At 37.1% G+C, this 222,389-nt stretch overlaps 7 protein-coding genes across 10 annotated transcripts; 3 read left to right on the top strand and 4 right to left on the bottom strand.

Moving 5' to 3' along the window:
- Nucleotides 1–18,338: 18,338 nt before the first annotated feature.
- Nucleotides 18,339–22,395, bottom strand: LOC306871538 (uncharacterized protein). 3 transcript variants are annotated; one of them, XM_079419553.1, is made up of 9 exons: nt 22,311–22,395; nt 21,806–21,837; nt 21,238–21,387; nt 21,028–21,148; nt 20,600–20,812; nt 20,434–20,517; nt 19,745–19,886; nt 19,426–19,588; nt 18,339–19,132 (listed from the first exon to the last, which is right to left on the bottom strand). In XM_079419553.1, coding segments are annotated over exons 2-9 (1,113 nt in total). In that variant the 5' UTR covers nt 21,808–21,837; nt 22,311–22,395; the 3' UTR covers nt 18,339–18,894. The 3 variants fall into 3 exon arrangements, with proteins under 3 accessions (XP_079275679.1, XP_079275681.1, XP_079275680.1); XM_079419555.1 differs by having other exon boundaries at nt 18,346–19,132; nt 21,238–21,355; nt 22,311–22,372; XM_079419554.1 differs by lacking the exon at nt 21,806–21,837 and having other exon boundaries at nt 18,346–19,132; nt 21,238–21,355; nt 22,311–22,381.
- A 984-nt stretch (nt 22,396–23,379) lies between these two features.
- LOC306871240 (chondroitin sulfate proteoglycan 4-like) lies at nt 23,380–40,106 on the top strand (the record flags this gene model as incomplete). The annotated part of the gene is made up of 10 exons (XM_079419030.1): nt 23,380–23,437; nt 25,539–25,702; nt 26,954–30,526; nt 31,063–31,536; nt 31,702–31,878; nt 33,630–33,828; nt 34,348–34,479; nt 35,906–36,078; nt 37,391–37,574; nt 38,062–40,106. The coding sequence occupies 10 exons, from the start codon at nt 23,380–23,382 to the stop codon at nt 40,104–40,106; spliced, it is 7,179 nt and encodes a 2,392-aa protein (XP_079275156.1).
- An 11,099-nt stretch (nt 40,107–51,205) lies between these two features.
- LOC306871127 (sorting nexin-18-like) lies at nt 51,206–64,653 on the bottom strand. Its single transcript, XM_079418837.1, has 2 exons — nt 62,862–64,653; nt 51,206–53,157 (listed from the first exon to the last, which is right to left on the bottom strand). Exons 1-2 carry the CDS (start codon nt 64,327–64,329, stop codon nt 52,904–52,906), a joined length of 1,722 nt encoding a protein of 573 aa, XP_079274963.1. The 5' UTR covers nt 64,330–64,653; the 3' UTR covers nt 51,206–52,903.
- Nucleotides 64,654–65,290: 637 nt separating this feature from the next.
- LOC306870714 (ADP-ribosylation factor-like protein 15) lies at nt 65,291–175,921 on the top strand. Of its 2 annotated transcripts, XM_079418142.1 has the most exons (6): nt 65,303–65,350; nt 68,847–68,977; nt 104,786–104,930; nt 107,458–107,517; nt 118,144–118,352; nt 174,537–175,921. In XM_079418142.1, the coding sequence occupies exons 2-6, from the start codon at nt 68,924–68,926 to the stop codon at nt 174,687–174,689; spliced, it is 621 nt and encodes a 206-aa protein (XP_079274268.1). In that variant the 5' UTR covers nt 65,303–65,350; nt 68,847–68,923; the 3' UTR covers nt 174,690–175,921. The 2 variants fall into 2 exon arrangements, with proteins under 2 accessions (XP_079274269.1, XP_079274268.1); XM_079418143.1 differs by lacking the exon at nt 107,458–107,517 and having other exon boundaries at nt 65,291–65,350.
- LOC306870716 (heat shock protein beta-3-like) lies at nt 66,351–66,803 on the bottom strand (the record flags this gene model as incomplete). Its single annotated transcript, XM_079418145.1, has 1 exon — nt 66,351–66,803. The coding sequence occupies one exon, from the start codon at nt 66,801–66,803 to the stop codon at nt 66,351–66,353; it is 453 nt and encodes a 150-aa protein (XP_079274271.1).
- An 11,536-nt stretch (nt 175,922–187,457) lies between the features above and the next one.
- LOC306870715 (NADH dehydrogenase [ubiquinone] iron-sulfur protein 4, mitochondrial-like) lies at nt 187,458–206,659 on the top strand. Its single transcript, XM_079418144.1, has 5 exons — nt 187,458–187,763; nt 189,913–189,991; nt 205,259–205,431; nt 205,533–205,606; nt 205,886–206,659. Exons 1-5 carry the CDS (start codon nt 187,681–187,683, stop codon nt 205,987–205,989), a joined length of 513 nt encoding a protein of 170 aa, XP_079274270.1. The 5' UTR covers nt 187,458–187,680; the 3' UTR covers nt 205,990–206,659.
- A 621-nt stretch (nt 206,660–207,280) lies between these two features.
- On the bottom strand, nt 207,281–212,958 carry LOC306870713 (follistatin-A-like). Its single transcript, XM_079418141.1, has 6 exons — nt 212,757–212,958; nt 211,345–211,536; nt 210,851–211,069; nt 210,443–210,667; nt 209,865–210,095; nt 207,281–208,360 (listed from the first exon to the last, which is right to left on the bottom strand). Exons 1-6 carry the CDS (start codon nt 212,848–212,850, stop codon nt 208,272–208,274), a joined length of 1,050 nt encoding a protein of 349 aa, XP_079274267.1. The 5' UTR covers nt 212,851–212,958; the 3' UTR covers nt 207,281–208,271.
- Between the last annotated feature and the right edge of the window lie 9,431 nt (nt 212,959–222,389).

Genomic DNA, 222,389 nt, shown 5'->3' with positions numbered 1-222,389 from the left:
GATAAAGCATAACACATTCAAGAAAGATAATCATAAAACAGTGCATAATATAAGAATGATCATGAATAAAATAATTAAAGATAATATTTGTGAATGAATAATACACTAACTTGAGCATACACTAAAACTAAAACCCCAAGCAAAATATTATAACCAATATACAACCTCATCTTCGCTCTTTGGTGGACTGGGGAGCTCGTTTCAGTCACAGTGGAAGACCAACACCTGTTCGAGAATGCCGGGCGACGTATACTTAACCCACGGCTGAGCTTCCACTGAAACTGAAAGAAACCCCATGTTTTATACTTCAAAATTAGGTGCGGGTTAAGAACAACCCTCCAAGTGAGAGAGAAAGCAAGCTGATCAGGCTCGATCCCCCTCCCAGTTGGGTGCACTTTGTATCAATTACAAAAGATGAACCATTACTCAGCAATATTTCTGAGGTTTCACAATAAGTATATTGTGCCAGAATTCTTCACCCAGTACATATCAACGTCGAGATTTAACCAAGTCCTAAACGCGTTGTTCTTTCTCAGGAGATAATGATGTTGTTTTGCACCAGTTGCAACCTTGAATGTATCCCCCAATAGACTTCCAGTCTCTAAATTTTCATCCGTTGAGCGTACCACAAAAATCAACCCATCTCTTACAACAATATACAAGCATAGATAAATACAATATAACAAAGTTTCAAATAAAGTAAGGTCTAATAGAATACACGTAAAATAAAACTATAATGTTAAATAACACTATTGTGTTCAGGGCTTGAATTTCGGCGTAGGATTGCGCATTAATTAATACTAATTCCTGCATTTTCCTCGCTTGTAACTAGGGGTGTGTGATTAGCTGCGATAATATCGTAATTGTTGTCTTAACGATGTGCGATTTGACATTATCGAGTATTTTGCACAAACCATTCAAAACACACCCACAGAGCGCACGCATACATTATGTGAAGTCTCGAATAGTGCGAGTGCACATTTAGAGTGTGTTTTTTCACTGCATGATTCAATCTATTAAAATACATTTAATGATCCAAAATTCAAGATATGTAGACAGAAATGTATATATTTATACCACTTCATATAGTTAATAAATTTCACACGAAGAGTGCCGGTTCTCCAAAAATTACCATGATTACAAATGTGATATTGATTTTTTTACAACAGTTCAAAAAAAACAATATGTTAATTAAGACTCCTTTCTGTGAGCTCACACCCAAAGCGTGCACACACACAGAGCCGCATCTGAAACAGCATGCGACTACAGAATTAAGTTGTGTTTAGGGCTGAGCGATTCATTGCATTTGCGATAATATCGCGATATGAAAAAATTCAATTTTTCAACCGCAGAGACTGCGATTACACTCAGTCACGTGACACGCGAGAGTAAAGAGGTGTGTTCGACTTGAAGATCGATCGGTGTATGACATCAAAGTACGGCGAGAGAAAGCATAAGGAGGCGTCTGCTCTCTTATAGCTCTCGCAGTATTAGATGACACACAGCGTTCGGTCTAGCTGCGTCAGAAATCGTCTTAACCGCGGCTTGTGTACTGCAAATAAACATGAGCATTATCACTGTGTCTGTCATGCGACTCTGTTCCCCTTTCGGGCTTGAACTGATAAAACTAACTTGAAAACTGAAGCTCGCGATTATGGTAAGGGGCATTACATTTTCGACGCATGCTTGTGGTGTTCGGCCAATCACAATGTACTGGCTCAGTTGGCCAATCAGAGCAGACTGCACTTGTTGGAAGGAGGGGCTTTGTAGAAAATGACGCGTTTGAGAGAGGCGGGGCATAGAGAAACTACAATAATGTACAGTATTTGAAAAATAATGTGTTTTTTGAACATTAAAGCATGTCAACATATTCTGTTACACCAAATAATTATCTTTAAAATAGCTTCATATGACCCCTTTAAGTGAATGTAAAGAGTAGGGACGCACCGAAAAGAAAATTCTTGGTTGAAGCCGAACAAAATGAAACACTGGGCCGAAGGCCGAATACCAAACACATTTTTTCACCATTGCATAAATTGAATAACCAAATGTGCTTTTTACTGTTTTGTCTTACAAAACAACAATTAAAAAATATTTAACACTGAACATTTTTTAACATTCTAGCAGACATTATACAAAGCACAATTTAACTTCAAATTAATAAGCTAGTAAAATAATATTTTTGGCCATTTTTGAGACTTGAATCAGGCATGTATTTTTTTTTACAGTACAAAAAAAAGCTTGTTGCCTTGTAGCCTTGTTGAGCAGAAGAAATTTCTTTTAAAACTTATTTCCTTTCAAATTTATTTCATATCCCAATTTGAACAATATGTGTGAATGTTATAATAAATGTATTAAGAGCTGTTGTAATTATTAGGGACCAAGCACTGAAGGTGCTTAGGCACCTATGGTATCCGTTAGCGTTCTTTTTATTTTTCTTCCGCTGTGGAAGTCTATGGCAGCCCATAGAACCGATTGCGGGAAAGTTGTCAAATTTGGCACACTGATAGAAGACAGTCTCAATACTAACCACAGCCATTTTGGAGTCTCTAACTCAAACTCTCTAGCGCCACCACTTGTCCAAAGTTTCACTCATGTTTATGCTAATAACTTTTGAACCGTAAGCCACAAAATGAAAATAATTTTTCCTCTGAATCTTTGGCTCAAGCCGAGTTGAATGAAGTCCAAAAATCGTAAGGTTTAGTTTTTTTTGCCATTTTCAATTGTTCGCAAAACCTACTTTTTCGAAATCGTCCTAGACGGTTCGTCCGATTTTCACCAAAATTTACAAAAGTTATGGAATTCAAGATGATTCGCTTAGCAGTTTTCGAATAATGAGCGAACAAATTCTATGAAAAGCACACAAAAATGGATGCGAGGCGATATCTCCGCAATGGTTTGGCGTATTGAGAACAAACTTGTGTGTGTTATAACAAGCATGACCTGAGGCTACCTGCAGTGTTTCGGTGCAGTGCCACCTAGTGGTCAGGAGATATGAAAAATGGCTATTTTTGCTTATAACTTCTCAGTGGTTTGACCAAAAATCACGAAACTGGTCTCTTTAGATTCGGTGCATCATGCCAAATTTTGGAACGCATTAACGTATCTTTACGAATCTTGGTATGGGTCATCAGCACGTTGCCATAAATGAGTATGAGAAGTTTCGAAGCAGCACCACCTAGTGGTAAAATCAAATTTTCACATGTTTATAACTTTGAGAGGGGTTGACTTTTTTTCACGAGAGTTACATTTTTAGACTCCTGAATCCTTGCTGAGTCCAGCGATACCAAACTTGCCAGATTTTGGCTTATGGTTTGTGCAGTGTTGCATTTTAGCTCTTAAAAAGCATTTGCCAATATCTTAGAAACCGTTACTCCGTTCAACACAAAACCACTGTAAGAAATTCGGAAACATAGCATCCCGGTTACACAATTTCGCCCAATTGCCAAAATTTTGATAGTAAGTGGCACAAAAATGCAAACAAATTCGACAGTCAGTCATTTTTCATCTACTAACATACAAATATGCCTATAACTCCTATAATGAGAATATAATGAGCTTGTGGAGCGCCATTTGTTAGAAAACAATATTCTGCAGTTTATTTACAGTAACCAGCAACAACCACCCCTTCCACTTCTCATCAAAGACATGTGATGCAGTACTAAACAGTCTCTTGCTTTTGGTGCTTGGATTGATTTTTGTGTCTCTCTCGCTGCCAACATGTTTTAATTAAATTAATTAGTTACATTTATATAGCGCTTTTCTGGGTACTCAACGCGCTTTACATAGAAGGGGGGGGAATCTCCTCAACCACCACCATGTTTGCTGCATTAAGGCTGATTTAGTTCGATTTAGCATGCACCTGTTTGATCGCGACACGTCATTGTTAGGTACAATTTATTTGGTCTTTTCGCTTACTTGGTCGAAAAATTAAAGAGCTTTTTTGCTATTTTTGACCGAATAATTTTGGTTGCCGAACATTCGGTGCATCGTTAGTAAACAGTTGAGAAACTAAATTTATGTTTAACAGTATATGTTACATCCGTGCATGAGGTCTTAAGAGACAGCAACCTAAATAAACCTGCTGCTATCTGCCATTAATGTTTATTTATACATTGAAGACTAACCAGTGTTATTTTAAAGTTGAATAGATTATTCAGATTCTGTGGTATTTCTGTACCTGAGTATTACTGTTATACCTTTATTATTCCCATTAATGGCAAAATATTATTGTGATAAATATTATTACATGAAATGGGGGAAAAAAATTGTGATAAGCAAATAAACATGGCCATATCACCCAGAGCTAAACTATAATTTTTGGTGCATTTGGTGACATTAATAAATAAAAGCATCAACAAAACTGTAAACTGAAGCCAGTGAATTCTTGCTATCTGGCTAACGCAAATTTGCTTCTTTTCAAAACATAATCCTTACCTTCTTTGACTTCCTTGCATGGGAAAAGTGTTGCTACAATGAATAACCAATGAGTCCTTTACAACAGTGTGAAAATCCCCTAATGTCTTCAAAGTAAAAGTACACACTAACCTAGTTTCATGCTTCAGACGCATCATCAACACACTCCAGATCTAGAATGTTTGTTTCAATAACCATAGGATAGGCCTAATATTCTGCACTTCAGATCTTTATCTGGAGTACATCATTTGAAGATATACACTAAATCATATCCATTATAAATAGTATCAAATTTGCTAATAAATTTCAAAGCTGTAAAAAATACATTTATATACAATTGAAATAAGAGGAAAGAAAACTAAAAGAGTAAGAAAATGCAACCTAAATAAAAATGGCTGCGCAAGCCAAAAGTAGTTGCAAACTTCACGTTTAACTTGAAAGAGCTTGAGTTGTCGATCCATCCACACAAATTGTGAAAGTCAAAAGTCAGTAAAAGCTACATACATCTTGGTTCTTTTTTTTTTTTTTTTACCAAAAAAAGAACGGTCACACAGGAGGCCCATTGACTGATATGTTTCATAAAAACTGATTACTTTCAGTGAAATATATTAATAATAATAATTTATTTGTCTTTTTGCATTAATTTTATTTGATTTCATTTCATTTCCCATGAACAAACAGTGCTTCCTGAGGAAACAGTGTGGACAAATGGTTGTCTTCCTATGCCTTGCTTTGTTCCAAACACTGAGATCGTGAATCAGTTCCAACTGGGTAACGGTTACAAACTTTAGGGTAAACAATGAAGCTTTCACCACAAAAGGCCTTTATATCATCTGCTCAAGCCGGTGAGCACATGGGTAAAGTAGGACACACATCTGACAGACATTTGCTTGAGTCAGTCAGTGCTGTTATAAAAATATGAATGTTTCAGCAATGCCCTCAGCAAAAAGCTTAACATCTGTGAGTTGAAGCAGATTCTTAGACCGGAACAGACCCCAGACAGTTATAGCCACTAAGAAAGTCAGCAACGCTTAAAGACGGGAAACATGAGACGACCAAAATCAACAGTGACTGCATCCACCTAACTAAAAATATCTGCATTGTATCCAGGTTCCTGAAGTTTTGGATATTATTCCAACAATTTTTTTCCAAAATGTTATGGCCTTGTGCTTCAGCAAAATGGGTATAATAATAATCCAAAAATGTCTATTCACCCAAACAGACCAGACATAAGTTAAAAGTTGCTAAAATGCCACATATGGCCTGTACAGCTAAAACAAAATTGCTCAGCACTTCTCTCATGTGGCCTACAGTCAACTGCAGTTTTGCAACCCAATCATTCTTATTTTCAGGTACAGAAATAACTGCATGTGAAACACCTCAAGTCCTCTAATTTCTGCTGAGTAAGAAAGTACAACAGTGTTTAGGCCTATACATCAAGGCCTATACATCAAGAGCAGCTCCTTTCCCAAGTCATTAAAAATTCAGAGCTCATTTACTAGTTTCTCAGATATCAGTCACCATTCTGATTATTACAAGAGTGAGAATGCGGAGCTCTCAAGACACCCTGAATCTTTTCTTCATCCAATAAAACGATCACAATTTAGCAGGACATAACAGTAACACTAAATTTGACATACAAATGCTTTGGTCTACTGGTTAAAGCAACATAACTGTCACGTAAGTTTTAACAGACCACTTTTTGTTTTTTAACATTCCAGACCTTTTTTTTTTTCTATGACAGTTTTGAAGTACCCCCATCATCCTATCCAGGCGTGCCTTTCCCGTACAATGACATAGCTCGCTGATTAACCACCAAATTACGATTGTTGTGGAAACAAACTAGCTAGTCACAACTGTTTCCCGAACACGGTTGCATCTCCATCATTTGAACCACATTAGTTCAACAATATTAGGGCCACTATTAATGACATCACATGCATGTGATGCAGTAATAACTTCTGCCATATAACTGATTAGAGATCTCTCATGGTGCTTTTCCACTGCATGGTACGGCACGGTACGGTTCAATTTTAGGGGGTTTCCACTGGGCTCGGTACCTGTTACCTGGTTATTTTTTTCTAGTACCACCTCGGTTGAGGTTCCAAGCGATCCGTACCGTTACCAAAACGTGACGTGTAAACTCTGCTGATCACTTATTGGCCGGAGAAAATCGCCACTGCGAACTTGCGACACGAGACGCAACAAACCCGCTAGATTTAAATCAGCACAGCCAGCGAAGGATTGAACGCAACTGTTTTGAATGAGCGCACCTTTTTTTAACAACCAAAAAAAACAGCCGTTTTGTTGTCTGTTGAGGAAGTACAGACATTCCTCTTGTTGATAGCTGAGGAGCGGATCCAGCAAGAGCTTGATGGAGCGATGCGGAATGAAAAAGTTTTTCAGGAGTCACGGCAGTAGATGTGGCGCAACTATAACGACACGTGAATAATCCCACCCACTCTAAAGCGGTACTAAACTGTAGTTGAAATGCAAACCGAGCCGAACTGAGCTGTGCTGAGCCGAGTCTTAGCACGCAGTGGAAAAGCGCCATAAGATGCTGTTTTGAACATAGCACCTGATGACTAATTTACAATTTTTTGCTCCCTGTCATTTCGCTTTATTTAAAGTGCTTGATTCTTTGCAGGTTCCCTTAGGCATTTGAGCACATGCTTTTCAAAAACGGTGCTTATTAAGGATGCGCAAAAATACAGATTAAAATGCATTTATATTTAGATAAAATGGCAGAGATAGATAGTACTGCATGTTAGCTTGCTAGTGTGCCTTAGAGCAGAATTAATTTAAGCCCATATGTCATACTAACAAGAAACTACGCTTCTAACCACAGGTCGAGAGCTGTACTGTTTGCGACACTGATTGCGAATGTTCATTTGAACTATGGTTTCGGAAAATACTGAATCGTTGAACTATGTTGGTGACGATGGAACTTGCAACCATAGTTGTTTAATGATGCTTTTGGGAAATGCACCCATGGTGAATAACAAATATGGACAATGAGAGGGACACCATCTTAACCAAAATTAAAATATGTGACATTATAATCTAAACATGGTAACAACCAGAGCTATGAAAGCATTGTTACCTATAATAAAAAAAATGCAGATAAGATATGTATAATTATTGTATTGAGATGGATGAGCCTTGAATGCTTACATAAATTATGAATTATCATTCATAAAATCACCAACTGATGTGTGTGTAACTAAGCAATTTGTTAAATTTGTGTTAAAATCAGTTTCAAAATAACAGTGTAAAAAAGTAATTGTGTGCTTTAATGGTATCAGAGTTTATCAATGGTATCAATGGTTGAGATCTGAATTTATTTCTTTCATTATATATTTTCCATCTTGTATGTAAACCCCTCCCCCACACACACACACAAAAGCCTTTCACCAAGAAAAATGCCTTTTACTTTAACAAGAGATGAAATAGCTACTGTGAGAACCTCTAATGTTTTAATTAACAATCAAAACATGCGTTTGTGTTCAGACAGTGGTTGTAACTTGAATTATAATTAACAGGTGTTTCTAATAAAAAAAAAAAAAAAAAAAAAAAAAACTATTCCTTTTTAGTCTATTTGCCCTTCTTCAATGAATAATCCTGGCTTGGGACATACGGAGGCAAATTTGATGTAAATCGGTGGGGAGTAAGGTTGCTGGGACATGAAATCTTCAGTAAAATGTGGCTAAGCCTTTAACGCTTTAAGTCTTTCATAGCATTTCTTAGAAGGCTGCCAGCTCCAATGACTGTCTGAGAAAGCAAAGTAAGTTCCAAAGGACTGTTCGGAGAAGAAGAAAAGGCTTTCAAAGACTCTTGGGAATACTGGGTGACGTAAACACAAAACCCTCACATCTCTGTCACTGTTATGGGTGATGGAAATGCCGAAGTGAGAGTGAACATTTTCCACTGACTACAGGCTACAAGTCAACAACAAGCAACAGTGTCAGCTGTCCCGACACGAAACAGTCCACTGGATTCCTGAACACACATAAACCTCATTCCTACAATATTCGGTCAACAGCTACTTATTTTTTTATTGTTTTTTCCCTTTCAAATGTGCCAGCAGTTACAACTTTAAAATGTAATTCAAAAACAAAGTAATGTTTACACACCATAAACATAGCAAAGTGCTAATCGCACACGCCTGTTTAAAAAAGCTAGTCCAAATGTCTAATTTAAGTATTTATAGACAAGATTTGAACATATCTGAAAGTCTCTCTTGCTCACAGTAAAAACAGAAATACTGTGCTTTTACAACTTAATTATTAAAATAATTTTAATATTTCTTAAAATGTAAATTATTCCTGATATGGCAAAGCAACAATCATTACGCCAGTCAGTGTCACATGATCCTTCAGAAATCATTCTAATATGGTGATTTGCTGCTCTAGAAACATTTCGTATTATTATCAATGCTGAAAAGAGCTGTGCTGCCTAACACTTGTGTGTAAACTACAAGATTCTTTGATGAACAAAAAGTTTAAAAGAACAGCATTTAACAGAAATATTTTGTTACATTATAAATGACTTTATAGTCACTTTTGGTTAATTAAATAAATAAAAGATTTGAATTTCTTTCATCATCCACCATCATCATCATCATCATCATCATCAATAACAACATAACCTTTCCTTTAAAACTGTCTTATTACAGGTTGTAGGAATTGCCATTTCATAACAGATGTACCATTAACAACTAATTACCCCATTTACATTTAAGTTCTTAGAAGATCGTTTTGAACTAAAGTGACTTCAGAAAGTGCATGTACCCTAAAATATTTAGTTTATTAATGCAAGTCAAGCACGACTAACCCTCAAGACTCAACAAGAAAGCAAATACCGCAGCGCATGGCACAAGAAGAATATCAATACAATAAGAGATGCAACACTCAACAAAATCAGTACTAACGCAAAAGTTGGCTAAGAATAAAGTTGCAAAGCTGTTATCTTTTCTAATTGAAGTATAGTAAAAGTCTCCTGTCAAATCAATTTCTCCACAGATGACATCATGCAGGAAAGGTAACAGTAATTAGTAGCATTCAACCAAACGGTTAACAAACTCCTCCTTATCTAGACAGTGAAACCACTGTATTTAAGGTCATTTTATACCTGAACAAAGATATTGTGAGCCCACATTTAACTGAAATCTTCGCCACAGCCAGTAAATCACTCTTTAGTGCTTTTACAACTCTGGGGAGGAGCACACATAAACTGGTGATGTAATGGCTGTGAACAGCTACAAACTGAAGTGACACGATCCAAAATAATGATCCAAATATTAACCAACATTACTGGTTCCCCCATACTCAAATCTACACATCTATCGCTCGAAATCAGAGCCCTTTCTGTGAAAATCACAGTGTTGAATGACTCAAAGTCTAATGAATCCCTTGGTTTCAGACATGTCTTGACCTGATTCGCAACAAACAGCCAGAAACCAGGTGCCTTCCAAAAAAATAAAATGAATTACAATTACAAGAAAAAAGGATGAATGCCAGGATGAAGCAGTGAAGACATCATTTACGCCCACAATGCCTGATGCTTATTACTTCAAACAAACAAAAAAAAGAGACATAATCCTTTCTTACATCTGAAACTCACAGCAACCTCTTGTTGCTCCACATCATCGTTCCTCCGGGAAGAACGGCACCATCATTTCACCATCTGTCATTTGCCTACTCATCTGTTTTAACTTCCACTGCCTTTAATTACATAAAATCTATGACAGCGCGTACACGAATCTCACATGGAATCCAAAACGGTGTGATTCTCTAAGTGAAGTGCGGCCAGGATCCGCAGCAGAAAGTAAGAAGCCATTTCAAGACCACCATCGCAGCAAATAAATCCATGACACACAGCTCCAAACTGTAAACAAACGCCTTGTCACTATGGAGACACACTGATCAAACATGTTTTTCTCCATACCTGCTGTTCTCCCTGTGCTCTGCGAGCATCCCTTGTTGTTACAGACGCAATTTCGATCCAAAAATTGCTGAGAAAATAATTGTTGCTAATCTGTGCCGTGCCGACTAGGAAAAAGAGAGAAGGCAGAGCATTTATAGGACGCTGCGGGAGCGAGCGCCGATTTACGCTCTTCGCTGGCACTGCCAGGAGATCTGTGCACCAGAGAGCCAAGCAGCCTGCAGGGACTGGCACAGCTGATCCACCCTGTCACCAGCTCTACCACGTGGCTTTATCATGGGGGGGTGACCAGTGTCATACCAGGAGATACCAAATCGGCAGTACAGGGGGATCCATCGATAACATTTAAAGAGCAGATGGCGGTTATGAAATGATCACACTGTAAAAACCCCCCCAAAAAAACTAATCAATCAACAGATCAGGGTTATAACTCTCTAGTCCACATAGGAGAGAGCTCTGGATATCTTGAAAAGAGAAAGTCAGTCATCTGATTCGGAGGATATACACACTGTGCACTGAAGACTGAAATAACACAAACAGACTATCCAATATCTACAATCCAGTACAAACACGAGACACCACTGTAGATTCAAATCAAGGCCATTTTCAAATAGATAGAACAATAATACCACAAACAGAGAAAATCGGACTGCAGCAAAGCACAGAGTAACAGTCAAAAGAAATAAAGATCAAAACCAGCACATGATGTCATCAATTAAGTGAATCGTTCCTCAAAAAGCGCAGTCGATGCTTGACCAGGTGATTTGTTTTTACTGGCACTGAATCATGAGAGAAAATACTTACTCTAAATTCTTTGCATATAACGTGAGTCAAGTTTCCAACAACATCATCTAGGCAACACTAGCTTGAAGTCTGTATTGTGTAAAATATCACGTGTAATGTGTGACCTATGCTGTGTGCTGCTGATTCACCGCTCATTACATACTGATCACATGACAAAAACACTTCCCACAATGTTTTAGCATGCACATACAGAAATGTAAAGTAGTGAATAGATTCCAGTGTGTTGCTATAAAACAATAGCTTATTATATATTCAAATTAATTGGATTAGTCATACTGGAGATCTCTACATTTTTTTAATATATGATTTTCGCCATGATTAATATGAAAACAAGGCTATGTCCACATTTGCAAATTCAAAACATTCACATAAACATACCACGTTTGGTCTGAAACACAATCCCCTTTTGCTGTAAGACAGCAATTGCTAGTGTATATTCTGTCATATTTGCAGAAATGTCCATGAAATATAGCACAAAAAGTACAATTTTTCCTTCATAATATTAAAGTGAATAGCATGCACAGTACAATATACATTACATGACTAAACATTATTATACCATTCAATATACATTAAATGACTAAAAATGTGTCATCTTTTTCAAATGCCTCCATTAACTACAACATGAAAACTGTTTTCAATTTTATTTTAATTATATATTTATTTATTTTTGACAAAAAAATACTATCTAGTGTGGGCAAAAGGCCTAAATGTATTGAAACCCATGCGTTTTCAATTTTATTTGGATTAATGTGGGCACAGCCTAAATGGTTCTTTTAGTTTTGAGACCCATGATCATACTAACAGCATTGTAACTGTTGTATCAAATGTGTTTTAAAACAACTGCACAGAAACTGCACATGAGGTTAATCAAGTAGAATAAAAATTCCAGAGCATCAACTCCTTTTCACGGTTTATCAAACGTCCTGTAGCACCAAGCATGTAGTGCGTAAATTTCTCTTTCCACTTCCTGTAAAGCGATATATCGGTGTACACTTGCTTCCTATAGAAAACCGAACATTATTGCTCACTGCTAATCTGACATGAGATGGCCAAATACCCTGTGAAGTCCACTGCACGAGACAATATCAAGCAATACAACCTCATAATTTCACATACACTTCAGCAGCCACTTCATTTTCTACTGACTTCCTAAATGACCTAGGCTACGTTTTAAACGTAAAATGAACACATGCACAGAACTGAGACACACACATGAAAAAGGAAAAAAAGAAAAAAAAAGAAAAAGAAAAAAAATTCACAGGTTTGCGAAAGAGCTTGACCGACAACAAATATAAGTCAAACGATTAATTTAATAGAGTAGATAAAATTAAAAACAGCTTTAGAGCCTCTAAACAGGTGCAATTTAGGTCATGTGTGACTGATATTGCCGCAAGCCAATATTATGATGACTCTGGGACAAAAGCACAGGTTCAATGACTTGCACAATACAAACGGGTGGGCTGTTTATACAATAAAACCACAACCACAACCCATCACTAATCGTATTCACAGCTCTTCATACCCTCACCGAAACACACAACACAAATTAAATGGCATATAAATGAGCAGCCTGGAGGAGTCAAGACCACACACTGCTGTTCATGAGTCCAGGGCTCGCAAAATCGCTAGCCTGACGTCCCGGGGCTATTGTGTTTTCTAGTCGGGCTACCAAAATGTATCACTGCCCTGCCCGACGGGCTACCTTAAATACAGGGCTCCCACGCAGTGTTCCCTCTAAGCTGAGAGCGCGACCGCGCTCTTCTTCCACCGCGGCCGCGCAGAAGAAATAATGTTTTCCCCGTCGCTCACAAAAATGAGTTGGGAAGCCATTTGATTGAATGCCGCCAGTAAAAGGGAAAGAATAGCAATACTCGGGCAAACCGCTATAGAGCTGATGTCACGACAGAGTTAGAACCGGTTTCATAGAAAGAGAACGTTGTGCACCAAAAGAGTCGCTGTAGAAACTGAATACTTCAATGGTTGCAGTGCGCTCAACACGAGAGCCAACGCAAACGCAATGACATGTGAAATAAAACGTCCTCATGTATTAAAGAAGAGTGGCTTGATTAAGTGCTGGAAATAACGGAGGATGGGTAACAAAACTCTGAAACATGTACAGTCACACACAAGAGTATTGTACAAACTGTACTTCATAATGATGTTTAGACAGCTATAGAAGAATTCATATGTTCACTTTTTTATATATTTATATTTAAATTACAGATCTCAGCTTAAGTTTGTATTCTATTCTATTCTATCAGTTTAAATAGTTTGTTTTGATAATATATTATGTTAGGGCTAAATCCATTTAACACATCCTTGCTGAATAAAGTTTATTTAACTTTCTTTAAACTTTTTTAAAGTATCTTTAAAAAAGAAAGAAAAATAATTCTGACCCCAAACTTTTGAATAGTTTATATTGTAACACAAAATCTCCATTTTGACTAAACGCTGTTCTTTTTAACTTTTTTTTGTTTGTTTAAATATCACAGGTCCCAAAAAATACAGTATAAAAAATAAAATAAAATAAAAAAGCAGTGCAACTGTTTCCAACATTGATTAAAAATCAGCATATTAGAATGATTTCTAAAGGATCGTGTGACTCTGAAAATACTGCTTTGCTTCACAGGAATTAATACAATTTTAAAGTATATTAAAATAGAAAACATTTATTTTAAATTGCAACAACATTTCACAATATTATTTTATGAAATAATATTCAGTATTTTTTTATCAAATAGATACAGCCTTGATGAGCATAAAAAACGTCTTTAAAAAACTTTATTGATCCAAACTTTTGAACTGCAGTGTATTGTACAGTAAAAATGTTTTCTCAGGTAACCTAAAATGTATATAATTTAGCTACATCACGGGTCAAATCAAATATAAATAGCACATTAAAGTTCTGGTATAAAGAATGCTTTTGCTCAGGTGCCCGAAGTGTCCGCCCAATAGAGAAGTTTTGCTCAGCAAGAAAAACAATTAGAGGGAACATTGCTCCCACGGGTCCTCAAATTTGATACAACTAAACTGAAGAGTTTTTAAGGCCTTATATCATTTAACGTATTTAAAACTGTCTAAGAAATATTTTTTTCAAATTGCCTTAAATAGACTTTTAAGAATTCTGCAGATACCTTGTAAATAGTCAAATAAAACTCTTTCCTTGATATTCGTTGATATTTGTGTTTTGAAAATGTTTTTGATTGACATTTATGGTCTTTATTTTATTTGGGCTAGTTAAATTAATTTTCGGGCTACCAAAATCTGAAGAGTACCTGCCCGAAGGGCTACCAGGGATTTAGAAATTTTGCGCGCCCTGGAGTCCATGACCTCTCACCTGACGCAGCTGCCCAGCACTTCACCCAATAAATCACCACGGCCTTCATATCACAACTTATGACATTATTGGGATTAGTTGCAGCCTTAACAAGTGTCCATGTCTAATGTTATTCACTGAATGTCAAGAGAGTCATAGATAGATGAATAAATAGACAGAAATAATATTCATAATTTCAGTAATATCCTATTGATTACAATTACACTTCAATGAAACGTCTACCTTGTGACAGACAAACAAGCAATTGATCCAGTGTGAGAAATTTGTGTAAATTAGCAGGCAGACAGTCAACACTGTACAGTAGTTTCTCGCATATAAAAACACATTATATTATATTAGGATGTTTGTAAACTGACAGGAAGCACAAATAAATTCAGTAACGTTACAGTCGTGGATGAGTGGATTTCTTCAGTGACAGTGCGAGCTTTCAAGACAATTACAGCTCACCAGACATCGCCTAAATAAACTCAAAATAAGGAATAATAATCACGCATATGATTAACTCGAGGTCTATAATAATAAAGGATCGTATTTGTGAATTGTCTCCACGTGAATGATTATTTGCCTGCAGCTAACAGCTATCCTAGCCACAGCTAGCCCCGGCTACACACAACCGATTCATGCCGAACTGAGCGTTTCATTTTCACAAAGCTGGGCTGCATAGAATATCATTTATATAACGCGAATAACATCCTGACATTTCTAGGAAGATGTAAAAAAGGGGAAAGGGAGCTGTATTTTGAAGGAAGGAAGCTAACGCCAGTGGGCAGTGTGTATGTGTTTTGCATGTCTCCAGTGTATCCGCATTTCCATGAGAACTCACCAGACCAGCCGATGTCTTCAAGCTTCACTGAGAGCCGCTCTAAAGAGATGCTCTTGCGCTCTTCCCATCCATATTTAACGGGTGATGCCAGTGCTTTCTGAAGCGGATACTGGTTCTGTTAGATCAGCTAGCTAGTGGCCATATTTAATCCTCGACATCCCAAACAACACAGGCTCGAGCTCGTCCCAGCTCCAGCTCTACTTCATCTCAGCGGTGTGGGAGACGCTGCCTCACAGGGCTCGCTGTAGCGCTCGGATTACACGGGAAACAGCGACACCTGCTGGGCATAACGATGCTGTTGCCTGTTTCGTTTTGAGGATCGTTTTTTTTGCCTCCGGTCAGCAAGCAAGGTAATAATAATCGAAAGTCAATCTGGCGGTATTTATAGTGTATGTTTAATGTACTTAGCTGCCACAGCAGTAAAATAAGAAAGGATGTCAATTTTACGTGATGCTGATGTATTGAATTATTATTATACATGTATCGTGTATATTTAATACGTTTCCCAGTATGGCAAGCCGCTTTGACTTTTATTCCTTCTCAGGATATGAATTCTTGATATCAACAATTCAGTTTTTACTAGTTAAAATGTTAATTCTTGATATCAGGAATTAGATTTCTACTAGTAACAATGGCTATTTTTGATATCAGCAATTGTATTTCCACTAGTTAAAATGTTAATTTTTTATATCAACAATTAAATTTTCACTATAGTTTTACACTAGCTGTGACATTTAGCTAGTGTCACCACAATTTAATTCTTGATATCAGAAATTAACATTGTCACTAGTGACAATTAAATTGTTGATATCAAGAATAGACATTTTTACTAGTAAGAATTGTATTTCTGATATGTGAAATTGGAATTTCAACTAGTAAGAAATTAATTCTTGATATCAACAATTGATTTTGAATGGCAGCCTATGGTGACATTTAACTAGTGAAAATACAATTACAGATATCAACTATTTAATTCTTGACTTCTTTAACTAGTGAAAATTTAATTGTTGATATAAAAAATGAACATTTTTACTAGTAGAAATCTAATTCCTGATATCAAGAATTAGCATTTTAACTAGTAAAAATTGAATTGTTGATATCAAGAATTCATATCCTGAGAAGGAATAAAAGTCAAAACGGCTTGCCATATTCTGTTATCATAGATCATATGCCTGTGCTTTGTGTGCTATAACTGTGTCCATTTTAAGTGAATTGTAACGTAATAAAAGTAATATTAATATGTAATTTAAAGAAATAGTTTAATTTAGCTCAAAGGGAATAATTTATGATTGTATAGGGATTTGAACAGAATCACTGTTACGGCGATTCACTGAAGGAGCCATATAACACCAACTCTGCACTAGATATTAAAATCCAAAATATAGTGAAAACACTATTTAATAGCACAGTAGCAAAATCGGCAGATTAAGACATTAACTTGTGAGCAGAAAACACAAGATACTTCTCTTTTCAACGTAAATAAGATTTTATTCATATAAAAGACATAAACTAATCTAACACATGAACACAAGCATTCACACATTCACACGTTGCAGAAAGAGAGAAAGTAAGAAAAGGATGAATTTAAGAGAATGAACATGTGAAATCCCAAGTTTACAGCAATATGTTTAATTGCATAGACCTGAACAACCATCAATCACTTATTTAACCCTCGCTTTGAGTTTCTCAATGAGGCTAAAATTTATATTAACTGCACTGATTCAGTTTGAACTTGGAGGCGTTACTTGCTTGCATTGCCTGTGTTAAGGGGTTTCCTTTGTGTCGTCCTTGCAGACAGGGTGTTCCCCGAAGTGTCTGATTGGTTGAGAGTTCAGTAGTCTTTGAAGTGACATCTTGGGCGTTGGCTGAGGATGCGGAGTTGGTCTGGTTGAAGTTTGAAGCGAGTGCAGTCGGAGCTGGACTTTGCAGCAAACTTACATTAGAACACGAAACTCCACGGAAAGAAAAGAAACTAAAGTAAAAGAATAAGAATAAAGGATGTAACGAGACTAAGTTGTGTTCCTTCTCATTATGGTAGCAGCTGGCACTTGGGCCAGAGCACGCTCAAAGAGCAGCGTCAAAACACGGTGGCAAAAGAGAAGAAGAGGAGAAGGGTGACCAAGAGAGTAAGAGAGTGTTTGATGGTGTCCTGAGTTTTTAAACTCGGCTTTCACACCGTCCCATCTGGACGTCTTGACCAATTAGATACTGTCCTTGCCATCATAAATCAGCATGTTATCTGTTCAGTCAGAGGTCCGAACTTTACAAGCTCTTGCAAAGTATACTTTTGAATGTGATTTCTATAACCAGAATATGATACATTTTACAAAGAATTCATTGGAAGAAACATTTAAAGCATGAATTTTCAAACTCATACATACCAAACACGCATCTGAATCCTTCAGCTATTCAATAGTGATAAAAAAAAACCATACATAATATTTGATTAAAGCATGATAATCTAATGTTTAGGTTACAAACATAATATAGGTTATGTCTATGCAGAGAAATAACTCATAGGTCCTTTTAAGATGATATTTAGTATGTGAACAGATTGTCTCTATGAACGAAGGACTTTCAGTCTGGTTCTTTGTCTTCTGTGTGTGGGGACCGGCCCAAGAGAGTCTGTCGCTCGTGATTTTCTATCACAGGTTTACATGTGAACATCAGTCTTGATTACTTGCAACAAATTTGACAGTCTCCTTCCTGAATTGGAATTATCAATAAGTGTTCTTTTGTCTCAAGGTTGTAAACTATTCTGTGAAAGAGGCTTGCTGGTTAGTTTGCTTGCTTCAGACTAGATTTATGACATTGTCCTGTTACAGCTTTGAGGCCCCTCTTTCTGGAATCTCAGCTTCTCAGGTTTCAATGTTCTGATGCATTTTAAATTTTTCTGATTCAGTCTCTGATATCTTACAGAATTATACTCCTAAAATAAATGTTTCAAGCATATGCCCCCACATAAAGGAGCAGTTTACTTATGAGGTGAATATACAATGGTTCAGTCTCGAACATTATTGTGTTCTTGGTAGCAACATTTTATTCTGATAAAGACAAAAGCAGACATAAATCAATAATATTTCTATAGCACGCACAGCTGAAGCTTATGTTATTTAATATATGGTATCAGCTGTGAATATATAACAAACAATTCAGTAATTAGGACACAAAAAGAAACAATTATGTATTATTTAAATAAATATATTAAGGAAAAATGTACACAACTTATACAAATGCAAAGTAAGAATTTCTCCATCCATATTACATTTCAAACACAAAAATATGTTGTATATTTATTTATTCTTTGTCTTAATCGAAACAATCTTTTCTTTTTACATTTAATTAAACATTAACAGAATTTATTAACAGATAACAAGCACAGAGTTTGTTCTCTTTCACCTTGCCATCTTGTATAATGGGTTATTGAACACATTTTTGGTTTAAAATTAAACATTTCAGAAGAAATCATTGGAACCTGAATGTAAACTTAGAGTAATTACATAAAGAACATATAATGACTGTCTGGCATAATCGAAAATGATATTAGTAATGAATTGAATGAAAAATATTAATCAGCATAACCTTGAAATTTACTGTACTCCTGTTTAATACAGCCGTAAACTGTATGGTAAAAGTGCCTGTCTGGAGCCATAAGGTCAGTGACCATCTCTGTGTGGTTCATTTTAGGTATTAGATAGAGAGACATCCTGATAGAATGGGCTGTGAGGAGCTCAGAGAACTTCACTGATGATTCCACTGGAACTATGATGTCCTTGGTTCCATGGAGCAAAGCCACTGGAGGAACTCTGCATGAAAACCATAGCAAATGATAAAGCACAAAGAGTTTCTTTCAACAGCCTCACTGTATCTCTCTTTACCCTACTAGTGACCTTTACTTAGTAAACTGCATTTGTAATTTAACAAGTTGGCCAGTAATGGCACTACAGTAGCAAACAGATGAAAATATTGACCTTTTATGTAACAGTAACATCTTATTTAAACAATTTACTATAATGAAACAAATCATAAAAGTGAATGTGCTGCTGCTTCAGCTGTTGGACATTGACAATATGTGAATAGAAATAACAATAACAAATACCGTTTCAACTGATCCTCATTCAATTTCTTGAGTAATGATGTTGGTGAATAATAATCAAAGTTCTCCACACCATCCATTGCTTTGTGCATAGTTGACACATATTCAACAGCCCGCATTTTCTCATGCTTATAATGATCCATTACACTGTAAACGCCACTCAAACCTATTAGAAAAAAAAAATCACAACATGAATGAAAATCAAGTTACTTAATCAAGTTTTTACTAAGAACCAGCTACATCAACAGGGAAACCGCTATGCTAAATTATAAACAATCATAATATAATAGCCACATATAATAAACATTGCACATTGATTTACCTATGATTCCTTTAATTGCAGATACAAGATCTCTCTGTATGTTGGTCTCAATGAACAGCTCTTCTGCATTGTTCACCAGAAACAGTGTGGAAAGCGCACACAGATGAGCCCCTGCTGAATGACCTATTAATATTATGTTGTCCTGCATAAAAAAAGTGTAGCCTAGATCAAATTGTTTCATCACTTATAAAATAACGTGGACGATATAAACTACCGTTTAAAAGTCTGGGGGCAGAAAGTTTTTAAAAAAGTTTTTGAAAGAAGTCTCTTATGCTCTTTTATGCTTTTATGCTCACAAAAACATGCTATTCTAATATGCTGATTTGGGGCTCAAGAAACTTTTATTATGATCAGCTGAAAATGGTTGCTGCTGAAATACAGTAGTTATAGAGAGAGAACATCATTTATTTAAAATTATTATTATTTTTTTTTTTTACAATACTGTGACATTTTTCCATCGATTTAATGATTTCTTGCTTAATAGAAGTATTAATTTCTTTCAGAAAAAAATCTTACTGACCCCCAAGATTTGAATGGTAGTGTATAGTATAAGCACTTTGAAAAATTAAAATGCTAGATATTAAATTAAATATTTACCATAAGCAAAAGTGGATTTATTAAAGTCAAACTTAAGTGGCATTGCAATGCAATATTAACAACTTTCCGTTCATGGAGGACTGGAAACTTACTTGATCAAGATTGAATGTTTGTCCCTTTTCTCTCACCCACAGCAAACTGTCACTGATGTCTTGAACCATAGTTAAAACATTTCCCTGAAAAACAATTAAAAAAACACAGACACTAAAAATATCAATAATATTAAATATATAAATGTATAATATAATGGTATCTTACCTTTGGATATATGGAATAATCTGGACAAATTACAGAGGCATTAAGCTCTTTTGCCATTTGTAAGGCTAACAGACAGTAAATGGAGCGGTCTCCTGATCCCCAGGCCCCTCCATACACAAACACAACCACCGGTACAGGAGCAGTATCTGAATGGCCCATGCTTGGTGAATAATATAAATCTAGTTTGTTCCCTCGTCGACCAAAGGTTATGCCCTAGGAAAGGATAGAAACGCAATCAAATACTGTACTATAACAAAAAGTGACAAGTGCTCTTTCTTTTTAATGCTAAAACACATTTTAGTAATACAAAGAAATATTATTGTCCTAAATTTAACAGTAGCTTTGTTTCTCTGTATCTCTGTACTGCATAGCTGTGCACCCTGTGGTTAAGTAAACCACATTAACAGGAATTTAAAAATAGAACTAACTTTCACATAGTGCTTGTTATTTTCGTCATTACTGTACCACAGTTTCCACTGAAAGTACAGTTTGCCATACTGCAGATATTTCAGCATCTCCAGCACGGCTCTTGTAAGGCAGTATATGCGCCTGCAGGGAGTGCAAGAAACATCTGCATCACTAAAAAGCCAACGCTAAATGTAGAGTAAAATCAAAATGTTACTGCTATGCTATGTCACCTTGGTTTGAGAGCCTCTATATATTTTTGGTACCCTGGTTTATTGGGCCAGCCATAGAGCCATTGGGCAACTAGAGAGACACTGTAAGGAAGGCCCACTAATAATGCCCCTGCCACCACTGGAAGAGAGAAATAGCACTTCAACGCAATCCTGAAACAACAAAAAGATCTGGGGATTTGTATTGTAGTAGGCTGTAATAATACAATCTTCTATGTTGTATGACATTATTTTTAAAATAACACTAACATGATATTTTTATGTTAGTTAAAAACAGTAATACCGTCAAATATTAATACAGTTTAAAACAACAGTTTTTTTCCCCGGAATTTTAAGCAGCCATTATTCCAGTCTTCAGCATCACATGATGCTTCAGAAACAATTCTGTTTTTTTTTTTTTTTTTTTTTTTTTTGTGGAAACCTCAATACATTTTTAGGATTCTTTAAAGAATAAAAAGTTGAAAAGAACTTGAGGAATAAAATTATTAATCTCTAAAAGAAAAAGAAAAAAACTAATCCCAAACACTATTTATGATTCATGTTTGCTGACATTATTCAACATAATACTTACATTATTTTTATGCTGTGTTTTATTTCTAATACCTGGAGTAGCAAGAGAACAGAAATTATCATATGTACAAACATATATTGTATGCATAGAATCAGATAAGCGAATGTACTGTGCAGTGCTCTCTCTCTCTCTGATACACTGGACACATTAATCACGTTTAAAATATACATAAAGGCACGTCACGAGTTACTGATATGGAAGAGAAGCACAATAATGTGCATAATGTAAAGTCTCTAACAACTTAGCTCTTGTTAGATGTATACAGCAAGACTTTCCCATTAAAATTTTCCTCAAAACGTAAAAAAAGATCAATAAAGACATGATAAGCATCAGCAAAAGCGCAAGCAGAGCAAAATAAACAAAGATGACATTGCCTCTGTTACATAATGATTGCATCTTGGATTTAGCAACACAATAATTGATAGTTTAACAAACAGAAGAGATGTTCTGTACTGAAAACAGACCATCAGTGGTGCAAAGACTGCATTGTGTCAGAGCGCATCACCTGCAGATAACATCCCAGTGTCCCGTATGCCCAGATGGATGCATTCAGTGCATCGAGTTCCTGACTACTTCTACTAGCACGCGCAAACGTCAGCCTAACAGTGTTTCTTATTGGCTCGTTGGCTCAATAGGGCGGGATAAATTTGCATGTCAACGCAAACGCACAACTGCCGTTTACATAAACGTCCCCATTTACCTAAAAATGAGCATATAGAAAATGTATTTTAACGTTTATTAGTATTAAATGTTGTTCTCTTATATTACAATTTACCTCAGAACATAACAAACCACTCTAGTGGCGATAAGTGTTTCATTGGTTCCGGTGCTTGTCATTTAAGGGGATGTTCCTGCTGATGTCCAATCAACACACGTCTATAATATGAATGAATAATTAAAATATACGGTATATTATAATTGTTAATTTACTAGATTGTTTCATCCTTATTTGCTATTTTATGATATTATTCAACATATCATTCAACCATAATAAACCAACGTGAACTTTTCACTCTGCCTTGCCTTCATAATTATATTTTGCTGCTTTTAAATGCGTAATGTGTAGATTTTGTGTAGTCCTTGTTAATCTAAAACTACGAAAGTTAATTATAAAAATACGAATTAGTACATGTTTCAATTACATTAAAATCGTATTACAAGTTGTATAAAAAATTACACACATTTCCAGTCAAGCTGTAATTAATGATAGTGATATATGAAGTTCACATTATAAGATTGACATATGAAGCTATAGAAACCACCGCGTTGTATTTTACGCATATGACTTTATCCTAAAATTAATAACTGCTTTAATGACTGTAATTTCCCAATTACAATATACGGTGTGTTTTATAGTGTTTGTCGGGGTGAGGGGTAAGTCTCTGAGGCTAGAGAAAGCTTGAGGAGGCGGAGTTTCTCCTCCAGTTCTCTCCGCTTGCTGCTCGAGCACAAGTTTGTGGAAAGATTTTAAAGTGAGGAGTTGAACGAGCCGCCATGAATTTGGTTACACAATGAATTTAAAATACACTGTTTCTTTATTTCAAGCCGAATGATCACATTGCATTGCCGTTAAAATGAGGGCGACCCTTTTAAGCGGAATACTCTTGCTTTTTGTCGGACTCGCACAAGGGGGTAAGTTGTTCAAATTGCTCAAGTATGGCTGATGTAAAGCATGTAAAGAAGGACATTTCAGCATTCACATTTGTGTGTGTAACATTTAAGTTGGGGATTCAGTGAGTTTCACCAAATATCACATTTCAGTTTGGTTTTATGCTTTAGAGAACAGTATAGACAAACAGCCTATTTCTTATCTGTGTAATGAACATATAAGCTTTTGTCATCTTAACCGTCAATACAAACAAATGTACAAATGTATTAAAATGTACATGTTTAAAGTTGGCTTTTCAATATCCAAATCATGTACATTGCCAGTGTTGCATGTGCCTCCCAAATCCAAAAATGATGTGACATTAGTTTATTGTGTACATAATATAGCATTCATGATTGCACAGATATGTTGCTCTCAGAGATTTCATATTCACTGCTTGCCAAATGTCAGTGCACAGAAAACAGCCTTTTAGTTAATAACAATGAAATGCAGTGATTCACCAACATTAAAGCATGCAGTATGAAATTGTAATAGCCAGCATTCAAGTGGTAATGTTTTTAAAAAAGCTTTGCAAAACAGGAGAAATTCATAGACCTATCCAGCATTATCTAAAGAGTTAAATGTTTCATCAGCAAATTCCTACATGAATATTTGAATATTAGTGTAATATTAGTGTAATGTGCTGAATTGTGTTTTATTGTTGCATCAGTTGCAGTTGTTCAGTGTTGAGCTTAACAATAGCGACTCAGACGTCAGACGTGCTCTTATTTTGGAGCGCAGTGTCCAGACTTATAACATCTCCAAGATGTCAGATGTAGGACCTCTTTGTGTGATAAAAGAAACTAAAGATAGCATGGCATTCTTGTTTTCTCCTTTCTTTCTGTCATTTCAGGTTTGACCACAAGGTTTGACATCAAAACTTCATTTAGATTTATTGTAGATCAGTTGTACTTTTAATAAAATGTTTGGTTTTAATATTGCCCCTTTGCCTTTTGTTAGACAAGTATGGGGAAGTATGATACATAATTATTCATTGTTGAATTAAAATATTAAAGTTTAATGTAATTCCATAGTCCACAATTGTGTTTCCACAATTTGGTTAGGCTACTTGTGTCAGCTATTCAAAGTTCAGCGAATCGCATTGCTTTGCTGAAATTTGCATGGTGCCTTAAGCATTGTAAACAAAGGATTTAAAAACGAATATTCATTAAAACAAAAACAAAAAAATATTCATGCAATATGTAGCATCACAAATGAGTAATGGCACTTGCATAGTTTGTCAAAACTACACTAAACATCAGTGTGTCATTTCAGTCCTAAAGTAGAAGTGCTCTGTGCCCATACAAATTAAAGGGTGTAAATACTATAGCGACACTTGTAGAGAGAGGTAGATGAGAGTGTAGAACACATTAGTGTAGATTAAAGGGTGATGTGGTGTGGCTGGGTTAGAAAACAGCTGCGTCCAGGCCTCCATCAATGGACAGCAGGGCTAAGACAATGTGGCTATGTCAGAGTCTTTTATGTTGAGAACAGGGTGCTGTCAGGGCAGAGCATGCCAGCACATGCACATGGGTATCGCAGTGCTTCCCTGGCGCCATCCGACTTGTCCTGTAAAGTGTTGTTGTTTTTATTAATTCGGTCACTTTTATTTAATGTCTGTGTCAAAATCAAAATGTAACTTTTAAGGGAAAGTTAACACAGAAATCATCAGTTACTCACCCTCATGTTATTCCAAACATGTACTTTCTTTCGTCTGTGTTACACAAAATAAGATTTTATGAAGAGCATTTAAATGGATTTGTCCATACAGTGAAAGTCAGTGGGGTCCACAACAACGCAAGAAACATTTTTCTTTGTGTTTTACTGAAAAAAGAAAACCATACTGGTTTGGAATAAGAGTGAATAAATCCGTTTGAATAATAATAATGTCCTTTCTCATGAACCAATTAATTTATTACCAGTTAAAAAGTGTAATTAAAAAGTTATATACTTACACTTAACAAACATTCATTAACAAAAGGCAAAGAAATGAAATCAATACTAAGTTTCACTGTGCTTTATTTGGACTCATTGAGCATTCAGGATAAAAAACAAGCATCATGGGTGATATTCTCTTATGTGCAGCTTCATTCTATGGTGATGGATTTGTGCAGTTAAAAGGGACAGAGCTGTCTAGCCGTAACACACTGCACGTTCGTTTCCGCACCTCCAGCCTGAGCGGCCTGCTTTTCCTGGCTGCGGGGCAGAATGATTTCCTGCTGCTGGAGATGAATGCTGGCAGACTGCAGGTGAGTCACGTGTTGCTATTTCATCCTCAGCAATGTTTAGATCTACCACAACAAAACTACATGTGGAAACATGTAAATTCCATTTAGGCTTGAAAAGAATCTGATTGGAAAAAAATAGTGATAATAAAGACTGACTAGGATTTTGTGTTGAGACATAAACTCAACACATCATCTTCAGATGAAATGTAGTGGTGAATTTTATGGTCTAGTTATGATACTGTCTGAGACTCTTCTGCCTCGGCACTTTTCTTTAAGGTATACATTACAAACCTGATGATTGCACTGACTTAATGGCTGAAGAATGTGGGCTTAGTTGATATTGTGGGAGACTTCCAAAATCCAGTTCAAAAACTTTGCATGGATTTCTGAAATGGATTTTTACATTTGTCATGAGATTGCTTTTATAACGGATATCTTTGGGCTACAACAGAACAGATTGTGCTGAACATTGAGGTCCGATTCACTTGTAATTGAAAATATCTTTGAACTCTCAAATTTATCTGAGGTCATTAAATTGTGCATTTTCTATCCTTTGGCTGTGACCCTCTTTGAGAACATCACAGATTGCTTTCAGTTGAGAAAAAGCTAGAAATATTCAGCAAGCCATGTCAAGTTTTTCTTAGCTGTCTGATGTAAAGACAGTGACATTTTATGTTAAGAGTAAAATGGATTGGATGTAGACAGATACTATACATTACATATGGAAGAGAATTTCATGAATATATGCTAGTTTTCATACACATTTCCTTTGCAATTCAAATAATTTATTGCTGTTATAGTAGACGTTTATTAGTATAACTCAGGGGTTTTTAAACTTTCTGATGCTAAATGACCCACAAATATTATCCCCTAGCTCCCTGTTATATTTTTCTTCTTTTGCACTGTGTGAGTAATATGTTATAATTGCATTATAACAACTTTATGCAACAAATTTATAACCAACAATATTTTGTTTCAAAAAACAAATAATAGGCCTTTATATTGTCACTGTATTAAAGCCAAAGAAAATAATTAATATCTGGAAAACATTTACTTTATTTTATTCTTTTTTTTTATTCTATTTTATTAACTATTTACTTTAATATTGTATGTATTAACCTAGCATAAACAGACTGGTTTTCAATTCAGATTAAAAGTATTTGGACCCCAATTATGTCTAGAGAATATATATAAAAAATATATAAATCTGTGCATTCTTATGTATAGGATTGTGTAAGGAAAGGTTTTTTACATTGTTCCACTCATTCACAGGTAAAGTTGGATCTGGGATCTGGAGAGCAGATCCTTCTCTCAGACAGTGGAACCCAGTTGAATGATCTGGCCTGGCACACTGCAGAGCTTTTTCATGACATTTACAATGTCACATTGACTGTGGACAACCACTCCAAGACCAGTCTGCGAATGCCAGGTCCAGAGCGAGAGCTGCACATCAATGGTGGCCTGTTTGTTGGTGGTACTGGAGGATTGGATCGGCCCTATCTGTCCAGAGATCTCAATGGTTTCCGTGGTTGCCTCGATGAAGTAATATTTAATCAGCACAACCTCCTTTCATCGCTAAGGCCCTACTCAGGGTTCAAGAATGTCTATGAGGTTTCCCTAGGATGCAGCCCTCAGTTTTTTGCCAATGAAGATGACCCAATCAGTTTTTTCAGTTCACGGGCTTATATATCCCTTCCTCCTTGGATGGCACAACATGAGTGGGCTTTTGAGTGCTCAATACACACTTCAGCTGAAGAAGGGATCATCATGTACAACTCAGCTCGGCAGGGAGATTTTGTCGCTTTAGAGATCCAGAAAGGCCTCCTTGTTGCAATGGCTGGTAAAGATGGAAGTAAAACAGAGCTACGTTCCCTTACCTTCATCAATGACAACAAATGGCACAACGTTCAGCTCTTTTTCACACCAAAAAACCTCCAACTTACAGTAGATGGAGAAACCGTAAAGTCCATCATTACCTCTAGATCAAAAACCTTTCATCTGAAAGGTTCCCTTTTCCTAGGAGGAATCGATGACAGCACACGTTCTGAGGTCAGAAAGGTTGGCCTTTCCTCAGCAGCAGGGAAACGTATTAAAGGTGGCTCCTTTAAAGGATGCTTCAGAGACATTAAAATAAATAATGTCAAAATGGGTCTCCCCAATGCTTTGGTAACCAAAGACATCTCTGTTGGTTGTGAACCTGAAAAGGAGCTGGATATAAGCACCACAGTGAGCCCAACAACCCTTCCCATAACCCTTGTTGACTCTGTCACTCAGCTGCTACCCACCGATGTATCCACCCTAGCCAAAGGACTTGTCAAGAAGTACGGACGCAATTTTTTACAGCTTAGGAACCTCGTTGTCCCAGAAGGTGGTCGGGGATCCTTGGATTCAAAGCATATTAAAGTAAACCTTGATTTCAAGAAGCTTGGCATCCGTCAGTCTCAGATCATCTTTAGGATTGAAGAGCAGCCAGTGCATGGTCAGATTAGGCTTGATGTAGACCAGGAGCAGGCTGAGCATACATTCAGCATGCTGGATTTGTGGCATGGCAGAGTGATGTACATCCATGGGGGATCTGAAGACCCACAGGACTTCTTCATGTTCTCTGTGTTCTCCAATAGCAGAAAGGAAGTGCCAGGCTATCTAAGGGGACACAAGTTGTACCGGTTTAATGTCAGTGTTACACCAACCAATGATGCCCCTGAGTTGAGTCTACCTGAGGGGAATCTGTTTACCCTTTTGGAAAACTCCAAGAAGAGGCTGACCACTGATGTTCTGAAAGCCATTGACATTGACAGCAATTACACAGACCTCGTTTACTCTGTGTTAGGGAACCTTAATGCTGATGCTGGGTATTTGGAGAATGAAGACAATCCAAGTACACCAGTAACTTCTTTCTCCCATTCAGCTCTTGTAGATGGTAAGATGTATTATGTCCACACGGGTGTGAGGAACTCTAGGATTGTGTTGAGAGTCAGCGATGGCGAGAAGGTGAGCAACACAGTGGTTCTTAGAATCATGGCTGTGGGACTTGAGTACAAAATCTCCAATAACACAGGACTGGAAGTGATCCAAGGTGAGATGTTTCTTTTAAGCACCAAACAACTGGCCATCTGGACCAATGCATTAAAGCAGGTAGTTGAAATTCGGTACGATGTGATTGAGCCACCGAAATTTGGTGAGCTCCAGAGGATGCACTCAAGTGGAGAATGGAAAATTACCAACTCGTTTTCCCAAAGAGTTCTTGAAAAGGAGCGTTTGAGGTACATCAGCACCTACCAGTCCATCCAAACAAGTAATAGTACAGACCACTTTAAGTGTAAAGTAACTGTGGCCTCCAGAGCTACTGAAGAATTGGTGTTTCCCATAAAGGTAAAGTGGATAAACTACACAATAAAGAACAATAAACCTATAGAGCTGGACAAAATTACAAGAGCTGTAATTGACTCAGAGCATCTGTATGCAGCAGCACATGGTGTAAATTTGGCTGAGGATGAGCTTCATTTTAGAATGTTGACTTTACCAAAGAAAGGAATAATTGAAGTGAATAATGCCAAGTTGGATGTAAATTCCACATTTCATCAAAAGGACATCACAGACCTGAAAGTCCAATACCAACTAATGGAAAGATCATACGAGGACACCAATGATGAATTTGTTTTCCACATATTCTCAAACCATGCACATTCTGCTAGTCACATATTCAAAATCAATATTAAAGCAGATGTCAACAGCATTTTCATGACAAACAATGAGCTTTCACTTCTTGAAGGTGAAAGTAAACTCATCACAAAGGATGAATTGTTTACTGAAACTCTAAGCACTAAAGAGATGTACTATACAGTCACAAAGACACCACACCATGGCAAGTTAATGCGAATCAACTTGCCCAACTCTACCAAAGACTTTGACAATATTATGACCTTTACCAATCAAGACATTCTTGAGGAGCGTATTATGTATGTTCACGATGACAGTGAAACAACTCTTGATAGTTTTACCTTCATAGCCTCCACAAGTCCGGTAACAAAGCTTTCTTTAACAGATAAGGGCATTGGCTCCAAGGAAGGCATGTTTAACATCTCGATACAGCTGGTTAATGATGAGAAACCCATCCGCATTGTAGACAAAGTTTTCCATGTAGTCAGAAATGGACAGAGGTTACTTACACTTGATGACCTGTGCTACCATGATGCAGATTCGGACTTCAGTGATGGGCAGCTTCTTTACACTCGGCGTGGTATCCCAATGGGGGACATGGTTCTTGCAAATGACACTTCACAAAAGCTGTACCAGTTTCGCCAAGAAGACTTGGAACAGAAACGAGTGCTGTTCATTCACCATGGGATGAACTCTGGGCGTTTTGTTCTCTTTGTGTCAGATGGCAAGCACCATGTGTCCTCTCTGTTGGATATTAGTGCACAGGAGGCTTATTTAAAAACTGGCAACAACACAGGCCTGTTGGTTCAGAAAGGGCAAGCCAAATCCCTAATCAATGCTAACTTTAGTGTAGAGACAAACCTTGACATCCGAAATGACAATGAAATATTATTCACAATCCAAGAGGCTCCAAAACATGGTGGGCTGTATTTAAAAGACAGCAAAATTGAGTCATTCACCCAGCATGACCTGAGGAATGGCTACTTGTCTTATCATCATGACAACAGTAAGAATCTGGCTGACGTTTTTACACTCCTAGTGAAAGCAAAGGACATTCGGCTTGATGTTAAGATACATGTGAAGGTGTACCTGGAAAGCCATCAGAGGCCCCCCGTAGTTCTTCATAACAAACCCTTGCTGGTGGAGGAGGGAAAACCAGTTAAGATCGAGAACAAAAATCTCAAGGTAAATATTGTCTTTTATTTAGTTACCTTTAGCATTATTTTTCTCCATCAAGGGATTTTTGTAGTAGATTCTTATCCTTTACCATTCACAGATTTGTTTTCAACTTACATTGGCATAAACCATGTTGGGGAAACTACTTTGAAGTAGTTAAACATCATAACCATCTGAACAAATTAAAGAACCATTTGAACAGACTGATTCATTAGATAGAATCAGACTTTCCAGCACTACATATGGGACCATTTAGGATGAACTGATTGACCTGAATGTATCTGAGTTTCTGACACCATGAGAGAAGCTAAATTCAGACAAGCATACTTAAATACTATGATAATGTTATTCCCAATTAAGCCCGAGAAGCCATTTTACTGCTACTTGTTGGGAGAAAGTAGCTTGTTACTAGAAAAAGCTACAAATCCACCGATAATGAAAATGTAGTTAAGCTTGTAGCATCCCTACTTTTAGTTAGTTGCTCCCCAACACTGAATGCAAGATTCAGAAATAAAATAGGGCCTACTATTTCTGTTTCTTTTCAGGTGACTCATGAGGCTAGTTCACCTTCAGAAATAACCTTTACTGTCAAAGTTGCTCCATCTCATGGATATTTACGCCATTTTATTGAGGGTAAAGATGAATACCAAGGAACACAAGAGGACCCATTAGTGACCTTTTCCCAGTGGGATGTTAATGCTGGCAACATTCAGTATGTACAGGTGGCACCTGGCCAAGAGAGTGATTCATTCACTCTGGAGGCCAGCAATGGAGTCGCAGAGGTCAATGACATCACCATGTCTGTGGATATCATCCCACGCCTCATACCCATTGAGGTGTCCAATATCACTCTGAAGGAAGGGGCATCTAAAGCTCTCACTGAGGACATTATCAGAGTAACAAACCCACATTTCTCAGGTCTCAATTTTGTGTACTACGTCTCAGAGTGTCCTCTGCATGGCCGCATTGAGAATTCACGTTTCAGAGGGATTCCCACAACCTACTTTACAAGGAAGCAGGTAAAGTTTTCCCAATTTTTAACATGCTTTAAAAAAAACTAAAAATCTATGAAAAGGCATGAGCAATCACTCAAAGGTGTTTTTGTGCTTTGTTTTGTATCTTATTTTATTTATATATAAGATATTTTATATAGATATTTATATTTTGTTGTTTGTACTTGGCAGGTGGAACAGGAGTTTATTTATTATGTCCATGACAACACAGAGACCTTAGAGGACCACTTCACTATCACAGCAAATGACACAGACCTGCGAAAACACAGTGCTCCATGGACTGTGTATGTCCATATCACAGCCGTCAATGACGAGCCTCCAGCCATCACAGCCAACAGGGTACTCAGGGTGAGATTACTATATATAAACTTCTTTTTATGACTAAAGTCAGCTGAGGTTCCAGTCTGAGAATGTTTTTTGGAGTATGAGAACACTGCAGAGGTCTGGAAAAAAAGATGTTGGGATTTGTGTAGTTTTAATATTTTATTGTCTGTGTTCTGACGTTCCCTTTGGTCTCCATCGGTCACAGAAGAATAGAGACGAGTACACAGTTGTTTCTGAGACCCATAAGGCCAAGCTACTAGTTGTAGACATGTAAATTATTGGCTTCAACTTGAAGACAAGGCTAAAGTCACAGATCACAGACCATCAGGGACAGTCAGAAGGGCCGCTCTGCATGCTTCAGATTCCTCAAGGCATTTGTTTCATGGTTTTTGAACTTTTCTGCTGAAAGACCTTCAGCGATAGTTCTCAAATGCACTTACAGCAGGTTTTCCTTTGGCTTTAATTTAGTGCTGTCAAATGATTAATACAAAATAAAAGTTTTTGTTTACATAATATATGTGTGTGTTCTGTGCATATTTCTTATGTATACATAAATACACACACATACAGTATATATTTTGAAAATATTTACATGTCTATATTTATATTCATATAATTTATATTATAAATAAATATATTTATTATATTAACATAACCTATTTTTCTGAAATATATACATGCACGTGTGTGTATATATATATATATATATATATATATATACATAATAAATATACACAGCACACATACATATATTATGTAAACAAAAACTTTTATTTGGGATGTGATTAATCGCGATTAATCGTTTGACAGCAGTACTTTAATTGCTAATAATTAAAAATTCTTTGGCTTGTTGATCCCCAAACACAAAAATTTTAATATTTATAATGCCCACAAGGTGGCTCACTACTACTTTTAAAATGCATGTTTGCACATTTTTATTACAAGTGATTACAGTCTGGTTTATTTATTTGAGTGCTTTGTATTCAGTTGCTCAACAGAGGTTTAGAGAAAGCAGGCATAAATAGAATCTGGTTCGAGATACTGGTGTACACATGGATACTGAATAACAAACATGTTGTTATTTTGTTTGTTATTACAACCAGTGATTTTCTCTGAGGTTTGCCTTTTTGAATGATCCATAATTAGTTTTTCTTGTTCATGGTGACAAACTTTCAGCTTCACACTTCTCACAGACAGCTATATTTCTCTATGTAGATATGACTAGACATGCACAAATGTCAAATTTATGCAATTTCCCATGAAATTTGTTATTTTAACTTGTTATTATAGCTTTATCAGAGTGTATTTGGGTAAAGACATGATTTGTAAGATTTTTGCACCATGTCATCAATACCTCTATTGTTTATTTTTTGTCTGCTGAAAGACCATTTCTCTTGATTCCTCCTGATTCCTGTCTTTGTTACAATAGTGTAACACTGTATATACGGTTTGTATACATTGTTGAATCCAAAATATATTCTTATGAGCTAGAGTCAGTATGTCTCCTTATGTTTGTTTTGTACTGCTCTTTGGTATCTGATAAGCAGTTCAGCATTCAAATGAGTTGAGTTAACCTTGTTTTCCCCAAACTGTCTTCAGCTGGAGTGAGATTCAATCAGTGGACCAATAAAGAGCACAGGAGAGTTTATCAGCAGAAATGTGTCATTCAGAATTTATATTTAATAAATTTTACCATTCAGGCTAAGCTGTCTGAATAAACTACAAACCTTTCCCAGCTTTAATCTGTCTCTTTAAATATTTGATTGTTTACTCAGGTGTGGGTGGACTCCGTCACAGAGATCACCTCAGAGGATCTGAACGCAGAAGATGAGGACACGCTTCCTGAGCACCTGGAGTACATTATTACCCAACCCAGCAATGGTCACCTGGCTCTAAAGACTGCCCCCAACAGGCCCATCATGAACTTTACTCAAGCTCACATTGACCAGCGGCAACTGCTTTTTGTACATAGTGGTGAGATATCATATGCAATCAACAATCTTATCATCTTAGTCATCCTGATCATCTTAACAAGCATCTGATCTGTCATGTTTAACCACTAGATGCCAGTGTTGTGCATCAAATCACAACACACCACTGTACCTCCTATGTTTGCTGCCCATTGTAAGTGAAAATAGGTTTGAGTGCAACAGTGGCATGGAATAATTAGTTTGTCATGCAGTTTGGACATGGTATACTTAATCCAACGGATTCGGTTCTGAAACATAAATCAAATTATTTATGAAGGCTGTAAAGATTGAGTTGTAAGTTGTAATAATGGTGTGTCTAAGTTTGTAAACTGTATTTGTACCTAAAATATTCATTTGAGTGCTGTTTATTAATTGTTTATCATTTTTATTTGTTTCATTCATTTATGTTTTGTAACATTTTTATGTAAAGTAAGTTGTATGTAACTTGATATCACATATAAATGTTTTGAATTGTAAACAAAATTCCCGGAAATTATAATGTTTGCTCTCTTTTACTTCTCAGGGCCGATGGCAGGAGGCTTCAACTTCCAAGTAAATGATGGACTGAACTTTGCTCCCAGGCAGATATTCAGTATTACAGCTCGTGCCCTGGTTCTTAATCTAGAGAAGGCTGGACCTCTTAAGGTGTTTCCAGGTAATGCTGATTAACATGAGATGATGTTCAGCAGTAACCTGTATATTTTGTCACACACAGATTACCTGTAAGGAAATATTAGACGGTATCAAAAATCATTGTAGAGACAGCACTTAAGATCTGTCACAACAAAAAGTCTTAATTTTGTATGCAATCTTAATTACTTACGGTCCAGAAAATATTGTGCTCTCCATCTCTTTTTATGGAGTTAAGAGTAAAATAACATGTCATGTTACAGCAGTGAGGTCAGGATCTGGCTGCCTTGCATGCCAAGTGAGCACCAGATTGACGCCTCCTTTCCGCTCTGTATAAAGTCAACAACGCTGTCTCCACCCACTCGTAGCCAGTTAAGACCTCTATGTCTCTGTCTGAACATCAGGTGTTTCTTGGTTTCTTAATCTTAGAGCAACCGGTCCATGTAATAACAATATATATATAATATAATATTTTAATATATAATAAAAAAAATGACTTTAACTGTCAGGCTATAAAAAGCTCAGTGGAGAACATTTGAACACTGAACGAGTCACTGTAAAAAGTCCCTAAAGTAATTTTTGAAACACTTAGTCATATGTCACATTTAAAACCAGAGCTAGAAAAATGGCTTTTTCTGATAAAACAACAGCTGCTGCATCTGCTTTCAATTTGAGAAATGGCTCTAGATACACTAAAATATAGCATCTGAAATAGTTTTTATCTGTTATGTTTAATAACAGATAAATGAACTGAATTTATTTGTTCCTGGAGTCCATTATTCTTATTTCCCCTTTCCATCTAATGTTACTTTTTTATTTTATTTGATTAGTTCTAATTCATTTTTAACATGGGTAGGAACCTGAAAGACTATTAAATAAATAATTAAAAACTGATAAAAAATCAACAGAAAGTTTGACCATTATTCTACCGCTTTGTGTCCATGTGTTTATTAACAAATGCTTCCTGTCAAGCTATTCTTGTGGCCTTTGTGCTGAGTGAGTCGCCAGGGCCTCTTTCAAATAGTTAGACACAACAGAAAACTCTGAATACAGAAACTATGACCTTCAGTTAAGGTCATGAAAGAAATCGGTAGATTATTTTAGCAAAATCCTTCCTGGCATGTAGCTTGAAGTTCTTCGAGTTCAGTCACTCTAATGTGCTTCAGCCTAAAAGTGATGTGAAACAGGATCTTGAAATGCTCGCCTACCCTCAATCTTTGACCGTGTTTACATGTTTGAAACCAATATAGCTTGCCAATTTGTTTGTGGTTTTAATTTATGGTTCAGATGCACTTCTATTAAACCTCACCGCAAAAAGCTTAACATTTACATTTCCAAGCACATGAGCTACTATACACCAGACAATGTTGTTTTGTTTATAGTCTGTACCGGCCATTGAGTTGCTTTGTCAGTTTTCAGGGCTATTCTTATGGTGTTTTTTCTTTTTCTAGGTTTCTTATCCTTGATTTCAAACAACATTCTTCAGGCCGTTACCAATGATGATACCAGCATCTCAAACAGAACCATTTATTTTACTGTGATCAGTCCCCCAAAATTTGGAAAACTGGTCAGTTTGAAGGCAAATGAGTCCACAACTGATATTTCATCCTTCACACAACAAATGGTGAGGGTTGCCAACTTCTTTTTCCCAAGTCAGTGCCATGCATATCAGAGTGCAGGGTAATGAATTATGAATTTACTTCAACTATGAGCATAATCAGAGAGCCTGTCGTGTTTGCAAGCTCAATGTAATATGTCCTAGTTAGCCAGCACAAATCGCTGCTAATGCAGAATTGCTGCTAATGATAATTCAAACATACGATGATACAATGTTAATATGCAGAAGATTCAAGATTTTTATTTGTCACATACACAATTATACAGAGTATAACCAGCAGTGAAATGTAAGTCAGGTCCACTCCAAGGACAGTGCAATTATATAGAATACAAAAAACACTGAATGTACATAAATATTAAGAAAAATAAAATAAAAGATAAAAAATATAAATGTGCAGGTCAGTATGTTTGTTGACTTAAATAGTAATATAAGAAGGAATGTGCAAAAAGTTGTACAGGGTATTTACATAGCAGCAACACGAGGTAGAAAAAAATTATGAATAGCTTATTGATATAGTGATATTTACATGGAGTCAAGTGATGTTATGACACAGAGTTAGAGTTTAGGAGCCTGATGGCCTGGGGGAAGAAGCTCCTCTTAAGTCTCTCAGTTTTTGCCATCAGGCTACGGAAGCGCTGACCAGATGGAAGCAAAGTGAATAGACGGTTACCAGGGTGATTTGAGTCCTTGATCATTTTGACAGCTCTACTTTTGCAGCGTTTGAGGTAGATGTCCTGCAGAGAGGGGAGAGCAGACCCTGAGATGCGCTCAGCTAAGCACACAACTCTCTGTAGTGCTTTGCAGTCCTGAGTGGAGCTGTTTCCATACCACACTGAGATGCACTGAGTCAATACACTTTCTATGGTCCCTGAATAGAAAGTTTTCAGGATTGCTGGTGAGACCCTGAATTTCCTCAGCTGTCGCAGATGGTACAGTCTTTGCCTGGCTTTCTTAACCTGTGTTTGGATGTGTGTAGTCCAAGTCAGGTTCTCGGAGATGTTTACACCGAGGTACTTGAGGCTACTCACCCTGTCCACAGGGGTCCCACTGATCATAAGAGGAGTGTAGGGCCGCTGCTGTCTCTTCCTAAAGTCCATGATCAGCTCTTTAGTTTTCCTCACATTCAGAGAGAGACAGTTGTCAGACAGTTGAGAGACAGAGAGTAGTAATAAAAATGAAATGTGTCATTTCAGGAAATATATATTTACTGTCATGTGTAAGATTTTATTGAGGATTTGGGGGGCATTGTTGTTTTTATCTTGTTTTATTTTCTTCATGTTTTATATTTTAGTAACTTGTGTAACTTGAATCGTTACAGGTGGATGAGGGTGAAGTAGCATATCATCAAATTCATGGGGCGTCTTTAGGATGGGCGGCGCTAGACAAGTTCATATTTACTGTGTCCTCTCCACCTGCTATGCTTGAACCACAGACGTTTTACATTGACATTTCATATGAAAATATTGGACCTGAACAAAGTTCTGTGCTCCTCAAAAATAAAGGTACAGTATGAAAAATTGACAAAAATAATTGACAAAACAATTAATTTGATCTAGTTTACAGTCAGTAATGTTGTATTATTCAATTGTAATAAAATGTCACAATGTTACAGTTTTATTGTGTTTTTGATAACTGTGTTCTGTTGTAATATATTTTAAAATGATATTTATTCCTTTATTTCAAAGTTGAATTTTCAGAAGTCATTACTCCAGTTTTCAGTGTCACATGATCCTTAAGAAGTCATTGTAATATGCCAATTTCAATCTCAAGAAACATTTCTTATATATTTTGTGGAAACCATGATACTTTTTTTTGCATATGCAGCTGTAAATTCAATTTCTATTTTCATTATGATTAATGTTGAATGGACATGTGAAAATGGTAATATTGTAAAAATAGCCAAATAAATTCTAAATTTGTAATTCTGACTGAAGTGTCATGGCTTTTGTCAAATAAAATGTATCATGTTGTTTTTTTATTTATATCCAGGTGTGACGGTAAATGAAGGAGATAAAGTGCTAATTGACAAATCAATGCTGGATGCAACCAATCTCATGGCAAAACAACCTGAATCCAAGCGCAGCTCTTATGAGGTTTGGTACCAGGTCACATCTCTTCCAAAGCATGGCCTCATCGTCGTTGGGGAACGAAATCTTACAAAAGAAAAGCCCAATTTCTCTCAGTTCATCCTTAATAAGTATGGAATCACATACCATCATGACAACTCCGAGACCACCTGTGACCATTTTGACTTTGATGTGTATCTGAACCTAAAGAGCAAACCACCAACCCGTCCCCTAGATCCTTCAGAGGTTGTGTCAGAATCATTCAACATCACTATAATCCCCATAAATGATCAACCACCTCTTTTGAAGACCAAAGCTCCCAGCCTCAAAGTTGTTCAGGGAGACACCGTGGCTATCGGACCCAATCACTTAAGTGTGGTTGACCTGGACAACCCACCAAGTGAAATCCAGTACACAGTGATTAGCAAACCTAGCAATGGTTTCCTAGCCATTACAGAGCACATGAACGAGTCGGTGGACTCCTTCTCCCAGGCTCAAATCAATAATGGAGAGGTGTTCTTCATCCACGATGGCAGTCCTTCATCTGGAGCGTTCTACTTCAGCGTCACCGACGGCCATCATCGTCCGTTATATAAACTCTTCAATCTGGAAGTGGTAGAGATCACTGTTTCACTGGCTAACAACACAGAGGTGCTACTGGACCAAGGACACACTTCTGTAACTCTCACACGGTCACACCTGGCCGCAGTGACCAATGATAATAACACTACAGTGCACTATAAAATCACAGTACCACCAAAGTACGGTAAACTCTTACTATACAATGAGGACATCACTGCTTTCAGTCAAGATGATCTCCAGGAGGAAAAGCTGAGGTACCACATGGTCAGCCTTGAGTCATCTCATGATAACTTTGAGTTTGCAGCCTTCACAACAGAAGCAAATCTAACTAACCAAGTAGTTAACATCACTGTGAAACCGCTCATTAAGTACGCAGAAGGGACAACATTTTCTAACGGAGTTCGAATTAAGCTGAAGTCACATTTGCTGAATGTGTCTGAACTTGCTTTGTTGAGTGGTAGTGACCCGTTGTTTGAAATTACCTCACCTCCAGAGAACGGCAGGATTGTCCGGGCAATTGGCAGCAAGGGAAAGAAAGTCGAGTCTGTGGGGTCTTTCACTTTTAGTGAACTACAGCAGGAGAAACTGGCCATTGAGTTGAAGGCAAACCTGACAGGTGTCCATGAAGTAAATGATTCTTTCAGATTTGTGCTTAAAGCCAACAACGTCCAGCCTGCCAATGGGACTTTCACGTTCAGCATCGTACCTCATGTTCCCGCTCTGGAGATTTCAACAGTGATCCCAATGACCACAAGCAGACCTGTTTTTCATAACCAAACTGCTACAATGAGCTTGTTTCCATCTTCAACATCTTCACCTGTGTGGCCGACACAACGGGTGACCAAATCCGGGTCAAGATTCAAAGGTCGTAACCGTTGGGGTAATTCAAACAGCATTGACATGGGTACTACTAACCTAAAACCAACCCATGGGGTGGAGGAGATTTATCCGATAAATAATACCCCAGTAAAAGTAGAGTCGGTTTCCCAGACGGGCTCCTCCTCTAACGCAATGATTATCCTTTTGCCTCTTCTTGCTCTTCTCCTGCTGGTCATCATTGTGGTTGTGTTGGTGCTGCTCTTAAGACGGAACTGGAAGAAGAAACCGAAGCCTTTAAAGAGTAAGTCGGGTTCTCCTGCTCAACCGGACAACCCATCCCATCAGGACCAGCCACAGTGGCCTGCAAGCGTCCCTGTCGTAACCGTCACTCCTCTTACTCCAAGAAATGCTGGAAGTTCAGCCATAACCAGACTGCAAACCAGAAGTGAGAACTCGCCGTATGGCACGTCTGTGTCTCTATGCTCTTTTGGAGACCTGGAGCCTGAAATTTCACAGCTTTGCAGGACCACCAACCCCACTCTGCGAAATAATCAGTACTGGGTATGACCTTTGATCTTCAGATTCATCACTGTACTCTCTGAAACTCAGACTAAAGTGTGATTGAAACACTACATTTAAGTTCTGAAGTCTCAATTAACTGCGTTTGATGTTTTGCGAAAGTTGTACATGATCAATATTTTCCCGTTAACCCAAAAACTAGGGAAGAAAACCATACAGCTGAAGATTTGGGCATTACTTGCCAATTATGAAATGCTAGTTCACTAAATGTTACAAACAATCGCATTTTTAAAGTCACAGTTTATCTCTCCCGCTTTCAGTCTCTCCCTCAAAATACAGTTTGCACATACATTAACATAAGCGCTAATGTTGTTATCGCTACTCTGACGACTTTATCAGTAACATAGTTTAACAACTTAAAAACTACATGACTTCTCACAAGCGAGGTAACAACAGCGGCGCTGTTCGTGAAGAAAATTAACAAAGTTTCACTAGAACTAGAGACATTGCTACTGAACACTACTGAGAGATGCACAGACTCAGAGGTAATCTCTCTCCTCTCATAACTTGGTTATTAACTGCATTTGTCTGCTATCAACGGTCCAAGCCTCTTTAAAATGATGTTTCGGAATTAGCAACGAAGGCATTGGATGAGATGCGGAAGAAATAATCCTACTCACAATAGCGACTTAAGTAGAAAAACCAGACGAATGCCTTGAAATATATCATCTGATCGATGTCTTGAGGTGTGGCAACCACAGTATAAGTGGAATAACTGACTTCGGTCCGTTTAATTATTAGAAAAATAATGCACTCTCTCGGGTGTACATTATTTTTCTAATAGGCCTAATTCAATATATATGTATACAAGTTATACTCTATATATATATATATATATATATATATATATATATAAAGTTATACATAGATAAATCATTCACAGTAAGACCAATAATATGCATTTAGAAAACAGATCAATTTCCATTTCAGGCACAATTTCATTTTTTATTTTTTTTATCCTCTTTGGCAAACAAAGTATTTGAGAGAAAGTTCTGTTGTATTTTTTTGAGAAAGTTATTGTAATTTTGTGCATTTGCTAGATGCACAAAGCCATTTGTGAAGACACAAGTGATTCTGGGAGTTTTAAAAAATCATTTTTTGTGTCTACCTCAGATCAGATAGCCTCATAAGAAAATGACAAAATCAAAACATGAAATAATGTATCGCACTGAAATCATTGCAATGGGATAAAATTATGTGGTACTATGTTTTGTATACTGAAACTATTTAAAGCCGTAAGGATATTTATTTATGATATTAGAGTTTCTAAAAATATATTATAATTACATTTATTCTGGCACTGAGAGAATCTGTGTGGTGTGCATATTTAAACAACACAACTGTATATTTTGGGTACGTTTTACTTTGCGTTATACATATGTGTGTTATAATTGAATTTTTATATAAAAGTTTTTATACTCTCAGGAACGTCCTCTTAGAAGTTATACCATGCATCTTTAAATGATGCAATGTGATGAAACCACTGGATTCTTATCACTGATCTCTTTATTTGTGGTGAATAAAACTGTTGCTTGATTTGAACTACATATGGTATCTAAAATATGAACTAATTTCAGTATTTTCAATAAATTGTTGCATCTGTGGGCATATTGTTTTTGAATATGCATCATGCTATATGGCCACTGTGATATCTGTATTGTACAAAAATGTCAGTGTGGATTTTAAACAAGCTGAAACTGAATACATTGTAGCCTATTTACATGTTCAGTTCTTCAGAAATATATTTCTTTGTTACTGTATATTTTCCCTCATTTATGAGTCATTTGTCTGACATGCTGAATCGTTCTGTTTGTCAATAAACGGATCATGTTCTGCAATCCAGCCATCTTGACTCCTGTTAGCTCTTCTTAAAATGTGGTCAAATTAAATAAATCAATATAGAGCTTATTCAGATGCAATTTCTTTGTTTAGATGGATGTTAATGGCTTTTTAAAAAAGAAATAGATACTATACTATTAATAAAAAGCCACTATTTTTATTACAACATCAATGAAAATAATATATGTAGTAAAATACATTCTTTGTCACAAGCAGCATGAGTGTGATTGAATATTGGTTCCTATTGTTTCAACTGGTTTGCATTACAAACAAAGCAAGCTGGAGACAATCCACTGAGTCTGCCAAACGTGGAGCCTGCAATGTGCTGATGTGACAAACGTGACACTGTGAACATCAGTGTCAGGATGATTCTCGCTGATATGCATCTGATAAGTCACCTTAACAGTGGTTTATCTGCTCATTCTGTGATTAAATTAGTCCAGACAGTGTCAGTGCATTAAAGGAAAAAACACCTAAATCAACTTCACAACTACTCTTCACTGAAAAGGTTTGACAGTACAATAGCTTTATGATGTAAAATTATCTCTTTATACATTGTGTTTCAGTGATTTGGCAAAAAGAACAAAAGGCTAGCCCTCGTAATAAATCCCATTGTGTAGAAACACATGATCTATTATCTGTAATGATTTCCCTCCTTTTTCTTAGTAGTAGAAGAGCTAATTACTGTAAATGAGTCTGGATTACTATAAGAAAAGGAGCTGAGCATGTTCGCACTTGGCTGTGGTGACTACAATGACTCATTCTGAGCTATGATTTGTTAAGAAGAATCCCAAGAGATGGAAACATAATTAGTATAAGCCCTCCAGATCACGAAGAGCTGCCTAGCAACAGAGGATTGACTCTCCTGGATCCCTAAAGTCTTAATTAGATTTCATGTCATGCACAATGAATCATGCCAATAAGCGTGTTTAAGGGAAGTTGAGCCCCAGCATCTGATTTGAACTATGCTAGTGTACTTCTAAATGTTGAGATGTTAACTTACCTCTAAAATTCCCAGTCTGGGAAATTTGTGGAAGTCATTGATGACTCATCATGCACTACACAGATTTTTATCCAATCAAATGCTCTCGAATGAGAATGTTGCTCCCACTCTTATATAAGATATACAGTATAAGAATTGGTATGCAGCAGGTAAAATACTAACCTAGACATACTTGCCCAAAATGTTTTTTTATTTCCTTGCCCAAAATAATATTTAAAATGCTTTACCTTCCATATCAGGTTATACACCATGTGATAGCTTTTTCTATTGTTCCCAATTTCCTTGTGTCATGAAGAGGTCAAGTAAAACAAGTTGTGTTATTTTGATTTAGTTTATTTTATTTTAAAATGTGTTTCTTTTTTAATTATTTTGTTTACATTTTTAAGTTTCATCTTTTATATTTAATATCAATAGTTTCAGCATTTTTTACATTTTTTCATTAGAACTCTAGTCTCCAATTTGACAGTTAAAAGGGTAACTGAGTCCAGTGAAGTAAGCAGTACATACTGTTTGTTTTCCAGTGTTCAGCCTATCAGTAAAAACATTCACATGAAATGAACATCAATTCCTAGAAGTGCAAAGCTTAAGACAGTTCTCCTGAATAATCTTGGACAAGCAGAGCTTGTTCTAAACTCAGTCTAAACTAGTTCTCAAACACACCCGAATATGGCCTTAGAGTCTAAATGTAGTATGGATGTGAAATGTAACATTTGGAAATAGAATTTCACAGTTGTGGGATACAGTATCTTCACTGAAAACACCCTTACACACTTACAGTAAGTGAGTCTGCACAATTTTTAACTTTGTATAGGGAAAATAATCAGTTTAAATGATGCTGTTTAAATTCTTCTTCTAAAAAAGGAAAAATGTACAGGCCTTTGAGTAAACACATTAAAGTTTCTTGTTTCTTATTCTAGAGATTCAGCTCTCTGACAGGTCGATGGGAATCAATAGGGTGAATCAGGGAGACCTGGGTCATTTTTACGCTTCAGATTTCTGCAGTTTACTATAATTGTCCCTCCAACACTTGAGACGAACAAATGAGATTTAAATATCATGACATCTCACCAAGAACATGGTAAAATTAACTTGGACATGCTTGTGATGAAGCAAGAAATGTACACAGGGCACCAGGGGTGTTTACATTACCCAATTTCTCACTCACCCAAAACAGCTCCAATTACTGTGTTAAATTAAAAAAGGAAGATCATTTCTACAGAGTCTGAAAAATCAATGGCCAGAACATTCAATTCAATATGAGTGCTTATATGAAGAATTTCAGAAAATAGTCCCGAGGACCTCTTATTTTACGTGTTTTGTGTAATTAACATAAAAAATTATGCACTGTCATCTTTGTTTTCTGAATTTAGATTTTTGTAAAATTATAGATAATTGAAAGAGAGCTAAATCACGCTTTTCTCAGGTTCACACACTTCAACCGTGTGTGTGATCAGGGGTCTTGGCCAGCAGGCAGAAAGAGGAGGAAGCAGTCAACATTTTTCAGACATGAATGAGGCCCTGCTAGAGTGGGCTTCCTGTGTGGGGCTATAAAAACAACAGAGCAGTGAAAAATGCCCACTGCTTTCACATTCCAGACCTTTCTGCCAGGTCTGATCATCTTGTGAGGGACCTCTTCCAAAAATATAGGCAGCAACATATTTTAATGCATGAAGACCCATTTATACTGTGATGAAATATGATTTAGAAAATATTTTCTCTCTCTTTTTTTACTATTAAAGTTTTTTAGTCACTATTCGCATACTGTTAGATGTACTAAACTGAAGAGAAACATAAAATTAGAATTGTCAATAGAATAAAATGTTCAAAGGATAAAAATCTAAAAATGAAAATAAATATTAATTCAGAGTTCTGAGGAAAAATAGTCTAAAAAAAATAAATAAATGGCACTATTGCCTGTGATTTATTAGAAATGAGTCATTATCACAAGGCTCTGATAGAGTTGCACCATGTGAACTTTCATCAGATTGTCTTGTTGTGAATAACACATACAGCATATCATATGTTTTGCCCACTTCCTATTTGCTTAAAAATATATATATATATAAATAAAATGAAATACAAACCCTGCTTAAGTATAATGTAGTGTGTCTCCAATTCACTTGAGAGTGGGCAGGTCAAGTTAATGGTCCGTTGTGCACCGCCAGCATTACCTCATGGGATATCGCTGCTTGTTATGCTTAAGGGCTGGTCACTGAAAAGTCAACGCTGACTCAATTTTTGCTGCAAAGATACATTAACAAAGAGCTTGCTTGAATCGCCTGTATATTTAATGGATATTTTTGGTCTAGTTTGGGAACTCATTCTATGGTCTGCATTAACTGCATTAAGCTGTCAAAGCCCAAGAATCACATGAGCAGACTGGCAGAATGCATTTAAAACAAACAGGAAGTGGGCTAAACACATTTGATATGTGTGATTCACAACACTGAAACAATGTTGAAAGTAAATTAAATGAAAGTAAAAGACCTGGGCTGTGTTTCCCAAAAGCATTGTAAGCCTAAGTTGATCGTAGCTCCATTGGTTTCAATGGGTCTACGATGTACTTATGCTTACGAAACGCAGCCATGTGGTGTGTGGGTTGAATGGAGTGTGTTCCTGTGAACATTAGTTCCTCTTGGGATGCAAAATGACCTCAAAATCTCATTAGAACATGGTATAGCTTGCTGGGAATTTCTATGGTTAAAAACCAAGGATATGAAGCCCTAACATAGGAATCTGCAGTTGTGCAGTGTGTGGAGTGGTTTTCTAGGGTTTTCCAGTAAAGTCCATCCTGTAGGCTATAAGAATGGTGTGGAGTCCACATCCCCTCAGCAGGTCAAGTGCACATCAAAGCCCTGTGATTGGAAACAGAAGTTCAGATAGCAAGTTCTTGGCACTGCTCAGGTATGCTGGGAAACTGTAGCACTGCATGCAATTGACCAGGAAATACTGCAGCATGTCAGTGAACTCATAAATAATTCAAGATCATCAGCACTTCTTGTCAGGAAAATCTATAGTGAAATGGGACATGTTATTTTGATTCATTTAATGACAGGCAATACAGCGGGAATTATTGTTTCTTTTTTTCATTCTTTTTTTATTATTATTACCAAATATAATCCAAAAATTGTGAATAAAATGTAAAAGAATTTTAATTTTACAGTAATTTGTTTCTCATTTCTGAAGGATTACGTGACACTGAAGACTAGAGAAACAGCTACTGAAAATTCAGATTTTGACAGGAATATATTACTTTTTAATATATATTAAAATAGAAAATGCTTATTTTGAATAGTAATAATATTTAACATTATTACTGTTTTGACTGTATTTTTGATCAAATAAATACAGTATTGGTGAGAATAAGAGATGTCTTTCAAAAACCCAATGCCATATCAAACCCAATATATTTGAATAATATATGTATATTGCTTTAAACTATATTTATATTTATTTTTTCCTTTTGTTTGCTGGCTTCCTTTCCATTAAACTTGCATAAAAGTATGCACATATCTCCACAAAAAAAAGATGTAAGACAACAACACAGTTGTTGACTCATGTCCTCGTGGTAATATGATAAACATATCAGCCATGTAACAAGGAACAGCATTCACTGTTTGTGTGTTTCTCAAATAGGGTTTCATACAATCCAGCATGAGCAATATAGAAAGCCATTTGCAAGTTAGACATACTGTACACTCTTAAAAATAAAGGTGCTTCAAAAGGTTCTTCAAGCGATGCCATAGAAGAACCATTTTTGGTTCCACAAAGAACCATTCAGTCAAAGGTTCTTTAAAGAACCATCTCTTCCTTACCTATTTTTAATCTGAAGAACCTTCTTTCACCACAAAGAAGCTTTTGTGAAACAAAAAGGTTATTCAGATGTTAAAAGTTCTTTATGGAACCATTTAGACAAAAAGGTTCTTCTATGGCATCGTGAAGCACCTTTGTTTTTAAGAGTGTACTCAGTGAACTGCTATGACTGTAATGTTCTTCAATTATTAGGCAGGAATTTTATTTTTGTTTTCAGATGTGTTTTCCTTCTGGCTCGTGGCGGCGGCATTCCTCAAGAGGGTGGAACTGAAATTGAGTTTAATACGTGAAAGCTCAAGTTCAAGTTTAAGTTTATTTGTATAGCGCTTTTTACGATACAAATTGTTGCAAAGCAGCTCTACAGGAAATTAAGTTTCCACAATATATTTATATATTTCAGAACCTTAATATATTTAACTTATGGCAAATTTGGTAATTCTGTATGTTGTCTGAGCATTGGCATCCTCTGAGGGGTTGGCATTATCTTTTCTCAGGTGTTCGGTCATCTCAGATCATTTAAGGGTTGGATCCAGACTGAAGCTTCTGTAATTCCTAGTTACCACGGGATGTTAATCCTGTGGCAGAAACAGAGAAACAAATAGAGACATAATTAGCGTAGCTGCTGTTCCATCTAAGCAAAAATTATTTGTTCAAAACAAGCTAAAGAATAATAATAATGTACATCTGATCAGATATAACTGCAGTACAAGATTATAAGATGCATTATGGGAATGCTTGGCTAAAGAGATGTGTCTTTAATCTAGCTTTAAACAGAGAGAGTGTGTCTGAACTCCGAACGTTATCAGGAAGGCTATTCCAGAGTTTGGGAGCCAAATGTGAAAAAAGCTCTACCTCCTTTAGTGGACTTTGCTATCCTAGGTACTGCCAAAAGTCCAGAGTTTTGCGACCTTAGGGAGCGGGTTGGATTGTAGCATGGTAGAAGACGAGTTAGGTACGCAGGAGCTAAACCATTTAGGGCCTTATAGGCAAGTAATAATATTTTGTAAATGATACAGAACTGAATGGGTAGCCAGTGCAGAGACTGTAAAATTGGGGTAATATGATCATATTTTCTTGACCTGGTAAGAACTCTAGCCGCTGCATTTTGGACTATCTGTAGCTTGTTTATTGAAGATGCAGGACAACCACCTAGCAGTGCATTACAATAGTCCAGTCTAGAGGTCATGAATGCATGTAGCTTTTCTGCATCAGAAACAGGTAGCATGCTTCTAAGTTTAGCAATGTTCCTGAGATGGAAGAATGCTGTTTTTGTAACATGGGAAATATCATTTTCAAAGGACAAGTTGCTGTCTAATATAACACCCAGATTTTTTACTTTAGAGGACGTAACAGTACATCTGAGTTGCAAATTGTAATCCAAAAGATTCTGTGTACTGTTTTTTTGGTCCAATAAGTAATATCTCTGTCTTATCTGAATTTAATAGGAGGAAATTATTGGTCATCCAATCTTTTATTTTTTTTTACACAATCTATTAGCTTAGATAGTTGAGAAGTTTAATCTGGTTTTGTTGAGATATATAGTTGAGTATCATCAGCATAACAATGAAAACGAATCCCGTATTTTCTAATAATATTACCAAGGGGCAACATGTATATTGAAAATAGCAGAGGACCTAGGACAGATCCTTGTGGTACTCCATACTTTACTGGTGATAATTGAGATGACTCCCCATTTAAATGAACAAAGTGGTAGTGATCGGACAGGTAGGATCTAAGCCATCTTAAAGCCTGCCTTTGAATACCAGTATAGTTTTGTAATCGATCTATGAGTGTGTCATGGTCTATAGTGTCGAACGCAGCACTAAGATCAAGTAATACTAGCAATGAGATGCAGTCTCGGTCTGAAGCAAGAAGCCAGTCATTTGTAATTTTAACAAGTGCAGTTTCTGTGCTATGGTGAGGCCTGAAACCTGACTGAAATTCTTCATAGAGATAATTTTTTTGCAAGTAGGAACACAATTGAGCAGACACAACTTTTTCTAAAATTTTAGACATAAACAGAAGATTTGAAATGGGTCTGTAATTTGCCAGTTCATTAGAATCTAGTTGTGGATTCTTAATAACCGCCAGCTTGAATGGTTTTGGGACGTGACCTAAAGATAACAATGAGTTAATAATATTGAGAAGCGGTTCTTCTGCTACAGGTAACAACTCTTTCAGTAGTTTAGTGGGTACAGGATCTAATAAACACGTTGTTGGTTTAGATGCACTGATAAGTTTATTTAGCTCTTCCTGTCCTATAGTTGTAAAGCACTGCAGTTTTTCTTTGGGTGCGATGAATGAAGCTCATATACTAGACGCAGTAGAATATACATTTGTTATTGTATTTCTGATGTTATCTATTTTATCAGTAAAGAAATTCATAAAGTCATTACTATTAAACTGTGAGGGAATATTTAGATCAGATGGCGTGTGTTTATTTGTTAATCTAGCCACTGTGCTAAATAAAGACCTTGGATTGTTTTGGTTATTATCTATGAGTTTGCGGATATGCTCTGCCCTGGCAGCTTTTAGAGCCTGTCTATAGCTGGACATACTGTTTTTCCACGCAATTCTAAAAACTTCTCAGTTAGTTTTTCTCCATTTGTGCTCAAGATTACGAGTTTCTTTCTTGAGAGAATGGGTATAACTGTTGTACCATGGCGCAGTACGTTTTTCTCTAACCTTTTTCAATTTGAGGGGGCAACAGCTTCTAATGTATTAGAGAAGATAGTGCCCATATTGCTAGTCATTTCGTCTAGTTCATGTGTATTTATGGGTACACAGAGCAGTTGAGATAAATCAGGCAGGTTATTTGTGAATCTGTCTTTGGTGGCTGGAACAATAGTTCTGCCCGGACGATAACACGGAGCCATATAATTAATATCAGTAATACGCAGCATGCACGATACAAGGAAATGATCAGTAACATCATCACTTTGAGGTATGATATCTATATCGGTAAGATAAATTCCATGCGATATAATTAAATCTAGTGTATGATTAAAACGACAAGTGGGCCCGGTGACGTTTTGCTTGACTCCAAAAGAGTTTATTAGGTCAGTAAACGCAAGTCCTAACGCATCATTTGTATTATCTACGTGAATGTTAAAATCTCCGACAATTAGCAGTTTATCAACATTGACCAAAGAATCTCAAAACTGAAAACTCACTCATCACTAGTATTACGAGCAAACTTATCACAGAGGTTCTAAAATCTGAGTAACAATTTAAAGAAATAAAATATAAATTAATGTTCTAGTAATTCTATATATATATATATATATATATATATATATATTTATTCTATGGGGAACAGCTATTATGATGATTCATTAATTATTTTCTCCATTTATTTAACATTTTACATTAGATCGAATTTAAAGTGAATGTAGTATTTTTGAAATGTACTGATGCCATATATTGCGATATCAATTCTCTATAGCTCCTTTGGGAGGAACTTGTGTTCCTGCAGTTACAAACATCTGGAATACATTTCCTGTGAAGCCATTTAAAGCCAGCGTTTAGCACTCTGGCACCTACAACGCTGCATGCCTTGTGCTGCGGCAAGTGTTCAATATGTGCATATATTGTGACACTAGATGTACGCTCTGACTGGTGAGCACAACCCTAACGGCATGGTCACATGCTAGCACAATTACACAACAAATACGCTCACACTGAGAAATGCTGGGTGACGTAGCCTAAACAGGAAAAGGCTGAGACATTATTTAATCCAAATGGTTTCTGAGTTTGGACCAGTAAGAAAATAATGGCAGAAATGGTAAAATCACATGAAATGACCTAACTGGGGGACATTTATTGCATTTCTAAGCATCACACCATTTTGTTTGATAAGCTTGAATCACAGTATTGTAAAATTAAGCAAAGCAGGATGTTTCATATGTCTGGACTAGCTTGATACTGATGTTTTGGATCAATGTGCCCTTTTTATCTTGGAAATCTCCAGTAAAGTGAGGACTTTTGAGACAGGAGTGCCCATGGTTGGCATTAGTAGGCTTGCTTGGCACACCTCCCGGAGACCCGTCCTGCTGAAAGTGGAGCATGCTTCAGTGTTTACAGCCAGTGCTGAGGAAAGCGGCTGTGCCCGGGCCAACTACAAGAGCAGGCAGGTCTGGCAAACAGACTGTGTTCCCACGGCTTGGCCTTGAAAAAGGCATTTGTCACTATTCACAGTGAACACTCCTCTCATCAACCAAACAAAATCACTTGTAACTGACAGCAATAACTATACGTATTGTTACTCACTGATTCTCCAAACAGTATCAAATGAGTAGATGGTAAATAATTACCATTAATTTAGAATTGAGGCTCAAATCAAGTCCATGAATTGCCTAAATCCAATAGAACTTATAAAAATAATTTGAAATATTGAACAAAATCTCATTCCCAATGAATGGTAAACAGGATATAAAGTGAATGTTCTTTATTGCTGATGCAAATGAACAATCACAAGTGTGTGTTATTATTATCATCATCATGTACAAGGTGAAAATATGTTTCCAGCCAAACCTCATGATAGTGTTGACATAAACATCTGCATCCATTTTCACATTTCATGCAGCAACACCAGTAAAGGTCATTGCACACTGAGTCGGAAATTTTTGCATGCGTTTTTTTCGTATTCCCCATTAAAATGCATGCTACAGATGCGAATACGCAAAAGGAATCGAACCTGATTCAAATTTTTTTTGACGGACGAACATTTCGGAGGCAGTGTGCAAACGTGACTGACACAACGTGAGGTCGTATTTATTTTTTAACGTGCGAAAATTTCGGACGAAAATTTCAGACTCAGTGTGCAGAGACCTTAAGAAGATGCGTTTTTAAAAGCTTTCCTTCTTCCTTCGACACAACACATGTTTGCACTGAAACTGCGTCAATATTGGTCATATATACTGAAAAAAACAAGGAAAGAGAAAAAAAAACAAAGGTGAAGAAAGAAATGTGCTCTTTTAAGAAAACTGTTTGAAATGCCTAGCTCAAAACACATACAATACAAAAATATATTCAATGCAACAAGCAGTTAGGTGAGCAGGTTATTTGGAATCTTTAACAATTCAGGACATCTAGGTGTGGTTTATCCGGCATAATGAGAAGTAAAAACGTGTAGTAGAAAATGAACTGGATTCTCTGAGCACCTTGGGACCGTCTGAAAAAATGGTGTCCAAAATGAACTCTTGTTATCCTGAGTGTGTTGTGCTTCCTGTTTACATCACATTGAAACATTTTTTTAGGCTCCTGCTCAATTGTCTCCAAGTGACGGCAGGTGAAATGCACATTCTGTTTTGCATTGGAACCAAAATATCAAGAGGAGGGGAAGGGGAAATAAATCAGACGGGATACCAAATTTGGGCATTATGTCCAGCTACTCCCACGCTTATCTCCAAACACGAGCCAGCTACTCCTTTGCCTGCCATTTTAAGCAGGAGTGACATTTGTATAAGATAAGAAAATCAAACCTCATAAAAACAAATCTCAGAATACATTTACATTTATGCATTTAGCAGACGCTTTTATCCAAAGCGACTTACATTGCATTCAAGTTACAGGTTTTACATTTTATCAGCTCTTGCTTTCCCTGGGAATTGAACCCATGACCTTGGCGTTGCTAGCGCCATGCTCTACTATTTGAGCTACAGGAAAGAATAATACATAGTTCTTTTTAAGAAATTATAAAAACATCAATGAGACAAGATTGAAAGGCACAACAGTGAAGACAGTGGCTCTGTTGGGTCTGTAAACATCTAAGAACGACTAAGAGGGTCTCGAGCGTTTAAAACGTGGCAGTGAGGAGCCACGCAAACTCGAGTCATATCAATATCTCATTCATCCGTGTGAAGAACACGTTTAAAATATGACATTAGTAGCAGGATCGAAGACATTCGATGCTCTCTGTTCTCGTGTCTCTATTTTCCTCGTTAGTTTCACAGAGGAAAACACAGTCCAAACTCACTATATACTCGCTCCAAAAAATCTTCAGTTCCTTATAACGGACGTTCATTATATGGGGATAGATTTCATAAATTTTACACTCTCGGTTTGTCATATATTGCTAGGGCCTGGCTAAGGTGATTTGCACATTGATTCCAATCCGAACAGGGTTCATTTAGGCATTGTCATACTTCTGCAGCGCCTCCTCCAGCTTGCCTGTGACCTTCTGGAAGAAGCTGATCTGCTGCTGTAGGTAATGTTGCATCTGGGACTTGAAGTCCCGTACTCGAGTCTGATGGAAGTGCTGGATCTCAGCCAGCGTGGCAAAAGAGATGATGTTGCAGCGTTCCCTGATCCCATCTGCCTGCTGGCCCTCCATCTTCCCTTCCTCTACATGCTTCTGGCTATCCTTCACCTTCGTCAGAGCACCTGTGAAGAGAACGGAACCAGGATGAGACTAAATATTGATTCAGATTCAATCAATAGGGAAGTTATGATAAATGGCTCAACAGGTTATACTCGTCTGTACTTCTGCATGAATGTGAAGAGACCAGGATGTCACCTTTATGATATATTTATCAATTTGCTATTTATCATTGGCATGTTTGCTACACTTATACCAGGTGTATAAGTTATGTAAATAGACCTTCCTGATAAAGAACTTAACACTGTCTATTTCATTTCTTCATGTCTTTGTTCTATTCTTTTTTTATTTGTACAATTTGCTTGTTTCTTCTTTTTTTTAATGATTGTTTACTTTAATAAATGCTTGGATATAGCCAACACGCTTCAATCTAAAAAAAAAAAAAAATAGATTTCACTACAGCTGGTGTCTCTGAATGTATATTTGAAATGAATGCCGGTTTGAAATCTGTTGTTCTAGATCTTTTGTCTACAAGAGGAAGTAAAGCGAATGAGTAATGTGGCATCTGCATCAAGCCCTGTCATTATTGCAAAAGAGTCTTGCAAACTCTTCGAACATGGAAGTTACATGAACTGCAGTAACATCACAAGTTTTCCTATTTAGAAAGTAACAGACAGGGCGGCCTTTCTCTTAGTGGAAATGACTTAGCAGGGAAAAACACTTGCGAAAGTGCAGTCTAAAAATAAAGAACGAAAAAGAGAAGTGTTTATCACTAGCATATACAATATAATAATGTACAAAACAACTGTCTTTGTCGCAAATTAAACCAGATGGGGTGAGAAGGTCACTCTGAGGGTGATTATTTTGCTATAATGACCAACTGAGTGTACATTTCACCACGTACATGGCTACTCAGTAATCAGAAAATAAGTGTTCATGGAATATTGATTTGAGATTATATTATTATGAGAAAGGAAAGAGCTTGCAGAGTGATACGAGAGATGTGAAACTAGCTTTGCAAAATCATTGGCCAATTGCATTATACAAAAATGTTTGACTGCAGAATGCCATGATCAACCAATCACAATTGAGTATCACAGATAATACACGTATAACTATTTATAGCAAAATGCTCAAAACAATTGTTGACGTCACTTTTACCAGCCTAGTTCACATTACAATGAAGGGAAATGAGAATGAACTACTTAGTGTCACACTGAGTTACTTGATATAATAACAGTCATAGTCATCAAACAGGATCTTCCACCTTATAAGGAAAGAGAAGTGCATCTAACTGGAAGGAAGACCCGTTACTGCTTCTTTGAGTGTAGAAATGCTGGTGAGCAATTAATAACTGTATATTGGTGAAATGTCAGATGTTATGTAAACACTCAGTGTACACTACAGGGGTCAGTAGGATAGTAAAATAAATAAATAAAACTTTTATTGATCACAAAATGATTTCTGAAAGATTGTGTGATCATTACAGACAAAAGACTGGACTAACGGTAGCTGAAAATCCAGCTTTGCCATCACTGAAATTAATTAAATTTTGAACTATATTCAACTATATAACAATTATTTTAAATTGTACAAATATTTCACAACATTACTGTTTTACGATCAAAAATATTGGTAAAGGCTAGAGACTTCTTTCAAAACATGAAAAAAATCTTACCAACCCCAAACCTTTGAAAGGTAGTGTGTATTATGTTTGTTTTTGGGAATGAAGACATCCTGCCCCCTCAATCAGGCAGGCATTCAGGGTTCCTGATTTACTCATGTCAGGCATACTTTTATTTTTACTTGAGAAAGTGTTTTTTTTTGTTTTAAGTGATAAGAAGGCTGACACATTTCTCAACCTCAACAGTAGCACAACTTCTCTGAAGCAAGTTTATTAATAAAAAACTACAAAGACAAAAACTAGAATTGAAACTAGCATAAAAATAAAAATTGAAACGAAACCATACAAAGTGCAAACTGTGACTTCCTAGCAAGGGATGGTCTAATCCAGTCGATGCAGCTGAATCATAATTGCTCAAAGTGACGTTACAATTTACTGCTAAATGCAGCAGCAATTGTTGTGCATTTGACAAATAAAACTTGGAATGAGAATGTTGAAGGTAATCTAGTATTATGTTAAAGATGATTCAGTTTTGTGATAAATTGTGGTGTCTTGTAGTCAAAGATAGATATGACAATCTGTGGGGTGAAACATACAGAAATATAAAAAATACTGATATAGGCCTACTTATAAAAATAAAATAAACCTACTCTAAAATTACAGAAATTGTTCCAGTTCTTTAAATTCAAATAAGGGTATAGAGTCTGTAACTAAATCTCATGATCTGTGATGATATAATCATTCACTTTAAAAGCTGTGCGTGTACCAGTGGAGTATTGAGCACAGATGGCTGACTTCCCTCTTCAGTGAGGAGAAACATGCAAGACATTTCCAAATGTCCCATCCCCCCAAACATTCTGCCTTCTGGCCAAAGAAGCCTTCATTTCAGTGTAACCCAGATCCCTGAAATTCCTCAATCAACACACACACACACACACACACACACACACACACACACACACACACACACACACACACACACACTCTCTCTCTCTCTCTCTCTCTCTCTCTCAAATGCAGTTCAAAAGAGCACACAGAGAAAGACAAGATGCAGGTCAAAGATGAAAGACAGTAATACAGTAAAAACTTTTAAATGTGGAGTGTTAAAATCTCTTTACTAATTATGATTCTTTTTAAGGAACTGTATGCATTCAATTATTTTTGCATCACTTTTTTTCCACCATCATCAGACTGTGATCATCTCTTTCCATCTCACTAGTCTCTTGCAGGCATTATTTACACTGGACTGTGTTGTTTTTGCTGTGGACAAAGTTTGTCCCTTGTGACATTTTCTGACACACAGTAATTTTTGTTTTAACTTTTAAATGCGACAAGTGTATTTGGCACAGGAACCACAAAAAAATTGTAAAAAACTGAACACACCTAAATGTCACATTGTTGACAATTAACATCGCTAAAAGTCGTAATGAAACGGAAGTAGAGATAGATCTTTTTTTCCGTATTATCGAAAAAGGAACGAAAATGTAGGGCAGGGACTTTTTTCTTATCATTAGTTGTTTTAATGGTGGCTGCTGCACTCAAAACTGAATGCAAGCTTGCAGTCGTTTGTATAGGAGCGGGGTTTAAGTTAACCAAATGATGGAAAGATCTGGCATTTGTTACCAGAGAGAAGTTTCACTATAAGGTTGAGTTTAAGACATCTTGATTAAACATTACAAGCTCAAAAATATGCATGGATAATTTGTTCACAGTAAGATTAATAGATTTTTTGGCGAATTTTCATTTCTTTAATAGTTTTGTAGACTTGACTTTAGTTAAACTTCAGAAAATGAGGCAAAGTCAGTTAACGAAAAAAATTATGCCACTTATTTGAAAATGTAACAATATAACAGTTTAAATTTAATAACCATGTCACTTTACATGCTATAAGAAAGCAATCAGACTACAAAAAGTTGGGCAATTTCATGATACAGAAAACGTGGACTGAATCACGGAATGGAATTTACTGTATAACACACAATGTCATGGAATTTGCCAAATTTTGGATGAATAAATATAAAGTAGGTCAGTACACTTAAATCAAAATGTGATAATTTAAATCAAAATGTGATAATGGACTAGTACCTAATATTACTACTAATACAATTATTAAAACATTACTTTTAAGGAATATTTACCAGAACATTTTTTTACCAAAATTTATTTCCAAGAAAAATGTAACAGTATTTCTGAAAAAAAATTTTTTTTTTTTGTTAATCAGTTATTTAGAGATGCCTAATGGAAAATCCTGGTTAGGGAAAGGAGCTGTGCACCCCTGTTATCTTAGCCCTAATTATTGCGCAATGTTGCCCTGAGGCAACGAAAAGAAAAACTGAATTTCTGAACATGCAAAATAAAAATTTAAAAAATCATAAAACTTGACAAAAGTCTTCTCTACATCTTCATACACACACACACTCACATATTTTTTATGTACAGTTCATGTCACTTTAAATAAGATTACTAAAGCACATAATCTTGCCGCCATCTCACACCATGTGCTCCTGTGACCATGTGTAAGAACAGGATGTCCCACCTTCAAATGGTGCTTGATAGTGACTCCTACACCTTATTGGACTATTCTTTGAATAGTCTTTCAAACATTTGAATTGGTTGCAATCATTTAAAAAAACATGCACTTAACATGGGGCATAAGAAAAACTTCCCGTTGCCTGAGGGCACCACTATGCATTAAAACAGAGTCTAGAAAAATTCAAATGGAATTTGTAAAAAAATAAATAAAGCGGATTTCATAGGGCCTTAACAAAGCCATGAAACTCTATAACACAAACAACATAGCATCCCGAGACCATGTCCAGAGCTGGAGTGGAGACCACTTATCTGACAACTTACAGATTACACAACAAACACCTCAGTTAATAATAGTACATACTAAAAATAGGATACAGATCTAAATCAAATACATTTTGCATTATTCAAGCCACAAAAACATGTTCTCTTAATTAAGGCTTTAGTTAAACTACATTTACTGCTTACAATCATGTATTAAAAACATCTTTTAGTAGGAAGAATATCAAACTACAAATATCAAGAGCTACTACAAGGCTGCAGCGCAAACCAGTTGTATGGAAATGGTCTGAGAAAAAAGGAGACACACGTGGGAAGCTGTGCTCGACTGGGCCACTATAAAGCCTGCTGCTGCAGAACCTCTTCAAGGCAAGCATTACGTAATATGTTCTATTACTATTACACAACACAGTCCTGCCACTGAACTGCGACCAGAGAACAAGTCCCATACTGATTCCCCGACCATATTAGCCAGAAATGGATCATGACATTTGACACATGACTTTGGTTGGATAAGACAGGTGGCCGATTATATATTCCAGCTTTACAAACAAAGAAATTATTTGGCTTTTCAAACAAATGACAAGGCAAATGAAGATCACTGGCAAAAGTGAGTGAGAGCAAGTCCAATTTGCTTTGGAACTGCACCATTCATGGGCATTAGGATAATACAAAAGTCATCAGCTGTAAATTGGAAGACATTTGCCAGAATAGAGACCAATGAATTTTAGCTTTCAGCCCATTTGGCTGCTGTCTCTTCTTTGGTGGTCTAATCATCATCTTCCTGAGAAACTGCAGTGACAGTGAAGGCTTAAAGTAGCAATCAGGTACTTCCCCTCACGGTTGATGGATTAATGTGGTCCTTCGCCCCAATATTAATGTTTCGTCATCAGTTACTCACACTCATGTAATTCCCAACCCTGCATTATTTTCTTCCTTCAGCGAAACACAAAAGAAAATACTAAGCAGGATATTCCAGCTGCTCTTTGAACCACTCACAGCGTGCAGACACAGAATTTATTAAATACGTCCTGATTAGGTAAACAGTAATGAGTATGTGAATCTGATTGGCTGGGAAAATTTATACATTTGAACATTTGCTGTGAGGGGTCCTCATCTTAGCCCACCGCCTCCCCAGCACCACCTGCCTAGATCTGCTACAGGGATCTTATCTCTCTAGCAGCAGCAATATGTTTCCTTTTAATTTTATGATCTGACCATTAGCAGATCTAGTCCACCAAGACCAAACTTATTTTTTTTAATCACACTAAAAACAGTAATTTTGTGAAATATTACAATTTAAAATAACTGTTTTCTATTTGAATGTTTTAAATATAAATGAACCAATTGGAACACAAATAGAGTTTCATGGCTGAACTTAGGCCTGGGCTATAAAACGGTCTCGGTATTTAACGACGGTACACCATCAATAACGATAGAAAATATTTTCGATATAGCGCACAATATAGGCACGTGCTATGAGTGAAGTAGACAGCCCATGAACACATGCTGAAATGAGTCTGAAATGCCTGTGATGAGGAGATTGTGAATTAAAAAAATAGTCGAATTTAAAAAAAATTAAATAAAATTTGCATTTGAATGCAAAAACGGTGCAATCGAATCTTATGTGTTTGTCCGGGAGCCTTATCAGTGGTGCACGAGATACGGTGATGATGTAGACTAAATGACGTTGTTGCATTTTAATGTTATGTTAGTCTAGCCCACGAGATGCACCGCTGTTGCGTTATGCATTCAAAATAGTAGAGAAATATAGTAGCTCAATGCGGAGAAGATCTTAATTAGGTTAAAAACCGAAACCAAGCCATTCACACAGAATGCATAATCAGCGCATTTTTTAGACGGACAAATATGACTGACTGCTGCACTCGCATCTCACACAAGAGATGTAGCCATGCAAAGTAAAAATAAAAAGTTTACACTTTTAGAAAACGTCGCAAATTTGTGAAGGTTTATTCCATTTCTCTGCGTCTTTTATGTTTTTAAATGCAATCTGTGTGAATGGCGCTTTGGCTCTTTGTATTAAGCAATGCATAAATACATGATGCTGTTTTGTTCATGATTATGCAATTCACAAAATTATATTTTTTATTTAATCTGCATATAAAACAAGAAAGGAGATATTTGTTTAAATTTTATTTTGTGTTTGACTGTTAAAAAATAAATACAAAATTTGTTGTCTTAATTGGGTAAATTAAAAATACAGTTTGTTTCAAAAAAGGGTTTTAAAAAAATGACAATAATTATCGATAGCGAACGATATGAAACATTATATCATTGATACATTTTTTAGCTATATCGCCCAGCCCTAGATGAACTTTTGATTTTTTTGAATTGTGCTCACCATGAATTTATGTAGTATGAAAAAAGAGAAGTCCTTTTGTGTTCAAAAAAGGATGGGTAGATAATGACATCATTTTTAGTTTAAAGAAAATGTCTGAGGAATGTGTGACTCGCCTGGACTGGCTAAATAAGACTGGTGCTTCTTTCACAGTGCTTCAGACAAACACCTACAATAATCATGTCATCAAGTTAATTATTAAAGATACAAATACTTTTGGAAGATGCATTCAAAACTCACTTGTTTCTGATGGGAAAATGACTCAGATTAAATGTGCAGGAAGCTTCTGGCTTACTCGAAAACTATCTTTTGGTTTCAGAAGACTTGGAAGATAGCACACTATAGAAAATCTTGTGTTTCATGAAAGAGAGAAAAAGGCAAACGGTTTTTTCAGACTTAACCTCAAAAGATAACGTTAGACATTGCTAACACAATGAGCATGGAAAATGTGTCAAACAGCAACAGGTTTTATCTAACCTTGCTGTGTGTGGTTGAGGGTCTATGCACAATGCTAACTTCCCCAGCTATAATAACCACATCACATCTGAGTCATTATTTCCTCTCATTGTCATAAGAACCACATACTTCAATGCACATCACAGAGAAGCAATGGAAAAAAAAAGGATCCCATTAATACCAATGTCAGTATGTTCACTAAAGGCTCTCTACCTTCAATTCCAGTGCTAATGGAGGCTCTATAGTGAAACAAATCAATGCATGTTGTGCTCATGTGCATTTTATATAAAAAAGCCCTATCATTTATCCCCGTGGACATTATGACAGTCTTGAAATTTGATAATCTCACCAAAAGCATTATATTATTTACACAGGTAAAAGCCAACCAGAAGCTTTCATCTGTTGTGTACTGAGGTGTGTTGTGGTTTAGTTGGTTGTAGACGATTTCTGAGGAGCAGTTGTTTTATGGTATTGATTTTCCTATTGCCATGAGATTTATTAAAAGTGTGACAGCATTTGAGTCGGTAAACAAATGGCAAATGACAGTAAAATGAAACTGCAACAAATACAGCTATCCAACCAGAATTAAAAGCCAAAATGATCATTACTTCTCAAAGATAGATAACAATGTCTATGGGGAAATGAGGCAGGAAGTGGTTATATGGCCCCCACACTCCTCAAGGGGTTTGTTTGAATGTGGTTTTGTTTGCCATCAGACATTCTAGTCAGAGCAAAGACTTGATTGTCAGTATTTACTCTGTCACAGGGGTAATGGAAAGTGGACAGGTTTGCTCATAGTTTTCTACTGACTCATTCAAAGCCTGGAATGAATGATTGTTTCTTAAAAACCTGTAGATTTTTGCTCAAATTAACTGTGAAATTGTGGGTAAAACAACAGACACGATGGAGAAAAGATGTAATTTATAGCATTTATCTATAATAAGACTATTTCTTCCATTCTAACATTACGTGGTGACAATGACAATCAGAATTTGCTAAAATAGGCTACATTAGGCCTACACTTTTTGGCAAATGCTCATGTATGGCATATGGGCCACTCATCAAGCCACAGGTGACCTCAGTGCTAGACAGTCAGCTGGATCTCTGACCTCAGTGCTAGACAGTCAGCTGGATCTCTGCTGGAAGTACGACACAGCATTTCAATTTTTCCAAAACATTGTGGAGTCACAATAGAGTGATGGTGTCTACAGCACCAGTCTGTACCTCATTAAACATCTGGTTTACACATTTAACTCTCAAAAATAAATATAGCTACATTTAGGCCACTTTTTCTAAAGCAACAAGATCAAAACATTCACTACATTCCCGTAAGAAGATGGCAGACAAATGAATGCATACTGCTACCCAGCTCTTACGACATCTCTGTGGGCTTTGACAAAAGCACACTATTTGTTCATGTGGTTGCCACATCAATGCGGACTGTTAAAACAGCATGTAAAATTCCTATTCCTATAAAGTTTCCTATAATTCAAGTCAGACACTTAAAAAAAACCTTACAAGACAATCAGTATATAAATGCTATATTATAAAATATTTAAATATCCTTGCTGAAAAAGGTATTGAAAAAAAAAAAAAGTCTTACTGACCCCAAAACTTTTGAATGGTAGTGTATATATGTATTTTTTCCCCCTTTATATATTCTTTTTTTAGTATGTTAATAATGAAGTCTTGCCTCTGGGCTCATAAAGTTTTGACAATAAATGTTTCTTATGATAGCCTAGATGTGGATTTTTGTTTGGCCATTTCATTTTGTTACACACCTTGAATTGATGTAACTACAGCGAAACTGAGAGAAGACAATAAAACACACACTTTACAATCATTTTATGAGAGCTACATTATAAGGTAATGGTTCAATCTTAAAAATGAAAAGCCAAAAAAGGAAGTCTGATCTCAGACTGTAGGAACTCTGCAAATGTTAATGTAAGCATCATAAAGTCTCAAGCATTTAATCAACCAGCTGAAGGTGTGACCACTACACTTCCTGCACCCTCAGACAGCCTTATTTGTATTCAGGGAAATCATGATTTCACATAAAAAAAAAAAAAATGAAGCATTCCTTTACGCTTTCAATCTGAAATAAAATGACTCTTGTTTTGTAATACGATCAAGGACATTATCAGCTGTTAAGTGTCAGAAATGTGTCACAATAACATCCATGCTCAAATCAATGCCATTCACTGAATGACTGCATGAGGCCTGAAACTCCCGTCAACCTTCCTTGAACAATGCAGTACGTCAATAGTTTCAGTCTTTGTCATTGTATGTGGCTGACAAAGCACGTCAGCAACAGCTCACCCCATGTGACACAGCAGTCAGACGAAACCAGGATGGCCAGTGAACTCATCATTGGCACTTCAAATCAAACAAATCAGTCAAGCAAAGCAAACAATTCTGAGAGCAGGTGACCCTGTTATCTATCATACCCACTGATCTCAGGCTGAACACAGTTTCATGCATATTTCTTTTATGATAATACAAATAAATAAGTGAATGCATACCTTTCTGTACATGGATGATATCAGGGTAGTTGGTAAGGTGTCCTTGGTACAGGGCTATCAAATCCATTAATAGGTCCACATCTTGTTTAGGCTGCTCCACAAAGTAGTCTCCAATAACTTCATAGGCTTCCCCCGTGTACGCAATTGCTTGGTTCAAACCGACTGAGTACGACTGCTGGTCCATCTCGAACGCTTGGCTTAGATACTTAAAAGACAGTCCCACTTTCTGATACTCTTTCTTAAACCCAGCTATCTGCTTCCTCGCGAACTCGTTGAGCGTGGCATTGACTTGGATTACGCTGTCATCCATTTTCTTGGTGAAAGCCTTGAATCCGTCAATCCTGGTTTCGACGTCTTGCAGGTCAAGAGGGGCTGCTGGAGTGCTGATGGTGAGGAAGAAGTTGGCACCGACCATCTCGTCCTTCTCGGCTTTCCTCTTCCCCTGCTTCCAAGACTTTTCATCCGTGCTGGAGCAGGTGAGGAAGTGCTGGAAAACGTCACACCGGGCTAGTACAGGGTGGCTGGTCATATGATTCATCCACCATATCAACCCTCTTCTCCTTTTCGAAATGAAGTCTTCTTCGAAGCGGCCAGTGGCTTGTTTTTCAGGGATGTGCGGCACTGAAATGACAGGAAACTTCTCCACCAATCTGGCGTAGAGCCAATCGAAATGCTTATATCTTCTGTTGACCTGGCTCTGCGTGTGGGTGGCCGTCAGCTTGTAGGAAATGTAACTCTTCATGCCTTTGAACTTTGTCTGCTTGGTGGGGTCATCAATAGTGCAAGTGAAAGGGTACGGGTTCTCCTGCCACTCCGGACCATACTGACCCATCACAATGCAGATTTTATCCCCATCCTTCACAAAGCCGGACGCTTCCCCCAGCACAAAAGCCTCACCGCCTGACTTCACGAAAGTGGAGAACCTGTTCAGATTTCTGCTGAACGTTGCTGAACTTTTGGCTTGCTGTGCACCTCTAGGCATGGAAGAGGTGGAGATGCTGTAGCCAGAGGGTCCGTTTCCTTCATAATTCCTATATCCTCCACCAACAACCCCTGGTTCATCAGCTACAGATGAGTGATCATCCCAGTCATCATCCCAGTCGTCATCACTGGCTGGAGTCCCTGGATGATGTTGTTGTTGTTGCTGCTGAGGTAGTGCAGGGTAGGCTGTGAAGCTGGATGCTGGTGCAGTGCTGTAGCTCTCTTGAGTCTGATTTTTTACGTCAAAACCACCAGCGGGAATGTTGGCATATCGAGAGTTGTTGTTAAAAGACGAGACGGTGTCATTCCTCAATATCTCGACGTAGGACGCAGGCAAGAGCCCTCTCTCCCCTCTGCTGTTCGCCCCCTCCAGCCAGCCCTCAATGCCCTGCTCGCTGTACAGAGTTACAATCTCGTGCTCTTTCACCGATATCTCTCCTGGGTTTTCTGAATTAAAGTCATACAGTGCTCTCGCTCGCAAAGCCATATTTCCAAGCTGCGATGAATTTAAAAGCGTATAAGTTTAGCTTATCAGCAAGCTAACTCCAACCCAAACTAACTCACTCGCTCCCTGACCTGCAATACTGACAACAATTTGCGCGTCTGCTGCGAGAACCGTAAACCCACTATCTCCAGCGTCCTCTTCACACTGGTCATACGATAATCCGACGATCAATCAGCTGTCGCTCTTAAAAACCTCAGAGCATGAGCAGAAGTCATTTCTTCATCTGTGGAGTTTACCGTCAAGAGCCCCGTTGCTGTGCGCCTGCCCCACACCGACCGCAGTGTGCACTCACTCACCCAGAACAGCGCCGAGCAAAAGCAAGCAGTGCGGATAGTCGAGGGCGGAGCTGAGCACTAGGCAACACGAATCAAATCTAGCATAGTAAAGAGTGACTGATTCACGAGAGTCGGCTCTTTTGAACGATTCTTTACAATGAACCGTTTTAGCGATTCGGAACACGTCATTACGTCATCACCTGGTATATTAAAATGTCCTAATTAAATGCCCTAAAAGCCAGGTGTAGTCATATATTGCTGTTCATTACACTTTCCCTCATATGTGATTTAAACATCATAACAAGCTTTAAAATGCTATTAAAATCAGCACTGTTTAGTATGGGAATTGACAACATTGTCTTACAATGAAGTTGTAAACATGTTTCCTGTATGTTTTATATTTGTAACAGTTTTACTTCTATTAATTTACCATCTTAATCCATTAGTCAAACATCCTTTAGCTCCAAATCAGTCGAAGAATATAAAGTAAAGTTTTTTAGTTTTAATTTGGTTCCTGATTATTTTTTGTTGTTGTTGCTAAATGTTGTTGCTAAATACCGTAATTATTTCTTTCCAATATTTTTAATGAAACCAAATACATTTCCCAATAAACATTCGGTATTACGCCACTTCCTGTTTAATTTACCCGCGCTTCTGAGAATTGGCGCGGTCACTACTTCAGGCTGAATGGGACGACCGTTGAGATTCTCCAAGAAGGCGAGGTTGTGGTAAGTTACACAATTTATCAAACATTAGTAATCCTTTCTTAATCCTTAATTTTTTACAAAGTACAAAATGTGGTGAAATGAAATGTTCAGGCAACACCTGCCGCTGTATTTGATTCAAGCGCGACTCGTTTAATGTCATTGAACATTTATTTTCATTAGCACAGTGCTCCTTATCTATCTGTCTTCAGTTTTATTTCGTAATGTAGGGTAAAATACTGTTCCTGCTTAAAACTAAAAGAAACGGAAATACATTTTGTTTCTAATCCCTGCTTCAAATGGCTGTCAACTCACTTATTACGAATTGGTCATAGCCAAAATAGATTCTCCTTGTCGATTCAGGCATATTCATTCAGAGCGGTTTGTGAATAGATTCAACCGATTCACTAAAAGATCCGATTCAAAAGAACAAATAGTTCACGATTCGGACATCACTGTGTAGGCGAATCTCTTTCATATAAGCGATTTTGAAGACATTTTATCATCTTCTTTTATATATGTGCGATCAAAGTGCAGTATGACACAAGAAACATTAAAACTTCTTTAAAGAATGAATTTCTATGTTTTTAACTGTATTATGAGATCATGCCAGCCGGCATGTTTACTTTTTGTACTTTTTGTAACAGGTTTGTCAAACAATTCTTAAACCTACAGTAACTCTGCATTATGGTTTTGGCACGTGATTGCAGAATGACATAATGAGATGTAATCATAAAGTTTGATCACATTCATGCAAGGGAACTATTTTGGGCTTGATGCCGTTTTTTAATTACTTTAGGTCATAGAAATATGAACAGATAAGAGTCTTTTTTACTTATTAGAAAATTTAATTTTTTCGACTAAGCATTATGCAAGCAATCAAGCTGATTATTAGATCTGGGGACACCCAAAACAAGGCGAAATTGTCATACAACAGCAAAGAATGTGAATGCTTTACCGGCTAACTGATCACAACAACAATGTTCAACTAACATGATGAATGGTGTTAAGTCACTGTGTTTTCTTAATCACAAGCTGGCCACCATCGGTCCGTGGTCTCCACCACTAGTATTCCATCATGACACAGCATGGCTTTGAGGTCACCCGCCTGGAGCTGACGGTCAGGCAGCTGATAATGTCTGGTGAAACTTCGTGACACAAACCCATGCTCGTCCATCCTCACCCCATGCCGACCTCTAATAAGCAGCCACCCTTCAAAGACCTGTATGAGGATGTCCTCTGGTTTAAACTGAGTCACGTCCAGCAGGACTTGAAATAATGGCTCTCCTGAATCCTCGTCCTCACTGTCTGCTTGACCCCCCTCAGTGTCCATTTTAACCGGCAGACATTCAGGTCCTGGCAAGGCAAACAGTCGATGATCTTCAGTGCATTCAGCAAGATTCCTGGTTTTGAAGTGCTCCTGGTAGCGCACAGGGCTTGCTATCCAGTGGGAAACAGTGATCCCCTCTCCTGCCATGACACTGGGCGCAGAGGTTCCCTTGGCTTTTTGTGTAGTGAATGTGAATTAGAGCAATGCCAGTAGGACCAACCAAAGCTATTAAAAGACAGTCCTCTGCTTAGGTTTCTGCGCAAGGGATGGGGCGGTCCATTTTTAGAGCAGGCAAAGAGAACTGATATCTTCATATTACTGTGTAGAAAGCTTGTACTTAACAAGCATGACACATTATGTTTTTCAAGTTTTTTTTTTTAGACATTTTAATACAGCAAGGACACAAAGAACTGATCAAAAGTGACAGTAATAATGCATTATAATGTTACTAAATGTATCATAGTTTTGACAAAAATATTAAGCAACAAAATGGTTTTCAGCATTATTATGATAATAAAAATAATACATGTTTCTTTAGCAGCACATCAGCATATTGGAATGATTTCCGAAGGATCATGTGACATTGAAGACTGGAGTAATGGCTGTAGAAAATTCAGCTTTACTGTCACAGGAATACATTGCATTTTTAAATGTATTAAAATAGACATGGACTTTAAAGGACTGGTATTATTTTTAAGGAGAAAATTATATTTAAAGGTTAAAAATATTTTGCATATGATTTTGGCATGCTGACAAAGAGAATACCATAGTTTTTGTTCTGTAAACTGGTCAGGGGTGGTGATGGCGCAGTGGATATGCCTTTGGTGTGAGAGACCCGGGTTCGAATCCACTGTGAGACACCAATGTGTCCCTGAGCAAGACACTTAACCCCTAGTTGCTCCAGAGGCGTGCGACCTCTGACATATATAGCAATTGTAAGTCGCTTGCGTCAGCTAAATGAATAAATGTAAATGTAAACTGTGTTTACAAACAGATTTGAATGATAAATCAATGCTGCCACCTTGTGGATGTTTATTATGAGTACATATAGAAGCTGGACATTTGTTTTGCCATAGTTAATTGGTAACAAAGGGCCACTGAAAATTTCATACAGGCTGAACACATGAGTTACATAGGCCTGGGTTACAGTATATGTGTTTGGTCTTTGCATTTGTATGCTTGTTTGGGAGTGTACATTACTGTTCAATTGTTTAGGGTTGTTTATGAAAGAAGTCTTTTTTTGCCTTTTCCAAAGTTCCTTCAGAAATCATTCTAACATGCTGATTTGATAATAAGAAAAAGTTGAAAAAAAACGATTATTACTAATTTGTTACTATTATAAAAAAAATATTTTTGTGGAAACCATGATACTTTTTTCATGTTTGTTTGAATCCAAAATTATTAGCAATTATTTAAAATAGAAATGTTTGTAATGTTACCATATAAAATGTTTTAATTGCCTCTTTTGATCAATTAAAAAAAAGTATGAATTTCTTTATTGTCTGATTCTGGTATAGAGGTCAAATAGATTCCATAATTCAACTTTTATGTGAATGAAAAGACTAAAATCAAATGTATGTTCACGTAATGGTGAACATTTGAGACCTTAATAAACTGCTGCATTATTTGACACACCAGCAGCATGCTTTGATAATGTTATCAGCTTTCAACTTGTACTGTTCTCACTCTCTTTCTGAGTTTGTATCTCACAGAGGAATTCATAATTATCACTATTATTGTCCCTATGATCATCAGCACTTCCTTTCTTAATAAAGGTAAGAGAGAACTGTTAATACATTTAACATTAAGAATATATAATGTGATTATTTCACTCAAGTTTAAGTGCATTACTGACAGTCTTCAAATTTTTACAATTATTCTATATAATTTATTGTGTGTAGGTGTGTAAAATTAACTAATCCAATTAGCAGTTTTATTTTGCAGTACGAGTCACTGAGCTGATAATCTCTTGAGACTGCGCTCTACTAATGCCCTTTAGTTGTTGTCTTCCTCTCTCTCTCTCTCTCTCTCTCTCTCTCTCTTCTCGAGTATTTACCCACCTCTAGCTCTTGTTTATTTATGAATGGAGAATGAACAGAACTGTTTCCTATTTTCTCCCTCCTTTTATTTGAGGAAGAACCATTGATTCTCTGTCTTCGTATAGTGTCTTTCTGTGTTCCCTCTTCAAAGCCGCCCTCCTCCTGTCCTCATCCAGTTACTCTGGCTCGGCTTGTTTGTTGTCTGGGGTAACGCTGTTGCTGGGGACGATGTCAGAACACATTCAGCTCTCAATAGCCCTGTGTAGGATTGGCTTTTACACGGTAAGCTGACCAAACGTCTCCGTACATTTTATGCATGCACCGGTTGGTGCCTTTCTTTTATATTAGTTATTTAGATGTTTGTCCAAACTTGTTTTGGAGGAATTATGTTGTGTAATAATGCAACAGGCTATCTGAAGCTACAGGTGTCCATAGTCAACAATATACGCAATGCGAGCACTATAGAAGTTTTCACATGTAGATCTATATGTTTGGCCACAGAGTCATGTTCGACAGCTTTCATGAGCTGGTTGCAGTTCAAAAATGATTAAACTGTGGTGAATATAAGTGTGTGTTCATCCCCAGGGAGTAGTGTAGCAGGTGTTTTCGGCAGTTAACCCTCAGGTTAACTTTTGTGCTTTTCTATTAGAAGTCACAGAGGAACCTTATATGGTAGAAAAAAACCCAAACTCTAATCCTATTGTAAAATGTTCTTTGTTATGACTTGAGGTCTTTCAGCATTTATCTAGTCTTCCAGTTTAAGTTACCTACTACTGAGATGTGCCATATTGTGCTGTTTTGTTTAACTCGTAGAAAATTAAGTAATTTCTGTTGGATTATGTCTTTGAAGGTTCATGTTAATAACATGAAAGGATGGGAGCACAGGAATATTTATGTGATACCTGGCAGCAGCGATGGTACATGATGATCTGCTTTGGTGCAAGGTCACACCCTCACATAAATTATGTATATTGTAGATAATATTAAATATCCTTTCAGTGTTAATGCCCTACCGTTGTGTTCATCAGAAGAAAATAAATTCATACAGGTTTATTGTAGAGCTTACATTTTCAGGGCAGTCAGCACAATAAGAATTGGAAAGCATCGGGTGTGTGGCCTTGTGTGGATGTGGTGTGTGTGCTTGTGAGGGTGAAGGTTTTATTGCGTCTCATTAGTGTGCTGTAGGACCTTTATTGAGACTGCAATGGAGGGAAAAATCACATGCCTTCTATTTTAGTCCTGGTCTAAAATTGTGGCACGTGGCAATCGGTTATCAGGCCCCTCACTCTAAACACCCTACCCTCTTTCATTTCCAGTTTTGCATGTGGATATGTGCGTTTACACATGCAACTGCATGTGTGTTTGTTCAATCTGACATGTACTTATTTACACAAAACGTTTTGTGACAGAACTCTATTGCTTATTTTTTTTCTAGTGTTCATGAGATGGTTAACCTTTGTTCACTGTTATTAGAAGCACAGTTTTCCTGTACAGAATACAAATGAGATGTGTGTTAAGTGCCCATTTGTTCCATTTCAGGTGGCCTTTGTGCTGATAGTTTGACTGACAGCAACAATGTTTGCATTCATTAGGTTTGCTGAGTAGGGCTGTGTATTGGCAAGAATCTGGCGATACGATACGTATCACGATACAGGGGCTGTGATACGATATATTGCGATACATTACGATACTGTAAGCAAGGCGATATATTGGGATATTTCTTATTTTAGGAATAGGATATATATTTTTTAGGAAAGCTGCCATCAAGAACACACCACCATATGCAAACCTTAGCAAAAAATAAATAAATATTTTTTTTTTAACCAACACACTGCAGAATACACTGGGATCTGCATTTTCAATAATCAGTCCCTATAACATTCAACATTATTGAACCACTTTTTGTGCAGTACGAGTAAAGGGGGAAATATTCAAGTGCTTGCATGATTCTTTAGTTAAATGCATGTATAAAATGTATTTTATAAAAAGATAAAAATATATATATTTTTAGACTCTACTTTAAAGGTTCACAGTTTAAGTTTACTATTGTGACATGCAATGTCAAACATTTGATCTGAACAAAAACTGACATCTGCTTAATATCAATGAAAAATAAAGTGCTTGCAGGATTCCTAAAGAAAACAAAACAATTGTAAAATAATCAAATAAATACAGATGTTAAACTTTATCAGAACTTTTCAACTTGGATTTCAAAAGTCCAAATGGTGCCACACTTCAGCTTTGTACACCGAAACGAGAACTGGAACAATTCTTTCATCCTCCATTACTGGCAGTGAACTATATTAATGCTAACATTAGTGGAGTGCCCTGATGCTAGTATTTCCTGTCACTGTTTAAGTTCAGAGATGAAGACTAGCGGTCGGGATATGAACTCAAAACGAAACAACTGCCATGAATCTTGTATGATTTTTTTTTTTTTTTAAATATCGATATTCTGTTTTGGAGAATGATACAGTATCGCCAAATAAAATATCGCGATACTCACGTGTATTGATATTTTCTTACACCCCTATTGCTGAGAAGGCTCTGAGAATGCTGGGCTCAGATTGTTCAAAAACACAAAGCAGTAATTAGACATTATATTTCCGGTTGGTTATCAGGATATCGGGAACAGGAATGTTATGAAATGAGCTGCATCAATGCCCAACAACACTAAAAGGTTAGTACAGTTGATATTGTCAGGGTTTCAACATTGACTTAAAGGGGCAGTTCACCCAAAAATGAAAATTTCCTCATGATTTACTTGCTGGTAATGTTGGTAACCAAACAGGTTTGGTTGCCATAAGCCCTATTTGGATGGTAATTGTTTCTCATGGGGATGTAAGTGATTTTCACCATTTACAGGGGGTAGTCTGTGATTTAATTGCTGTCCGAATCCAGAATGTCTGTGTTTATATCTCACTCCCCCAGTAAAAATCCCCAGCTGAATTACCTACTGTTTTTTGGCAAACACCAAGATCAGGTGGTAATTTAATTGCCATACGAATTCACATCTCTGAGTTTATGAGAAGAAATCGATTCAAAATTCAGTGTTTAAACCCTTTTTGAGCACTCTCGACTCGAGCATAACTATAAACATAACTATATAAACATAATTACATCACGTATAACTATTTTCCTAATTTTAAACAGGAGATTTAATTAACCAAACAATAAAAAAGATTATATATTATAAAATATGCTTGGAATAATATGAATACATTTTACATAATAATAAGTATTTTTGAAAATACATTTTACACAATAATTAGAATAAATTTGTAAATAAAATTCCTTTTATTTACAGCAGACAATCATGTGTCTGGCCACGTGAGCAGTGTGTTCCCGGGTTGGTAGGATCACAGAACTGGCTCCTCCACTGTTAATAAATCACCATCCGAATCCATGAGTTTTTACATGAAAATATTTTGAGAAATTGTCTTGTGATTTTTTTTTTTTTAAATAATAAAATAGACATCTATAGCCCAATTCGGACAGTAATTGGGCTATAGATGTCTATTTTATGATTTTAAAAAAATCACAAGACAATTTCTCAAAATAGTTTCATTTGTGTAAATAATGACAGTAAATGATATCAGATTTTCATTTTTCGGGTGAACTATCCCTTGAAATATTTTACAGCTTAATTTTTTGGATGATATTCTTGTAGAATCTGTAAACAGACGTGTATCAAAAAGAGAGTCTTGCAATTGTAATGTTAATATTTACAGCATTGTTAAAGCTTGAATCTGGACTTAATCACAGTATAAACAAATAAAAAAAAAATATAGGCATAATATCTAATGCCAGTCCCAGTGTTGCACTGTGATTGATTCAAAATTTGTATGACCTCTTAAATACTTCCTGTATGGGAACCACTTGGTGGTGCCATTTCATTAACTATAACCGATAACTATAACTATCATCCTGTAACTTCTAGGTTTGTTATACAGTAAGAGTCTAAAGCTAGACTTGTTAAATATAATTACTAATATTTTTAGTCAAATATTTTGGCCCGTTTTCTGCTCATTTTAAAGTAAATGTTGGCAACTTTTAGGAGTGTACTATTACATTGCTGACACACATGGACTAAAAGCCACAAAACACGCAGGTTTAACATTGGTTGAACACTTCTTACGGACATCACGGTCCAGTTTCTTCCATAGTAGCTCAATTGGGTTGCGGTTGGGTGATTGGGGAGGCCATTCCATGACAGACGTGATGCCAGCTGACTGTTTCCTCTCCAAATAGGATTTGCACAGCTTGGAAGTGTGCTTGGGGTCATTGCCTTGTCGGAAGGTTGGGGTGTTTCCAAGCTTTTGGAGGGCAGTGTATTTAAGTAACATTACAAACACATTAGACGGCAATGGGAAGTTATTACAAACACTCTGTGTTTGTAGTGAGTTTTGAGTAAAAGCTGAAATTAAATCTTATTGTCTTATGTAGCATGATGCTACAGTGTGCATGAATGGTCACGTAACATTCGGTCGTGTAGTATGAACGGACATCTGCATATGATCGGAACTCCGATTGGGCCGACTGTGCGGACCGATTGGTGTATTTTAGTACCACGAGAGCTATAGAGAGCAGACTGCTCTGTACACTTTCAAATCGCTCTTGCGGATGTCAAACATTGATCGATCTGCGCCACGCCACTTCTAGTCGAATACACCTAGTGCTGCAGGCTTATTGGCTCACTGACGTTAACGAGATTAACCCCTTAGGTATTGACATTTGGTACCGAATAGGGTTCTGTGATTATTAATAAATCTCCATCACCTGTTTTCAAATGGAGCAGCATTTAATACACAGAGCGGTAGTTCACTGACAAGCTACGCAATATCACGTTCAATATCGTAGGGGAATCATCTGCGTTTCTGAGCGCGAATTTGGCCGACAAATGGCCCATCGTTGACGAAAATTCAAAATGCAAGTTACTTTTCCCACAGGACTCCACACATTTATACTTGTTTTGACCAGCGGGGGTGCTCTTGTAAGCTCTCAAACACTGAGTGTGACATGATGGTGATGTTAGCCCCGGTATCAATTTTGAATTTGATCGACCTGCCCTGAATAAGCTGAGTAATGCACCATCTGTCCTCTGCAGTAGACCTGAGGAAAAATGCATCACTATTTTCACTATCACACACTACAAGATCTTTGACATTCTTTGTTTTACGTGCAATTGCAAAATGTCCCAGTTTATTGCATCTCCTACACCTCATTTTGTGTGTGATTACAACGTGTGCAGTCTATGATTTGTTTTCTCTCACCACCCTTTTGCTTTTTCGGTGGACCCGTAAAGCGCTTTGAGCTTTTGTGACGTCCGTGCTGTACAGCGCTCACTTCAGCGGCCGCTCTACCGCTCGCATTTTGCATCTTGATGAGCTCCGACTGCCAGGTGATCTGGACCGCTTTGTCCAGTGTCAGCTAGGGTTCCATTTGTAACTTCTGGGAAATGTCACGATCTGCAATCCCAACGACAACTCTGTCCCGTATTTGTTTCTCTTTGCTCGCACCAAACTCGCAGTATTTGGCCAGTTCATAGAGGCATCTTACAAAAGCCTCAACAGTCTCTCCCGGTCTCTGTGTATGCTGGTGAAAACAGGCTCTCTCGTGAATAACATTCTTTCTGGGCACGAAATGTTCATTAAATTCGTAATTATTTGCATGTGAAGCTTCAGCAAACGTAAATGATCCGAATATCGCTTCGGCATCCTTGCCCATTGCATACAGCAAAGAATTTACTTGTACTTCCTAGGGATGTGCGCTACGACTAATTTGATTGTCGTTTAAACGGAAGTTTTGTATCTGACTAGTCGACTAGTCTAAAAGCTAGAAACCCCCAAAAAATGGCAAAAAAACCCCAAAATGTGCGTGTGTCTATATAACAGCATACACTTGAAATACTTAAATCTTTGAATTACACTGTCAAATCCCTCAATGAATTCTGCTAAACATAAACCAGTGCATAGCTTATTTATTCAGATCGGCTAACGCATGTGTGCCTGTATTGAATAAGATTACGCATCGCTCCAGTAGAGTTATTGTAAGCCAATTTGACATTACACAGTTTACACAACTTTTCCATCTCCTTCTAATTAAAAAAAATCCCACACCTTGCTGGTCTTTTGCGTGGTCATTTTGAGCTCGCCGCAACTGACATGAAGAAAACGCATGAGAGGTCTGAGGTAAAAATTTAGTTTCTGCCCAGATACGCTTTTAAAAATATTTATATATTTAAATATTTTTATTTTCTTTTTCAAAAGTTTTATTTTAACTTGTTATTTAAAATGTTTTAAATGTAACATTAAAATGATGGCAATTTGAATGATAAAATCATCATGTTTTTTGTTTTTTTTGTTTTCTCTCGTGTAATCGACTATTGTTTTCAGTGTCGACTAGTAGGAGCTGTACCGTTTAGTCCTGCACATCCCTAGTTAGTGACCGACCGATATTGATTTTTTATAACCGATACCGTTACCAATTATTTGCATGTTTATGTGCCCGATAACCGATATGCAGAACCGATATTTATTTACTGTTATAAAGTAAATAAATGACTGTGTGAAGTAAGTCCATACTTCACTTTGGTTTTTTCCTCCTTTCAGTCATCTTAACAAAAAATGTTTTGAGAATTAGCAGTCTTTTATGCAGGGCTCTAGACTCATTCTTCCCACTGATCTCACTTTTGCTACTAACTTTCTCAGTTGGTCGCACGAGCACATAATTTGGTTGCAATTTGTTTTTTGTTTTTGCTACAACATTTGATTAATCAATGCATGCTGATGAACTTTTATCATAGTTTATAGTTATATGGTAACGAAAGTGTTCAACATTCAACTCGTTCTTTTTCTTCTGTATTATTTGTGATTTAAATTTTGTGAACAGGAATTTCTTTTTTCGTGCGCGTTCACTTTCAAATTTGCGATCTTGGTGTCACATTTTACAAGAAAAGATAATTGTTTGTTTTGCTTATATCTATACACCTTTCACTTTTTAAGACTAAAACAAAAGATGGATTCATTGTTATTCTTAATTAAAAAGCACAGCAACAATAAAACAGTACATTGAAAATGACAAACTAGCTTACATAACATTTATCAACAAAAACGAATAAGAGGAGGCATGGCACAGGACACATCACATGCTGTATTATATAGGAGTATATTACAGAATGTTTAGCAAACTCTGAGGCAGCAAATAAATATTAATATTTTTTTTTAAATTAAGGAAAGCCTCCATAGCGTAACGTGAAGTAAACAGCAAAGATAACAAGCTTCTCAAAACGAAAACAAAAAGAAAAGTCAAACTAAACTGGCTGTCGCTGACAGGACTTGCATGTTTTTTCTACAAGAACACCAGCATGTTCACATTCTCTGGTTTAAGAAAGTCTTTTACTTTAGTTTGAAAACAAAATCCTCCGTTGCGCTCCTTCCGCGACGCGCACCTTCGCGCTCGTGCTGACGCGCCGAGTATAAACCAGGCTCTACCCACGAAGCGCTCGCGCTGAAAGCACCTTTCTTCACGTGATCAGTGAAATCTGACTCCTGCTATAATGTGCTGCGGCTGGTAGCGCGCGCTGTATGAAGACGCTTTGGAGCAGCGCAGACCATGCACTCGTACAAATGCGACCACGTCAAATTTTAACTCGTAAAAAATGACCATTTTGATCGCAGCCTATAGTTCTGTGTAAATCTATGCATTTACACAGAACTATAGGCTACTCAAACTGCGATCGATTGCAGAGAATTTCCATAGAGTTGTATTAATGTAGATGTTTATAAACGAAATAATGGTTATATAGTAAGTGTTAATACAATTTAGGGTGCTTCAAAAAAGTGAATCTTGTTAAAAGTTACATGCAGTGGCCGTGCTGAGCATTTCTTGAGCATCAACCGCTGAGTGAACTGCAATCGTCTTCACGAGACTAATGATGAGCATATAGACAACAGAGAGAGAATTAAATTCAGCGCTTTTATTTCCAACATGCGCTGATTCATGGCTGTGTTATTTCAGGCAAAGTTATATCTTTATAGGGACAGGGCTTGACAGTATCTTATTTATCATATTTCTTAGAGCCAAGTTGCATAAACTACATATCAGGCATTTATGTAATACATCTAATTTGTGCATTAATGACTGTAATATGAAATAGTTTACTAACTACAGCAAATCAAGTACCTGCACGCTGTTGTTGTTGTCTCGTCTCCCCTCAGATGCGCTGCAATTGCGATCCTGCGCGCAATTCTCAAAACGTCCACAAGATGGCGGTGTTTATCGGTGAATCCGATATTACAAAACCGATATCCGATTATGGAAAAATGCTTAAATATCGGGAAAAATAACGGTAAATCGATATATCGGTCGATCTCTATCCCTAGTACTTCCCCGCTTTCCTTGTTCAGCTTCATCGCGATGTGGAACCGGGAGAACCACTGGATTCATGCAGGCCAGGTTGCAGGCTGCGCGAAATCAAAGGCAAACAAACAGTTTGAGCCTATTAAGTTACACTGTATGAGCGAAAAATACTTTGATGTTGCACAGAAAGAAGTCACACACATGGGTGCACACATCTCTTTAACAGAAAATATTTATTTTGTATGTCAGATCAAAGATTACGTTAAATTGGCTTTTTATGAGGTCTGGGAATATTCTTTCCAGTCCACTTTTGTTGAAGCAGTCCAAATCAGCAAGACTGAATGCCAAACACTTACCAATGTGTTGAATGGTGGATGAGTCAGGATTGGAAAATTAGTTCTGACCCATTTAGACCTCCCCAGTTAGCACTCTGTATTATTTCGTACATCAATGAAGTTTGCCATGTTGAAATGCGGGCACTGCAATGCAGATGTGCCACACTGAGTGTCTGAATGTCTTTTAAAAGCTTGAAACAATTGTTTTGTACCAGAGACTAAAATTTAAAGTCTTTCAGTATGTCTTTTCAGTGAGTCCAGTTGTTTTTTCAATCCGGCAGATTTTATATGACTTTGTTGGTATTTTCCATTTCACTAAGAGTAATTCCGTTTTTATTGAAGATGAATATTCTCTGAAAGGGAAGAGTTTCTCTGGAAATCTTTTGTCTGAAAATCAAGCAAAGTATTATGGGAAGAAATAAGTTAGTATAAACTCCTAATATTATTGTTGGATATTATTGTGCCTAATGGCTATTCTGATTTGCATTGTTTCATGATACCATTCTCCATCACACCCTGCCTTCTTTCAACCAGCAATGTCACTAAAAGACCAAGTTGAAAATACAATACAATACTTATATTTATATTTAGATTTAGCTTTAGATTTATTTTAGTTTTTTGTGCCTAAACTTGTATTTTTGTGTAGTTGCCAATGCAACATTTCAGTTTTTAAAGGGGACATCGGATGCCCATTTCCCACCAGTTGGTATGATTCTTTAGGGTCTTCTGGAAAAGTCTATAACATACTTTGGTTAACATTTTTTTAAAACAGTGTAAAACAACACAAATTTTACTTTGTCAAAAACAGCTCTTTGTCAAAAACTTCTGGAGGTGAAGCTGGATCATGAACAATTGGTACCAATCCATCCTTTAGGAATAACTTTTTAGCAAAATCTGCTTTCTATTGACCCTCATTTACAAAGCAGTCTGGTGTAAAATTATTTGCACAAACATAAATGTATTTAGGTAGATCGGGGGATGTATTCTCTTCAAAAAAAAAAAAAAAGTAATCCACTGCATCTTCAGTGGCTCAGATGTTGGGAACAAATGGCGGCTGCTATTTTCATTATTACATCCAACAACAAAACACCTCAATTGCTTTGGAGACATTCTTGTCTACACCTGATCTGTCATTGAAACAATGGCAGACTGTTTCCAGCTTTTAGCTTATGCTAAAACGGCAGTGTCCGTCAACAGTCATGGCGGGAGCCTGTGCAAATTGACGTCACTTATGCTCAGAATCTGTGGATGGCTCGATCTGAGAAGTGCTTATGATTTGTGGGGATTAAAAAAAAAGCTTTAGGTGGATTTTTAACATTATAGGGTGGTTGTTTACACATACTGCCAACACACATTTAAGTTGGAACACCATGTAATACTGAATTATGTATTCAATGTCCATAGAAGTGCTTTCAAACAAGCAGCATTATTCTGTGTGTTTGTGTCATCATTTTAACTGAAATAGGAAGACAGGGTGAGACATATCGAGCAACCCTGCCCCCTTTTTTAAATACCCAATAGTGTTTGTTTATATCACAGCTTGGGGTTAGAGCCGTTGAGCTTGGTAAAGTCGCATTTAACAGGTTATGACAGCCACAATCACATCCATATTGCTATAAAATCCCCTACAGGGCTCCAGACAAAAAAATCGAGTAAGGAGCCATTGGCTCCTATAAAAGAAAAACTTAGGCGCCAAATTATTTTTTTAGGTGCCACAGAATAAAAGTGGCTTATTTTATTATCATTTTATTTCCCCCCCCTATTTTAACATTTCAATCTTTTTGTCATGTGTTTATGTCTTATCTTTTCTAGGCTTTATCAGCATTTTAATCCATCTTGTAGATGATCAGGTCGACCGGGGGACTAAGGTTCACTTAAAGTGTGAATTAAATGTCTTTTACAACTTGAAATATACAGTCACAAAAAATTGTTCGTTACACAGAATCTGTACCAATATCATGGACCATAAGCATCACTTGGCAACTGAGTGCAGTGCATCCTATAAATGTTGTCACGTCTTTCACACATTCAGTCTGTTTTTCTTCATTAGTAAAATGCAATTTTATAGGAGGAGTTGAATCATGTACAACAGAATAAGTAAAAATATGAATATGCAACAGCGCATAAATATAGCAAAACGCTCCTCTTTATAGTTATTTTTCTAGCTGACTGATGAGTTTATGGACACTGAGTGGTTATTCTGAGGTAAATGTATTACAATGCAATGTTTACAAGCTTTATACATTTCCTCAGTTTGAAACACTGAATGAGCTTTTACATAAAACATTTCAGTAAGTTGTACTATAGGTTTTCTTATTGCCTACCTTTTGATCATGTTCATTTCATACTATAGTAGTAAATGGAAATATATAATGGGTTCACTTGCTGCTTTAACTGAGGTGCTAAAGAGATCGCGCCTGAGCATTAAGTGCGATACTCTCCGCTCGCGCGATCCGGACCAAAAGTGGGACGAGACAGCGGGGGTTTACAGAGCTCGCGCCGCGCTGACATGTCATCTGCGCGGTTCAATGGTCCGAGCCGCGCGGCCTATTCGTCAGCGCAGCGCGGACGTGTTTCCTAGCGACACCCAATGGGCAGCGCGGCGCGAACAATCCTCACCAGCGCTGCGCTGACCAATCTAAACAGATACAAGTTCATTTGGCGCCACTCAATTACATTTTACCCATAAACCTCTGCTATTATTAATGTAAATGAGTGAGGTAAAATGGCTAGGCGCATTGTAGAAACAATTTTAACTACTCCTGACATTTTGAATAGAATTGAGGAGGCTCTAGGGGACAGAGACATTCATTCAGAAAATGAGAGACGAAGACTTTTTAACCGTTTGCCACAAACCAGACCCATTCCAGTTCGCACGTAACTTCAGTGGTGAGGCCTCACGGGGAACTGTAAACATGAGAAGAAGGTAAAATAGTGAATAACAATGTATATGCTATTCGTCTAGCAAAGTATTTGCATTTAGTCATAGACATAGTTAGCCTATAATTGAGTATTTAACTGCCTGAAGTAAGATATGTTATTTCTGAATTAGATAATGAAAATGCAAGTGCACAATTGCATTTTCTTATTTCCTTTAGGTGCCAAAGAAACACAGGTGGTCCCTTCATTAGAGAAGTGTGTCTATTGACCTGGTTATTAACCATTATTTAGGAGTTGGACTCTAGCCATTCCCTTTGGTACAACTGTGGTTTCCGGGGAGGTCAATAGACACACTTCTCTAATGAAGGGACCACCTGTGCAATTGTGCACTTGTGTAACTATGTCTATGACTAAATGCAAATACTTTGCTAGAAGAATAGCATATACATTGTTATTCACTATTTTACCTTCTTCTCATGTTTACAGTTCCCCGTGAGGCCTCACCACTGAAGTTACGTGCGAACTGGAATGGGTCTGGTTTGTGGCAAACGGTTAAAGTCTTCGTCTCTCATTTTCTGAATGAATGTCTCTGTCCCCTAGAGCCTCCTCAATTCTATTCAAAATGTCAGGAGTAGTTAAAATTGTTTCTACAATGCGCCTAGCCATTTTACCTCACTCATTTACATTAATACATAAACGTTTATGGGTAAAATGTAATTGAGTGGCGCCAAATGAACTTGTATCTGTTTAGATTGGTCAGCGCAGCGCTGGTGAGGATTGTTCGCGCCGCGCTGCCCATTGGGTGTCGCTAGGAAACACGTCCGCGCTGCGCTGACGAATAGGCCGCGCGGCTCGGACCATTGAACCGCGCAGATGACATGTCAGCGCGGCGCGAGCTCTGTAAAACCCCGCTGTCTCGTCCCACTTTTGGTTTGAATGGCTTCCCATACTGGGTACTGGTGTTTATATTATCACCTTTCAGGTCTCTCTCACTGCGTTCAGCAGACTGTGTGCGGCAGAGACGAGGACTGTTTGAAACTCTTTTCCAGTAAAACTTTGATGCGCATCGTCTTATGTAAGTTTAATATGTGAACATAACAAAAGATGTGAGCGCAAAACAATCGGGAAAAAAGTCCTTTCATGCAAATTATATATAGTCGCCAGTGGCGACAAAAACTTCACTCGCAAATTAATATTTTTGGTCGCAAATGCGACCATTTTAGTCGCAGTTTGGAGCCCTGCCCTATGTAGTCCACTACATGCCATTCACCGTACAAAAAATATCAATTCTGTGAACAAGTGACTGATGTAAGGTGCAGCTTCAGTGTCTATTTATAGTTTAGTGGCGGGACACTTCAGATTCTTGACAGCATTTTATTGGACAGAAAGTTTGATGAGAAGTTGAAGTGCAGGGTGATGTCATCAAAATCATTGATCCATATATTGGCAGAAATGAGAGTATATGAGTATAAACTCATTTATGTTTGAACCCCTCAGAGTTATATAATCGGTTGTATGCGTTATGGGTTGTATGTGTTAATGGTGACCACTAAGTGGCAGAATGACTCTGCTGCTAGATGGCCAATCATTCCTTTTCAGGTCAGTGAAGTTCAAAAAGCTATTAAATCAGACTTAATCCTTCCTGAGACATTTATGACTTTCATACATATTCAAATTTGAAATCTCCTGTGTGTGCCATGCCTTGAAAACAGCTGTTCCTGTTCTTCATTCAATCTGGAGTGTCTGAATGTGTCTTAATGCTGAGGGAAAGCCATGAGTTCCAGCTTGAGATGGGTGGGCTTGGCAGTGGGGTTCCTGAATCTGGTTTGAGTTTACTATTACATAAGTGTTGAGATTGTTGTTTCTGAAATGAGGGGTCCAAAAAAAATCAAGAAAAATAAAATAACAAACAAAGGGGCTCCAGAAACAAATGTGGTGTGCAAACAACACAGGGCTTTTTTGATTGGTCTCTCTCTGTGGAGGCTGTGGAATTCTCTGTAGACTTAGTGTGGGTCAACATAAATACAGGACCCTGTTTTTGAGGCCCATGTTCTGATCTGCTATAATATTAACACTTTTTATTTATTTACTTTTTGGTGATCTGTTTAATGTAAACACACAAGATGTGCTGTATGTGATGGTAAGTTTGTTTGTTGTGTAGGTCACATACAGTTTATGATTACCCAACAAGTTTATTTAATTATTTAAAAGTATGTTTTTAATATACATTACCTAAAATGATCTGATAAAGACAAGCTTGAGTAACAGTTGATTTGATTTGACTTGATTTTTCCTTGATATTTTTAAGTGGAGTTTAATGAACTGAAAACTACACTGTTTTGTATATAGACCATAAAAACTTAAACAATAGAACAAAACTGTAACTAAACTTTTTGAATTAAATGAACTTGAAGGAAACTGTTAAGCTGACCCCCTCCTCACCCTGAGGTACGGTCACATATGAACAGATGACAGAGTTTGATTGATTTGGCAGCTGCTGAAGTTACTTACTGGAGCCTGTCTCTCTTGTTTATCAGAAAATAATTTAAAGTTAAACCCTCAACACTCTTGGTTGTGCAACATCCTACACACAGTGGTGTGGGGCGATATACTGAATTTTCATATTGTCACAGTGTTTCCTCTAGGATTTTTTCCAGCTGTGGTGGCAGGGCTATTTCCCATGGCCATGCCCCTCTCCACCCAAGAATCACGTCCACTCAGAATTGAATTTATTATAACTAAAAAAGACAAGTAAATAGTAAATAATAAAATATGAACGAATAAATTAATGACAATCAATAGCACGAACAAAAACAAGATACAAATTAAATTTGTAATAATCTATTCACCTGTATGATAACACTGGATAGTCTTCACTGTATAAATAGACAGTAATGACAGACAGCAGCAGGTTTATTTAGGCTGCTGTCTCTTTAAGACCTCATGCAGGGATCTAAAATACTGTTACACAGGGCTCTCCTAAAAAAATTAGGAGTACCTTCTGATCAATAATCAAAAATTCTGATAAAAAATTAGCCTTCCTAATACAATGTGTTATTTGACTCCTTAAAGTGATTTACAGAGGCATTTCCTTTTTACATTTGGCATTTTTCTAATTTTATTAAAAGTATATTATCTATGTCAAATTCAAAAATTTATAAGCTTTTTAGAATTTCTAATTTAAACAATATAAGAAGTAGAATAATGCAAATAAGTTAGCAATCACATGAAATTAGTATTAATAAAAAAATTAGTGGCACAGAAGAACATAAAAGTGGCTTGTAGGTACGTTTAAGCAGGCTCAGAGGTGGCATATTTACAGTTAAATTAATAAATTCATGTTGAGATTGTTTTAAATATAAAATGTTGAATATAGAAATATTAAATGATTTAAATAACTGAAATTATACTTTAAAAATAAAACTGCCAGCAGGTGGTGGTATGTCACTGATTTTATCACTGAATCATTCATTCAATTGATTTGTTCGAACAGCTGATTCATTCAGGAATGAAGCAAGTGACTGTCTTTATGAATGGGTAATCAGGAATCACTGACTCACTAGATTTGTTTAAACATGCAGTTCATTCATGAATGAAACACCGCTGTGTTTGCTTTTAGAGATGCACCGCGGCTCAGCTGTTACTTTATTTGTAACTATTTTTCTTGATGAAATGGCACAAAATCAGGCAGTAGTGTTATATTCAGACAACGTAAGTCACTTAATATTAACTTCTTGTTTATTGAACTGTTGTATTAAATCAATATCACATTTGCAAACTCCCTTAATAATTTTTAAAAGCTGTCACTCTGTTTATCGCGATCTGTGGGCTCACAGAAAATGGTCTATAAGAGAGCGTGCGTGTGAGTTCTCTTTCAGTTTAAATGAGCAAGACTCAAAAGCACGTGCAAATGATACATTGTGTCATCTGTCATCGCGTTATGAGCACGAAACCTGCGGGAATGAGTAGAATTATTATTAATAGCCACAAAACCGCACCGAAATTCAAGTCCTGCTCTGTGATCTCTGCTAATTACCTGACTGAGCGAGCGGCATCATGATGTTACTGAGAAGCTGCGGCCGTGGCGGGGATGATTTTTGGTGTGGCGGCTCGCCACAGCTGAATGAATGTAGCAGAAATACTGCGTCAGCCTGTGAGATCGCCGATACACGATGACCGTTTCTCAAATGGAAGGCTCCATCCGCCGGAGGTCGCATTTGTAGGCTGCATGCGCCATAAAGAAGACCTTATTTTAGAATATTAACAGTTATAAATTTGACCATTATTCTTAGTTAAAGTCCCCCTGTAGTGAAAAACAAGTTTATGTTGTTTATTTGTCTATGTGGTGTTTTTAATATGCTTTTAGACAAACCATGTGCCAATCCATTAATCAACACCATTGCTGAGTATTTTCTCCTTAAAACTGTAGTTTCCCAATGGCACTCCCAGAAATGCAGTTTGAAACAGCCCTCGGGTTGCTACGTCACAAACCAATAACCAATCACGTCAAGGGATCGATTCTTATCACTAGCATGCAAAATATACCGATACCAGCACAAAACCAAACATAAATTAGAGCCGTGGTTTAATGTGAATTTAGAACCGCTAACTTGCATTACAACCCGCGGCAACAGTGCAAAAGTAGCCCGGAGTCCCATCTCTCCCTCATCGGCGTCTGCACTTCACACGCATATGCTCTCGGGCGCGAATCAAGAATCACAAACGGCTGCATTCAGTCTTAACGGCATTTTGAGGACACAACATCGTCAAGTAAGTAACTTTAACGAATGTTACAGTATTCACTGTAGTTGTCCGCTAGTAAAAACATAGTTTTATCAGTCATTATCCAAGGATCAGGAGGCGCTGGCTGCTGCGACTGAGTGGAGGCAGGGCTAATTTGCATATTCATAGATCAGCGTATAGTAAATGAAGCAAGGGTGTTGAGTTACATTCAAGCTATTTTAAGGCATGAGAAAATTATTTTCACAAGAAAAAAACATTTAAATATGTCATTTTGATGATCAAAGATAAGTTTTAAGGGATAAAATATTTGACTACAGGGGGACTTTTAGTGTAAGTTGTTGTAATATGCTTTTGAATCGCGTATGCAATGCTCAGTTAACTGAAATAAACCAGGCTTGATGATGTATGCAGCCTACAAATGCAACCTCCGAAGGATGCAGCCTTCCATTTGAGAAACGGCTAATATTATCATGCTAATTTATTTAATTTACTATTTACATATTTAGTTTCATTGCCGGAAAATGAACCAACTCCAGCGTAAGGCTAAAACCATCCTAATATTTTTAATAAGACTGAATTTAACATGATAACAGTTTAATAGAAACATTGTAAGTTACTAATTATAATTCTTACATTTTCTCAGTTATTCAAACCGCAGCTACAGAAAACGAGCAAAGAACATTTACATTATCAAAAGACATCATCAATGACTTCAGTCTAGCTCGAGTTTATGCACTTAAAACAACACTCCCATTACAATCAGTGAAGCTGTTTACATTATATGATGAATAAATCTCTTGTACTTATATCGCATGTACATCTGCACTTAGTTGTTTATGATGAGAGAATTTGTGAGTCAGAAGTCAGTCAGCGTGCACTGAACAACAAAACTCTGTTCATCGCCGTTTAAGCGATGATTCATCTGAACGCCTCTGATTGGCCATTGCATTCATAAGCTCAACATAATCATGTGTGATTGTTTATAACATGCAAACGCGGAAAAAGAAATATAATGGAACAAATAAGCCCTAATATTAATTAGATATTACTAGTCTGATAATATTAATAATAATAAAAATAATATTAATCGTCTTGCTATCATCAGTGGCATCAGATGATAAGATTTTGGCATCCGATTATAAGATTTTGGCTTTAAATAAATCCTCTTCTTTTAAAATTTGTATTCATCAAAGAATCCTGGAAAAAAATTCAAAATCACAGACCCCCCCCAACCCCCCCCCCCCCCCCCCCCTTCAAAAAAACCCTAGAAACTGGTAGAATTTGTATTTTTGTATTTTTTAAGCTGTATGAACCTGTTTTTATTCTTTTCTATTTATGTACTTTTTGAAGATATCAAACCATTTTAAACATTCAGATTCAGATGGATATTATAAACCCACTTTAGTGGAAGCTAAAAGAATAGGTGATGGTCATTAAATCTTTGTAGCAGTTTAACAGACAAACTCTGACAGTTGATGAGAAAATAAAGGTGAATGTCAGAACTGTCCCTGTGAATTCTCATTAGCTTTGGCCTTTGAAACAAGCACAGACATCTGATGTCTGCTGGTGAGGCCTGTCGTTACCATCACTGAAACAATGACAAAATTGGTTGTCATGCATTTTTGCCTAATTGACTATTTTGGTCCCTTAGATGAGTTCAGGCCATCATCTCTCCATGAGGAGGGTGGGGGGAACTTATAGCGGCCATTCAGCTGCACCCAGCAAGAGTCTTTCGCAGGGTCTTTGATGGAAAAATGCTGTTTGGGGCTTAGAAGCCACAATGACTGCCATTATAGCCCCCCACCCCGAAGAGTCGATGTGGCATTTGGAAAGAGTTGGAAATAAGCACACCGAGTAGGAGTTGTAAGAGGGGAATGTATGTTAAATGTCTCAGGAGTACAGTGTTTGGGCTGTTTTTTTTTGTGGGACAGCAATGAAAGGTGAAGGGATCTAGCCGGAACCTGCTAGCGCATGAAAGGGTTATGGCCATTTGCATAATTAACTGTTGATGCAAACTCCTCTTAATGAAGGCCCATTCAAGTTGCCGAACCCTGCACAAAGAAGTCCATGGGAATGAGCATGCTCTTGTGTCGCAGAGTTTAAAATATTAGGCCTGAAACTGTTAGGGACTTTTGATTTGCTTTTAAACTTTTGTAAATGTTTTAAAAGAAGTGGATGAGCCATCGGAGGTTGCGGTGTTACAGGAAGGCTGCAGACCAACCTTCAGATGTGAGTTTGGCGCTCTTCACTGCAATAACAACCTTTTATTTGCACTAGATTTACACCGAAATCAAATCCCTTTTTCTTTTGAAGCTAGTTTTAAGATGGATATGGGTATTGCGTTTTAATATTAGATTAGGATTTGAGATGGTATCAGCTTCACCGAATGCGTTTTCAAGATAATGTGTTCCTAGAGGCTCAAATATTTCCTTTATTTTTCACTCAAATTCTGGGTCATCTGAGGAGAGACTGGGAAGGATTTGGCTTGCTGAACAATAGCATGACTTCAAATAGGCCGTCCCTGAACAACACTGAACATTACACAATACAGAAACTTTTTTTCTCAGAGTACACAAGAGTTTATTTAACACAGTTGGTCTTTTAAAGTGTAAATACACGTAGAAGACGTATCCGTGTGGCGCAGCTGACACAGAAGAGCGTACGATGCTTTTCATAAAAATAAAATAAAGACAAAATTTTCAATTTTCGGGTGGAATAACCCTTTAATGTCTGAATCATTATAGTCGGCACAGCATAATCTTTTAGTTTCAATTTTTCTGAAAATCCGATGTCGAATTGTTCCTTGTTTGTAAATGAATCCACAGTATAATGGAGTGAACAAAGGAACAAGTTCTTACTGATGTGGTCGGGAAATTCATTAAAAATAAAGTTTATCCACCTTTTCCTAATATTTTTTTCCTAAGCACTGCACAGCGTCTTGTTGTCTTTGGAGCCATCTTTATCATTTGGTTTGTGCGTTGGCTTGTGTTTGTCTCTCTCTTATTTACACTACATGCACAAATTGGTGGGTGGGGCTAAACAGGCAGAGATGTAGAAGCAGGTGTTTATCTTCTTCTGCAGAGGTGGCGTTTAACCACACTATTACGTCATAAAGTGGCACATTCCACAACCTGTTGTTTTGGCAGACTGGCTTCAATATAAGCTGATTTTAGACTAACGAGAAAGTTTTGAGTTCTGAAACTTTGTCCATATTTTATTATTTGCTATCAATAGCACGAACAAAAACAAGATGCAAATTAAATTTGTAATCTATTCAACTGTAAAATAACACTGGATAGTCTTCACTGTATAAATAGTCAGTAATGACAGACAGCAGCAGGTTTATTTAGGCTGCTGTCTCTTTAAGACCTCATGCAGGGATCTAAAATACTGTTACACAGGGCTCTATGCTTACTTTTCTTTTTAGGAGTGCTTGTCAAATCTCATATCGCATCGGAAAGGCATTTATTTTCAATAAAAATTAAGGAAATAATCAAAAAGTTGAAGATAACGTATCGGGTAGGGTTAGGGTAGGTCAGGGGTCGGCAACCCGCGGCTCCCGCGGCTCTTTCATCCCTCTGCAGTGGCTCCCTGTAGCGTGGGTGTGCAATACGCGGGGGAGGTGTCCCCCCGACTTTTAATACAGCCTCTTCCCCTGCACTTTTTCTTAGGCTACGTGCACACGAAGCCAGATTTCTCCCTATCCGATCTTTTTTTTGCCTCAAATTCCGTAAACACGGAGTCGTCTCAGGAAATATCTGTGTCCACACGGAATCACTGAAAACAATGTAGTACACATGCCAGACCAATATGTGGCGCTGTAATTCTGCCACAGAGATACACAAAAAAACTGAGAAGACTTGGACCATGTGCGTAAACCTTGCGCGCTGAATACAAACTAACACACAAAGCAGAAGATTTTGCTTTAATAAAACTAATGAGCTCAGTAGGTTCTGCAGCACGAACACAGGTATGTAGTCTGACATTGTTGTTGTTGTCGCTATTATGTGACGTAGTGGTGTCAGATTAGGGGCGAGACGTGGGCTGATGACTTCATCGTTTCAGAAAATATACGGATTCGCCGTCCACCACGAAAACATGAAAACGGCGTTTTCAAATTTATCCACCCTGGGACCCGGTTTCAAAAATGATCGGTTTCACTCTTCGAAAACGCCGGTTTCGTGTGGACGAAACGCCTATACAGTAAAAAATTTATGCGTATACAGGGAAACGCGTCTTCGTGTGGACGGGGCCTTAGTCAAGTGTGTTAAAGTAATGGTTTTCAAGGGCCAATGTGAATAAATCTAGATTTAAATTAAAAGAGAAAAGATAGTCACATCGTTTTGGATACGTTTTATTCGCATCCAAAACGATGTGAACATCACGGAGCGCTGAACACTCTCACTGTATGTTTCATTCATACACGAAGCCGGAGGGCGCTCTCGCGCAGAAAGTCCAAAACGGACTCGTATGAGAAGTAATAGTAACTTTTGACAGGCATCCCGCTATCGCTGTAGCTAAGCTGAATAACAAGCATAAAACTCAACTAATGAAAAGTGAAGACAATATGGTTTATGCGTGTTTTTCAAGTCTTCTCCAGGTAATAAATATGAATTATACAGTGGTAATTGACAGCATTAATTACAGAACAGAAGCTATAAAATATATGTTCTGCCTTATTCTGTGATAAAAATGGAAAACGTGTTTGTAGTATATATACTGATTGTACAATCATAACCATAAAATTGTCATTAGTAAAATATTTATCAAAAAATATTATAGAAGACAAATTATTGGTTATTGTCCAGCAGTGTATTTGATTTCTTAGCTAGTTAAAAATAAGAGAGATTTTTTTTGTCAATTATACACACCAAAATAAATATTATTATAATACTAATTATTATTATTGCTATATTTGATATTTCTGTCCCCCTCACTTCTGAAATGATTGCTACTCCCCTCCCCTGTAACATAACTGAATATAAACTTTAGCTATATGCTGTGTTATCTTTATTATGGCATCAAATATTTTGTGGCTCCACATGAATTTTATTCTGTGGGAAAGGGGCCAAAATGGCTCTTTTGAAGTTGAAGGTTGCAGACCCCTGGGGTAGGTCTAGGGAGGGCTTTATTCTCCCAATAAGGTGGCATCCATTTAATAATTTGAATTAAAACTCTAATTTATACTCAATACGTTATTATTGCATACTGTTTTATAATTTACTCAGGGCTTGACATTAAGCATTCTCATGTGGTTGTCTTTTGGACAAGTAAATTTGTCATTTACTTGCCCGAGTATAAAAGTTACTTGCCCGGAGATCTTTTTTTTTTTTTTTTATTGAGTTATAAATATAATTATTTATTGTGGTTATACGAAACAAATTTAGTTTATTTAGTTAGATTTTTCTTTTTAAATAAAATAATGAAAAAAATAAAAGTGTGATTATACTGTTATATTTTAACATAAAAAGGGAGTATTAATTACAAATACAATTATTTGATGTTAAACTTAAAAAATAAAATGCTAATATTTACTTCTTTTTTTTATATATGAATTTTCAAACTTTATTTTTTTATTAGAGTTCAATTTAATCAGACAATTAGTATAAAAAGACATTTGGGCTGTTACCAAACTAATGAAATCAGTATCAACAAAATTAATCTTTGCAATGAAGAGAAAATACAGAAACTGCATCTGAAATAAAACGTTGAAAACTGATATTTTAAATTATTTAAAAAATTAAAAAATACTGTAAATATGAAATTAAAACCACCAGTCACTGTTTATAAGTGAGTCATTGCGACTCGTGTTGATTCATTAAGGAACGAAACACTGTCATGTTGCTCAGAGACGCAAAACTGCTGTGGCTGTATTTGGAATTATTTTTGTTGTTGACAGCGCAAAAACAAGCAATAGGGTGTCTAAAACATAGGTCTCTTAATGTTAACTTCTTGTTTATTGAACTGTTATAAATTCACATTTGTAATCATGATGGTTTTTGGGGCAAAAAAACATCGCTCGATCTTCGTGTGAAACTATATGAAATTATATAAATATCAATTTTCTGATCATTCTTCATGCATTGTAATACTGAATCATGCAGCGAAAGAACGCTCTTGCACGTGAGCTAGTCTAACCTAGACGATTTTACGTGTGTTTTGTTTGATTCTTGCAATACACTCGTTAAAACAACAATTACAAAATTATCGCATACGATATATATCGCACACCCCTATAACAAAGGTTAAATCATAAATAAAGGCAGTTATTATTGTTTTTGGTATTGACTTTGTTACTTGTCCGATTGGGAAGTAAATTTCTCTTTCACTTGCCTGTCCAAAACATTCACTTGTCTCGGACAAGCGGACAAGCGTTAATGTCGAGTCCCGATTTACTATAATACTGGGGTGCATATAAATGCAACTACTTGCAATAAGTAGTATAAATAGCAGGAAAAGCTTGCTATGTTAACAGTGTAAATAGAATCTATAGCTATTTGCACTTAGCAGTATTTTTTAACGATATGCTATTTACACTATTTTCACTTTGTCTAAATAGAATCCATTGCTATTTGCACAGTGTAAATAGCATCCATCGCTAAGAAAATATGCTATTTTGTAAATATAATCTAATTGCTATTTACACTTAGTGCAAATAGCCGCTGCCTATTATTAATAGCCGCAAACCCGCGCCGAAATTCAAGTCCTGCTCTGTGTTCTCTGCTAATTACCCGACTGAGGGAGCGGTGTCACTATGATGTTACTGAGAAGCTGCAGCCGTGGCGGGGATGATTTTTGGTGTGGCGGCCCGCCACGGCTGAATGAATGTAGCGGAAACACTGCTGTGGCCCATGAGCTGAAACTGGCACAAGGGATGGTCTCTATGAAGAAATCAAAGCAACCATATCCTGCCAGATAGACTTTAAATTGTAAAGGGTCTTGGGTGCATTCTGTCATGTCAACCTAATTCTTCAATACCACACAATGTATAACAGATTTATTGTTTAGGGAGTCCCCATCGTTTTGTCTCTGGGGCCTAGATGTGCTTATTAGGGAGGAGTTTGCTGGTTTGATGCAAATGCATTTATTGAGGAATTTTCCCACACTCGCCAGAGCCCATTGATTTGTTTCTATAAAAAATTGAGCACATCTCAGATAAATAGATGCTTTTTGAAAATGTCTGATTACTGATGTTCGAAGGGGCATGTACCCTCCTCCACAGCTCTGTTTTAGGGGTACCCCCAACCCCCTTTGGCCCTCACACATTAGTTGCAGCACATTCAAAAGGGGGCCCTCTGGCTTTGATCCTCTAGATCAGTGAGGAAAATGTCTTTTTGCTTACATTGTGTGGTGGAAACCAAAGTTTTTGCCGCTTTATGCAAATACGGCCAAGCTAATCACCCTTCCCAATTACAAAATGTATATATCCAAATGCTCCCATTGCTCTTGTTGGGAAGGTCCCAACTGTGTATGAATGTGGCCTTGGGTTGTATAGAGCATGAAAACATTTATCTGAACCACCTATTTCCCCTTAATGTACATTTCTGCTGTACTTATAAAATGTTTGTTCAAATAGATGTGTTTACTTTTTCAGTTGGTCAGGATGAAATGTTGAAGCTATTGTTTCTTTATTTTAAACATTTTAAAAAATTTTGCTTGCAAAATATCTTTTTCTGACTGTACAGAAATATGAAGTCTCTTTAAGCTTTTCAACACAAGCCTTTTGGTGTTGACATTTGGTGTTAATGACAGTTGAGTCGACGTGACTCATTTTTATAATAAATTGATCTTGATATATTCCTCTTTAGTCATATGACCCCTTTAATGACAGTCGACAGCATGTTTAGTACTGTCCCTTTAAGACCTGCACACATCTAATATACAGACATGAATCTGTTTTTCTCTCAACTGTTTACTTTTTTGACAGTATTAGCGCTGAAGATAACTTCAGGCGCTGTTTAACAGGTTTTTTTAGTGCGTGTGCTTCGGGTGTACATGTTAAGAAAAAGTGCACCTCAGAACAGCACGTGAATTAAATGTTTAACCAGTAAGACTTTAAAGCACATGCAAATAATGTACTTTTGTCATTGTGAATAAGTGCAGTTAATAAATAAATTATATTTTATATTATATTAAAATAGAAAACTATTATTTTAAATTGCATAAATAATTTTTTTTTCTGTATTTTTGATCAAATAGATACAGCCTTGATGAGCAGAAGAAACTTCTTTAAAAAACATTAAAAATCTTACTGATCCCAAACTTTTGAGCGGCAGTGTATATGATATGATTTTTCAGATAAACAAGAAAAAAATATTTTATCATTGTAAATTTGCTTTCCATTTATTACAAAGTACAGAGAATGAGAATGCCGAGATGGGTATTTTGTAGGGATGCACCGAAATGAAAATTCTGGATGCACTTGGCTGAAAACTGAAAGCGCTTTTTAATAATTTTTTAAAATAAAAATTATATGTGAAAAAATTATATAAAATAATTTTGTAAGACTTTTTGGTAACACTTTCTATGAAGCATATTTATAAATAATACATTATAAGGGTATTCTTAAGGCATTATAATGAATGCATAATGCATTTTAAAAAAACCTTATAATATGTTATATCATCTTATGAATATTCATAAGAACAGTTTTAATGTATTATAACATTTATTTATTTGTGGTTATAGCTTTTACGAGTATGATGATTTATAACACACACTGAACATGTTGCATCCACTTAAGACCAGAAGTAGCCTAACATATAAACATTGCATTTTTTTTTCAGTTGAAATTATTAACTAGCTCACATCAAAATTAATATTAGTCTCACAGGGAACACTCAAATAACACTCCGCACCTAACCACTTACAAGATGTAGTAAGATACGTGCAGATCTTAAATAAACAATGTCAAGGTATAAAGTTCATTATAAATGTAAAAGTAGATTTAATATAGTGTTCATTGTGTGTTATAAATAATCATAATCTTAAAAGTTATAACCACAAATGTGTAAGCATTATAATGTATTTGTAACGTGGGGTTTTGGGGTTCTGTTTCATGTTCTTGTTTTCATGTCTTTTATTTTGTAGTTTGTTTCATGCTGTTAGTGTCATGCTTCCCTTGCCCTCATGTAATTATCCCATTAGTTCTCTTGTTCATTGTGTCATGTTCTCATTGGTTATCGTAGTCATGTGTCTTGTTTCCCATTGGTTTGTTCATGTCATGTGACTCTGATTGTCTGCTATAAGTAACCATCTTGTTGTCATTGCTCCTTGTCGTGTATTGAAGTTGTAACCTGTTGTCGGTGAGTCAAGTTTATCCATGCCATGCCAAGTCAAGTCAAGTCAATTCAATTCTTGGATTATGTTTGTAATCACTTTAATAATCACTAAATAAACAGCACTTGGGTTCGCACTACGCCCGCCTTCAGTGGACTGATCGTTACAGAATACCCAGTTTCACGCCTCCTCTGCCTTTGTCAAGGTAACAGGGCCATTGAGGAATATGTTCAGGACTTTTGTGGACTGTGCCATTTGGTAGCTTTTAAATATGTGGACCTTAAGGAAATTTTTTGAGTAGATTTAAATTAGTGCTGTCAATCGAATAAAAAATTTAATCGCGTTAATCATAGTCCTTCACTGTGATTAATCCTGATTAATCGCAAATTTAGAATACTAGGATTTCCCTGTAAATGTGTTGAAATAAAGGAATGCATGACAAACTAGTTTAAGGAAACAGAACCGTTCACATCTCCGCCAGGAATGAGACATAATCCTTATTATTCTTTTGGTTTAATTCAGCCATTATCAGCCTTTATACTGACAATAAAATATTTACCAAGCCACATCGCTTCAATCCCAGTACACATTTACCCAACTATTATCAAAAGTATTTCTAAATAAATACAACAAAACATTTTCTTGCGACCTCACATGAAGCATTATGATAAAATGCATTATGAAGAGGAATTGGACCTGTTCTGCAGGTGCATTAGAGCTAACATTAGCGTCATGCTACATAAGACAATTTATGACATTACTAGTACACTTTTACTCAAAACTCACTTTAAACCACCATCGAGTGTTTGTAATAACTTCCTTTTGCGATCACATGTGTATACACATTGGGCAGCCGCGGGACATTATAAAAGTAGCCCAAAAAAATGCAACCCACGGCTCTAATTTTTCCCACGACTGTATTTTCAAAATAGCCCAATTGTGCGGCCGCCATTCAAGAGCTTCGTTGCAAGATGGCCGCCACTCAAGAGTCTCTTCACAAAATGGCCACCGTTCTAGAATCTGCCATGCCTTATTCCACGGCCAAGATGGCCACCATGCCTGAGTCCTCGGCCAAGATGCCCGCTACACCTGAGCCGCGCCATGTTTTTTTGGGGGGGGCAAACTGCACTCCTGAGACCTCTTCTGTCCACGAGTCTGCTCCTGAGGCCTCCTCTGTCCACGAGTCTGCTCCTGAGGCCTCTCCTGTTCATGAATCTGCTCCTAAGGCCTCTCCTGTCCATGTATCAACTCTTCTGCTGCAGAACCTCCCGAGGTGGTGGCGCCCACTGTTGAACTCAATGTCTGTCATGTCATGGCCATGGAGGCCGCTCATGAACTCACTGTCTGCCCTGTTGCGGCCACGGAGGCCATTCATGAACTCACTGTCTGTCCTGTCGCGGCCACGGAGGCCGTTCATGAACTCACTGTCTGTCAAATTCACGACTAAAGCCCGGTACACACCAAGCCGACGGTCGGCCGTCAGGTAGTTTTTGTTCATCAGCCAATGAAGTTTTCTCAGTGTGTTCCGCGCTGTCGGCTGAAGTTGGTCCTTGTCGGCTTGTTTTCGGCCGATTCGATGTTGATGTCATGAACGCATTGCCTGTCCTGTCACGGCCACGGAGGCTGTCAATGTATTCCCTGCTCTGCCTGTTCCGCCATGGCTCCCTGCTCAGTCTGCTCCACCATGGCTCCCTGCTCTGCCTGTTCCACTTCATGGCCTGGCCCTCCATCCCAACCCCTGGACCACCTTGTTTCCCATTGGTTTGTTCATGTTATGTGACTCTCGTTGTTTGCTATAAGTTGCCCATTTGTTGCCATTATTACCTGTCGTGTATTGATGTAACCCACTGTCAGTGAGTCTAGTTTGTCCATGCCAAGTCAAGTCTGTTCAAGTCAAGTCTCAGATTATGTTTGAATTTTGGATCATTTTGTAAATAAACTGCACTTGGGTTCTCACTACGTTCGCCTCCAGTGGAGTGAGCGTTACAGCTTTACACACTGAAGAAGGCTTTGAGCCGAAACGTTTGTGTCTTTTCCTATTGGTGATGAATGTAAAATAAAATGCAAGAAGACGACTGTTTTTCGAGAGTGCGGATCATGGTTTCATATACAATCATTTGAAGTTATATGATAGGTTTGTGCAATGATTACACCCCCATTTTTGTTATTCACTGATAACACACAACACACAATATTCACAGATCACTGTTTCTCCATCAATATGTACGGTTTAAGACCTAATAATCAATCAACTCCCAATCAATGGTGATTATGATTCTAGCATAATTCTTAAGTGCTATTTTTGGCCTTAAAATGAGCCGTACATGTGTATTAGAAAATGAGCTGAGGAATGTAGGCTACCCATCACAATTGCAACGGCCCACTTTGATCAGTGTGTGAAGTCTGCCGCTTGCCGCTTATTGCTATATCCAGATGGTCCTAGTGGGGGAACAAAACGTTCCCCTTGCCATAGGATCTCTCAGTAGGCCGTCTAGACCAGCCTGAGCCCAGACAGATACAGCCTCCCATCAAATTAGCGTTTGTCAGATTTATGGTAATGGTCCGCAACAGCCTTCCCATTGGTGACATCAAGATTTACAGCTGCGCACCCCCCAAGCCCCCCCATTCTTTTTTGGGGGTTTGTCACCTCCCCACACATTGGCCTTATACAGACATAGGGGCTACAACCCAAAGAAATGGCCCAGTAAAAGACAGCTTTCTGGTGAAGCCGAGCCACCCAAGGTAGGTCAGAACAATGGCTGCACAGGGTTTGATAATCCCCTGTGATGAGGCTGAAGTGTTTGTGGTGCATGTGCAGCACAGCTGGGGGGGGGCCTATCGTGGGCCGTGACAGTAAAGACTACCGCTCCATTGTCTGAGGGTTTCTCCTGTTTTGGATAAAGGGCCACAGGGGCTAAGTTGAGGGCTTGAAGGGGAACTGAAGACGCCCATGTATGTAGGTTACTGGGGTTCTTTCATGTGGCCAACCACAAGTAACCTGATATTAGCAAGAGGATCACCTACTGGGAAATATTTTGCCCGTCCTCAGTCCAAATGTTTTCCACGGCTGTTTTTAACCTCTGTTGAAAGGCTTGTGTTAGGAACGGGTTTGACATTACTGATGGGATATTTATTAGAGAAATAATTCTCAGTCAGCCAGCTTCATATTCTTATACATGCAGCTGGTTGGGGTGATTATGTAACACAAATTTACTGTATTATGTTCTTTCTTTTCAAATATGTAATTGTTTAGGAAAATTATGTTTTTAGTACAAAAAATATGATGTAAGAAATGTACTTTAAGCAGAAAAACATTCAGATTTTTGTCAGAGCATTTCATATGGAAGGAATGTTTTTTTTAATATATATATTTTTTTTTTTGACGCGAGGTAATTGATCTCGTCACTGTGGACTCAGTTACGCAGTTTCTTGAAGCATGGTTTCAGTGTGTACAGTTTACCATTACAAAAACATTGAGAAATCGTTGCCATATCCTTAACCCTTCATGTCGGCAAGATGTGCAATCCATAACAACATTAATGACATAAAATATGGTCAGTTTGTGATGGGTAACAGCAGGTCTTGTCAGGGACAAGTACATACAGTGATAGCTAGGGGGAGTTGTAGCCCTGCATAGTGAACATTGGTAAAGTGGCTCTTGAAGTGTGGAGGATCTTCACTGGCACAGGTTGCAGGTACAAAAATACACATTGACAGGCTAACATGTTGCAAAGTAGTACAAAAGACCATGTCAACAAAAATGATGAATTCTTATTCCATTCAGAAAAATGTGCAAAAAATTATACCTTTTTGGGGGCAGCAGCTTATCTCTGGAGCTTTACTCTTAAAGAGACAACTTTGTACCATGTCTACCCCTAAAAGGTTCATATGTATGTACTCCTGAGTACTACTACTATGCATCTTGTATGGATAAATGAGGTACTAAGTTTTCCCAGTGACAGGCTGGTGTACCCCTAAAGATACCACCTTACCAATTTTGCACCTTCTTTTTTGGAAGTTGGGCAATATATGTGCGCAAATATTTGAGGAAAAAAAAGTGTTAAACTCAAATGCTTCATTAGGGTTTTTTTCAATGTAGCGCAACTTCCAGGAAGTATGAAAGTTAACTGTTTTCATACTTTGGATACACCGCATTCTGTAATATGGGAAACATTTTGTCTGTTTTTATTTTAAGTAGCGCAGTGAAATTGAAACGCATTGAGCTTCAAAAGTAGATTCTTTCCACATTTACCCAACACACACTGCAGTAACCAGCCTGTGGTTGGTATGGCGACAGCAAGGTATGGTGTGGACACAACAGTCTCGCTGGCATTTATTTTTCGCCTCCCTCCATATGTGGCGCGCCACTATACTGGCACAAACTCCCGCTCCATCATGGTCCGTATAACCGCTCCCCCCGTCCCTACGCTTGCCAAGCCTCTGTAAGCCACAAACATCAACATGAAGAGAAAAAAAGATGAATGAAGGTAAACCCCCCCTCCCAATCACCCTGGACTGCCACAGACTCTCACTATGAGCTGGAGTGTAGTCAGAGCCGTGTTATGACTGGTGTGTGTTACACTGCAGCTCCATCTGGACATCCGTATAAAGCACTGTCGATTCAAAGGTCAACTCTGAGCCCTGCAGACAAGTGTTGCTAGCGGGTGTCTGGGCAGGGAAGGGTCGCCGGCTGGGATGATAGTGAGGTCTGATTGGGAATGCCAGGCTCAGACTGGTCTTCCTGGGTCTGTGTCTGCGTCTGGTGTCGTTCCCGACCGCCCCTCCCCCGCTCACAAGCTCATTGGCCCTTACTGTAGTCTGTTTTGGACACAATAAAAACAAACCTCACTGACACCAAAACGCCCTGGATAGGCATCAGTGTTTTAATTACTGCAGTAAACGCTACTGATGTTGGCATAACTGTAGATTATGTGAATGTTTCAAAAATATTTCAGCACTATTTGAAGCCTGGAAGACCCCATGTAATGACTTCTTTACATTCTTTCAGATTCATACTTTTTAATGATCTTATGAGAATTGATTATAAAACAAATTTTAACCTGGTAATTCCTTCATAAAATGATACATTAATTGTGTTTGTGGTCTAAATGTGAATCAGGAATAAATGCAATAGGCTAAATGTTATTTGCTAAGATTTTCTTTTTGGTTTACATATTGTGGCAGTACATCCTGCCAGTTGTTTAGTCAAAAACGTAAAAATGTGAAGGGAATAATAAGCTAATTTTATGTGAACATACAAACCATCAGGGTCTCTTATATGGAATTCCTTTACAAAGTAAAATGTAAAAGTTGTAATTGTGACAGTTAAGGTCATTGCACACTGAGTCCAAAATTTTCGTCTGAAATTTTTGCATGTTAAAAAATAAATACAACCTCACGTTGTGTCAATCACGTTTACACACTGCCTCCGAAACAATTCGGATCAGGTTCGATTTTCTGCGTTTTCGCATCCGTAGCATGCATTTTGATAGGAAAGGATGAGGAAAACGGAAAAATGCACGCAAAAATTTCAGACTCAGTGTGCAATGGCCTTTACAGTTGCAATTACGAGAAGTAGAGTAGCAATTAGGAGAAATAGTTATTTTTGAGAGGTGTGTCAGGGTTCTGTCGTGTCTGTCATGTGTTCCCGCCTCATGTTTCCTTATTTGGTTTGTTTCCTGTCCTTGTTAAATGTTATCATTAGTTAATTCTTATCCAGCCATGTTCGTCTCATTATCTATGATTTACCTGTGTATTTATAGTTCTGTCTGTTCAGTTGGATTTCGTCTGGTCTACTCGTTACTCCCCGGTGTTCCTGTCTGTGTTTTGCCCTGCCTTGTCTTGCCCTGCCTTGATGTTATTCAGTAAAGATTATTATTTGAAGTTATATCCTCGTCTGCGTGTTCCTGGTTCCTTCCTCGTGTGTGCACCGTGACAAGGTGAAGTCAAAATTACTAGTCACAATAACATGATATAACAGCAGAAATGAAAAAACAGTCAGCTTTGAGATATAAAATCACAAATACAAGATAACAGTAAAAACAAGAAATAAAATCTGTAGACAAGTCATTCTCCAGACATCATGAGGGCTGTGCTGTTGGGATTGCTTTTGAGTTGCCAGGTTATTACACATCATGCTATATTGCATTTAGCACATTTTGCATAATAAGGCTGCTTTTAGATGGTGAAATATGATGTCCTAAAGTGAATGTGGACCTGCGCTAATTTTACTGCAATATGTTCCACTCTGCAGTGCTATTTTTGTCAGATGTTGTTCATTATGGACTTGTTTCAGCATGACCTGGAGCTGTTTGGCGCTTTGCTGTGATTGATTACAGTGAGGCATTTTTTAAAATATTTGTTGGTCATTGCTGGCAAAATTTTGGCTAATAATTTTCCAATGTGCTGTTATATCTAGTGTAGGTTATTTCCACACCCTGAATTAATAGCAAGATGGAATATGCTGATCAGGCAAAGAGGGGATTACTTCAGTGTGCCATCTATTGAATGCGGAAGATGTTCTATGTCTTCACTTCCAGAGACACACCCTCCTGATCAGTGAAAGATGAACCTGATGCATGTGGCTTTTGAAACGAGAATCATGTTGGCTCAGGTTTGTGCTGAATTCAGTACCTCAGCCCAAATTTCATTCTCCGTTCACCGCAGAAGATGTGAAGCATTACTGCTGGTACTACTAGTTACTGACATCCTCACCATTAACAAACAAGTCAGATGGATTTCATTCAGTGCAGAACTCACAATGATGGGAAATGTCAACCTTGTGAACATTTAAGCAGATGTATTTTCATGTATACTGATACTGCTAAAAGCCTGATGTTGAAATTCAATATTCTGTTTTATCTAAATAAAATTGTTAATTGCTACAAGTGAATTAGAACAGTATAATGTACAGTCTTGAAATATAACAATATGAGGCTAAGTAAATAACAGAATTGTCTGTTTTTTTGGAGGTGCAGGAATGCAGAAATCCTTTGAGGTGTCAAACAGTGTCACTGTCAAAGCCATGGCGATGGACGATGCACAGAGGTGCAGGTGGGGCGAACAGGATGGCATCACTGCCTGACGCTTCAATGGCAGATGTCTGCTCCCTCTCCACACTCTCAGAGGGCAAACAAGTGAAATGTGAGCCCTGTCTGTCTGTGTGGTGCTTCCCTTGCTCTCGCCCCCTCATTTATTGGCTCTAAAAATACAAAGCTGTCACTTAAAATAGAGCAGACAAGTGAGCAACGGCTGGCCATCGCATGTCCGGGGGGACAGACGGACCCTCCATCCCCCCCAACCAACAGTATCTCCATACATTCTGTGTCTGTAAGAATGAAGCATTTGGCCAATAACCCCGCAGAGTGATCTCTGTTGTCACTGCTGTTTACTCTGCTCCAGAGCGGCAGAGTGCAGAGTTACTTTTCTCATGATGGAAGTCAGACGACTGTTCTTCTTTATTGCAGGGAGCAGACAGGGTCCCCTTCACTCAGCCGAGGGGTCTATTCAGGAGAAGTTGGCAGACGGGGAGTTGTTTTTGCAGTGGCGTATTGTTCAGTGTTGCTTCCATAAGGGCTGAAGATTCAATATTGTGGCAATGCTGAGTGGATTTGGACCAGCAGTGTTCTCCTGTCTGCCGTGCTGGATTCTAGTGCCTTTGTTTTGGTGCCAGGGCCTGGATCTCAGCCAGACCTTTTAATTACATCAGCCGTTTGATGTCTTGACATCTTTTTTTTAAATAGAAAGCTGGGTGGGATAAGGGTGCCTGAGAGTTTTTTTTTTTGTTTTGTTTTTTTGCGTAGCTTTTAGCGAAACATTTCATCTGAAAATGCGCTGCTGCCATGTCACAGCTGTTGTCAGTCTGGAATATTTATACCTTCAAACATCTTCATTTACATAAAAAGCAGTTCATCAGCTTTTACAACTGCCCCAACATCGGTGAGGTAATGTCTCGAGGCTCTCGAACAATTAAAACGCGGCCAATATGAAGCGAGCCAAAAGAATCAATCAAGAGTTAGCATTTCTTGACATATAGAAACCCTTTTTGGCAGCAGTGGCTCAACGTTTCAACCTGCCACATTGGCACGAGAAAAATCCTGACCAAACAGTTGTTTGAAATGTGACTTCTCGGACACCTGGGAAATCCTTTATTTTGCTCTCCTACAGCAACATGGGGTGCTGAAGTGTGTGGCCCTGTGCTCCTGTGGGAGCCCTGATGGGCCGTGGGGTCAAAGCTCCAGGATGTGCCTTCAGCAACTGATGTAAATTTATCATCCTATTTGAGCACTGTAAGTGAAGGTGGGGTGAATAGGGTAAATTCATCAGCCTCTTACAGAACCAGATGTCCAGGTTGCTGTGTGACAAAGTAGAAGCATGTGCGGCCGAGCAGCTACGTAGGACGGCCTCTGTGGCTGTTCTTGTGAAGGGCCTGTGAAAGCCATTTAGTCTTTTAGTGATGGAAGAACACCAGAGCAAATTACACATTTGTTTGCTTACAAGCTTTTGCCGTCCCTATTAGGATTCAGGAAGAATTACATAATACATGAGTGAGCTGACCAACAACACTTCTGCTGTGACACAAGCAGCAAATTATTTTTGATATTTTTAAATATATTCCAGAATATCCAAAAATTGCCAAAAATATAGTTTTTATAGATTATGAAGTACATTTACATAAATCTGTTTTCTGATGATTGTGGTTATAAATTATATTTCCTAATTTTTCTTTTATATACTTCCAATCCAAATTCATTTATATTGTCACAAATATTGAAAGATTGGACATGTATTTTAGTGTCACTTCAATTACAATATGTACAATAAGTGCAGCATTTGGCGATTTATGTGTTTAAAGGAAATATTTTTCAACAAATTGAACAAATATATTGACTTAATCCACACTGTTTACAAAATATATTTAGCATATATGTAAAATATATTTGGCCGGATATAATTTGGCCTGGGAATGCATGGGAATGCATAAAATGTATACACATTCCAAGTGAATATTCTTCTGACGTAATATTTGTCTATTTAGAAAGAAACTGCTCTTTATATAGAGGCTACGGTGAGTATGTTTCTATGTGGAATTAAATAATCCAGAGGTGAAGGGCAGAATCAAGCCCTGCCTGGCCCAGACTAGTTCTGTCCTGCTAATAAAAGATATCTCTTTTTAGTTCTGTATACTGATCTCTCCACACCGGCTTTAACCATCCCATTCACGGTTCACACTGCATTTGCCTCCTAATGTCTCCCAGCAGGCCTCCAGTCAAAGACAGTGATTCATAAAGTGATAGGTCTGTCTGCTGCCATGAGGACACAAGCTCTCAGGATTCTGCCTCTCTTTCTTTTCCACACCCTCCCCCCTAAACAGACACAGACTGCGTTAGACTGTCTGGTAACAGTCTATTTTACATGTTAGGGCAAAGCAAATTCTACAATAAAGCCTGCCCTAATATCAAGCAGTAGGAAAGGACGTCTCAGCCACATTAATGCAGGAGAGGCAGTAAATAAATCTTGTTTGTTTAGATGTACAAACTCAAACCAGTTATGCTTAATAACCTTCATACAACCTGTAAGGACTTGTAAACACCATAAACATTATTTTATCAGGTAAAGGTCATAAATAGTTTAAGCAAAACTCAGTTGGCTATCAGAGATATTTGTCCATTGCCCCAATTTTGCTCCATATGTAAACATATTTTTTTGCCATTCTAGTGGCTTATTCACTTTGATCCCCAGGTTATTTTTTAATATATATTTTTTTTTTTTTTCAATTCTCATATTTCATCTCAAGCATGTTTTTCATTGATACTGTTGTCTCCTTGTTAAACAAGTACACTCATTGTTGAAAAAGCTAAATTGTTCATTGAGGTGGAAATCACTTCATAACTGCGACAGTCATAATTTTGATTGATGTTATTTTTACACAAAATATTGACTATTTTTCATATTTTTAATGTTGGTTTTCATATTTAAATATTGAAAGTAAGGGAAAGCTACAAGAGTAAAACGATAAAATTTACACAAAAATAATTAAAAAAAAGCAGCAAAAATAAGTTTCCAACAACGTTTTAATGTGATCTTCATATAACAAAATGTTACAAATCAGTTTTAATAAAATGCACTCTGGGACATTAAAGTGGCCAAAGCTGAAGGAACACTCGTAAACGCGGTCACTGAGAAAGCAGCTGTGTGGTGAATTTCATGTCCCATTTTGTCAATGAAGTCATTTCATTGTGAGTTCAGGAGTTCTCCTCCAGATGTTTTGCTTTCAAATCACCGCATTAGTTCGGCATCAGCAGACGTCTTTCTTTGGAACTTCATTAGCATTTGTCAGCTCATGCTCCTCAGTTTATTTTCAGACTGTCTCCTTTGGCAAACATACGCTTAAATTGTTCATTTTAGCCTTTTCACCATGTTAGTGAAAAGTGCACCACTCATAGTCACTAACCATGTTTGTCTTCTCTTTGTTTGTTTTTTTTATTATTAGTGTCTCCAGAAGTTGTGCTGTAAAGCCCCTCCTTCACCTAGACCGGAGTATGATGTCGTGTGCATTGGACTGAGCGGTGCCGGCAAGACCAGCCTGCTATCTCGCTTGTGCAATGAGATCAGTGATGGCACGGTACCAACCGCAGGTAATATAACATTTCTCCGCAGCTTTATACTGCAGCATTTTTTCAACCAACAAAACATGCTCTTTAATGGGACAAAAATCAGAAGCAAATCACATATTTAGCCCTGAGTCCTAAAAAGACCTAATTGAAGCATTTACAAGTAATAAAACCCCCAACTCCCGTTTCGTGAACAAATCATTCCAAAAAATTGACTTAGCACACTATTTTTGCAATGCGTTTGCCTAAACCGCCACACTTGTACAGTGTTTCCCACAGGATTTTGTGAGACTTGTGGCGGCAGGTGACATCACATATTAATTTGCATATTTAGTTTGCAGTTTGCGTTCAGACAAGTTTTGGCACTTCATATCTGTTCTTCTCCATTCGAAATGGGTCTTTATTATGGCAGCGGCAAGTATGCAATATAATTTTAAAATGTGTATTATAAATGGATATATATCGCGTATAATTATATAAAATATAGCGGGTATTTTCCTATTTTTAAACAGGAGATTTAATCAAATAATACAGGATTATACATTATAAAATATGCTTAGAATAATACGAATATATTTTACATAAGTATTTTAAAATACAAATTTACACAATAATAAGAATAAATTTGTAAATAAAATGAATTTTATTTACAGCACACAATCACGTGACTGGCCACGTGAGCAGCGCGTTCTCAGGATCACAGAACTCACTCCTCCACTGTGAATAAATCGCCGTCCGAATCCATGAGTTTTATCACTGAGGTGACATGTAAATTCATTTTTACAGACGTCCATATGAGAAACTATTACCGTCCGAATTGGGCATTAGTGTGGGAAGCACTACTTGTACATATATCATATCTCTGTGCCAGTGCCTTTCTTCGTCACATCGCAACAATCGGAGTGTGATGTACACAGCACGGTAGACAATACACAAACCCGGAATCTGCATTCAATGATGATCGACCTTTGTCTTTGCCTACACCTTCCCAGCGCTCTGGAACATCTGCAAAATCTCTTCATTGTCACCATGTGCTTTCCAGCTTCTCTGAGTACTTAAAGCTGTTTTACGTTATTGCTGCAGGTCACCTCAAAGCCTCCTTTTAAACACTACGCTACTTTACCAAAGAAAGAGTGCACTTGCAGTTGAGATCCTTGGGCGTATATGTGTCTTTTTTGAGAACATCTGGGTTTTGACATACAGACTTTCTTCCTTGTGATAAGAGTGTTGATTTCATTAGAGCTCTTGGTGACAAGCTGGTGTATTCATGAATATCTTCTCCTCTCAAGATGGACGACATCACTTCCGTTTTTAATTACAGCACAAATGGTTCTTTTCACGAGAAGACACAATTGTGTCAAGCTTTCTTCGGCACATCGCAACAATCGGAGTGTGATGTACACAGCACGGTAGACAATACACAAACCCGGAATGTGCATCCAATGATGATCGACATTTGTCTTTGGAGCGAACACCTGTCTTGAGCTGTCTAGTGAAGCAGTAATTACAAGAAGTGTTATTTGGCAGCCTGTGGTGGAAATATGGTTAGATTAAGTTGAGAGAGTCACTAGCCTGCAAGAACAGGCCTAGATGGAGCTTCTCACCTGCTCATGACATGTTTACTCTCACCTGTGGAGCATTTGATGAAACTTGCCTTATGAAAATGAAGCTTTGAATTAATGTGGGCTTCGGAGGTTCAGTCACACGTTTTCAGTCGCGTTAATCAGTACCAAATGGCTACCCTGTTTGCCTCTGCACGCATTGGTGAGGCAATAAACACAAAAGACAATCACTTTGACATGACATCTGTTGTCTTAATGTCAATCAGAAACCTCATGCCCATTGCCCAAGTTGAAAAAGTGGCAGTATCTTTTGATGATTATTATTATAGGTTAAAAACTGTTTGCATGTAGCAGAAACTTATGGAAGACCGTTTCCGCCACTGAATAAAAAAGGTAATTGCGACTTTTAACTCACAATTCTGACTTTTTTTTGCAATTGCGAGTTTACATCTCATCATATGAACTCGCAATTCTGACTTTTTTCTCAGAATTGTGAGATATTAACTCACAATTGCGAGTTATAAAGTCAGAATTGCGAGAAATAAAGATAGAATTGCGAGCTATAAACAAATAAATTCTGACTTTTTTTCTCGCAATTGCGAGTTTGGATTTCACAATTCTGTTTTTTCTTAGAATTGCCTGATACAAACTCGCAGTTCTGACTTTTTTTTTTCTCAATATAAAAATATAAACTCAATATAACATATTTCAATATCAACTCATCAGTTTGTATCTCGCAATTCTGACATCATTTCTCACAATTGTGACTTTATATCTCATAATTCTGAGAAAAAATGTCAGGATTGCGAGATTAAAAAGTCGCTATTACCTTTTTTTATTCAGTGGCAGAAAACATAGAAACCACTCATATACATGTCTGGATTTAGTCCCATGTTCACAAATGTCATTGTGTTATTATCAATGCAACTTCATATCATTTGAAACTTTAATCAATTGAAATTGTAACATGAGCATGTTTTCTTCCACAGGTTTCAGCATCAAGGCAGTGCCATTCGAAAATGCGATACTGAATGTGAAGGAACTAGGAGGTACAGTAATAAGAACAGATTTTGATTCATCATCTCTTCTCCAAGCACTAGGAAGAAGACTGTTGCCATGCTAATCCAGTAGTCTCTGGGACAGATCTCTTAGTTTAGCTACCTGAACTCTAAGAAGAGGCGCTTACCTCAGTGTCTTCTACTTCCCAGTAAAACCACAGCTGCACAGAGGGTTTAAAGAGTAAGACATTACAACTCAGTCAAGTTTAGTAGGCGATAGCTAAGCAAATAATTATTGTCTCTTTTGGCAGAAGGGCTTGCAAACAGGGAAAGCCGGGAAGTAACAAGTTGATGCCTGTTATAGCAACACATGTGTCTGCAGTTTTCTGTTTGTGGCGTTCATAGACTAAACAAATATGCTTTGACCAACTAGCATATTTTGTGGTGTCACACTGCAAAATAATCCTATTCTTGTTCAGTGTTTTGTCTAGTTTTATTAAAATATCAAAATCCCCCCCCCCCCCCCCCCCCCCCCCCCCCCCCCCGTTTTACATATCTAACTAATCTGACAGGACAGTTCATTTGGGCTGGATATGAGGCCACAGGTATAATGTTGGAAGATGCTTGTTGTTGTAGGACTGCTGAAGAGAAAGAGGTCTGTGGAGAGTGAAATAAATCAGAGCCTGACTCTGTTTATGAGAATGTTAGGGGAGCTGCTCTTTGAAGTGATTTATGTGTTTTGTGTGATGCGGGGGACATTACAGGTGCACTCTGTATCATGACAAGTGGCCCTACCAGCACAACAGAATCAAGAGCCCACTTAAAGAAAAACAACAGGGATAGAGAACACAGTAAACCAAGGGGAGGCCTGACTAAATCTGAAATGCATATGGAGGGCTGTGAAATGAAGCTACTCCAGTAGGTGATGTCAGAGCCTCCAGGGATGTTTTTAATGGATTGCGGCCTCTAGTGTTTTTTAAGATGAGGCTGATGTATCACCTGGAGCAGGACACATCTGCTCTGATTGAAAGTTTGCAGAGTACCTGAAAGGGAATGCAGCTGTATAAGTTTTCCTAAAACCAAAATGCGTTCTTGTCTTAGGACGACTTTGACTAACTTTTTTGATCCAATTCAAATGTTGATTACTTTATTTAACTAATATATCAGATATATGGCAAATTTTCTCAAGGAAATAAACACTCTTAAATGATGTAAAATACACGAAAGAGTTGACACTACATTCCAATCATTTTTAAGGTTAAAATTAACTGATTTGTATACAAACACTTCAGTTACACTCAATTAAGTTTTTATAATAATAAAGTTATAATACTAACTTTACAATTACATAATTATATTTCTACTTGAATTTGTTTTTTGAAATATAAACATTTAAATGGTGGCTGTAATACACTTGACAAGTTTTTTTCAAACATAAAATAAATATTGAAGAACAGTAAAAGTTAGAATGAATATGTTGTATGGTGCATATATTTAGCAAAGTGCTCCTCTATAGACCCTTTTTCTGTTAGTAAACATTGTGACGTTTTTCTGTGGGCGGAGCTTAGCTGGAGGTAGAAATATTCCACTGACCGCTTCACTAACGCTAGCTATGAAGTCTGTTAGCTTGTTTTTTAATAATAACTGGAGAAACTCACCATGTCTATCTAGTCATGAATATGTATTTCAGTTTCAAAGCAGGCAACTATTTTTACAATTAATCACAACAATGTATATACAACTACATATGATTAAGCATATAAATCGTCAGTTTGTTGTTTTACACACATGCACACAGACATTATTGCATACACGACCTAGTGAGATGCATAAGAAATCTTTAGACGCGCCCATAACAACAAAAGACAATACCTTATTTAACCTTTTCTGATTAGAAATGTCTTTGCTACTGAACTTTGAAATATTGTCCTATCTCATCAAACCGTACATCAATGGAAAGCTTTTTTTATTCAGATTTCAGATGATGTATAAATCTCTGTTTCCAAAAATTTAGCCTTATGACAGGTTTTGTGGTCCAGGGTCACTTATGACTTTCCTTTTTTTATTTTGAAATATAGACAATCATCTCTGCCTTTCTTGATGCACTTTAAGCACTTTAGCAACTCTAGTGACTAGGTAGCTTACTCAAATTAAGGGCCCTGATGAATGTCATCTGCTGGTCTGCTGGACTGCACTTGAATTTAAGCAGCAAGAAAAAGGAAATTTGATTTAATATTACAACATCTTTTAGAGATGTTTGGGTGAAATTAAGATATTTTTAATTTGTACATACTCATTTCTCTTATTTTTACATTTAGATTAGATGTGCTGTCATCTAACACTCAATTAAAGTTAGTTTTAAAACACTAATTTATTAATCTCACAATGAATATCCATTTTTCGTATGTATAGACATACGACAGTATAGAATAGACTATGTATAGACAAAAACAGTATAGAATACGGCCATAACATTAAATTAAATTTTATATTGGTGCATCTTTTCAGTTCATAAGTAAGCGTGCCTGTGGACAGTTTGCATTGACAATAATTTTTATGTTCTTCAAGTGTTCGTTCTGTAGACTGGATTGTGTATATATAGTTTTCAAAGTAAACTAGGTTCAGTTAGCGGCTACTGTACCTTCATTCAACCAGTGCTTCCGAAGACTGAAACATCCCATTGGGCCTGGCAGAGAGATTTACTCAACCTAAACTACATCTGCGATGCTCACTTAGTAGTTACAGAGCGGAAAAGGCAGAGGAGGCTGACTAAGACTGTGTGTTTCCGCTACTAAATTGAGTAATGCATTTTTTAACACCCTCTCCCATGTGTCCTCAAAGCTTACAATTGTCAAGCCCTTCCAGATCCGGGAAAACCATATTCTAACTCTGTATCAGATTCTCTGTATCTTGCACCTTCTCTTTGTTGTAAATGTACAGTTTTTATTTATTTTTATTGTTTTATTTATAGCAGTGTGCAGTGTTTATCAAGCATCAGTGTTATAAATATACACTACCGTTCAAACGTTTTAAAAGCTGGTTTGGTGGTCAAGAAATGTCCTTTTATTATAAATAGATCAATTATGTGGATGTGATTATTAAAAACATTATTAAAAACATCACTTTTGACCAATTTATTGCATTGTTGCTTGCGAGTAATAATATTAATTTCTTTCAAAACAATCGTACTGAACCCAAACTGTATATTACAACAGCACAAGTGACAAAATGAAACCATCATGATCTACTTTTTTTGACTGCTTTTTGTTAGACATCTCAAGTTGCTAAAACCTTGTCTTTTGAGGCATAAAAGTCTCAGTTCTAGTATGTAATAGTTTATTTACAGCTATGGAAGCCTGTTTTCTACATTATTTTTTAAACCATGATCTCCATATGCAGGAGAGTCTCATGCTTGAAAAGCTTAGGCTTCTTGTATTATCAGTAAAGCTCCTTTCTAAACTGTTAAATGTATATGGTCAGCATTCAAAATTAAAACTTAACTTTATTTCCTCCATAATTCTTTAATTGTCAATTTAGAAAGTCTGGCATTAAAGAAGATACGATTTTCTCGCTGGGAGTGTTTGTATCCATCCTGTAAATATGATCAATTTGACACGACTTAGACTGGAGCATGAGAATGAACAAATCTCTAAAGATTGGTGCTGTATAAACTGTGGAATGACAGGATGGATGAATGCGAATGTGAGAAAGTTCTGAATGTGAGCTGTGAGCATTTGCAATAGTGACATATCGGCAGTTTGTCATACAGCTCGTGGCATGAAGGCTGTCGTCCTGCTGCGGTTAACAAACTGCCTCCCTCATCCGTGTAATAATCTGCCCTGATGGCAAGAGGCAGTCCGTGTCTGTTACCCTTTTGACACAAAGGCCAGCAATGCCCTGTGTGTGTGTTAGCAGTATGTCCGTTAGGTGTGAAGCATGACTGGCACAGTGAAGAGGCATCTGTTAATGGAGTCTGTGAATGTGCCCTCTCCAGTGACAATGACGTCAAAGGAGATTAGACGTGACTTTATGTGTGATGATAGCCCTTGCTGTGAATGTCAGACAATGTTATTCATTTCCATATAACTTCATTTTTAGGCACAGACCAAACAGTGTCCTGATTTTTTTTTGTTTTTTTCTAAACTCTTAATGTCAAATGACTGAATCAGCATGCGTATTTCAGCGTGTGAGTAGTTATAACAGCCATCTGTGTTAACACCCTGGTTGTACTTGAGTATCTTACAATAAGGTGACTACTTAGATTTGGAAAGCATGAATTTTCATACCATCTGGATATTAAAATAAATTAATAAAAATATATACTATTTTGTCATTCGGCCAACTCGTATGTTAGTTTAAGGTGTTAATTGAGTTAAAGTGGAAGTGAAGCGGTCAGTCAAGTTTACATTATTTAGTAAATTGATTTCCACTTTAATTACAAAAAATATGTAACAAACACGATTAATGTAACCGTTTTAAAGAAAAAAAGTGATGTTTTGTTATTGCTGTTGGAGCACGGGCACCAACATCTTGCAGTACCACCGTGTGTGACTTCACGGGGTTGGTTTGCTCTGTTGGCCAGTTAATAAGCATTTCTTTACTTTTTGAACACACACGTTATTTTAACACACAAATGTTTTGGTTTTCACCATAATTTGGATGAATATTTAACATATACAATATCTATATCAATATCACCTCATCTATATGACGAGGTTTTGATCATTATATTCCAAAAGTTATAATTAGCTCAGAATATTATGTTAATGGCTGTTTTGAGAGTATCCATGCAAGCGTGATTTGTTTCCGACCCGCTCTTCATCCCAAACCAGAGCAGGTTCACGACTTCTTCCACTTGTAATGGCAGTACTACTCAATCACCTCGCCGTATCGGCTAAAATGCATAAGCATTTGCACTTATTATGGGCTCAACAGTCCTTTCAAGTTTGTCTTCCTCCATTTAAACAAGCGTGTGTTCAAAAATTCAAGAAATGTTTAAGTGGAAGTCAATTTATTAAATAATGTAAACTTCACTGATTGCTTCATTTCCACTGAATAAATATTCTCATAGGTCTTCTGTAATACCTTGTGTAATACCTAATTTACTCTGAGATCGCCATGAAAATAGCCTTGATGCTGGCATGACTTTAAAAAGTGAATAAATAAATAAATGAAGAGTTTGGTTCCAAAATTTTTAATGTTATTATAACCTAAAGATGCTACACTCTTAAAAATAAAGGTGCTTAAAAGGTTCTTCACAGCGATGCCATAGAAGACCCATTTTTGGTTCCACAAAGAACCATTCAGTCAAAGGTTCTTTAAAGAAGAATCTCTTTCTTACCTTTTTATACTCGGAAGAACCTTCTTTCGCCACAAATAACCTTTTGTGAAACAGAACGTTTCTTCAGATGTTAAAGGTTCTTTATGGAACCATTTAGACAAAATGGTTCTTCTATGGCATCGTGAAGCACCTTTATTTCTTTAGAGTGTATGTGAAAGTTTGAAACAGAAAATAGCGGTTTTCATCTTGCCACTTTCTTGGTAAAGAAAACACAATTTTATTCAAATGAATAAATGGATTTATAGCATTTTTGAACCAAACTCTTCCTATATAGGTGCTCTGTAACAGTCATCATTCTTTTTATTTTTATGCACTTGAGAGGCTTCCCAAGTGATGCGCACTCGCTCAAAGTCTGAAGTTTTCAGAAGGATGTTTCAAATTCAGATATCTGATTTAGATTTAGGGTTGTATAAAGTTGGTTGGCTATTCTCTTTGTTCTGAACTTTTGGGGAAGTCTCACCGCTGCTGAAATACTTTTGTATTTGCATTCTTTCTAGTTTGATACAATTTTTAAATTCCAGTTATGTACTGTAAGCATAGCAGTTTGGGTGAAATGTTACTTTAAAAAAAGGAAAAAACTACTTTTAGTTTATCCCTTCTTTGCTTTGACGTCAGCAGTTGATCTGTATGAGCTCATCAGGGTTTCAGGATCATGTTCTCCTGCATGATTTGAGATCCAAAGAGCATCTTGTGCTTCAGTGGAAGCAAGAACATCTGACTGGAAAAAAATCTATTAATAGTGCTAATATTTGTTCTTTGTTTATACCATAACTTTTCACCAAATCATAAAAAAAATTTTGGACTACATTATACTCTTTTTGAGGGATCCTGCCAGGGTTGAGTTGCTCCTGCCAAACCAAACCAAACCAAATTAGTCTGTATAGTCAGGGGATTTGTCCATCATTTTTAAGTATTGGAGCTGCAACTTAATGATCGTAGTTAGCAATGACAAATCTAGCTGTTTGGTTTTTCCATGATTGTGATATGTGGCGACTGTTATTCTATCGTTACTCTATTTCCACAAAATTCCATTCAATTTATGACACAAACGATTATGAGACTATAATGGTGATGACGTCAGGGATGCTGATGTGTCTTGCATTTGCCGAGGGAAAGTCAAATTCTGCAGACTTCTGGACCAGCTGGAGAGCAGATGATGAGTCGAGTTTATAAGGATCATGACTGAGTAGCTTTATATTAAATATTCATATCTCAAATTGTATCAGTCCCTGTAATAAATACCCTATGTTGAAGTAGGCTTGGCTGTCTTATCCTTTCCTCCTGCAGAATCCTATCCCCTTACATCAAAGCCATTTCAATGGTACCCTATGCAGTGCTTGATAAGAAATTGTACTGTAAAAAAGGAAAAATATGCTGCTGACTGGTCAAATCTCTCCTGATTAGCTAGAAAAAGATATCACAATAATATGCTTCTTTTTTGTTCAAGCATTAAGGAAGGGGGGTAGGATTCTCAAATGTGATTGGTCAAGCATGTTTTCTGTCTTTCCAGTGTTTCAGACCAAAAATTCCCTTCACTTTGCTTCACTCATAAACACACACTGTTCCAGTCTGTGTGTTGCATGAAACATTTGCTTCTCATGGAACTCTTTTTTTTCCCCTCTCATTTCACCAAGGCTGCTATTATTTTAACAACAATACAGTAAAACAGAAACATTGTTAAATATTAATACAATTTAAAGTAACTGTTTTCTGTTTTAATATATTTTAAAATGTAATTTATTCCTGTGATAGCAAAGCTGGATTTTCAGCAGCCATTACTTTAGTCTTCAGTTTATTTATTGGAAACTGATACATTTACTTTGGTAGATTCTTGGTAGCATTGTTATTAAGATCAATTTAATGTGTCCGTCCATTTTTTCTTTTTCTTAAAAAACAAAACGAAACACAAGAATTGTACTGATCGCAAACTTTTGAATGGCAATGTAAATGGCACACACATAATGCAGGAATGAAGTGTGGATTACATTAAATAGTGCCAAAGTATTTTACTCATTTATATTTAAAGAGAACAGAAACCTAAGACTTGGTTATGCTCGGTTGTTTGTACTGTCTGCTGCCTGTGGTTAGATGGTTTCGAGCTGGATAACATGACCTGGGATCTGAGCTGTGGAAAGGCATTTCAAGACCCAAGCTGTCTGATGTGATCCAGGCTGAAATGATGGACATTTAATGAGTTAAGATGAAACACTATGCCCTGGAGATGTGGACAGATGAGCAGCCAAAACAGACTGTTTCAGCGTATCTGCATCTCTCTTGGAAGGTCAAGATTACAGGTCCTAGGAGGAGTAGATTGTTTTTGCAAAATTAAATTTCTCCCATATGTCTTCGATAATGGTGCCCTGACACATCATGAGTATGTACAGCGGGTACTCCGTTATTCCGTCTGAACAGAACCAGAATGTGTTTTGAATGATGTCTTGGTATGCCTCACAGAAACATCAATGACTCTGGCTTTCTGAGCATGCGTTTTTCCAGCAAATTAACATTTGACTTCCTGACAGGGCCATTGACCAATAGGTGGCAGAAGATGTCAGCGTGATGATAGATGGGTACGCGATGTGCTCCACTGGTCACTGATGTAAACCACACAGATTCAATTACATGACCAGACTCAGTCGCAAAATACACCCACTGAACTCTACAAACTCCTCAGAATTTCCTCAAGTTCTACATACTCCCTGATCCTTGTTTGTTTGTTTGTTTATTAAGAATTTTGGCTAAGTAGATTATGCTTTCATCTAGTAGTGAGAGTGTAGTCTACAGCTTAGTTGAATGTTTCCATGTTTATATCCATTCAGAAGAATTCAATTGATTTTCCCCAAAATCAGTTGAACCTGCAAATAACTGGGATTATATTTTGCAGACCGTTTTTTTTATTTACACTATGCAGTCAGCTTGAGTTTACCTTGTTGCTGTTATTCTGAGTGTGTTATGGGAAACAGTAAATGGTGTGGCTGGACTGTGGTGACACATTTTGATGGTCCAAAATGAGGTTACAGGCTCTTATGTTCTTATATACTTGATGTACAAATGTTTGAGGTTGGTAAGACTTTTTAATGCTTTCGTTTAAGTCTCGTATGTTCACCAAGGCTGCATTTATTTGATAAAAAATACAGTACTGTGATATTGTGTAATCTAGCAGTATTCTGTTTTAATAGATTTTAAAATGCAATGTATTCCTTTGATGGCAAAGCTGGATTTATTACTCCAGTCTTTAGTGTCACATGATTCTTCAGAAATCATTCTAATATGCTGATTTGCTGCTCGAGAAACATTTATTATTAATAATAATGTTGAAAACAGTTATGCTTAATATTTTTGTGTAAAATGTGATACATTTTTTTCAAGATTCTAAAGAACAGATTTTTTGTGTAATTTTAGAAATGTATTTACTGTCACAGTTGTGATCAATTTTATGCATCTTTGCCAAATAAAAGTATTAATTTCTTTAAAAAAAAAAAAGCATGCGCTGACCCCAGACTTTTTGAACAGTAGTGTAAATGAAGATGAGAGATTAGTGGATGACTCGTTTTGTGAGCATGTAGGTCTCATTCACAGATAACCTACACCTAAGGCGTAACCTACAGTCAGAACCAATCAAAATGAACCCTTCTGGGGTGATCAGATCATCCTGAATAGGTTTATTTTGCGATAATGATCATCTGAGTGTATAGCATCCTACTTATTAGTTGACTGTTTGCCAAAAAAATAAATAAATGGACATTTAAATTATTTTATTACGTGAAAGAAAGGCCATGGAGTGCTGATACGCACAACTATGGAAATCGGTTGTCCTGCAACGACAACAATCAAATAGTAGAAATTATACATAAACATTTGAACACAGAATGTCAATCTGAATCAAGTGTTCCAGAGAGCCGTGTAATAAAACAACTACTGTGGCATGGTGAAGATATGCACAGCAATGTACAGCACTAAAAAAAGAACCATATGTGGACTATAAAACCAGTAAAACATTTGCTAAACATTTGAATTGGCAACCTAGACACTTGGAGGAAACCCAAATACATTGTATAGTTCCTGAAAAGGCCTATGCATTTACTCTTTGGGGAACATTTGGATCATATGTAAGTGCTATTCTCTTTCATTGTGCAAAAGGAAAAACATTTCATTTATACATACTGTATTCATTTGCACATATCCTAAATTGATTGCTAAATTATTATAATCTCTTTGCACACACATGTAAGATGGCTGAAAAAATCATTGAGATATTTGAACTAAACCGGCATCTCCGAACAGTATGTGTTAGAAAACACTGAGTAAATGACCATGCTGCCTTTTCACATCTCCCCAGGAGCCTTGTGTGCTGTTATTTTACACTAGTTTAGCCTGGCAAGTCAAACTAAATGCTTCTTTTCTGGTGAGTGATTTATTTCTTGCAGTTTTCACTAAACTATTTTGTTTTGAGACTTCTTCTTTTTCTACAAACATGCGTCATCGTGATCTCACCGGATTTGTCAACAAGTTACATGACTTGACTTGTGCTCTGATGGTTATTGTGACAGAATAATTCTTGATGATTTATTTCCTTTTATATTCATTTTGGATGACTCTAGTCAGGCTAAGTTTAGTACTCTATGCCTAAGCGATTCGTTTGAATGATTTTAAAACTCTTTCAAAATCAGCACTGTAACAGCATAATATGATTTACGTCATGGAAAGATGCTATAAGGAAATGGGGAATATTATATTACATGATCTGTTTTGAGACACCTTGAAAATTTCCCATCACATTTTCAGAGTTTTGCGAGACTGAATCCATGAATGTGAACCTAACATCAGAAAATGAAAGACCTATAATGGCTTTAACCAGGATTGTGTACCATTCAGAATTTAAATAAGAATCCCTCTTAAACTCCAGTTTAAGTCCTCGGATTGAATTACATTTGAATTCAGGACGCAATTTGAATAACTTTTATACATAAAATCAAGATTTCTCAAGACAAACTTTGAACTCTAGCTTTAAAGAGAGATACGAAAAAAGAGAGAGATAGATAGATACATAGATGTGTTATTATCTAGATTTGTATTTAGTTAATACATTTGATTATATTTAATAAGTGAACTTCTGTGGACTAAGATGGAAAAACACTTCACAGAATGCATTACTTGTTGAATTTCGTTGATTTAAAATTTCCTCTTACTGTTAATTCGGTTCATCTAAATTGAAATTCACACTCATAAATTGAAAGGGAGTCAATGTATAATTATTTATTTATTTATTTTTTTGCTTACTTAGGATCATACGTGAACAGTCACAGGGTACATCATTGCTGCTTTCCTCTCTGTAGGAGCTGAGACCATCAAGAAATACTGGAGCCGATATTATCAAGGTTCCCAAGGTGTGGTGTTTGTCCTCAACAGTGCCGCGTCAGACGAAGAGATGGAGGTGTCCCGGTTTGAGCTTCTCTCGGCCATGCAACATCCTCAGCTGTGCACCCTTCCTTTCCTCATTCTCGCCAACAACCAGGATTCACCAGCTGCCCGCTCTGTATCGGAGGTATGGTAACTTTCCACACCAAATATAGCTCTATGTTAAGTGCCGGCCGTCTTCTCTGTGATCTGCCGCTGTTAAGGGTTGCTGGGCTCTGTTTGTACACAGAATGTAAAGTGTTTGGACTGAGCGCTGGGTAGCGTGGGTTTTGGAGAGCGTCCTGTTGCCATGCAGTAAGAGCAGTTGTTTATGGTCAACCTTGGAAGATGAGCGACCAGTGCTGGGATAGGATGTTGTGGGGAGCTCCCCCCCCCTACTGCATCCTAGAACCAGAGCTGATGATGTAAACATGCTGTGACGTGAGCCAGCTGACTAATAGTCTCTTTCCACATGCTGAGAAAACCCTGTAGATGTTGTTTTCCTCAGAAGGAAGTATGACCAAGCTGCAGGAGACACTTGAAGTTTTCCAAGTATGTATTAAATCTAGACACGGACGTAAGCATGACAGTCTAGTGCTGTAGCTATGCATCTGAGACAGGAAAATATCGATCTACATACATGCCATGTGTACATATTTGCAGGTGGTTACATATTTTGCAATTACATTTGACAGTTTCAGGTGGGCTAGCTAAACTACTAGGCTGAAAATTTGGAACAATAAGTAATATTAGTAGATTATAACTTAAATAATAAAGACATTTTTAATTGTGTCAGCAGTGGTTATTTGAAATCAGTGTCACAAATAATTTTTTTGGGATTAGTTTTATTTTTTCTTAATTAGTTAATTAAAAAATAAAATCAGTTGTGGATGCTACCTGAGGTTATGCTATTTTATTCTCCTAAAAAGTGCCCCTAAATCATATGGATAATTTTCCTAAAATCCCATCAAACGAGTCATGATGTAATTCAAAAGTGCTGAGTATTAAAGAAAGAAAAAAAATGTGGTTGGTCAAAGTTTCCACTATTAAATGTTAAGGAAAGGAAGGGCATCGTCTTCTGCGCAGGACTCGCTGTTGTCCAGCTCATTGTAAACAAGTGGGTGAAGATGGTATCAGGTTAGGAGTTCAAGCCTCTGATCAGATGTAGACCACAGATTGAAACAAGTTAATCCCTCTACTGCTGACTCCTCTTAGCCGGTCAGACTGAAGGGACAACCTTCATCCCGGCAGATTCCCATCATTTCTGGAAACCCGATTGCGTTTCGTGTATTCTGAAGGTGCATGCATTTTACCATAATCCTGCATTTACCTTTTGGCTTTTTTCTATGATGCAATTCACCAAACCAAATGGATGTTTGCTTCTAAATCTACTGATCAATGTGACTCAAAGTTGGAGAATGAAGGGCTGGAAAGCACACATTTATTTTGTCATTCACACTGTATGCATATACAGCGTAGCACAGGGGGCCGCAAGGGGGTGCTATTGTGTCTGCGGTAAAGTTACATAAAATAAATTCACCAAATTTGACATTACAGTTTCAATCTGCTTTCTAAAGACTGAAATCATGAGATTCATCAAAATTATTATATTACATTGTCAGCCATAGTGTTGTGTTTCTTTTCAGGTTTATGCATCTAATTTCAGCTTCCTTAATGGTTGGTACACTTAATAGAAAGATACTATTTTCCAGACAGTATTATACACGTTTATAATATATTTTTTACAGCATAAATGGGAATATAGCTATGTTCATATTTTAGCAACAGGGTCACTCGCAAAGACATCAAATTCAGGGTTCTATGGCATCCAAATGTTGGCTTAACAGAAGCATAGATACAGTTGTAGCATATTTTGAGCTACACTAATAGAGTGAAAGTACAGTGTAAATCTATTTATCCCCACAATAACATGCAATAAAGGCCTTTATGAATGTAAAACGTAAACTGAGGTGATCTATTGATCACGGCTTAATACTAATTCCACAAATCTAACCAGTACTGACTGCAGATTATAGCTCATTTGGCTTTTGGATGTTTATTCACGTGTAGTAGTTCTAAATAACTCCTAATAACCATTTGTCCTTTATGTCTTTTGTCTGTGTCAAAGCAGATCTGCTGTCGAAGTTACACTGCGTGTTTGCTTACAGTAAATGCTGTTTATACATGCTCTGTGAAACTGGCCTAAGTAAAGGGAAGAGCATTTAGTCATTGTGGTTACATGTGAAAGTGACACCTGCCTGCCTCCAGTGCGGTTGTGTTCGGTGTGGGATGTTGTGGCTAGCCACCTCCACTTTCTACTTGTGTTTCACTGCTAGACTCTCTCGACTGAAGAGGCATGCATTGTGGTCGCAGTGAGAACTCAAATGGCGATGAGAAAAGGAGCCTGCAAAGTATTGCAGAGAAGCCTGTTGCCAACTCTTGACATGAGGAAATATGCTGGAGAGGTTTTCGAAAGCTTAGGTGATGATGGAAATGAGTAGCACACTATACTCGAGCGTGCATTGTTATGTGCCAGATATAAGATCATTACAAGCTTGTCTGCGGGAATGCTTTGCATCTCATAGGATTTTACAGACAACCACTAATGAAAAATAGCAACCGGCTTAATGCTGGTCCACTTTCCCCTTCGATTTGTATAGTCTATAAGCCTATAGGGTTGTGTGCCACCCGGTCAGCAGATATCCTGATATTGACCAACGGCACGTGTGACATGTACTGTGTGACTTCAGGCTGAAGAAAATCTTGTAGTGTTGACTTCAATCAGTTGGCGATCAACCGAGAGAGACCACACATACCCCTCTTTTGTTTAAGCTCAGAAATGTGGTCAGTTGGGTCTGATCAGCGCAAACCACATTACCGGAGAGATTGCCATGTGTTGGTGTATTTTTAGAAGTTGAAGTCACAGAGAGCGATTGACCTCTTTTAGCTGTTTGCAAACACTTCCAGAGCCACGTGAGTTTGGCTTAGAGAGGCAGTGAGCCCTGCCACAGGCCTTTTATTTAATCATGGTGTCATCTCTATTCTTGCTGTAGGCATACTGTGTGTCCTGTCACAGTGAGGGATCAAGTCCCACACATCGATCATCACTTAACTCTGACATGCTTGCCAATCGCATTGAATGGGATATGGCCTGACTTAGTTTTCATCTGTCCAAGGTTTGAATTGTTACCTCTTTTTTTGTTTAGTTTCTTTTTTTGTATTATTGGATTCTTAAATATAAGAAAAACAAAAGATCAAAAAAGAAATTTAATGTATTAGAATCATTTTAAAATTCAGAACAGAAGGTTTTTTTTTTTTTTCACTCTTTCTTCCTTGAGAGGGTCCACGATCACCATTCAAATCAAACATATAAAAACTGAAAGAACTGATTTCAACTTTCATGCTGTGTGTGAGAGAATATAGTTGTCCGATCAAAGCAGAGAGGCGGAATAGTAGAGCCGGATATATGAGACAGGTTTGATCCCTTAGAGGGGAACTGGGATTTCTTGCTTCCTTTTTCCTCACCTCTTTTTGCCCCACACACTCATTTCATTTAGATGATTGTGCATTTAAATGTTTTATTTTGTGCCTTGTTCCATTTTTTTCCATGCAGAAACTCTTCACATTCTCTTGGAGTTTTTGAAATGCTTACCCTTAAACATTTCAAGATTCGTCATAATAAAAGCTTTAGACAGTTGAATCTTCGTTCAAACAAACCTTTCAAACATTACTTGCCATCATAAATAATCCAGATATCTTGTAGAGGAGCTTTTGTGCAGAACTTGAATGCTTAATATTAAATGAAAGATTTGAAATGTCTCTGAATAAGCGTACAGACAAATTGTTTGCTGAACTCTTAATGTGAGAAAATGGTTCACTAAAGATGGACAAGCTAAGAACGTTCCTCTTTGTAGATGAATTAAAATGTATAATTACTGTTATGCACCATGCCATCTGATTCCATTTTGATAATCAAATTCTTCTCTTAGAAATGTTTTGGGTTTTCAGATGTTTTTGTGTAACAGGTGGTGTTGTGAAAGTGGGGTTAAAAGAACATGATCCAGACTCATGAGGTTTACCGCAAAGGCTCAGTCACCTTGCCCAGAGAGCTACAGAGACTAAACACCCTTCAAACTCTGAGTCATGATTTATAATCAGCAGGCCATCACTTCCCACTGAGCAGCTACACAACTGACTCTAATTCTTCTCTCAGAAGTGCCACTGCCATCTGTCATAACTGACCGGATTGAGGCTTTCATCACAAAGTCTAAAGCTAAAATTACATTTGAACGTAGCTGTGACGTTAACATCTTATGCCAATGAAAAACTTTTCTGGACTGTGTTGAGTTGATTCACGGCACACTAAATGCTGTTTACACACTGGCCCTGTTTAATGTATAGAGCAACAGTTTAGATGTTTTGTACATGGGACATATCCGTTTGTAACACCTGACATTTTTACTCTGAAATGTGACAGATAATATTTCTGATAAACAGTTTTAAAGAAAAGTTGTGTATAAGTTTTCCCGAGCAAAGCAGCACCCAGCGTGTTGTTGTTGTAAGCTAGTTATTAGCACCGGCCGGTATCATTTTATGGCATAATGTTGGCGACGTCTCGTTTTTACATTGCCGTAGTCAAGTTTAAAAGACTCGTTGGACCAGTAAAGGCCTCACTAGGGTCCTGTGTGTGACTTGATTTCAGGAGGGAAATATTCATGGGACAGAATTCCTTGTTGACACTAACGTCCTGCTGTTGGGGCCCAAGGAGGAAGTGAACAGAGAGAGGGGCGTCATATGTTAATATAACACCTCAACAAAGCAGGCTGTGTAGATGTTTTGCCCCGATGCATTAGTTCTTGTTTTCTGAAGGTTTCCTGTATGAATGCTCAGATGTTGGGCTGAAGAACTGATCTTAGGATAGAGGAAATCAACCATAGTTTCACCCACAGCCGGTGATGTTCTGGTGGTGCATCACAGTTTGGATGTCATCATTGTGCAAGGCCAGTAGATCAGATGTGTAGATCTGATGTGGTCATCCTCTTTTTAATTGTGATATAGCCGCTCACATGATTTACCTTGATTACCAACAGGTGTTATCAATTGGAACTCTGCCTTAAATTTTAGTATTTATTGAGAGTCTTGCTTCTGTTTGTATGTGTTTGCCCGATGAAGGTCTTCTGACCGAAACGTCGCTTTTTAAACATTTAAAATAAAGGGATTAACAGTGTGCAGATCTTTTTTCTACTTTTTCTTCTTTTTTTCATTCTGATCTACTGGTCAACCAATAAATTTAATGACATTTGGAATTTTGTATAATCTGCATTGACCAAAATTGGCGAAAGCTGGACTTAATAATGATATTTTATAATGAGTGTGCAGACATGCAGACTGTGAATAAACAAAGCAATTAAAGACAGACAATTTATGAATAAACAAAGAAATTAAATTGTAGATGAATCTGATCACAAGTATTAAGGTGTAAACATTATTTTTGATCAGATTTTGGTGTAAGCTGCATGTAACTGCCAAAGTTAAAAATTTTAAATTTGCAACAGCTGAATGTAACATTTTTGATAAGCCAAACATATCAGTCTCTGAGTAGCATACAATTTATTTGAGCCACAAAAAGTTTCATTCCATAAAATAAGTATAATGAACTACGCAAAAAGCAATTTGAATGTATCCAGCACATTCTAAAATAACCCAAAAATCAAACATAGTTCTCTCTTTAAGCACATTATCACTTCCGTCAAAAACTTGCTGGCTGTCATTTGGTATATTAGAACTAAAAACATCGACATAACACTCATGGACATCAATCACTTCAGTGAACACTTCTCAGCTAATAAATAAATAATTATCATCTTACAGTCCATGTTTTTAAATCCACATAAGTTGAATATCATGACATTGATGTCTGTCAAAAAAATAATGGTAACGAAAAGCCGAGGTCCTGGTAGTACACGCATTTCCTGAAAAACGCACACTATCAGATGTTTTGAATACATCATTGCTTTCTGAGGAGAAAGGGTCAGCTTCAACATGCAAAGACATACAAAATGCATAATGCAGGTGAGTATAAAGGTGAGTATAAATTTGTTCTTCACTGAAATTAAAACTGAATGATCGGGAAGCTCAGTGAAATACTTCTCGCTTCATGCAAAAATAAATAAATAAACACCAGTCAAACTGAAAAGCTTCACAGTGTTAATGAACATCGTTCAACATGTTGGTTCCTGATGGAAACAGGAAATTTTATGTTATGTTTTGATGGACATTTTCTATGCACGCATTCTTGTTCTGGCATTTATTTATTTTTTTAAATAGTTTTAATAATTTTATATTCTTTACTGATCAGTATTTTGACAATTTTTAAATTAGTGATATTGAGTTGAATCACTGTAGTCCAATTTGACTTTCATATCCTGATGTAATATATATTACTGAACTTGAAAGGTGATTTTAATGAAATGAAGTTTGTTGTTTAATTTTCCAATAAAACATGCATACATTTTCTACATAATTTGTTACTCTTAATTACCCCTTAGTAGATTTTGACTCAAAGAAAGTTGTTCCTCAAGTTTTTCAGATTTACTTACAGTAAATTATTTTCTTGATCAGTTTGGGAATGTACAAGTCAAAGGGCAGTGTTGTATGTACAAAGCATTCATATCATTTGTATACTTACCTTCAGTGGCTGAGAAGTAAATTCGTCACTGACTACAGTGCATTTTCTAAAAGTTTGTTATTTTGGACAAAGCACTTTTTTGTGATTGATTGATGGATAAGTGAGTACGCTGTTAATGCTGTCTGGGTAAACTAGGTTGGATTAGTATTTGCACTACAAATGGTGTGATGACTTGCGTTTTCAACTAACTGTGAATTTGGTTAGTCAAATCACTAACCACTTTGGACCTTGTTTACACCTATATTCAGTGCTGGCCATTTGAGATTGGATCACCCAAGATGAATATTAATACCAAGTGTAAACAAAGTCCAGATGACTGTACAAAATGCTCCTCTGTGAGGAGTGAATTAGCTCACATCTGGTTTCCCTGAACCAAATTTATAACTGATGTTGCTTACCAACTGAATTTATGACAAAGCGATATTACATAAGCAGCTGTGCTGTTGTTAGGGTTAGCAGATCCACACAGGCAAGAAGACGAGGGTTTCAGGCAAAACAGGTATTTTAATAATATAAATCAAGTTACTGGTACAAAGCTCAAAATAACGTTAAAACACGACAAACTAGACTAAGGAACTCAAGCCTTATAAAGAACAGGGAACAAAGGAGCAACGAGATAATTAACACAAAACAGGTGAAAGGACTAAACGATGATTAATCATTAACTAAACTAGAACAGGAACGACCAAATAAGGTCAAAACAGAACTGAAAGGAATCCAAACCGTGACAGCTGTGAAGCTGCATTAAAGCTCTACCTTTTGGGACTTTTTTGTGCTTGAACTTTTAGCCAAAATAAGTGTTTGTTTACAGTTTGTTGTCGTCTACTTTTCATACTAGAAAAAAGTTACGACATGACTATTCAACAGTTCAGTTTACAGACCCCGGTTTTCTCCCACCTCACGCACCCACTGACTCAAACACTTAATTAATCATAAAGATCTGCTGTGTTTGACATTCATGTTCCCTGAGAAACCAAGGCTAGTTTGTGTCATTTGTTTCCAGAAGAGTTGGGTGGATGTGGAAATGCATGAATTTGACTCTTTCCTTGTGCATTAGATTTATAATCTGGAAACTTTAGGTCAGAAATGTCTTTGTTTCTTTCTGCTTCTTGACTAGTGTGGACAGGATTTGATTCCAAGTCTGAGACATCCCTTCATTTTTCCATCAGATGTGAATAAACATGTAATTCCATTGGCACATGCAGAAGAATATTTTCTGTGCTATCAAACAGTCTTCGAGGCAGATGTTTTTTTGGAGAGTGCAGTCTTGGGTGGTTCTGTTGAAGTGCTGAAGTGAAGCCATATTTTACTCAGGCTACGGTACAACCCCCTTTAGAAAGTTGATATTCATTGTTTATCATTTGTTTGTGTATTTATATCTGTACATGTTTATTATGTGCGTTTGTGTGTATACTACGGGTGTAACGGTTTAAATTTCCCACGATTCCATTCGTATCTCAGTTTTGTGCTTCCAGTTTGGTTCAGTGAATACCTGGTGCATCATTTTAGAGCAACTGTTCCAGTTTTACAAAGCTTTTCAGCAAATTTCTCCAGGCTCTGGTACCATTTAGGCAATAAACAAGGCAGACCCTTATTTTTCACTTAACAACTTCCATTTATTGTGTTATTTTTAAAACTAATATTAATTTATTAATATTTAATTTAATGTTAATATATATATATATATATATATATATATATATATATATATATATAATTATTATTATTTCATCACTTTATTTATTAAAGCTTAAAAATCCCCAAGCCGGCAGTGTCTCTAACAACGTCATTATGACTAAGTTTGACCAGGGCATTATTTGTGTGCTCCAGAAATGTTGTTTGCAGGGGAAAAAAAACATTTACAGAGATTTGTTGCTATTTTCTGATGATTTTTTGATGGTCCACCAATTCCACATGTGGAGAATATTTCCGACATCTTGACATTGTGGAAGTCAATAAAAATTTTAGTCAAAAAAACAAAAACATTTCATTCTATGGTCCTCTGAGGGAACAATGAGCAAACAATACATTTTTATGGTATTTTTTAATATTTTAATTATTATTGAGTCCTGTTAAATCAATGAATCGATATCTTCTTTAATATGGCGTCTCCTCTTTTGATCATTGATCTTTCTGACCCTATCCGTAGAGAAGGATTTTTTGTTTTAATCTGTCAGTTGACCTGAACAGATTTGGCAGTGGGATACATCAGACGGAACTGTCTGGTTTTCCACTTGAATGGAGAAAGGGTTAGAAGCTTTAATGGTGGTCTGGTTGACTACATATTGGTTTGTTGACCCATCTAACGAGGTAGTCTAGACAAGAGCAACATCCCCCTATCATAGTAGTTATTCTTTGCCGAGTTACAAACAAGTTTAACTTTTCTGATTAAATATATATGAATTGTTTTTATTAAATTAAATAACATTAAGTTATTTTGCTCGTAGTCTTACAGACTGTATTACTAGGTGATGAAGTGAGGGTCTGTCCAACACCAAGTAAATAAAAATATAAAAATGGTGGTTTTGCAAAACAAATACATATAGGTAATCACTTAAAAAAATCGGTAAATTCAAAAACTGCAACCACCATTGGATCACTTAAGATTGATTGATCTGCGAGTCGCTGAGTAATGCAGAACGGTCAGATTCACATTTGATGAAATACAGCATTCTAACCTTCAGCCACAGGATAAGCCAAGCTCAGGAATATGAATATCATATGACAGTTGACTGTTATATGGAATTAATAAAAAAAAGGTCTTAAATAATAATGCATGCATGCAATTTTAATTTAGTATGGATCAACTCCTCTCCAGTAACTAAGGGCTTTCGTTATGAACCTTAATAATAATAATGTCAAAATGTGTGTACACTAATACTTTGTTACCCATTATATAAGTTAATATTGCAATGCAGCAGATGTATATTATTATTATTATTAGTAGTAGTAGTAGTAGTAGTATGGTGTCCTCACTATTGCACTCCTGTTTTTTTAGGATGGGTGGCTTTGGTGTTGTAGTTAAATATTATGAAGACCTGCTCAGTATCATCATCTCACAGGTCATATTTTTTTAATTCTCCAGATTTTGGAGAATGGTTTGATTGGTTTCATTGAGCTATTTTGTTAATGAGATCTACAGAAGTTTTCAAAAATAGGAAAGTGAAGAAGGACATCAATTCACGTGCGGGAAAATGAAGTCACAGGTTAAATCTTCATCTCTGTAACTGTAAGAGGATAAGACTCTTATGGCGCTCCAAGAACCTGTTAACAACTATTCACACAGATTTGTGCTGAATTTTAACCTTCTGACATGATGCATGTTGATTTTTTTTCTTTTCTTTTTTTAGACTATATCAGATTATTGGAAAAATGTAATCAAAGGTATATAAATATGTTAGTAACATGTTCTTTTTTTAAAGAAACATTTTAGTCACATGGTGTTCATGTATTTGTCATTAATTTACCTGGATCATGCAGTGTTTTGGGAATCATGTGCTTTTTATCTGATTTAATTCAAACCAGGGATGTGCAGAGTTTCTCAGGGGTTTCTTTATATCAAATTTACTATATATATATATATATATATATATATATATGTATATGTGTGTGTGTGTGTATGTATAACTGCTCTGGCCCACATCTTCCAATCGAGCCAGGGATGACTAAATGGCATGGTTCTAAATGGCGACTAAATGGCGCACTGGTATGGTTCAGATCGCCTAGTGTGAGTACACTGGCTACACTGATTGAACCAGCAGTTATCCAAAGTATCATCAGGTGTGGTCCTCAGAGAAGTGGTCTTTTGTGATGACTGACGCACATTTGTGCTTTTTATATCCAATCCTTTTTCATGTTTCATTCATTTGTTGCCAATGAAAGGTGCTTGCAATGGTTTGTTCCCCATTTAGAACCTCAACAATACCACAAATCAATCCCAGTTACTTTATAAAAAGTAAAAAATAAAATTGCATATCTTGCCGGAAATTATTGTTCAAGTGATTGTTTTTCTACCATTTAATTCAAGAGCTGTTACTGTGATTTACTTGGAAGTTCAGTTTTATTTGATTGATTATTGTTGGATTTAGTTTTACATGACTTCATCAGGGGACTGAGAGGTTTCTAACTCTGAAACAGTGAGTCAGTGATTTTAAGTGTATCTTAATTTTTGCATCATTGTTCAGGTGCTTAGGAATAATGCATCAATGGTTGTGAGTGTACTGCAATAGTTTGAGTCATGCTTTGGTCAAGTTCCAGGCTGAACTTGTCATAGAAAGTTGCTTTACAAGATTTTACATTGTCTTACTGTTATTTAATTTCATTTTGATCTGGTGATTCAGAGATTAGTGCAAAAATATAGACGTAAGTATAACATAAATGAGAAAATTAGGGCTACAAATTGAAACTTCATCACACCCACCTAAACGGCTCATTTAAACACGCCCCCCACATGTCTACGTCACGGTGTGAGGAGACACTGCCCAAATGTATATGCAATGAAAGGGGGCATGATTTTTATTCTTGCTGTAGTATTGTTCTTTTTAGCAACGTAATATGACCGCTTTAATGGTCAAGAGAGTAGGGGTGGGAGACAAATAGATTAACCTAACTATCACGATTCTTTTTAAAATGATTTAAAAATCTATTGGTTTACCTCAGAATCAATTTATATTTAATTATTTTACTTTTCCTAAGAGGTGGTGGGGAGAAGTTAGCACTTTTTAATTCCAACAGAGGGCGAAATGTATAGGTGTGTTCGACTTAGCAGCAATTGAAACTAGATTCTAAAGTTTGTGAACAAAAAACTTTAGCATCTAGCAACTTTAGAACTTAGCATTCCTGTCAAATTTAACTCAATGAAAAACGTCCCGAGGGTGGAACATTGGAACACTAAAGGTCCTTGCACACTGAGTTTGAAATTTTTGCATGCGTTTTTCCGGGGTTTTTTCGTATTCGTCATCCTTTCCTATCAAGATGCATGCTACGGATGCGAAAACGCAGAAAATCGTACCTGATCCGAATTTTTTTATGACGGACGAAAGTTTTGGAGGCAGTGTGTAAACGTGACTGACACAACGTGAGGTCGTATTTATTTTTTAATGTGCGAAAATTTTGGACGAAAATTTCGGACTCAGTGTGCAATGGCCTTAAGAGGTTAAGAAAATCTTAATTGTCAAAAGAGAAGGGGTGGGAGAAAAAAATCGATTCACATAACTATCGCGATTCTTTTTAAATTGATTTAAAAATCTATTGGTTTACCTCAGAATCAATTTATATTTAATTATTTTATTTTTCCTAAGAGGTGGTGGGAAGAAGTTAGCGATTTTTAATTCCAACAGAAGGTGAAATGTATAGGTGTGTTCGACTTAGCAGCACTGTGCAGACAATCAGTGTATGACATCAAAGTACTGTGAGAGCATTTCGAAAGCATGCGGAGCTGTCTGTTCTCTGTAGCTCTCGCGGTGCTTTGATGTCATACAAAGATCGTTCAGTGCCGCTGCATTAGATGACATTGTATACGTTTCAAGCCGGTGCGAGAAAGCAAAACCATGACAGAGGCAGAGGATCAAACCTCTTCCAGAATTCTTTCTGCACCTTCACATTTTGAATCCCAAGTGTGGAAACACTTTGGATTTTACACACTGCCGGGAAAACATGACTAAACATGACTAAAACGGTATGAAAAGTTACATAGCATTTTATTTTATTTCAGAAAGTATTTTTCTACTCATTTTGTTGAACATTTGACTATTATATTCATGTGCAAGTTCAGGGTTTTGGTACTTGAAAGTTTCATGCAAAGTACTTTAAATATACATTGTGTATGTGTATGCTCCTGAAACAAAAGTTCAGAAAGATGTGATGCATTGTTTTTGTTAATATGACTCATCATATACAGTCTCTTTTAAGGGTATAATCAAGTATTTTCCATTTTCTAGTATTTAATAAGCAAACAAAAATCACAATAAATTGTAATATCGAATCGCAATAGTTATATAATCGCAATACTCAATTATCGTAATATATATTGAATTGGCACACAATTATCGGGATAGTATTGAATCGGCAGATTAGCATTTCGTCCCAGCCCTACAAAAGAACCAGTTAAAAGTTCAAAATGTATTTGTCCACTTAAGCACAAGATGATGCAAAAAAAATTAAATTCAGTGTTTAAAATCAGTTGAAAATATTAATTTGGGGTTTAAAATCGATTAAAATTTTCAGATTGTTAAGGCTTCCAAAAGGTAGTGTAACAATGTTGGCTATGTAAACTATGTTGGCTTTCTCAATCCAGCGTAATTATTTTACACATTCAGCAGGAAATGCACTAGAATTTGCCCTAGTTTGTTTATTTGAGATTAAATGAATGTGGTTTATATTTAATTGATATTGAGATAACATTCTTTTTAAGACTCTTCTTTTTAATGTGTTTTGTAGTTCTCAACCTCACACTGGAGTGTAGATCAAGGCAATATTTATTTTGATGTTTTCTGTTGTAATTACCAAAGTTTTGATGGACTGCAGCATCTGGATTACTCATTTTGATTCTTTCAAGTTCAGGATGTGGCATCCCCCTTAACCACCTATATACTGCTGCTACCACAGAAACAGGAAAGATTTGAGCGCTTCCTCAAAGTGCTTTCTCATTTGGCATTCATAATTACATTCTCAGCTTGTCTCCACTTTCCACAAGCTGCCAGAACATGCCTGGCTTGCGAACACTATGTCTAGACTATGCGCTTTGCATCAACAAAACTGTGATTTTGTTTTTTTTTTCTTTCTGAAAAATGGAGGATTGGCGGAATGTTTAATCCCATATTCTGTAATTCACATAACTGTAGGAAAAGATTTTTGAGATGATGTAAAAAGGAAGGCTAAAGGCTATAACATATACGAGGTTACAAGTGATGCTTTTGAGTACTGCTATCTTGCAGCCCTGTTTTTATGCATGTTTCATTTGATTATTGATGAAAAGGCCTTGTGCCAATCAGCTTATTGGAGGTGCTTTTGCAAATATTTGGTCACACATTATATCAAATATCATTAATGTAAGACCATTTTGAATGGGATGTAAAACCTAAACCAAGCTACTTTTCCAACCTCACTTCCATCATGTCACATGCATAGCTGGTATCCTAGCCTGGTCTGGCCAGTCTGTTGGCTGGTTTTTGAGTGATTTTGGGAACAACTGTAACTGATCATTCTCAGAGTCCAGCTAGTTAAAGACCAGGCAAGGAGACCAACCTAATCCAACTAAAACCATGTTAGGCTGCTTTAAGTGGGTTTTTTCAACAGGGTTCTTAGTGGGTTATTTCAGGTGGCACTGACAAAGATTATCTGGATAAACTATTATGACTCAAAGTTTACATAATCTCCATTCAAGATTATGTGTTGAGAAAATCAAGCTACTGAGGAGAAATTAAAAATATATTAACCTAGTTCCGGCTTTTAATGTTTATGTAATTGCATGATTTTTTAAAGGTTTGAATGTAAAGACTAGGTTAAATTGTATTTATAAGATCACACTTCATTTTGTAAGTTTGTAAGAATTAATGAAATAAGTAGCTTTGCAGTAGATTGCAAATAATTTCTGCAGTTTTTGCTGAAAATGCAGGGTCTTTTCTAAAATATGTTTGTTTGCATGCTCATACAGTATTACGTTTACTGCTCTATAATGTTTTCCATGGTCAGTTGAGGCCTGTTTCGGGCAGACCTCCTGCATGGTCATCATTGATCTGCGAAGCTGTCAGGTACCATCAAGGCAAAGCATGTGCCATGTGACACTTAAGGGCAGCTTGCCAAAAGCTAATTGACTCTGATCTGCACTAATTGCAAATGTGAATCCTATAACAGAGCTTTGGGAAAGAGCCACCAGCACAGATGAAAGCGCCCGGCTTTGCTGTGTCAAGGGCCGACGACCAGTAATCGGTGCGTCCGGTGACCCGGGATAAGCAAGGGCAGGGCTGTAGCTGCGTCTTTCTTGCCAGACCTGGTCCACTAATGTTCTTCCACCCAGACCTTTCTGACACCACTGTGTCCTTTACAGTGACCTAATAAGGGAGTCAACTGAGTAGCTTTACCTTGTGTCCATTGAGCTGATAAAGGTCATATAGGAAACGTTTAAGTTAATTTTTATCTTTTAGGTGTTGTGTATTTTTGCAACCACTTATTATAAACTGTGCAAACACTTCTGTCTTTGTCTTTTGTGGCCCAGACATTATCTGAACTTGTCAGTCAGCACTGACTATCACAGTTGCAATTTATAGCTATTTAACTACTTACATAGATCTTGGCCAAGATGCCATATTATTTTAGGCAAATACCAATGAGGCTATGAGGCATAGTTCAGTCTGTCCAAAGAGTTTTACAGTCCTTAAAGTTTTACACAATTCTCACACAAAAAAATAAAGTTTCTTGAGTTTTTTTCCTTTTGTCTACCAGAACACAAACTTTCAATTTTGCGTTTGCTTGAGAATCAATACCAATTTTGTTTTCGCCATTCTCAACTGAATATGGCATCTACCCTGACAAAAGTTCATAGCTGTTGATCATCCTGGAAGAGCTATAAGTGTTGAATTAAAAATCATTGCAACATAAAAAGTGTTTTAGTCTTTTAGGGCTTAATGAAACGTCATTCTATAAATTGTCTTCATCTACCTCATAGTTAAGTCTCTCCTGTGTTCCACGACGTCATATGGGAATGAATTGAGACTAGTGTTCATGGCAAACAGATGCCAGCTCACCTACATTCAGCACTTGTGACCAGACACTGATGAAAGGATTAGTCCTCACTCTTCTAACATGACCTAGATTTTTAGGTAAGGTCGAAGCAAGGTACTTTCACATACGCGATTATGTACAAGACCTCAAGTCAACTTATTTTAGGACTTAGCGCCTGCATGAGTCTGAGCTTGGCCCATAAATCCAGATCATCAGTCTCTGGTGTTACTCAGCCAAAAGATTGGTGTGTCAACAACAGTATTATCAGCATGAGGTAACTGCCAAGGCATAATATATATTGTGCCGTTTAAAGGGATAATTTACCCAAAATTAAAATGTTACTGTTATTTACTCACCCTCAGGCCATCCAATATGTAGGGGACTTTTTCTTCAGTCAAACAGTAAAGAAGATTTTTAGCTGAAACCATGGTCCTTGGTGACCATCACTTTCAGAGTAAAACCACATAGACCAGCCTTTAACAATATGTATGACTTTGCCAATGTAGATTTTCATTTATTTATTTTTTCTGTGACTAAGCAACTAATACAATTTTGGTCGACCAAGCCTCTTCTGGTCGACTAACATTTAGTCCACTATTAGGGGGCAGCCCTATTATGAAGTAAAAAAAGTCAGGTACATCTTGGATGATCTTGGCCTGAGGGTGAGTAAATGAACATCAAATTTTCAGGAACTATCCCTTTCAGTAAATAGTAGAAAACAAAGAGATTATCCCAGGAGTGAGAAGGAATGCTCAGGTTGCAATGAAAGTTAAAGGGATGTGATAATCCTGGCTTCTTTGAGACAAGTTGCAGCATGGTCATTATCATTAAAGTGTAAGATTATATGCATTTTAAAATAATTATTACATGATATGCCAATTCATTCATTCATTTAAATAAATTATGCCTTTACAGAAAAAGCCGTTAAATTAACATAATTCAAAGTTCTCATTGTTGCAGACCAGTAAAGTGTTGAAGTGACAAGAAATGACTATGAAAGTTAAAATATTATTATATTTCTAGATCACTGAAATAGGGGTGGGCGATCTAACGATTTTATATCGTAATCGTTTTTGAAGATGTCTAAGATCTACTTTTCAAGTGAAAGAGTATAGATTATGGTCTTTTGTCCTTATTTATTTAAAACTACAGCAATGACTGCCTATTAGATGGCGTGTCTTTACTATGTGTCTTTCATGCACTGTGACTAATTGAAAAAAAAAGTTTAATGTGAGCTAGCAGTAGTAGTGCGAATAATTAAATTAAAAAATTTAACATGACTATCGTAAAAGGCAGTCTACCGTGGAACATGCTTTATTTTAAAATGAGTTATTAAAAGCGCGTTATCTGCAAAAGAGCCTGTTCCTCAGTGTTAGATCTGTGCATGCTGCTTTAAAGAGAACAGCAGCTTAATTAAACTCCTGCTGTCTGTGTCATTAATGTTAATCAAACAACAAAAGACAGAGAAAATTACTCACTGCTCTTGACTGAATCACTTTAGAACTTAAGAATCCATATATATATTCAATTAATTACAGTGATGCAGCGTTTTTAAAGTTTAACTCAGGTTTTAATGACCATTTTGACAACTGATTGTTTAATGCCATACAGTGTTTTTTTTAAAGTCTCCCTGTTATGGGTTATGAAAGTTTCATATTTTGGTTTTGGGAGTCCCCAACAACATGTTGATATGCATGCATGGTCAAAAAACACTTTCATTGTCTTATAATATGCATTTATTTTTACCTTACTTGCTCAACGACTCCCAAACAATTCGCTCAACGATTCTCCTTTGCATGTCGGTGGTTGGTACGATTGGTCTCATTTTCATTTCATCATGCCTGTATTATTTGTCAGGGAGACGCTGTGTGTTTCTATGTGAAAGCAAAATCTCTTTATTTGGCCTTCCGAAAGTAGATGCAATTAGGAATCATTGGTTAAGATTTGTTTACAACACAACAGCACAGCCCAAATGTTCGAATTTGTGCAAAGCATTTTATGGACGGCAGTTTCGTGAACCTAGTAGAGTACAAGGCTGGCTATGCACAAAAGCTATTTCTAACAAAAAAGGGTCAATTCCGACTTTGGTATGACAATCTGGCGCTTCTGAATCAGCAACTTTAAGTATGTTTTGTTATTAGTTCAAGTATTTCAAATGCGGAGTTTTGCGTGTAACGCGTCGTGTATATGTGTGTGTGTGAGGGGAACAGGGTCACATCATTGTGGAGTGTACAGCCCTTCAGAAATCGTCTTAACTGCAGCTTGTGTACTGCAAATACATACGAGCATCATCACTGTGTCTGTCACGTGACTCTGTTCCCCTTTCGGGCTTGAACTGATAAAACTAACCTGAAACCTGAAGCTCGCGATTATGGTAAGGGGCTTAACATTTCCAACGTGTGCTTGTGGTGTTCGGCCAATCACAATGCACTGGCTCAGTTGGCCAATCAGAGCAGACTTCACTTGTTGGAAGGAGGGGCTTTGTAGAAAATGACACGTTTGAGAGAGGCGGGGCATAGAGGAACTACAATAATGTACAGTATTTTAAAAAATAATGTGTTTTTTGAACATTAAAGTATGTCTACATATTCTGTTACACCAAATACACAAAATAATGATCTTTAAAATAGCATCGTATGACCCCTTTAAAAAAGAATGGTTAAATCCCCTGTTATGTGTCGTCATATGTGGGTCATGGATAACTTTTTTTTACATTGCTCTTTTTTTTTTAAATATTTAAATAAATAAACTTGTAAACTGATAAACTTTAGACTGTTCTCATGAGTTCAAGTGGCATGGGTGGTTGAACTACAGTAGTGCTGAGATTGGGAAACATTAAAAGGGTTAACTGTGAAGGTGTAATGAATGCTCAAATTCTTGGCAAAGCCCTTTTTCATAGGTGTAGCTACATGAACATGTAAACTGTCTGAGTTTTGTAGACATGGCTGCAGGGCAGGAGGAATTACACTGTCATGCAGAGGATATAGAGGTGCTGTGATATTCAGTCTGTCACATATTTGAAAAGCTTCCAGGTGGAAATAGGTATGCTATGTGTGGGATAGAGAAGGTAATCACCTCACAGAAAACACAGACCTGTAATATAAACAATCTGATTTCTGGAAAATGCCTTTAACAGACTACATGGATTTTTATGCTTTCACGAGTAGTTGCTTAACTGATTGACTGCATGCTAAAGAACAGGCTGTGAACGTTTCAGCAATCTAGGTTCAATGATGCTCATTTATCAAACGTCTTGGTAAATTTTTAGACACACATACACACAAAAAAAGAAAACAGTCAAATGAAATAAAACAGGCTCTGCGTCATGCTAGCATAATGGAGCAAAAAAATGAAGCAAATCAGTGGATTAATTCACAAAGGCCAACAATTAATTTCAATAAGGCAGATATTTATAGTCCATAATCTCAGCCTCCCATGAAAAATTTACAGGAACTATTTGATTTTTCTGAATGAAATTACACTTGTATGAGACTAACCATTTACTAACTCAATGGGGAAAAATTATGTTAAAAGTTTAGCTACATGTGAGTCATGTCATGAACTGAACTGGTTATACTTTTCAAACAAAATATCAGCAATATTGTAGGATGACTGGACTACGTTCATGATGATTTAGTATTTCCTCCGCTATTTCCAAGAACCCATCTGTGTTTTTTTTTTGCTGCTATAAAGTAACCATACAAACACACATTGGCAGGCTTTGCAATCAGACCAGATTTGCTCCATCTCTAATTTTGATACATTGAAGTTATACTAAATCTGTTTTTGGATAATCTCGCAACTTTTTCTTTTTTTTAGACTTCAGGCATTTGGAACATTTACCATTACTATTACAAAACTGTTACAAATCAGGAGCAACACAGCTATGCAATTACTTAGCAACCCCAAAATAACGCAGACTTCCTAAATGATCCCAAGCAATGCTTGAGTGATTTAATCTTTGTGAGCAATAACATTTACCAGCAGGGGCAAACAGGCCCATGCTAACCCCTTGTTGTGTACCAAGCCAGTCAAACCATTTTCTATTTATAGTCTTAAAGATGTGGAGGAATGTAGATTACTCCAGTGTGAGAAGTTAATACTTCAGTGCCAATGGAAATGAATGACTGGGGCAGGTGAGACACATTCACTACAAAGATAACTAGATAAGAGAGGACGCAGCAGTGTCTGTTCTTAAGCTCTGTTTGTTTGTTTCTCCTTGCCCATCTTTTGTCACCGTACACTCTTTAGGCTTCACACTCCTCTGTCTTTCTGCTGCCTTTTTGGACTGTTATCTCTGCTTTGATGAAAACCTGCTATTGATGCTTAGGTCTCTCATGCAGGAGACACAGAGAAGATCCTGACTGCTGTTCAGAGGGAATTAGAAACCTCTGACCTCATCTTAACGCTCATTTTCATAATGTGTTTTTCATGAGTGGCAAAAGGGTAATGTAGGTGTTGTGTGAGATTTTGGTGGATCATTGAAGTGTCTGTGTATGCGTTGTCAACACCTCATTGCACAGCACACCTCTCTTTCCTTTTGTAAACTGGCAAACAGAAGATGTGTGAAGGGCCATTTATTAGAAAACATCCTATTAAGATCTCCAATTGCTTTTATATCAAGTGAAAAGTGAACTTTAAGAAGTAAAGGGGGAATTAACCGCTGGCAAGACAGTATTTTAATAAAACTTGGCTGTCTATGAAGTAGAACCTCAAAACTTTTTTTTTTTTTGATACCACTGATCATGGCTAGGAATAACAAAAATGCAGATGTTTGATATGAATTTTTAACAAGTTAAAAATTTGCCAAATGCTGCAAGATGATGCATTTTGGATCATCCAGCAGATTTTGCCGACAGTTAAACTGGGTGCAGGTAACACAACACAACTACCAACACTGTAACAATGCAAAACTGGTGGAAAATCTTTGAACTTATGATTTAAATGTAATACTTACTAACAATGCTAATTTTAAGGAAAACATGCAATTAAAAACCAGGATGGATGTGACAAAGTAATATTGTTATTAGTATACATTGATCATAGGCTCTCTTCCAACCACTTTGGTGGCACTTTACTTGATCTCAACCGCAGCCTTTCACCCTCGCTCTTTTTATTAGATTTTTTGGACTGAGACACTATTATGTTTAAGAATCTATGGCCCTTAGCTGTGAAAACCGCCTGGGAGGACTGACAGAGAGGCATGGAATGCTTCAGGCGAGTATAGAGCATTAAAAGTATGTCATCTTTGCTGTCTGGTACATTACCTCTGAATGAGGCCCATGGGAGTTTGGGGGCACAAAGAGGATGCACTCTGCCCTCAGGGACACAAAAGGCCGACATGGTCCTCCACTTCTGTACTCACACATTCAGTGTCTTCACCTCTGTTTTTGGTTGCTCTCTTTCTCACCAAAGCACAGAGCAAACTTTACTTATATAGGCAACTTGAACTTCCTGACTCCTGTCTTATATGTTAGGGGTGATGAAGTAATTACATCCTTATGAGGGGGTCTGCTTCTCTTAAATGTGTTCACGCTTGTCTAGTTGGGTTGTGGAGTTTATTCAGTGTCGAAACTGAATTCATTTCCTTCATTTTATCACTACATCATTCTGTGCATGGTTTATAACAAAATAAACAATTAAATAAATATACTTTATTTATTAGTTGTAATAAATATATAATACATATATATATATATATATATATATATATATATATATATATATATATATATATATATATATATATATATATATATTTTCATGCTTTTCATACTTTTGTGACATAAATTTTATGCATCCTTGCTGAATAAAAGTATACTTAAAAGTAAACCTAAATAATATAAATATAATATAATTTAAATTGTTATAAATTATAGAGCATTTCCTTAGCTTTTGATTATAAGGTTACACTTGCCCCTTTTATATTTACAAATCAGGTATCACACATTATTTAAGGATTAACCAAAACTGTGCCTCGATTTGTGAATTGCGACGATTTGACAGAAACACTGACATTAAACCTAATAAATGATTTCAGCTTATAAACACTAATCACTATTCTGTTTAGGCGGTTTGGAAATCATAACTTCTCTTTTTTTCTGACATGTTTGTTATGAAAAATAAGAGCCATAGTTTTGGATTTGGGCAATACTGTAGTATTTCATTGCTTGCTAAAATGATATTCTGTATAGCTGTCCCCTTTCTCTTACTTCCCTGTATTTTTGTCATGGCATTTGTATAATTATCCTGGGTTAGTTTGATCCAGTAAAACTAAACAGGAAGACAAATCCCTCCCCCTCAACACCCCCGACCTCTTGAGGTTGTCATCAGTACAAGAGCAATGTAATACACCCTAGTAATGGCTTGGCCCCTTTCTGAAGTGTTGTCGAAGCAAGGCAGTCTGTCACCCTCTTAGTAACCCCTTAAGTTCCTGCTCATGTCAGTGAGTAAACTTTGAGATGCACTGGCAATGTGATCTGAGCACTTCACTTCCAGAATTAAGCCACAGCGTTCTACAGTGGCATTGCCCAGGAAATGTGTCTGAGCTTGTCCTGATGACTAGACTTTTCCATGTTGTAAACATCCATATATATACATATGATACATTACATATTATAAAAGGGCCCGGTTTCAGCATCAGACTCAACACTACTTTTGGCTTTGGGACAAAGGTATGTGTTAATCTGGTAAGCATAGTAACCCTATAACAGTAACGTATTATGTAAAAAAAAAAATTAGGTTCATACAAAAATTAATTTATGGAATAGTAATAAGCAAATTTTATTGTTTAATCAATTACATAAAATACATATTCAATGCCATCACGTTTACAGAAGTGGTAGAGTAGGTGTGCGGTCAAGTACCTAGAAATATCTTTATAATATTAAAATGTAACTATTGAAATATATTCATAATATAGATCTATATCATATACAGATTATATTTGTAATGACTTTCTAATGATGTTCATTCAGTAATACTCATACATTTTAAATTCTGTTAATACAGCGTAATGTGCATTTGAGCACATATGCAAAAGCTGGGCTCTTTCAGTGAAGCTAGTGGAGTTTTGCAATGAAGTTTGATGTGCTTGCTTATGAGGGGGGCCTCTTGGCAAGATTGCATGAAAAAAGAGAGTCCAATATTTTCTTTATGAGGGATTTTCAGAGATGGTTATTGTCTCTGAAACTGAACCCCTCCTGGCATTTACACAGGATGGTGCATGTGTCAGCTGCCTATGGAGAGTCAAGAGGCTCTTGAGGAGAGGGAGTCATGATGTATCACAGAATTTACTATGGATGTGTCTGTTCATGGCTGGAGAGCAGTCACATGTAGTCATCACATGCAGTGTCCGGGGTATGGATCTTCAATCTTATGGCATTTCAGGTTACTGCACAATTTCATTGTCTGTTTCCCATAGTGAGATGTTGAGCCTGTGCTTTGGATCATTTTGGCTGAGCTACTTTTTTTAGGTTCAGATTTGTGTGAGTGCAAATTATATCAATACTAGCATCCATTTGAAAAAAGGTGTAAACACAAACACAAATCGGGTTTCCATGTGTTATTGGGACTTACACATGATTGTTTTTTTTTAAATAATTTTTATACTGTACAAACTGTATATTCTACCCCTAACTTTCTGAATTTTTTACTATTTTCTATTTAAAATAACTATTTTCTATTATTTTTTATTTAAAATAACTATTTTCCATTTGAACATATTTTAAAATGTAATTGAATATATGACTATATAATTGACATTTCACATGATTTTGTAAAATCAAAATGAGTTGTACAGATCTTTCTTGGAAAGGGTTTAAAGATTTTTTTCATGCTTGTTCAATGAACCATAAGCAATAAGAACATGCACCTTTAACAGACATTAAAGTTTTCAGTAAATGCATTTTACATTTACATTTATTCATTTAGCTGACGCTTTTATCCAAAGCGACTTACAATTGCTATATATATCAGAGGTCGCACGCCTCTGGAGCAACTAGGGGTTAAGTGTCTTGCTCAGGGACACATTGGTGTCTCACAGTGGATTCGAACCCGGGTCTCTCACACCAAAGGCATGTGTCTTATCCACTGCGCCATCACCACCCCATTTTTTAATTATTGCCTAGATATGTCTAGACTTCTTACTCCTGTGGGTTTTTTTGTATTAAACTTAACCTTCATATGTCATTTACTTTTAAAGAACTCCTATAATAAAGGATCAAGTTTTTCCCAATAATTTCAAACAAAAGATTTGTATTCTGATTTCTTTTTTTCTTTTTCTCTTTCTTTCTTTCTTTCTTTCTTTCTCTTTCTTTCTTTCTTTCTTTCTTTCTTTCTTTCTTTCTTGCCTTGCTCATTTTGATTTGCTGTTATAAGTGTTTGCTTTAACACTTCCTTGATCAGTGGTGGTGTTAAATAATTGTTCTAATAATAATTGTTTATATAATTTTTAATTATTTGTAATAATATTTATATATATTAAATGACCTTTTTTGCTGACTCTGAAAAACACCAGAAGAAAGATGACCAGGGGGTGCCCGATCTGCTGCGTGAACATGCTATACTCCTGCTGCAGGGAGGCATGATGACTGTAAGACAATAATTCATGTACAAGTTACAGACAGAACTGCTGTTGACTAAGTGAAGTTGCAATGATTAACAGTAACGTGTGAAATAGCATCAGCTACAGCTGTTCAAAGAACAGCACAGGATAACATACAGCCGTATCTTTAGATGTGGTCACTTCATTACCCGGATCAAACTTGGTTATCTTTGAAAAATCATCACCTGCAAATCAAGACAAATTTGTTAATAGAAGGATCAGTCTTTCATCTCAACTACATAATGAGTTGTTTAAAACATTGTTAGCATCCTTAAGTGATGCGTTGAGTGGTGGAAACACATTGTCATTTGCTTCAGTCTGACAGCTCTTTCAATGATGTAGCCACATCCTTTTAAAAGTAATGGTATCCTGCGCTTTGAAACCTTTCTACTGTAAATGCCTCTAATCCATCAAGACAAAGGTTGTCTTGATCTCATTTCTTTCTCTGAAAGACTGTTGGTTGAAAAGCTAATACATCAACCCACCTCTGCCACAGCCAGTGTGGTTACGTCAATGCCAGATATCCAAAGCAGATGCCAGTAAACAAGCGCTATCAGTAACCCTGGCTCTGTGCGCATGCTTGATTACATGGTTGAATCTGACGACGACTTTAGTAAGATAAATAGATGCCTAGGGGCCCACACCTGAATTCCTGTAGAACGACTTATACAAACACACATACCTCAGAAGAGTTATGTATTGTAGAACAACGTTTTGAAGTCCCCCTAGAACTATTGCAAGGTTTATTCTTCAAATCATTCATGGACATCTGAAACTATTGCACTGAAGATGCCTCTTGCATTGACATATGATTTCTAAAAGTGCATGCATTTGAACCCATTGCTTTGCTAATCGAGTCTTGACTTAGCATCAGATGGTGGTTAGTCCTCGTTTCTGCCCCCGGATCACTCGGAGCAGGGTTTCTCTCACTAGTGAGTGCGTAGGTAGCAGGAAATGGAAATCCCAAAGCGATTATAAATGAGGGGAAATCTTTGTTGCTCGGCTCCACTTTCATATGGTGATTCAGTTTGTTTGTTGCTTGGTGGCACTCAGAGCTTTGGTTTGGACGCTTTGGTTTCTTTTGACCTCGTTTGGCGGGACGGTTTTGTCTGAAATGTAAGTTATTTAATATTATCTTTGTTTATTGAACTATTGTATAGATCAGTATCACACTCATAGTCATGTTGTTGGTCACTTTAACTATGTGAGTTTACTTTTTGATATAGAAGAACCTGCTTTATATGAAGTATGCAGCTTTGTGACCATATCTTTCTGCTGTCAAATTATAAATAAATGTTAGTTGTTTTTGACACTACACAAACTGTCACAAATGTTAAATATTACAAGTCAAACATTACTTGTTATTAATATTAATAATAGGTTGTAGTTGTATTGTGATGTTGTAGTTGTAGTGTAAAGTTGTAGTGTGATGTTAAATCACAGCATAGATGTTACTGTAGTTGTGAGCAAAGTTTAGTTATGTATATGGAAAAGTTAGTTTCGGATTCATGCAGGTTTGTCAGAAATTTCTGTTTCCTTTCTGTTGTTTTTATTCATCTAGTTTCCAGTTGAGTTTGTTTGGGTTCAGCATGGCATTAATGTAAGTAGCCACAAGTAATAATAATCACACAATCATTTTCCATCATTCAGGATTTAATGACGAACAATTTACTCATTAAAGGAAGGAAGGATGAAAAAATTACATCTTTGAGCCAAATGCAGGGTTATTAGCTTAGCAGCTCTCATTAGGGTCTTAAATGGATTTATATTAAAAAAAAATGTTGATGATTATTGGCGACAAAGAGTGTTGGGTCATTCCGTGTAAACTCAACCAGAGGTCCCCGGCTCAAATTTTTGATTTTGCTAATATTTTTTCTGAAGAAAAATAAACGTTTAATGATGAAAGCCAAAATATTAAGTGTCATGGATAAATATTTTCTGAGTAATGCACTTTTTTGTAGAGGGGGGTCAAAATGGCAATTTTCATCTGAGATTCAGAACCAAATTACAGGGGGGTAAAAATGACATAGCATTGATAGCAAAATCAAAAAATTTTGGGGAAGTTTCTGAAATTTGGTTGATTTGACACGGAATGACCCTGTTGTTTACTTGTTTTAATTAGTGAATGCAAGTTACAATCCGAATTCCGGAAATGTTGGGACATTTTTTAAATTTGAATAAAATGAAAGCTAAAAGAATTTCAAATCACATGAGCAAATATTGTATTCACAATAGAACATAGATAACATAACAAATGTATAAACTGAGAAATTTTACAATTTTATGCACAAAATGAGCTCATTTCTAATTTGATGCCTGCTACAGGTCTCAAAATAGTTGGGACGGGGGCATGTTTACCATGATGTAGCATCTCCTCTTCTTTTCAACATTTGGGCATCAAAGTTATGAGTTTCTGGAGTTTTGGTGTTGGAATTTGGTCCCATTCTTCCAAGACATGTGTTTCCAGCTGCTGAAGAGTTTGTGGTCATCTTTGACGTGTTTTTTGTTTAATGATGCGCAAAATGTTCTCTATAGGTGAATTATCTGGACTGCAGGCAGACCAATTCAGCACCCGGACTCTACTACGAAGCCATGCTGTTGTAATAGCTGCAGTATGTGGTTTTGCATTGTCCTGCTGAAATACACAAGGCCTTCCCTAAAATAGACCTCATCTGGAGGGGAGCATATGTTGCTCTAAAACCTTTATATACCTTTCAGCATTCATAGTGCCTTCCAAAACATGCAAGCTGCCCATACCATAAAACACTTTTCCACTTTGAAACAGTCCATTTTAAATGAGCCTTGGCCCACAGGACACGACGGCGCTTCTGGACCATGTTCACATATAGCTTCCTTTTTGCATGATAGAGCTTTAGTTGGCATCTGCAGATGGCACGGCGGATTGTGTTTACCGACAGTGGTTTCTGGAAGTATTTCTGGGCCCATTTAGTAATGTCAATGACAGAATCATGCCGATGAGTGATGGAGTGTCGTCTGAGGGCCCAAAGACCATGGGCATTCAACAAAGGTCTTCCGCCTTTTCCCTTAAGCACAGAGATTTCTCTAGTTCCATTTCATTTTATTTTATATTATCACAGATTGTTCATAATAAAACCAGGAACATGCAGTAAGAAAGTAAACTACAATTCATGACTTTAAAGCTTAACTAAAACACCTGAAATTTAATTGCTACTTCCTTGTGTGTTAATTGCCATTTATGCAATGTTCTTGGAAGTCACTTTGTTAAAAGAACATGCACTAAAACCATAAGTTTACTTTAATAGTTTTCTAATGGAAATGGGTTTTTTTAACCATATTGTGTGAGTCATTTTGTAATATTGTTAATTTTATTCTGGCTTTTGATGACAAAAATTAAGCAGATATATACATCAGCATGCTTAATCTTACACACACACACACACACACACAAAATAAAATAAAAAAGGAAGGAAGGAAAAAGAGAGAAACCGTGCACAAAGTTTAACTTGCTTGCCTGCCTTGTTTTTGTTTGTTTTGTTTGGGTTGTTTTTTATTTAATTCATTTTTATTCATTATTATTATAATAATAATAATGTCAGTGATTCAGGCTGTTAAACAAAGCAGCTATACATGTATTTGCTCATATTGTGTCATAATCTACAAGCAAGATCTGGAATAATGTAGCTGTTACCCTTTCTCATGTTATGCCATTGTCTAAACATTTCTAGACTTCTTACTCCTGTGGGTTTTTTGTATTTCTGTCGGACCTCTATGTCATTTACTTTTTAAAAACTCAAGTTTTTGTCAATAATTTCAAATAAAAGGGTCTCAGATGACTTTCTTTCTTTCTTTCTTTCTTTCTTTCTTGCTCATTTTGGTTTGCTGTTATAAGTGTTTGATTCAACACTTCTTTGACCATTGGTATTATTAAATAATTGTTCTAATAACAATTGTTAATAAAATAATTTTTCATTTGTTAAAGTGAAGCTGAAATAAAATAAATATTAAATGAAAAACTGAAACTTTAAAAAAAAAAATTTCCTTGGTAACTAACTCAAATAAAATTACTTAAACTAAAATATGTATTATTGAAAGCTGTATTGAAATATTAAAATACATTACAAAAGCACATAGCAAATCTACCAAAACTTCAACTAAAATGGAAATAAAAACAAAAAAGGTAAAATCTAATTTAAAATGCAAAATAAGTAATAATAATATTATGTAAATAATACTAAAACAACTCTGTACTGTAGCTGCAATGTGATGCACATTTGAAGAGCATCCAGTTCTTTGTGATGCTGGTCTACCCAAGGGGTCAAGTTTTGGCTGATTAGCCTGCTGGTAGATGCCATATCTGTACCATCTGTTTCATACTAGAATACGTTTTTACTTTTTGATGACACCCTGAAGCGTATTATTTCTTTGATTTCTTTATAGTCTGAAAAGAAAAAGAGAAGTGTAAAAAAAGTGGAGCATTTTGATCTGAATACCATATTTGACCACATGTTGTAAGTTTCTGTTGCTTGGCCGGGTTTGGATTGTACCAGGTGACATTAACTGAAGCTAATGTCTGTAACCAGACAGGCCACCCAGACACAAAGCTGACGTCCACCACCAGAACTGTGTGTGTTTCAGTTGATGTGGCCAGATTAGATTAGAATGGATTTAATCAGCAGGCGTTATTACCCACAGCGAAGAAGCACAGCGCCATGTTCTTATGTTTCCGAGAGCCAAAGACTGTCGAAATAGAGCAGAATGTGTTCAGTTTTAACCATTTAGCATTTTCAAATTTGTTCTTTGTTCAATGTGAGCTTTGTGTTTTGTTCAGGCTGCCCATAACACATGCTTTCTGGGGCAGAGCATATATATTCCAGGTGCTCTCACTAAAAAGGAAAGTTGAGTTTCCTTTCCACAATAGTTCTTGTAATATTATACATCCTGGTAATTGTCTGTTTTTCAGAAAATTTAAGATGTTGTGACCGCTTGTAATTCAGGCACAGTGCAAGCAATACAAGGGGATTGAAGGCTGCTATTGTGCAATAAAGGATGTTCTGACATTGTACCCTGCAGGCCAATTATTTGATAAAGCTAACCAACATATCACTCAGCTACACCTTTGGAGGCAGTGTTTCAGAGAAGTCATGCTATTGATGCCAGTATCGTCGTGTCTCCATCCTCTTTTTTTCTTTCTAATCACTGTAACTAGGCCACAGAACACTTTGTAACCCTACCTACAATTAAAAAAAGCTAAATATTTTTAGATTGAATGAAAAGTCCTTGCAAAAGTAAAATCAGACATTTGATGGTGCTCTTTTAGGAAGCTGTCTAGAGCTATCTTGATGTATGTACATTTAGGTCATAGAAACTACTTGTGCACTCCTCATGGCATTTGCTGCACTCACGTAATTGAGATGATTGTCCTTCAACTAAGCATTTTCTCTTTTATCCTGTAAGAGACATGTTTTCTGTTGTCTGCCATACACTTTAGTGTAGGATTACCTGTAATTGGAATCGCTTTTTCTCTGGGGCATATATAATGTTCTTTTTTTTTTTTTAGTTTGTAAGAAAAAAAGCCACTTTAAGGACCGCAGATGATATTATTGCCAGGATGTTGTCCTCAAATGCTGAGCACAGTATTATCTAGCAGTCGCGTGAGTTTCGTTTGAACATCGGGGGAGACATGTCTATGAGTACCACAACGCTCATTTTTAGTTTCATTTCTGCTAGATGTCTGTTTTTGTCACATGTGGACTGTTTATGAGTTTTAAACATTTTCTTTTACTTCATGAAAATTTGAAGTAATGCAATAATGTCATTTGCTATTGTTTTTATTTGCTTGTCACATTAGTATGCTGTGATTACAGTGTTACACAAATTAGAAGTTCCCCCCAAAATTTAAATGAATATACTCTGCCTTTTTTTGTTACAAACCTGCATGACTGTCTTCTGTATAACGTGTAGTTATTTAAAAAAAAAAAAAAAAATCTATGTGTGTTTGTGTGTTGTTTTAGACCACTTTGACGTCTTATTTTGTGGACAAATGGCTAAAACATTTTTTCAGATATCCTCTTTTGTGTTCCGCAAAAGAAAGTCATACAGGTTTAGAATAACATGAGGGCGAGCAAATTATAACAATTGTCTTTTTATCATTCAAAGCTGACAATATGATAAGTTTAATGTGAGGTGCAGATATCTGAGTGACTCACTCAATAACTGATATATGATTCAGTTGCTTGACTTTATCAAGCTCTTTCTTTGTTTTGAAATATTGTTCTAAATAAACTGGCTAAACATCTGAAGAGACTGATTTTCTGAAAATCTCGTGGCATTGATTTTTGTCGACTGGGGGTTAATTTGATTGATTTTATTTGTATGACTGGGGGTTAAATCCTGTTTTCCCAGCTCTTAACACATTCAAATGCACTCAGTGGGGAACATTCAGTGCGACGTGCATCCGGGCCTCAGGGTTTTTCCTCTCTTTCCCAGCAACCAAAAGGTTGTCAGAAAAGTCTCAATGATCATCTTCAGGGCGGGAAAAGACCTTTTTGAAATGAACGCAGCCAAATCAGATGGCTTTGTTCCATCTGTGTCACCCTGGCCTCCAGCTCTCATAGGTTATCCTTTTCTCATCCCAGGCCTGCGTAAACAGGCCCTTTTGTCTGAGCCATTTTGAGTGCGATTGAGTGGCAGGCACCTTTAGTGTTCACAGCGGGAATTAGATCCTTACAAGTTCTCTTGCCCTAATAGGCTTCCCTTTCTCTCTGCGTAGTTCCTCTTCTTATGCTGAAGATGGGAATGACCGCAGTGGCCATATAAATGGTGCTTCCTTAACTTAATTTAGCTGTTTCTTCTAGGGGTGTGCATGAATAGTCGAACATTTGAATATTCGGTCTGTAATTATTATTCGAACAATAAAAACTTTTACTATGTTAATTTGCTGGCCGTAAATGCCGGGAATCCATGATAAATCCTAAGCAGTTATAACTACATGCACTGGGTGGCGCTGTGGAGCGTGTTAAGTTGATAGTATTTGATCACAGAACGTCGTCATTTGCCTCGCAAAGTTTTGATTTACTTCAATCTAAATGATCTGACAAAATGTAATTACTTCTGATCAGATGAATTAGTGAAACTGATTTATCATACTATCACCACCACAATGAGAAATCATGAAATCCAAACACAATCGACTGAGAAAGACAGCTGTTCATCACTGCATTCACGACTGCAGGTGAGCACGGCTGTACTCTGATTGAGCCGAGAAGAGAGTTTATCTGATAGTGAAATTATCTTCAGACATATATAAAGTTTTCTCGAGGAAGAGTGGTTTAACACAAAGCGCTAAGAAACTGTTCCCTTCCAGGAACTCGAGCTGCATCGAAAACGCTAGGGGAACGCCTTCAGTGTGGCCGCGCTCTGAATACATGTATAATCTGTCCAATGGAAGGGCGAGACGTCACGGGCGGGTGACGTAATCGACCAGGAAGCATAAAAGCACGTGCGGTGAAACCGGCATCAGCTTTTTGTCATTCAGCAACCGCTACTTTGTGTGTGTGTCTGTCAATCTGTGTTGTGAGTCTTATTTAGTGTTGTTTGTCCCTTACAACCACTTGAAATAAGCTCCACAATGTGCGCAAGCACTTGGGCGAGAGCAGATCGCATTACAGGCTGTATGTTTCTCCCTGCAAACGTTACATCACTGCTGGGGATACATACACAGTCCGTGTGTGGTCTGCTTGAGAGCAGAGCACGCAGCGTCAGCTCTCGAGGGAGCTGACTGCCCGCTTTGTGAGCGTTTGTCACTGCATCTGCTTGCTCTCGGAAGGCTCTCTTTGAGGAGTGAGCTTTCATTAGCGTGCCCTCAGGAGATCAGTCTGCCAACCCTGCCAGAGTTCCAGGGCGCAGCTGGCTCCAGCAAGCCCTTCTCTCAGTCACTTCCGCCCGGAAATGTAGCGGAGCTGAGAAGCTCGCCACCCCTGCGGGGGTCTCCAGAGCTCCTGGTTCGGGCCGTCTTCTACCTGTCCTCCACTTCAGGGCACCGAGCTAGAAGCTCTGAGTACATCAGAGACCAGTGTCCAGAGACTGGTTCCCTTAGTAGACCATCTGGCAGCGTGGAAACTACTGCCAATGTGTCTCAGCGGGTCCTGCATACTGTAGAGAAAGGCTATCGTATTCAGTTTGGTGCTCCGCCTTCAACGGGGTGATTCCCACGTTGTTGGGCCCCGAGCAGGCTCTGGTCATGGAACAGGAAATAGACACTCTCTTGAGGAAGGAGGCCATCGAGGTGGTCCCTCCTCACGAAAGAGAGTCCGGGTTCTACAGCCGGTACATCATTGTTCCAAAGAAGGATGGAGGGTTGCGTCCCATTTTAGATCTGCGTCAGTTGAACCGCTCAGTCATGCGAATGAAGTTCAGGATGCTTACACTCAAACAGGTCGTGTCTCAGATCAAGTCCGAGGACTGGTTTGTCACGATAGATCTAAAAGATGCATACTTCCACGTCTCCATCCTTCCCACTCACAGGAAGTCCCTGAGGTTTGCTTTTGGGGGCAAAGCTTACGAATATCGGGTTCTTCCCGTTGGCCATGCACTCTCACCCTGCACTTTTACATCAACGATTGGTTGATTCTAGCTCAATCGGAGCAGCTGGCGATTCGATATCGAAGGTGTCGTTCTTGCGCACTTGAAAGAGCTGGGGCTGAGACTGAACGCCAAGAAAAGTGTGCTTTCTCCAGTGCTGAGAACTACTTATCTAGGCGTGGTGTGGGATCCGACCACGATGCAGGCATGCATGTCCCCTGCTCGGATTGAGTCGATCGTCACGTCAGTCAAGAGAGTGAAAGAAGGCCGGTCACTCACTGTCAAGCTGTTTCAAAAACTGCTGGGTCTGATGGCAGCTGCGTCCAACGTGATATCTATTGGCCTGCTGTACATGAGACCCCTACAGTGGTGGCTCAGAACCAAGGGGTTCTCCCCGAGGGGAAACCCACTTCGCATTCAAGGTCATGCGGCGATGCCTACATTCCTTAGACATGTGGAGACGTCCTTGGTTCTCGTCTCAGTGCTGGGAGCTCCTATTCGCCGCGTAATGCTAGCGACGGAGGCATCCCTCACCGGTTGGGGATCGGTCATGAGTGGCCACCCTGCCCGCGGTCTGTGGAGTGGTCGCCATCTCACATGGCACGTCAACTGCCTGGAGATGCTGGCCGTGCTTCGAGCACTCAAACATTTTCTCTCAGACCTAAGAGACCACCATGTAGAGCAGACATCCTGTCGAGGCACGGGCTGAGGCCCTGGGTCATCCAGCTCCACTGGGACTGGATGCTATGGAACAGACTTGGCCGAGGCTTCGTCTGTACGCCTTTCCCCCGATCACTCTGCTCCCGGGAGTTCTGGCGAGAGTGCGCCGGGACGAGGTCAGTCTACTACTGATAGCACCGTTCTGTCCGGGCTGAGTATGGTTCTCGGACCTGATTTCTCTCCTCGACGGCTCTCCATGGGAGATTCCTGTCAGGAGAGATCTCCTCTCACAGGCAGGGGGTACTATCCTTCACCCCCACCTGGAGCTGTGGAAGCTGTGGGTGTGGCCTCTGAGGAGGCACATCTCATAGCTTCCGGTCTCTCAACTGAGGTTGCTGAGACCATCCTCCAATCCAGAGCTCCCTCTATGAGGAAATTGTATGCTTCATGGTGCGGAGACCGCCACCTCGACCCAGTTAACTGCCCGATTGGTACAGTGCTGGATTTCCTGCAGGCCCGTTTCTCCGCAGGTGTAACCCACTCCACCCTGAAGGTTTACGTGGCGGCTTTATCGGCCTACCACGCCCTTCTCGGTGGCCTCTAAGTGGGTAGGCACCCCCTAGTTACATGTTTCCTCCAGAGGCTGAAGCCTCCGGCCAGTGAGCAGACATCCTGTTGAGGCAGGGGCCGAGGCCCGGGGTCATCCAGCTCCACTGGGACTGGATGCTATGGTACAAACTCCCTCTATGAGGAAACTGTATGCTTCATGGTGCGGAGACCGCCACCTCGACCCAGTTAACTGCCCGATTGGTACAGTGCTGGAGTTCCTACAGGCCCGTTTCTCCGCAGGGGTAACCCACTCCACCCTGAAGGTTTACGTGATGGCTTTATCGGCCTACCGCGCCCTTCTCGGTGTCCTCTTAATGGGTAGGCACCCCCTAGTACATGTTTCCTCCAGAGGCTGAGGCCTCCGGCCAGAGAGCTTATGCTATGTGGTGGATCAGGATGCTATTCAATAGCCTCGAGTCCTCTGCTCTCCCCCTTCTTGGTGATCAAGACTCACTTCTCAGAAGTTGGCCTTTGGGATGCAGGTCTGACCACTTTAGCCACTCGTGGCCCTTTTTCTCTCGCCCTTGCTGTGCTCCTGAGGGATACACACAGGGCAGGTACTTGGAAGTCTGGTGGCGCGGGCATCTCGTTCCCTAGCGTTTTCGACACAGCTCGAGTTCCTGGAAGGGAGCGTCTCAGGTTACGTATGTAACCCTGGTTCCCTGAAGCTGCGTCTCTAGGCCATACTTCTAGCATCCATGCCGGCGGTTGCTTCATTCCTAGAAGCTGATGCCGGTTCTACCGCACATGCTTTTATGCTTCCTGGTCGATTACGTCACCCGCCCGTGACGTCTCGCCCTTCCATTGTGCTGTCATCAGAAATCAATGAAAGGATATTGACGTTAAGACAAAGATAACGCTTTCCTCAGTGAACATTTAAACTAAATTGTAAGTAATGTTAGGAGAATGAGATGCCTGTATCAGATGCAGGTAATCACAGTCGCTCTGTCCATCTCTCTCTCATAATGCTTATTTTACATAAATACAGCAAGCTTTTACTACAGTAATACAGAATGTTTTCAATGAAGCAAATCACAGTTCCTTCGTTACTAGTTCTAAAGTGACGTTTTGGAATTAGTAACGGAGGCTTGGGCTGAGCTGTTAAACTGTCAACTTTAGATTTAAATCCGTGGCGGAAGAAAGTAGTTCTGCACAAAAGAGGGCTTTTAAAGATACTCCGTTGTTGTTTCTAAATTATTTACACACTTGTGCCGTTGAACTATTGTATAAACGCAATATCACACTCATAGACGTGACACGGCCGAATCACAGCCGTGGCGATATACAGCCATATCTCACTTCTATGTGTGATATTGCTTATATATATATATATATATATATATATATATATATATATATATATATATATATAAATGAATTACGCCTTTAAGAAACGGGCAAGTGGACAGTATAGTCTACCGTTCAAATATTCAGGGTCAGTACGTTTTTTTTTTTTTAAGAAATCTGTTATACTCAACAAGGCTGATATTATGACAATTAAAAGTAGTATTTTCCTATTTAAATACATTTTATAATGCAGTTTATGTCATGTAATGGCAAAACTGAATTTTCATTGGTGTTTGGTGATGAGTTTTTGGCTCAAGGTCTGCATATAAAGTCACACCAGAGGAGTTCAGCTGGGATCAGGACTTGGCTTTCTGCAGACCAGTCAAGTTCTTCCACACTGACTGAATCAATCATGTCTTTTTGAACCGTGCCTTATACACAGAGGCACTGTCATGTTAGGATAGAAAAGGGTCCTCTCCAAACTATTGCTATAAAATTAGAAGCACACAATTCCCTAGAATATCAATATATGCTTTAACATTAAGATTTGTACTCATAGAAATTACTAAAGTAGTCAAACATGTTCATTAGAAGGGCGTGACCCAATACTTGAAAGTTTACTCAAGTAGATCAGACGTGTCTTTGTTACTTGTGTTTCTTAAAAGTATTATCCCTAAAAGTCTTAATTGTATATGTATAAGCCATTTGGACTAGCCTGTTCCATTGCTAACAGAATTTTAGATACAAGTGTTTGCGTTTTGAGCTTAACCCAACCGGAAGAAACCATGTGATCACCTTTTATGCCTTCGAGTTATTTGGCAATATAGTGTAGATGTGAGGTTTTAACTTTGATTATCATAAACTAAATGTATTCTACTATGGAAGACCAAGTGTTAATATTAATAAAACTGAAACAGTCAGAATAATTAAATTTCACAGTATAAAAATTAAGTTGTTACAATTTTTCCAGATGTCACTGTTTTTGATAATGGACATTAATTTACATCTGTGTCCTAACTCAAGCTACTGTCAAAATGTGCGCTTCTTAGAGACAATAAATGTAGTATTACTAATATTGCAGCCTGCACTGCAAACTTTGCTGAAGGTACCGTACAGGTCAAAGTCAGGCAACACAAACCTGTTTAATGATTTAAAACAGTAGTACTCATGCAGAAACAAATAAATAGATTTTTCTTTTAAGATATTTATAATGACAGGAAGAGTGTGAAGAATTCAAAATGTGTTTGTCATGTTCTGATCATAAAGAGTCATTTAAAACCATAGTTAATGGTTTAGTTTCTTCAAGTTTCACTTAGGATCCAAAAGCTGCCTTTAAAGGGCATATTGCAGGTTAGAGACTCCAGTGAGTCGATGTATAGAAAAATACTATAGGAACTAGATTTTCTTTAAAATATACTTTAAAATACGCTATCAAGGCTTCTGGAGTCGTTTTTGTGAGAGAATTTTACTTCCGCATCTGAAACGTGCCAAAATCGGAAGTGATGCATCAAAAGGGAGAGCGGTCCATTTAAACCACAGGAAAACAATGGATCGCAATGACAGTTCAGACGCTGAGGAAATTTTAAATGTGTATTTACACTCGTATGACGGACCGCAGATAAAATGATGAGCCTACTATGCAGCCAAGAGAGCAGGACAGGCCAGGCTTAGACAGAACAACAGTCAGAGAAGACAAATTGAGTTGATGTGAGGAGACCAGGGCTGGTGTTTGGTGAGAGATCAGTGTTAGCTTAAAGATATACACACGTTAGCTAATGTAATCAGGCAATAGCAATGCTAGTATTGATACTACCAGTATCACACTCGGTAATATCCGACACTAACGTTTTTGATGCCATTGGTATAACACAATCAATAATGATAGCATACAGACAAGTTGTCCGCTGGGCCTATGGTGCATGTGTTGTGTCAGCCATTAGAAGATAGTTTACAGAGGAAGGAGGACTTTATAAAGGTTTTGAATGGCCCCATTTTGTTGACAATCAATAAAAAATAAAATCACAATCAAGCAGATCTACATGGTTAATTCAATTCAGTTTTATTTATACAGCACTAAATCATAAATATTATTTCATAGCACTGTTAATACCCAACTCAAAACACAACATTTCAACTGTTAATATATATATATATTATGTAGATGTACCAAACATATACTACCAAAAGAAATACCACCTGACCCATTTACAAACATTTAACAATCTTTCAGTCTGGGTATCACACTAATGTGTTGTTAAAGTGTGTTAAATGGTGAAGGCTGTGCTAGATATACACCAACAGCCTCATCATGTTGATCCTCTGACTGGAGGGATCTGGAAAGAGGAGCAGGTGTAGTGGACATGACAGTGCTGTGTTCTTGTGGAGCCTGTGGTGACCTGCAGTATTCCTCTCTCAGACGGCATATGCTGGGAGAAGCAAACACAAGTTTAGATCACATTCACTGCTGACCATGCTTTTCCACTTGGCCTCCATCACATCTGTTAAGTTACACACCACCGCGGTGTTTGAAGCAGATGCATTAGTGAAGTCCTGTCTCTTCAGCTGCAGTAACGCACCGAGGCCCGGAAGATACCGTCTTATTTCTTATTAGGAAACCTGTGGACTCGATGTCCTGACAGGCTGGAGTTTGTGCAACCTCCACAAACACAATAATTTACCATGACAATGATAAATGGAAATAAAAATAACTACCGAAAACACACTGACTCGCGCGCGCGCTCAAAGCAGAGTGCTGCACACGACTCCCTTATGTGACGTAATATGACGCGATGTTGAAAAAAAGCGTTTTTTGAGAATTGTCAAGGAAAGCCTCACTTTTTTATCTAATTTTGTGCCCTCGCGTCTTGTAAAACATTTTCAAATCCTGCATTAACGGTTCATGTGGGATTTTCATACAAGGTTATATATTCATTTGAAAACATTTTTTAACCTGCAATATGCACTTTAAACTTGAACGAAATAAAGATTTGAAATTCATCGTGATAATTATCGATATCGACTGATTTCTAACTGAAACTCTTAAACATTTTAATGGTATGTATGTCTCAAAATTAAACAGTCTAGCTTCTTATTATCAGACCTACACTATCAGATTTTTATCATCTTTATATAATTAATTTCCATTTTAGCATCTAATACATTCGCAAGTTATAGATTTTTTTTTAATGTTCCTATCTGCCAGTTTTTTTTGTTTTTTGTTGTTTGTTTTTTGCTGGCGGATGTGTAATAATAGCTTAACAATTTTAAGTGTGGGGACAACTTGTTCATATACTGGTTGTTGTTTAGTAACATGTTTCCGTTAGTACATTGTGAACTTTCAAGTCTTGTAGTGTGTGAGGCGATGGCGTTCGCTTACTCATTGTACACACAGAACCCAAAAAAGCAATCAAAGTTCCGTCACTTGTCTCGCACATTGCGTGTGTCAGTGTCAGATGTGACACTAGTGGGGCTCTATGGGTGGGAGGGATGTGTTGGACATCAGGTAGGTAGGGGACCGAAAATGCTGTCCCATCACTGGCATAGATTCATTTTTTTTGTAAAGCTCAATTTTCTCTCTATAATTAAATGATTGTTTAATATTTGTACAGTCTAGATGTAAAAGTGAATGTAATATGAAAACATTAAGACTTTTAAATAAATTTAAAATGATCTGTACCATTTAATTACTGGTGATTAATATTTTAATTTGTCAGACCTCAATGAAAAAATTACTTTTTATGTAGTTATAGTTTAATAACTGTAATAAAATGATTTTATTATAATGATTTTGCCATTTATACTGATATTCAAAGATTATATTTGAATAGTGTTCTAAACAGTAGTAGTTAGCAGAGCTGTTACTTCTGTTCAAAATTTTGATATGATTCGGAATAATGGAAAGGCAAAAATATCGTTATAAATCTGTTCAATTTTTATTTAATTTTTTTCCCCAAAAGGAAGGGTGAACACCCTTCACAAGTTATAAATGAGTCATGTGTTTCTGTTGTAAACAAAAGCAAAATGTACCAAAGTAAATATTTTGAAAATATATATTTAGTAAAAATGTGATTTGGAAGCTTATATAACTGTCATAGAAGACACAGAAGTCATTACCTTAATGGATTTATTTACTTCAAGTTGCCATTTGCCTCTCTCTTCATTCTTCATTCGCTTCTTTTTATGCTTTATGCTTTTTTATACTTATTGAACTTAAAGACTTGAGAAATCTGGAGATCACTCAAAAGTAATGCGTGACAAACAGAAACAAAACATCTGAAAAAAACGAATTCTCCTTTTGCCACAATCAGTAAATTTGTATCACTGTATCATAAAGTTTCATTGTTGAACAATGCTTTTTGAAACTGTTTGTCTCACTAGGGAGACATACGAGAAGAGAAGATAAAAGAAGAGAGTAAACAAATCGGTTCTCAAAGGACTGCTCAGTTTGAAAGTGGTTTAGGGATGGTCCAGAGCATGGTGGGCTACAGCCGTTATCCTCTCCAGATTTTGTTTGTACAGACTGTTTTTCAGGGAAGCAAAGTGTTGTGATATTGTAGGTGTCCTGGGAAGAGATGCTGGCTAGCTTTGATTCCCTGTAAACAGTGAGATGTGCAAATCGTTGCTGCTGTTTAACACCAGCGACAACTTAGTGAGTTTCCTCATCTCGCTCCTGTTCTACGAATACGCACATGATGGAGTCATGAAGAGTGCGTTGTGATTTTTATGAGGCCAGATTCAATAGAATTTAGTCAGCGCTGTTGTAGTTTCAAAAAGCCAGACCGTGCTGCCAGATTTCAAGTTATTCAGACTAATTCAGCAGATGTCAGTATGCTGCGAGACTGCATCGAGCCGTGCGCTAAGATGAGCACACAGCCAAGTCAGTCTCTCTCTGTAATTAAGATATTTTCCAAAAAGGTATTTTGGCAGCCATTTTCGAATGAGGTCATTGTTCAATAATAATAAAAAAAAAACTCAAATAGGTCTGCCCTCAGCCAATGGAAATACGGGAAATAGTGCATTACGTAATCCAGTCAATCATGTCTATCCTACCATTACCAAGAACACCACACCCACATTAAAAGCAACATTCAGTGCTTTTTGCTACCACTGCCAAATGTCTATAACAAGTGTTCTTGTGCTATTTTCATTTGTAGTTTTGTCAAATTCATAAGATGACATTTGGTTGACTAATGCAAGATAAAAGTATAGAAGCTTGTTTCCACCTCAGAGTAAAAAAATCGAAAGGTAATGTTGACTTTATTTCTTGTAATTGCAACTATATCTCACAATCACGTCTTATCTTACAATTGCGACTTTAAAGAAACACTCCACTTTTTTTGGAAATAAGCTCATTTTCCAAGTCCCCAAGAATTAAAAATATCAGGAAAAAATATCAGCTGACATTCGCAGCCAATGAGCATTAACTGTGTCGTCAGCAAGTCGTTTCCCATGATGCTTTTGATCAGCGCAGTCGGTGGAGAGCAACTGCGCTCGACTGCAGAATCCGACACGTGCGCCTTGCGCTCGCGGGACATTTTTGACATACGTCAGCATGACATCAGAGCAAGGCGGACTGCACTCGGACACATTTCTAACCGGCATGCATCTCGCGCTGATCACCAGTGATCGGTTCTGCGCAGATTTTGCTCATCTCAAACAAGCCTACTGTCATTTTTGATGACCAAATGCTAATGGTCTAATCCGATTCAATGAACTATGCTAAGCTAAGCTAAAAGTGCTACCGCCAGACCCGGAGATCAGCTGAATGGATTAAAAAATGGTAAAACTCAACTGTTTAACTCTAGGGGAGTTGTAAAATGAGCCTATTTCCAAAAAAAGTGGAGTGTTCCTTTAACACAATTGTGACTTTATCATATCTGGGACATAAATCTCACAATGGGACATTAAAGTTAAAATGAAAATTCATCTCTATTTTCTAAATGCATCATAGTTTTTTTTTTTTAAATTTTATGGTTTATCCATGTGATCTGTTGCTACTTCAGTTTTCTCGTATTTCTTGTCATTTCAACTTTATATCTCACAATGCGATTTTCTGATTTCTTTTTTTTTTTCTTGTATTGAACCTTATCTCACTATTGTCTGTTTTATTTGTTATTCTGAAGTGGAAACAAGCCTCCACAGAAAGGAGATTAAACACCAAGTTGGAAAGTTGGAAACGATCAGATATTTTTATACACACGGTGACGATAATGAAACTCCACAAGCAGTTGTATTCTGTTTCTCAGATCAGATTCTCCAGACTTTAGCAGTGAACAGTGGCTCATGTGACTGCACTGTGTCCACTGTTACTATTCAAGCATTTCCTCCTCATTTCAAGTCAAGTCACACATGATGCTGCTGATGCTGTTTCAATTTTGTAAATTAGTACATCCAACAGAAGGAAAGGATAGACCTGGTGAATTAATAAAAGGACAGCAAATCAAAAAATGTCATAATTTTCTCCATTTCAAACCCATATGAATTTTTTCTGTGGAAAACAAAAGAAAATGTATTTGGGGGGGGTTGCTTTGTTTTGTCTATAAAGCAGAAGTGAAGTCCAATGTGGTTTATGACACTGGACAAAAATGAATGGCAATGAATGCTTTAAAATATCTTCATTGGTATTCCATAGATTAAAGACATACAGGTTTGGAATAACATGAGTGGTTCACGTTTAGCAAAATATGTTTTAGTGACTCCACATAATGAAGCCTTTAGAGTTCATTTTGTTTAAGGCTTAATCAGCTTCTTGGTTCCTGTACCTCTTTGTTGGATGCATTTATGAGTATATTGAAAACACTTTCTCATGCACATTCAAGAGCAAATTTCCTGTTTTAGCCACTTCAGATGTTTGTATGTTTTAATAAGGTGTTAGACTCTTAAATGGGTAAGGTCTATTACTAACATGACTGCATGCCGTTTAAGGTACTGCAGAACTGTTTGATGTATTTTATGGGAACGTTTGTGGCGGTTCAACATAACAATGATTTTGCCATATTCAATGCATGAATTTGAGAGCTTTCCCAATTATCTTGTGTCAGATTCAACAAAGATGCTGTTTGTCCCTCAAAGATCAAATTAGAGATTGGCCTATATTGCCATGTTTTTGGCAGCAGTGATGAGATTAAACAGGAATATGGAGTCGAAAGTGCTGGTATGACCATGTCTAAGTCCCTGCTGTTTGTTCATTAAATGTGACCGGTCATATGTGTTTGCTTGCGTCTGTAACATTACCTGTTTGAGGGGAAGTAGTGGTTTTAAGAGGTGTCTTTACACATTCATTTAAAGGTATATAAATGTTGTGCCCATAAGAACAAAGGGTGTCAACAGGCAGGTTCTGGCAAGCGTGCATACCCCATAGTCTTACACGCAGGAGATACTTCCCCTAAATACAGGATAACAGCTCTACTGTAGATGCAAATATAGTGTGTGATGACATACACGTAACATGGCCACACACACCCTCAATTCATGCTCAGAGTCAAGTGCCTATTAAACACCATTTGCTTCCCCATAATACAATGAAATCTTACAAAATAACCGCAACAACCCTTGTTGGGTGAGAGAACTGGCATTTTATGTGTAGACTGATGGGTATATCAGTCCTATATGACAATATGGGGCACCCAAATAACCACTGCTTCTTGTGTGTCTCAGTCAACAGGGGGAGAACCTATGGAACTGATGGAAGCCTTTGAGATTATGCCTTTCACAAGCTAAACAGTCAGGGATAGCCAAGACACATTAGTTCTACGTTGCGTTCTTGTGGTTGTAATATCTCTTATAAGGGCTGGGTTAAAAATATTGATTTCTCGATTTCAATCTCTTCTCATTTTTTTAATAAACTGATATTGATTTGTAAATCCCAAGAATAAGTAAAAATAAGTCTTTAAAGGGTTAGTTCACCCAAAAATGAAAATTATGTCATTAATTATTCACCCTCATGGTGTTCCAAACCCTTAAGACCTTTGTTCATCTTCAGAACACAAATAAAGATATAGAATCTGTGAGCTCTCTGACCCTCCATAGATGGCAAGGATATTACTACGATCAACGTATAGAAACGTAGCAAGGACATCTGTAAAATAGTCCACGTGACATCAGGGGTTCAACCGTAATTTTACAAAGCTACGAGAATACTATATGTGCGCAAAGAAAACAATAATAACATAATTTATTCAACAATTCACCCTGAGTTACCATCCTCCGCTATTTTGGAGAGTACCCCAGAACATCAACGTAAAGAGCGTTGTTTACGTTCAGCATGCGTGCACTGTCTACTGAATGTAAACAACGTAACTCTGTGGGAAGAATTGCTGAATAAATCATGTTATTATTGTTTTCTTTGTGCACAAAAAGTATCAAAGTAAGTCGTAGCTTTGTAAAGGTTGATGAACATTACGGTTGAACCCCTGATGTCAAATGGACTATTTTACGTTTCTATGTATTGATCGTGGTAATATCCTTGCCATCTACAGAGGGTCAAAGAGTCTTACGGGTTTGGAATGACATGAGGGTGAGTAATTAATGACAGAATTTTCATTTTTGGGGGAAGTATCCCTTTAAGCATCCAGTGATGGAGAGGCCCTGATGTAGGTAGGCTGTTCCAGAGCTTTGGGGCAACTACAGATAAAGCTTGATAACCTTTTGATTTACAGCAAGGAGTGACAGATAAAAGTAACTGATCACAAGATTTTAATGACCTAGTGGCTGAGTATTGCCTAATAAGATCACAAATGTAATGCAGGGCTGAATAAGGCAATGCCTTGTGTGCAAAAAGAAGGATCTTAAAGTTGACTAAATTTTATAGGAAGCCAATGCAATGAGGGAAGGATAGTGGGAGATATGATCCCTTTTCTTAGTTCATGATTACAATATGGCTGCTGCATTTTGATTCATCTGTAACCAAGACAGTGTAGATCCAATCGAGAGGAAATTAGTGCAAGAATCACAATATCAAGGTCTATACTAGAAAGTGTTTTTGCCACCAATCTGAGTTGAAAAAGCTACTCTTTACATGCTTGTCAAATTGGAGAAGAGGATCAAAATAGACTCCAAGATTTTTTGCAGTTGTACAAACAGTACAAGTTAACAAAATGGACCATGTCTTGTATAATGTATAGTAATTGATCAATCAGTGTTTTAACTGCAGAAACGATGTCATTTAACATTAAATTTACCTCAGAAAAACCATTAACCAATGAGACCATGAACTCGATAGTTGTCTAGATAGTAGAAGTACTTAACCCGTTCGTCAATATTTAATGGATGTTTGAAGAAATCTGTCATGAAATTGACATTTACTGCATCTGATTGCCTATGTATCCAGTTGCATTGATATTGATATTGAATTGCATTGTATTTGAATTGAACTGAGATTGAATTTAAATCAAATCGCAAGCTTGTGAATAAAAATCTAATTCAATTGTGAAATTAGAAATTATTCTGATATGCTAATTTGCTGTTCATGGAAAAATCTTATTATCAGTGTTAAAAAGATTTGTTACTTGATACTTTTTTGAAACTAAGATCATTTATAAGTGACCCCAAACTTTTGGATGGAAGGGTACATCCATAATTATACATCCATAGCTACCACAACATCATAATGGCAAAAAAAAATAAAGAAACACTTATCACTCATATTATTTTTATCATATTATTATCTTATCAGTCATTATTTTTGAAGCAGGTTTAAACAGTTGACAGTGCATTTTATATGGCTGTTGTGGTTTAGCAACCATATCCAAAACATGGCTCACACAAACAGATGTTGTACATCCTTTTTTACACTTTGTAGATTTAAACCATTGCTGTTGTAAACTCTGCATAATTGACACCTAGACTGTATCTACTTGAGGTTTTGTATGAGCATTATCAAATGGAAAACGCCATTCTAGGTGATGCATGCATTGCTGTGTTGTTATGTTGGACATGGTATGTCGATTTGAGACATTGCAGAAACATTTCCAGTTCCCAATGTTTTTTCTCTTTCTGCCCATATTTTCCTGCTCTTGCCCCTATGTCTATCCACACCAAAATATTTCTGTGGTTTGATGCCTTAAACATGTATAGGAGGGTGTTCTTCAGGATGTGTAGCATTGCTTTCTACATTTGAAACCTTAGATTTAAACTTACTCTTATGTCTTTGCTATTTTTTGCCAGTCATCCTCTCACTAACATTGCCTCAACCTTTTGTCACATTTAGTTGCTGGTCAGCCCACCCTGGGTTTGGTCTTAACACAGAGGGCACCGGGCAAGCTGTGTGGGCATCTTGCCTTGCTGTTCCCACACGTCTCTGCCGGACATGCATGAACCTTGACCCCTCAAGGTCCTCGCCACGGTGGGAAGAGACTCCATTCAGTCAACAATTTCTATTCAGTGTCGCGCCTGTATTTAAAAGCCGGACTCACATTCTGGTCAACGCCTCTCCATTGTCTAGCCAGCAGGCGAGGTCAGAAGACTGGCTGTTACAGGCTTGGGCAAGACTTCCGAAAGCCCATTCACATCTGACCTGACCCCCTATTCAGTGCCAAGCCATAGGGATCAAACACTGGGAATCTGGTTTCTTTCTCCCATATCTTTTTTCTATTGGTTATTTTCTGTTTGAAGAGCAACCAAAGTGACAAATTATATTCTTAAGAGAAGCATTTGTTTCTACTCAGGCATGAGGATGATTAAGATGCAAATGTGCTTTTTTGTGACTGTGAATAGTTTACCGTTTCAAAAGGCATCACCCTGACTGTTCTGTGTAATGCTAAATGACTGGATTAGACTAAAGGCTAAAGAGGATATTAGTGATAAATTGAATGGCTACATGTAAGTGTGAACTGAATTCAATTTAAGTGCACGCTGCTGACTTTAGTGCTAACCTAACCTTGTAGTAGCATGTTTTAGCTTGGATCAGGATTTGCATGTCTTACACAGAAAAGCAGTGGATTTAGAGATAGCCCACGCAGTCTGGTACTTTTTTTTTCATTTGTAATATGCACAGATAAATATGATGATAGATACAGCAATGTAAGTTTAGGTTAAAACATTGAGTCACCAGATTTATTCAAGTGCCTGTCTGTTTCTTCGTTCTATCTGTATTTGCCTGTCTGCCTGTCAATCTCATTTCTGTCTGTTTTTTGTCTGTTAAAGGGATGGTTCACCCAAAAATGAAATTTTGTCATGAATAACTCACTCATTCCAAACCTGTATGAGTTTCTTTCTTATGTTGAACATAAAAGAAGGTATTTTGAAGAATGCTGGTAATCAAACAGTTGATGGTCCCCATAGACTTCATATAGTATTTCTTTCCGTACTGTAGAAGTCAATGGAGACCAACAACTGTTTGGTTCTTCAAAATTCATCCAAATATTTTCTTTTGTTTTTAACATAAGAAAGAAACTTATACAAGTTTTGAACGACATGAGGGTGAGTAAATGATGACAAATTTTTGGGGTGAACTGTTCCTTTAAGTCAGTCTGTCTTTCTCTCTCTATGTCTCTCTATCTGTTTGTCGGTTTGTCTCTGTCATTATGTTCATCTGTCTCTGTGCCGATATATATTTAACTACTTACCTTTCTATCGTTCTGACTATCCATTGTTCTGTCTCTCTGTTGCTGTCATTGCTCTGTCCATGCAACCTATACATTTTCAAATTTAAAACTTTAAAACTCAATTTTTTTTAAATGATTTGTCAAGTAAATATTGTGTTTTATGTGTGAAATTCACTTTATTTTAATTTTACTATTTTACATTCAAATCTGAATGGCATGTACAGGAACTGTGAACCTTCCAGTGAATCCATGTCTTAATAGCTTGGTATATGCTGACTGTGTTTTTGACTGGTTCATAGGTTTAACTAATAAATAAACATATCCATATTCTGTATACTAAATCTCTACAGATGCAACATTAAATGCATACATTTGGTTTCAGGGTCTAGTGTAGATGAAGTAGCTAATATATTCTGGAAAACAATATGAACAGTTTATGATTCTGTACTGTGTGGATATATCAGTCCTATATGACAATATATGAACTCAGCAATCAGTGAGTTAAAGAATATTTCTTTGTTACTTTCTTTTGTTCTTGGACTCTTATTCCCTGCTCCATCAATATCCTTGAGCTCACTCGCTATGTTTTCAATTTACTGAAAACAGTCACCCCATATCCCCCTCCCGACATCCCCATTCTTGACTTTGTCATGCTTAAGCTGTTGTCAAGACTACAGTGAGGTGAGGGCACGCAAGAAAAAGAGAGAGAAAAAATGCATGTAAGCACAGATTTCAGATTGAGGTCCCAGGACACTAGGTACAGGAAAGGGGTGGGGGTTCCATCTCAGAGTGTGTTTTAAATCATGTTGAGAGGGTCTCTTTGATTCTCTACATGCTGTTTGTATGTTGAGAGCTGCTCTGTTGTGCTTCTCTCCCGTGGTTCACCTGTCAGAGCTGGGAAAGTAAAAAGTGGTGGGCCAGCGAAGGGAATAGGGGAGGGTAGGAGGTGTTCTGGATGTGATGGCTTAAGGAGGCTGCCAGCTCACCCATTTAAAACCGCAAAGCCCAGATGTTAGCTATTGGGGCGCTTTTCCCAGCTCGTAATGAATTGAGTTACTTTAAATCTGAACTAAGTCCAGACAAGCAATGTCACAGCCTCTGCTTCCCCATAAGCAGTGCTGGGGTTGCCGTCAGTACAGCGGGTTGAGGCCCAGTCATTGACCCTGCCAATTATTTACTAATCCAGTCAAAGAGGGTTTCCCCTTATACACACAGAGATTGTTTCCACTGCATCATTTCACTTTTATAACAGTTCAACTTTGGTGACAATGGAACAGCTCTTAGGCTGACGCTGAAGTAGATGTCCATCATGTATATATTAAATGTCCATTATGTATACTGTATGTTTAAAGACAATATGAAGAGTGTAGAGATCCTAGTAATGTTTGATGTATAGCACCCATACATTTCACATACCTCATTACAGAGGTCTCCCCTATATTTTTGGAGCTAGTGAAATCTGGTAGTTCACTAAAACAACAGCTGCTGGCTTTGGTAATCATTCAATCCCAGTGAAAATAAAGGAAAAAAAGATCAATAGAAACATAAGGGGTTGTAAAAATAAAGAAAGAAAGGTCAAGCTCTTCTCTGTCCAAGTGGGAATATATCTGAGACATCTTTTATATGCATTTGTAGTCTCAGCTTATATGGAAAGTACATTATCACAGTCCCTGGGCCTTAAGTGCAATAGCATTGTTCTGAAGCCTTGGAAAGGACCACGATAAGTGTCCCTGTGCCGTCTGAATTTATGATCCTCCAGAGGACACCTCTGATCTGGCACTGGTCAGTTGGCTTTTAGAAGAGAGTGAGGGGAGAATCGGTCTGCTTTGAACTCTTTCACAGGGCTGCACTTTTTGGGGAGCTGCTCTCCCATCTGAGCGGTACAAGACAGTAAATCTTCAGCCAGAATGGCACAGCGCCGCTTAAAGTCTTCATTTGTTGCCCAGCAAGACCTTGGCAGAGTTCCAGTGAAGCTTCGTGGTTATTGATCTTGGCTGGGTTTCTCACTCACCTCACTGGGATTTTGGGACCTACCTAAGCATCCAAGCAAACCTATAGGGACTCTCACTTCACTCCGTCTTTCTCCGCTGCTCACTGCCACACTCTGGGTCTGGTTCCACACAGTATTTCATAGCACAAAACTGTCTTTATTACTAACCACCCACAAACAATTAATTCCCAGTATCAGAATATGTCAAACATGCCTTCTTACCTCAAATAGTATACAAAAAGTTTGTCAAATGAATAGTATGCCTAAATAAGCAGTATTAATTCAACAGTTGGCAACAAATATCCAGATAACCTGCTACATCCACTAATTAAGGATTTTGAAGTTTGCATCTGATGGACACTAGGGTTGTGACGATAGATGGTAGTATCGTGTATCGACAATAATCAGAGATATCGCCTGTGGCTGATGCCTTTGTCTATAGCAAGACAATTATTATTATTATTATTGTTACTATTATCAGGCTCTCTTTCTGTAGCTGCTTTTTGAATAACTGAGAAAATGTATGCATTATAATTAGTTACTTACGATGTTTCTATTAGTTTGTTATCATGTTAAATACAAATTCAGTCATATTAAAACATTAGGCTGCTTTTAGCCTAACGCTGGAGTTGGTTCACTTTCCTGCAATGACACCAAGTAAATATATAATTAAATAAATTAGCACGATAATGACGTTTATGGGCGATCTCACAGACTGCCGATAGGACAAAATGAATATTGCCCAACACTAATGGACACTTTACTATACCATGAGGTTAGAGGAGATTTATTGAGTTGACAATGACAATATCAAGGATTTAGAACATGTATTCATCACCTTATTTAACGTTCAAGTTATTTGTCAAATAAAGGTTTTATATGTATATATATATGGCCAGTGTTTCCTTGTGGTCATTGCAATACTATTACAGTTTTTATTAGTTTAATTTAGATTTTTGTTTTAAATATTTTTTTCTGTTTTATTTTAGTTTTAGTAATTGTAACTGACTTCTGTCTTAAAGTCCCCATGAAATCAAAATTGAAGTTTTTAGTTTTTTAGTGTATGTTAGCGTTAAGTTTATCTATAAGCTAGTGTGCTCCAAAACACTGATAAAATTTTCTTTTAGAAGATACAAGTAATCAAACCTTGCAGTCTCTAACTTCCGCCAATATGGATTTAGCGTGATTTATGCATGAATCACTGCAGGCCACAAAACACATCAGACCCATTTGAAAACATGTTTGATATCCTCCGACTGGATGGAATCAGTCTGAAGCTAAAAAATCGGAGTCTGTGACCATCATACACTACGCGATTTTCTGTGTAATCTGTCAGCGGTAATCTGCAGACTGGCTCTGACTTTCCTCAACTTGCGTCAACTTGTTCAGACTGTAAAATCGGGGTAAAAATCATGTAGTGTATTCCAGGCTTTAAATGTTGTTTTTACATGTTCACCTCTCCATGCTTCACATGCTACTAATAACTGATGAAATCTCTTTGAACCTGTTAAACAAGTTGATCTCTTTGTTTCAGAATTGCTCTTTAAAGATTATACTTTCACAGTCTACAACCCACCTCCAAGTTTTAGGTATTTGTTTCTTTTTAAATGTGTCCAAAGCATTAGATATTGTCTGTAAGTGATATTTTATGGGGCCTCTTTGAAAGCTTTGTGCCTTGCCAAGCACATAACTGCAGGCTCTTTAGGCATTGAAAAAACAAGTGAGACCAGCTCAATTTCATGGTAAGTGCATCTGGTGATATCTAGACATTTCTTTCAAGTGTGTTCTCCACAGCTGACTGATATCTTCAGGCGGAAACTTGTCACCCAGAGTAATTGGCTTTTTCTGATATCTGAGCACGCCCTTATATGCCCAAGGTGAGCCCCAGTGATGTTCCTCAGTTGGGACTTTCTGTCTAATGTAACAGTAGTTGAGTGCTGTCTAACCACAGCGACCCAGCACAAATACTCGTGTTAATGAATCATTTTGAGCACAAAAAATTGACCAGTTCAAAAACTTTCAGCAATTGCAATTTTCTCTCTCATTTTTCCATTTGTGTTTGACAGATGCTTTTATCCAAATCGACTTGATCAGTTACAACTGCTAAGCTCATATCTGGAAAAATGTCCATAGTTAATGGTAATAACATAAAAAACATATATGTTACATCCATGCTGTCTCGAAAACAGCTTTATTTTTTAACAAAAAGTCACGTACACAATGTCTGAGCTCATTTGACCACACAAGCTTAAGGAATACTGCAACTTAACATGAGAAGCCAGACAATTTTTTGGAGACGTTTGCTGACATATTGATTATACATTTTCATTTTTCAAACGAATAAGGCATGAGTTTCATCAGATATTTATTTCCCTCTGGCAGTTTTGCAGCCCCAGACGTTTTATTCCGATCTACAGTACTGTGTGGCGTTATATAAACACAGCTCAGCATATGAACCCATTTATGTTCATTTAACTCTGACTGGTGCTATGAAATGGTCTAGTGGCTGTTTTCTTGGGCAAGTAACCAGAGAGTTTTGCGGTTTCCAAACCCATATGGAATTTATCCATCACACCCAAGAGAATGACTTGTAACCTGAATTGCCTTGGTAAAGCCCCAACCTTAAGAATGGAAATGAAAAGACATTCATATCTGCAGTTGACTATGAAACACATAAATAATGGTGAGAACTCCAGAGCAGGACTGGATCCGTTGCAGCTCACGCTGGCTAGAGAGCAACAAGAGGAATTACAGTTCGGCTTCTGGCTACTGGCCTATTTGTGCAGGCCAGACACCCCATTCAGCTCATGCCATGTCTGGACCTCTTTAGAGCAGATTGTCTCCTCTCATCATATAGACGGGTCACAAAGTTCTATCTTATGTAAACGGTTGATAAAAGTTAATGCCTTATAGCCCACATTTGTGTGTTTGCTGTTTTCAGTGTAGTAATTTACACTGATACACTGTCATTGTTTTTCTTTGGAGTGACAGTTCCCTATTTGTATTTTCCTGACGTGACACCTGTGCCAACACCCATTGAATCAGATGTAATGGTAATCTCTGCTGGCCTAAAATTAGCAGGACTCACTCAGCCCCCTGTGCAATCATCAGTCAAAAGTGGAAAGGTCTTAAAGTTACCACGCACCCTCGCACACATAACAAATGAACATTTTGTTGTATCAGCTGGCTGAAAACAAGTCACGTTGATTATATCAATGTTTTTCTTTCATACCACTTCTTTGTCTTATATTCTGATTGTGTTGTGTTTTATTTTGATGCTCGCTTTAACACATTCTGTTGACTAAGTTGACTTACCTGCAAAGTTGCTTATAGTAAGTAGAATGTCTGTTGGGATAAAGAGTCTACTAATACTCTGAGAATTAGCTGAGAGCATGTAGGTGCAGTGTTACTTATTGTCAACAGAATGTTCAGAAGAGACCATTGAAATAAAGCATTACCTGCTTATGTAACAGGGTTGTATAGTTCAGAATGTAAAATTGGTCATTTTAAAGGTGCAGTAGGTCTTAAGAAACATTTTTTGTTATGCTGGTTGAAAGTTTCTTCACATCCCGATAGCAATCATTAATTTAAGTGGTCTAAATGTATTTTTCTGTATTTATATATTCTGTGGAAGGCGTAGGACCAAGAATTGTTCATCAAATCAAAACGCTTGGTCCGAGCGTTTTAATTGCCTTTCCTACCTGCCTGTCAACGTATGTCATACCTCTGCGCACCCTGTTCGCGCAGACAGGATACATAATCAGCACGTTCATACTGTGCAGACAGAGTGAGAATGGCAGACAAACATCAACAACCCGATCTTCCTTCCTGGTATTGTAGTACTTTTACTATCTGTACTATAAAGATTTCACACTGGTGAATGACACATGATGCAGCCCAGAGGTTCCCAATTTCAAAGACTTCATATTGATAGCAGAACAATCTGTGGCATGAGTTGAACTTTAGTTGACCGATTGGTCAAAAGAGGTAATTAATGCCCCATCCACATGTCAAAATCGAATATTCAAGTGTTTATCTTTTTTCTACCCCTGAACCTAAAAGCAAAAATTCAAGCCAAATTGGTCCGTGTATCATCCGATCATTATTTTTTTGATTGAATATTTAAAGCAGAAAACTGAGAAAATGACTCCTTTTTTTTTCTTTTGTTTTTTCGATTTTCATTCAGGGGTAGACAAATTAATAAACTGCTTGAATATTTGATTTCTACACTTGGGCTGGAATTAAATGCTTCTTTCTGCTGATTGGTCAGCCGAAGATCAAACCGTGTAATCATCAGTTCTTCTGCAGTTCCGTGCAGAAAATAATCGTCCTCCGCTGCTGTACAGATTCTTAACACGTTTATTGCAACTACATTTCATCTTTTTTCATCCAACAACCCAACTAATTGAATTAAAAACTAATGAATGTAACAAAAATGATGCAGAACTCCAATTCAAAGGAAAGTGCACAAATAAAATCAACTGAAATTTAAAGAAATTCATATGAATGTACATTTAACTGGAAAAACAAACTTTAAATGTTGACTTGTAAAAGCATTGTTTGAACATTTTGCCTTGAAAACTGAACGTTTATAGTCCAGGTCAAAGTCCAGGTCAAGGACAAAACACATGAATATTTAAAATGGCTTTACTACATTCAAAATGACATGAGTCATGCTTGAAAGAAGTACAGTGTTGTTTTCCTCCTGTTTTTGTTCTCCCATTCTGTCCATAGTGATTTTAAGGGAAATCTCTGGAACTAGACAACACAGCAACTTTTCAAAGCTGTTAGCTGCTCTCCCTGTTCAGCTAGTCCACTCATTGGTTCCAGTGACCTGAAGGCTTTACTGTATGACCCAGTGGTCATAACCGTCAACAGCCATCTGCCACCATGGTCCAAGGCTTACCACCTCAAACTAACGTGAGCAAAGCCAAAGAAATTTCCACTTAGTTTTTTTATTTATGAGAAAGAAATTCTTGCGCTTTTGTTTTCCTCATTTACATGACCTGACAGATTCAGTGCAAGCCTTGTATTCTCCAGAAGGGGGCCTGCCGCAGACAGACGGACTGGTAAGTCAGCAGGCCCGGGGCAGCTCCTTTTACCAAGACGGATTTGTTAACACTGTTTGGGTCGGTCAGGCCCCGGGCTGAAGTGACCTAATCTGTCATTAAACTCCTGTTACACTATGAGCAAGGCATAGCTCAGTGCCCACTAAAGACTCTGCTGGAGGAAAGACGAGACACAATCTTCTGACTCAGTGAAGTAAGCCGTCATGAAAACAGCAGACACTAATAAATCCCAACATGGCACAGTTAGATGCCTGCGCTGCAAAAACAAGTGCTTCGTATGTGATTCTTTTTGAGGAAGATTCAGTTACAGTACTTTGGGCAAAAGACTTAGACAGAAAGACCTGAAAAATCAAATCAAACTGTTCTGTGTGCTGTTATCATCAGATTAGCAGCAAGTGTCCGTCATGCTTGCAGATTGCGAAATGATAGACACATGCATCTGTTTGTTGTAGCAACATATCCTCTGGTCTAACTTTATCTGCCCCGTGAACTCTATTTCCTTGTGCTTTTATCTACCAACACTTTGCAGGTTATCTTATTTGGTTAGGGACATCTGATACTACATCTCTTTTGATTTGAGGAAGGTAATAGATGACTATCTGTCTGTATCTACACTAAATGTCTATGGATATCATGGTTTCACTATGTCTCATATCTCGTTATCTTATATCAATTAGGGTCATTCAGAAAAAAAGGAACTTAAATATACACTTCCATTCAGAAGTTTAGAGTCAGTAGGATTTTTTTTTTTAAATGCTTTTCAAATAAGTCTCTTATGCTCACCAAGGCTACAGTTATTCAACCAAAAATAGGAAAATAAAAGTAAAAATAAAAGTTTTTGTTTATATAATGTGTGTGTGACTGTGTATATTTATGTATCTATAAATACAAACACATGCATGTATATATTTAAGAAAAATGTTGTTTATATATTAAATATATTTATGTATAATATAAAATGTAAGAATATAAATATATAAATGTATGTATATGTAAATTAAAAAATATATATACTCTATGTGTGTATGTTTATATATACATAATAAATATATACAGTACACATACATATATTATGTAAACAAAAACTTTTATTTTGGAGACAATCGCAATTAATCGTTCGACAGCACTACTATAAATGTATTCACTGTCACGTTTGATCTATTTAATCTTACTATTTTGACCTATTTTGAAAGTATACTGATATGATTTGTCACGCCAAACTAAGCAAAAAGCTGGTGATATCTTTAAATTTAAATACATTATTGATTTTTTTTTTTTTCCTCATAGATGATTTATATGTTGAATAGCTTGATAAAATGGTGGTGAGTGTGGAAATGACTGTGTGCAATGTGAAGGATGTGAACTAAACATTATACTATTGTGGTTCTCATAATAGTTTCCCAAGGTCTAGCAATGCATCAAGACAGTAAATACAGCTTCTTGAAAGTCCATTCGTTGTTGGCATCATCTGCAGTCAACTCTGGATCCAGACTGGTGCTTGTAGTCTCTAGTAACTTTAGTATGGACGTCCTGCAATAGAAAGCAGACATGCTAGGCTATGAGATGCAATATGTGATAGTTCGGCTGAAGAGATGTCTTTAATCTAGATTTAACCTGATAAAGTATGTCTGAGCCCTGTGCATTATCAGAATAGCCATTCCAGAGTTTGGAGCCAAATGTGAAAAAGCTGTATCTCCTTTTGTGGGCTTCGATATGCTAGGTACTGTTCATTGACCTTAAAAAACCTGACGATTGTAGTGCAATACAAGATCGGTTATAAGGGACATCAAACATTTTCCTTCTGTAAATGTGATTTTTATTATTACAAATGACTCCTACAAAATTGACACTATTCCCTGCTACGACTTACAGAGTTAGTCATGTTGTGTCTTTTTGAGCAGAAGCAGTATGATATTCCTTGAATAGGTCAAATTTAACAGATGGTTCTGATCTGCTCGTGCTATAATGAAGTGCTGACATAAAAGTATAATCAAGCACAGAGCACAAAGCTTTGACATATGATCCTCTTAATCAGTTGTTACTAACAATTGTGAGTACGTCAAGTACTTGTTAACTAAATCTGCATAGTTTCCCTGCTGCACATGAACCTCACATTACAGTGCCTGGACACTAACGCATCTCTGCTCTTCTGCGAGGAACGTTTTGACCTAATAAGCAGATACTAAGCTTTTTACCTTTTGGAAAAACAGTTTATGGATTTTTTAGAGGATTTGTTTAGAGAAAAGAGAAAGTCTTATTGTTATGGTAAAATATCCCTCATGTTCTGTTTGGGGTCTCAGAAACACTATTTTAAATCTTACAGTTTCAGTTATGTGATTGAATGGAATTTCAGTTATTACATTGTCTGTTTTTTCTTTATAAAGAATTTTTCCCTTGGCCTATTGAATTCTCACCAAATTAAACCTACAAGTTTTTTGTTGGTTTGTTTTTTGAATGACAAAGCAACATTTTTTATGTGCTATTTTTATAAAGCCTCATAATGGAATAAATATTTTATAAATAAATAAATATTGAATAGAGAGAGAGTCATAATTGAATAAATATTTATTTTCTTTCTTTTTTTCTTGTCTTTTTCAGATTCAGAAGTACTTGGAATTGCAGCCGCTGGCCCGAGGTAAGCGGTGGATTCTTGCAGGCAGCACAACGAACAACATGGAGGCCGTGAAGGAAAGTTTCAGTCAACTCATCCGCCTTTTGGAAGAGAAGGAGGTGCTACCTAGCAGGATATGATTCAATCAAACTTCAAAGTGGAAAGTGGGTTTGAAGTGTTGTTTGCTTGAAGGATTTATTTTTATTTTTGGCGACTGTCGTTGTTTTATAACCCACTGGAGACATAGATGTGAATTGCCACATGTTTTGATGAGCTGACTGACATATTTGTTACCCTCAGGTCAAAGGCCACACATATGCTGATTTAGTAGCAGGTGAACCAAAGTCCTTTAAAGAGATCAGATTTTTACCATTATTTGTAAATGTAATAAGCTATTTGATAACCTATTTTTTATTAGTTGTTTGTCATGTGGTGTGAGTGTGGAATTTATGAAAATAATATAGTGTACATGCATATAACTAATCCATATTTCTTATAATGGCTCAAAATCTAAATAAGCATCTTTATCAAAAATGATTATATTATATTATTTTTGTTTTGTTTTATTCAGAAAATCTATTGTCCATTGCACTCATTATTCTTTCTTCCTATTAAGAGAATGTTACAATGTTTTTCTAGACTATATGTTGAGTTTCTTAATACTGGTTATGGGTACTTCTGTTTCTTTTTGTCAGATTTCTATCTCCAGATGATGTTGTTAATTTTGTTATTTGAAAAGACGACACACCCCATTTACTTGGCACTGGCCAAGCTGTTTTCAGGTTTGAGCTGGAATACAAACTCTATCAATCAGTGTCGGCAACAGCTGCATTTGACAAGTCCCTGTCCGCCAGGCTTAAGCCCTCCAACTGTCTGTGGAGACTCCTCCCCGTCTGCCACCTCACTCCTCGCCCAGCCACGCTCTGCGGCCTCACCCGCTGCTTCCTGCTGGTATTATCCAAATTCCTCTCCACAAATTTAGATTCCTGACTGCGCACCTCTCTGATGTGTTATTTTGTCTCACTGTATTTATAGTGTTAACTAGGTTGTACATGTTTTGCCTGCCAATTGCCACTCAATGTCTTATTTTTTGCAACAACAAAAAAACTACATATTTGTACTGCCTTTATTTAGATGTTTCATGTGATCCTTTGTAAGTCCTCAGGGTAGTTACATTTTGTGCATTAGTCAATGCATTAGGTATCACAAACTACATATTGGATAGTTTTTACAGCATTTATTAATTTAGGCGCATGTTAATTTATACAGATCATATTTGGAATGTTTGTAATAAATTAACTTGTTAATTGTTAAAAATTGTTAAATGTTAAAAATGTATTTGTATATGTGGAAATTAAACATTGCAAATATTAACCTTCAGTGTATTATATTATTATAAACTAATGTTATGTAATAATTTATTAACGGACCCATTCTCACTATTAACTAGTTGCTTATTAGCATGCCTATTATTAACATATTGGCTGTTTAATAGTACATATTCTACGTCCTTAATCCTAAATTTAACAACTACCTTACTAACAATTAATAAGCAGCAAATTAGGAGTTTATTGAGGCAAATGTAGCTAATGGTTGTTTGTTAATAGCGAGAATTGGACTTTAAAATAAAGTGTGACCTTATTAATAAATGTATTAAAAGTATTGATCACATCCATTTGTAAAGTACCACCACCTCACAATTGAATCTTATTGTAAATATGAAAATTATTCATTTGAATGATTAATTTCAGACAAGGGCACGTAAGTGTAAAATACATCTGATGTGCTGCTGTTTTCATGCCAATAGTTTCTCAATAGTTCCACCTTCGTCCGGCAAAATCAAAGCAACCCAGTAAAATAATCGATGTGCCATCATATCATTGCTTCCCCATCTAATCTCTGTCTTGAACCCAAATTTCATGTGCTCGCGGTCTGATGTAGATAAAAAAAGGGAAGTAAATGTTTCTCAGACAGGGTTCCTGATCCAGCCAGGTTTATTTTTTTCTTCTCTTATTTTCAAACTACCCACGTTGCTTTAATACAATGTCTGTCACGCAGGTTGCCCCTGCGATTCTTTGATCTGCTCTTCCTCTGTCTGCGGCTGACGCTGCTCTCTAGTCTGCAGCTCTTGTCTAGCCGCTCTGAGAGAAAGCCCTTTGCCCTGTCTTTCTCGGGCGCTCTGCTTCCCTTTGGTCACGCTAATGGAGCCCACCCTCAAAGCAGAAGCGCTGCAGAAAACCAGTTTGGCCTGTAAGAATGGGCCCGTCTCTCCTCCGAAGAGGCCCACAGACCGATTGCACAGGCCCTAAGGCCAGGAACTTATTAAATGCCCCATTCCTCCACTTGGTGCGACATTATCTGAATGTCAGCAATGTAATTACATACACGCCGGGACACCGAGCAGGTACCGCGACAAACACACCGAGCAGGTACCGCGACAAACACATCCCAGCTTTTTTGTTTTGTTCCATTTTGTTTTTGGCTTCAGTCTTGCTTTTTACACCACCGAGCACTCTTAAAACCCTCCCACATGGGATGTCTTTTATAATACCAGTCTTAGCTCAATTTGCATATCATTTTTCTCGCTTGGCTCAGTTTCACACTTGCTGTGTCTAGACAGAGATTATTTTTAGTTCCTTAACAGGAATTCACCAGCAACTGACAAAGACTTGGAACGGAGCGTGGTGATCTTTGTTAGAATGACTTTTGAGAAGGAGGGGAAACGCTTTTGCTTGATATCCTCTGGAAAGTCTTTTCCCAGTTGTGTTTGCTCAAAGGCGAAAGCTCGCCTCATCATTTAAGTCCTCACAGACTGAAATGGTAATGCATGACTCGTCAGGGAACCTTTTTGTTTACAAGGAAAACAAAGCACATTCGTTGGTGTTTTCTCAAACGGCGAATGTTTTGCTCTCCCTCCATCTAAACAGCCGAGTAATCTCAAGCTTTCACAACCTGTTGAAGGGGTTTGCCCTTGTGGAAATGCAACAGATGTTCCCTTGACATCCATCTGGTCCTCGTGATCCAGTACCGTGCCACACTGTGAAGTGTTTTTCTTTTTTAACAGTTTCAGCTTGTCCCCGGTCAGGGGGCCGATCTCCCACGCCTCATGCTCGACTGGGATACGGTGCCACCGGTGAGCTTATTTAAAGCCCTGGGATTAAAGATAAACACAGTAGTCTCTCCCATCCAGAGTCAGTCTTGACAATGCGACTCGTAACAAAAGCCAGTCGGCGAGATCTTGTTTGTGTTCCCGTATCTGTGTTTTGGAGAGAGAAGGAAATTGACATACGGCCACGGTTCATTTAAAGCTGTTTTCCTATGCGTGTCAGGCTTCTCAGCATGGCACCACACACCTTCTCACTTAAGCAAACAACATGTGTGAGCTATCAGTGATATCAGTTGCAGTGGGAAACGCAGATAAAAACTAATTATTAAAGGCTTAGTTCACATGAAATTGTAAATTCTCCAGGTTGTTCCAAACCCATTTTATTTTATTTTATTTCTTTTTTTATTTTGTGGAACACAAAGGGTAACTATGTCAACTAATTCTCATTAATTTGCAACTATATGTCTACTAACTCTCAGAGTAGACTGTTATGTTAGGTTTAGGGTTAGTAGAATAAGTTGGCATATATATGCAAAGTTTCTCATAGTCAGTATGTTGTATGTTGTGAACCCATTAAAATAAAATGGATATTAAGCAGACAGTCTAATGACTGCTAGTTGACGTGTAGTTGCAAAGTTACTTACTGTTCAAAATAAAGTGTTATTTACCAATGTTAAAAGGCAGTTCGTACCTGAATACATATCACCCATATTATGTAATGCAACTCACTAAACTTAATAACTCCTATTTGTTAAAATAATCATTTACCTTGATTATTATTTAAACCTTTATTTATTTATTTAGAAACCAAATATTAATGTACAATGTTGTTAATAGTAATAACAAGAGTACTATTAATATCTATTTCTTTATTATTAAATAATTATTTAAATATTAAATATTATTTTTTTTTTTAGAAAATAAAGATTAAGATGTGTACATGATTTCATTGTGTAAGGAAAACATTGTTACCTTACCAGAACTTAATGGCATTTTCTTAAAGATATTTTAAAAGTTTCCATAATCATATAAAATTACACAAATGCAAAGAGAAAATAATACGTTTTTTTATTAAAAATTAAGAGTTTGGCACGTTTATTAAACTACAGTTTTCCTGTATTATTTATCATGGAAACTATTTGACAGCAATTGATTCGCTTTCTTCCTTGGCTTTGAATTTTATTATGTGCATTTTCAAAACTTTACTAAAAAAACAACAACATTGTTCCGGACATTTGAAATGCTTGGTCATTGTTTACAGATGTACATAGTTGTTTTTTTGTTTTTTGTTTTAAGTCAAAAACTGAGGGTAAGAGAAAAGAGAAAGTAAGTGGTCTTGTTACGATGACAGTAAATTCTGATCCTCCTTCTGGCATGTTTTGTTATAACTCTGAATAGAAGTTGAAAGGATAACTCCACTTGCTTGCGTCACTGGAGTGTCTGTGAGCTGCTCTTTTTGGTCGGTTTGCACGAGCTGGTCTAATGACACGGACAAGAGGTTTGGTCACTTGGCTGAACAGTCTCCATTGAGCTTGTCATTCAAGCTTCTGTTTGTGCTACTTTGGAGGTTTTCTTTCTCCTCCATCCTCCTCTCGTCTCCTCTCTTTCCATCTTTTTTCTCTCTCATCTTTTGACGCGATGATGGAGATGTGTGTCCCAGGTGGCCCACTCATCAGAACACAAGGGATCTGGCTCCTTATTTCAGACAAAAACATCTCACTCTTTGTTGTCCAAAGGAAAAGATGTGGATGAGGATTTACCCAGGAGAATCTGCCCTCCCCATTGCCCACCAAAAGCCGTCTCCGCCCCCTGCCGTCAAAGAGAAATGTCAATCAAACGAGGGCATGAGGTCTGTTGAAAAGGTCATCCAGTGGTGGTCATTTCAGCCATTGTGTTCCTCTCATGAATGGAAAAGACAATCCAATGTGTCCAACTGACCTCACTTTGGACTAACTCCCCCTTCAGATATACTGAGAGGAAGATTTAGACATCAGCGTTGCAATTGTTCGTGAAACACAGGTCGCGGAGTCCTTGAGAAGATGATGAGCATGAGGCCGTACTTTTATACAGATTTATGAGCAGTTCTTGGGGGTTTTTAGATGTCTAGGTATGGCACATTCCATGAATACACTTTAGTGCCCCCCTTTTTTTTTTTAAAGATATTAGATATATAAATTATGTAACATACCTCACTTCAGAGGTCTGGACTCTTGGCTGTATCTAACAAATAAGATCATACAGCAATAGTATAATTGTGACATGATATTTAGTCATGCCACACATTTTGAGTACAAGGATCTTAAAATGTGACATTTCTTAAAAATGTGATACACAAGCAAAAAAAAGATGTTTTAACTTATATTTAGATTCTGTCCACAGGCTTGCAAAAAGTGACAAACCCCATTAAAATAAAAAAAGAATATTAAATGTACTTTGACCTCCTAGAGTTGGCAATCACCCCAAAAAACAAAAAAAAAACAGGTTCGTGGTAAGTGGCAAAAGTTTGGTGTCAGTACTTTTCTATTTTTTTTATTCAGCAAGGATTCATTAAATTGTTAAAGTGACAGTCAGTCCAATTATTTGTTTCTTGGGAAAATTTCTGAAGAATAATGTGACACTGAAGACTTGAGTAATGACTGCTAAAAATTCAGCTTTGCCATCACAGAAAAATAGAAAATAATTGTTTTAAATTGTAGTAATATTATTCACAATATTAAAGATCATAAAAATACAGCACTGTTGAGCATAAAAGACTTTCAAAAACATTAAAAACCCAGCAAAACCAACCTTAAATTTATGAATGTAGCATATTTTTTCAAAGAAAAATTAACTTTTATAAAATCCACTCACTACAGACTACAGACACACCAAGCAGTTTATTTATCTTCTTATAATGTGTGTTTAAGTAATTATTTCTCACTAATTACTTAATTGTTAAAGCCAAATGTCATCCCATATGGAACCATTTAACATGGCATGAGACCTCCAGTCACATGGATTCCTTTGAAGATACCGCAAAGAATCCCCATTCAATGAAGCACCGAATGTGAATCATACCATGGGACACTCAATTAATCGTTATCGTCTTGTAAATATTTGATTACTCTATTTAAAACGATCTATTTGATTTCCTCTTGGGCTCTCCGCCAAGCCCTGTAGGTGAATTATTTCATTTTATCCAAACAGTTTATACCAGGCCACAGCTTCACTTACGACACTATGTGGGCAGCTTACAACTCAAGAGATACACATGAAACATGAGGTTTAAAAAAAAAAAAGAACAACTTCTTCATCTTCACAAACACAGTTTCCCAGGACGCGAGACACCTGGGCTTTACAAATTAAACTGAGACTATGACAACGATGTTCAGAGTATATAAGCTCTATAACAAGTCAAGTTTTGCAGTGACGTCTTAGTAGAAAGGAAGTTGACTTTCTCAAAACATGAAGGACCCACAGCATGTGTCAGAAGATTAAAAGTAGGTAGAGATGACTGGGAAAATACAGTGAACCTACTGTCGCTTTGAAGGCGAACAAGGGGATTGATAATGAGAAAATGCTCAGGGTGACAGAAAAAGTGGGTTTTAAGGGGAGAGAGGATTAAGGTTAAAAGTCACAAAGGTCACACAAGAAACCAGTTCACATCCACTCTGCTGATGCCTAAAATACTAATTGAAGGCACGGGAAAAGACGTCTAATAGATTAACAGCAGACACATTTATTCCCACGTCTCTAAGAAAGCGATTCATTTTTTTCTGAAATAGAAAATTGGCCAATCAATTTCTACTTTTAGATCAATTAAATGCTCAACTGATTTACTGCTAGAAGAAAATGTCTATATGGACTACTTATATGAACTAAAAAGTATAGACTATTTGTTTGTAGGAGAAATATATACAAATAGGCAACATCCAACAATTATTGATTACAATTTCAAATTCAACTGACTATCTTGAGTTTTAGATCTTCAAAACAAGGGGACTGTTTATAAAAATCCTAGCTCATTGTTTTTTTAGGATTTACCCTGCAGCCACAGGACGTCAGGCTGGCAGACTATTCTCCAGAGAATTGAGCTTCTCAGATCAGTAATCTGTCTGGGAATCCTTTCTCACCATTACCAAACCCAACTGGTTAACAATCTGTGCTTCAGTTGTTACATATGCTATGTTCAAAACAATTTTTTAATACTTTTATTCAGCAAGGATGCATTAAATTGTTCAAAAGTGGCAGTAAAGACTTACATTGTTACCAAAAATCGAAATACCGAAAATATTTCCAATAAATGCTGTTATTTTGTGTTTTCTATTAATCTAAGAATTCTGAAAAAAGTTATCATGGTTTCCACAGAAATATTCAGTTGAACAACTATTTCAAAATAAGAAGATAAACATATTAGAATTATTTCTGAAGGATCATGTGACACTGAAGACTGGAGTAATAATAATTGCTGAAAATTCAGCTTTACCATCACAGGAATAATCTACTTTTTTTTTTTTTTTATATATATATATTTTATACAATATTACTGTTTTTACTGATCAAATAAATGGTGTCTTGAATCCTATCAACAAAGTTCTAACCACTTTTTTGGCTCTTAATATTAGAGCTGTGACAAAGGGACATCCTATTAAAGATACCTCATAGCAACTGTCTCACAGGTTGATGTCTATACAGATGTGGACAGACTGAGTTCTTCAGGCATGTCAGGCTGTTTCACATACACAAGATTAAGTAGCAAAAGTGACATCCAAGACCAATCGGGCCACCCAGGAGAACTGCAACCAGCGGAAAGGCTGTCAGAGCCCCCCTTTACACCATTAATCTTCAAGCTTCTCCTGTGCTGCCAACTCGCATCTCCTTCAAACGGGACAGGAGAGTGAGAGAGGGAGGGAAATGGAGAAAAGTAAAGCCACTGTTTTTCTCCTTTTGCTTCCCCATATATTAACTCTTTGAGAGACAATGTGCTTCTTATCAAATTGTGTTTATTGCTACTTCAGCACAGGTTGGGTTTTCTCATATTGTCTTTTATCAATAAGTATTATGGTCTTTATATAATATGAAGTATGCACAGCTTTGACATTTTGACATCCGTATTGTTTTTTAAAGATACAAAAAATAATAATAGATTGAAAGAAAACCTAAATGCCATTTATGCCAAAATATATTTTGAGATAAGGTGAACATCATTCAAATCATTTACAACTTTAAGTTGGCAGAAACAAAAACACTCCTTGCTGATTTGGAAATAAACGTGTTTATGTCCCAGACAGGACCACCTCACTCACACCATCTCTGTGGCGGTAGATGAATGGGCCTCATTAAAGCAAAATGGAGATTCCAGCACTGAAGTGTGGGGATGGTCCTTGGACCTCTCAATTCTTTCACTTATCAATAGGAACTTTGATCTCATGCTTAGAGAAGATTCCCGGTCCCTTTACTGGCGACGCATATATAACCTAATGGCAATGAATGGTGAAATGCAGAAGTAAAAGAAGGATCCAGGAGCTGATAAATAGCGGAAAATTAGTATGTTATGTTGGGGCATGCCTGAAGTCCCAAGAGAGGGCTGTGATTGCTTCAGTCCAGTCCTGTGAACTGAGGAGGAAATCGACCCATCTAGAGAGAGCCTTTGAAGTTCATAGACCTGAACTTAAATTAAGGGACATGCCATGGATGCTTGCTTTTTTTCCCTCCTCCTTTTTTTAGAGCCTTTTTCCCTATTGTTGGGAAATAGTGGCTAGATATTTGGATGGAATAAAATTAAATGTAAAAGAGAAAATGTGACGGTTATTTTATGCATATTTTGCTTTATGCATGTATTATATATATGAAATGCTTCACATTTATACATTAAGCGGCATCATTTTAATTTGAGACCTACTAATTACGGTCATTCAAAATAGAAAAATAAATGAGTTAAAATAAAACAATTAGTTTAATCAACATTTTTTAAATATTCATAAAATGAAGCCACCTTAAAATGACAAGAAATTGTATTATTTCTTGTAAATTGCCATCCAAGGCTATGTAATTTATTATTTTATGAATATTTTTCTACCTCATGTTTTGGTATTTTTGTCAACCCTGTTACAGACAAGTGTTTCTAGATACTATAGTTTAATTAAAACTATGTGATAGTTTTCACATACATGAGCAGCATTTTAGTCCCTCTTTTCACTGGGATTGTTTCAAATTTTGGATATTATATTTGTCATTCAGGTGACCAAGAACATCCTAATTTTGGAGGGTGACCACGTGTCAATTAAGAAAAATATATCTTTTTACAAGAGAGAGATGTTAAAAAGGGGCTTTGTCCAAAATTGTTACAGTTACAACGGAAAAAACTGGATGTATCAAACATAATTTAAATTTTTTTATGAAATGACACAAACAGGATTGATGTCATAATCACAGGACTGACCAGTGTAACAGCGATGACAGGATTCACATTCTTCAGCACACTGCACATATTTGTTTACATAATACTGTACAGGTTTTCAATTTTACTTCACAGAACTTCAAATATACTGATCTGGTGCAATGTTTTGAGCAAGGTAGATGATCAGATCTCGGTCTTTCTGTAATCATCTGAAACCAGACCAAGATCTTGACTTTCTTGAAAATCGCAAGACTGGGGTAAAGGTCTGCAGTCACCTTGCTGCTCTTGTTTTATTGAGACTGATCATCCTATCCCGGTCATTAACAACAATAATAGTAACAATACCAATAATACTAACTAAAATGTAACTCATGCTCATATGCCACTGAATGATATAGGCATTAGCTCAAAATTACACCCAGGGTGACCTTTAAATGTGTGCATTTTACACAGACAATCTTTAAAACCTAATCTATGCCATCCCTGTTATCCAAATGTCAAAACCTGTTACCCTGAAAAGTAACAGGGCTGACAGTAACAGGTTTGACAATTTCAAACTAATTTGCTCATTTCTAGCTAATAGTCAAGTTTACAAAAACACGTTGTACACTTTGAAAGGATTTTACTTGTAGATATAAATTATATTAAATGTAAGAAATAATTGCCCTCCTCCAGTCAAGGCTCATAATTCATGAAAAATAGAACATTATAGAATTGAAAGAGACACGTGCTTGTGTTTTAAATGTTGGAATCCTCATTGAGAGATGATGTAACCTCCTAGAAGTGATGTCACTTGAATTAATATTATTTTACAAGGGATTTTTGATGAGGGTAACTGGGCTGACATGAAATTAAGGGAAACACACACTCTAAAAAATGCTGGGTTAAAAACAACCCAACTTGTGTTATTTGGCAACCCAGCACTGGGTAAATATTGGACAGAACACATGCTGGGTTATTTTGACCCAGCTGGTTGGGTTAAACGTTTTTACCCACCATGCTGGGTTGTTTAATTTATAGTTTAAAAATGACTATATTGCTGGCTTAAAATGGTCTGGAAATAAAAAATCACACAGAATTACTATAGGCAACAGCAATAATCAAAAGATGAACATTTATTATTAAGGAAGCACACCCATGGACAAAATACAAGACAAATTGAATTTATTTGGGTGAATTACAATATTAAGTTTACAATATTACATACATTTAAACTCGTTTAACAAGCATTTTAAAAATAAAAAAGCCATATAGTTGTAGCATTTTAATTTAAGTGTATTCAACCGTTCTCTATAATCGCTTTTTAATTCTCATGCCGGTGTGTCGCCGAAATCTGAGCCGGTGAAGGGCTGCTGTTCGAGGGGGAACCGCAGCCTCGCGTTTCACTCGTAGCTGAGAGATGGCATGACTGACTCCAAAACCTGCCCAAAAACAAACAGTACTGAAATTAGAGGACATATTTTAACATCAAATTAAATGACACTATTATAATGAATAAAATCCATTTATGTTATGCAAGGCAAAGGCGTTTCCAGCGCGAAACGACGACCGCCCCTGACTCAGCTGACATCTCGTCCTTATGTTGCCTTGTGTAAAATAATATAATTTACACCACATTAAAGACTTTTTAAATAACATAAAATGTATATAAAAAAACTTTATTTCCCTGAAAAAGTGCACCAAATCAGCAGTGGCAGCGCTGAGAACCACTCTCTCCTGTGGACTCTCAGTACTGGGGCCATTGCTAAAAAGAACATTATTTTGTGTATTTGGTGTAATGCAATGTGTTTATGGGGTTCAAGGTTCAAAAATACACATTATTTTCCACATACTGTATATTATTTTTGCTCCTTTATGCTCTACCTTTCTGAAACCCGTCAATTTTTACAAAGCACATCGTTCTGTGAAGCAAGGCGTGCTCTGATTGGCCAGCTATCCAGTGCATTGTGATTGGCCGAACACCTCAGTGTGACGGAAATGTTATGCCCCTCACCATACTGTGATGCTGTGTCCCGGCGCGATGACACAAAAACAATAAAACCCATTATAAACGAGAAATTTGTTGCATCCAGTGGGGACATAATTACTGATTATAATGACTTATACTGTCTTTTACCATGTCTGCATATGTGATTGGAGCTCTACACTGCTCAAAACTCGCATTTGAATAGTCAGTGGCAAATTCTTTAAATAAGAAAACGTACTTACAGGCTGTGAGTCAGAAGCGCCAGACTGTCCTTGCAAAAGTTGGAATTGCCCCACTTTATAGTGTGCAGCTACTCCCAGGTTCAGGAAATAGTCCTCAGTAAAATGCGCTGCACACACTCTAATATTTGGGTTGAACTGTTCTGGAACAGTGTTGTAAATACAACTTAACCACTGATTTCTAGTTGCGTCCTCTTTTGGAAGCCCAAACAAAGTACTTTCTCTTTCACAACGAAACAGTGTCTGCAGGACACGGCGCTGGCGGCAGCAACAATACTACAGCAAGAATACTTCCACCTTCTTTCATTGCAGTGTACGTTTTGCAAATCTTCCCACACCGTGATGTAGACGTGGGGGCATGTTTAAATGAGCCGTTTTAGGAGGGCGTGGCAGAGTCTTAACCTTTATAAAGAATATCTCTTTGTGTTTGAGACTTTAGTCTTTGCAACTTCAGGGATTATCTATGCATGAACAGCTTGTATCACTCCTAAGAGAAAGGAAAACTTGAAATCGCATCATATGACCCCTTTAAAAAGCCTGTGCTCTCAGCAGATGCGTTGTTGAGAAGTTTCACCGGAGAACCCAGAGATTTTTACCTAGAACCTGGGTAAAAATATTTTTTAAAAACCCAATAAAATGACCCAACAGGCTGAACCCAGCATTTGGGTTAAAAAAAAATAACCCAGCATTTTTTAGAGTGAATATAAAATAATTTATATTTTATAGAAACAATGTATACTTAAGCTAAAAACATTGCTTAACAATGAGACTGAATTTAGAACAATATGCAAATGTGATTTTTATGTAGTTTTCCCTTCATTTTACAAATCAAAAGTCCTGCTGAAAAACAAAAATCATAGTGAGGGACAGGCCAAAAACCTTACCCTTACCAGCATAAATGCTATTTAAATTAATATTAAATTGACTTTTTTGATGTAATATTGCTGAAAATTTTAAAATTGCAAATTAATTTGTTGTTATATTAAATCTATGTTTGATTATTTCTTAGGCACCGATTTTGTAGAATACTATACACGATTACAGGTGTCATCTTAACTGATTCAATCATGTTAAAAACACATGCAATTGTTAAAACTGATGTAATGAATTAAATTATGAGGAAAATTTTCTTTTTATACAAGTTATCACCCGTTCGTACTAATTATGCTTCATGCGATGCTTTGGGTGAATTCCTTAACTAGGGCAAATGATGCAACCACACAAAACAACGCGAAATCAAATTCAGGTGTTATAAAGAGTTGTTAGCTCTGTATCAGTAACAGACACCTACAGAGATGCTGTAATTTTCACTTGAAGTTCACTAAGAATTTCAGACACTTTTTCACTCAAAGTTTCTACTCTTCTTTCACGAAGAGAAGAAATACGCATCGCTTGAGTTTGGACGCTGTGTGTTGCCGTACAGTGCACAGACCGTGTCAACATGGCGTCTTCAATGTCATTCTTTGGTTTAAGCCGAATTATCTCTCTTAACTCAGTCACAAAAACATTTGTGAATCCTGCCAGGTAAAAATCAGTCATTCAAATAATTGTTTTATGTCTGTATATATACTTGGGAAGAAATAATGCTCGGTTTGTTTGTTTACCTGTTTATAGTTACATTGTTAGCTGGTTAGCTAACTGATTTAGCCAAAGTGTCATTTATTAACTCTCTCTAAAAGATGCCCGTTTGACGCACAACAACAGATAATGTTGTCCCGCTTTTGAATTTAAACGTTTGTTACGCGTGTAACGTGTTTTATGTAATTTAAAACAGATAATTTTGAGAAATGACAGAATTAACAGAGAAATGAAACTGACAGTTAATTTATTAGTGATAAATATCGTTCTGAATTTTCTGAGCAGGTGTATTGGTTTATATTTTAAGATGTCAATGTGATGGTAACTGTCATATGTAGCGGTTTGTGTGAAGGTTAACTCATTGACCTTCTTTATGAACGAAAATACAATACTCTTCATTTTGTTACTGTAAAATGAATCTCGAACACACACACACACATATATATATATATATATATATATATATATATATATATATATATATAAAATGCACATGAAATAATGCTCATATTCCCTTGCAGATCCTTTTATTGACCAACTATGCGGTTTGCGCTTGTTGGAAATGGTGCTACTGTCTAGTCCCGATTAACTCAGTTCCAACTTTAGCTCTGACTTAAGCTTTTCTACTGTAACAATTCTAATATGAGTTTTTGATTTTAGACAAGATTGTTCTCATCGTAAATCATCTTTCTTCTGGCTGGATATCAGTTCAGGAGCCAGCAGGCATGGTGCTGACTCTAACTGATAGTATGTAACATAAAACAAATGAAATATAGTCAGAGGACGTAAGTTCTGCACAAGACAAGAATAACTGTGTTTTAATTATGCCTCCTTTCTACATTTGATTTTCGATCAGTAAAATGTCAAAATATTTCATATATATTTTGTATGCACATTGCTGAAATTCGTCAGGTGTTTACAGTACGTTAAAATACATACATACTCTGCTTTCATCCAGCATGTTCCTTTTTCTCTCTAATTTTGCAAATAATATAAAAAATATATTTTTAGCAATCATTAAATTTAGGTTCTAAACATAACTCTTTTGTACGGTGGCCGAGAGAGCTCAATGCTCTGCAACTTCAGAAAACACATGCAGATAGACAAAGCACCAGCAAATCAAGAAAACATATTCATCAGATTGACAGCAGGTGGTGCAAATGCTCACAACACAAATAAATAAATACACTGCAAATGCTCACAACACAACCAAATAAATTTTGTTTATATAAAATAAATGTTTATTTGTTTGGTTGTGTTGTGAGCATTTGCAGCGTGTGTGTTGTCAAATTGACAAGTTGTTTTCTTAATTTGCAGGCGTTTTTTTTTTTTTCTATTTGCAGTGCGTTTCTTTTTTTGGTTGTGTTGTGAGCATTTGCAGCGTGTGTGTTGTCAAATTGACGAAAGTTGTTTTATCTATTTGCAGCGGGTTGAGCTCTCTCGGCCACCGTACTTTTGGTTGCATAACACATTGGATCTTATTCATGAAACAAAAGCAGAGCTGATTTCGGTTTAAATAATTTTTTTAATTCTTCTGATGTTAATCATTGCATTCATTCAATGCACCAGTTTATATAGGAAAGTAATTCTAAACAATTAATGCAGAAGTTCACTCTGCTTGTGTTTTAATGAATATTCAATTTGACGGGGTGTGTGGTCTCCTGTCAAAGAGTCAGTAATTCCAATCCAAATTTGAAAGCAGCTTTACATTTCCTCACCTACCGGCCATGTGTCATTCACTTAAAATCGAAATTAGAGATCAGTGAGCGCTTCTGTTGCTAGCCATTCAGAAATATTGTTTATGACAGACCAGTTACTGTTTCATTTTAAAGGCTGTGACTATAGACTGGCAGGACGACACCAAGGGCTGTTTGTTTCTAACTGGCTTATAGAAGCCTGCCAGAAACTCAGCAGGCAGAATTAATGGGGGCCGAAGAGAGAGCTGTGTGGCTTCCTCTCTCCTGTCTCTTGACACACATCCCCCTCCTTCAAAACACTTTACTGTGCCGTTGTTTGTACCTAACTACAGGTTTTTTGTTTTTGTGTCTGCTTGCTATCTCTATTATTTTTTAAAATTCATCTTCCTGTTTTGCAGGTCAGTAAGCACGTCAGGATGGAGGCTGGCGGAACAACAGGGACAGGGATCCCAGCTCATCACTGTGGATGAGAAACTGGTATGAACATTGGCTGTGCTTTTCTTTGGGCAGTTTTTGAACTGTTTGTACTGGGTCACGATTCTTATATGCTTTTGTAATTATGTAAAAGTTAAAATTCTTCATCACTGGTATATTGGAAACCAAATATACATCTTTAAGTATATTTTATTATTCAGTTATTTTTAAGATTAATATAAATATTTTTTTATGAATGCTAGCATGCTTTATACAGTTCTCAACAATGTCCTTCGTAAAATCCATCTATACTGAAATGAAATCTAATCTTTTTTTTTTTTTCATGTCCTTGTGAGACAATAATGACCTTGTTTACCTATGAGACTTCAGACACTCAGCTGGCTTGAATGTGTGGGCCGGGTTTGGCAGAGTGAGGTGTTTGGGTGTACTCAGACTACCTCCGATTGTGTCTGAGTGGGCAAGTACACCCCGCCTGGCTGAGGGCTCTCATTTAATAGTAGGGGCCACTTTAAAGTAAAGCTGCAAAAGGGCCCCCAAAAAGAGGGGATTGAAAGAAAAAGGGGGGAAAAACAGTCTGACCGTAGCAGACTCGCAGGAAGACGGCGGCTGTTCTTTTATAATTGGCCACAGAGCTTTCATTGTTGTTCTCAGGCGAGCAGTGCCCATTGAGCAAGATATGTGGCAAGGACTAGGCCTACCTGTCTTATTCAAGACATTTTAGAGAGCCGCCTTATAGAAGATTTTCATATTTGTTGTAGATGTAGTGAAGTTTGAAGTAGTGGTAATGTAACTCTTACACAAGATTACAGGAAAAAACGATTTAACTTGTGAATATTTATGGCATGTAGATCATATGTAAAGTATATTGCTACAGTATTGTCTGAACAAGTTAGGGATATTTCTTCAGAACTGCTTTGAGAAGATGATGTACAGGTCCTCAGTGGTCTTGACGTCTCAGAATGTCTTGTAGAATTTATTTTGGGTCACCTGGATGTGTTGTTCTATTTGACCCTGAATAAATTCTACAAGACATTTCTTTGGATCTCTAATTTGCATGGCTTGGCCTGTAAATTACCACTGAAACATGGAGACGTGTTGACCAGGAAGAATGTGGAAGGATGAAAGCATCACAAAGAGCACTGAATTCAGCACAGACAATTTTAGTAAGTGTTTGGTTAAAAAAAAAAAAAAGCTTTCAGGTTTTGGTTATATCTCAAATACAAATTTGATGGTGCATTGTATGGCCACAAAATGGAGAGTGTTTGAGTAACTGCGTGCATGTATTATACTTGACTAAAATCAGCAATAAAATACATAAATTATAAATATAATTATTAATATTGGTTGTTGATTGATGAACAGAATAGACAGGTTTTTTTAGACAGTTTTTATTTGGCTGTTTCTTTTCTGTTTTTATGTACTTTTTCAAATTTGATACTTTGTTTTCTGTGGCTGAGGATTGGGTTGTTCAGTCATAATGGGTATTTAATAATTTTTGCCTAAACTGTGGTGTGGCATTCATTCCTTAAAGGGGTGGTTGACTTGTTTTTTTGTGTGTGTTTTTTTTCTATGCTTGATTGTGTTTATGGAGTGCAGTCAAGCATGTTCATGCTTCGTTTTAAAAAAAAAATTTCGTTCACCAAATTTACCTTTATTCCACACCTCTCTGTCCCTTCTCTGATAAACGCCCCAATTATTTCCTGGTTTTATGAAGCCCCTCCCTCAGAAATAAGCGATGGACTCTGATTGGTTAGCTGGTCCAGTGTGTTGTGATTGGCTAAACCGCCTCTAGTGCGCATCTGAACGTCCTGCCCCTCAGCTCAGTGGCATGTGCTCTGGTTGTGTTGTAAACAATCACGTCGTCTATATTGCTTATCAATTTGAGCTCGACGCAGAGGATTGAGCAGAACCTGTGCAAGCACGGCTTTAAATGGTATGTTTTTGTTTGTTTGTTGTTGGTTCATACTTTTAGATACGCTGTTATTTGTAAGTGTTACTACTTCTGTTAGCTTTTAATATACGGTTTTATCCTGATTAAAGCCTTAATACAGCACGGCAACCGCACATGCATCCATGTATAACGCTTCTCATAGCTATGTGAAAATAAGTGTATAATTGGAACAGTTTGTTGGAGCTGATCTGATGATCTGAATGAGAGCGAGAGACAGAGAGAGAGGGAGATAGAGATGCAGAGCAGGGCGACACGAGTAATAGTATTAAGAACTTGCTTTAAAACATATGATTTTCAAACTTGTCAATCTGTTAGAAGCCAGAATCACGATTCATATATGAATAGATTTTTACGTGCACCTCTAGTTTTCTCTTCTCTAAAGCAGCACAGCACGGCCTCGCCCTCTTTGCTGCGTGTTCTTGGGGGTGGGGTTTATCTGGGTCTGTGACGTATTTGGACCCGGGAAGTAAAGGCCCCGATATACTTCAAACAAAATCTAAGAACGAACAGATATGACGTCATTTAGAACAAAATCAGGCCGAAACGAAGTTCGTTTTGAGTTCGTTTCGGCAGTTCGAAACAGCTGACCAAAGTGAACTTTCTGGGGGAGTTTGTTTTGGCTACTAAACACCTTTTGAGCTACCATTGGTCCAATAACACAATCGGTGGGTGGCTTTGGGAATTCTGCCGCCTTTGATGTGCAATTAAAAAATAAAAAAATGTTTCGGTTCGTTTTCCATTCAACAAAGGTCAGGTAGGAGAACAACATCCCCCAAGTCACTAGCAACATAAATACACTGTGTCGAATAGATGAGCTGCCACAAATACAGTATATCCGCACCTGTACGATCACTTGTGGCAAGACTTTTAAAAAGCATTTAATTCCTAGAAAGCAATTGCAATGAAACTTGGTGTCGACAACCTGGAGTTATGCAAAAAGCAACGTAGAGAAACGTCAGATGCAAGTTTTCCAAAGCCATGAAAAGAATTAAATGAAAGAGTAAAGATATAATGTAGCAAGTACCAAATACGTTTCAAATAAATGTTACACCATGCTGCTGCTGCTGTTGTTGCTCTTTCAATGAGCGAATTTAAAAGGTATACAATAAATGAAATGCCAAAAGAACATACAATAATAAACCTTAGTTTTTATCAAATCGTGTCACCACATAAAATATAAAAACGTGTAAAAATTTATCCAGTTTAATAAAAGACCTAGATACACCATCATTGCATCGTTGTTGACGGGGACGTAAGCGTTGCGACAGTTGCCTCCAGCAGCATGGGGGTGTTGGAATGTTCGAAAATAGTATACCGTCGCTCAGTCTTTTCGAACTTCTTTTTGCCTCCAACCGAAGAATGAAAACGAACTTCATTTGAAGTATATCGGGGTCTTAACCCGTAGTCCCCTACCAGTCGTTTTTATAGGCATTAAACTGCCAGAATTTTACATTTACATTTATTCATTTAGCTGACGCTTTTATCCAAAGCGACTTACAATTGCTATATATGTCAGAAGTCGCACGCCTCTGGAGCAACTAGGGGTTAAGTGTCTTGCTCAGGGACACATTGGTGTCTCACAGTGGATTCGAACCTGGGTCTCTCACACCAAAGGCATGTGTCTTATCCACTGCGCCATCACCACCACCACCATTTTAAAAGACGATATCTCCGTTTGCATGGAACTTTCAGCATTGTAACTTTGCAGATATCGTTTATGCTCAAACAGCAACATTACACACTAACGTTAAAAGTGAAATCGCAATCAACCAGCCCTTTAAAGTATTGTATCCTGTGTAGTTTAGAGCTGTATTGAATATTATCAAAAGGCATTACTTTTTTTTTATGAATGATATGATTTCGATTGTCTGTCACAGCTTTGATTATTTTTTTTTATGGAGGTGCATAAATTGTTTTGAAACTAATTATTCTATGATTTCAAGTGCCCTAGAAAATGAATTTATAATAGCATTCTTTAATTATTTTTGAGCATATTATTTAGAAAAGGAGAGAAATAAAGAAAATCTCAAGCTCTATTGAAAGTGCTTGCAAATGTGCCACTTTGCAGTGCAGTCAAATGTGTGGCATTGCAAATGACGGTAATTAAGGTCCTGCGTGATTGTGGCGGAGTCTGGGCGCTTTCTCCCTCTGGTGCCTGCGCTGACTTGGTTTTGTTAGTAATTACAGTTTGATTAAGCATGCTGGGCCACGAGAAAGCCTGCATGGCTGGCCAGTGACACAGAGCTTCACACGGAATGTTTGAGCTGTGCACAAGCTCGTATAACCAGAGCTTTCTGAATGAACTGCAGGAGGACCTTATAGCTGTGTGTGAAACTCCTTTATGAGGTGCTTTTTGGTGCACTTTTTTTTTTTTTATTGTAAAAATAATGTCTCCTATTGTCATTTAAAAACAGACATTTATAAATGCTTTTGTATTTCCCTTGAAAGCAGAGCCAGTATGGCTCTGTGGTGCTATGAAACATTGCCTTGTTTGTTTGAGCATCCTGATCAGCCCAACACCACAACAGTGGCTCAGTCAATGGTGTGAGTTTAGCATGGAGTCTGTTTGGTGTCAGACGGGGGATAGTGTTCAGAAAACCTGTTTGATTGTCATTATTTTGCTATTTCGTTTGCTGCTCCTAGTAATGTAGAAATTGCACACAGTCATTTATTGAAAGTGCGTATATTTGCATGTATATTGAAATGTTTTTGCAAAACATCCTGCATACGAAAATAAATGCAAACAGCAGTGAAATTATTCCTAATTGCAAGCAAGAGGCATTCTGTCTAGCCAGAGCTGTAAATTGAATGAACATGTTGAAGTAGCTGTCAAACATGTTATCATTGTGCTGGTGAGCTCCAAGGTAGACTGAATTCAAGATCCAGCCGTGATTCTGTCCTCCTTCCCCTTCCCCCTCTTTCCCTTCAGCGTTCATCTCAAGTGTCTGTTTTGTCTAGTTGTCCCCTCATACCAGGTGCTTGTCGGAAAAAAAAAAAAAAAAAAAAAACCCGAGGCCGGCAAGTAGGTCAGAGGACATGGCTCTTTGAAGAGGATCTGACAAGAGGCTTTGTGTATTAGTTGCTAAATGGTATTTCATTTGCTTAACACTTGAGAAAGTAACCTTTAAAGTGCCTGACAGTACCTTTGTGTGGCAGAGGAAGGAGACTTGCACCGGCTGTATAGTGCACACTGTGTTCCTCACTTCATTTCCTCACACTCTGCTCTTCCAAATGGGCTCAATACATTTTTCCCTGCTCCTCATAGTCTAATAATATGAATACTAATGTAGCTGATTGAGCTCTAGTAATAATTATATTTGAGGTGAGACACATTTATTATTTTTTTTTTATATTTTAATAGTTGTAATTGGTGTTTCGTTTAGAAAGCTGGTAATTCATTACTTCCCATGATTCGTGACAGAAATAGATTTGTCTGAAGGGCTTTTTTTACTACTAGCAAACACCTTTGCGAATCCTCTGTGTTATTTGTCATGCTGTTAACTTGGGAAGTAATGTAGTTTGCCTAGAATTTGAATAGTTGACTCCATTTGAATGGTTGATAGTTTTTTAAAAATATTTTTATTTAAAAAAAAAAAAAAAATTGTAAGGAGAAAAAACAACTGTGTTTGTAAGTCTGTGTTTAATGGCTGGTTTCTGTTGTTTTGTACAATTGTAAATTGTTACTTTAATTATTGTCTACTTCTGTTCTAGAACAATAAAAAAGCAGAATCATCAACTTTGAAATATAATTCTAAGCAAAATAGCTAGAAGTGTACTAAAGTCTGTATTTTGTGACCTATATGTGTGGGAATTTAAGCAGAATATTTATCAAAGCCAAAATCTTGTTCATTTGACAAGATTAATTATCGAAACATGCTTGGAATTGTTATATTTTCTGTGGCTTATTACCTGTTATTAATTTTTTTTTATTAGAAGGAACTGTCTTTTCACCCCATTGGTCAACCAATTGCTGCGGGTGCTCTTGGGATCTGATCACCCATCCATTATCTCATCACTGACTGGTTTTCAGCTCGTTTAAAGTGTTATAATAACCAGTGGACAAAGCTACCCAGTGTTGTAAAGGCTAATTAAAAATTACAGTCATTTGGTAATTAATAAAACAAGCTTTTTTTTGTATGTTGACAAGTATCTAAATCATTATGGTAAATTGTTTCTTTCTATTTATTGGAATAAATTAGTTCATGCATGTTTTGGATAGTGCTGTCAAACGATTAATCGCGATTAATCGCATCCCAAATAATAGTTTTTGTTTAGATTAAATATGTACAGAAGTTCTAAGCGGCCATTCATTATTATAATTTTTTTCTTTCTTGTTTTCTTGTGATCACGACTTATTTTTCTCGTGATCTCAACAAAAGTTGTCTTCTCGTTATCACTACTTAATTTTCTCCTGATTTCAAAAATGGTTCTTTTAACAATGATTGTTTTATTTTTAAAACCCAATGCATCGTGTGTCTACTGTTGCTATAGTAACGAACGCAACCTTGACGGGGACATTCTAAAATACTTAACCTCGCTTAATGCGTTAATTGAGAATGACTGCACTGTATTTTATGTATAATAATTTTTATTTCTAACTGTTCTAAATTCATTTTAAATCAATTTTTAAATAATTTTAAACATTTTTAAATTTCTGGTTTTATTGTTGTGATTTTTTTATGATTATTTTACTTCCTTTTATGTAAAGCACTTTGAATTACCATTGTGTATGAAATGTGTTACATAAACTTGCCTTGCCTTGTTTTTAAAAGACAAAACTCAGTATATACTAGGGCTGTAGCTATCGAATATTTTAATAATCAAGTATTCTACCGAAAATTCCATCGATTAATCGAGTAATCGGATAAGAAGTACTTTTTCTTTACTAAAGAGCAATACTAAATATACAAGAGAAAATAAGACAGGTCTCTTTAAATGAACAAGTCATTTGTTTCCTTTTTAGAAAAATTTACATTTTTATTGCTGAAATTGCATATATTAATAACTGTGAAAACTAAACCCATTTAGTGCATTTAATTGCCATATTACATTCAAAATACAAATATATGAAAATCTATTTCAAATTACCTTAAAAAAAGATAAACAGTACAGCCTAAAACTTGACAAAAATCTAAATAATAGTAATGAAAAAATAATAATAAAACCTAAACAATGTGCAACTTAACTTTTCAAGTTTCAGTCTAACTACTGCTCAGGCATGACATAAGCCTTTACTCTATTCTTAGAAGGCCTTGTGGCTTTTGTAAGAGGCAAAAATTAGTGGACAGGAAGCTAACGTGGAACAAAAGAGTCCATACACATAAAATTTCTTACCACATTTTTAAGCAACATGAATTTAAAATTATTTGGAGAATAAACCCTCTTAAATGTCTCTCTGCATACTGGTGTGTGTGTGTGTGTGTGTGTGATCCTTTAAAGGAGCATGCAGTTGCAAACACAATGCTTAGTATGCAGTTACAGTAAATGGTAGGGATGCACCGAAATTAAATTTCTGGGCCGAAACGGAGAATTCTGGATGTGCTTGGTCGAAAACTGAAACCGATAATGCTTTGTAATAATTATTTATTTTATTAAATAATATAAAGTAATTTTGTAAGACTTTTTAATTTAACTCAATTTTAATGACACGGAATTTAAAAAACACAAGCCAATAAAATAACCAAAATTTAATTTAAAGAAAATTGGAAAGAAAATATTAATATATAAATATTAAATATCAATGTATTATTTTTATTCAGTTATATGCGACAGAATCAGACATAACTGTTGTTGTTGTTGTTTTTGACTAATTATCCAAATAATGTATAGTCCTGCAAACGGTTTTTCCTTTCTCAAAATTCGGCGGAGGTGGTACCATCCTGATCATGAGCACACAATGTACCTACCATCAACTGGCTGAAACAAATACTTTTTAAACACAACATATTTTAGGTGTTATAATATTTATAGCTATGATTAAAGAAAATGACAATTATAAAGTTATGTTTTATTTTCTCTCACCTAATGTTATTTATTCTTAAAATAGCCTTATGAAATGTTTTCTTTTTCCTCAGAAATTCTGTGTTGTGTATCTGGTTCTCAAATGAAGACTTTTTGGCAAACAAAGGGGATTTACTATTAAAATTAAAACATGGAAGAAATGTTGTGTGATCATTCCTTAAAAAATAAAGTTTTCATAATTTTAGTAATGGTAGTATGTACATTCTGCTGAACAAATATATTTCTGCTACAATGTCTTCAAATTAAACCGGACTTTTATTTTGACGTGTTGCCGTGAATGCCTTTACATTTCTGTGTATATGATATGAGGCTAGTTTTACTCAAATGAAACGGTGAAACGCTCATGAAGAGACTCTCAGAGCAGTTCTTGAGATGTTGTTCGTGTGTTTATATCCTCATTGAGACGTCACACACACTTCAGTATAGCCTGTGTGTGTGTGTGTGTGTGTGTGTGTGTGGTAAAGGAAAACGCGCGTCTCTGCCATTCATTCATACAGAGATATGATCGCGTAATATGAGTTAATGCTCATCAGATCGCGTAAATCAGTGGGAAATGAATAGAAATGATGATTCTGCGTAAAGAAATATCAAGTAAACATGTATAAAAATATAAAAACCCTGGCAAAGCTATTATTATCAGCGCATGTGAGCAGAGCGTAGCGGAAGCAGCAGATCAGTGAAGGAGATTTAACCAGGGTTGCCCAGTAACGTTACAGCTGTACTACAGCCAGAGCTGGGTAGTAACTGACTACATGTAATCTGGATTACGTAATCGGATTCCAAAAATTAAGTACTTGTAATCAGAGTAAATTACATTTAAAAATACTCGTAATCAGACTACAGTTACTTTTTTATGGATTACATGATTACATATTATTCACACAATAGCAATAAATTATTCATAAATCACTGATTCCCCCTAATTTCTCTTTTTCATCTTTTAAATTTTCCTTTCTAAAATAGTCTACCGAATATATACTTATTATATATGTATAAATAGTCCAGTCTTGTGAACATTCACATAAAGATCAGTCATTAGTCAGGTGGTGACAGCATTTGACCACTGGATTTACAAAAATCATTTCAGGTTTAAGAAGGGTTTCAACATTGCATCAACTACTGATGAACACATTCATTTTTATTTGAATTATTACTCTGTAGGTTTTTTAACCATGTATTATTAATTATAACTAATTAAAATGCACATATTCACATTATTTCTTAGATACATGTAATGCAGGTATTCCAAAACTTTTTGTCATCTAAACCTTATTCACCGAATATATTTGCTTTAAGTACCCCTGAGATTTTAAAATAAATATTTCAATAATTATCACATTTGCATGTTCACGGTTTCTTTGATGTTGATTAATGATCACATGGCATGCAGGTAAATAAAAATATTTAATCTTTTTTAGTAAGTGTTTTATTTAAAACAAAGATAGAAACACAAAGACTCTTCATTCCTATACTTATGAATGGGAGAAACTGCAACACACAATATGGAGGAATAGTCCCACCTTCGAAATGAAAGAGTCAAATTTCCCATAGGAACCTGACTAGACCTGCCAATGCATATGCACAGTATAAGCAGGTTATGATTCAGCATGCACATTGCCTGGTCTAGCCTGAAAAATAAGCTTTTTAAACGCTATTTGAGTATAAGAAACAACATTCATGGGGCAATTAATTTCAGATTTTTGTTGCTGATTTGATATAATGTGAGTTCAGCGAGCAGTTTTTGAGATTTCAGGATTCCCCTGTTCATTAAGATTGTCTTGTATGAGCTGACTGGAGGCGTTGCAAATATGGCCGCCAAGTGAAGAGACTTTCCTCGAAAGGGAGTTCAAAAAAAAAAAAAAAAAAAAAAAAAAGGGAGTTTGTTTTAAAATGATTTATTTTAATTAAATTTTTTTATGATTTAATTAATTGTCAGCTTTTCATTAAACTCACAACCCACCTGCAGTTCCTTTACGAACCCTAGTTTGGGAAACTGTAATATAATGTTTAATGCACTTGAAATTACAATGAATGGAACAAGTTTTCTTACTCTTTGCATTTTTTACATCATTATGGTACAAGATAATGCTATTTAAATCAATGTGATAAACGAGTTAAATCAAAAGTAATCTCAAAGTAATCTGATTATATTACCTAAAATGTGTAATGTAACAGATTACGTTACTGACTACAATTTTTGTTATGTAATCTGGAATCAGTAACGGATTACAATTTGTAAGTAATCTACCCAGCTCTGACTACAGCATGTCAGCACAGTAGCGCTACTGCAAGCAGGAACAAGTATACTACATAGAAATTTCTTGTCGGCGCACGTTATTTGAGCGGACTTAGCTTTTCCGGTGAGCATGAGCGTTAAATGAGCAGAATACACATTCATAGAGCGGAATATTGAATGGAGCATCACACGGTGCAGTGATGACGGCTGGAGGAGAGTGAAACCTGAACACTGATTTGTAATGTAGAACAACGGTGCGGTGCGCCATATATTTTTGGCGGCCGAAAATTCAGTGGATTCCTAGTAAATGGACTAAACGATTCTTCGAAGCACATAATTTGCCTCGATTATTTTTTGTTGTATGTAGGCTACTATATTTCTAAATATCCTATTGCTACACTTAATGGCAATATTGCACTGGTCTGTTGGACTTGGTTGAACAAAAATAAACAATATTTTGTTGCTTAAGCTTATGTATTCAGTCATTATTCAATGTTATACTAAAAATCCATATGAAAAAACTTACTTCTCACTGTTCTCAGGTCAAATATTTATATGCGATTAAAATGCGATTAATTTCGATTAATTAATTACAAAGCCTCTAATTAATTAGATTATTTTTTTTAATCGAGTCCCGGCCCTAATATTTATATTCATATAATTTATATAATTATATTTAATATATAAACATAACATATTTTTTCAGATATGTATACATGCATATGTGTGGGTATTTATATATACATAAATATACACAGCACACGCATTGTTAACAAATCTTTTATTTTGGATGTGATTAATCGCGATTAATCGTTTGACACCACTAGTTTTGGAGTAGTTTTTCAGTGAGAGTATACGTTGCTTATGCATTACAAAATAGGGTGGATGCCTAGATAGACAGGACTAATGTTGAAGTGTGTTGTTTCTGCCCCACATTTAAAAACAACTGTTTCCATGCTGCTTTCTCTTCATCTGCCCCTTCCATCCTATTCTGCTATTGAAGGATTTTTTATTTTTTTTTGGCTGGAAGACAGTTCTGTCTAAACACTGAAGAAGCTTTGTAATGTCAGCTGATCCACAAAGATCATTTTCACCTCATTCTGGTTTGGAGAGTGAATCCACATTAGATGTTTATGTTACTAGCCTGCCTCTGTTTATCACATGGATCATCTCTCATTGGTCACAAATGTTTTTTTTACCCAGAAAGTGCATTTGCATGCATGTGGACACACCAACCTGTAATGTCTTTTGAAGTCATCTTTATAGTTCTCAAAGTCTCTGAGCAGATTCTGTCATTGATTATTTCTGCTCTTGTTTTCTCTCTATTTTTCCCTTTGTTAATCATCATGCGAATTCAACTAAAGTGATTCTGAAGGGGTAGTACTGGAGCAGTGATGGAGTAGTAGTATTATTCCATTTGCTGAAATTAAAACTGGATTTATATACATGTATGGACACTACAGCCTTCAGAAGTCCTTGAGAGTTTTCACCTGTAACCTAACTTTTCCATCCACATTTTTATGTATTATTGTCTGTCTGAGATTAAAACAAGCCAGCAGGCCACACATGTACACTACGAGTCATTGTTGTTTTTCCCTGTCTAATCAGAAACGGCAGATAGATGCCATCAGAGAGTGTATGAATCTGCTGTTGAATGTGTGTTGTGACACAGATCTGTAGTCCACGTCTGAATTTCAGAGTGTTTGTGTGAAACGGTCAAGAAACCTCTTCTGAAAGGTCACTTCAAAAATGAAAAATGGCCATTTTATTCATTTAATGTTTGCACAAGCACAATTTAAGATTGATTTGCATTCAGAACTCACCAAGCGGCAAAAAAAATTCTTGTAGTTCTGCTCACGCGGCAAATTCTTACTTGTTTACACTTTGGTATTGGTCTTGTCGGCCACACTTGGCTCTACCAAGCTGCACGCAGGGCTCATTCAAGCAGTCGGCCCCACAGTCTGCCGCTCTGAAAAGGCTCCCATGCTCTTTATTCACCGAGGAGCCAGAGGTGTCAGAAATATAGACACGCTTTCACGTGACGGAGACTTTGCCAGTCTTTTCTCCCTCGCTCTTAAGCCTGGCATTCTGTCTGCACATACAGGTATTGAAGGGCTCTGTGAATAGTGTCAAACTTCATAGTTCTCATTTTGCTTCCTGTACATGCATGGAGAAAAGTGCAGTGTTTTCCTTTGTGATCCCTCTCTGGCCTTTTTTTTTTTCTTTTTTTCTTGAAGCACCATATTTAAGGCACAGTCGCTCACTTTGTCTATGGGCCATTGTGCATTCGTCTGTTGCGTAGATCACCCTCGTAGTTTTTGTTATCCTAATGTATGCAGGCAAGACTAAGTCTAGACTGCTTTGTTATTTTTTTTTTCTTTTTTCTCTTTTTAATTTTTTTACCCCTCTTATTTAGCAGGACAATGGCAAGATTTTTTTCAGTAAAATATTTTAAGATCATAATCGGCCTGAAGGAAGGGTAGATAAGGAACAACTAATTATGTAATATTATTTATTAATAATGATAATATTTTTCTTCATCAGTTCTCATCCAGAATTGTATGTGTGTTCATCAGACATTGAAATTAAGTCTCCCATGTCTGTATAGACTAATTGTCATTCTGCTCAGCAGCATCTTTGAACGAGACCCCTTTGCGCTGAACATTTTCAACAAAAAGATTCATTTTCATGTTGAGATTTTCCATTTAAATGTTCAAGCCAACTGAATTTGATACTAAGGTTAGATGCACATCATGGAAAGTTCTGACATTTTGCTTAATCTTTGTCACAAAGTTATTGGTGTGGATCAGAGCTAGCGATTAAAGTCATCTTTGACAGTTTTTCAAGTCTTGCTCATTACGAAGTCTAACATCTTTTTTTCCCTCATTCACTAAAGTCTTCCCGTTAAAACAGAGCGTATGGTACTGTATGTTCTTCCCTGCCTGCTCGAGAGTCACGTGAAGACTTTGTGTAAGTCAGAGTGCTTGGCAGCCTTTTGTTCGCAGTTCATGCTAAAGAACCTCTTTTATATGAATCAAGTGGCAGATGACAGACAATGATGAAAATTTGATTCTTTGAAGTTGTAATGGCCATTGAAATGTGTGAAGTTCCTGCATTGAAAAGGGAGCTGCTTGTAGGATTCACAACCTTGGGTGGCTGCTTGCTGGGAGGTTTGTCTGTGTGTTGTTGCCGACTTCCCATTGCTGCTCGCTAATTCCCAAAGGAATTGGGTTCTCTTTGCCTTTCAGCAGCCTCCTTCAGCTCAGCAGCACCACACTGGTGTCTGGGACCGTGCAGCATGTTACACACACATTTTTCAGATAACCTTCTTAAAACGGTCTTCTCTTGTTCGTTTTATACAAAAAACCATGAGCAGCAGTATTATTTGTGACCCTGGACCACAAAACCGTCATAAGGGTCAATTTTTCGAAATTGAGATTTATACATCATCTGAAACTGAATAAATAAACTTTCCATTGATGTATAGTTTGTTATGATAGGACAATATTTGGCCGAGATACAACTATTTGAAAATCTGGAATCTGAGGGTGCAAAAAAATAAAAATATTGATAAAATCACCTTTAAAGTTGTCCAAATGAAGTTCTTGGCAATGCATAAAAAATAAATAAATAAAAAGTTCTGTTATATTTACAGTAGGAAATTTTAAAAATATCTGAACATATGGAACATGATCTTTACTTAATGTCCTAATGATTTTTGGCATTAAAAAAAATCTATAATTTTGACCCATACAGTGTATTTTTGGCTATTTCTACAAATATACCCCAGCAACTTAAGACTGGTTTTGTGCTCCAGGGTCACGTTTGTGCTCTGGGTATTTGTTTTGTTGGTATCGGTACAGATATCCTGACTAAATTGTAGATCACAAGATTTTGATTTGATTTGATTCCATATTTATTCTGATTTGTTTTGGTATGTTTGTTATATTAAAAGCACCAGCTTATAAGAGTCATTCGTCGTGACTCAGACTACAGTGGTTACGTTGTTTATTCTCTTTTGGGGGGCCATGGCATTACGTATTCATTGAAATGCACTTTAGAAACACTGACACATGGAACTAACTTGATACGTAAACACAAATATTCATTTTGAAACTGTGCAGTTGAGTGAACTCAGTTCAATGGTATATACAAGACGAAAGCACGGTATAAATATATTTGCACGCCAACAAAATAGATTTAAAGTAGAAGATTGATCTTTGTATATTATCAGTTTCGATCAGATGGCAGTTAAGTGCACCATAAAAAAAATATCCTTTGGTTTGCCAGGACCTTATGACTAAAAAAAAAATTGGTGATATGGTGATTGTTATTGGTGACAGTTATTTAGATAAAATATAATCAAATGTGATGTCATGCAAGGACATCTGGGAATGCCTGTTTGTCATTGTAAACTACTCAATTCATAGTTTTTATTTGCAAAAACAAATTTCACTATATTTTAAGGTAAAATGGCATATAATATAATTGTTTAATGTGTTAAACAATTTAAATTTTTTGTTTACCCTATATGGTAAATTAAGTATTTTTACAGTATTTTTCTGTAATTCCTTTTTTGTAAACAGTTTGGTAAATTGATTTTTTTTTCTTTCCAGCCCTTGTATTGATTGGTTTGAACAACTTAGTTTAAATACATTGGGCACGACTCTGGAATCATATCGTTGCCAGTGGAAAAATTAAATCCAGCAATGAAGACAGACTGATGCCCTGAATTATTCACCTGCTCAGCCAACACGTTAAGTTTAATGTACTATTCACTTCAAGTTTGCAGAGTTCTTTTGACCTTCACACCTGAAAGCCCAGGTTTCTGACCTGCAGTGAGGATCACAGTAGACTGTCTCGATGCATTTTGAGAGTGTGAGAAATTAGCTTGTCTAGACAAGTGCTCGTCTGCATTCAAAAAAGGAAGTATTTGGGCTTTTATGCCCTTTTGGAGAACAGCAAAGCTTTTTTTATGAGAGCACGAATGTGAGTCTTATTTTTGGCAAACCACACATTAATGCTTGGGTTTTGATGAAAAAAATTTGCCTTATGCACTCATAGTTTACCAGTTCTTCTTTTGTCTCCCTCATTTTGCCAGGACATCACAACTTTGACTGGCGTTCCTGAGGAGCATATTAAGACCCGCAAGGTCCGTATCTTTGTGCCCGCCCGCAATGCCATGCAGTCTGGCGTCAAAAATACCAAAAAGTGGAAGATTGATTTTGACACCAGGGAACGCTGGGAAAACCCACTGATGGGCTGGGCCTCCACGTGAGTGGACATCATAGTAATCATGGTTTTTGAACTGCCAAAAAAGAAATCCAGTGTCTGAAGTGATTTTATTTATTTATTTATTTTTAATCCCAATCCAGGGCAGACCCCCTGTCCAACATGGTGCTTATGTTCAGCACTAAGGAGGATGCTATAGCTTTCGCAGAGAAGAACGGTAATCCATTTAAACATTTTTCCACTATCGTGACCATATTTTTTAAACACTACAATCATCCCATCAGAATCGCATCCAAAAATGTCCCTTGAGGGAGCTGATGCTCCGCTTTGAAAAGGAGCTCTGTTTGTGTTTGTGGTATAAAGATTCACATTTATCCTCACCCTGTCTTCTCCGCCCTGGTGTTTACACTGCACATCAACAGCAGTGAACATCTCCCAAATCCAGCCTCTAAGATATACTTGGCTGACCGTGCTCTGGGCCTGTTTATTTTTACAGGTTGGAGTTATGATATAGCAGAAAAGAGGGTCCCAAAGCCGAGAGTGAAGTCATATGGAGCAAACTTTTCCTGGGACAAAAGGACTAGAAGATCGACCAAGTAGACATCCCATTTCTGCCTGTCTGTGTTATCTTTAACAGACCTGTAAAAATAATATACTCTATGTATCTAATAAACGGTCTTTACAACTCTGAGTTTTACTGTGCTTCCTTTTCCCGAATCTGGATGTTACTTCACTCAGAATCATTGGAATGACACCATATCTGTGCTGGTGTGAGTATTTAGCAGTTATTTTTACTGAAGTAGCTGCTGTTGTTTGCGCTAGCTGTGTGCTTTGAAATGCCATCTCTCTGTTTCCTCAGAAAATAATTAATCTTGTCAGGTGGTTCGTTTTTCCACCCTCCAAACGCTCTTGAAGACAGTTTAGTGTTAATGTTTCTGAAACGGGAGGATGAGGTAAATGTCAAGCTTCAAAGACTGAACACGGCTAGATATGTTTACTCTCATGCTCCTCCAGGAATGAGCCCAGATGAGTAAAACACCTGCCTGCTTCAAATGACGTTCAATTGAAAAAGCAGTGACCGTTTTACTGTCATCTCTGCTAGCACATTAGAACAGTCTGGTACTACACTTTCCATGTTCATTTTACATCACATTACAGATCTGCATTGCCTGGAGTCATTAAAATATGGTTCATGTTTTAAGTCTTCAAAGTCAGAATGAGTCATTGATGTGACAGAGTTTACCTAATTGATCTGGATATGACACCATCGCCTTATAAAAAAAAAAAAAAAAAAAGGATTTTATACATTTAAGAAACTGAGAACAGAGCAAAGCCGCATCAAAGCTTTGCATAATAGGAAAGAGCAATGTTTGGGGTCCGGAAGCATTACAGGGGCTCAGTGATACGATGTGAATTTTGTGATTGTGTGAGGTCAGACTAGAGCCTTTCAGCCAAAATGCAGTGCAATTTCAGCTTTATCAGATGTAGATAAAGTAGGATTGTGCGTGATTGGTTTTTGTCATGAGGAAAATAGAGCCAGGTTGTCTGTTAAAACAAGCTTTGTACAAAGTTTAACAATTGATTGCTCTGAGATAGAAGCCTAAACTCAAAGATGTCAATATGGTAATATTTGGCTTAATTTAGTTCAATTTATATTTGTTCTAGTTGAATTGTGGGGAAAAAATATGTGGGTTTTCTGACAGTAGATTTATAATGGCAGTTAAAAACTTTTTTATGGCCTTAAGCAATAGACCCAGGACACTTTGATTACACACAAAATAATGAGAATAATAAATGAATGGGTGCATGGTTCGGCTAATGGCAGAACTCAATTCAAAATAAAATTAGTACCACAGTGACCATTTGATGTTTTTTTTATTTTTTTTTTATTGATTTCACTCTTAATATCTGTACAAATACATCAAACTTTGTATATACATATGACATTTACATAAATACAAAACTATATATTTATAACTGAATTTTTAGTTTTTTTTATCTCGAATGTCTGAAAATAAAAATGCATTTTGACAACAAAGTGAAAACAGTGAAAAAGTGAATGTTTTATATATTGATAACGGAGTCCTCTTAATGACCTTTTCTTTTGCTCTGCAAGAGCAATATAGAGCAGAATATTGGCAAGAAAAAAGAAGACAAAGTTGCATGGCACTGTTTTCTCAAGTGTAACCCACTGCTAATTTCTGCCCTATTGTCGAAAAGTCAGACTGTTGCTGTTGATGACGGCATTTTGTACAAGTGAATCGTCAGGGGTTTCCTATATGAGAAACGGCTCATTTTCAATGTTATCCTGCTGCACCATATCACAAAAACATTGAAGAACGTTCAAGAAAATCCCTTTGGTCAGTTACACTGAGCTGTAAACAAAACCAAAAATATACATGTACATTAAAGAGTGACATTTTTTTCCTATGCATTTCCATTTTTTTCCAATAAATAAACTCACAAGCTAACATGCAGGTATGTGTGAAATAAACATCTGTGATAAAGAATTGACATTGATAAGCATTTATACAGCTCAGGGAATGCAATTTACAGCTTGCAGAAGACTCACACTTTACATGATAGCATTTTACCTCACAATAAATAACACTGCTTCTCTTTGGACAAATATATTTCTCGGTAATAATAATAAAAAAAAGGGAAAGACAACATGTGAAAACAAAATAACATGATAAGACAAGTAAGCCAGACACTGTAAAATGTATAAATTATAAAACAGAACACTGTATAAATAAACATCAAGCAGACTGAACTACATGTATACTACTTTCTTTTTTCTCTGAAAAATAAATTAGCATACACATGTGTACAGTGTGGACATGATTCCTTGCCCTAGGACTCTTCCACTGGTTGATGGTGCTTTATCCATCCAGTACAGGTGATAATCGGATATAAGCCATGTAGTCCTGGTCGTCCTCATCGTCATCATCCTCCTGGTCTTCAGTAATGGCTATATGGAAGAATACATGGTAGCTGTTGCATGAATATAGACCACAACAGCGCAGAATGTACGTGAGTATTTGTCTTTATCCCAAAGCCTTTGACAATCTAGGCTACTTGACAGCTTGACCAGGTGCTGTGGCTCCCAAAATTATGTAACAAATTGAACATAATGAAGGAAGTCAGCGGTGTAATGGGACAGGGCTGATCAGAGGCTTTAATGGCTCAGGTGTGTTTGGCAGATTTCTGAATCAAGACCAAAAAAGTGCTCTTGCATTCCATGAATGGCTGCGTTTTTTTTCTGGTTTCATGTCTAAATCCACTAGTTTGAATGCATGGGTTGTGCACCGGCCGACCGTAGCTACGTGGTCAAGCAATGGCACAGTTCTGAGGTATATGTAATATAGATATATATTTTCTACATAAAAGTTTGCATTGAAAAAATGACAGGCAAAGCAATGAAACAACTATGCAGTCCCTCACAAACGAATAGGACAACACGACCACAGCAGGACTGCACACACAAATTCACCTCGCTAACGTTAGTTGTCTAACAGAAAGCATTGCTCTACTAATAACATATTCTTGTCCTGCAAACTGTAAAATGCTGTAGTCATTCAAACCATGAGGTGATCATAAAGTTGGTCCCTTGCAATGACTTGCATACCTTAAGGCACGAGAACGTTAAGGTAAGCCATTCGTTCACACTGAACGTTTGATTCGTTCGCTAGCACAAATCGGAATGTAAGTATTCCCTCATTGATATGTCAGTTCTAGCTTCATCAATCCATTCTCAAAGCTAGTGCACCATCTGTCGAAATAGGTAGTCAACGTAACTTTTAAACAACGGCACCAATGTTACAATCACCTTATGTGAGTATAAGGAAAAGGATTCATGTCTTTTCAAACCCTCAGAGCTGTTTATGTCATAGTGCATTTGAAAGAATTGATTACAACCAAAAGCAGAAATCAAACAAAAAACATCATTCATAAAACACTTACATGATAACCATGAATATGGAATTCACAAGCTGATATGATTATATAAGTCTCTACATTTACTCTATGACAAAGGGGAAATATGACCTCAACCTGCTGGTCAAAAGCAGGTCAGACTGAACTAGAATTCGAATGTCACTAACTGCAGAAGTTAGTTCGCACATGTTTTCTTATTAAATGAAGAAAATTTGTATGTCAAAGGACTCCTGCAAAGAGCTCTTTGTAACATTTCTTTTTACATCGTATTCATTGATTTCCATTGATTTTATGGGTTCTTTTTTAAATGTTTTTTGTTTTCTCTTTTCATTTTTTTTTTCTTCTCAAGAAAATACAAAATTAATGAAGCCAGCCAAAGAGGACATGCAAAGAACTTCCAATCATAAGTCCTTTCTGTAGCTTAACTCTTAGCAGCAGGAAGGGAATGAAGAGAGAGGCGTTATTTGGAGGGGTGGGAGGTTTTGGGGAGGTGGTTGCTGGGGGCAGCATTGGATTGTCTTTTAAGATGTATTACTTACAGTTGCAAGATCCTGAATGCTTAACCTCCAGGAGAACCCCCAAAGAGCAAGCGGCCTGCTTCATGGCGCACTCGCTGGGATATGTGGTGTTGTCGCTGGCGCACACGGCCTCCTCCGATCGACTTTCTGGGCACGTCTCCATGCAAACTGCACAGCGCCCGCGACCCATCTTGGAATCCCACAGACACTTCTTCCCCGTGCTGCACTGGATATCGTCACATGACTTGGCCTCTAAAAAGACAATGGGGGACAACAGCGGTCAATTTCTTCTGATAACACTTCAGTGTTTCGTACGTAGAAATTCATAAATGTGTTTGTTGTTGTTGTGGAGAGCTGTAGGCAAGTCACGCTCAGTTTGTTATAACACACGAGATGATGTTGCCAACATCAGGAAACAATTAGAAGCCAATGACTTTCCTTTGCAAATAATAATCACAATTGAGATTGTCACGAAAGACTAATGGAACTAATGGAATTCATTTGGGATTTCGCCATTGTTGCCTATGCACTCTGAACTGAAAACAAATTCCACCTTTTCTCATTTAAATGAAACAATCAAAATTTATGTTGACACTCACTGATGCATTTCCCTTCATATGCCACTCCAATGGATCTACCAAGCAAGCACGTGGCTCTCCTCAAATGGCACGCGTTGGCGTAAACAATCCCGTCGTTGCCACAAAGGTACTGATCCGGAGACGTAACCTCTGGGCATATGCGGTTGCATGTCACACAGTATGCATTGTTTGTCTGGTCCACAACACAAGTCGAGCTTCCCGGACACATAACATCACGACACGTCTCTGTGAGGATGAGAAGGGAAGATTTTCACAACCAATGACCTAGTTTCTCGAAAACTTTCTTTATTCTTTAGTGTATTTTAGAGCTGGCTTTAGTATAAACTGTAGAATACTGAATACAGCTTCTGAAATCTCGCTCAAGGTTAGACAGTATCGTTTTTTGTGTGAAAGCAGTGTGTTACCTACTTTTGCATTTGCCTTGGTACTGCACCTCCAGATCCGGGTGCCCTTTGCATTTGGATTTCAAAAGAGCACATTCATCTCGGTATGTTTTCCCATCTGAGCCGCACACCGGCCCCTTCCAGGTGATGTTGGAGCAGTCTGGGGCGCAGACGCAGCGAGGCTTACTCCTCCTGTTCATTTTACATTTCTTCCCAGGGCCACAGTCCACATTATCACATGTCTCTACAATTCAGTCAGACAGGAACATGATATTTGAAGTGGATGAATTTTTATTACACATTCGTAACATATTGGTAATCTCTTGTCAATTAATTTTATTTGTTTGACTTTATTTATATTAAGGTAAAGATGGTGTGAGAGAGACCACTGACCACTGAGGCACAGTAACTTTTTATTATTATTTCCACTTTTTAAATATGCATGTAATATGTTTGTATGACATATAATAGCACCATTCGTCATTGGTCGTTTCCACAACAAATGAACATGGATTCTACCTTTACAAGGTACGCAGTTTGGAGCCCCGCCATTGAAGATCATCCACCTGAATAATGTGCTGTTTGGCACATCTTCCTCAGTCCAAGATGTACCGAGCCTCCCACTCCGGCAGCATTCCTCTCGACTCATCCCAGGCATGTAGAGGACCTGACATCTCCCGTTCTTGCCTTGCTGGAGCCAGCAGTTACCAGCTGTAAACAAAAAGAAAAAGAAAAAGAGCCAGTGGTATTAAAGTCTGAAGGCAATGACCCAGACACAACACGTGCAGCCTGTATTAGCTGGAGCTCTCCTGCTCCCCCTCCCCCGCTGTATTTTGTCTCATTTTTCCCAACGTAATGCGACTATTTTACACTTGCATGCCTTCACCCAGACAACTCAAGGGCTCCAGGTCTGTTCGGGAATATGCTTTTCCTGTCGTCGAATATGTTATGACCGTGCAGAGATTTATTGTCTTAAAGTAAGTGGCAGATTGACAGACTCGTACCTATTTAAACAATGTGCATGGCAGTCTAGACTCCAGTTCCTCGAGCGCTCTGTGCCAACTGTCTGCGCTCATCATGTTTCAGCACACTTACAGGAGCGTTCCAAACGCTGCTTTTAGCAACACAAACGCATTTATCCGCTGCTTACAAGAAGGTTCAGAGATGTTTTGAACCCTGAGGGGAATCAGTCGTGTTTATGTATTAAATTAGGCATTCGCGCCGGGGATACCACGCGCCAGACAATCCAATTAAATCATAGTCACGCGAGCTTCATCAAACTTTGTTCTCCAAAATGATCGTGCCGATTTGGTGACAAATACGCAAAGCGATTCTAATAATTAAATGCATTAAAATGGTAAAAAAAAAATTGCATTATGTCCACTGATTTTTTTTTTGATTTTTTTTTGGAAAGCCAGGCGAGGTAGGCAGTGTCTAATTTCACTACCTACTATTTGAGAAAAATATAATCGAATGTCTAATGTATAGTGGTTGATTTGAGGGTGCGCTAAATATGCATTTCTACAAAACACTTATTCTTCACATTATTGTTAGACAATAATACTATCATATTAATAAACTATTAAACATTATTCTTATGTTCAAGATGCATATCGGTGTCCTCTAATTTTGACAATCTAGGGCATTTATTTTAGATAACGATAAAATGCTCTTAATCTCTTAATTTAGCATAGTAAATTCTGGATGTTTTTTTTTAAATAATGGTGCATGTAAGGACGCACCTGTCTCGAGGACACAAGCGCGAGACAAGAACAAAACTTTACAGTTGTCTTGTATTTAAGCAGTTCCCTTCATTCTAAAGAATTACTTCTATTCTAAATGAACTGCAGACCAAATCTAAAGCATGTCAAAAAAATAAATTTTGAAGAAACAAATATACAGCAAAAAAAGAAAGAAAAAAGTGCACTCACCTTGCACTTTTTGATCTTCAATCAAATAACAGAGCCATAAGAGTAATAAAATCATTCCCGGGTGGATCTGCTTGCGCTTTAGCATCCTTAGCATGTTTAAACAGAGAAAGAGTATCTAGACGAGCAGTGCAAAAGTAATCTTCTTACTCAGGCAGTGCTGAATGAACGCTGCTCTCAGAGTGCCACCTCTTTTTAAGTGTATAAGGGGTCTCGGGCCGACTGTCTGTGGTGTGGGCGGTCTTCCTCTCTGTGGGGGTGGGGAGAGAGAGTCCCCCCCCCCCCCCCCCCCCAAGTTCTTTCAATCCAAATCAGGTGACATAGCTGCTTGAAACTTTCTCTTGCCCCTAAATCACTTCTGAGTTTTACTGAATACCAAGTCGCAGGAAGCATAAATAAAAATGGCCCAATTTGTATCTTGTAACCTTACGGATAGTCCAAACCAGTCCTGTCACACAGTAAAACAGTTTCTTGGCATACGCCTCAACATATTCAATCCCACCATAAAAACCCAGTTTCCAATGAATATTGGGGTTTTAGTGTAAAAGGGAACAAAAGGGAATGTGTTTGCAGGTGGTGTGATTAGATAGAAAGACTGTAACCGGGTATGAATTACAAATTGAACTGCGCATTGATGGCCTTTGAATGTCACCACAAACCTTTGACATGGGAAATGTCACAACTTTCTAGGCCATGCCAGGTCTGATTAACAGTAGAGGGTGTTAATTTAATACAAGGTTACTGTTGAAAGGTGATCTGCGCGAGGAGACAATGGATTACAGAATAAAGGAGACAAAGATATTATTAGACGAGACAGGTGTTGCGGTTTCCCTCCGGGATCACAATCTATATCCCATTCAATTTCCGAACGGCGGTGGCGCGAGGCAGACTACACGGAATTCATTTCCATAGAAGTGAGACACGCGAGACTGACTGGAGGAGGATTTTCCCTCTGTAGCGGAGGTGCACGTGCGACCTCTTCCGCAAGAGACTTGAACCACAGAAAACACTCATGTATGTGCACACACGCCTAACATCAATTATTGCATGCTTTTTAGAGAGAGGTAGCATCGCATGTTGAAGGAGCCTGCAGCGAACACACGAGGTTTCAGAGTACCTTTTTCTATTTTCATTTGATTCGACTTTTACCAGTAGATTTATTTGCATTTTTAAAACCAGTCAGTGTTACAGCACAAATGTGTGTATAATAATTGCGATTTATCGCAAATGTCTGTACAGATAGGCTATTTTAGTTTACTTTGAATCATGGAAGGCTTTAATTAAACTAGCCTATATGCATAACCATAGCTAATTATATAACTTATGAAGATCACTAAATCGATTTGGTATAAAACAGACAGAAACTGGAGGAAACCCACAAGACCACCAGATTCAATTTGAATAAGGTCGGTGTAATTTTCTGCTCCGGGTGTGTGTGTGTGTGTGTGTGTGTGTGTGTTCACTGCTGTGTGCGTGCACTTAGGATGGGTTAAATGCAGAGCACAAATTCCGAGTATGGGTAACCATACTTTGCCACATGTCACGTCACTTTCACTTTTCACTTTCACAATAATGATTATGATTCCCATTCAGCACTAGTGCGTTTCTATTCCCCGTAATTACCTATGGCACCTTTAACTTCACGTTTAATAGTGGACTATTAATATTGTAGCCAAACTAACTTTAAACAAAGTAGCCTACATTTTCCGGTACTCTGGCAGTGACCACATTACTATGCATTTGATTAGTGTGACACATCTCAAGGTCTGATCAAATCATGTAACCAGGAAATGTCAAGTCTACGTGTCTTAGATTCACCTGTCAGTTACAATATGAGCCAGCCGGACGACATCTATAATGACTGTGAGTGTATCATTACAAGTTCCTTGGCTGCAGTGTTTGTTCCGTGTCAAGTGCTGCACCATTGCTTGGTTTCAAAAACAAGTATCCAAAACAAAATCCGCATTTGTGTGTGTGTGTGTGTTTTCCACAGTATCATTAGCTGTTTGTGTATTTCATCCCTCTTGCTTTTGAATAAATAATATTTGGTCGATAGAATATTTTGTTGATGTTCTAACTGCCAAGATGATGTTCTGTGTTCCTCGGATATACGCTAAATGATAAATAAACTTAGCCTGACTTATTAAGCGTTATTAAAATACTTTGGAAACCAAAGTAAATAAAAAAAGACATTGTTATGATATAAGCTAGACACCTTATAGCTAGAATTACATTTGTTGATTTAGTGAAAACATGAGGTGAGTTGTGGACTGGATTTATTATTATTATTTACTGCAGACTTCCTGAAAATGCTTAGTTGAATTACTTATATAGTTTTTAATAATATGCATAGGCTATTTATTGGGACAAAAAGCCACAATTCTGCTTAATGGAATTAACTGAATTAATTTTTATAGATTTTCGTAATATGCCAATTTATTGGGGCAAAAAGCCACAACTTTCAAAAGGTAAATGATACGGTGACATCTAGTGGTAGTGCAGTGCTGGTACAGGTGTAACTATGCTGGTGCACCTGGGCTGCGTTTCTCAAAGCATCGTGAGATATTGGACGTCGATCGCAGGGAGACCATTGGTGGCAATGATTCTACCATCTACTTAGGCTTACGATGCTTTTGTGAAACGCAGCCCTGGACATAATAACATAGTGGCTTAAGAATTATTGGACAGTAACTCACAAAATTAGATGATAAACAATAAAAACGTTATTACCTATTGAGATCAGATCAGGAACAGAATGTATTGCTTCACGAGATTGCTTCCAAAATGCTGAAAACTGGCTTTAATACAGACATCAGGAACAAGTATAAATAACATTAAAACAGCAGGTGGCTTTTTAAACCAATCTAAACAAACAAAAAGTTCTGAAACAAACTGTTCTGTAAATATATAATAGCTAAAGGTAAAAAGGTCAAGATGTGAGTTATAGTTTCCAGCTGTTGAATATCATTCTGAGGTATTTTTTTATGATCATTCATCAGAATATTGTGTCCATCACAGAATTACAAGGAACAATTGTTAAAGAAATATTGTTTGAATTATGTTTTTTATGAATGCAACTACTTACAAATTGGGCTCATCTGAGACAAGTGCATGTTGAAACTAAAACTTTGAGAAAATACAGACAGGCCTAATTAAAATGTTGATCCATCATTTGAGTAAGCAAAAAAGAACAAAATAAACTAAGAATATTTGATATCTGTTTGACGGGCTGAGTAATTCTGTTGTTTTTCCTCAAGAAAAATATGCAGTATAAGCAGTGTAAAATAAATCACAACCTCTGGAATGTAACCATGTGCAGTTCAGGAAAAAACATGAGTAAAGACAAGTCTCCTTAGATTGAAAGCAAACTTTTAATGGTAAACATAAACCCTAACAAGCTGTTATTTACAGCTATTCACTGATCTTAAAATCATTTATTAAGCAGATAGGTAAAGATCTGCATTCAAAGCCCTTATAAAAGCTATGGCAGCTCATTCCATTTCAGTGCACTATGTAGAAAATCTCATAGAGAACAATTAATTAGTTAGAACAATGGCAAGGCAAGATTTAGAACAATGGCAAGGCAAGGCAAGTTTATTTATATAGCACATTTCATACACAATGGTAATTCAAAGTGCTTTACATGAAAGAAAGTAAAAATAGTCATAAAATAATAATAATAATAATAATCATCATCACAGCAATAAAAATAAGGAGTTGAAAAAAAAAGGAAAGAAAATTGTAATAATAAATACAAGAAACTTAAAAACAAATATTCTCAAGCTTTGTTCAATCTCTTTCACACTAAGTGAGCCGGGGAAAAAAACACCAAAACACCTAACTATTTCACTACTTCACCCCCTACTTATTTTGATGATCATATCTGACCTATTCGCTCAAACTCGGGGCGTGCCCCTGTCTGTAGGAATTTAGAGTTGGTAGAGCGATTCACAACTAGAACCTCCCTTCTAGCGTCTCACATTCTCTCTGTATTTATACCTTTAAATGCACTAATTGCCTCTAGGGCTCTTAGTGCTTTAGAGAATGCATTTTGTCCCTCCTGGACTGTGCACATCTCTCAATCTATAGATGTGTACTCGTACACCTTTACACTTTCAAGTGTACCTAAATTATGACACAATGAACTATTACTTGACAGAAGAATTGTTCTGATAATTAATAATAGTCAATGTAACTGTTTATTGAACATTTGTGGAAATCATGTTGTCATCATTAAAGTCACTAAAAAGAAAAATGAATGTGTAGCTCATTTGCTAAATTCCTTCTAACACATTCCAGAGCTAGTGAATATACACTATGCCTCAAGAAGAGGCAATGCCTCATAGACAATGTCCAATTCTTTTTTCACAGTAACAAATTGTGTAACTAAGTGTATTAATGGACTCTGCACTCAGCGTTGTTCACAGCCTTGGAAAACAGCAGCCTACAAGTCCAAACCATAGGTCAGCATCAACGAGAGACCATCTGGAAACCAGTAGAAAAGTGTAACGTTAAGAGGAAAACAAAACAAGTTCACTTCCAGCCAGGTGCATGTGTACGCAGAAAGCAAAAACTGTACTCCAAGAGCACCATCTAGTGGAAACACAGAGGTCTTCCCTCCACAAAAGTCAATGATGTGTTTTATTACTTCTGAATACTTAAAAATATTGTATCTGTAACAGTTTTTATATGTAATATTATTTTATTATAACATTTAATTGTAACAATATACAATTAGCATATCAGGATATGAAATCCTCTCAGTCGGGTCTTAGATTTGGTCATGATACTACAGATTCGGTCGAAGGCACTATTTCATTTTGTCAACATAAACATGATGTCCACAGGTGGTACATTTCATATATCAGCTACATTCATCTTCATTGTTAATAAGATTGTCAAGCCATCATACGCAGCAGATTTATCAAGGCTTCAAAAAGTACTGAATGGGTCTCGCACATGGGCTCTTCTGCTGTGTACACATATTACTCACTCTCTTCGTGTGTGTGTGTGTGTGTGTGTGTGTGTGTTACGAGCTGGCACTAAAAGGTAATGACTACTTTAGACTGGTTGCCTAACAAGTAATTGTTATATGTTAAGTGTTTATGGAACAAACGACAAATACCAAAAACTGACTGCACATTTTCCCAATTAGTAATTACACAGTGCGAGAGTATCATACCAAAATAATTACAGACTACTTGTGATTTCCCGCTGCAATACAGCAGTGGTGCAGTAAAGCGAAACAATCATGGCTTTCCATTGTAAGGTAAAAAAAAAAAAGTATTGGCCTTAAAGGTGCTGTAAGCGATGAAATCAACACTCAGACAAGCAATTTTGTTCATATTTGCCAGCTGTCTCTTTTGTGTGTATGCTGAAAAATATTGTGTTTTTTCTAATTAGCCCTGGGGTGTATTCCAGAAAGCACAGTTAACTTAGCGTCAGCTAAACCCTGAACTTTCGGTTAAAATAGTTTTAATGCTTAATAGATTCACAGAGCTGCTTATATCCATCATTAAAACTGCTTGACTGAAGAATTGGGAAATGCTGTTGGCTGCTGTGTGACAGTAATTTAATTTATTAACTGAATCTAGTTATTTAGTAGTCTGTTCTGTCTCTCATAATGTGACACTTTCATAACATATCTATCTAATTCCTATAAGGAATTCCTATAATTCTAATTCCTATAAGGAGAGCTATTTCTTTTTCAAAGGCGAATAAAACAATCTAATGGTCTAATGAAATCTAAATGTTAAATATCTTTTACTGCACCACTTTTTATGGACCTTATAATTCCTATCTCAGCCTATGCAGATGAATGAACAGAGTTATTCCAGGATGAGCCCTGATTGTAAAGCCAAGCGTGATTGATTGTAGCAAGAACATGCTACGATTGGTCTGCAGTATACAGTGGGTGGAGTCCACCTGTCTGGGGATTTGTGTGCACGTCTTGATGCTAGAAATGTTTCGAAATACACAAAGCATGCTGTGATCCACAAATGCTCAAGAAGCGGTTCGCAAATAAATGCTAAGCAGAGTTGTGTTTGTTAATCTCTTCACATTTATTTGTGGATCACTGGAATAAAGGAACAGTTCTAACTCCATAGCTGAAAGACCTACTGAAAAGGCTGAAAAGAGCAGCTTTTGGCTCTGGAGAAAGGAAATGTTGGGCACCATCTAACCCGAGGCTTAGCTGCAAGGGTGGAAGGGAGACATGCCAAGTTTAAAGGAATGAACCGTGGATGAGAGCTGCTCCCGGCTGATGACCCTGCAGCTGAGCTATATAGGCACTGGAGAAGCTGCTGCTGAACAGGGGAACATCTATCTGTGAAACAATGAGAGCGATTTAAATCAAAACAAGGTCTTTTTGACTTAAAAGGCCTGATTGAAAAAAACCCGATCTTTTTCTCATGCTTACTTTTTCAGTTTCTTTCTTTTCTTTCTTCCTTTTCCAAAACCAGACATGTTGTAATATCTCTTCTAAGGTCTCCTCTGGCCATCTGTTCTCAATTTTTTTAAGAAGATCGAAGCATTCTGTGAAAGTTTTCAGAAGAGCTGATTAGTCATGTTTGTCCTTACTGGCACTCATAAACACATTTTGCATGCATTTGTTTAGATGTTTTCAAGTAATGTTATTTAAAAAAATTTTCTTGTTATTGGTCTCAAAAAAGACAGGTGTTCTTGTTCCCAATGCGAAAGTCCTTGAATGAGAGTATCCAGCAGAGACCGTACACTTAAAATTTCTTGACTTAAAGCATCCTCTATGTACAAAGATGCTAAAGGAATTTCTCCGTATGCTCTAAACAGAGCATTTCCAGTGTTTAGTCAAACATCGTTAGTGAACTTTATTAAGTCATCAGTGTACTGTGTTAAAAAATGCAATGCACCTGTTCCTGTGATGATCTGTGCAGACCCAAAGCCTATTAGCTTTAGGTGAAGGGTCTCAGTATTGAGCAGAATGTTCCCCGTATATTTTAAATGGGAAACACCACTTTTATTACAGCTGAGCAGAGCAACGAGTTGCCGCATGATGTGTCTTGCAACTGCTTCGGTCAGGTGACCTCTGTTTTGTTGGATCTAGTTAAACAAGGTCAAACAGGGATGTGGATACTCCATTATCAAGACCTCTTGTTCCTCCATGATAAACCAATCATATAACTGCACAAGATGGTCACAAGATGGATCATCTTGCAGCATCAAAATTATAGTTGCCTCTTCACTCATAGGGTTGAAAAAAAATGGCCTAAAGAACAGAGATTGACAAAAGGTTAGCTGACTCCCAACTGTGCAAATCTCCTAACTAAAGAGTGAGAAAACTAAAGATGAAACCAAAGAACTTTAAATGCACTTTATAGAACGTATGTATAAGGTTGGGTATCGAAAACTGGTTCCATTTTAGATCCAGTTTAAAATTTCCAAGAACCGGGTATTCGATAAGACGTGCATTTCGATTCTGCTTAATGATTCCCAAGTTTGCATTTTAATATGATTTTTAACCATTTAATCACAAGAAGGGAAAGGACTTGCGCACTGTTTCGCATGCCGTGCACATATCTGAAGCGCAGGCACAGAGAACCATGGCCTTGATGCGGGTTCCTGGCCTGTGTCCGTGCTCAAACAGTTCCATGCATTTCCACTGCGGAAAAGGCAGTTCCAGGGCAGAACTGACTTCTCTTTCAAATTTTGCGAACAATATGCACAAAATTTTTTCAGTTTTTAGATCTGTGTGCATTCGGTGTTAAAGCGACAGCAGCCTAATAAACAAGTACTAACAGTCATTAATGTTAAAGAACAAAATAAAATCATCCACAGATCTTGACTGAATATTTTAGTAACTTCAGTGAAGATTAATATATTTTATTTATGAAAATAAAAAAATGCCTTGTTTTTAAACTTTTGATTTCAATTCCTTTACCTGAAATTTGTTCATTTGTATGTTATTCCAACTTGATTTTGTGTTCCTATTTTATTACTCACTGTTTACTTGTCTTTAACAATTTAAAGTTTTGAAATTTATGTTAGTTTAATTGTTTTTTCAGGGGTATTCTTGTTAAAACCATAGGCAAAAGTTCCTCTTGTAGGGCTAAATGCTCTGTAATGTTTTGTTCATGCTATTTAGCTGCAACAGAATGCTTTGTAAAAAGACAGAATAAATATGTTCGATATCTAAATGTTTGAATTCTCTTCTTTTTTTTTTACTTTTTGTAATCATAACTAGCAATCGATAAGAATCGGAATCAATAAGCAGAATCGGAATTCAAACGATACCCAACACTATGTAGCTCCGCCCCTTTTCAGCGCTGTGCTCATTGTCTTTTGTCTTCCAATTTGTATTTCCAAAGTGTGAAGGTAAGGTCATACAAATTTATGAATGAGCTGCTCGTTTTAAAATCTTCCCAGTCTACTGACATTTGTTATGACATCCGCTTCAAACATTACAATACACATGATAACTTTTGTTAATTCTACAATAAGTAAATCCACTTCACCAGCTAATTACTCTTCAACAACAATGCCATAGAAATAGCAAAAATTTAGTTTAAACTGAAAACGCTAAAGATGGCTGTGCTCTTGTTTCGCTGATGCATGAAGTTGAAATTAAATTTAGAATTTAATCAAACAATACTTAATAGAGATTTTCATGAAGAATAAAGTCTTGTCAACTTACTGATGCCAATGTGTTAAAAGAAATGTTCCTCTCTACAAATTTGATGGCCACCTAAAAAGAAATAAGATATTTGCAAAAATAAGTTAACTGATCCCACTGTGTTTGTGTACATGACCATCTACAATCTTTACATTTTTTGAATGTTTTGATCAAAACTGTCAGGACTCACAGTTCATAGAAAGAAACAAGAGTCAAAAAGTTTGGTTTATGCAGAAAGACAACAGCGATTTTCTTATTCCTTCATAAACAGAGCAAGAGCATCCTGAGCCAATCCTCTCTCACTACATAAAATGAGTCAAAGCATCCTGAAAACACAGAATGACAACATGTTAATATACAGTGCCCTCCATAAGTATTGGAACAGTAAAGACAAAATTGCTCTGTTGCCTGTGGAGTCAAGAAAGTTAAATCTCATACCATGATTTTTGGTACTACGCGTATGTTTAAATGAAAATCTAATAATATAAAAATAATGTGTAATGATGGCACATACTTGCACAGAGTGGATCAAATTAAATATATTTGTTTATTGCTGGATCCTAGACTTTCTTTTCTATCCAAAATTCCGAAGAAAGTTATCCGAAGAAAACTTTTTCTTCTTTTCTATTCTAGCTGTATCACTTCAGCTTTAATCAGTTTTTTTTAATGATTGCTTTGCAATTGGAATCTTGAAGTGGGTAGCTATTAAAAATAAGTCCTCTGGGGTGGTCACGTGACCCGGAGCAAGATGGACGCTTGAGACTTCGCTCCTTGCTAAACCAAGGTTTAAAGTTCTTTTTCCGCTCAGCAAACGTCACTTAATCAGTTAATTTCTATCTCAAGTAAGCCTAAGCCTCCTCGTGACAAAGATTTTCCTATATTTTCGCCGCCTGGCCCGTCCACAGGGAAGAAGAAAGCGACGACTCGACTGACCGCGTGCTCCACTGATGAAGATAAGCATGGCAAAGCTGACACCCCGGAGGCCACCT

Source organism: Barbus barbus (genome assembly GCF_936440315.1).
Source record: "Barbus barbus genome assembly, chromosome: 6".
NCBI lineage: Eukaryota > Metazoa > Chordata > Actinopteri > Cypriniformes > Cyprinidae > Barbus > Barbus barbus.
This window is presented reverse-complemented; position numbering and strand designations above follow the sequence as displayed.

Excerpts from the sequence above, each read along its gene's own strand:
- LOC306870713 (XM_079418141.1), bottom strand. The coding sequence starts at position 212,850 with ATGCTAAGGATGCTAAAGCGCAAGCAGATCCACCCGGGAATGATTTTA. Across the intron at positions 211,537-212,756 it reads TGAAGATCAAAAAGTGCAAG|CTGGTAACTGCTGGCTCCAG; the intron begins GTGAGTGCACTT and ends TTTTGTTTACAG. Across the intron at positions 208,361-209,864 it reads GCATTCAGGATCTTGCAACT|CCATTACTGAAGACCAGGAG; the intron begins GTAAGTAATACA and ends TCTTCCATATAG.
- LOC306871127 (XM_079418837.1), bottom strand. The coding sequence starts at position 64,329 with ATGGCTTTGCGAGCGAGAGCACTGTATGACTTTAATTCAGAAAACCCA. Across the intron at positions 53,158-62,861 it reads TATCATCCATGTACAGAAAG|GTGCTCTGACGAAGGTGAAG; the intron begins GTATGCATTCAC and ends TTCTCTTCACAG.
- LOC306870714 (XM_079418142.1), top strand. The coding sequence starts at position 68,924 with ATGTCAGAACACATTCAGCTCTCAATAGCCCTGTGTAGGATTGGCTTT. Across the intron at positions 68,978-104,785 it reads GTAGGATTGGCTTTTACACG|TGTCTCCAGAAGTTGTGCTG; the intron begins GTAAGCTGACCA and ends TTTTATTATTAG. Across the intron at positions 104,931-107,457 it reads TGGCACGGTACCAACCGCAG|GTTTCAGCATCAAGGCAGTG; the intron begins GTAATATAACAT and ends TTTCTTCCACAG.
- LOC306871538 (XM_079419553.1), bottom strand. Across the intron at positions 20,518-20,599 it reads ATTATTCCATATATCCAAAG|GGAAATGTTTTAACTATGGT; the intron begins GTAAGATACCAT and ends ATTGTTTTTCAG. Across the intron at positions 19,589-19,744 it reads TGCAATTAAAGGAATCATAG|GTTTGAGTGGCGTTTACAGT; the intron begins GTAAATCAATGT and ends TTTTTCTAATAG.
- LOC306870715 (XM_079418144.1), top strand. The coding sequence starts at position 187,681 with ATGGCGTCTTCAATGTCATTCTTTGGTTTAAGCCGAATTATCTCTCTT. Across the intron at positions 189,992-205,258 it reads TCACTGTGGATGAGAAACTG|GACATCACAACTTTGACTGG; the intron begins GTATGAACATTG and ends TCATTTTGCCAG. Across the intron at positions 205,607-205,885 it reads AGCTTTCGCAGAGAAGAACG|GTTGGAGTTATGATATAGCA; the intron begins GTAATCCATTTA and ends TTATTTTTACAG.